The following is a 288,358-nucleotide window of genomic DNA, read 5'->3' on the forward strand; positions in this document are numbered from 1 at the left end:
AAAGCGATTATACGAGAATGGGCCAAAATACCTCAAGATCACATTCGTGCAGCATGCAACTCATTTTTTGACCGTTTGAAGGCTATAGTCAAGGCAAAAGGTGGTCATATCGAGCTAAAGTGAATATATGTTAAAATTGTAATCATTTTTGAACAATTTTGTCTTTGAAATCAATAAAAACTAATTTCACACAAAACAGTTATGGTGTTTTGAATAGGTAACACTTCATAACGTTCACCCTTTAGACTGCAGCAAAAATTTGATTTGCCTTCTATCTATGCTGTCGAATGCTTGTTTGAAGTCCATAAATAAGCATTTAACAAGAGCGAGTTAAAACTATGCGAAACCAATTACGATTTTAGTAAACCATTTCGACCCTTATGCCAAGTTTTTAACTCTCATTCCACCTTGGATATATTGGAATCTCTTTTTACTATCAAGAAACGACACATTCCCTCCCAATAAATGATTGATTGGTTTTCATTTGCCTGATGAATTTTTTGTGGCTGAGCATTTTTCGATTTTGGCTCTTAACAAAGTCCTGACTCTTTCAAGAATAAGCCAACCGTTGGGTTTATTATTATTATTTCTACACTTTTGAATTCGCGTAAGCCTTTTCAAAGTTGCACTTTCCTTTTTTCAAGTGCATATGCCATTTCTATATCTATTCATTATTGTGCATGCAGAATCTACATACGAGCAAGTGTCAGGTCAACTACAGGTGAGCGAATGGGCGGCACCACCAGCCTGTTACTACTCTCCACACGTGGATCACATTACAATAAATTTAAAGGCAAGTATCGGCCGCCACATACAGTGCTAAGTTGATCACTAATATGGCTTAATGAATAATATTTACAACTTTTTTGTATATCTTATTTTTAATTGCTATTCAATTGGCGTCTGAAGGTCTTCCACTTGCTTGCTTGCAATTGAATTTTAATGACTTGTGTAAAATCAACTTAAGTGTTGGTGGCTTGACTTGCAAACGTTAGTGTGACTCATTAGGGATTTGAATGCAACGAATGTTCCCATGTGTGTGTATGTATGTAAATGCATGGATTTTAATTTTAATTAATCACATGTAAGCGAAGTCTTCAATCAATTCGATCGACTTTGTTATGGGCTCGTAAAAAGGAATGAAGCGTAATGACATTAAAGCGCGTAAAAGCAAGTTGCTGTCTTAAGTCTTTTGTTCGCCGGTTGGTGGTTGGTGGTTGCCAGCACAGCAATGAACAAAGTCTTTACATGGCAATCGATAATGCTAAGTGCCAATGTGGCAAGCACTTCGAAATCCATTTAGGTATGCCGTAGTTGTTGTTGATGTGATGCCGCTGCTACTCCTACCGCAGCAGTTCGAGGCGGTTTCTCGGTACCTACTGTTTTTATACTGCTTCAATGGCACTCGCTGCAGCCATAGCTACAGTCATGTTGCTCAAGTGTAATGAATTTTCCATCATTTTATGTGACAACATTAAAATGCTGCCGCACTCAATGCACATAAAAGCGTATGCGTTCGCGTACTACATTTTCGTAGTTTTCCAAAAAACGATTTCAAAATTACAGTCAACATTACAAACAAAGGCGCACTTGCGCTCGAAGATACAAGCAGGGACGTCGGCGTGCAACTTATTTTGTTTTATGCAATTCTACCGCATATTTGGCCATAAAAGTTGATTTGCCATTAAATGTTCAGTATTGCCGTGCCACGGCCGTTGACGATGTGCAGGAATACGCACACAAGCACGATTGTGCGTCTCATTTTCATTCATAAATGTTAAGCAAAAATCAATTGAGTGGTTGGTCAGACTTAGAGCCCAACCTCGGTGTGTGTTGTACCTTATGGCCATTGAATAGGCTGCTATCGGCAATCAGCCATTCGGCAACGTTTAGCTTCTGTCTAATTAGCAGCCATTTTTAGTAACAGTTACTTATTACTTTTTACTTTTTTCCTTATTTTCTTATTCGCTTCACTGCATCGTTTAGTCATTCAACGTTGTGGGGCTTTGCGTTAATGAGGAATTGGGCATCAAGTAATTGAAATAAATTAGTTTTGAATTTTGTAGAAAGAAACAGTGATAGATGTGTGCATGTGTATGGAAATAAGTAGTCTGAAATGCGACTGTGTAATTTGTTTCTAAAATTTTCAAATTTAGCATTTGGCTGCTTGAACAATACCGATATGTAATAAATGTAGATTTAAGTGTTTATTGAAAAAAATGTATGGCATGCATTTTGTAAAAAGTATTCTCGCGCGAATGTGATGAATTTTGTCATATTTTAGGCAGCGAGGGAATTATGCAGGGAGCTGCTACCCATTTTTCGAATCGGTTCAATTCTTCTTAGTTCTACTGCTGTAGAGCGCGTACTGACAGTAGTAATAAAAGACGCCCTATCTGATGAATATAAAAAGTGAGGCAGTGCTTTTCAACTGACATAACCTTTAAGATAATCGCCACAGAAAATGTATATATCGCATCTACTCTCGCATTGTTTAATTTTAAGTCAGAGGTCTTTCAGTAATGAGTTTCTGCAAATTCTCTACGGAAATAAGATCTTTTGCCTCGGTGTCTGAAAGAAAAGTAGCCAATAATGAAGCCCGCGAATCAGGTGCAGTAACTGCACCACCCGAGTGTATTTCTTCTAGTGTATTTATGCCATGAAAAATGTCTTCATAAAAATCATTTGCCATTCGTAGTCGGCTTAAAACTGTGGAACAACATCAAGACGCACACCACAAATAGGAAGATGGGCTCGGTCCAACACTCTCAAACGATGGAAGCGCCAATTATTTTCTTCTTTATTTTTTTTTTTTTTATAAAGCTGCACTTCCAGATGTAATACCATATATTTGTCACTAATCGATTTAATTATGAAATAATATAACCTCCTCAGACAACTTTTCATTGTTGAGTTGTGCAATTTATAAACTGAAAAAAGTCATGCTTGAAAAGCCAAAATTACGAGAATTCGGAGTAACCATATCCTAATCTTAATAATAATAGAGTTGGTATGGTGTGAGTTTCCTTTAAATCCGCTCTCTTGGCCGAAAGTGCAATGGCCAATGTTGCCTGAGTGCTTTGGAAATTTCCATCCATCCACAAATCCATTTCATTCTATATGGGAATTTCCTAAAGAAATCAGGAGTTTTAATGAAACATTTATTCATCGCAGAAAGGTATTCGGACATTTGCCCTTACGTGCTGGGGGCCACTGCTTTTCGAGAACACTTCTGTAGTGTTTAATGTCCGCCATGAAAATCGAGCCTCCGATCTTCAGCTAGTAAAGTCCACTACAGAACAATCGGCTACGGCAACTGTTTTATGAAATATTTTACATTCTAGAGACAGTGAAGATAATAGCATACCAATAAGTTAAATCATCCATTCTTGCTGTGTTTTCTGCTAATTTTTCTCCAACCGAAGCGAGTAAATTAGAAGACACATCTAATCGAAAATAACCAACATCGTTTCTATTCGCAATTTTTGAAAAAATTACTTTTCATAGCTTTAAATTATATCGCCATTGAAACAGCCGAACAATTATCTACATATATACTGAATAGGGTCCAACTAAGCGACTTGATCTCTTTCTTTGCTCTGTTCAGCGCTTGGAGTAGCATGCGATACATTTAGGAAAGACAACTATTCGGATATACTGTGATGAAATCTTTTCTTAAGATGCATTTTTACAAGGCGAAGAAAGCACCGCAATACAATACATTTACCAACTTATTATATATTTTGTAGTACATCTGTCTACATGATGAAGGATGTACGTAAGAAATTTGTATTCCCACTCGTTGCTAACAATTACAAAAATGTACTAATTCGCCTGGTGTTAACATCCCATAAATCAAACGGTTATCGACTATAACAGGACTCATAGTTGTCAAAGCAAAATGAACTGTCAACACCCACATTTTTTGCGCAACAATAAAATATGATCATACATGTCTGTGGTGTAGTAAGCAGTGACTGTATCCACCCCAAAAGCAAGTATTCGCTAGAGTAATGAAGTAAATAAATTTTTGTAGCTTTAATTGAATTTTCTACGAATAAACTAAGCGTTGAGCTAATGTTTACCATTATTTGCGCAAAGTGGAAATTTAAAAACAACGTGGACGTGCTGATGGAGCTCTGCTACAATCCTTTGATACATCGTTAGTATGCCTTAGCCGCTAACAAAAAAGTTGAAGCTTATGTGCAAATAATTAATTGGTTTCCAGGCAATTTAAGATGTTAGACAAAGTGATTACTCAATGATGTCAAATTTAATTTTTTTCAATAAATTCCCAAGCTGAGGAGGGAACTAACTTCGTTGGCTATCAATTATGTGTATGTTCTGTGGTCAAGTTACTAGTAAAAGCACCATGAAAATTTGTCTAGGAGCTTTGGAGATAAGCAGACATACTGGTTTTCACATTTTGTGAGCATAAGTTTACCTCCTTGCCATTATTGAAATGAAGCAAACTTTACTTTTCTCAGATTCCCCGTAACACTTTCATCTAAACCAAATGCCTTTCGCCTATTACAACGCATTTGGTTCGCTCTTATTTTGAACTTCAAGAGCCCACGATTTTAACATACTTCGTTATTTAGCGAACAGCAAAGGATTTCAAGTCTGGAATTATGCTCTCAAATCATCTGCACTTACTCTGGTATAAAACTTGTAAAATTTGTGTAAAATCTGAACAAAAACAGCACACATGTCTTCACCATTTTAGCGAATATATCTGCGAGTTTCATCCATCTCATCTAACACTTTTTGATTACCAATTTTGCTCATATCGCTGCAATCGCTGTGCTAAGTTTCGAATCATATATGATACTTATTATTCTACTGAAATTCTGTATCTGTATCGCTATTGTGCTATTAGCGAGAACTATTTTTTCGTGGACTTGTGATTATGCTAACAAACTTTTAGTGGGGAATGTTTTTCCTGTCTCACTAGGTCTATTCAAATGCGGAATATCTGCCATACAGTGGACTGTGCGCTGTTCTTCGTCTTATATTGGTCACCATTTTGCAAAGATTCCGCAAGCTCTGTTGAATTATTACAGATTTTTGTCACATATCCTCAATTGTAGCACCTATCCTCATTATTTTGAATAGCGACCACGCCACTAGAATTGTCGCTAACGCATGCTTCAATCGAAGTTTCAGCCCAGTACTAATTTCCCAGCTCAGTAATCTACAACTTGAATTTGAACCAAAAAGGACTTTAAATCAAATATCTCAAAATACCTTGAAATCTTGATGCACTAGGAAAAATATACACCGGCACCGAAGTGTAACCAATTAAAGAGACCACAAATTTAGTTTGGAAAATCACTTTTATTCAATTCAAAGAAAAAATTGTGTCAATATAATAGAAAATTAAGAATCAATTCACTTTTGCTCGATATGATCACCTTTTGCCTTGACTATGTCCTTGAGATGGTCCTGAAACGAATCGCAAGCTGCCCGAATATAATTTGCAGGTATTTTCGCCCACTTGCGAGCAATGGCTTTTTTCAGCGCCTTGCGACTGGTGAAACTTTTAGTTCGGACCTTGTTCTCCAAAATAGCCTATAGAGAATTATCCATTGGCTTCGCGCCCAGTGAATTTTAGAGCCATTGTGTAGACGTTATGAAGTTTTGAACGTTATTTTTTTAGCCATGCTTGGCTCACTAGAGTTTTGTGAGACGGTGCCGAGTCCTGTTGAAACTTCCATGGTCTGCCAGCGAAATGTTCGTCTGCCCACGGCTCTAAAGCAACCAATCCAGAATACTTTGAAGATAATATTTCGATTGGATAGCGCCCATCTACGGTTACAGCCCAAACCATTACCTGTGGCGGGTGCTGCCTCCTGGTGGCCAATCGATGACTCAAATTCGCGTATGCACGCTTGGTCAAATAATCCATATCGTTTTGGGAGTTTATGAATTGCTCAATTAGAAAATTTTTCTCATCAGAAAATACAATGTTCGGAAATTGACCGCTTTCGGCGAAGCGAATCAACTCCTTCGCTCTCTCAATCTGACTTGTTGGTGCTTTGGTGCGACATCACGTGCCTTTTGGATCTTGTAAGGCTTGACTTTGAGATCATTTTTCAGTATGAGACGGATGGTACGGCCAGATATTTTCAGTTCTTTTGCTTTCTTTCGTTCTTTCTTTCGCGTTTACCCTCGGCAAAATACTTCCGCGCGCTTGTCAGTCATTTCATTTTAGAGCCGGAGCGTTTGTATTCATTCGGACGACATGACCCAGCCAACGAAGCCGCTGGATCTTTATTCGCTGGGCAAATGTGCAAAAATCTTCCGCATAATATTTCCCTCAAACACTTCAACGGGCGCCTCATCGGCTATTGTCATCGTCCAAGCTCCTGCGCTATCTGTTAGGACGGACATGATGAGAGTCTTGTCGAGTGTTTGTTTTGTTCGTCAAGAGAGTACTTTACTACTCAATTGCCCAATTAGTCAGCCTTCGGGGGATCATCGTTTCCTACCTAGCGTCAGCGCTTTTAGAAAAAGAGAAATAGAGTGCGTTTTGAACCCGGACCCAGTCACGGTAGTTACAATTTTTTATGTGAAAATACGGTTTATTAGGAATGTCTCAATCCCAGTGTTACTCAGCGTGCCAATTTTTTAGAATATTATTTGTTTTTCCGAAGAACTTCTTCCCTTATCAGATCGGGATCATCCTTCCTGGAGATTAGTGTATATTAACAGAGAATTGTGGGCCAAAGTTTTTAAAAGTGGTTTTATTACATTCCTTTTCATTTCACTCCCTGTATGTATCTACACGACAAATTAATTTACAATTTTAGTTCAGTACTGAGAAATACTTTTCTTGAAAAATTTCGTTTAAATTTATGATAAAAGGACAATAACAAATTCGAGCAGATTTAACAAATTTATCATGACGCCTTTAGGTAACCCTGTTCAGAAAAAAATGTATGCCATTTAGACCGATGATACTTTGTTGCTTCCAGTTAGAGTCTTTCCTGAATTTCTCGTTCAAATGCAGATTGCAGGACTTTATTCATTTGAATTTTGCTTTATTAAGAAAGTTTTTCGAAACCCGAGGCAAATGATAGTCTAAGGTCGGGGGATCATGACTTTATGATGGACGAAACATACAACTTGATCATTTGTTGTCTTCAGAAACACGGCGGTTTTTTGTTCTGTTTCGCTTCAATGAAATTCCATTTATGTCTCATCAATTTTTGATTGTAGAGGTCAAAATCCATAGTTGGACTTAGCAGTAAGAGTTAATAACTTTCACTAGCTTTTTCCTCCTTCTTGTCAATTCAGCTCTCTTTTCCATCGGCTTTTTCGTATGTTGGATATGATTGGACTTCGATACTGGCATTTAAGGCCATACATCTACAATTTCCTACTGAACTTTTTACACCACCCAATGTAATTACAGGAATTTATAGGTATTGGTTGGATAACCGCTTGCTGCATTTTTACAGTTAATACCAATACGGGCGTATCTGGTGAGCAGTTTTCACCGCTATTCCTCAGTATTCTTGGCAAACATCTATTTTTAAATTACTAAATAATTACTGGCAGCATATTTATTTTCAAAAATCTACACCCACAATTGTTGTTGTTTGGCGGTTGGTCTAGCATTATCTCTATCTTTATTTTATTTTATTTTATTTTTGTCTTAGTGTTTACAGCCGCAACAAACTGGTAGCGTAAGCGTTTCATATTTAGCAACTGAATTTCAGGCCATAAAATAAATTTTATCAATATACACACACATACATGCATACATGATCGGCTTATGGGCGCCACCACTTGTGCGCAGAGGCAGAGATTGCGCGAAAGCGCACAAATTTAGTCTAAGCCGCGTTCGTATGTTTGTATATAGCTGACTACTGTTGCGGTCGCTGCAAATTTGGTGCGTTCGTTAGTTGATTAATTGCGCATCAGGCGAAGTCTTTAATGAAATGTCGGAAATTTAATTAAATTTCGTAAACGTAATCAGCATTAAACAACAATCAAAGCGCGCCAACAAAACTGGCGCTCTATGCAATGAGGGAAGGCGCAAAGTGCAGTTGTTGTTCTACTTTGCACAAAATGCATACTTCACTATATAAATAAATAGTTATATAGCTGTATCTCAAAAGTATGTACATTAAGGTGTCAAAAAAAGTGTTTTGCGGATCGACAATATTTTGTACCCTCTTAAAGTTTCCCATAAGGCTAAGGGAGGTTAGCTGGCAACAGGCGAAAACCTTACTGGGGGTACTACCAGAAGAGGTTTGAAAACCTCAAGGATAAACTGAGAATCCTCGCGGGCATTCTCATAGGCCATTGCAGAGTGCTCAGTCATATGCACATGTTCAGGATATGGTCTTCTGACTCTAGTCGATTATGCGACCAATCCCAGGAGACTCAAATGATCCTTCTTTTTGAATGCAGCATAGAAGAGAGGCACATACGCCAGTTCAACCCAGCTCTATCTTAAATTTAATAAGGGAACTGGATCTGGTTTAGAGGGCACAAAGACCAAGAGGTGCAAGCCTCCAATAAAACTCAAACCTAAAATCTAAAGTGTCCACTCTTTAATCTCCAAAAAATAGTAACCTGCCTTTTTTCAAAAAAATATTTCAATTATTTCTTACAGTTTCCTTTCCTTGTGCGCGTTACCTAAGTTTTTGCTTTAATGAGAGGTATTATTTTTTTTTTTTTGTAAGTTGAACTATTGGACATCATTTTTTTAACATTTGTGGGAAATTAAAAGAGAAAGCTAAATAATATCGATTTGTAAATATCTTATACCAAATTTGCGGTAAACTACATTTGTTCCCGTGGTAATTCAATGGTAGTTTTCAAAGCGTTGGCGGCACGGGTAAATATTAAATAAAAATGAAAAATAGGGGTCTCATATTTTGGCCATAGAAGTAATTAAAGGAGTAACTTAAAAAAAGCTTTGTTTTGTTTTTTGATCACCCTAATGTATATAGATAGTACTTGTACATGTGCCAACAGGTCAGCTCACTAATGTTTGACAGTATTCCTATCCTCTTTTATGTTTTTTGGAATAGCTTATGCTATCGACTTTGGAGGTAGGAAAGTTATTATTGAAATGCTGGTTTTAGCTGTGTGATAACGGTTTTTTTAAAATACAATTCTAACATTCAGCCAGTTATGTGCCTGTTAGCGTAGAGTGATTCACTCCAACCATCTCTCCCCTAACTTAAACCTGCATTTATTTTACTATTTCCGATATTTGGCCTTAATTTCTACCACTGCTGAGCAACCTATAATAATTTGCTCAGATAGCGAAGTTGTCATTAAACTCTAGAATGTAGTTATCGAATTTCAAATAATTAAGAATGAACCAGTGTAGCGATGTACCACAAGTGTTGTATATTATCCTGTTCCTAAAAGCATGCTTAGCAATTATACTGCGGATGGGCCAGCAAACAAAGAGGCGGATTTATTACTAGAAAACCCTGTGCCGACTAACGATAACTTTCGGCAAAGAAACACTGCATAAAATCTCTCCCGGATAGAATGGTTAATCTGACCTGATGCTGATAAAAAAGGTTCGAGCTGCTAATACATTTGAAAGGTTTCTACTTCAAGTTGATATCAGAATACTATCTGATGTGTAAATACAATAATAGGAGCCTTATAAAGCACAGTCCATGATTAAACTTTTAAATGGGATAAGAAAACCAGGAGCTTTCCGTTTAATGCAACACAATGGACTAAACAGCCTAAATGAACCTCCATACTAAGTGTAAGACGCCAGACGCCCCAACCGAATTTAACCTGATCAACGAACAAAAGTCTGTCCCCAATTAATAAATTTTACCTAACGTCTTGATCTAAAGTGAATACACCACCGTTCAGATAGATACCACAAGAATGTCGGAAATATAAAAATGATTTATCTACATACCTTCTGCTCAAATATGAACGAGACGTTATCAATAAAACGGTCCGCGGATGACATATGGCAAAAATTAATTTTTTGTTTTTTGGTAGGACTGTTATAAGCTTACATGGCAAATTTCAGCGTGATATGTCACATAGTTTGTTTTCTGTGCTACTGTAAACAAGTCAAGCTCGAGTGTGTTCTTCGAATTCTCTTCTATGACTTCGATTGTCTCAAAATGTTTTCCACGGAGCGGCAACTTGAGCTTGGGAAACAGGAAAAAGTCACATGGAGCCATATCAGGCGAATACGGTGCTTGCGGAACGATATTAACATTATTTTTGTTCAAATAATCGCGAACTAGACGTGATGTGTGAGCTGGTGCATTATCGTGATGCAAGAACCATGACTTGTTATCCCACAATTCCTTCCTTTTAAGACGAATGTTCTCGCGCAAACGCTTTAAAACGTCTAAATAATATTCAGCGTTAACCGATCGGCCTTGCGAAAGGAACTCCGAGTGCACCACACCTTCGTAATCGAAAAAAACAGTCAGCATAGCCTTAATTTTTGAGCGACTTTGGCGTGGTTTTTTCGGTTGATGTACGGCCCTCTTTGAACGATTTGTACCACTGGAAAACACGTGCACGCGATAGAGCAGAGTCCCCATAGGTTGTCTGCAACATTTTTAAGGCGTCTGAAGCCGAAATTTAGTTGGAATAACAAAATTTCAAACAAATTCTTTGTTCAACTTGAATTTCCATCGTTAAATTCGAAGAACACACTCGAACTTGACTCGTTTACAGTAGCACAGAAAACAAACTATGTGACATATCACGCTGAAATTTGCCATGTAAGCTTATAACAGTCCTACCAAAAAACAAAAAATTTATTTTTGCCACATGTCATCCGCGGACCGTTTTATTGATAACGTCTCGTTCATATTTGAGCAGAAGGTATGTGCCGTTATCCCGAAATAAAATAATCACAGCCTTCGGTAAGAGAACTCTACATTTGGCGACAGCTTAGTTTTAGAAGGTCGCTCCTTTGTCACCGATCCGTCTCTGGCCAAACAGACTTAGCAATATAATATGTACAGGTATTTCCCAAGCATTTGCAGGCCGCGCTTCAAACCCATTTCTCCAAGCAAGCACGCAGGTAGATAAACGAATCAAAATAAACTTTATGCACGAAGAATCCATTACGAGGGCACTCTAACTAGTTTATCACAAAGCATATGCTACTACTAAGAATGGCGGGAATTAATACCATCAAGTCGTCAAACTTAGAAAAACACCTCCCCGAACTATTTTACACCCAATAAAATTTGGGCCTAGAACTTTGTCGGGTGGTTTCTTTACTGTGGTGTTGAAGAAGATAGTTCGAGATGCAGAAATGGAGCATTGACGTCGCCTTGACAGTTCCAAGATATTTCATGCATACGTATTGGCCCTAACAAACTCATCAGTTTGGAAATAGAATGGAAAATTTCGCTCTATTTATTATGAATAAACCAAATTTTAACCGTTTTACGAGTAATGGTAGGCATCGAAATCAAAATTTGTTTCTTTCATTATTTGCATGCATATTCATGTCTGCCACATTTGAACTGTTCCATCCGCAACGTTAAGTTGCTTGCCCGCATACCCCCATTGACTGAAGCATGCTTTCGAAAGAATACGATTTCAGTATAGGTACATATTATTCTTTACTACTCCACTTCGTTTCTCGCCCTTTTCCTCGTTTCCGCTTGCACTCCCTTTACAATACGAGTATATGAGGGCGTTGCAACATGGCTGCGATACACGGTAGATTATTATAAATGTCTTGCCTGTCCTTTTCATTAAATGTTGGCCGTTGTAAGACTAAAAACATGCGCAGCAGCGTGTCGATATGCACATAGATACATATGTACGTACGCACATTGGCGGTGCAAGACAAGTGTGGCATAGCGCAACAACACTTCAGGGCAAGCAGCAGACCTTTAAGTGGCAGGTTATCGATGTAAAACTTTTTATCATATTTTGTACAGTGATGTTGCCAACAAAAAGCAAACAAATAAATACGAAAAACCATATCAGCAAAATTACCAAAGTAAGGCAGTGTATACAAGTATTTGCGTGGCAGCCGCAAACGAAACTCCAGGCGCATGTTTTTCAACACTTTCGGCGTATTTAGCTGCGCGCTTACGCATTCGTAACCAGCCGGTTGGTTGGCTCAACGCATAGCAATGTGTCCATCGCAAAGGCGTAGCCAGGATTTCGACGGAAGGATGGACTAGGGGTTCTAAAGTGCACTTAGGCCTAATTTTATTTGGAATTAACAGCAGTTTGGTACCCGAAATATCAACTGTTAGTCAGTGTCATACTTGCGTGGAAGCAAATTAGTCGCCTAACTTTAGAAGTTTTACAAGTTGCGGTCTGAATATTTTTTTTTTGTGCGATGCTCTGAATGTTCAATGTTATTTGGAAATCCGAAATATAGAAGTAATTGGAACCATAGTGAGATGGAGTAAGAAACTGTCAACAGGCTTTTTGAAAATTGGCTGGGCAGAATGCATTACTGCGCATAGAACGCTCCCCACATATAGCGGGAATATTTGCTGTTTTTGGGATGACGCCCGTGGAGAGGAAACTCTCATGCGTACTGCTATACTGGCATAGCAGTATGCACAACTTGTAGTCTTACAACCACACCGACGTACTAAGCAACTCTCCACTATCTACCACTCGTCCCGCTGAACTGCCAAAAAGGTATTACCTCAAGGGGATGGTTAGCTCAAAGACTCTAAGTTATTGTTGACGCCTACGAAACTCCGCGTCTAAGCTCGTTATTAATGCGTGTTACATGCACGCAGATTCTCTTCCAGTTAATAGCTGATTTCAGCAGCTAATCCACGATATTTTGTCCGTTTAAAATTTTGAAGGTTTTGGGAGCAAAGCGTGGGCATTGGAACAAGACGTGATTAACATGTTCTACCCTCTCCAAGCAAATCGGGCAATTTGTTGAGCTGTCATGGCCAAGTCTATATAGGTACTTATAGGAACAAACAAACAAGCAAATGGGAATGTACAAGATTAGGACTAAAAACAAAACTGATCGTGACGGAGAAATAGTATCAATTTAATCACAACCACACTCATTATACAGAATTAACCCTTTTGCGCTAGAGAGGTGAGTCTCGCCCCACCACCACATGATTTAATGCCGCACCTCGAGAGGTGACTCTCGCTCACAACTTTGTTTGGTGCGGAAATTCGATGGACATGCATCTAAGCAGTTGTTATCATACAATGAAAAATTACAATGACGGCGGCCGCTGTAGCCGAATGGGTTGGTGCGTAACTACCATTCGATATTCACAGAGAGAACGTAGGTTCGAATCTCGGTGAAAACACCAAAATTAAGAAAACAATTTTTCTAATAGCGGTCGCCCCTTGGCAGGCAATGGCAAACCTCCAAGTGTATTTCTGCCATGAAAAAGCTCCTCATAAAAATAAAAATAAAAATATCTGCCGTTCGGAGTCGGCTTAATACTGTAGGCCCTCCATTTTGTGGAACAACATCAAGACGCACCCCACAAATAGGAGGAGGAAATCAGCCAAATACCCAAAGTATAAAAGTATTAAAGTATAAAAGTTGTATGTATCACTTTATGAGTGTAATCATTTTTAGTTAGAGGTAAGAGTTGCTGGTTAGTCCGCTCGGAAACGACATAGAGTGCAAAAGGTTAAAGTTATCTTATATTATCCTACTTACTCCTATCTATAGTAGCTTTAACTGATCTAGGATTTAAATTACAGTGCCGCATAGCATATAATAAAGAACAGACTTGATGAAGATAAATTGGAATATTTGAGGACGATCAGATTTTGGTGCTTATTTCATCTCATCAATCTTAATTTCTCGTAAAGGTATTTTGAAATTTTGAATTCAATTAGCTAATGTGGTCACATCTTTTGAGACCCTAGACGTAAAGCGTAGCATTATTAAACACCACATTAATTTCAGAGCTCAGAGAATGTTATATGGGGTGAAATAAGTATAATAATTAGCTTTCTTCTAGGCTCTAATGGCGCAAACCACGCTAAAACTCTTAAGCAACGTAAAACAGCTTACACATTACTTACAACTCTATTTACATAGTCGGAACAGTAACAAGGCTTAAATTTTTATCTTGCTTAAAACATCGGGGCGTAATGATGAATAAAAAAATACCTAAGTAAGCGCCAAATGAGGTGAACTCTCAACGAACCATTTTAAAACTTTTCTTAAAACTTGATTCTAATTTTCTTCTAAGATGAAGACATTTTCAAAAATTTGGCGATTATTTACAAAGTGTTAACTGAGAGTACATTTTTTTAATTCGCGGCTTTTCCAAAGGTATATAACTTTTGAATTGAAGGAAAAGGTCCAACAGGCGTTTGTAGAATCGTAGTTTGACTAGAAGAAAAATACGGGTTTTTCAGCCGCCAAAGCGGTGTGTATCAAGTTCTGGAATGACTCATAAAAACGCGGAGACAAGTGAGTTTAATTTTGGGGCGCAGATTACCTATATGCGCTCCGATTTTCTGGATCAGGTAATTTTGCAAATTATTTAAAGCCCAAGTTTGCTAATTTCAGGTGCACATTTCGAATTCTGCGAAAGTAAATTGTCTCCCGAAATAGACGTAACCGGCAAAAGGATTTATCAAAGCATAATGACACTTAACGATCGCTTCACTGGGAAGAGTTCTATGCGTACGGATTTTTGTTGGTCGAGTGTAATACAAAAAATTTATGTATAAAAACTTCGCATAAATAGGTCAAACAGTGCCCAAAATTGGTTGAAATTATACTTAGTTAATTAATTATAATCGAAATCTTTGAGAAAATGACGTGACCCAAAAAAAAAAAAAACAGAGTATATATCCGTAATTTAAGGCAAAGTTTATATGTTTTGGCGCCTTTATGTGCTATTTTAGAGTTCTTGTAGTGATATCGGCGGCTATGCTGATGCACTGATGCATTTTAAATGCTCAAAGAATTTTCAACTCTGCTTGATTTTGTTCGATACTCCTGACAACCTGCCAAGCGAATATCGAATAATAATATCATTATAGAGTTACTAACCTGGTAGAACAGAAACCAACGTAAATATTTTGATGATTTTATTACCGATACGAATATAAGTATTTTTCCAAAAAATGTTTAGCTTTTTTGAAACAAGAAAAAAAAACATGGATACGCCCTTGCAACAATTGCATTTCGATGAACTTCATGCTACATACATTTTAGAGTTTTCTCATAATTCATTTTCGTATTCGCATCGATAGAACTCGCTCTTAATGGAATTCTTTAACAGTCAATCGCGATTGCAGCAATTTCATTATTTCGTTTTTATTTTCTTTCTACATTTTTATGCCTTTATTTTTCAAAGCATTTCCTTATTTTTCGCGTTACGCGCAAATTAACCAGAAATATTAATAATCGTTGCTCTTAATCAATTATCTTTACCATCTTTAATTAATTTTATACAACTTACGTATTCCCGCATATCCTACTGGGTTGATTGGCGTACTTTCTGCATTACCATGTGTGTGTGTGTGTGAGTTTGATATTTTGATTGGTGCTGTCGATACCTTGTTGGCGTTCGTGTTGATTCACCGACGAGTGAAGAAAAATTACAGTGCAAGGTGATAGCAGGGAAGTGCATCGCAGCTGCCTGTATCCGCCTTTGATTAGAAGGTAAAAAAGGAAAGCAAAATGCATCAGATTTTGTTGTTAAAATTATCCTATTCATAAATGTATGTACAGGAACCGCTGCCAACAGGTTCCACACAAAAGCTGTTAATGTTGTACAAAACTTGCGCACAGTTAATAAAAATGAAATTACAAATTAATTAAAATATTTTACGAGACCATATTGATAGGTAGAGATCATGCCCATAAAAAAACTTCAGAGTAATAAACGTCCACAACTCTGCGTGTTTTCGCATACAATCGATCTCGAGCGTAGGATAACAAATATATAGGAATTAGAAAATTGCAATATAGTACATATAGAAGTATTATTACTCTGAAAAACGGGAGCTTAACTCAGCTTAGCCAAAATAACTATATTCTATGTATACAGTTACTTGGAAACCGCCGAAGAGTTTAAGATTTAATTCGTTCCAAAAATATTTGTGTGAAAATTTATAATTATTTCCATATTGAACATTGCATTGTATGCGAAAGGTGAAAGAGAGATATATATATTATTTTATTTACTTTTTTACGATGGCCTTAAGACCTATACAATTATATACACATCTAACATATCGTACAAATTTAATACTCCTGCAAAAACTAGCAAACAAGCTATTCCATGAAAAGCGGGTTCAATGGGCGATATCAACATTCAGCCCATACAAATCTCCTGGTCCTGATGGGATATTCCCCTGTCTTTTACAGCAGGATGCACACCATATTATCCCTAATTTGACCAGACTATACAAAGCAAGCTTACTGCAAGGATATTTGCCTACAAAATGGGCTGAGGTTAAGGTTGTATTTATTCCAAAGGTAGGGAAAAAACCCGAACAATTGCCTAAATCATACAGACCAATTAGTCTCAGCTCATTTTTCCTTAAAACAATGGAAAAGATAGTTAATCAGTATATTAGGGAAAACAATCTAGCTAACTCCCACTGCATCGACTTCAATTTGCCTATCAACAGAGAAAATCCACTGAGACTGCAATACACAGCCTGGTAACAGTTATTGAAAAGGCTATTGAGTCCAAACAGATAGCCCTATGTGAATTTATTCACATATCAGGAGCTTTCGATATCACTTCCTATGAGGCAATCTGTAATGCCCTATATCTAAAGGAAGTACCTGAATTCATCACTAGATGGGTAATATTCATGCTGAAATTTAGGACGATCAGCACCGAACTAGTAGGAACAATCAAATCTATTAACGCCACAAGAGGTTGCTCTCAAGGTGGCGTACTTTCTCTTCTTTTTGGGACTCTAGTCATAGATGAACTTCTCCACAAACTGAATAACCTAGGACTTCACACTCAGGGTTACGCTGTTGACCTAGTAGTTTATGTATTAGGCTGGCATGAGGAAACCATTTTGGATCGCATGCAGCAAGACCTTACAATAATAAACAAATGCTTCGCGGAAAAAGGGCTCTCCATTAACCCATCCAAAACAACACTTGTACCGTTTACTAGGAGAAGGAACATAAATTTCAAATGTCCGACCCTTAATGGAACAACACTTCAACTCTCGACAGAAGCGAACTATCTTGGCGTCAGTCTTGACAAAATGCTTACGTGGAATTCCCATATTGAGAGAGTTACTTCAGAAGCCACAAGGGCATTCTTTGCCTGTACAAGGCTTTTTGGTAAGACATGGGGCCTAAACCCTAGAATGACATTCACCACAGTTGTGAAACCCATAGTCACTTATGCATCCTTAGCATGGTGGCCCAAGGTCAAGCAACGAAAAGCAGCAAACGAATTAAACAAACTGCATCGCCTGATATGTGTTGGTATTACAGGGGCTATGAAAACATGCCCCACGGATGCATTGGGTGTGCTCCTGAACATACCACCGCTTCCAATTCTAATTGAAAAGGAAGCTCGCTCGAGTGCCTTAAGATTAAAAGGTATATCTGAACTTAAAAGTGGGGATATGAAAGGACATTTAAAGATCTTGGAAGACTTCCTACATAGTCCCATTCTTCATAGGGATGATATACTATCACCCAAACCAATACTCTTCAGGAACTTCCAAGTTATAATTAATGAACGAACAGACTGGAGAACTAACTCTATCACTTTCAAACCTGGCTCCCAGCTATGGTTTACTGATGGGTCCAAATTGGAAAATGGTAGAACAGGGGCAGGAATCAATGGGCCTAAATTCAAAAAATCGATTCCGATGGGATTCTACCCAACAATATTCCAGGCAGAAATACATGCCATCGAAATATGTGTGAGAGAATGCCTAAGCAGGAAAATGAGAGGTACTCACATCTACATACTTTCAGGTAGCCAAGCGGCTCTAAAAGCCCTTCTATCAACAACTATCAACAACTATCATCTCTAAATTGGTAAATGATTGCTTAACCTTCTCAACAAATTAGGGAACCTCAACATAGTAACACTATGCTGGATTCCGGGACATGAAGGACATGAGGGAAATGAAATGGTTGATGACCGTGCAAAACAAGGAGCAAATATGCAACTTACTGGTCCTGAGCCTTCCTGTGGACTCACAAAAGGCCACATTAATGAATTCCTTAGGAAATGGGAAGAAAGAAAACTTGCCGCACACTGGGTAAACTGTGCCGGTCAGCGTCAAGCCAAACTATTCCTAAGTCCCAACTAAGGAATATCTGACAAGCTTCTCTCACTAAGCAGAGTAGATCTGCGTCTTTTAGCAGGATATCTTACAGGCCACTGCAGCCTGAGGTATCATCTAAATAATATTGGTCTATCTGAGAACAATGTCTGCCGCTTTTGTGAAATGGACATAGAAAGCTCAGAACATGTGCTTTGTGAATGTCCTGCGTTGGGCAGACAGAGACTTCATCACCTTGGTGGTATCGTAGTATCTCCATGCAAACATGGAACAACAAACCCAAAATTGTGCTAAAATTTTTAAAAAGCCCAAACCTCTAGGGTTACAAAATAGGCCTTTCACAATAGATCAGCTCTGGTCGCAATGCGTAATGGCCTTCTAATAATAATAATAATAATACTCCTGCATAAATATTATTTCACACACACATTAGCAAATTATTAATTTTAAAATTTTTATACTAAAGTTAAAATATAAATAATGTATTGATACACAATAGTACAAGCTATTCATGCTGTCGAAATGAACTAGATCACACACAGACACACCGTTTTATATATGTACAGGCGGTCTGAAAAAACGAGTTCCAACGCCGCACTAATCATTGGGAAAGTACTTGTTTCCAAACCGAATTTTCATTGGACTTCTTTTATAGGCACGTGATCCTAATGGTCGAGATCGCAGTGCTAGGGCATATGGAAAGGACGAGTTTCTATCTAATGAGCAACATTCCACATAGTAGCCTCTGTTCATGCTAGCACAATTTTTTATTTGAGTTGGTAGTTCATTAAAACATTTTAAACGTATAAACAGAATATTTTTTCTCATTAACTTCTGTTCTAAACAGTAGTCTAAAACTATTACTTGCCCTGAGTAAATACAAGGTGAAGTCCAAAATAAACAAGACTGGCGAAATAGAAATGTTTTTGATGACACCATATTTTTAATGAGTTAGTGCGTTTGAAGCTACGTAAATCTCCAGCTGATTTTCAGTAAAAGTTTGGTGACATTCGATTCAGTGGAATCGCAGTTATTGGGTCTAAAGTGTCAATATGTTTGTGTCATCGGTCCAAAATTGAGTTTCGAATAAAGAGTCTTATCAAATTTTGTTTCAAAATCGGTAAAACCTTTACCGAAACATTTGAATTTATGAAAACATTTTATGGCGATAATTGTCTATCTCGAGTCAGAGTTCATGAGCGGTTTACACGTTTCAGAGATGGTTGTGGGGACATAAATGACAATGAACATACGGCCCGCTCAAAATCAGTACTCACCGAAAACACCAACGAAATTGTTCGTAAATTTATCAAACATGAACAGAGATCATCGTTGGAATTCATGGGGTCGGAGTTGAATATCTCCAAAACTTCGATTTATCGCATTTTAACTGATCATTTGGACTTACGAAAGGCCTGTGTACGTTTCATTCCGCACAAGTTAACTGTTACAACATTGTAACAGGTGGTGAAACGTGGCGTTTCCAACATTCACTTGAAACTAAGCGTCAAAGTGCCAAAGGTAAGATCCCTGAAAGAAAAATCAGCACTCGCCATCTTTTTGTTGATTTTAAAGCTACATTCGACTCCACGAATCGCGTCGATGGATTGAATGATGACAATGTCCGATGAGGCGTCACTTGTAGTGTTTGAGAGAATGATTATGCGAAAGATGTTTGAACCATTGTAGCTTTGTTGGCTTGGTCATGTCGTCCGAATGAATACAAACGCTCTGAAAGTATTCGATGCGGCGCCAGCCGGTGGTGGCAGGGGAAGAGGGAGGCCTCCTCTGCGTTGGAAAGATCAGGTGGAGAAAGACTTGGCTTCACTTGGTGTGGTCAACTAGCGTCGGTTAGCACGCGAAAGAAACGAGTGCGCGCTTTGTTAAACTAGGCTAAAATCGAGCAAGTGGTTATCGCGCTAAGCAAGAAGAAGAAGAATCTAAAATCGGCAATACATTTCCTGAGGTAGAAAAAACCTATTGTATTTTATATTTTTCTCACTGAGCTAAAATATTAAGCTTGATTAACTTAACGTAACTCAAGTAACTCAACTTAACTAATTTTGAAGTTTCGTTTTTAGCACTGTTTTCTTGTGGCAAATTAGTAATGCTTTTTTTTCTAAATATACCTGTTCATATATATTCTCTATATATATTTGAGCTCAGTCGGAAAGTGTTCATTACTTACTTATATCGGCACATCCTTACTTGTAGCCTCTGTCGTTTGAGTGAGCAACTATGCGTACGGAAATTGCTGAGTCTATCCCAGCCCACGAAGCCTGAGCCCAGTCAATCGCAACCGTTTATACGCTCTCGCTGTGAATGCTATTGCTCATCATCTTTACTAGAATTCATAGCCACCACAGGCGCTCCGTTCAGTGTACAAACCGATGATACTCGTACAATGGAACCTCCATCCGATGCTGATTAACCAGAACACCAGCCATCGATAAATGCTCCTCATAGATTGTTACTCCATGCCTAGCATGTAGCTTTGAATGCCTGTGAACAGAAGCCAGTCTGAAAGTCTTGGGGCTGACGAATCGCAAGCTTCATGCAATATTCACTCAACCGATAAGAAAGGATACTTAAATATTTAGTTTTTCATTATTTTTTTCTTTTTTTAATTCAAACTTGCTTTTATATTTTTCGCATTTTGTTTTTGTTCCTCGTTTCACGGCACAGCTAGTTTTGGGCTAATTTACTGGCGAACGAATGGTCCTCCACGCAACTCATTAACAAACCATTAAATAATCAGGAATGACCATAAAAACAGGAAGTTGTTGAACGTTGGCCGCTTAGACTTTCTATAGCCGCCATGACAGTGACACAAACACATTCACTCTCACACTTTGCCCAGCCACACAAACAGTCAACATATTCACAATTGTGCGAGTATGCAAAGAAAAAAGAAGGTGGTAATTTCATACTAGTATGCAAAAAGTCGGTAGCGAATGATTTTCATTTTATTTTAACTGGCAATTTTGGTGGCGGCAACTTCAGCTTGGGACACTACTGGCGCTCCAGAGTCGTATGCTGACTGGTATTTTGCGTCAGCCATTTCGCAAAAATCATAAAATATACTAAATTATTTGCAATTTCGCTAAAATGATATTTCAGCAGATAATACCAAAGTTACTTATTTACAATGACAGCAGAGACGTCCTACAAACATGGCCATAGCCACCATGTTTGTGCCGCTGCAACTGTTGAACTGTTGGTTGCTAGTTGCGTATTTGCCACACTTATTGCCACTGTGGTGCAGCCAAGCAGCCGCAGATGTTGAGCAGTTGCAGCAGAAGATATTGCAATTGCTCATTCGCTTTGGGATGGTAAGTGCGTATTAGTGTTTGTGTATGCATATGTACGTATTGTATGTGGAAAGCACTACATTTGTTAATGCAGTTAATTTTTATGATTCTGCATTTTCCCTTTTTTGTTTTATTTTGTATGCAACTTCTTCGCTTCCACATGGGTGGCAACTAATTAAAAGCATACAGGCACTAAGCCATATGCATACGCGCTACGTGATGTTGCTGATTACATTTAAAGTTGCATTTTAAGCACCCTATAATGGACTTTCAACTCGGCAACACCATGTGCCACCCGCCATAAAAACAAAGTTGTCCGGTCCAACTGATTACATTGCAGCATAAAGTTCAATAGCCTGTCATAAAGCTGCCAGCCAGTTGTCAAAAATTATAATTTACACCCACTGGAATGACAGAAACACCTGAAAAATAATTATAATAAGAAAGAAGATACAAAATACTAATAAAAACGCGAACTCTAAACTCTTTTATTTGTTATTATTAAAGAAAAATAATTTATAAATCCCAATATATGTATTTTGTGATTTATTTCTACATTTTTACAACTCTTTTACGTCTTTCATTTTCATTAGTTTTTTTATCTTTTCATTTGTATGAAAATTCATTAAATTTAAGTGCATTGTGACATAACTGTTAAGCTGCGCATTGAATTACACGCATAAATTACATACATACCACACACACTAAGAAAAAAGCACATACATAGTTGCCCTATGAAAGCTCCACCAACCAGTGTAACTGAGCCAACCAAGACAAACCCCTAAGCCGAATTTCCTCTCGGCCTCGCTATCGGCGGCAATTTTTTATGGGTCGCTCATAAAGTTGCTTTGAATAGATTTGTTATTGAATTCTTATGCGGCATAACCAATAAAATCAGCTAATTTTAAATCGTGCACAGCCTCCCCATCTTCATGCTCCTATCGCTTTGCTTCTTCTCTTTTCATCCTGTGTTGTCAGTGTGTTGCTCTATCTACTTGTAGTTTCGCGTTTCTTCTGCTCTATTAAGGCAGTCTTTGGTATTGTAAGAGGCTTTTACGAGGTTTTGAGTTGTCATAAAGTTTTGTATCGTTATTTGGCTATAACTTATTGGTCTATATACGCCGACAATGATAATCAATAAAGCCAACAAAATAGATATTATGCGCCTTTTTATTTTGTTGCCTTTGTTGTATTCGGTAAGTGATATTAAGTAAACTATTTCGTTAGCTTGTGATTTAGCTAAATGCCTGCACTGTATTTTTCCTATTATAAATGCTGTTTTCACTGAATTCATACCTCATTAATTTTATAATAAGCGGAGTATTCCATATTTAAGAACAGTTTAGAATAATCGAAATATCAGAGCGCAATAAATCAAGTTATTCAGTATGCATGCAAGACGGTCGTATTTGGGTAATATTTCGTATTTAAAAATATACTCTTACCTAGTTATAAAAAATATATGACGTTTAATAGGAGACTAGGGCAATGTCTTTGAGGTGGAAAATGCTAAATACGGAAAAATTGTTGCCTAATAGTGTTCACCCCTCGGTGGAATTGGTAAATCTCTGATTGGATTTCTGTCAATGCTTCAAAAGCGTATTCCAACTACACTAGACACATGAGAACTACTATATGTATGATTAACTTAATCAAAAATGAATCAACTTCGATATCCACCGTTTAAAATTTTATTTGATATGACCAATATCGGGAAGATGGTCACCATTTCCAGTGGCGCATCTTTAGGTTTTTTTCACAACAAGTCCGGCGCTGTCAAATCGGGCGAGTGCGGTGCCTGTCGAAATCGCTGTTTTTGAAATTGAGGATCATAGGGAATTTGTTTTTATTTCCTTGACAATAAATTTAATACAAAAAAAAAAAAACCTTATGTAACTTTGTTACATTTCAGTACGTCCGTGTGGAACGCACTAGTGGATGCTTCTTAAGGCATCCAGTGGTACGTGCCATATCACATTTTTAAACCGAGCCGCTTGCTCCAAGTACAGACACCCACCAAGTACAGACACCCACATTCCACCGTTTGACATTTGAGGACGCGCCCCTAAGGATAACAGGCTTCTCCGAGGGGAAAACTGCCCTCAAAATGGACCCATATCGGCTATAACTAAAAGTTACGGTATCTGTTTTCCCATCAGAACAGAATGGCCCGATAACACTCGCAATGCACACACCACCACACACCGCAAGGGCATCTCCCACAAGAAGGTGACGGATACGACGACCCGCGGACCCTAGTCAGATGTCCCTCGCTTCAGCGACTTTGTAAGAGTTAGCTAGAAAGTTAGGAGACAAAATCCAGCATATGTTTGTTCCCATATTGGGCGGTGTGTTCACCATGTTAGGTGCAACAGTTTATGTAAAAAGCATGACTGGTATGCAACGGGGCGCACTGGGAGCCCCTGGATAGGTCGCTAGGGCTTTCCATCTGCGACCTTAAAGGGGAGATGTGAGTTCGCTCTGCCGATGTGTTAATTCAGGTGTATATCAGTAACCAGCCGCCTCGGACCCTGGCCAGGAAGTGTTCATTGGGCGAAAGAGTAGTACAGGGTGGCTGATGAATTTTGCTACATTAAGAAACTCAAATAACTTTTTTTTTAGTGTATGGAATTCATTTATTTTTTTTTTTTCAAGTTGAAGGTCATTAAATTTTATTAAATGTAGCTTAACTAGTTTTAAAAATAATTGAATTTAAATGCCCCCATGCTCGTTGACACAAGTGCGGCATCTTAGTAAAAAGTTGTTCATTGCTGCTTTGAGAGTTGCGACAGGAATAGCCGCAATTGTTGCCCGAATGGATTGCTTTAGTTCATCCAAATTTATTGGCTTTGTTTCATAAACTTCTTGTTTACATAAACCCCACAAGAAAAAGTCAGTTGCAGTAAGGTCAGGCGACCTGGGGGGCCAACGAAATTCGGAGTTTCTTGAAATCAGTTTATTGGGAAATTTTCGTCGCAACTCTGTCATAATAGTCTGGGCTATGTGAGACGTTGCCCCATCTTGTTGAAACCACACAGAGTTGAAAGGAATTCTCTTTCGGCGTAGTTCTGGATAGAAAAATTCTTTCAGCATTTTCAAATAACGGTCTCCAGTAACCGTAACGGTGTGACCATTTTCTTCAAAAAAATAAGGCCCGACAATACAGCGTGAAGAAACCGCACACCACACTGTCACGCGAAGAGGATGCAATTCCGTCTCGTGGAGTATCTGTGGGTTAGAAGTACTCCATATTCGACAATTTTGTTTGTTCACATTGCCGTTTAAATCGAAATGGGCCTCATCAGACATGAAAAGGCAGTTTAACATGTTTTGGTCTTCTTCCACCATTTGCAGGATCTTCTGGAAAAATTCCAAGCGAATCGGCAAGTCTGCTGCATTCAGTTTGTTAACCATTTGAATTTTGTAGGGAAATAGGTCTAAATCTTTGTGCATTATTGTTTGCAAAGACTGTCGGCTGACACCAAGTTGAGCAGATAAGCTTCTTGTTGAAACCCTTGGATTGCTTTGTATAGCTGCAGCTACAGCAGCGATCGTTTCCTCCGTCCGAACTGGTGGGTTTCGATGATAAGGCCTTCTTGCGACTGTTCCTTGCTCAGCAAAATTATTCACCAGTGTCATTATGGTCCATCTGCTCGGGGGGATCGCCGCCAAACATCCGCCTGTACTCTCTCTGTACCAAAACTACGGACTCCAGTGCGTGATAGCGGCGGACTATCCAAATTCTTGTTTGCGTGTCCCAGTTATCCATTTTAATAAATTTTAAAGATCAATCTGCAAATTAAAACAAAAATGGAACAGATAACTTAAAAAGAAAAAAAGTTATTCAATTTTTTTTTTTGGTAGCGGCTTTCATCAGCCACCCTGTATCTTTCGCTGCTCCGGGCGAGCGGCGGTCCGTTCGTGTTTTCCGGGATCGGTAAAGCGTACGTCAGGCCTCAGGGAATTGGGATAGGAGCATTACCTTAACTCTAAATGACCCTTGTAACTGCAAATGACGCAAACACAGAAAGGGTAAAAACTGAATCACCGCGACAAGAGTTTATTCTCAAAATGCGAGCTGAAGAAGAGGAAGCCGTAGAGATTTATTTGAGAGTGCTTAGGAAGATGAAAGCAGTTCTATTAAAGAGTCGGAATACATCCACAGAAATAAAGACCGGAGTCTCAGAGCTAGATGAACTATTCGACGTCATGAACCATTTGAGGCGCAGTCGCGGTCAGCAGTTGCATGAAAAAATCTTCAAACATTATATTATATGGACTGTACTATCGATTTAAATAAAAATTTCATGCATTTTTCTGAATTTTACGTGTGTTTTTTTTAAAAACTTTCGTATAGCTCTTAAAAAATCACCCTTTACTATCATGTCACTTCCAAAATGCTAATTGAGCTGATACAAATTGAAGCACCACGTCTCGGGGTTCTTTTTAATACCAGTTCCCGACAAGCATACTTCCCCAAATCATAGTAAAGGGCGCAAGTACCCGAACGTGGGCAGTCGTTTTACATTTCAGTATCTTGTATTTCATATACCAACTGCCTTGTCGTTCCAAATTATTTGATGAAGTATTGGTCTCAAAGATTACGGGTTTTTGCTATTTTGGCACGATAGAATAAATTAGTTGATTCACTAATGTAGCTCAAGCGTTTGAGAAAATGTGGCGTGAAGGTCTACTCCATAATATGAAAAAAAGGTGATTCCATAAAGCTTTAGAGTCATATCTATAGAACATATTTTAGTAATTTCAGAGTTTATATCAGGGAATGTTCAAATATAGGCCGATATTCTGAGACAACGTATGAAGGCCTATGCTGCATATCATTTAAACATCAGATATCAAAAAGAGCAGATGATATTAATATTCTCTTTTGCAATGACACTGCCCTGCTAAGCTGTGGCAAATTTCGTGTCGCTCCCAATGGAATATATAGGACCCAGTGCGTCGCTGCCGCCGAAAAACATATGAACATCAGTTTCTTCACAGCGAGTCCTATTCTATAACATAATGGTGGGGGTCTAATGTTACGCAATAAAATAATTGGTACGCCGACTTTGAGTGACGGTTTGTGCGGAGATATACCAGGAAGATCCAAGGAATTTAAAAATGTGTCATGAACAATGAAACACCTGTGATATTTTGTTTGCTGTGTATCAATTTCCGACCAATTCAACATCAAGATATTGAAGGGTTCCGAAAGTATGCAATATTAAAAAATTGATTTATGTGGAGTTGCCACGTCTCCTTTTTTTAAATTAATTTTGTTATGCCTGTGTGCCTTCTGCAATTGCAGACAATAAGTTGACGAAGTTTCACTGCAGCTGGTCTGGCAGCTTTTAAAATACAACAAACAAATATTCATTTTTATATATGAGTTAGTTAGGCAGCCGCCGCCACCGAATGGGTTAGTGCGTGAGTACAACTCGGAAATACTCGGGTTCAAAACACCGGTGTTTTTTAATAGTGGTCCCTCTCGGCGGAGTTTTCTGTATGCCGCGATGTCTGAATTTGGTATCCCCGCAAAACTGATATGGCTATGCAAGATGACGTTGCTCAACACCAGCAGCGCCGTCAGAATTGGGAAGGACCTCTCCGAGCCGTTTGATACCAAACGAGGTTTCAGCGAGGCAGCGGTTGGATTTCATTTCATATTGACATGCGGGAGTGATTGGAGTTGAATTCCCTTTCGGACGCATCATTAAACTGATTTATTATAAATGAGAATTGCATTTATTACGATTGAAAGGGAGGAGTTTTTTTAATGGTTTCGATATGTCAGGCAAGAGTTTTGACTTCAGCAACATTTACAAGAAGAAGTGTAGTATAATTTGTCCACATAACAGCTCAGAGCGTAAAAATACAGCATTCAACAAATTTTACGATAATTTTCATAATCTAATGGGAGCAGTAATCAGCCAATCGCTAACACGAGTCCTTGTGACCTGAGGAAATCTATGTCAGCCCCAACACCAACCAGATTATCAGAACTAAATATTCGCACGAGACTCGTTTCATTGCATTGCAATGTAATTTGTGAGAAGAAGCAAAAAAAACCTAGCAAACCATTCATTTGGAATTCAAATTGGGAAACAGCGGGAGGTATGTCTGGCCAAATGAAATGTACAACAATGTGATTTGCACCAAGTATATGTATAATAACTAACGGTTCAGAAACAGCTATATGTACAAGAATGTAATGGAAGGGAACGTAGGAAGGAGAGAACGAATGTGTGAGTTATAAAATACCAAACAAGCAAAGGCCAAGAGGTGTGTGTATAATTTTGTAACAAGAATCAATGTACTTATATTTATATATGGCAATAAACATACCGGCATACATATATAAAAAATATTTGTATAAAAGTGTATGAGTGCTTAATTTGTAGACATTTCAGCAAGTGTTGGCATTTTATTGCAGCTGAATGTTTTAAAATACATTTTTATTAAGTTATCAAAAGTTGCTAATTGCGGGTGTGTACACTGGTTTTTGAGTTACTTTTTTCATGCAACACCTGACTTGGAATTTTTACTGCTGAAGGAGGTGGGTTTATTAAGTAATTTGTTTGATTTGTTTTAAACGAAAACTTCGCATTGTTTAAAATGTTTTATTTTGGGCATATTTTGTTGCTTAACTTTTAGTTTCAGTTTTTTCCCCCGTTTTCTCGTTGATGGTCAATGTCGGCAACATTTCGCTTTATTGATAGGCAATTCCACCAAAGTGATAGAATATCCAATAAAATGAAATGTGCATTGAATTCGAGAGGCCTATAAAAACGCTCATTAATGCAAAGTACGTGGGCACACATACCAGGTAGCTCAACAGATGCTTCTTTAACCTCGCGGTCGCTTTGCCCAAGCAGCTGCATGTAAAGAATGAACGCACAAGCTTTTCATTATTAATTGCAATTTAAAATGCAGCCTGAGCATTAAACCAAATTGAGTTTTTACTATACAATACCACTTTGCTTCTGCCTCTTTACTGTGGCCTGGCCGGAAATCTGGCAAAATGGAAGAGATGGCAGAAGTGCGGAATGCTGCGCGGTTCCCAGTAGCCATCTGACGCGTCTCCTCTCATATTCAAATGTTATGTTGACGTTTAGTGTCATTCACCGCCGATGCTGCTGCTGCGACTATTGCTACTCTCTTAGTAGCTCTTCCTGTTTCCACGCTTTCGAGTAGTAGCTACTAAGTGTAATGACTCGACTACGGCATAGATGATTCATAAATTTTAAGTTTCTGTTCAACTCCGGCATTATTATATATTTTAACATATATATTTATTAATTATGCAATTTAACGAGCCATATTTCAATGCGTATGCAATAATATTAAGTGAGCTCTCTCATTATGCGACTACTTAAATTACAATTTGAATGTCAAATTTATTTTAAATCTACTTTGATTATTTACCGATGTACATACAAATGAATGCGAAAAGCAAACTTCGGATTGCTGATGAAAAATGTTTATGCTAATATCTGCTTTACAAGTTAATATGTATCTAATAATAAGTTACTCAATTGGAATCGCATGTCTTAACAGCCAACACGCCTTTGGGATCGGATGTTATATAAAAATTAAAATTGAAATATACTTGTGCGGTAATATACAATATTTTAACGGAATTTTTCTAGCATCGCTAATTGCACTTATGTTAGCAAGGATAGTTACACGGAAATTAATTAGATTCTTACTTGCAAGGCTACGACATTCATAATTATTATTGCTTTTCTTTCAAATTCAATTTGTCGAAGGAAACTTTTCTTAGAAAATCCTGCACTTGAAGAAATACATAGGTATTTTCCATAAAGTTGGCTAAGGTTTTCATTATTTGGCATTACTTTCGTATATGTTTCTTAATTTTTTATATGTGGGAAAAAAGTAAGGTGAATTTGGTTGTAAAATGAAAAATCTTTATTTATTCTTGTAAATCAATTTCATCCCCTTCAAAATAATCCCCTCTCGATGAAATACACTTACGCCAACGATTTTTCCAATCCCCGAAACATGACAAATAGTCCATTTCCGGTATAGCCATCAGCACTTTCTTCGATTCAGCTTTTATCTCCTCAATCGACTCGAAACGCGTTCTCCGGAGTGGTCTTTTGAGTTTTGGGATTAGCCAGAAGTCACACGGAGCCAAATCAGGTGAATACGGTGGTTGCGGAACGATATGCGTGGAATTTTTGGCGAAATGGTCACAAAGAACGAGTGCAGTGTGAGACGGTGCATTATCGTGATGCAAAAACCAAGAGTTGTTGGCCTATAATTCTGGTCTTTTTAGACGAATTGCTTCACGTAAACGACGCATAACGCTCAAATAATATTCCTTATTAACAGTTTGGCCAGGTGGAAGGAATTCATAGTGCACCACACCACGAAAATCGAAAAAAACTGTCATCATGACCTTTATTTTTGAACGACTTTGACGTGCTCTTTTCGGTTTGGCCTCGCCTTTAGCACGATATTCGTTTGATTGGTCGGTTGTTTCAGGGTCGTCAGCATAAATCCAAGTCTCATCTCCCGTAATGATGCATTTGAGCTTGTCCTGATAGTCTGAAAGCATTGTTTCACACACATCACTGGGACGACTTTTTTCCAAGAAATTGAGAGTTTTCGGTACCAAACGAGATTTGACTTTTCGTAGGCCCAAATGGTCTTTCAAAATGGTTTTCACAGATCCTTTTGATATTCCGATCATATCAGTAAGGTCTTTAACAGTCAACCGACGATTTGTGAGCACTAACTCCTTCACTTTATGGACGTGTTGATCATCTGTTGACGTCGATGGTCGTCCGGAGCGCTCCAAGTCATCAACACGTTCTCGACCCTCTTTGAAGTCTTTGTACCACTTATAAACATTTTTCTGCGACATGGTCGAATCACCAAATGCCTTCTGCAACATACTAAACGTTTCCGCAGCCGAAATTTCATTCCGCAAACAAAATTTGATGGCACTTCTCTGCTCAATCAAATCAGACATTGTAAAAATCGAAAAATGCACTCTTGGTCGTTTGGTAAACACAAGCGTAAATATATTACGGATAATGACATTCACATGAAAGTTGGTCCAGATGTTATTAACAGTGCTGCCAACTCATGAAAAAAATAACTAGAGTGAAATTTTAATCCCGCGAAGTTTGACAAATAAATTCACCTTACTTTTTGCCCACAGGCATTTTTTAAATTTGTTTAAATTGAAAATAAAGCGTTGTTCAAAAGACGCGCCGAGATGTTATTTTAAAACAAAGCTTATAAAAATATGATTCCTTCAGGCTTCACTACTTATATTCAAAATACGGGTCTCAACAATTACATGTGAAAAATTACACCATTTAACTGTTAAGCAGTTCCTGAATGCTTAATATTTGAGAACGTCGAGATATCGATGTAGACGGTTGTTCAACAGCATTAAGCGCTACATTAGCAACGTATTCTCAACAAAACGTCCAATTTTTGATCTGCGATTAATTTTTCTCGACAGAACCAGTTTCTAGAAATTTTTTCACTAGCCGTTGAATTATCGACTCACTCGGATGATTACTTGAACAAAGAAAGTCACGAGTTTTGCGATATGTTATTCCTAAAGATCGAAAATTTTCATAATAAGTTTCTGTCTGAATCTGTGTTCTTGCCAAATGTCGAAGATGACATAAAGAAAAGGAAGGAAGTCTAGAACCTACTTCCTACTGATGTCTAGGTGTATCTTTTGAAAAACCCTTTATTTTGGTGTCCATATTTGGCTTAGAAGTGATATATAAATAAATTTAGGTTTAGAGCTGTTACAGTTTTGTTGAATGAGTTCTGTTCAGTCTAAATTTTGAATATTTTTATTAAAAATGTATTTTTCTATTTCTCTTTCAGGTAAGTGCTTATCTCTGCTCGAACGCTTGAAGTGCCGCTAGTAATGTGAATCTCAAGATAAGTAAAATAAATTAAGTAATTTCCCCACAATTTTCTCTACATTAAAGCTTCCAACCACTATATTAATATTTGAATAGATGATTTGATTTTCTAAAACCGTCCAGCCGTTTTTATGGGAGTTATACATAAAAAGAAAGCAATTATAACACTGCAACCATGCGCTATGATACCTTTAACGGCAAAAACGAACGCGATTTGTCCGCAATGTGAAAGCTAAGCCCAACCCTTTCATCATTCAAAATGGGGTTTCTTCTTAGAACTTTTTCTTGAGTTTTCATGTTGTTGTTATTGGTACTACCACATACATACATACCTATGTAATATTATAAATGTATTTCGTTGGCCTTTTTTTGTTCTTCCTACTGTACAGTACGATGATTGTCGAGCCAACGCTTAATTCGCAAATGTTAATATGGCTGACAAAATGTCGGCTTGAATGAAGTACATAGTGAATTACTTCAGCAACTGCAGCATAAAATGTTATGGCCAAGTGTCGTATAAGCCCCTGCAAAAGCCTTCATATAAATACACGCTTACTCATTTATATCATCTGTATATATGTTGGTATGAGCGCAAGTGTTTGTCTTTGGTCCGGCTTTAGATAAGGTGGCAGCTAATTTGCTGTAACGCTGGGAAAAAAGTTCAAACCACACACAAAAAACAAAAAAACGAACGCCGCAGAGCCAACATCAATAAGAGCAGCAGCAATAAGAGCAACACTAGCAACAACAGAAAAGAAAAAGAACAACATAATCAACAATGCTTAAACGACAAAAAGCGACGAAAGACACGGGGGAGCTTTTGCGGCAGCTCGTAGTGAGCGAACTGACAAAAGATATGGCCGCATACATTATATCACCACAAATCATAATTACCCAACGACATGCCACCAACTGAAGACAAATACTGACACACTCACACACGCACACACGCACACATGAACATATTCATGAGCATATGCACACTTACGTAAACGAATAGGTGGAGTGCTACCAGTCAAAAAATCCCTAAAAAACAACATAACTGCTGCGAGTGCCACTTAATGCCAGCGGCAGAGGCAACAATAACAACAACAACGAAAATGTTACTTGTAGCAGCAATAGCGATTGGAAGAACAATACAACAATACCAACAGCAAGCGTCTAGCAACAAAGTGGGAAGCCATTTTAACTTTGTATTATTAAGACGCTTCTCAAGTTCGTCGTTTCAGTCTTTCGTTTTGACTGGACGTTCGCTTACTGCTGCTGTTTTGTTTTCCGTTTTTGTTTTTTTTTTGTTTACGCCAACCTGTCCGTCCGCATCCACTTCATTCTATATTCATTTCGTTTTTCTGTGTTGTTTTGCTAACACTATAGATGATGTTCTTTTTGTTGTTGGTGTTGTTTCTTTGTAATATGAAGTATGAGTTGTGAATGTGTTTTGTTTTTATAGCCACTGCTGTCAGTGCCCTTGGTGGCGTTGCTCGTTGATGTACCGCCTCATTGTTGGTCTAAAACTGTTGAGTGGCTTTATTTTGCTCTTTCTTTTATTTCATTATATTTCTTTTGCATTTGTTTGTGTTTAAAATTTTTATTTGTTTTCTTTTGGTTTTGTTCCTCTTTAGTTCATGTTTTTTCAGTATTTTTCTGTCGTGTGTCTTTCATCAAGTTGGCCATTTTGGCAAAAGTAGCTGGAGTGAAATTTAACATGGGGCTGTCAATGTGACAGTTTTTGCTGTTGACATGTGGTAGTGGTTTTGTTTTATTGGATATTTGGTAATGTTTTTGGATACTTTCAGTGTACTCGCTGCCAAATTTCTTTACTACTTTGAGAGTAATGAGCTCCAATATTACCATTTTTAAAGAAATTTTGTTAGCCAGAAAGGAGAACTATAAAAATTAGTAGGTTCCTTATTTCAATTATATCACTTTTAAATATAAACTTGTAATTAACTTATTTTTCAAGTAACGCTAGAAAGCTGAAAACTAATTTCGTTAATTTAGTTTTGTAATAAATTCGACATTTATGAACAAATTTAATCTCAATTGCCCCACTTTTTAGACTGTTAACCAGAGTCAAGAGTAAAAAAGAGTTCAGCAGCAAAAGCCCTGCGAACGTGTCTTATAGAAAATATCCCACCCGATGTTTTCACCAGTCTATACATCACAGTTATTAGATCGGTCGAAACGTTTCGATCTCTAGACAAGTAGAAAGCATTGCACAATAGTGAGGATGCTGTTGGCAACCCCCCTGGAAGGGTTGAATATAGTTATTTTAATTAATTATTATTTTTTATTTATTCTTAGTAACTCTGGAAGTACAAGAAGTACGGTCTAAAAACATTTCCTTGAATTTCACTGAAGTCGATTTTTATTACACTATTCCACGTCTTTCGGTGGCCGCCGTAGCCGAATGGGTTCGTGCGTGACTACCATTCGGAATTTACAGAGAGAACGTAGGCTCGAATTTCGAAATTTGAAACATCAAAATTAAGAAAAATAATTTTCTAATAGCGTCAGTACTGAATATAAGAAATAAAACGTATGTTATTTCCCAAATTCGCAACAAACTGATCGGCAATAACAACAACATAAAATTAATGTGGGTACCAGGCCACGCAGGCATTAAAGGGAACGAAACAGCGGACGAACGAGCTAAATTGGCCACCATGGAACCGCTCAAAACATTTAACAAGTTTTCGAAAAAAGACTTCAATAAATATGTAGTCAATCACCTGTATCAAAAACAATTGGTTACATGGGGATCTATACAGCACCAATACACTACATTTAATCCAAACAGGCTAAAATCCGAGTATCCATCTTACTGCCGTTGCAATGATGTCAAAATGTTTGTTCGGCTACGGCTTGGGCACACGATTGCAAGCCACTCCTATATATTCAACAGAACTAACCGGCCAAACTGCCAGCACTGCCCTACATCACCACTAACATCAAATCATCTTCTCGACAACTGCACACAATTTTCCACAGTAAGGAGCAATATTTTTGGGGACCAAATCCCATCATCACTATTAAAAAATATATGCTACGAAAATATTATAAAAATGTCAGATTACTTAACACAAACCGATTTAAAGAAACTTATTTAACTAATTTACCATTACTTTACCTAGCTTGCCTGTAATTAATTCATAATTCTTTTTATAACAAATCAGAGAGCCGAAGGTCCTGGCAGCCAGTGCTCCTATTCTCGTGTTAAAATAATTATATTATTATACCACGTTTGTAAATAAATAAATACAATTTTCTAATAGCGGTCGCCCATCGGCAGGCAATGACAAACCTCCGAGTGTATTTCTGCCATGAAAAAGCTCCTCATAAAAATATCTGCCGTTCGGAGTCGGCTCGAAACTGTAGGTCCCTTCATTTGTGGAATAACATCAAGACGCACATCACAAATAGGAAAAGGAGCTCCGCCAAACACCCAAACAGGGTGTACGCGCCAATTATATATACATATATATACATATATATTCCACGTCGTTCGTGAGATTTGACTGGAACTTACACAAGTCGGAAAGATTTGAAATTAATTTACAATTTTTTAGTTATAATTTTGAGTATATTTTTTTGAAGCATCTGTAAAAAGAGCATTTATGATAAGGTAATCTAGCATGTGGGCGCAAGCCAATTTAGACATAAATATATGCAGGATATTGGGCCAAATAGAAAGAAAACTTAGTTGAATCATAGTTGACTTACATTGAAACAGTCTGGGGCTACCTGGCTACTTGGATTCGAGTACGATTTTCTAAAAAGAAATAACGGTTGTTAGAAGAATATAATATAAAAGAAGACATCTGCCAAGCGCAGTGTCGTCCAAGCAGTAGTCTTTGCTCTGGAGGAGACAGTGAAATCAAGTATTAAGGCAAACTGCCATGCGTTACTAATAAGTACAGTAGGTTCTGTTTTTATGCGGTACATACGTTCCGCAAGAAACAGCATAAAAAAAGCTACTAGTTCTATAGTAAAACTATGGATACGTTTCAAATGCTAAAACCGCATAAATCTGAAATAATGTAATAAAATCGCATAAAAAAGGGCACTAGTCCCATATTATAACTATAGATACGTTCCATAGACCGCATGAATCTGTGATGAGTTTTTGCTTAGCTGGTTTAGAATCTTGTTTATATGTACAATTCCCGATAGGTCGACATGCATTTTGTAATTTAAAAAAAAACCGCACTATTTCAAAACCGCATAAAAAAAAGCCGCATAAAAACAGAACCTACTGTATATGTAACTCCACCATCGTTTTCTTGTGGTATGCGCTTTGATTTTGTTCCATCAATGGAGACATTTACAGTTTTATGCCGCCTCCGGACGGCAAATAATTTTCTATGACGAGCTTTCTCAAGGCAGAAATAAAAAAATAGCCCGCTCTTTCGGTAGGTGTCACTTGCGAAGCTGTAATTTTTTGATATTTGACAAGTAGAAACTACGCCATTAATAAAAATAGAACGATACACGCTTAGACAACGCATTGAAATGATTAAAATTCACTATAAAAATGGTGAAAATTTGATACAGACGGTTCGTAAAACTCGAACATTTTTGGGTCATCGTGAAGCAACAACAAGCCGAAAATATTGCTGTTGTAGCCGAAAGTGTTCTTTGGAATTAGGCACTCCACAAACGGCATTACACCGTATTTTGCATAAAGATTTGGTTCTTAAAACTTATAAAGTCCAGTTAAAATGTATGAAAATGATCCGGAATTCCATTGAAAAATCATCTTGAGTGATGAGGCCCATTTCCACCTCGGTGGCTTCGTCAACAAGCAAAATTGTCGTATCTGGGGCCCAGAAAACCCAAGAGTTATTGTTGAAAAGCCTCTCTATCCACAAATTGTGGCTGTTTGGTGCGGTTTATGGTCCGGCGGGGTAATGAGACCTTACTTTTTTCGAAAATGTACCTGGAGCGACAGTTACGGTGAATAGATTGCGCTATCGAGAGATGATTAACGATTTGTTATGGCCGGAATTGGTGGTATTGATCTGGACAACGTTTATTTTCAACAAGACGGCGCTACGTGCCACACAAGCAACGAAACCATTGATCTTAACATTGAATAACATCTCTTATTGAGAAACCCTATAGTTACATTTGAAGGTTTGCCAATCCCAGCCGCTAGGGGCTTGCTATTACATATAACCTTTTCTATTATCTGGTGTGTTATGTCCGAGGTTATAAAGCAGAGTACTATCGGATGATGGTCACGCAGCAACCCATTCGACTACGTCGGCGCGGTGTTAATTGAATAATTATATTAGTTATTTAAAAAAAAAAAACAAATAATTGGCGCGTACACTTCTGTTAGGTGCTTGGCCTAGCTCCTCCTCCTATTTGTGGTGTGCGTCTTGCTGTTGTTCCACAAATGGAGGGACCTACAGTTTCAAGCCGACTCCGAACAGCAGATAGTTTTTACGAGGAGCTTTTTCATGGCAGAAATACACTCGGAGGTTTGCCATTGCCTGTCGAGGGCCGACCGCTATTAGAAAAATGTTTTTATTAATTTTGCTTTCACCGAGATTCAAAGCAACGATCTCTCTGTGAATTCCGAATGGTAATCACGCACCAACCCATTCGGCTACGGCGGCCGCATGAATAATATAGGAACCTCCTTGAAATATTATAGGAACCCGGTTAGAGGGGTACGAGACATTTTAATGACATCAGCAACTGCTGTTTCTTTTCAATTTTCTCGATTTGTTAGTCCTTAATGATTACGTTTTGCTATTAGAAGTCAGTGATGCTAGCACGATATCTGGAACCTAATGATTCCGTAAAAAAGCCTCTATTTTCGCTTCGAAACTACGGAATATTTTAAATACTCATCCTGCGTATGTCTTCAAAGCATATATTTTAGATAACATCGTCACTTTTTTGCCAAAGCAAGGCAGCAGCAAAGTTGGTGTTCAAAACTCCTCACTTCCTTCTCAACTCATTCTTAGCCATTCCATGAATATTCATTAGACCAAATCAATTTTGAGATAGACAATCAATTGAGATAGACACCTACTGAAAGTTTACCATCTGAGCTTTCCAATCGCAGAAATTAAAACTTTTGGTTCAGTATTACTCAGTCTTGCCATAAATTCTGTGACAAATTTTACAAAGCGTACGGCGAGAGCAAATTCAAGGAAAAAACTTCCCTTATTTTTGCTCTTGTTCATATGCATTGTCTACTCATAAGTTATACTCGGTTTCGTGGCAAATTTTGCTTGTGGACAGTGGAGTGGGAAGCAAAGGACAATTGCATTGCAGTGATTGCATCACATAAGTGTGGTACAAATGCAATTGAGATTTACGAATTCCTGAAAAAACTTAATATTTCGAGATCGTTTAATTGTTTGTTTGTCGTTTTTCCCAAACTTCTGGAGTGACAGACAAAAAAGAAGCGGTCGTCCTCGCGTACCTCAAACAAGTGCAGTCATAAAAGCCGTTCCTGAAAGAATTCCCATTAGAAAGCAGAAAATCAGATCCAGGGAAATGAATGTTTTGACCAGATCCATGTCAAGACCAATTAGAGACATTAAAGCCTTCCGTCGCTCAACTGGTCATCTTTTGACAACGCGCTTCAAGAAAATTAGACTCGACAGGTGCAAGCAGCTTTTTCGGTGGCACGCAGCCAACGGCCATTAAAATATTATTTTCGCAAATGAGAAAATGTTCACTGTTGTCTCAAAAGTTTTTAATAACCAAAACTTCTAAAGATGCAAAAAAATGATGTTCCAACTGTTCGGCGTGGCCACCATCCAGCCTTCCTAATGGTTTGTATTATAATGGGTTATACAAAATATTTGTACAAAATACTAGATCAATAACAATAAGAAACATTTTAATCGGCTTTAGCTCCGTCTGGAATATCACCTGGTACAAGGTTGCGCAAAGTTAATCATCCAATATTGAATAACTTTTCTACTAAAAACAATATTCTGGTAATGGAAATTATTATTTTGATATTTACGCGCTCCGTGCCTTGTCTGTTAGTTTACTGCAGCTGCCCAGTTCATAAGTATCAAATATGATTGCCTATTTGCAAAAATTATAAATCTTCCCATAAGGCTATTCATTTTGCAACACTTTCTCTACCAAGGCCACCGAAAACCCATTTGATTAATTCTTTGTAGTTATTCTTCTTCGGAGTTCTTCGTTTATTTAGGAAAATTCCTTTTTATTGTACAACAATACATTTGGATAACTTTTACAGTAATTCAGTGGATTCGGATATTCAGCATTCGAGACATCTCTTCGTTGGTTGCCCGGGTGGTAATGTGGGGCTTATTCTGCCGTTTATCACCATACTTGCTATGCGTTTGCTTGACATGCTGTGAGTATGGTCTCCTCACATTTTTCTCCTTCCAGGCTTACGTTTGTTACATCAAAAATTTCTCTAATTTTGTCTTTGGTCTTCTTTTGAACACTGTATATCCTGTCATTGCCCGTAGTGTTCTCATTTCGACAGTGCTACTATATTGCGAGCTATGGAAGTGTCTGCTCTTGCTTCCACCGCATACTTTAGAACCTAATATATTCTTATCTTGCTTTCAATGCTCATGAATTTGTTTTTACATATCGCCGATCTTAGGTAGCCAGTTAGTGTTGCTGCTTTGGTTGCCGGAGTCGTCACTTCTTTCCTTAGATCCATACTGCTGTTATTTTGTGAACCCAAGTATATGAACTCCATGACTTGTTTTTATTGATTATTGTTAACGGCCTGCTTGCATCTTTTTGGCTGTTTGGATATGACAATTGCCTTGTTTTTTCCACCGACATCTGCATGTTTAAAGGTGAAGTAATTTTTTTCAAATTTGTACAATAATCCCTGTAGGTCGTCTTCGTTTTCTGCTATCAACACAGCATCGTTTGCGAAGCAGATTGTTTTAAATTCACTAGTTGTTATGCCGAACGCCGAGCTGATTTAACTTGTTCTATGATTTCATCCATAATAACATTGAACAGTCTTGGGCTTAAGCTATCCCCTTAAAACGGCTAAGTTCTTAACAAGGGATAAAAGAGTAAAACGTTTGGCGATGTCGCCTTTAAAATTTTCAGTTTGGTTTATATTGAGATAAAGTAAAATAAGAGCCTAGCTTTGAAATTAGTGGAGTTTTAATCCTGTCACGCCATATCTACGGAACTAGAAAATTTGTCTTACCAGACCATTTAGAAAACCAACAGAACTAATGTCATCTTCATTAGCATTTTGGTCCCACGAGTAGGCACGGAAGGGGTGGTCCGCCACGGCAGAGCCGGCATGCCGTGGTAAGGCACTTAATACAACCGACCTAGCCTGGGCGTCGGAGGGGACCGTTAAAGACTGGTTATTTAGACACTACCAGTCATGCAGCTCTCGGCACGGGTACCTCGGCACCTTAGCTTAAAGTGCTGACAAGGTTATACCGCCTTGTGACCGGTCGACAGAGCCTCGTTAGCGAAAACAGGGAGTACCAAGTCCAGGGCATCAGGTCCTGGACAGTGGGTAGAGGTTGCTATTTTGAGAGGAGTGGCTATATTGTTCGCATCACTTTCCCATCTAACCCCCCCCCCCCCCCCCGACACGTAAGTGCTACTTGTAGCGTACCTAGGGTACTCTTGCCATCTTACCTACCTACCTACCTAAAGTCATCTTCAAAACAGGACATAATTTTTTGACTGAGTTAGTAGAGTTCACTTTATTTCTTCGATGAGAAAATGGCTACTGCAGATATTTTCAACGACTTTTGTTCAAATTTCTTACGCTCTTTCCATGTATGTGGGTCTTATGCTCCTTGACCCCTGCTTATTTTCTAGAAGATCTACCAGTTTTAATGCAAAACTTGATACAAATTCTCAAAATAGAAATCATCAAAAACGAATTAGTCGTGTTAGTAAAACAGACCGGTTTTTATCAGCATGAAACTATAATGTAAAGTAAATACTTCCACTTTAAAAAAACTCAGCAATTATTAACTCATTTATGGAAAGGAATGGAGAACGAGAACCCCTCGACACCTCAAAAATCCACCAGGAAGCAATGACAATAGCGACACTCCAACTTGCTTGGTTGACGCAAGGTTAACGAGGTGTTGGTGGCTCCAAATAGTGCTTGGTAGCAATTAGCTGGTGTATGTAGTAGCTACCAAGTTGTCAGGCGGTCTGCGCCTCAATGTAATACAGCCGTGACCAAATTAATGGAAGCAAGAACCAAAAGAAAAAATAAGAACTATCGCTAAGCCGCCAGTTAGACTATGTTGGTATGTGTATTGTATATGATTGCACGTGAATAGCTAACCGCAGATTGAGCTTATCAGCTTTTGCTTTTTTTTCTGTACTACTAATGGGAAGGTAGTTAAATCGATATTAAAACAAATTATTGCCATGATTATTTTTGTAGTTGTAGTGTTTACGTTTTCGTTGACGTTAAATGTACGAACATTCAGTAACAGTGGTCGCCACAAGATTGATGGCTCTTTGGCGTATCATTCTGCAAAGCGGTGTGCGTTGGACAAATATCAAACAAACGATAAAAAGCGTGAGCAACAGTAATTTTTGCGACTGTTAAACATTAACTGCTGCCTTTCATGCATTTGGCTGCGTGTGGCATTTGCGGTCTTGCACCTTCGTTAGTTAGCACATCACTGGAATATTATCGATTTTTAGCTTAAATGTTTTTTTGGCTTTTTGTCGGTGTAGGTTTCTCATTTGCCTGCCTGTATTTGGGTCCGTGCTTTCTCTATGCAGTTGAATAAACTTGCGCGCGAATATCTGCGTTTGACCATCGCTGCACATCTCGGCGAGATACTATCAGCGGATCGACAATATGGTAAGAATATTAGCAACGAAAACCTCCATAGAAAAAAAAACATAGGCGCACACATCGCTCTGCTTACTACAGTTGAACTTTTTCCCCAACACGGCATTGCCTGGATTTCCAGCAATTTTTCTTTAACAACAAGTTCTGCCATTACCGGGTAACCACCGCCAACCGCCATGGATTTGCGCATATTCTAAAGCAATGATTTTTCTTTTTCAATTTGTGGTTGCACCACCACCACCCTCCTGACGTCCGCTCTTTGCTCTCTTCTTCCTTGTTGCTTTTCTACCTAAACACATCTTCCATTCTCAGTCGCTTCCCTCTGTCCATTATGCTTCGATTGTCTGTATTACAGCTTGTGCATATTTCGGCCGATAGCATTATTTCTATTGTTTATATAGTAATCTTGTTTGTTGGTCAATGGGTATGTGTGTATGTTTGCATGTACTGTGTACCATATATTAGCCGTTGTCGCTGTTTCTGTTGCTGCTGCTGTTGTTTTTGAACATTTTTGGTGTTGATTCAATTAGTAAATATCTCCTTAGCACACAAACTCACTCAAACAGCCACCGCAAAGGCATCCGAAAGGCAAACAACCACAATAAACAACAAAAGCAAACAACTACTTGCACAGCAAGCAGCAGCCGTTGCAATATCAATAGTCAAAAGCACGCAGTTGAGCAGTTGCGCCGTTGAGGAGCTAGCAAAGCAGTCAATGGCCGCCGAGATAAATCTCTTTTAAGGAAAATGTAGCCCCCAGTGGCAGCAGCATCATGAGGCAGATATTTATCGGCGCGGCAATGTTGCTGCGGCATTTGTGTGTTGCCGCAGTTGCACAATGCAGTACGTCGGTAAGGAATAGCGTTGAGGAAGAGCGGAAGGGAGGGGGGTTCAGCCCATGGGGCTAATACTAATCGCTTGCTGCACATACACACACACATGAGCATTCATGCAACTCAACATTTGCTTAAAATCAGGCAGTCGCGGGTGACGCAATGCTGTGCGCTTTCCCGTAGATAGTGAAACCTTTGCACATGCAAATTTCTACGCTATCACACGCGACAGCGTGCGTCCCATCACCACACCCCCTGATAGTCGTTCAAAGTGAGGGCAGCGACTTGCCTGTTTGTCCATGCGCATGCGCACGCGCATTTGACCAGACTAACTAACTGGTATTGACCAAAAAGCCACCACCACTTGGATGAACTAGCTGAACTGGTCGCTTAGCTAGTAACTGGCCTCCGGCGGTTAACTGCGTTTCGTGTAAGCGCTAAGGTAATTGTGTAAGTGTGATGTATACTCATACAAATGCACCTATATATGTATATGTATTTCATTTTAGTTTATTAGTTGCGCCTGTATGAGTGCACGCGCAAATACATTCGTCTTAACTTTGCTCACTTTTGATGTGGAGCAGTGCTAGCAGATTTGCATAATACGAAAGCACATTTTTTCTTCGCATAGTACCAAATTCGTAATTACTGAGAGCAATTTTTGAAATTCCCTCTTGTAGATATTAATTTAAAAACGGGGTAGCGAGTGTTACTGGTCTCGTAATAGCCAAATCTACATAAACAGTACATAAAGAGATCTCTACTTCAAAGCTGAATACTGTGTGCTTAATCATTTATTTCATAAAGTAGTATTTAAAAACTAAGTCTGGAAGATGACGAATCGAAGCAAAATGAGAATCAACTCCTTTAAGGCTCTCCATATGGGATCATTAGATGCACAAGTAGGTTTAGCTCACTACTCCGAAGGCTTCTTTGAGGAATGTGTTCAAGAAGGATAAGAGAGTCAAGTACTCCCTTACATGGAATGTCAAAAACAAACGAGAGTGAAAGGATAGTCTTACTACTATATAAAGGTTTTAAAAATGTAGATGTCAACACAGTATGCCATTGGCAACTGTCAAACTATGGTTAGCTATGTTTTGGTATCGATATCGATAGTTCTATCGGGTAAGAACTATTTAGTATTTAGTAAGTAGTAAGTGTTATAAAATGGAATTGGATCATTGAACTTCCGTAATTTAAGCAAAACGAATAAAGGCTTTGAGAACGCGTTGAAGTTTTTTTATTTGGCAATCCCGATATGGTCTCCATAGAAAACTAAATTTTGAAGTTAAAACGAGGAGAGCAATGTTTTCTTACTTTAAGACATAAGCAGCAGTAAAGTCAGCACCAAACCTTTGATGAAAAGCTAATATAGAATAAGACTTGGCAATTCAAATGGATGGGAAAGAAAAATTAAGAGTTAGAAACCCTCGGGTGATTTTTTAGCTATTATCTTTTTAAACAGTTAGTTTAAACAGCTGACGCACGTTTCGTGTTTTGTTTCACTGTCAAACATCTTCAGTTTGGTCTATAATTTAACCATGAATCGTCTTACAAACGAACAACGCTTGCAAATCATTGAATTTTATTATACAAATGCGTGTTCTGTTAAGAAAGTTTATCGCGCGTTTCTTCCATTTTATGGTCAGTTTAATCGACCCACTGAAGCGGCTATTCGAGCTATTGTGACTAAATTTAGAACCAAATTTACGTTATTGGACATCAAACCACCAACGCGCTTACGTAGAGTGCGAACTGAAGAAAATATCGCAACGGTATCGGCCAGTGTTAATGAAGACCATCAATTATCGATTCGTCGCCATTCGCAGCAATTGGGCCTCTGTTACTCAACAACATGTAAAATTTTGTGAAAGGATTTAGGTGTGAAGCCTTTCAAAATACAGCTGGTGCGAGAATTGAAGCCGAACGACCTACCGCAACGCAGAATTTTTTGGTGAATGGGCTCTTGGAAAGTTGGCCGAATATCCACTTTTTTATCGAAAAATTGTGTTGAGCGACGAAGCTCATTTTTGGATCAATGGGTACGTAAATAAGCAGAATTGTCGATTTTGGAGCGAAGATCAGCCAGAAGAATTGCAAGAGCTACCAATGTATCCAGAAAAGGTCACAGTTTGGTGCGGTTTATGGGCTGGAGGTATCATTGGACGGTCCATCTTCTTCAAAGATGCTGCGAATCGTAGCGTAACTGTGAATGGTGAGCGCTACCGTGATGTGATATCCAACTTGCTTGCTCGCATGCTTTTAGTACGAAACTTAATACTTTTTGGAGTGTCCGAATTACGAAAGCCTGCCACAGGATTTGTTTCACTTTGGGCCATTCCGGGCGCTGTTCCGGCCACACTACTTGACTTTTGTTTAGGTTTTTAGCTTTGCAAGAAATATTCATCCAATTTTTATTGCGCTTTGATGATTTTTACGATTTCTGTACCGTCCGACATATAAAACCTTTTTTATCCAAAATAAAAACAAAAAACCAGATCGAGGATCGCTCAGAGATCAATATATATTACTTTAGCACCGCTTTCTAATAAAAACCCTGCTGGTACTGCGTTGGAGAATATATAATATGTAGTTAAATGCGCTTTGTATTGTTTTTGCAAAAGTGCTGATTTTTTATATTTTGTACGCATTGTATAAATCTGATTATAATACTATATTACAAATTATCTAGACTTTAGATGAGCAAACAGGCTGGTATACTTGCAATAATACTACCAAGTTTCATAACAATCTGATGAATGGAAAAGCAAAGTGTACTGGATAGGCTAATAGACAAAGAAACTTTCAGTTTTATATAATATATTAGATATGCCGTTAGACATATCAGCAATTATACCTCCACCGAATCACAGAAATGTACATCCAACTCTGTTTTTACACAGTAGTTACGTTTCTTAGAAATATATATTAGGAAAATTCAAAATAGGAAAAAAATCAATTCTGCAACTATTCATGGCTACTTGATAGCAAGTGTGCACGTGTGTTACAAACGCACCTGTGTTACATACACAGTATGTTCAATAAATAACATAACTTTTCAGATGTAGAATAAAACACATATCGTACTGTGTTTGATAGTTATTTTTTAACAAAATAAGTCTCCATTTAACTTGATACAACGCTCAGAATGATCAACTAATTTCTGCATGGACTTTTTTATGTCATCTAAGGGAATGCTCTTTAACACCTGTGTCACGGCTGCTTGAATGGCTGGAATATCATCATAAAACGCACCTTTCATGGCAGTTTTCAATTTGGGGAACAGAAAATAGTCGCATGGTGACAGATCAGGAGAATACGGAGGGTGATCGATGACACAAATATCTTTTTGCATCAAAAATTCACGAACATTTTTGGTTTTGTGAGGTGGAGCATTATCATGCAATAAACAGCTGTTTCCCCTCTGGATATTCAGGTCTTACACGAACAATTCTTGTGTACAATACCCTTGGAATCGTAGAACGTGATTAACATTGTTTTGATTCTTGACTTCTGAAAACGCAATTTCTTTGCTTTTGCCTCCCCTTTCGTCTTCTATTCTGCAGATTGACGCTTAGTTTCAGGGTCATATTTGAAGCACCATGTTTCGTCACCAGTTATGATCGAATCAAGAAAATCTGGATCGTTTTCAGCTGTTGAAATGATGTCTTTACAATGCTCTGCACGAGCGATTTTTATATCTTCATTTAATTGGTGTGGAACACAGCGTGCACAAACGTTTCTTTTACCTAAACCGTCAGTTAAAATTTTCCAAATAGTACCAGTAGATGAATTTAAGTCTTCAGCCAACATTCTTGCAGTGAAATTTCCGTCAACAGCACTTTTTCCACCAATTCAGCACGATTACTTGCTTCATGACCATTTTTAAATCGCTTAAACCAATTATATACATTTGAACGAGCTAAACAATCATCACCATAAACTTTTTGCATCAATTCGTACATCTCACTAAATGTTTTTCCAAGTTTATCACAGAATGTAATATTTCCTCTTTGCTCCATTGTATTTTTACAACACAAGCACGAAACATACTGTCAATAAAAGGCGCGTAACTTTTTAACCTGTCAAACGATTTACATGAAGTTGACTGCGGTTGAAAGCTGACGCTTGTACCTTTTCAATATGATCAAAGTTTAATAGATAGCTCTACGTGTTTCATGATTTAAATAAAAAGTTCTGTTATTTATTGAACATACTGTGTAGATATGTCAGATATGGTCCATCTGTTCGGTTTAATCAAATTATTAACGGCTTTTGTTGGTTTTGTCATTGTAAAAAAAGCTGTTGTTTTTGGCGCTCTCGAGTGGTTAATATACGGTGGCTCAAAATTAATCACCCTATCAGAAGATTTATAGTTTTTGCAAGTCTCGTCGTCCATCAACCAAATTCGACACTTGTGAACTAAGCGGCTGCAGTATACAAACAGATAGGCAATGTTTAAATAAAAAATTCTAGCACTAAAAATTATTTTTTTTTTTTATTCAATAAACAAATTATTCAAAAATAAAAATGGATGATTAGTTTCCGCCACCTTGTACAATACTTGTCATGCAGTTAGACGCGACTTAAAGTTTGCGTTGAAATTTTAATTCTCAGTTGGACTTGGTTAGTTCTAAAATGTATTTAATGCTCTTACACGAAAAATGTTTACTTAATAAGGCATTCCTTTAGGAATTTTGTTTTGTTTAGAAAAACATTTTTTGTTTGCGATTCGTGCAAGAACGAAAGTTTCGTGTAAAAAACTTATTAGTGAACCATTTGATTTGAAAATCTGGTAAAAAAGACCGTGTAAAAACAGAGTTGCGTTTACCTAATATTTTTTTGACATAAAACTGGTTTTGGTAAAAAAGTTCAATAACAGTGAATTTATGTCAACAATTTCAATAATGATGACAATTAATGAAAATGCGCTATAAGTGTGGGTCATTCTGAGTTACCGCAGATATTATCTAATAGACTTCCATAGGCAACAATTTTTAAGAAGCACTTCTCGATAACTAATCCCACTATGTACGAATATATGTATATGTATGATTTCGCGTTAGAAATATTTGTACATTAGCATTTTGTGAAAATATTTAGGTCTTTGAAAAAAAGTGTTAATCACATCAGATTCAGCTCCCTCACGAGCGTTCAATCAATGAAAAATGCGATACTCGTATATGTAGCTGAGTCACGAGAAATGCAAATCGTAAGTGCAATGCGTGGCGACAATGCGGTACAACTTGTTTCTGGCATGATCACATAATGGAGGTTCGCATGCAAGAAAACATTGTCGCAACTAAAAGCTTACACGTGCATTATAGCTAATGTAAATATTATCACGAAAAAGACAAAAATGAACATTCACAAGCGAAAGATAAATAGTTGCTAAATCGAAAAATCCAACAAGATGTAAAATATCAACGAAGCGCTAGGCTGCTTCGAAACACGCGCAATCGCCCAAAAAGAGCAAATGGTACTGGCTACTTCCGCGACAATACACACAGAGAAGAGCTGCTGGAAATCACAGAGAAAGGCAGGACGTTCTGCTGTTTTCTATTCAAATATATTTATGTGCATGGGTGTGTAAGTGTAGTCATATGTTTGCCGCCTGAAGGGCCACATTTGGTTTGTTGCTTCACAAACTTTTAGTTTAAATGTACTTTCTTTTTTTTTTTGCTAGTCGTTTATTTTTTTCTTTGACTTTGTTCGAATTGCTGTTAGAATTTTCCATTTATGGCATAACTTTTAACCATTTCTGTTTTGCCAAGCTAAACAGAATGTCATTGTCATGCTTAGTGCCGCGGAATTTTGCTTCCATTGCTGTTTTTGGTTTTTCGTTGTTGTTTACTTTCTTATTTTTTTAAATGCGTTTGCATACATATTTTTAGTTTTTAATTATCTTCTTTAAAAATATTACATAAAAATACATCCAAAAGATTGGAGAAGTGGATTTCACATTCAATTACTGGAGGAATCAGTCACTCTAGGAGGACGGGAACCACTATGCTGGCTGAATGAATATTGAATGTGCAAATTCCGAGCGGATTAAGTACCAGATCATTGTTACTTAATTAAGGCCAATATTTTCTCTATGTGCTTGTGTAAATTTGTTTTGACAGAGTGATGCCTAAAAAATCTTCTTCTCTCAGTGGTTGTGGTAAATTAAAGTCTATTTTACTCCACCAAATGATAGCTTTTAATTCACTTGATTAAAGCTGCAGAGGAAAAAGTTAAAATAAAAGTGGTCTCGTTTTTTTTTTTGTTTCCTACATTAATCATACATCTGTCATGCTGACAACTAACTAGTACATTTTTTAACAACTAGTTAGGAAAATTATTAAATAGATTTCATCATGGCCAGTGCCAATACAAATACAGCAATTAAATTTTAGGACAGCAATTGCATTTTACACAGAACAGTTATTTTAGCATACGAGAATTCATATTTAATTTAATAGGTCAGCTGGTCGGTTTCTCTTCAGACGTTCTTTCAAGTTGTTTCGGTTGTTAACTAATATTCGCTTTAGGTTTTAATATGACCACCATTCCATACAATTACTTTACTCTGCTATAAAGCTTTAATGTGATTTAAGATAAAATAAATAAATAATTGGCGCTTACGCCCTTTTTGGGTGTTAGGCCGAACTCTTCCTCCTATTTGTAATTTGCGTCTTGCTGGTGTTCCGCATCATTTTCGGTTCCTGTTTCCCCCCTTTGGAGCATAGGGCCTTAGTAAAACACGTCCATCTGATGCTACTTTTTGCAAGGAGCTTGATTTCGTTCCAAGTTTTTCCTGACGTTTCAACATCCTTCTGGACAGTTCTCCTCCAAGATACTATTGGACGGCCAACTTTGCCAGCAACTTATGGATTCCAATCCAGTGCACAGATTTCATTTGCGTCCTTGCGAAGCGTATGCCCAATCCACCTCCACTTTCGCAGTTTTATCATGTTAGCTACCGGCTGAATTTTGCACTTCTCGTATAGATCGTCCTTACTTATGGTGTTGGGTCACCAGATCTTCAATATCTTCCATAAATATCTGTTCACACAGCTTTGAATTTTGTTTTCGATCCAATTATTCGTGAGCCAGATTTCTGATCCATATTAGAGTCGTAATAGTAGATTTGTCTTAAAATCCGTAATTTGGTATGTACGCTGAGAATACTCGAAGACCAAATAGCTCGGAGCTGTGCATACGCGCCATTCGTTTTATTTATTCTGGCGAAAACGTCTAGTTTCGTACTGTTTTTAGCGGCAATGATACTTCACAAGTAGGTAAGAGGAAGGGGCGGCTGCTAGTAGATCGAATTTTCATGGCTTTCGTTTTCTCGTGATTTCTTTTTAGCCCTAATTTTAATGAGGTTGGTGATAGATCGTCAATTTTCTTCTGCATGTCGGTATGTTTGACGGCGTAGGCAAGATCTTTGAGATGTTAAGAAGAAATTTTCGCCGACAAGGAGGAATTATGGCTTAAAGATCCCAGCAGGGGGCCATTTAAGTAATGTTGTCGATTAGGAAATTTCACCAAAATGTTCTTACCATCTTTGACATTGCTCATCTTCAGTTGTTAATACACTTCCATCTTTTGCTCTGAGTTGTTTTTTGGTGCGAGTTGTTTTTTGGCGAGCTCCCGACATTTTGCTTGTTATTTCATATAGCATGCAAGTGTTCTGGCCTTCAGCTGATTGTTCCGCCTCGTACGCGAGCCCATTTATCGAATTGCGTTTGTCTTGTCTACAGGCTTTCTGCACAGTTTTTATGAGCTGGTTGTAATTTTTAGCAGCTTGCTGCTTGTCGTTAATGCTCTTTGCTTGATCTCGCATTTTCTTCTTCAGTCCCCTTTCCTTAATCAGGCACCATGTTGTCTCACTCAATCAGGTGTTCCTATTATTATCCCATTATAAAATATTTCAGAAATACAAAAAGACTAGATTTAATAATATAGATGGTGAGTGGTATTCTCATTTATATATTAGGCTTGTAACTCAGCATATCGCCATAAATGAAATCATTTTTAAGATTCACGAAATTCGATCCAATCCATATGTGAAGTTAAGTTAACTTCGAAGGTCGGTTAATAAGCCTCTGTAAATTTAAGTATATTAGGTTAGATTATAAGTTGCCCATATGCGGGCTTCCTAGAAAAGAAATTAAATTCCTTCATTGTAATATCATGTCAAGCAGAAAGGTGAGAAAAATAATATATGAAAAAAGAGAAATTTTTCTTAAAGAAAATTTAAGTACGGAAAACAGTATTCGGTAGCAAAATATTTTATTTTGCAAAATATATTCCGGCTAAACCAAATACCATTCATTTTTCATATTTCAACAAGGGAAATAAGGGCAGAAAGTTAGATCTTTAGAGTGTGCTAAAAGGAAGAGCAACCCGTAATATAAATAGTTCATATAATTTTACTACAGCGAGTGCGGACTTGTGCGCATATCGGTCGTTTCTGTTTCATATCCGGGTGAAATCGATCCAACAGTTCGCGCGCATCCTAAACTGCTGTGCTTATAATTTTATTGTTTCGATTGCAAAACGAAGCAAAAACTCGTTCGTATGGCAATTTAGCATTGTCCAATATTTCCTCAAGTTGTCAAAATATTTTGTTTATAGACAGTTGTGAGCAGACGCAATATGCACCTTGTGATTAGATTTGTTATATGTAACACAGTCTGTCATAGAAGCATGACCGCCATAACTTCGAAACTATTTAAGCAATTCGATTCTAACCAACTGCATTGTACGGGCTGATAATATTCATAATATATTAAATAAAATGTGTAGTCACCACCATTAGCCATGATGGCTACACATCTTTGAGTCATACTTTGTGTTAATTTCAGATTACGTTGTGGAGGTAATCGGCTCCAATTCAGCCGAATTTACCCTTTGAGTTTTTACTTAACTATTGCTCATACATTTTCAATAGAGTTGGCATCACTATAACTTCAATACCTTTTTGATATTTCCAATCTACACACCATCACCTTTGATTCTTGAGATCGCTGTCTTTTTGTAAAATATCAATTTTGGACTTTCTAATCCTTCGTACACCTTCACATCTCATGGTAATAATGTTTTTGGTCAATTTTATTCATCCAAACTGCATTCAAAATGGCGATATATACAAATAAATGAAGAAACCAAATCCTTTTTAGGAGAAGCAGCCCCAAACATAAACCTTAACTAGATGTTTAAGAGTTTGTTGTTTGTTAAAATTGCCGATTATCAGCAGTATACTAGGATCAACGTATGCAACATATGTATGTTTCTCCAATTCCGATCTGAAATTTCCCTCTTATTTTTCTTTATTTATAATTTAACTAATCGCACCAGCCGTTTCTTTCTCATGCTAATTGGCGCCAGTGCACACGAAGTGAAGCCAAGTCCTTCTCCGCCTGATCTTTCCAACGCAGAGGATGCCCTCCTCTTCTTTTGCCACCACCAGCTGGTACCGCATCGAATAGTTTCAGCTGCGAAGCGTTTGTATCCGTTCGGATGACATAACCAAGCCAACAAAACTGCTGGATCTTTATTTGCTGTGCCACAAAGCTAATACAGCCGTTATTCGCCGTTACCAACGTATAAAGGTTGAAAACCCTTCCGCAGAATCCTTCTGTCAAACACTCCAAGGGACACCTCTTTTCATAATGTCATCTTCCACGTTTCTGCGCCATACGTTAGGACGGGCATGATGAGAGTCTTGGAGAGTGTTAGTTTTATTTGTCGATAAAGAACTTTACCACGAAGTTGCTTACTTAGTCCAAGGTAGCATTTGTTGGCAAGAGAGATTGGATTTCCAGGCAGTGTTAATGCTGATTCCTAGATAGACGAAGTCTTTTAGAACCGCGGAATCATAACATAACTGTCAACAGTGACGTGGGTGCCGATACGCGAGTACGCCGACTATTTGTTTGAAGACAGGAGGTACTTCGTTTTGTCCTCGTTCACCGCCAGACCCATTCGCTTTGCTTCTTTATTCAGTTTAGTAAAGGCAGAACTAACAGCGCGGTTGTTAAGGCCGATGTTGTCAATATCACGCTCTTAAAAAAATTGTACCAGAGCGTTTAAGTTCTGCGGCTCGCACGATCTTTTCCACGACAGCAAGTCACCCTGTCTGAAACCTCTAATTCTGATGGCAGCGTAATTTTGCATTGCCGCATTAGTTTGGCGGGAATGCCAAATTCAGATATCGCGTCAACACCATTTGTCCTCCAAACTGCTTCAGCTTCTTTCATCTGCTTAGCAATATTTAAATCAGCCAATCTATGTCATACCATGGATTTTATTGGCCATTTATATATGGTGACTTCAATTAGTCACGGCTCTTGTGCTGGTAGAACTACACGGAAATTTCATAAGTTCAATTTGATTTTATTTTATTTCCCACAGACTACAATTTTTTTTTTTAATATTCATCTAATACATTTACATTCTTATAAATGCACTTATACCTAGCAAGCCGCACTTTTTTTTCTAGGATTCCTAACTTCACAATAATAATATTTACAAAAAACTTTAAGCTACATAAGCAAAAAGAGCAGAAGAAGGGAGAACACTGAATGCATAAAATAAAGCTAAAAACGAAAGCTAAACTGACTATAAAATAATGTTAAGCACGATAATAAAGAAATAATTGATTATTTTCCCCCTACTGCCGGGTGTACTGATCATCATTATACAATAAACCGAATTGTCAAAAATATTACATGAGTTGTATGTTTTGTGATGGAGCATCGTCTTTTTTCCATTATAAATGAAATTCTGATTTTTTATGATATATATGAAAGGAAATTATATATTTTTATATTCGATTAAAGGAAATTATATTTCCTCTTGTTATCTAATATAATATACGAGGGTGGATGGATAAGTCTTTAGCATGAAAAACTAGACATTAGCTTTTTAACAAAAAATTAATTTATTTTTCAACATAATCTCCTTTTAAGTCAATACATTTTTCCCAAAGCTTTTCTAACATATTTATTCCTTCTCTAAAATAAGTTTTTTAAAAACCTTCAAAATAAGCATTTGTTTCAGCTATAACTTCACTATTTGACACAAATCTTTTTCCGCCGAGCCCTTTTTTCATATTTGGAAAAAGGAAAAAGTCACTGCGAGCTAAATCTGGTGAATATGGCGGATGAGGGAGCAATTCATAGCTTAACTCATTTATTTTTTCCTGCGTTTTCCAAGATGAATGTGAAGGAGCGTTATCATGATGAAAGAGGATTTTCTTCTTCTTCGAAAGTGGTCGTTTTTGCTTAATATTTTGGTCCAATGTATCCAACAAAGATGAATAATATTCAGCTGTGATGGTTTACCCTTTTCAAGATAATCTATGAAAATTATACCTTGTGTATCCCAAAACCTAGATACCATAACCTTACCAGCTGATGCAACGACCTTTGCCTTCTTTGGAGCACTTGAGCCACGTTCTACCCATTGTTTGGACTGTTCTTTAGACTCTGGTTTATAGGGGTGGATCCACGTTTCATCCATCGTTATGAAACGACGCAAAAATTCCGATGGATTTCTGTTAAACATGTCTAAACCAACTTTTGAAGTCGACATTCGGTTCATTTTTTGCAGAGGAGTTAGCAAACGCGGCACCCATCTTGCTGAAAGCTTTTTCATACCCAATTCATCATGTATTATGTTATGCACACGTTCATAACTAATGTTCACAATGTCAGCAATCTCTCTCAATTTAATTCTTCGATCTTGTGTGACAATTTTGTACACTTTTTTCCACCGTTTCTGGAGTCGTTACCTCTTTTGGCCTCCCAGAGCGTGGCTCATCTTTGGTGCTTATCCGACCACGTTTAAACTCGTTTACCCAATTGTAAACTGTTGCATTTGAGGGTGCATGTTCCCCTAATACTGTATGCAACTCCTCAATAATTTGTTTCTGGTTTAAACCTTTCATATGAAAGTACTTTACAACAGCACGAAGTGCACTTTTTTCCATTTTTAATAAAAATACAATAGTGTTTTGCAAAAATAATTCTCAAAAAAGTACCGTTTGACCATATGTTATGAAATTTTGACAGCTCGCTTTTGACAGTTCACTTTTAACGATCACAATAATTATATTAAGTAAATTAATGACCGATAGATGTCGCAATTCTAAAGACTTATCAATCCACTCTCGTATGTTTTGATGACATAATTTTCCAAATAAGACCTTTTTCTCAAGACACGAATTGCAATATCTATAAGCAATGTATCAAATTTGTATTGTATAAATATTTTTCTGCATTTCTTATGATATATTTTTTCTAAACAAATTTGCGCTACGAAATGCTACTACTACTACTTAGTTTGATGATTTTGATTTAAATGTTGCGCCTCCCAATCGGGTGTTTTCGAATGACAAATTGTAGCAACAGCTCATATAGGTACATATGTAAAGTAGTTTCCTTATAGCGTCTAATATAGAGCTCCATTACATCTAGTGTAGCTTTGTTTTTGCACAGCACAAGCAAGACTGTCGGTACATTTTCCTCTGGCAATGTGGTCGTATGTCTTCCTCAGTGTCGTCAAGTGTTCTCTTCAACTGCAATGCCTCACGTTGCTTCTTTTGAAACTATCAACAGGTGAATTTACAAGCTCAAAATTGAGGCGCATTCACTCCTTAACATTTTCTTTGATACACAAATACAATGGGTAATACATATACACATACACAATACATGCAAGTATGCCTGAGAATACGACTTCATGTGTGTTAATTTGATTTTTTACATTTCCAACCTTTGCCATCTAGTCTTTTATTATTTATTAATTTGTCCAGCATTCGACTCCAAAAACCATGCCATCAACTCTTTGAAAGCACGAATATGTGTATGTATGCGCTTTTGTATGCATTTGAATTCATTTTTTCGCGCTATAAAGTTATATAGTTATTTGCAACAATAGTTCAGGCATTTAATGAGATTATTAAAACGTTTAATCAGCAATCGCCGACAATTTGTTGACCTCATAGTTCGGCAGGCCACTTGCACAACACATACAAGTGCATTCACAACTACTTGCGCTTATTTGTGTGTCGATAATTGAATGCATTTGCTTGGCTAGTGGCATGCAGCAACTGGGTGTTGCTGATGTCGTTATAGTGCTTTGGTGCAATGTGAAGAATGCACCTTGAGTGGCAAGGCGCCATTGCAAAACATATGCCGGAGCATATGTGGATGTATGTGAATTTCATCTACTCGAAAATTCGTTAAATGTCAAAACTCTTGGCCGATTGTCATTCGTAGCAGATGGGGCATGCCGTTTAACGCTTGGCAATTGGTTTTACTGGGGACTCTACTGGCAACTGATTGTGGCTGTTGTGCCCTCACCTATGTCCATATGTGCATATATTTGCAGCAACACACCACAATAGTATTTTGGCTTGTTGCTTGTCCTGCTTGTCCAAAACCCCAAAAAAGCGACGTCTGGTCTCTTCCAAAATTATCGCGACTTCTTTCTGTTTCTAAGTATTGGTCATTTGTAGAGAACGACAGAAAATCACTTTTTGAGGCCGAAACCGAACTGAACCGAAATTCGGTCAATTTTATCAATGTTCAGCCGAAACCATACCGAACCGCATATTTTCAAGGGTATAAAAAAGAGATAACGATTTAAAAAAAAAAATTTATTAATAAGACACAACAAAGTTGGATTAGATTAAATAACATTAAATTCTGCTCTTATTTAAAAATTACTCAAAAAACAATGCAAATATTCGATTAATTTGTTGAAAATTCAAATACAATTTTTTTAAGTACATATTTACGTATGTTCTAAGACACTATGTAACAAAATATATTATTTTATGTCAATGGGGAGTGATTAGTCCACAGGCGCTGCGAGCTCTGGGACGCTAAATCTTAATTCGCCATCAAAAATCACCACCACCTCAGAGTTTTGCGAATATATGACTCGAGGGGTCGAAGTTGGAAATGAGAATATTCAGTTGTGTGCAAAAAACAATGACAAACGAAGTGAGTTTGTAAAAATAGAGTGAAAATTAGCCAATTAGCAAATATTTTTTTTTTGTAAATTAGTTTATTTCTAGACTTGCGTACGATTAGAATTACCTTAAACAAATTTTGAAAAATGTTTCATAATTTTGATATTGACTCAACGCTGAAAATTTTGGTGCAGTTGTAACTTCTTTTAAATTATTTTTTAAATATATAAATTTCCTACTAGTAAGAAAAACTTTTGCAAACCCATCGAGGCTGGTTTCAGTTGTTGCACGGTGTAATAATAACATCAACATTTTTTTATCCGCCACAAAAACTATTTAAAGTTCTAGTATCTTTGAACTATTGTAATTTTAACTAAATTAAAGAAATGTGCAAAAAGTAAGATTCAGTTGTCAACTACTATTTGTTTAAAAGGGCGAAATTGCATTTTTTGAATAAATTTACTTTAAACTACGATATGGTTCACATCTTCTGAGAACAGACTCGAATTCGGTGTTCCACAATCTACCGAAACCAAACTAATCTTTCCTTGGTGTAAGAGCAATGCTGCATAGTGTAATTATTATATAAGTATACCCAATATAAAATCGGCAGCCGCAAGTACAGAGAGAACGTCGGTTCGAATCTCGGTGAAAACACCAAAATTAAGAAAAACAATTTTTAATAGCGGTCGCACCTTGGCAGGCAATGGCAAACCTCCGAGTGTATTTCTGCCATGAAAGAGCTCCTCATAAAAATAAAAATAAAAATATCTGCCGTTCGGAGTCGGCTTGAAACTGTAGGTCCTCCATTTGTGGAACAACATCACGACGCACACCACAAATAGAAGGAGGAGCCCGGCCAAACACCCAAAAAGGGTGTACGTGCCAATTATATATGTACCCAATATTGAATATTTTGATATGTTGGTGTAAAAACAATAATTTAAAGGCATTTGTGCCGAGCAAGCGGCACCGTCTATCCATGCACGGCTGACCAGCAGCACTGAATGCATTCATCAATAGGTTAGCAGAATGGATTTTAAAATCACTTTTTCAATAGGATTGATGACGCAATCAGTTCGTACAATTTTCTAACATAAAATAGTAAAGAAGTATACGACAAAAGTTTGTCCATTTGGCCGAAAGCGGATCGAAATTTTTAACCGAACGTACTCGATGTTCGCTTGATCTCTAGTTATTTTGCACCTATCGCCGCTCGTACTTTAGTCGCTAAGTGGGACATTCGTGCCACAAATGAGTTTTCCAGTCAGCGGGATCATCGTTCAGTTCACTTTAAATGTTATTGCTTTTTAATGTTTTTATTGATTACTTCGATGCATTCATTGGCCAGCCGACTCGATTATGCCAAAGGGCGCTGCTTGGGGAGTTGTCCATATTTCCCATTATTGCTATAATCATACACTGATATTCAACTTGGCACCTGCAACATTTGACCCATTCGTGGTACAAATCATTGGCATAATAATATTATTACTGCTGAGTATCAAATATAAAATTGTCTGGGAAATGGCTTCATTCATACATAAAATATAATGACTTACTACAAATGCTCAATACATGGCTAAGGGAGCTAACTGTAAACGACGAGTTAAGCAACGGCAGGTAATCGAAGTGCGTATTTTTTCCATGAGATTAAAGTGTAGTTATTTAGTTTGATGTCAGCAAAAACATTGTATTTGGAAGCAGTGAAAAGTTTTACTTTGTTTGCAATATTCTATGCGATTTAAAAATTGTTGTCCCAGTATAATTTGGTAGGATTTATTAGTTAAAAAATAAGTATGAGAAGCTTGACCTTGATAATTTCGCTGCGATAAAGAACACTGAATATTGTATCATCATCAAATCGATGTTCTTCATTCACTTTAAAATATTATCATGTACATAATTTTTAATATTTACAAAATTTACACATATTAAAAAGTGTACCTAAGGAATGTCATTGCATTTACTAGCTGTTGCTTGGCTGACCTTTATTTTTTACCTTTAACTTTCAGTAAAAAAAAATGTGAGCCGTCATGGGACGCCTGGCAGATGTGAAACATCGTGTGTGTACAAGTAATATGCATAAAAGATAATATTATTACAGCAATTAAATATAGCCTAATGAAAAAATGAAGTATTACGAGTTTCTTAGAGAAAATAGTAACTTTATTTAATAAACATTTATTTACATGTGATATCAAAACTCGATATTAATATCAAGCCACAATTTAAATATTTTCATCTGTGACTTCAGTAATAGTTATATTCGATGTTTCCTCTGCCGGTATTACTGTGACGATTGGTCGATGATAACTAAAGTACGTTACACACACAAAGTATTGGATGAAATATTATCAAGATATCTTACAAATACAGCATCTATTGTTGTTCCATGTTTGGTAGTAGATTCTCTTGGATTGTTGTTGATTTGCAATTGAAATTCTTTTTGAAGTGTGCTTTGAGTGCTGAAATTTTTTGAATTTTCAGGTGGCGCAAAATTAATCATCCATTTTTGTATTTGAAAATTTACAAATAAAATTAAAAAAAAATTAAATGAAAAAATGACTTTGAGTGACGAAATTTTTTGAATTATAAGGTGGTGCTAAATTAATCATCCAGTTTTGTATTTGAAAATTATTCAATAAAATTTAAAAAAAATTCTGGTGGCGCAAAATTAATTATCCAGTTTTGTATTTGAAAATTATTAAATAAAATTAAAAAAATAATAAATAAAAAATGATTTTGAGTGATGGAATTTTTGAATTTTCAGGTGGCGCAAAATTAATCATCCAGTTTTGTATTTGAAAATTATTAAACAAAATTAAAAAAGTAATAAATAAAGAAATTATATTGAGTGATGACTTTTGACCTTTACGCCCACCATTGCTTGTCTGTTTTTATACAGCAGCTCTACACTTCACAAATTTCAATTATGATTGACGTATTGCACTTTTTGTAAAAAATATAAATAATCCTATAGCATGATTGATTTTGTGTCACTTTGTATGATAATCAAAATGGGTCTTTAAAATATGCCTTCCTCCATAGGCTTAGAATTTTTATTCAATTTCAATTTTTGCTCATTACGAGCTGGCATATCTCGAATTTGCTATTAAATAAGTTTGCACTTTTCATTTCGAATTAATAAAGCAATAAATTTGGCATTGCAAAATAGTTCCACTTGGTTTAAATAATTGAGTAATGAAACTTCTTTCTGCTGTGGCTCTGCTTTCTGTGGCCTTTTGATATTTTTCAACTCAAACACTGACCTTCGTCATTTCTTCGCACAGAGAGCGCGCCTCAAAGGTGCCCACTCTAGCCAGCCTTCCAGTTTCCCATGAATTCTCTGTAATCGAATTCCTATTATCTACATAGCAAATTACCGAACACATTCAAAAACACATAACGCACCAACATTTACTAAGCACTCACGAGCATCCAACTTGCCGCTTTTTAGCAACTCTACATTTGTCTCTCTAACATGGCACACATACTATCACACTTTAACCCACACCATTTGTGAGTTGTTCCTTTAAAATTGGCTTAGCACTTTTCATACTACTACACCATGATGGAAAGAATAATGAGGTGGCGCCTATCGTGGTCCCGTTACTTTGCGCTCAGCGAATTTGACAACTAGTTACGTGATTTTAGCTCCAGTATGGCCAGATTACCATTTTCGTAACTTGATTTATCATTTTTTTTGGTTATTTTTATTATTTTGTGTCTCGGAGTTTTAGTTCTTTCTTCATGACATTTTTCTAGTTGTTCTATTTAAAACGTCATGTTTATAATTTTGTAAAATATCCATTTTTTAATAATTATTTAAATAATTCACTCAGTTTTATTTACCTTTACTTTTTTTAACATCTGGTGGCATTGCCCGCGAGTACAGGTGTTGTTGGTGTTCTTCTGCTTTCGGCAGTCAAATCTCTCTCGCTACTGCAGTGTTGCCTAGCTTTGGATATAAAAACGCATTAAAATGCCCATTCAAAGAAAATAACCCAACACATTTTTATTGAATCACTTAAAGAACTTTGTATGCGTGACAAATTGTCTTTAAAATGTGCGTTTTTTTAAAATAAATATTTACGCAAAAATAAGATAATTCGTGAAAGTGTACTCGTATAAGTGAAAAATAAGAAAACATGAAATGTGCAGTGAAAAATTGTGCTAGTAGAAACCTCAAGAAAGCGTGTGATATAAGCTTTTTTATATTTCCAAAAGATGAGGCGCTCTGCATACATATGTTTATAATATTTAATTAAATTAAAGTTAAATGTTTTAAAATGCCGATAGGAATAGTAACTGAGCACCGATCCACGAACTGAGTACACTGCCTCCGCCATCCATCCAGTGGCACCATCCGTTCAAGGCACTTCTCCTGGCGCAACTCCACCACATTCACACATTGTTCAATCTTATCAGCAGCTGTGCAACAATATTAGACACTATAAAATGTGTAGATCCACGTCTTGGTTGAACAATTTAATATGATTTGCAAAATATTTAAGATTTGAGTGTGACCTTTTATAACATTCTTTCTTTAATAATACAGCTTTTTTTAACTTACAGTTTCGGTAGCGCAAAAAGAAACAAACACGAAACTTTAAAATTTTCGCATTTTCGGTATAAAAAAGCACTAAATTTATTGCGAAGAGCAAATGGTTGGCAATACTGCACAACTCAGCAAACGTGACGTCACGTACGCTCTGATGGGCGCAATCTTGTTTCTATCATTCTTGCTACTACACATAAAATATATATATGTATACCTTAGTATAGCGCCACGAGTCGCCACGGCAAGCGTCGCCACGCCAACGATTCGGTTTACAAGTGAGCCTATAAATGTTTCACATCAAAAATGCTAGAAAAGAGCAAGAAATGAAATCTTCATAAAATACACACCGCAGTGGGTACTGAATGAGTCACAATGAAAACGTCTCTGCTTATTCCTATTTCTAGATTATTTCGGTATGAATGCGCTTAGCAATGAACAAAGGTATTTTGGAGAGGGCATTCTTCTTTAAACTTTTTTTTTGGTTCCTTTATTGATTGTACCTGTCTTATGACACTAAGTAATTCTTTTTACAGCTTGGATTTCATTATCAATGCTGCATTTTGGTTGAGTATTTGAGTGGGTTCGCCATATGTACATAACTTTAAAATTGTCTTGCTATCAGCTGAGTTGGTGTTGCTCGTTTCAGCCGGCTGGAGTTTGCGCTTTCTGTTGATGGGTGTTATCGCATGTCAGTATTCGTAAAATCCGTTAAACGGAGAATGTGATTTGTGCTGAGTTCGGGGATGATTTCTGCTACTTTTCTCGATGGATATCTTAGTTTAAGTCGTACCAAGGATCATTGGAAATTGCTCTTAGTAATTTCGATTGGAGTATTTGTTGAATATAATTGATGTTAGTTTTACTTGCTGTTCCCCAGATTTCTACGCCGTATGCTCAGATTGGCACAGCCTCAGTTTTGCATATAAGTATTTTATTCAGCAATAACAGTTTCGAGTGCGTGCCAAGTAGCCAGGGTAGTTGTAGTTTGTTGCTTTTTACCTCATTTCTGCAATATGATATGTTCTTTTCACAGAAGCGTGGAATCAGTAGCCGTTCCAAGTTATCTTGCTTGTGAATTGTTTATTGACAGATTCTTTTGTCCAACTTTCTTCAGTAAACTACATGAATTGTTTAGCACTATTGGTTTGTATACCCCAAGCATTAAACCATGTTAAAGATTTGTCCAAAATCTGCTGTAATTTATTTGTTGCTGCTTCTAAGGTTTCATGAGTTGCCAATAGGACGATATCATCTGCAAAAGTTGCTACCATGTTGAAACTTGCAGGCATGGGAATATCAGAGGTGTGCAAATAGTACAGGCCCTAATGGCCTTGAGGTACCTCGACTTCCATTAGTTGAATATTATAGTATTTGTCCCCAAATTTTGCTTGTTAAATAGCTTTAGCTAAACTTAAACAAATGATAATCCATCCAGTCGAAGATGGAAGTTAAAATAAGAGTCACTTGTGCCACACGCTGTCAAAAGCTTTCACTCCATCAGGATATACAGCAATATAGACAATATTTCAAATATTTCATTTGTTACTCTCTGTAGCTTTTCTATTGTTGAAAGTTTTCGACGAAATCCGAATTTGTGGGAAGAATCTAAGTTTCGCGCCTGTAGTATGGAGTCAAGACGGTCAAGTATAAGTATCTATATGAAGAAGCCTCAGAGGCATCTTTATTTGGTTAAGGTATTGCAATGATTTCGCCAACTTCTCAAGACAGTGGAAAATACTTCATTCGTAATGCTGAGATAAATATATTTCTTAAGTAGAGTGTGCCTATATCAGGTTTCTCTCCATTGCTTTCTTTCGAACTTATTTCTTAGTGTATTTATGTTATTTGTGAGATAAGCATTCAACTCAGAGTTATCAATGACTTGGTTATTATGTTGATTTGCAAAGGTTTTTTTAATTGATCAGCGAGTATTTCTGTGTTATCTGTTGCAGTACTCGTCGTAGAACTTGTCCTTGTCTTTAAAGGAGGTTGGTGTATGTCGGTATGCATGAGCCATGCACGTTGTCGATTTTCTTGCATGCCTTCCATAGTATATAATTTGTAGTTCTAGTAGTCACTTTTATCATATCCTTAATTTTCTTTATTGCTTTAACTTTATTTTTTCAACTTAGTGAAAGAAAGAGTGATTGCTGAAGCTTTCCAGTTCATTCTCGATACAATTTCCAGGAACATCTCTGTGTCAAGGGACCCAGGCTGTAAGCTTTTGGAACCAGCACACGTACCTATGCATTTAATTTGGAATGGTTAAAAAGTAATCAGCAATCAGGTTCTGAAAATCATGTAAAATTAAAGTCCAATCGCAGTGACATATTCTATTTGGAGACAATCCAAAAAAGCCAAAATAAAGCGTCGACAGCATTTCCATTCCCAATGATTGCTGACAAGCCCTCACGAAGATGCATCTCAATGGCTCTTCTCAAAGTCTCCATCTCGCCTTCCCTCGACCATCATTGTTGCTGTTAATGTTCACTCTTGATTTCGACAACTATGTCTGCGACTGTATAATTCCCTTGGCAAAGAAAAAAAAAAAAAAATGATTACAGAGCAAAAGGGAAATGGGTAAATACACAATCAACAAAAGGAGAAATAAAATGGCAGCTAATCGCTACCAAAGCACAACAACTTCTGCATACAAAAGCGACAACAACGTATGAATACTCTACAGCTGCAAGCGAAGAAGAATGGGACGAAAATTGTCAGGATTCCGAGCGAGCTAAACACCGTCGGCCAGCCAAGTAGTCGCAGTTAGTGACGAAAAGCACAATATGCCCTCGTGCTTACCCCGATTCCCGGTTGCTCATTCTGATGCACAACATTGGCGCATTGAACGCGCGCGCACACGAAGATGAGGATAAACGCGAAAGAATGGCGGCTTTTGGGCTTAAGCCATTGCAATGAATTCATCGTTGACATATCTCGTTAATTTAATTTCTTATCGCAAGGATAGTATCGGCGGCGCGGCGGCAACAACGTAACAACCATGGCAGGGGACGATGGAGCGTAGTGAGCAAAAGGGACTTGGCAGCCGCCATCAATTGTGTTTGGGATTTGGTTAAAGGCTTTAGGCTTTGGGCTTCAGACGTTGCAATTGTAGTTGCTGTTGTATATGGCTGGTAGCAAGTCGCATGGTATGCAAAATAGCCTCGACTGCCCAGTCGACAGTTGAGCAGAACGCCAACTTTGCCGTTTGTCACTTCAGAGGGCAGGATGTGATTCGTGCAAACCAAGCAGAACTACACCAGGCAGAACTGGTGAATGTGATTACAATGGGCTGCTGGGATGTTGATTGTATTGAAGTACCATTGTTGGTGTTGTTGTGGTGGTGCCACTGCGCATAACCAAGTAGTACGCATATGTATTTATGTGCAAACGAGTTTGCCGCTTGATCACAATAAATTTTGTCAACGATTTGTTCTTATTGTCTTTGACTGCTGCTGGCTGCCTTCTGCTTACTTCTGTTGCCGCTGTTGATGCCAAAGGCTGTGGCTGCTCCTGTTAGTTCAATTTCAGCAAACACTATTGAACTTGTTGTTGCATTTGCAAACTTCTCTTACTATTATTGCCATTATTACGGTTCGGTTATGTGCGTGTGTGTGAGTACAAGCATGATACCTGCTTGTTTCCTTTCTTGGCAATCTTTGGAATCCTCTCGTCGCTATTGCTGCCACTTTTCCTGCAATTTATGTTTACTTGTTTATTCGAATGTATGCTCGTCTATGTGCATTTGTATGTCGTTGGGGTGATGGCTCTGGTGTTGGGAAACAATTGTTTGGGTTTCGCAATGTTTCCCGCTCCACGGCAGCAGCCCCAGCAGGTTTCGTGCATCCTTTAGTCAACTGTCAACCCAATGGCTCTGGCCTCGCCATCTGACACGCTGCTAGTCCACTGAATTGTCCCTACGCCCGTTTCCATGAACGGATTTCGTATTTTGCGAATTGTCAGTCAATCAATCATTTGACAGCTGTTCGGTGTCATCAGTGCGATGCTGTCGTAATTGTCGCCGACATTACTTTGGAGCCAAAAAGCAAATAAAAATTGGCTATTTACGAGTATTTGAAATTTAAGAGTATTTCAAGACGCAGACGGTCAGGCTTAGAAGCTTATTTTGACTTAGTTTTTTTATTACTAATTTCTTTCAATGCAATGACAAACCTTCGAGTGTATTTCTGCCACGAAAATGCTCCTTATAAAAACAGGAACTGCGTTCGGAGTCGGCTTAAAACTGTAGGTCTCTCAACTTGTTTAACAATATTAAAACCCACACCCCACAAATAGGAGGAAGAGCTCGGCCAAACACCCAAAAAGCGTGTTATCTCTCTTATCATTTTTTATCTCTTTATCATTTTAATATCTCTCTTATCTCATAATCTTTGTCCTAAATTATTAAGGAATCCAACGTATGAAGGAGGGGGTAGGATTTCAACTCGGTTTACCAAGTTAAAATAGCCACGGCATTTTATGCACCATTTTTATATAAATTTTAAGTTGAAGCAAACAGAATATGCAATAAAAAAGAGGAATTATTTTTGAGATACGCCCTCTGACGCGTTATGCTCCAACTAGGACTTAGAAGATCCTGTATATGTATTTTGTGATATGACCAAATTTCGGTTATTGAGGCCTGAAACAAAATGCATTTTCTCAATTTCAATTTTCTGTAAATATGTAAAGTGGGTTTCAATATGCCAGCAATATTCTTTTTTTTTGGCCCATTCGTATGTAGCTTTTACAGAAAAATACATTGCACATTAATACCAGTATACTACATTTACCACGAACCATTAAATTACATTTTTTTATTTTTTTTTATCAATTTTTATTCTATCGAACTCTACCATTTATTATTATTATTTTTTTCTAATTCATAACTTTCATAATTTTTCAGCTCAGCTTTTTCAGCTTTTCGAAATTGCAGCATTTCTTAAAACAAATTTCTAGCCTATTTTTTCTTCTTTTTCTTCGAGTCAAATATTTTAGAAATTTTAGTAAAAATTATACAAAATCCTCGATAAATTTTTGAATAGATTCTAAACCAGCTATCCAGTTGGGAAATGTTGCTAACATGGATTATAGGAAAGTTCATTGGCTTCAGTGAAAACTGTCGGGAAAAGAGAAATGAAGGGGGAGACCTTTTCAGACGGGAAGAGCGTGACAGGAATGATGCCAAAAAATGTTATCAGCAGGTCAAGCGTCTGACCTAAAGCTACAAGCCCAGAGTTTCTTCTTGTAGATATAAAAATGGGAATCTGGTTACATATACGAAGCTGACACTGAGATTATGGAGGGAAAATTTCTCTAAATTACTAGCTAGCGATGGTGCTATCAATCCCGCCCCTAGGGAAATGAACTCGGCCCCACCAATTGTGAACGACTGGGGGGATATTCCCTCACCAGGCTATGACGAGGTCAGTGTCGCTATCCAGCGAAGGAAGAACAATAAGGCAGCTGGGATAGATGGACTGCCAGCAGAGCTGTTCAAAGTCGGTGGCAATGAGCTGATTGGATATGGCTATGAGAAAGCATGCCCAATAAATGGAAACTCACTGTATTTTGTCCTGTATTGATGAAAGGCGGCCCTACTATATGCGTCAACTACTGTGGGATCAGTCTTATGGCAGCTCACTGATTGGACCTTATCAGTGTCGTTTTAGATTTGGAAAGTCCACCATGGACTTCATACTACGCCAAATCCTGGAAAATACCCATGAAAAATTTAACGACATAACCCATAATCCCTTTGTCGATTGCAAGGATGGTTTGATACCCCGATAAGAGATCGGCTATACGGCACAATGTCTGAGTTCGATACTGCCTCAAAACTGATTCGGCTTTGCAAAATGATATTGAGCAACACGTACAGCTCTGGTAAGGCAGGAAATGACTTCTCCGAACCTTTCAATACCAAGCGAGGTTTCAGACAGGGCCATCCACTATCGTGCGACCTCTTCAACTTCCTCATGGAAGGAGCACTCGAAGAGCCGGTGTTCATCAAAATGGCACTATTTTTACTAAGAATCCATAAACGTATGCAAGGATGTTGATGACATTGACTTCATAGGGTACTGCATGCGAGATTTTACCCAAGCAAGTATATGCCGTCCACTAGAAAAGATACGCGGCATTTTGAATCCAGCATTTCAGCTGACTACTATACTTTTGAAATTGTCAAGGAATTTACATATATACCTTGATACCGCCGTCAGAACAACAACCGACCTCAGCCTGGAGAAAAATCCACGAATTACGCTTGCTAATAAGGGTTACTATGGTGTCAGTTAGCAAAAGTGTATCAGAGATCTCATTCGCCCGACAACACGAACCCTCTATAAGACGTCCATCTTGCCCTCGCTACTCTATGGTGTAGAAGTATGGGTTGTGTCACAGACTGATGTAGCCGCACTTGAGATATTCTAGAGAAAGATACTTTGGAAAATCTTCGGTACTCTTCGTGTTGGCGAAGTTACTAACGCCGAATGGCACACAAGCTGTATGAGCTCTACGACCGTGCAGACATAGCTAAGCGTATCAATAATCAGCGCTTGGTCTGGCTGGGCCACGTCGAGCGTATGAATACAGAAGCTCCAGCAAAAAAGGTGTTCATATGAGCAGGTAGAGGACAACAACGTAGGGGAAGACCATGCGTCCGATAGAAAGACCTAGTCGAAGGAACCCTATCCTCGTTTGGTGTAACAAATTGGAGGAGGCGCGCGCAAAGCAGGGATGCCTAGCAAGACTTGCTGCAGCCGGCTTTAATTCGGTAACGGATTGTGATCCTTCATCAGGCTATATAAGGAAGGAAGGAAGGATTGGCTTCAATAATTTGGAAGGAAATTTGAAATTGGCCTACTATCCGAGTACATATTTACAAGTAATCGTATTTAAGTGAGTGTACCTTTAGATCTCAAAAGTCACCTCATCTTTTCACAGTATTCGAAATATTTGTTATTTGCAAAATTGGAATAGTAATTTTTTTCTATACAAAGACTTTGTATATTAAAGTTCCAAACTTTATCCAAGATTCAAAACAAACTAAAAAAGTGTTGTCAAAATTTTCAAGATTTTAATCAGACCATTTTATTTTAGTGTAAATTTGAAGCCGCTCAAAAGTCGCGTTGTTTTTTGGCTTTTTTGTTTTGCATAGGATAAGAAATTTCTTCCATATAAAGCACATGCTCGGAAGTACAGGGGGGCCCTAAGAAGAACAAGCAAGTGTTTTATGGCCGGTTTCAAGTAACCGAAGCGTTTCCCATTCAGGAGCAAAAGAATGCGGCTATTTTTCGATATATTTTGGACTTTTTCAAAGATAAATACAGCAGGTGCTTCGATTAAATTCAATGACATGAACATTTTTCCTTTTTTTGTACCAATAACTAACTTATTAGAGGTACCTCATTTCAATCAAACTTCATTTAAGCAATTTGCAATTGCTAATATTTTGAGCTCTAAAAGTAATATAATGGTAAGCTAGTTTTGGCAAAATAAAATAGTACTGAGTGCTAAGTAGGAAATCGACTATTTCGATGTGGTTACCCCTAGGGTGTGCGCTAACTCAAAGAGATCAACGTTAATCAAATTTGAATTCATTTAATTTGTCAATGGCGTGCATGAACTAAAATTTATTTCTTAGTGAAGCCGCAGAGAAAAATGGAAATTTCAAAAATATAATCAAACTTTTCGCCAAATTGCTTGCCCACCAAATAAAATTTACATACTCATAAATAGAAAAATTGTAAATCATCGAAATGAAAAATTAATTTCATATAATGACAATTAAATACTTTAATTTATTGCGTGTTAATATTATTCACTGTGTTATTCTCTGCTGCTCTATGCACGCCAAATCCTATAACTTGCTGAGTACATGTATGTGTTTGAATACAAATTCACAACCTATGTGTATGTATGTATATGGCAGATCAAGATTTCTACTGAGGCACTAATCCGTTTTGGGCGAACAACAAAAGAAGCAACTTGTTAACAGTTTTTAAACACATACGTAAGAGTGGAATAATTATGGTAATTATTTCTTCAAGTTAAATTTATTAATAATAAATACCCAGCCCTCAGCGAAAGAAGAATTTTTGCACCAAAAAGAAAAAGAAATTTTTATAAATATACAAAAAACTTATGGAGCCATCTTACAGAGAAGTTTTGCATTCGAAGTAGAAGACTCATAGTGTAGTATAGTCCAGCATTGATATACTATGAAATAAGTATGAAATTAGATGAAAATAATTTTGGTTACTGCGTTGTCTTGATTAGTACATATAGGTATTATAGATATTATATAAAAACGCTTGGTGACGATGATAGACCAGGTCCACAGATGGTTAGAAAATTTGGATTTGTGCTCAGTTAGAGATTTGATTAAAATAACAGGCAATCATCTCTGGAAATTATTGAAATTTAATTTGGTATTCCTTCGAGGACTTCCTAAGCTCAATCGCGATGTGCGCCACACAAGCAGATTATTGCACCATCGCATTAGTGAAGAGTAGTGGGTGATTTTCCGAAAAATGAATGAAATATTTCATTGCACTATTCACCTGTTTTGACTAGTACTATTATCTATTATCAAAATTGCATTGGGCGATGAAAGAAAAGTGGCATGAATGGATAAATGTTATTCAAGCCAATGCAACGATGGTCACTTAAAGAACAAAATTATGTGTTGAAGCAAAAGTCGAATAATATGCACTGGTCGTTTCTTTTTGTTTAAAGTGTGTTTTTGAATAGAGAGTGTATAATAAATAAATGTATATACCTATGTTCATATACATAGATTTACAAACTCCAGAAGTTACAAACTCCAACCCTGACTATTAATACAGTGTGTTAAGTTTTAAGTATTTGATGAAAAAATCAATTTATTATGTATTATTTTGTTTTAATACGTTTTTTATATTAGTCAATATTCTCTATTAATTAGAGACTAATAGTAATTTTAAAAATTTTGATCTAGTATTATTATTCAGCATTTATTTAATATGTGCTTTTATTTATTTAACTTGTCCAAAGATAGATTTGAAATACATAGTTATTTTTCTTCAAACGTTTCGCAATTTGTTAGTCCTACAAAAAGAAGTATAGTACAAGTATAGTACTTTACTAGCAAAATCCTTTTCCTCTTTGCTGTGCCACCAAAGGAAGACATACCACGGCAGACTTGTCTGAATTACACGCCAATTATGGTCTACCGTCGCACCATTAATAGGCAGATTCTAAGCCTGTCTATATGTACGAAGAAATTTCATATGTTTAAATTCTCCACTCGCTGTTGCGACTGTCCAATGCCGACATAATACCTATTATACTTGAATATGTTTCAATGCGGCAGGTCTTGTGCACTCGATGACTCTTAATGGTAATGCATTTTGGCGTAATTTTATTGAAGCTTTTAGGGGCGGAAAAGTTTTGTGGGAGTCGAAAACTATAAAAATAAGTGTGCTCAAATATAAAAAACCCATAAATAAACAAAAATCAGAATCAGAGTAAATCATGAATCGCAAACAGTACAGTAATTTTTTCTTCTGATACCGTGATATTCGCTTACTTTAACAACCTGAGGCAAAAGTAATTTTTTGATTGATTAAATATTAGTGAGCAGGCAGCATACAGCTGATCCCGCCGGAACCACAGTTCCTTTTGACTTCATTAAGGGGATTTTAGTTATTGGCCTTGTGGTTAGTGTATTATCGCTGCGACAGGATACTCCAAGCAATTGAGTTCATAGAGATCACCTAGTGTGGTCATATTTCTTGAAGCCACAAACATAATACGTAACAGCTGCTTTCTTCTTATCTCTAACGGTGGAAACAACGCCTTTCTATTCTGTTGTTCTGATGTGATTTAGATTTAATTGGTTTTATTTAGAAAATAATAGATTTTTTTTTGTTTTATGATAATGTTTTTTTGGTGTAGAAAATTGCGAGGATGTTGTACAAAACCAATTTAGCTATATCAGTTATGCCGATACAAATAAAAGGAATAATACTAAAAGCAGAATAAAAATACTGTTATTAAATTTACTGGATTTTTGCTCTTTGCAACAGTTTGAGCTACTGAAGACAAGTGTAAAAGCTGAATATTAATAAATATTTTGATCAATGTTTTAAAGTACGGTAGGTACGTTTGTTATTAAGAGGGGAGCCTGGTTTATGAGGTCTAAAAATTGCATTTCTTTGCGATTTTTTTTAAGGAAAAAATTTATTTAGCACTGCAAAGTTTTTTCTATCTTTTAATGAACATTTAAAAAGTATAAAAAAATTTTGTACTGGTTAAAATAAGTTGAAAAAAATGTTTAACATAGAAATTAGTAGAGCGCTGCAACGCTGGAGTTTCCAACTGGCGTACACGATACAGCTCGTAATTATTATCTAAAGCAAAAAATTCAAATGGATTTCTAATTATCATGATTTTTTATTCTAGAATCTAGATGAACTAAGAAAACGGAGAGAAACTCAAAAATTTCAACTTTTTGGAGGTTTTAAAGAAAAAACTGCCTTTCTATAAAAAAAAAAAATCACTTCAACTTGGTATAAAAGTCTTGAAAATTTTGTTTAATCTATTTTGTTAGTTCAGATAGAAGAGAATTCAATACTGAAGGGAACAAGCTATGATTCAGTTCAAAAGGTTCATTAGTTTTTTTTCATTCATGTACGCCAATTCAAAGAAATCATAAAAATGAAAAGTCGAGAAAAGAAGATAAAGTTTGTACTATAGCTGTCCGGTCACAGCGTAACTACCTAACGCTCGCCTACCTTTGGCTTTGTATCTACGGAAATATTGAGAATTAGGCTCTGTAACTTTGTGTGAATATTCTGAAATATATTAGGAATCGCTTAAAACGAAAAAAAAAATTATTTTTTTGACCTTATAAACCAGGCTCCCCCCTTAAACGAGGAACTTTCACAAATTGTATGCACATAGTTTTTAAAATAAGCATAAAATCTAAATAAATGTACTGAAATGCTTTATCATATTTTTTATCTAATGCCACCGTATTCATGACACAAACTAAGAGATAAAACAAAGTAATGTTTAATTTTCAACTGAATACAGGGAAGAAAAATGAGCCGTACTTACATTGAGTGAAATATTAATATAATATAATTGGTTACACACCTAACCTGCTTTCAACGATTTCCCAAGGTGTTTCCTGTTTCGCCCAAAATTTATTCATAATTCTGAAAGTTAGAGTTAGAATTATTAAATAAAAAAAAAGAAGTTCCTCAAATAAATATTGTACAAACTCTTGGTTTTATTAATTTATTCTCGAAACCGAAATAAACCAATAGCAGAAATACCATAAAACCACTGGATGCACATATCAAAAGTAGTCCAGGAAAAATTTCATATGCACGTGAAATTATAGATTTTACGTACCAATACCACATACTCAGTATTTCATTTCCTCATCAAAGGACTTTCAAGTTTTAAAATACTGCATTTCCAAAAAAAGGTTTTGAATATAAGCTAAACTCTTCAATATTGAAAAGCTTAAAAAAAAATACCTTTATTCAATCAAAACTTAGAACTAACTTTTTACAATCATAATTCTTACGATCTAACCTTACTGTTCGCCTTACTGCCGCAACGGTGAAAACTGCTTACGGTTCGCTTTCCCCAAGTGAAGTTGTTTATTTCAACGTGACTTCTATTTTAAGTTTACGGTTCACACTGTTTGACTTACACGAGTAATTATTTCAATTGCTATTTGAACTGAAACAATTTGAACCTAAATGCATATAAAGTTTTAACGGGAATATCAACTGGTCTTTAGATACATCGGTCTAAGGATTTAATAAGCGGCTGAGAGAACAAATATGCATTTACCGCCACGATAAAGAGGTATGTAAAGTTAGAAGTTAGTTGAGAGAGGGGTCTTAACTTAGACTGACAATTTTCAAGAATTAATGGTTCATTAATGTATGCTTTTGTAGCAAAGCTTTCCTGAAATGAAAAGCGGCCTATTTTATTTTATTTCATTCTGTGAAATTGTGCTCCAGCATTCAGATTTTGAGGTGAAAATTTTAATACTTAATATTTTTCATAGTCGTTTGGCCGCTATTGAAAACATTTTTTAAAATTAAACACTTAAAAGTATTTATTTTTATTACCTTTTCATCGAAAATCTCGAAATATTTTCTCAACGAAATTGGCGCGAAAACTGAGTTGCCGAGGGCCTTAAACACAAACCATTTTCAAGCTGCAAGCACACGCGGGCACATTTATTCGCGTACCTGCATATTTACAAAAAACAATTAACTTCATTACATTCAGCTCGAGTTGTTGACGTGGCAACAATAAAAACTTCACAGTTATCGCAAAATGAAAATCAGTTTGCAGAAATGAAAAAATCGTTGCAAGATTATACAAAATAAAATGAGAAAAATACAACAAAAGTATGCTGTTTTCTTGGAGTAGATTTGTGTGCATGTCGGCATATTTTACATGTAGTGTGCGTGTGTTTGGGTGTGAAAGTGCACATGCACGAGCAAGTGGCTGATATTGTATTGCAAGGGCCGCTCGCCCGTTGATTGTTAGCAAGAAATCGCCCCAAAGAAGATAAGTAATCAAATAATGAAGAAAAAATAATGCAAACGCTTACAAAAACAAAAATGATCACAGCAAATATTCATCAGTAATAAAAGTAAATTCAGCAGCTGAAGGTTGAAAGCTAACAAAAGAAGATGTTGCTGGCAATGAGAGTTGGGGAATATGCGATTGGATGGATTGGGTGATTAGACGAATGAGCGGCTGAGTGGATGAGTGAATGGCTTAGTGAGTGATGCGAGGGTAAAATGGCATGAAAGGTGTGTATTTGCCATAATTTGCCATTGTAAATGCAACAGCGGCGGCGTCAGCGGCAACGGCAATGGCCACAACAAACAGCAGCCACATGAACATATGTATAAACAGTTTGGCCGGACAAGCAGACCTGCGAGCGAAGGGACGTACATATAAACTTGATATAGGCCTACGTTTCGGCGCATACATATCCACAATTATGTACATGCAGACTCGCCGGTTGGAGGCAGTCAAGTAAAAATGCGGATGTAGGTGAAGAGGGAAAATACGCTACAAGTCGCACAACAAATATGCCAAGAAAACAAATAAAACAACAAGGAATATATATATATACATACAATCATTACAAGCAAGCGCACAAAGTAACCGAGGGCAGAATCACTTTGATTGATTCACTCATTCACTCACGTGCGCTACGGTGGCGGTGGCAATACAAATACAAGCGAACAGAAAGCTAAGCAATCTGAGGATTCGTGGCTTTTAAAATGGGTGAATAAGTGAGTGACTGAATGGCTGATGGCCTGGCTGTCTGACAGACTGACGGACGAATGACAGCATGTCATCAACGAAAGCAACTCACGTACAAACACGATTCGTTGTTGTTGTAAATAAATAATATCGCTACGACTTGTTCATAATTGCCTTCATAATTGCCAACATCGTGATTATCATGATGGAGAGTACTTTAGCTATTCATGCTTCAAAACGCCACTCAGTTGCATTACGATTTTTGGGGGCCGTACATCTCTGTAAAAAAATATTTTAACGTCACGATACTGATCGCTTTGGCGTAGTATTTCAGTTTGCTGCACGCAAGCTCGAACGTATGTATGTATATATGTACATATGTGTAAGTTTATCTTACATGAAAGTGTAAGTACGCATACCCAAAAATACATAAATTAATACTGTATATATAAATACAATAGATATATACATAGGCAAGCATCTAAGTACATATGTATAGGAGTATGCATTTCATATGAGTGCAGAAAATTGTTTGAGGCCTCTAAATGCTTTCATTCAAACTCAAACGACTTGAATAAAAAAGCTTGGCTTTAAAATCATTTGTTTTATTTTCTATTTTACCTTTCATAATCACCAATATACCACGAGCTGATGATAAATTTACGGCCTAAGACGCTTATTGAAGGTAGTAGTCTGGTCAAATACTCATTTTTTATAGATATTTTTTAGGATTTTTTTTTGAGCAAGTTTTATTTCCTGTATCAAATCTGTTGTTATTTAAAATTACCATGTCACTTCTAGCCCTCATTATCCCCATGCTTGATTCTATATCATATTTTTTTAAATAAATCAGACCTTTTGACCAATCTAATCTCCGCTACATCCAAATTTCCAACCGACCTCTTTTCTGCATCCGGTGAGATTTCTACCAGCATCCTTTTGGATCGTTGGTGGTGGCTGCTAAGTTGCTGTTCATGTTTAATTTTATTTCTGTTTTTCTATTGTGAATGCTGTTTCTCATGGAGAGGTTATGTCCACAGCAACAAGTTCTCAAGCTGCCGGAACAAGCTCTCGTTTCCTCGTCAGGTTCGTTGCACCAAATATGCGTGTGCGCAGCAGATTTGGTCTTCGTAGATAAGATTAGTTATACACCAAACTTACGTTGGAGCCTTTGTGAGCCTACTTTTGTAGCGTTGTTTTTCCGCAGCAATTATCAACAGTTTCTTCGTTCTTAAAGTTCAATCGAGTGGTCTGGTTATGGTTGTTACATTTGTGGCTGTAGCTTGCTTAGCTGTGTACCTCACTTTTAATTTCCACCAAATAAATAATTACCAGCAAAAAACTAATTAAAGTAAATAAATTTCTTCGACACACTGTTTTGTTTCACTTTTGCACTTGCCAAATAATACAATATAAAAAATTAGTATTTGACCAGACTACTACCTGAATAAAAAGTTTGGTTAATAACAAAGCAGAAATCCCAAAAAAAAATATTCGCAAAATAAGACTAAGCGAAAACATAAAAGACTGTGAGCCAAACTTTGTATTGGTCATAAAAATATGAACTTTTTTTCAAGTACTTGCAAATGTGTTTATATGTGTATGTGTGCATGTGTGCGCATGTTTACGTATGCAGCTTACGAAAACCGATGCGTCTTACTTACCGCAACCAGGTAATCGACAAGTGCTTTTGAGCAAGCAGACAAGGGACACCTCGCTCGCCACAGCATCGCAGGAACACAAAACGAAGAGTGATTTTTAATAAGCGATAAAGAAAACTGCTTATTGGCTTTTATGGACGGCAGCAAAAGACTCTTGGCACCGCGTAAGACAAGGGAAAGAGTGGCAGCTCGAACAGGTAGGTAGGTTTAGCGAAATTCTTTTGCGCTTGCTCAACACCATTGAGTATTCGTTGCTGCGTGGACTATTAGCAAACATTCATGTGCCATGTATGTATGTATATATGACAGTTACCGCAAGAAAAAGGAGAAGTGTAGAAAAAATACTTGCGTTTCTCATACTCATCATTTTCAAAATTGATTTCAACACCAGTTGGATTATCCAACAATTACGATTTTTAATTTTTTTTGTGGTTTTTTTTATCGTTTGATCACTTCGCCAAACTCAGGTGAAAATATGCATATGTGGTAAATTACTAAACTATTGCGAGTAATTCAGAGCAATGCGGGGGTAATGCAAATCGAAGCCCATTCAACTCAAAAATCTAGTAGGTGCTCCTTGAAATAGTAACTTTTTGGATTCATTTCTTATAGAGTATGGATTTCTTAATCAAATGATAAATTTTTAAATAACTTTTAATATACAATTTTCTCTAGGAGTTGATCATACGCGGGGAAAGTTGCAATCAATTTCGTTCATAAAATTTTACAGTGCGCTACTGAAATAATAGACCAAAAAATTGGCAGAGGTATACTCAACACAAACTGCTTTTGAACTAATCTTCTCTTAAAATTTGTGTTGGCGTACCAAAAACGGCATACCTTTTCATGGCAGAAATGCACCGGATGTACAGCGTGAAGTACAATCTGAGTGGCCTTAATATCATAACTTGAAAATCAATAAAAAGGATGTAACACAAGACTTTTATGAAATGACGATTATAATTAATTATTTGAGTCAAAACCTAATCAAATATTCAAATAACCTCTCTTACGTGAATTTTTTGATTCATTAATTCAGTTTAATGATTTCAATTTATTTTTCTTTTGTGAAAAGTGACAAATTTGTATTGGCAAAAGGGCAAAGCTCTCTAAATGTTTACTGTGGGTAAAAAGTAAGGCGAATTTGGTTATAAAATGAAAAATCTTTATTTATTCTTGTAAATCAATTTCATCCCCTTCAAAATAGTCCCCTCTCGATGAAATATACTTATGCCAACGATTTTTCCAATCCCCGAAACATGCCAAATAGTCCATTTCCGGTATAGCCATCAGCACCTTCTTCGATTCAACTTTTATCTCCTCAATCGACTCGAAACGCGTTCCCCCGAGTGGTCTCTTAAATTTTGGGAATAGCCAGAAGTCGCACGGAGCCAAATCAGGCGAATACGGTGGTTGCGGAACGATATGCGTGGAATTTTTGGCGAAATGGTCGCGAAGAACGAGTGCAGTGTGAGACGGTGCATTATCGTGATGCAAAAACCAAGAGTTGTTGGCCCATAATTCTGGTCTTTTTAGACGAATTGCTTCACGTAAACGACGCATAGCGCTCAAATAATATAATATTCCTTATTAACAGTTTGGCCAGTTGGAAGGAATTCATAATGCACCACACCACGAAAATCGAAAAAACTGTCATCATGACCTTTATTTTTGAACGACGTTGACGTGCTCTTTTCGGTCTGGCCTCGCCTTTAGCACGATATTCGCTTGATTGGTCGGTTGTTTCAAGGTCGTAAGCATAAATCCAAGTCTCATCTCCCGTAATGATGCATTTGAGCTTGTCCTGATAGTCTGAAAGCATTGTTTCACACACATCAACTCGACGACTTTTTTCCAAGAAATTGAGAGTTTTCGGTACCAAACGAGATTTGACTTTTCGTAGGCCCAAATGGTCTTTCAAAATGGTTTTCACAGACAGTGCAGAACAAATCGTATGAATTCGCTCGCTCGTACGCATAGTGCGCGCTGTGACGAAGACGAAGATGAAGACGAAACGCAAGCAATCAGCTTCAAACGCTGCTGCGCTGAATTTGAAGACAAATCGCTTGCTAGTTACCGTGGTTTTTGTTTGTTTGTTCTATCTATGCTTTGGCACGTTAATTAAGTTAAGACAGTCGATAAACAAGTAATTAAAAGAGAAGTAATAATCAATAAAAGGCATAAAACTAAATATATTTTAAATTATTTTTTACCTTAACGTCACAATTAGCCTTTCAGCACATATAATTGGCGTTTTATTAAAATTAGTCCAAATTTTAATAATAAGTGGCTCAATTTTAATTAGAATATAATCAAATGTGCTAATTGTCATTCTGGTATATTCCACAAATTTCTTTTCATCGTGGCGCAGCTCATTATACAAATGATGAAATCCACCAAATGCTTCTCTTCCCAAATTTATAGGGTGTACTTTTTTATTTACTTTTATACGTTTTAATTTAAAATATAAGCTTTGCTCAATCAGCAGGTCATCATCTGATGAGGAATCCATTGCGACTAACATAACAAAAGCGCAACCGATTCGTCTTGCACTGTGCAACCTATTCGCCTACTCGCAACCAAGGTGGATTTAATAAGGTGACAGCATTCACCCAGCTGAATTTTTCGCCGTAGGTATGGCTTACGTCAAAATAATATGCTTTGTTTGTATGTATTGGTATGTTTACATTCGTATGTTTACATTTGCTTGCTGATTTTGACATGATGCTTGCACCAAACGCAACAACAAATACATGTAGGGTTTTACTTATATGTATTTGCTGTCACCTGTAATAAATTCGCCTTGCTCGCAACGCAAGCAATTTCTCTTCAGCTTCGTCTTCATCTTCGTCTTCGTCACAGCGCGCACTATGCGTACGAGCGAGCGAATTCATACGATTTGTTCTGCTCTGTTTTTCGTCTTCAGCTTCGTCTTCATCTTCGTCTTCGTCTCAGCGTGCACTGTGTTTGCAACCTAACAGTCAAGCGACGACTTTTGAGCACTAACTCCTTCACTTTATTGACGTGTTGGTCATCTGTTGACGTCGATGGTCGTCCGGAGCGCTCCAAGTCATCAACACGTTCTCGACCCTCTTTGAAGTCTTTGTACCACTTATAAACATTTTTCTGTGACATGGTCGAATCACCAAATGCCTTCTGCAACATGCTAAACGCTTCCGCAGCCGAAATTTCATTCCGCAAACAAAATTTGATGGCACTTCTCAGCTCAATCAAATCAGACATTGTAAAAATCGAAAAATGCACTCTTGGTCGTTTGGTAAACACAAGCGTAAATATATTACTGATAATGACATTCACATGAAAGTTGGCCCAGATGTTATTAACAGTGCTGCCAACTCATGGAAAAAATAACTGGAGCGAAATTTTAATCCTGCGAAGTTTAACAAATAAATTCACCTTAATTTTTGCCCACAGGTATGTCTTTTAGCCTCTTTCCGGTTTTTTGATGATTTTTCACCGCTGTATCGTGGCTACCAGGGTGCATCAGTTTTTTATGACGTCATTGCATTAGTATTAATAACAACTGTAATTTTTAATACAAATTTGTGTCAGTATAGTTGAATATATGTTAAATAAATTATAAATTGTGCGATCCTCAAATAATCATCCTTACTTATAAAAAAAAATTCATGAAAATCACTTAATTTTCACGCGCTATCAGTGGTGCTCCCGCTTCATATCTTGGAGACGTTCAATTTGAATGAAAACTAAAGCAAATTTAGAAGATGGCAAATTTTATTACTTTTAATTTGATACCTCACTTGTTTCGAATTCCTGAGATATTGCACATTTTTATTTACATTTTTTTTACTTACATGACCAAAAAATTAAGTGGACTTTCCATTATCAACCCATCGACCAATTTTACACAGACGATCTGGTTTTTTAATATTTTTGTCTGCAAATTTGTGTAATTGGCGTACGGCCTTCATGTAAAGAACATATTTTTAAATTTTATATATCTTCAAAACAGTAGCCGAGGCGTTGAACAATTATTGTATGTATGATTCCGGCCGAGTCCCCTTTACCTACACATCTGATTTTCATTCCAGCTGCCATAAAGAGGCCTTCTTAAGATGTAGTTTTTTAGCTCGTTTGCTTTTTCGTTCTTGATTCGAGAAGAAGAATAAATAAAAATCATTAGTGAGCCTACCAGCAGCTCTTTCGTCACTTAATTTTATTATTATTGATAATGTGACTATTTTAAACTTTAGCCATCCAATATGTTTGCAATAAAGTTGAGATTTTACTCTTCGCTTTAACCCATATGTCTTTGAAATTTAAAGAAAGGCTCCCTTACTTAAAAAGGTGCGTTTTTAGTTGCCAATTTTTGTATGTGACCCACTGCATATTTTATCTGATATGTATTCAATAATAGAAGCTCAGAGAAATGGTTGATAAATTCCCAAGTCAATTGAAGTTTTTGTTCAAAACATCGCAGATTCGAATCACTACATTTTTTGTTTGTTTTTGTTTTAGTGTTTGTGTACAATACTCTCACGTTTCCTTATGTGCCAATTATAGTCCTACTTTCGCTCTTGTTGAGAAAATACAGCGAAATATCTTATGAATTATAAAAAAGTTACTAAAAAATAATTGGAAGAAAATTTTACCTACAGTTTGCAATTCAAGCTAACAAAATTTGATGTTAAGGGACACACAATTTAAATATAAAAATGTCAAGCCACCAAAAATATTTTGTTTTGCTTTGCGATACGCTTTCTGAACTCCGTAAATTTTTGCAATAACATAACAGTTTATTTTTTAATACGAAGGTCGTTGTTCTCTTCTTGATTTGTGCGATAACCGCTTAAATGATTTCGCCTGAGCTTAACAAAGACATCTTAATATTAGATACGTTTATATACCTATATATTTCTTAAGTATTTTTTGGACTAAGGCCTCTCGGATTGGGTAAACCTTACATAGAGCGAGGGCTTATCGTTGCTACTAAGGAATAGTCGGTACTAGACAAAACTTATTTAAAATAGTAGGTCCGCAGTAGATATCGAATTTAGGGACTACTAATCATCCACAAACACCTTACGGAGTTCCCTTAAATCCATATCAAACCGAAACTGTCATGCTAAGCCTTCGAAGACTAGCGATTCTCTTTAAAAGTTGAGTGCATCTGAAAGCTGCTTAAGGGCTAAATCTTGACTAAAAGCTATAGCGCATGACTGTAAATTCTCCTTTTATTTTCTTGTACTTAGTATTTACTTTCACTTATGTAATCAAAATCTATACTCACCTCACAAGCAATAACAAAACCAAAGGCGATTTCGGGATTAATGCAAATGAAATACTTTTTCACTTTATTCCATTGGAATTAGTTTATTGCCGCAGAATAGTCCAGCGTAATTGCAGCATTTGCCACTTCCAGCCGCTGAGTTCAGGTATTTGGTATTGACAGTGAGCGCACGCGTATGCATGCGTTGAAAATGAGCGTCCGTTTATAGCGAGGAACGGAATGTTTTCAATATCATTGCACATAGTTGCGGACCGAGAGGAGGGCAGTCTGCGCTGGCATTCTCGTGCCGCTCGATACGCTGTGACGCACAGTGGGCATAACGTTGCATATATAGTTAGTATCACTTCCCCATAATTCGAGTTTAATGTTCTCAAAAAAGTATTCAATCATTAGATGATTTACGGCCACCACGAATCGGCCAGTACACCCATAGATCGACAGGGCCGGCTAGGAGGCAATGCCAATAGCCAAGCGGAACGTCTACGGCTGTGATTGTCTAATAGCAGCTGTGAGCAATAAGTGAGTGAAGTGATGTGCTGGAAGTATGCCTGTATGCTAGCGATGTGAGCGATGACGTTATTGGCGTTGGCGATGCCTGCGTTGACTCTACCAACGATGAAGACTGTAAACGATGAACGTAGACAAGAGTTCGCATACCATGAATGCCCAGCAACACTCGCATGCACATAGGCGTGCAATAAAATGTTGGAGGCCTAAAATGAAAAAAAATCTGATGTTATCAAGTGTGATGGCTAAAATGGCAAGTATTTGAGTTGTGTAAGGGGAAGTTGTGTGTATTGGTGGCACTGCTTGGCATGATTTGTTAGGAAAATATCGAGAGTGGTGCATTTAAATGCAATAGCATACGAGCACAGAAATCAGTAAATAATAATTATAAATTTCCGTTAACCACTTATATATATATATATAAATTGGCGCGTACACTTCTATTTGTGGTGCACGTCTTGATGTTGTTCCATAAATGGAGGGACCTACAGTTTTAAGCCGACTCCGAACGGCAAACGTTTTTTTATGAAGAGCTTTTTCATGGCAGAAATACACTCGAAGGTTTGTCATTGCCTGCCGGGACGACCGCTAACCACTTCCTGAAACTATCATATCTCATGGAACCAGGCTTCTCCTTCTTCATTTCGTTTTCAAAAATTGAGGAAACCACTCATCTTCTGCCAACCCCAGCAAGTTCGACGCTTGTTGTTAAATAGTAGTGATTAGAAAAATAATTGTTGCGATAGATGCCACGGTAGAAGCAAATATAATATTTCGAATTGTCGCTTCATCTAGCGTGCATCGAATACAGGCTTTCAAACAATCGATTCTGGCCTTTTGCATTCGCCCATTTTTGCAACTATCTAACGCCAATTCCCAATAAGGGCGCAGTGAGTTAGAGTGAGAAGGATATATACAGAGCCGTCGAGGTAAATCCGGAATGTTGAACTTAAAAACAAAACTATTGGATATTTACTCAAAAATAATTTTACTCGTATTTGCACTTAACTTTGTATAACGTGAGTACACATATCATAGTTGAAAATTATTCAATGTAACCTCCATCTCGTGCAATTACCTGCTCCAGCCGGGACCTGAAGCGCCCAAATGCGCGAGCTACCTCCTCTTTATCCATTGTGGTCATCACTTCCTCGATGGTTGTCTTTAGAGCGTCCTTAGTGTTATGAGGCTTCGCGTTAACTTTTGCTTCAACTGTGCCCCACACGTAATAATCAACAGGAATGTAGTCTGGGCTTGAAGGTGGTCAAAAATCTGGTGACCAGTGGTAGGGTAAGTTGTTCTAGAGCAAAGCCTGAGTCTTCTTTACCTTGTGAGCAGGTGCTACTGAAACACATATTCTCTTCCAGCAGCCTCTCAATTATCTCTTTAGGGCTTTTTCCGGCGCGAAGTGACTCTGGTATCTAGCTCTTCTGTCCTGCTCTCGACTCATCGTTTCACTAGCACTTACTCCGGCACTCCAATGTCAATCAGGAAACAATACACTAAAAATATGTCCCTTTATCAGCGGTTTTAGACTTAACGCTACTGCTCCAGAGCTTTTGAAATGTTTTCCGGATTTACTTCGACGGCCCTGTACAGAATTTAAAAAATTTATAGTTGTTTAAAAAAAATCGATTCCATTTGAATTAGTATTCATTTGCTAAAAATTTAAAATACAATATAAACACCAGTCAAAGTATGGACCACCACTTTTGATCCAAATACACAAGATTTAACTGCTCCGCGTCACCAGGAAAGCACTTCACTTTACTGAATTCAATTGCAGTTAAGAATATAAAGGAAATCATTATATTATATATACAGAAATCTGGCTTGTTCGAGCTGCATCCATAAACGTCGTATTGCACGTTTTTCAAGCATCACGTTCGATGTGAAATTCTAACCACTTTGACAAAAGTATAGCGTTCTAAATGTGGAAAAATTGTACATTCCTGTGCACAAAATCTTTTGAAGCGACATCGTAAAAATCGGTTTAATTCTGCTCTTTATCATTTTCAATAGTAAATTACAAAATTTAGTAAGGAAAATATCTATAGAAAACTCCATTATTTTATTTTCCTTTCACCTTCTATGCAACCTAAGTGCCAAACATCAGAAAAGTATCACCCTGTCATATGCGCCATAAGAAATTGTAAATCCAGCAAATAGTCCCGGGATATTTGGGGTTTAAAAACTGCCTATATTAAAGGAGCAAATTTGTCGAAAAAGATCTGATTTATGGAAAAGCTCATTTGTATTTGATTTTTTACCACGACTGTATACCACGTAAAGAAAAAATTTTTTAAAATGTTTTTGCAAAAATATAGAAAATATCATCGCACTGGCTCCACCAGAACTGTTCTCGATTATTTATTCAGTCTATGAAACAATTTCGTCCAGACTAATTAAGATGATATAATAATTAAATAAAAATTATAAATGAGAAACCTTTTTTTTGGAATAAGAAAAATCAAGTAAAATATAATTCTTGATTAAATTGCACTCATTTAAAGCACGAGCAATGGGGGCATTTCATGTACAATCAGTCTTGCGAATTTCCACATAGACTGGGGAACAGAAATGTAGGTTTTTGTGCGTGAATTTACAACGTAGGTTTCTTATTTCAAAAGGTAGGAGCAGTCTAGAACACCGTTAATAACGTTAAAAACAAAAAACAAAGAGAGCATAGATCTTCTAAGTTCGAAAGGCAGATATTTTTATGAGGAGCTTTTTCATGGCAGAAATACACTCGGAAGTTTGGCATTGCCTGCCGAGGGGAGACCGCTATTAGAAACATGTTTTTATTAATTTTGGTTTCACCGAGATTCGAATCTACGTTCTCTCGATGAATTCCGAATGGTAGTCGCGCAGCAACCCATTCGGCTACGGCGGCCTGGATATAGGTTTCGGGAATTTTAAGACACGTAGAGCTGAGCACAGAAAAATATTTTGAACACATTAAACTCTGCTTATTTAGTTAAATTAATAAATGTGGATTATACAAATTGGGGCGTACAAAACGATTTAAAAGGATTAGATTACAAGAATCAATATATTTTACACCGCTTCGTCTAACGAAACCCGAAATACATTCAAGAAATGGTGTCATGATTAATGGAACCCTTGATATAGGATAGTATGAAAAATTTGGGAGGTTAATAAATATTTTGTTTTTCATTACCATAATTTATAATGAATTAGATGATTAGGAAAAATTCTCCTCCAATTTGCGGTGCACGTTTTAGTGCTGTTCTACAATTTTTCTGCACCGAATTTCTTACCCTATTTGTGGCGTGCGCCTTGATGATGTTGCACCAATGAAGGAACCTACAGATTTAAGATAACTCCGAATTGCAGATATTTTTTTATCAGGAGCTTTTTCATGGCAGAAATGACTTGGAGGTTTGCCATTACCTGCCACGCCTCAACCCATTCGGCTACGACTACTTACGTGTACTTATTAAAAAAAAAAATAGTAAAAAAATTAAACATGTTCGATGAATCCTCATTCCCTAGTTTGGAGAAAACGTTAGTTAAGTTTTAAATTTCGAGTTCAGTTTTTATTAAAAAAACATATATATATTTGGAAATAATCACAACTTTGAAAATGCTTTTTTTCAAAATAACAATAATAATTTTTTAAGGTATGAGTTTACTGATGTAAGATTTGTTGGAATTTTCTAAATTTTTACCTCAACTCTACTCGTCTTACATATAGTTTCCTGTCGTAATTTTGAAACGCTCGACACATCCCAACTAATCAATGAGCGTCACATACCAGCATACCTGAAGTGTTCAGCTCCCATGCGCGGCATTGTTGCACGGTGCGCGTGTCTCAGTTTGATTGGTTGGCTAATTCCAAAGCACGCATTGGTTGGTTGACTTGAAGAAAGGGCTGCGTTTGTTATTACGATGGCGCATGACCACCACTGGCACCATTACCACCGAAAACCCCAACAACTACATATGTACCAACCGATCGCAATTTTCCTGCGCAGACCCATTTTAATGATAGGTTGTTGTCGCATCAAAAACAACAACAGAAATGCCAACGAACTTGCAAAAATCAACAGCAATAGAAATATTTGCGGGCAATTTCTCTGCTCTGCTTCAATGCCGCCATCGAAATAAGTTATTTCATACACTAAGCCATTTAATTTAGCTCTGCTACCTTCGCTACCCAGCTGACTTTCAGACTTACGAGTATCTGCATCGCTGTGTTCGGTTTTGCTTTTGTTTTTGACTTACTGAGGCTGCTGTTGAAATTATGTTGCAACCCACCATCTCCTTATCAGTACGAGGCCCATTTCAACATCTACGAAAAGAACATCTGGCGTTGATTTTAATTATATCGTGCATGGCATACATCGTTCATTAAAACACTCACAAACACGCTCGCCTCTATATAGCCAATCTTTTGAGGAACAATGTGCAATGGCAGCAGGAAAATATTGATAGTACAACAAGTTTAATAGAAAAAGATTTTTCTAGTTTATGGCGCTCCATCAAAAGGGGCGTGGGGCCAATAAATTGCATTGGATTCCTGTTTCCCATGTGATTGTATAAAAACAAAAATACAAAAATTAGGAAATTCGCAAACAGTGAAGGGGGAGTTTTTATCGAAAACCAAAAAGAAAAGTTAAAAATGTTGATCAAGGACGACAAATTAAACATAGAAGCAAATGAAACAGGCATTATATTTACACTGTGTAACAGTAATACGACACTTGTATGTTGACCTACCCAAGTTTCTCCATGCCCGATAAGCAGAAAATGTGTACCCAACGTCCAGCAACGAGAAATGTACAATGCAAAAATATGTAGTGGGGATTTTCAGTCTTCTGCAATTGCAGAATAAAAAAAAAATGCAGAAATTCTATTCCAAAATATGCAATAGCACAATTAACCTTGTTGCAGAACTGTGGAAAACTTCAATTACACAACAATTAAAAATTGACGCAGGATTGCACTGGGATTCCTATACCTCATTGCGAGGAAATATATTTATGTATGTAAAATGATAATAAAAAACAGAAATATTTTTGGAATGATTTGTTTTTACTATAACCTGGTAAATAATTTCTTGTACCAGTGACAGCCAATTTTTTTACTATCAGCCCAATTTTTTTACTATTGTTTTCCAAAAATCTGGTCTTATGGATCCAATGGTGGCTTGAATATTGCAATAAATCGATTGCTAAGCGCGCTGTGTGGCAAGTTGCACCGTTTTATTGGAACCAAGCGTCGTTAATGAGTAGCTGATTTATTTTTGGAAAAAAAATTCAGTCAGCATGGCTCGATGCGCGCGCCATTTATCGTAACGGCAGCTCCTTCCTTCCTTTCAATGATGCCCCCAGTGCTCTATGAACTACGCGAAAAGTTTTGTTTTTTCAAAGGAAACGTTGTTCTAGCGTTAAACCATTTAGGATGACTCGCCAAACCTCACTGAACGGAAATGCCAACACATTTTGACATTTTCAGCTGTCAAAACAGAGTTATCGATATCAAAAGATCTCTTGCAGCTAAAAAAACACCCGATTCATGGGTATAGGGGTAGCAATTTTTGCAGGTAATGGAAATGGTTGCTTGCATATGTTTTGTTGTTGTATCGTTGTTAGGATTGGGAGGCTTTGCAATTCTTTCCCCTAGTAAGGGTTTTGCAGGACATAGAGAAACCTCTTACAATGTTTCGAAAATCTCACCCTCTAAAAGCGCCATTTTAAGCGTTGGATTTAAAAAGTGGATTGAATTAATGACTGCTATTTGAATTGAAGATGCAGGTGCTTCTATTCCAAAAAAATTGAACATTTCGAAAAGAGCAATATATACCGCTTTTACATAACAAGCTTTAGAAAATACTTATCGGGCTCCGTTTTAATTCAAAAATACATATTTAACCAGTAAAGAAGTGTTTAAGTATAGGAGGAATCGAATCCTATGTGATTAGGAACATTGCTCTAATTTTCAAATTATTTCAAATATTCCAACTGGAGTTTTATTGCTCTGTAATAGCATTCGCCAAGACGCTTTAAAATGCTATATTAACTCCAAATTTTAATTAAAATTGGACGTGAGGTGAAACATTTTTTAGTCGTATTCTTATAAATGGTACAACATTCCTGAGCAAAATTTAAGAATTTCTTTTCACTCCCTGTCACGGAAATATTTCCTTCATATTTCAACAAAATTATCTTTGCATGTAAGGGGACGGAAGACTGCCTATTTGGAAAACCAACTTACCACTGGACCGCTAGAAACAACCGTTATGTGAATAAGGTTGTAAAAGGCTGGTGTACCAGTTCGCACTGGTTTAAAGAGACCAAATATGATCCCAAATTGCTTACTGTTGTTATGGTAAAAAATATTTGTTCGTGGAATTTCATATACTATTGAAATTTAAAATGCCAAAACGAATCTAAGCTCGCCAGTTTCGTGTAACGAAAATCACCAGCAAAACACAGTCGCCTGCTAACTTCATGCTAACTGCTCTCTCGTTTCATCCCACATGAGTTACCCACTATACATTTATACACAAATTGGTGTGAGTGTGTGCTATCTAATGTCACTGGTATTGAAAATAATCGCTTGTGACAGTTTCAGGTGGGTCCACCGGTAGTGGCGGTGGCGGCCACTCGTTCAGCATCCACACACTCAACGTCATAGACACCAGCTACGCTACACATTTCATGCGCCACGCCACGCGTCACGTCAACGCTCTATCGAACGCCCGACACGCACGCGAGCGCCATACGCACCTCTAAACAGCTACACACAATGTGTGTGTGTATTTGTATGTACTCATACATTTAAATGTGTAAGAATTTCTTAGAGCGAAACGATTCGCAAACGATAGCCTAGCAGGCAAACAGTCATTTTATGGAACTTGTCTCAGTGCGCCCAGTTAGCTCGCCAATGCAGCAAAGTGCATTCATAAATTTATTAAATAGCATTTGCCACAGGTGAAAATGACAGTTTATCGGTTAATTATGTCATAGTGGCGAGGCTTAGCGAAAAAATCGCTATCTCATAGATGTATGCATTCTTATTGCCATAGTTTCGCTTTTATCTACATTGCAGACAATTTTTCTTTATTTTTTTTTCCTTTGCTTTTATTTTGAAATTCGTTCTTCAATAACACAAAAATATACGGCTTTTGATATATATGTATATACAATACATATATGACGGGTTTTCCAATAGTTATGAAACATTTAAAATTGTTATACTAATGTAATGCTGCGTACTACTTTTTGACATTTCTTATGTCATTTACTTTCAGTAGATTATATCATTTAATTATGGAAGTTGTAAAACTGTTTTATGGAAATTAGTGCTCGTTTGTGAATACTGTAAGAAATTTAAGAATAATTCAGTTAATCGGGACACTCTCAGTTAGTTGACGCACGTTATAAAGTTTGGAACGTTATTTTTTAGCCATTCTTGGTTCATTTGAGCTTTGTGAAACAGTGCCGAGTTCTGTGGAAACGTCCATGATTTGTAACCGAAATGTTTGTCTGGTCACGGCTTCAAAGCAACATCCAGAATACTTTCCCGATAATATTTCTGGATCAAAATGATTGGAGAGCGGCCCAAACCATTACCTGTGACGGCTGCTGTTTCCTGGTGGCCAATGGATGACTCGAATTCTCGTATGAAACCGTCGGTCAAATAAACCAATCGTTTTAAGAGTTTACGAATTATTCAATGTGAAACATTTTCTTGTCAGAAAACACAATATTCGGAAATCGGCCGCTCTCGGCCAAGCGAAGCAACTCCTTCGCTCTCTCAATCTGACTTGTTGGTGCTTTGGTGTGAGATCGTGCGCATTTTGGATCTTGTAAGGCTTGACTTTGAGATCACTTTCCAGTATGCGACGGATCTACGGTCAGATATTTTAAGTTCTTTCGCCATTTGATTGGAACCATTTCACGTGACGTTGCCGTCTTTTAATGACCACCTCCATGACGTTTCGCGATGTTGCTAGTATCATTGTAACGAGTAATAGTGCGATAAAGAAAAACTTTATTTACTTTAAGGTGCTCGAGCTCACGAACAAACGCTGGTTGTGATTTTCCAGCCAAGCATGACATATTGCAATCACACGTTTGAAATCCATTACTGATTTTCTTTTTTCGCGTTTAATAAAAATAAAAATAAATAATTGGCGCGTACACTTCTGTTAGGTGTTTGGCCGAGCTCCTCCTCCTATTTGTGGTGTGCGTCTTGATGTTGTTCCACAAATGGAGGGACCTACAGTTTCAAGCCGACTCCGAACGGCAGATATTTTTATGAGGAGCTTTTTCATGGCAGAAATACACTCGGAGGTTTGCCATTGCCTGCCGAGGGGCGACCGCTATTAGAAAAATGTTTACTCTCGGCAAAATGCTTCCGTGCGCTTGTAAACAATACTCTGGACTTTCATTTAGCCAACTACGCGAGGGGTCTGAAGTTGGTTACAATTCGAGTGCCGGACCCTGTAGCAGCAAGGGGAAAAGAAGGAGAAAATTAAAAGAAGTCGATCCCACGACGATCTCAGGAATAACAAATTCTTAAACAACAACATAGAAAGATTTAAAAAAGATGTGGGCTTAAACACTCACAAAATTCAATTGAAGCCAACCAGCATTTACAGTCAGCGTCCGCATTCGCTAGTTGGGCTTTAGAATTAATTAAAGCAGATCCACTTTTGACCATTTATTTATATGAGTGATGAAACTCATTTTCGGTTAAATCGTTGGTAAGCAATACTTTTCGAAGCGTGAATCCACATAAAGCTCTTGAGTAAACATTAATCCAGATAAAGTTACTGATTGGAGTGCAGAATTTGATGCCACCCTGTCGGGCCTTTCTCGCTTAGCAGCTGTCAGTATTCTAACAAAGGCCCTCTCGATTTGTTTTTATTTCTCGGGAGCATAGGGCCTTGCTTTGGTTTCATTAATCTGCTTTGATTTCTGATAGAGTAGGTGATTAGCTTGCCGCTACCAGTTTTAAGTAGTGGGAATGCCCACCTGTCGTTGCTTAGGAACAACGCCTTCTTACTGCTTGGAGCGACATCTGTGTCTCACATTTTTGTGGCAGCAGGATCGCACAGATGGTTGAGGATTTCGGTAAATTTTCGAGTGTCTGCGCTATTACCACGTTCGCCCTCTTCCTCTTGCTGGCGCCAGTGATGCAATGTGTAACTGTGTGTTTTTTTTTTTTGTTTTTTGCTTGTTTTAAAATAATGTGCATACTATTCTGCTGGAGTAAGGAAGGAAAAGATAAGTTTTTGGGATAGAGCAAGGGAATTGAAGGAAAGAAGGTAAATTTATAAAAGTGCGCGGACGGATTCGAACACACAACCTCTGGGATGGCAGGCACTTACGCTAGACTACCGAGGCCGCTTCTCATGGTATTTTCCGGAGAGATATTTATTACTGAGGGCCTTGATGTATCCAACTGTCCTTGCTATGCGTGCGCCAGTCCAATTGAACACTCCAAAAAACCATAGTTCGCCAGTTATTTGTCTTGAATACCACAATCTACGGCACTCACCTCATCCCATGTCTCAGCTGAATAGAGCCTCCATTTACGTTCCTGGACTATTTGTAAGGAGGTGGAAGTGGTGTCTCACATTTTTGGAGCATTTTGGCTGTCAGTGCAAACTTTAATTTTATATTCTAAAATCATGGAGTAAGTAAACAATATTTATCGCGGAGTGTCTGTCAATGATGGACATTACGTGCTTTTAATATAACCCTAAATAGTCATCGTTCGCTTTCTGTGCTTACATGGTGTGAACCGAGGAGAATATGACTGCTGTGGCCAATTATGTGCAAGTCAATATTTTATACATCAGCCTAGTTTTTAAAACGATTATTCTCTTACATGATGCAATTAACTCCTCGGCTGGAGGGTAATTTCGTCCCTTATGCCATATTTAGAAGACCAGAGGTGAAAAATAAGCTGGAAACAGTTTTGGTTTAGATAGGATGGCGACCCATGTCGTACAGGCCATCACACACTCAATCTCCCAAAGTTGATACGTAATTTTCGTTAAGAAAAGGCAGACGTATAGGGTGGGCCATGTAAAATTTGCTTTTTGAATCGGCTTAAAAAAAAAAAATAATCAATATTTTTTCAAACTTTTTTTTTTATTTTGAAGATTGAACATTGTCATTTATGAATGAAAAATAATATCGACTGCCACGACTGGCTTAACAGTAGGCCATTCGATCAACCCAATTTTTAAGCACATTTTCGATTGTTTGGGCTCCAATTTCATGAATGGTAAGTTCGATTTCGTGTTTTAAAGCTTCAATCGTCTCTGGATGGTTCGCATAGCATTTGTCCCCCAACGGCTCCCCACAAAAAATAGTCCAACGGGCTTAAATCACAGCTCCGAGGTGGCCAATTGATATCGGAATTTCGGCTGATTATTCCGTTTTCAAAAACGGTAGCCAAAAGTTCGAGTGTAACTTTGGCAGTGTGACAAGCTGCACCACCCTGCTGAAACCAAATGTTGTCCATGTCATCCTCCTCAATTTTGGGAAACAAAAACTCGTTGAGCATGTCATGGCAACGCTCGCCATTTACTGTAACCGCGGCTCTTCGCCATTCTCTTCTTCTTCCTTTTCTTTGGAAATAGGTTTTCAATATTTCCCAATTTTGTTCAAGCGTATAGTGTCCCATTTCGTAAATGTCAAACCTTTAAGTAAATTATGAACACATTTGACATGTCATTTATGTTACCATTCTCAAAAAAATAGGTGGTTCAAAAAGCAAGCGCTATATGGCCCACCCTGTAGAAGCAATGTTCCTCGGTCTCATACTTCTCGTATTAGAAGTGACCTTAATTTGAGGTTTGCTGTAATTTTGTTACTTATTTAAACTATTTGTTGCTGTAATACGAAGGGAAAATTAAAAATAATAACTGTCGTATTAGTACAACTACAAAATTTTTTAACCAACAACGTCTTGTAAAACTGCAATCTCAAAATAAATAATTCGTTGCATGAAAAGAGTTGCAAGTTTCACTAAAATCGCAAAAATCTAGGCAAAGGAGTCGAAGTAAAAACACGGGCGCCCTCAACAAACTTTTAGGAAATTGCAGAGGTGACGGTCGTTGCCTCGAGAACGGTTAGCTTTTAAGCATTACTCACTAATAGTTCTCAAGTATTTATTTTTATTCTCGATTGAAGGAAGAAACTTTAACTTTGTTATTTAGAAGAATATAAAAAGTGAGTTTCGACTGCTCAATTACACCTGAGCAGTTTCGTTGGCTAAGATCATAGAATTGAAGCTTGAGATATTACAGCGTCCACCGCATTCATCGGATTTGGTCCCTAGTAACGTTTTTACTTCCAAACTTAAAAAATGGCACAGTGGTCAACGGCTCATACCAAATTTCATCCTCCGAATAGATAAATATTTTGAGAATCTGCCAACATCTTCCCGACTAGAAATTTTGGTAAGGCGGTGATAAGGCAGACCGCATTCCAAATTTGCGCCTCATAAGGCAGCCAAACTAGGCCCAAGTCCCGAAAGATATCGCCACTCATCTGCCTCATTAGGCGCAGGTTCGAAAAACCGAACTTCAGTAATACTCCGGATGCCCTTCTACAAATCAGTTAGGGATTCCAATTTATGCCTAAGTGAGACACTGCCACAGATTTTCGTGACCACAACCAAATTTGGTATTGTTCTGGCATGTCAATCTTTGCTTTGCCTAACGTGGGCTTGGTAAGGTAATAGTGAGGCGTGCCTCAGTAAGGCCTGCCTAATTCGGGCCTAACTGATTCTTCGGCATGCCTCACTGTGATTCTAGTCGGGTTACTGTCTAGACGGCTTAAAAAAAGTTGAAGAAGCGCTTGAAAAAAGCTATAGAGATAAAAAGAAATTATGTATGTTGAAAAATAATGTTTTTCCCTATATTTTCCTAAGGACTTACTGTACCATCCTCGTATGTACATACTTATATAATAAAGCGTCTAGCACTTTCTGATAATCATAAATGTGCTTAAAATACATGTACATTTTTAACGATGGAATGTCACTATTAAAGTTAAAAAAATTTGTAAAATTCTCTCAATGGTTCACTACAAAAAAATAAAAACTCGACCGTGCGGAAATATTTTAATAAATGTGATTTCATAAATTACTTCTAATCTATTAAAGCTGAAATTAAAAAGATCTTAAACTTATTTCTCGCTAAATTACATTTGCATACATTACAATCGTAATTACATTTTAAAATAATGCCTCTAACGGTCGAAGCATTTTATTTTGCAAGTATATAGTAAATTAAAAACGGAATTCGCCCAGAGATTTATTCATTCATTTAATATCAAACCTGAAAAATCATTTTGTGGCATAGTTTAGCTAAAAGTGAAAGGTTTCAACTGAAAACCAGTCAAAGCATTTAGTGACTGCCAGCTTGTTAAGGCAAGAGAGTGCACAAAGTGCAGCTGACAAAACTATGAAAACGACTTCACCTTTGACTGAGAAAATTTGTCAGTGACACAGCCACAAATAAGTTTTTTTTCAAATTTTTAACATAATCCACAAAAAACCAATCAATTATTCCATTCGCAGGCAATGCTGGTATCGGCGAGGGTGTGGTGGGGTCGGTTAGAAATTAATTGAAAGGTGTTGCTATAAGCTGAAATGGTTATTGGGATAAAATTATGGTTTCATAAGTGTCGAAATACATAAAAATCAATTACACTAAAAATAACTGATACAAAATCATTTAGATGCAAAAAAAATTTTTTATAAGAAACTTAGCACAAGAGCTCCTATCGCTCGAGTCATTAACAATCATCAAGTTTTTTGCGCAAAAATAATACAGTCTGAACCAAGCGGTCCTTTTTTGGCGGCGACTGCTCGTAATCTACGAAACCACAAACATCAATTTTAGAGTCTACCGCAGGGTTATCATTGCTACCGCGCGTTCGCACTAAATCCAAATCAATGCAGTGCACTGGATTGTGGCGCACTTGCAGCAACAGTTTTTACACCTTTTGCCACAATGATCAGCTCTTTGGCCAAGACGCAGTAACAGCAGCGGTAGTGGCAGCTTGCGTGTGACAATCATTGCAGCCTTAAGCCTTTGTGCCAGAGGCAGCAGCTACAACCATGACATAGTTTAGCAGCAACGTCGATCGCTAACAAGTTCACACCGCAGTTTCCTGGCACGTACTTAACATGCCACAAAATGTTGCCTCTTCTCCTAAATCCGTTCATACATCTCATGCCTACCCTCTACACTCGGCTATGCTTTTGAACTTCTATGTTTATTATTGCTGATGTTTTATGTTTTTCTTTTTTGTGTTTTGTATTTTAATATTTTTCGTGTAAGTATTGAACAACAAATAAGGAAGTGCACTTTCCATGCATAATAAACTATAATCGGCGCTGGCTTATCGAGTTGTGAACTCGCATCCCGCATATACAGACTACGCTCTACCGGGCAACTCTCCGGTAACACCTCATGCCGTTTACCTTTCGGACGGAGTTCTTCTTATTTTTGTTAGTTAACGTGAAATTATTTGCAAATTTTTGTTACCCTTTCTGTGGTCGATTCTTGTTTATGTGTTTCAAGTTCGTACGGAAATTACTTTTACTACAGATAACTGCAAATTCGTTCGTGGTTCTTGCGGTGAAAAGTCTGCTGGAAATTGATTTATTTTCTCGCTACACAAAGCAAACTCACAATAGAAATTAAGCGGTAATGTTGAACTATAATGTTGTGGCAAGTCATAAAAGCAAAGTGATAAAGAACTGTGGCAAAAGTGTTGGTGCCAATACATCAATATCATTAGAACTTTTGTACACATTTTGAAGTGAATATGAAAAATTGAAGGATATGCAATGTTTTATGCCCCTTTTCTGTTTCTTTTGAAGAATTCAGAAAATATCACAGACACTATTAAATAATCGGTATAAAAGGGAGAAAAGTTAACTACTCAAGAATACCTAAATATTTTATATGCTGGTAAAACTTATAGAAGCTACATGTAAATTACATTGGTTTACAATAAATACAAATAAAATCTTTGTGCCTAAAAACCATACCATGCTTTCCTATGTAAAGTCAGTCGCCGACTATAAAAATCTTTATAATCAAGTCACGTTTACCAAGGCTTCCAGGACGAAAATATGATAATCGATTTTTGGGGTGCGGAGAGGCAAGTTCCGCATTAGGTTAGGTTAGATTGTGCTGAATGATCTGTAAAAAGATCACGCTTAGACCTTTAGAGTCCATTGTATTGCCAGTGCTATGTATTTGGAGTCGAAGAGATTATTTTATGAAATTCTTAATGCACGTCGTTTAACAAATCGGTTAGCCTTTGTTAGCAAAGTAGATGTTCCAAAGTATCCCTAGCATTCACTTCGTTGCATGTGTTACACGCATCGCTCTGGACTAATTCCATTTTGGCTGCGTGATGGGTGTCAGTACTCCAAGCAATGTTGTTTTGCGGTTTTTTCTAGAAAGTTCCGCAATTTACAAAACACAAAGCAAAACAAGGAGTCGATTTTAAATTTAAAAAATATATATTTTTTACTCTATCCAGAAAAAAATTTTCTATTTATATTATATATTTGGAAGATTTTATTAATATTTTATCTTTTGGAAATTCATTAGATTTTATAAATACAAAACAATAACATTTGATCGAAATTTGTATTGTCTTTTTTGGAGTTTTCAAAGTCCATGCCAAATGGTCCAAACATTTCGAATGTTGTCGTAAATTTTTCTCAATAGTGGTGTATGTCAAAAAAATGTAAAATTATAATTCTAATATTTATTGAGTGTTGAAAATTTTGGTACTGCTTTTAGTAGGGAAATATCTTCGGTTGTTCTTAAATTTTTATACATTTTCGTTAAATGTACATATAAAATAATTGCACGGGAAAGCTCATATCATTTGGAAAATAATTTTATAACTTTAAGATTTATTCAGTGTTGAAAATTCTGGTACAGCTTTTTAAAGGGAACCCTCCTCGGATCTTTTTAGCACATTTATAACATTGCTTTTTGTTTCTGGAGAAATTGTATTTTAAATTTATTATGTAAATATATTAAATTTATTTAATTTATTAAAAATTAATTAAATTCTAAGGGAAAAAAATATAAAAACATTTATAAACATATTTTATTTTAGAAACAGCAATTTTCTTAAGGACCAAAATTTCGAAAGAAATTTAATTTTTTTGCAAAGAAACTATTTTTGGCATTTTTGAAAAACACCCCTACTTAAAATTTTTTGATATTTTTTTCGTGGCGGCTCCTTAAAAGAATTTCCATAAATTTTCGAGTTATATTCAAATGCGTACAGTGATTTCCAATTATACTTATGCCGACAAATAATTTACGACACTGTGCAAATAAACTGTATCTCTTGGCAGGGAATCGCTTGCATGCATTTTTGCTGTCCTTGAAATTTTTTTTTAAAGATACACATAAAAAAAAAATCTACAAGAAGAGGTCGCCCGAGAAAAACATGGAAGAAGGCATACGAACTGTGGGGGCATCTGATGTCAAAAGAAAAGCTGAAGGCCAAGTGATGTGTAGACGAATTGTAACGAAAGCAATGGTTCACACCGAATTGTGAGATAAGCGAAGCTATTTGCGTACCCAATCATCATTAAGTGGTTTTTTTTTATCTAATTGGCGCGTGCACCCTTTTTGGGTGTTTGACCGAGTTCCGCCTCCTATTTGTGGCGCGCGTCTTGGTGTTATTCCACAAATGGAGGGGCCTACAGTTTCAAGCCAATTCCGAACGGCAGTACTTTTATGAGGAGCTGTTTCATGGCAAAAATACACTCGGAGGTTTGCCATTGCCTGCCGAGGGGCGACCGCTATCAGAAAAATGTTTTTCTTAATTTTGGTGTTTCACCGAGATTCGAACCAACGTTCGCTCTGTGAATTAAGTCGTTAGTTAGCACTAAAACAAGGTCGACTGGTCGCAATCGACAGCATTTTTGGAGATTGAAAACACACGCTAATTGTTGCGTAAGGATTTCGTCTACCAATAACCGTTAAGCATACCTGAGCCGGTGAAATTATCTGGGGGCAAACAGAGTGAGGGATTATTAAGGATTATTAGTATTAAGGCGATCTTATATGTATTTTGCGTGCCTTTTGTGCCTTTATTTCACAGCAATCAATTTTTTACCAGTAGCGTAGTACATTAACATACTCGTAATAGAATTAGTATTAGGAATAGTGTTAGTAATTTGGGAAAATAAAGTACTGCACTGCAAAATATCTTTTAAAGAAACAGAATCAAAATAAAGTTTTTTTTTTTGCAACATTTACACCTCCTTCATATTCACATACTGCTCAATAGGCCAAATGTAAGTTTTCCATAAATAGTTCTTGCTTCTAAACTTCGGTGACAATTTAGGCACTCTTTAATTATAAAAATTTTTTCGCATATATAAAAATAGTTAAAATTAATTAGTAACATTAAAAATGTTATATGCCCATAACTCACTCGCTTAACAAGCATACAAAATATTTTGCCAAACTGAACTTAACACCGGCAATTTCGTTTTGCCAAGTTTTTCGTATCCACATAAATGCAGGAAAAACCAATTTAAATTTTTTTAATCTTACATTATAATTTCGGTTTATCCTCTGTACACACATATATGCCACTTGTCTGCTTCAAAGTTGACTGTGCCACATTATAGTCGTAATTTCAAAACGCTTATCAGCTAATAAATAACTCAAAATATTAGGCAATCGTAATTGTGCGCTGTATGGCCCTCGAGTGCAGACATGTTTGAGTGAACAGGCTTGTAGGAAAAGCCACTAGTAGCAACCTCAGCTGCTGCTGGTGAATTTAGAACCATCACTGCTGAATTTTACAGGGTAATGTCCTAAAAAGAATTGATTATCCCGTAATGCATCCGTTTTCTGAAATTTCCAGTGTAAAATTCTACAATTTTCATCTGTAGGCTAACAAATTAGCCCAGGTATCAATGCTCCCGCTGTGGCAATAGACATCAGAGTCAAGTAAAGGGTGGCGCAAAATTAATCGGGTGGCGCAAAATTAACCATTCAACTTTTTACTAAAAAAAAAAATTATTTTGAATGACGGAAATCTTTATTTTGACCCTTACGTGCTCCATTGCTGCTGTTTGTATGCTGCAGCTGTCTAGCTCACAAGTGTCAAATATGATTGCCGTAGGACGATATTTGCAAATATTATAAATCTTTCCATAATTGATTAATTTTACTACGTACTATAAATAAATAAATATTTCGGACATTCAGCTCTTAATGTAATTCAAAACGGCACCATGGCCTTCATTTATTACTCGGAAAAACAGATAATCTTCCAACATGACTCGAACTCCAGCTAAAGATTTTCCTACAGGGTATGTACATACATGCATATATTGGTGTCTGTATGTGAGTGCGTGTGTGTTAAAATGTTTTCGTCCACAAACGTTTATTTTCCCCCAAAACTGGGCAGTGTTTCCCATAGCATTGACAGGTGTTTTTGTACACCACTTGCAACACACACTAAACTAAGTGCACACACACATACACATGTGTGTATTTAATGGCATTTACTAGTGCGGAAAAGGCGTACAACGCCACTGCTACACGCCGAAATTGCAAATAAGTAAAAGCGCCAAAAATATAAAAAAGGAGAAAAAGAAAACAAACAAAACGAATAAAAACAGCCAGAAGTTATTTGCATTAATATTAGAGTTAAGTCAATTTATACCCACCAGCAGCTGTAAATGAAAACGTACAAGCAAGTTTATGCGGCATAACAACAACACAACACTGGGTAGTAAATATTAAACTGCAAAGCTTAAAAAATTCAAACGCACACACTCAAATAGCAAAGCAACTGCACGAAAAGGTGAATAGGAGTTTGCAGCAAAGTACATGTAAACTTACTCAAAATCTTCATATCAACAACACACACCGAAATATTTGCGCGTGAATAGACGCGCTCGCGCAATCGCATTCGGCTCGCCCGTCACCGCCTTGCTCCTTGCCGCGCATGAAAACTGAAATGCAACATTTTCGATCAGATAATAATTGTTTCAAGTTACATTTGTGCGGTGTACAACATTATGGCTGCGGCAACTACCACAAATGCATTCGACTAAGTTGCTGGCAGCCAGCATTCACACATCGACTGGCAAGTAGTTTTTCAGCCATAAGCTTCCTGGCGGTGCGGCTGCGTGTGTGCGTTTTGCGCCATTTGGTGTCATCGACGAAATTGCACTTTGATTTTGTTGTATTTGTTAAAGACTTAAATTTTCATTGCACAGCAACATTTGATGCCATGTGTTGCGGATGATGGGAAATTATTGGTGCGCCGGCAACACATAATTTGTCAGTCGATGCACTGTCGCTGTATCAGTGAGTTGAGCAATTGTTGCATAAGAAAAGCATTACAATTCCCGCACAACAAACGAGATTTCCAAATCGTCATTTGGGGGAAAATTGAAAGAAATGGAAAGGAAACTAGTTGAAATTATTTATTATTTATTTCGTTTCTGACAAATAAATAAACGAAGGAGAATACGAGGGGTGCCTTTTATATGTCGGGATTAGAGAACAAAAACAAATTTTAATCATCGAAAATCACTTTATTGTTTTTCAAAATATTCTCCATGAAGATCTATACACTTTAGCTTGCGTTTTAATCAATTGTCGAAGCACTTTTGCCACTATGAATGAGGTACCTCCAAAACATGCATTCTGAATGCCGCAACCGCTTCTTCAGGTGTCGAAAAACGTTGACCTCTCAATTTGTTTTTTACGTACGGGAATAAAAAGAAGTCATTCGGTGCCAAGTCAGGACTATACGGCGGATGACCCATTAATTCGATGTTTTGGGTGCTCAAAAATGCAGTTGTTTGAGCCGATGTGTGAGAACTCGCATTGTCCTGGTGAAGAGTGATTCGTCTTTGGCGATTGGTTTTCCTAATTTCTTGGAAGACAACTGGCAAACAAATGGTTGTGTACTACTCAGAATTTACTGCTCTGCGTTGTTCTAGTGGTACGGTTGCGACATGTCCAGTTTTTCCGAAAAAACAGGTGACCATTTGCTTGGAAGTGCTTCGTGCGCGAACAACTTTTGTTGGATTTGGCTCATCTTGAAACACCCATACAGTCGACTGCTGTTTACTTTCGGGCTCATACGCGTAAATTCATGATTCATCACCTGTCACGATGTCATAGACGTGTTTCGAAGCCCCGCGATTTTTTGAGCATTTCCTTCGACCAATAGACACGAGCCTTTTTTTGTGCGATTGACAAATTGTGTGGGATCCAACGCGAACAAATTTTTTTGACAGTCAAATGTTTATGCAATATTGAATGTATGCTGGTCCCACTAATGCCTAAGATTGTCTCAATCTCTCGATAGGTGACATGACGATCTTGATGGAGCTTCATCTCCAAAAAATGAATTAAGTTCATCCATGCAATGTTGCTGAGTTAGTCCAAGTCGAAAGTTGTAAAAAAATTTTTTTATTTTTATTTATTTATAAAAATGAGAAACAACAATACAATTGTTATTGCACAGCAAAAAAGGAGCACTGGCTGTAAAAAATAATCGCTCGAAAATGTTTACGATTTAATTCCATTTTTGGACCGAGATGAATCTTTTAAGTTACTGTAAACAACACAAATAGCGCTGGTATTTCAAAACGTTCTGAGTACGTAAAAGCCAAAAAATGTCAAACTTTGCGATACGGCTGTCAGTTGCCAGAACACCAGGGTTGCCAAATCCCAACATATAAAAGGCACCCCTCGTAAATTTGAACCAGAACTTCCTTTAAAAACCCCACACACTTTAATAGAATTTAATTTAATAGACAATGGGAATTATAGCTTGCAACATCCGACGGTCGAAGGGTAATTTAGTTTAGGCCTTAGTTTTACTCGAACTTAATAATATTTATGTCGAATTTAGAAAGGGTGGGAAATAACAGGTATATGTACCAAGTCTGGACGCGATTTATTAAGTCATTATCGAGATACGCACGTTTAGTCAAAATTCTACTTGCGTCGTATATTTTTTCTTGGGTAACAGCGGCATCACGTTTTTTTTTTTCTTTTTGAAAATTACCGTTGTGAGGTGAGCCTATTTGTTGACCTATTGCAGCCATTAATAAATAAAACTACTTTTTTTAATTTTTTAATTCGGATTTTTTTTTTTAATTTTTAGTCACCTCTTAAATTGTTTCTGAATTGTTCTAAATTTATTTTTATGAATTCTTCTAAATTAATTGTTCTGAATTTTTCTCAATTAACTTTTCTAAATTTATTTTTCTGAAATTAATATATTTGAAATCTATCGTAGCTTAAGTACTTTTCCCCATCCAGTTGTTGATGGTAATTTATTGGGGGAGTCAACTATAAACAAAAAATTAAGTAAATTCCACAAAAAGCAATATTCATGACAGCTAAAAAGAGCAATAAAAGCCAGCTTACTTTTTTTTTTTTTGAATGTCAAAATACTTCGCACAAAAAACAAAAAAACGAAAAGTGTTGATATAAATTCAGCCGTTGCACTTAATTTGAAAATTCCTAAAATTTGCACGATTGCATTAGCCTTCACGTGTGTATGTATGCATATATGGATGGACATACCATAGACACATTCGTATACATGTATGAGGCATGCAAATTTGTTCTCTTTTGCACATAACAGTTTATGCTTATTCTCTTAGCCAAATGCAAATGAGTTGCACAAAAAAGTGGAACACGTCATGATGACTAATCAAAAGTAATGAGTAATCGATGAATTCTTCTGAAACCAAGCTAGGAACGAAGTGTAGCACGTCTGTGTTTAGTTTTCTTATTCTGGATATACTAACTATTTACGATTTGGTTTTTTCTATGTTTGGTACATGGCAGCTATTGGTACAGCTACGAGTATTACTTCTTATTTATAAATCGAAGTTTTTTACAATTGGCGCTTACACCCTGTTTGGGTGTTTGGCCGAGCGTCTCCACAAATGGAGGGGCCTTCAGTTTTAAACTGACTCCGAACGGCAGATATTTTTTATAAGGAGCTTTTTCGTGGCAGAAATACATTCGGAAGTTTGCCTTTGGCGACCACCGAGAGGCGACCACAATTAGAAAAAACTGCTTTCTTCTTTTTAGTGGTTCATGCGCCTCTGCGAACCTACGTACTCCGAATGGTAGTCAATCAAAGTTTACGTATCTGCCCTCAATGTCTGTATGAAGTTTAGAAAATTTGTCTCTTCATTAGTTATATTACGTTTCCACCAAAGTCAAACCATGGATTTGCAAGTTTTGGGTTTGAGTTTGGGTTTAGGTTTGAGAGAATTATTAACTGTTTCCGCTGTGTATTTGATGAAAATTTCGTTTTAACGGTTATTTGTTTGTTTACGTATATCTATGTGTATGTATGTACATCTAAATTTTATATGCCGGCAGCTGGTGAATCTGACTCGATATTGACTAGCTGCAATTCTAATTTTCTAATTTTTTTACTCATAAACACTTAGAATGGGATAAATTGCTACCCACGCGAGGTGGAAAAAAGAAGAAGGGGTTTTGGATTAGATTATTATGATCAAAAGTGGCTAATTACGTTTGTATTAACCTCTTCAAGCTACTGATGAAATTCACCAGGAATGCGACATTCAAACTCGCAGTATCGAGAGCTGTCATTTTGTTCGCCTTAGAAGTTCCCTCGAGCGCCCGTGGTCGACCGTGGCCAAAATGATCTCGTTTCTTCGGGACCCATTTTCCAGGAGTAGACCACAGGTTCTCAAGAGAACCCCAATCCTCTCGTTTTGCAAAGAAACCGTCTCCAGGGTCATCTATCCATCCAGCCCAGCAGCTTCCCTCTGTGCCGCTGTGGCCGGGAATCGAGATGAGCCTAATATCGAAGTATTCGGATGCAGTCAAGAGTAGATATTTACGTCCTTAACAGTTATTAATCAGATAAGTATATTACTTAAGTTTATATAAAAAACAACTTGAAACATGAAACGCATAATTGGTGGAACCGGTTAAAGGGAAATAAAACACTCTTTATTTAAACGACCCATAACCTGATTTCTTACTTTGGCCGAGGGGGAGTGCAAACATTTCACAAAAGCGCTTCGGACGTAAGGTTTAGTTTTTACGTTATTCATCCGGGAGAAACCCTTATGCTAATAGTCCCTTTGAAAAACAATTTGTTACAAAATATTTGAGAGTTACGTTGCTCGGTTCACCCAGAAGTATCGCGATTAGAGTTCAGAAGTTCAAATACCCATCTGCTATTGCAAACATTTTTCGGAATAAATCATCGCGCTCGACCTTGTGAAAAATGGCATAAATGTGTGTTTTTCTTTCAGATGAGTGCTCAAAATGCAATGGTGATATTTAAGTAAAATGTTTTGTTAATTTGCACACAAAATAATGAATAACAAACAATGAATATTAATATTCCTTCATATATTTACTGTTTATATATTTTTTTTTACTAAAATACCGCATAACCATATTTTCATTAGTAAATAGCGGAGGAAGTAAAAAAAAAATAGATGAGATTTCAATGATATTTATACCCATAAAGATAAGAATATGAAATATTTTTAAAATCCGAAAGTAACAAAATTATGTGGAGTTCCGCATTAATTACCGAGGATTTTTGAGTTCGAAGGTATAGATGGAGTGCCTTGCGGTGAAAGGAACACGGAGGTTTTGACAAATCATTTAGTAAATATGAGTAGGTTCAAACTGTATGGTCGTTTCTCAAACGGATGACAATCTTTATATTCCGATGTGAAGAAATTGGCGGGTATCGGTTTTTGAGTCGCGAAGGACTGATTCTATTTTCTCGAGGAAATTTCATAATTAGTGCGTTTTACCAGTATTTATATGCCTTCAGCAAAAGCCCTCTTAGTTCTACTACCAGCCTGTTCGTGACTTTTAACGCCGTTGTGCCTTAGAATCCGCATAATTTTGACTGAACTTTGAGTTGTATTGGCACGTTGCCGGCTTTTGTGATCACTGAGATGCTATTACCTGGGTTCAGAATAGCACGAAATGAAGAAGTAGGTATCATTTCAAGTATCGCAACAGCTTCGGCTCTGAAATTAAACCGAACATTTGATTCCAAAAATTTCTCATTAAAAAAGTTCAAGTTTTACATATATATTTCTTATTTATATACAAGTACTTATATAAATGCCAGGCCTAACAAAAAATGAAAACATGAATCACAAGACAGCAGCAGATACTCCAGCGTTACTCGTAAATCACAGCAATCGCAAAGCAAAAGTTAAATAGAGCACGAAATGTATATAACACATTTCTACACACAAAAATATGCGGCATGTGCATAAAGGGTGATCAATATAATAGCTGCCTTTTAAAAATTCACAATATTAAATTTTTTCGGTTAATATTAGTTTATTCGAAAGAGCAAACATTCCCATTATTCGTGAAAGACGATTGCATTCATTTGGTTGCCTCTCTTCGCAGTAGCGTAACTTGTTAACTCAGTTTTGTAAGACCTTGGTGACGGTTTCTGGCTCTACTGACAAATGGCTCGCTCGATATTCGCCTTGGGTTAATTCATTGCTCGCATAATATCTGTTCTTCATGGCACCCTGCAAAAAAAGTCTTAAGACGACAAATCAAAGCTCCGATGTGGCCATTGAGACTGAAGGGCAAGAAATCGATTAAGGGTGATCTGTGCCTCCCAATCATGTCTAAATCGATGTTTTCAATTGCCGGCCAAAAAAAATGTGTTACCATGCCTCCATGGCGTTCACCGTAGACCGAAAAGGCATTTCGGTTCCAAAACCAGCACCAATCCGTCTCTATCTGAGGATGCATTACCTTCTCGACGATCACATGCGGGTTTTCCAATCTCCAGATGCGGCAATTTCGCATAGCCACCGAGGTGAAAATGCGCTTCGTCGAAAAAGATGATCTTTCTCGCAAAACTCCTTATCTTTAAATTTGCAGTATTTCCCAATGTTGTTCAAGCGTAGGGTAATTTATTTTTCTATCAAGATTTTCAGCAGATACAACAAATAAAACACTATATGTACCACCCTGTGGATAGACAGACATGCCTCAATAATCGTTTTGCATTAAGGCCGAACAAATTTGCAGTTCCAAGAAAAATCTATTTGCCTGCATTCATAATTAATTTAGCTTATCTCGCCAGTGACTGTGTCAGCTAAATCGACAAAATCAATATTTAAAATCACATAAATATTCCTACCAGGTACACACTTGCACACATAATTTGCCAACAGCCCCTAAAGTGTGCAACTTTTAAATGTGTGCGTATTTGTATGCTTTGGTAAGCTGATAAATAGCGGTCTTTTGAGCCATAGTAGTGCCGTGCAACACTTTGCTGGTTCCAAATGCGTTCGCACGTGATGGCTGAAGCAGGTATGTATGTGTAGAAAGCGTGTGCATATACCTTTATATGTAGTGCATGGTAAGCAATTGACGCCCGAGATGCAAACGCAGCCACACATTTACACCTTTGGCCTACATCGCTGCTTGTGAGCTGTCTGCCTCATACGAGTAATCGCCGTTCTCCCGCTCATTGCCGACCAGAACCTACAAACAAAAAGTTGGCTTGTTCTGCTGTTTGACTGGTACATTCGGTTGTCCGCCTATTGCAGTGCTGTAAAATTATGCATATAAATACAAGCAGTTCAGTTCATACAGCCCTGACAGATGTTTAGGCCGAACTTTTGATCATAATTGCAATAGACGGAGTGTTGTATTTTGGCTGTAAACTCTCAAAGGTTTATATTTCTTGCGAATGGCAAATGGGCACGAATGAATATGGACTCAGATGCTTGCGTTTGCTTGAATATCCTTATTTTCTCGGCTTAATTGCTTTTGAACCCTATACTTTTGTCGGTGTACTTTGCACAAGTTCAAATGAATGTACTAATACGTATCCATCTATAATTTTGGGTTAAGTAATTGTTTTCTAGATAAGTGAAATGGTTGAAGAACCACTCTGGCACTTCCCAAGTAGCCCTAAAGCGCCCTTTTGATACCATTATGAGACCTTCAACAGGCAGATTTCTACAGCCAACCAGAGCTGTTGATGTAACGGAGAAGGATGATGTGATTTAGGTTGAAGTACTGCACCAGACTGTTGAAGAAAGCAGCACCCAGTGATCTTAATCGGCTAACTGTCCATCCCGGACACTAACAGAGAAAATGCTTAACAGTATACTTCCCTGAAAGTCCCCCACAGATTCTGTAATGGGGGGTTAAATGGTGAGCCTAATTTGTCCGCGTGTCTGCCGATCATCTAATGACGGGTAAATACAGCTACGAGCTTAGAAATTGAATCGTGTGGAGTCTCTATGACTTTCTGAGCCCCCCATTTATTATATTGGGGCCAAATGGTTTTCGAATATAGCACATGAAGAAATGGAACTCGATATTTCCTGCGCTTTCCTGAGAAATAAGTTATACACTTCCCTTTTAACAACAGTCAAGCATTCCCCACTCCCCTTCAGCTCTGTGTTCCTATATCCTGGAGCCCAGATCAGAAATCAAATAACTTGGGCATGCAGGTAAAAAACCCAGGTCAGAGAAATTTCACCTGCATGCCCAGATATCTGATCTCTTTACAGGAGTGGACTAGTTTGGCCTCGTTAGAGCCTTGATCGCGACTATTGGAAAAAATGTTAATATCTCCCTCGCTTCCACGTTCCTGTGGGATCCCAAACACTTCTGCCTGAAAACGACTGGCAGTATTCGGCAATTTTAAGGAGAGAGATAAATTGACTTATTTAGAAAAAATCTCTGCTCCAACTCTCTATTCCATCTTGGAGCCGTCAGTGAAGGCAGAGGTACCAAGTAGGCCTACATTGGTAGGTAAATGGTTGAAGTGACAGTCTGGCACTCCTCAGGTAGCACTAAAGTGCCTTTTCTATACTTATTATGAGGCAGATATTTACAGCCAGCCAGAGCTATTGATATTATGGAAAAGATTGATGGGATTTAGATTGGCGCACTGCCCCAGGCTGTCGAAGAAAGGAGCACCCAGTGACCTTAATCGTCAGGGGGATGCCGATGACCGCATAGGTGGCTTGCCTTCCTGGCAAGCTCATCAGCAATTTCATTTCCCTCTATGTTCCTTAGAGAAATATTACATGCATACCCAAGAGATTTTCTACTTCCCCTATTCCATCCAGGTCGCCATCCGGAGCGTCAGACGCGGAGAAGATCTTAAGTTTGGCCATCCTGATGCTTCTTTTTCTGAATCGAAAAATTTGTTTATTTTCTTGGCAGAACGCCCGCTCCTGTTATCGGTTACGCTTAGCCGCTGGTTGTTTCGGGGATTTTTATGTGATTGGAGGTCGGTAGTTTTCTTCGGCATTATATTTTTTCTTTTTGGCATCCCTACCTGAGGTCGCCGGAGAAGAGGATTGCGTTTGTTAAGTTTTGGCTGTAGACGGCTGGGTTTCAGCAGTGGAGTGTTATGGTGAGCACGCGACGCTTAGTGAATTTCGTCGCTGCACTTGAGCTATTGGTCCAACATTCGAAGGCTTAGCCCCTACCCATATAGGAGCAACATATAAGATGACTGAATCCACCACACTTGCCATGAGGTGCCTTCTGGCGCCTTGCGGTCGAAGAATTCTTGTAAGCATACCGTTAACTGCCGCTGCTTTGGAACCCACAGTTGCTAACTGTTGCTTAAAACAGAGCCGATCATCAATCATTACGCCTAAATACTTTATTGCCTCTTGCGACAGTATTTCATGGCCACCTATCCGCAATTTCATGAACTCGTTGTTTCTTCGCGCAGTTACGAGGATCGCTTCTGTTTTTTGTACTGCCAACTTCAACTCTAGCTGCTGCGTCATTACACTTCTCCTGCAGTTGGTCTAGCTTCTTGTCTGTGACCATGAGTGCGATGTCATCGCCATAGCCTACCACTGTTGCTTTATCCCGCAATTTTAACCTGAGTAATCCGTCGTACATGGCATTCCACAGTAAGGGTCTAAGGACAGATCCCTGAGGGAGGTCACCAGTGACTGTATATGCCTTTAGACCGTCATCCGTATCATACTGCAAGATTTTATCCTTAAAGTAGCTTCGTATTATGCGTATTAGATATTCAGGACTTATTGATTTCTTAGAGACTGCATACACAGGGGTCTGTATGCCGAGGACTGATCTGATTGCTGGTCAGCTTTGAGTAACACCACTAGTCGTTGCAATTTCCATCTGCGTGGGAAAGGTCCCTCCAATAAGACATGCTTCATACATATTCGCGAAGATTTCTCGTGTCGCCTGCACTGCTGCCTTAAAGGCCTTATTACAGGCTTTGCGTATACTGGCTATCTCCGTTGTCTACCAAAAATATTGGTTTTCTTTTGTTGTTGAATCTGCATCTTGACATGGCTGTTCACTCCTAGGGTGTTGAGCAGGACAAGGTCCATTGGTGCCATAGTTTCTTCTAATAATCGCCCTCTCGGAGTTGTGTACTGACTACCCATGTCCTCGACCATGCATTGAAGTCTCCTGCGATGAGAATCGGCCGCTTTCCTCTTAACTCAAATTCCAGTGCAGTCATCATGTGTTCAAAATCTTCCAAGCTCGACCTTGGTGGTGCATAGCAGCTCACATCGTATAAACCAACTAGCTTCTCGCATGTGAATCCGGCATTTGCAACAGATACCCTATTCCGGGGTATCTTACTGCCCTCACCCAGATTGCTGCTAGCTTGTCAGAATCAGTCATCCAATTATGCTAGTAGATACGAAAATTTCCGAGAGGAGAGACACATCCACTTTGTTTTCTACAACCGTTTTCCTTAGAAGGTCATGTGCTGCCTCACAGTGCTTGATGTTTAGGTGCAAAATCTTCATGTTCTTATTTTGCGTACTGTTTCTTGATAGCGTGGGCATTTGGTGTTACCTGCCGCCTGTGGCCCCTTGCATAGTACGCATTTTTCAGCGTTTGTGCAAGTTGCTGCCAGGTGCCCATCTTTGCCGCATCACCTTTGCACGATCTGGTCCGTTGCATGTTGTCGCAACATGGTCATACTCCCGACATTTAAAACACCTTTTTGGTGATGTAACCTCCGTTACCCGAGACCGTACCCAGCCCACCTTGAGAGATCCAAGCTTTAGTACCTTCTTAGCATCATCAGCCTGGAGTGCAATGTAGACAGACTGTGTGCCCCCCAATAAATGTGTTCATAATTTACTTAAAGGTTTGAACAAAATTGGGAAACATTGAAAATATATTTCCAAAGTAGTGAGTCTTCTTCTTCTTCCGTGGTTATAGTAAATGGCCAGCGTTACCGTGACATGCTCAACGAGTTGTTGTTTCCAAAAATTGAGGAGGATGACATGGACGACATTTGGTTTCAACAGGACGGTGCAACTTGTCACACTGCCAAAGTTACACTCGAACTTTTGGCTATCGTTTTTGAAAACCGAATAATCAGCCGAAATTCCGATATCAATTGGCCACCTCGGAGCTGTGATTTAAGCCCCTTGGACTATTTTTTGTGGGGAGCCGTTAAGGAAAAATGCTTTGCGAACCAGCCAGAGACGATTGATGCTTTAAAAGACGAAATCGAAGTTGCCATTCATGAAATTGGAGCGCAAACAATCGAAAATATTCTTAAAAATTGGGTTGATCGAATGGCCTACTGTAAAGCCAGTCGTGGCAGTCATTTGAACGATATTATTTTTCATTCATAAATGACAATGTTCAATCTTCAAAATAAAAAACAAGTTCGAAAAAATCTTGATGAGTTTTTTTTTATAGCCGATTCAAAAAGCAAATTTTACATGGCCCACCCTATATAATGCGAATTGTGTTTGAGAACGTTTTAATTAAAAATTATTATTTTTTAATCCCAAAAGTTTTGACTTGCTCTGAATAAGAGAATATGAAAATTGCAAGCTATGTAGCAACATTTCTTCCTTATTAATCACTGTGACAGCCTCAGGTGTTAGGTGCCTTACTCCTGTAATATATTTAATTTTAATTATATTTCATACAAATAAATAATTAAATAAATAAATAATAATAAAACAAAAAAACAAATAAATATATTAATATCAAGGGTAGATTTAAGAAATGTCCTTGCTTTATGAAAATTAAACTAACTTTAGCAGAACTCCCGGCGATATAAGTAAATAATGGTGTCCATAAATAGTGCACTCCTTTCTACGTAGATTTCTTGTTTTTCATCTTCATTACTTTTTTGCTTGCAGCCCTTCATTTCACTTATTCACCTTATCCATGCGGTTTCCAGTAGGCTCTCATCTTTTGTTGACAAAACAGTAACACCGGTAGTTAAGTGTTGTTATTATGGGTTAGTATTGCTACTGCCGTTATTTTTGTCTAGTTACAATTATGTATGTGTATGTTACTTACGCACTTTTGCGTGACGGCCACTTTTGAATGATTCTGTGTCTCTTACTGCCTTTACTTTTGTGCCACTGCTGCGTGAACTTAACCAGTCACAGCAATTGAAACTTTGGTGGCAATACATGAATATGTATGTATGTGTGTCACTCACTGATTACTACCAATGCTCAAGCTATATAAGCAGCCCAGCACCGCTGGTTTGTTTTGCGGTGGCGAACAAAAACTATTACTATTTTTGTTAAAATTGTTTGACAGTGACGTTTTTTTTTATTTTGGTTGTTGCTGCAGTTATGGTTGGGCTCATTACCACAAAATTACCAACTTGAATGCATTGTTATGCAAATTAAGAAGAACAAACTATCGCGGTAGGTAATTGATTTTTGTTTTCATTAAATTGCGACGAGACAACGCCCTTCTATTATTTTATCCAAATTTTTACCATTTACATACATACATATACATAAACTCGTATACATAAATATTTATGTAGCTTGAATTCGACTTGTTGGGCACTAATACGAGTAGCACTGTAATCTTTAATGTGAAGAAAATTGTTAGGCTGTATACAATTATGAAGCGAATTCTCTCAAACGAGTGAAGGCATGAAAATAATAAATTTTATTTCATTTCTTTCTCAAATTACATACCGCATTTGTACCTTTCAATCATTATTTGTTTTTTTCTTTTTTGTGTTCCTCAAAAATTTGATTCACTCTTTCACTTTCATTCATTCACATCCTCTCCCTCCGTTTCTTTTTCAATTTCCAAATGCAAGCAATCCCTCTCTCCACAACCACAATGGAAAGAAAACCTTTCACTTATACTACAGCTACCAAGCGCCAGTGATGTGCACAATTACAACAAGAACAACAAAAGCGAGCGGTACAACGAAACCAAAAGACATTTTTCCTCTGTTGATTGCTCGGTAGAAACAATTGAAAAGTAAATAAAAAGCACAGCGTAAACCTCTTCAATATGCATTTGTATGTATGAATGTAGGTATGTATGAATATTTGCGATGTATTAATTCACTGGGGAAATTAAACTTTCCTAAACTTGAAAAGTGTAATTTTCCTTTCATGGCAAATTTTCGCTCGTAAATCAAAAATCAAGTTTGTTGCTTAAATCTTGCGTTTAACGGTGTGCGGGAATTGGAATAGATTTAACTCCGCGAAACGTTGTTTGGTGGCAATATCTCTGTTGTTGCATCATACATGCTGCATGCGGCACGTTAAATATTTAGTGTGCCAGTGACACTTTCGACGGTGGATTTCCGCCGCTGCCAACCAGTATAGACACAAGCAGCTGTTGTCACAACACGTAATACGTTACCAATTTCCACGCCAATTAATCAAAATCTTAGCATATAACGCGAAATAAATAAAATGCATCATTCGCAGGTTTGTACATGTGGTTGTGTGCGTGTATGATTTAGGGTGGCCCAAGAAAAAGTTGAAATATTGGATTATTGTAATATTGAGAAGTCAAATACGTATTTTTATGTAATTTTTTTATTTATTTTGAAATCGGATTATATACTTTCATAATATGCAATGTAATGATGTTATATTTTTTCAACGAGCAGGTTACAACAGTCTACAAAATTCATTGTTCTTTGTACTTTTGTGCGCTCAACAAGTTTCTTGTCCAAAAGCTGCGTCATGTTGTCATGGCTGCGAAAAAAGTTATCCCCCACGTTTGTTTTATTGTGTTGATTGAGGTAGCAACTGCCACCGCTAGAACCTTTTCTTGCTAGCTCATCTGCTATCTCATTACCCTCCATTTTCCTATGACCGGGACCCCTTTCAGAGTAATTTCAAGCCAATGGCCAAGCAAGTCTAGCTTATGCCTGAACTGTAAAACTAGTTTGTATGAAATGGAATTAGAATCTAAGAAGTTGACAGCTGCTTGACTGCCTGAGTGCATAGCTACTCTTGCATCAATTTCTTTGTAGTATTTTAGTGAATTGCATACTTCTATGACAGTGAGGGTCTCTATAGAACGAACTTGCTGTGACCGTAGATAGAAATACTCATGGTGCAATATTATGTGTTAGTTAACAAAACTATGAATGAAGTTGCTTTTACTTAATTTACTGTGAATATACAATGGAAGTGTACTTAGGTACAATCAGATCATTCCGACGAACTGATTTTATAAAAAATAAATTCTCCTAAGTCTCAAACATAAGTCGCAATAGAAAATTACAGTTTCTTCCTTTTATGTGATGAAATATTTTACATCCCAGTATCCACGGTCTCCAGCTCATATTTTCTCAGCCCATATACTCGCACTTAGCAAGTAACATGACTAAATACTCCACCAATTTTGAGATGAGAGAGATTGAGAAATCCTATCGACAGTAAACTAGCTTAGGATCCCAAATTATATATATACTCGTATATATAGATATATAATTGGCATTTACAGTCTTTACTGGGTACTTTTTCCCTGAATGGAATGCCTCAATGGCAAAAATGCACTAGGAGGGTTGCGATTGTCTGCCTAGAAGGGTCCTATTAGAAAAAACTGGTTCCAACAATTGACGACTAACGAATGGTAGTCTCGCAACAAACTCCGGTTACGGTGGCCACGGGCAACAGATTGTTAGCAATCTAAGCTGTATGGCAAGTTTTCGTCTGATATCAATGGGTGCAAACATTGTAGACGTTCTCAAGTTTTTTAAAATATTGAACATTTACTTTGCCGGCACAAGTAAGGCTAAAATTAAAAATTAGGAGGATTATGACCATGATGTAGAATTGACAAATATACAACACATAAGTCGTGCTACTGTTAAAACATAGATCATTTTGAGGTTATACCTGATAAGTCGCTGTTGAAACTAGAGTACAAATCACCTGTTTGGGTGAGAGTTTCCGACAAATAAACCTGAAAATCATCCACATAAGCATACATTTCACATATTGGCAGGCACCAAAAATGTCACTGATGAATAAGTGAATTAACCGTGGTCCGAGATTTGAACCTTGAGGTACACCTCAACCTGAAGTGATTTTCGCTGAGAGAGCTCGGAACCAATTTTTCCACACTGAGCTCTACCTGCTAGATAACTCTTCATTGACTTTACTGCGCTTTCATCAAGCCCAAAGTATCAGGTCAGTCTATAAGTTCGTGCGTATTTTTCCCATAATTTCACTTTTGTACGATTTTTGCATACAAAAAATTATTCGCGGAATATAACGGAACTATTTATATTTTTTTTGATATATTACGCATTCAACAAGTGATTAAGCACGTGTTGTTAAAAAATAAGATGGAATCTTCGAACGCGTATAAGAGGCATATTTTTTTTTTTATAAAAATGGTAAAAATGCCACAACTGCTGCTGCAGAAATAAACACTGTTCACGGTGAGAATACCGTGAGTGTAAGGACTGCGCCAAAGTGGTTTTCAAAATTCCGAAGTGGTAACTGCGACGTGGAGGATGCCCCGCGCGCTGGTCGTCCTGAAGTTTTTAACTCCGACGCCTTCATCGTATGGAACAGTTCCCAGGCACCTGGTTCAGTTGGGAAAGCTTTCAAAGCTGGGAAAATGGGTTCCGCATGGACTTTCCGTCGTCAGCCTTCAGCAGAGAGTGAATGCGAGTTCTCAGCTGCTGCAACGGCTTGAAAATGAAAGTTTTTTGAACCGTATCGTGACTGGTGATGAAAAATGGGTGCTTTACAATAATCCTGTTCGCAAACGTTAATGGTTAGATAAAGATGAAACACCAGAACCGGCCCCTAGAGATGGCCTTCACCCCAAGAAGATTCTCCTGTCTATTTGGTGGGATATGGCCGGTATTGTTTATTATGAACTTCTGGAACTAAACCAGACGATAACTGCTGATTATTACTCCCATCGGCTATCAAACCTGAATGAGGCACTTAAAAAAAGTCGACCGTCTTTAGTGAATATACGCAAAGTTTTGTTTCACCACGACAACGCAAGACCCCATACCGCAAGGCAAACATTAGGCAAGCTGAACGAGCTCGAATGGGAGCTATTGCCGCATCCACCATACTCTCCGGATATTGCGCCTTGTGATTATCACCTTTTCCGTGGACTTCAATCCCATATGGGCAACAATAACTACTCCTCAAAAGAAGCTATAAAACGGGATATCGAAGCGTATTTTGGCACGAAGGACAAACAATTTTTTGAGCAGGCAATTAAAAATGTGCCTAATACTTTAAACAACTTTTTTATTAGTTTTTAAACCACCTTTAAAAAACGCACGAACTTATGGACTGACCGGTAATTTAGAGCATAGTAGTTCATGATTAAACAAGCCTAGCTCTTTTCAGGAATGACCAACTATTAAATCCTAATTACGGATTTACCCAGCAACCTTGTGCAAAAAATTAGTAAACCTTTTACTATGATAATTAATTACGTTCATTTCTTTTCCAATACATCTTTTTATTTTTGATAAAATAACCTAAGATGACTAAGAATTTGTTTCTGTATGGCACGAAAATGCTTGCTTGTCCAGAAATATTTTGTCAATTAACCACTCACAGGCATAGCTAGCAATTTATTGGCCTTAAAGCTAAACCTACTAAAACCACAAACGTTGTTTTCCAAAAATTTCACAGATATATATATAGGGCCCGCCATCTATAGTTACGGATTTGAACTATGTATTATTTGAAGAATGGTAATACTTAGCTGCCATCTGATTTGACAGAAAATTAGTTTTATTCTTCCGCTGAACGAAAATGGTTGTGTATACGCTCAAAGAACGCTGGGAAATATTGCGACATTACTTTGAAAATCGTGGTAATGTTGCAGAATGTGAACGAAAATTACGTACGGCAATGGGAAGAAGAAAAGCACAGAATGAAGCGTATGTGCGTTACTTTGCGAAAAAAGTAAGAGAAACTGGGTTGCTTATTGACAAACCAACGCGTGACCGACCAAAAACCGTGCGTACACCCGAAAATATTGCTGCTGTGGCCGAGAGTGTTCGTGAATCACCAGGAACATCAGTTCACCGTCGTTCTCAACAATACAATCGAAAATGTGTTGAAAAATTGGACCGATCGTATGGGATGGTGCATGGCTAGCCGAGGCAGCCATATGAATGAAGTTGTGTTCCATCATTAACCGGAAGGATTGTACTTCAAAATAAAAAAAGCAGTTTGGAAAAATATTGTGTAGGTTCTTTTTTATAGCATTTTTAATTCCGTAAAGTTATATGGCGGACCCTGTATGTGGGAGCTAGTGAATAGCGAAAACGATGTGTTCACTTGTGCGGTTCGATCCAAAAAGAACGAGACCGAAAATTATTTCGTTTATTAGCTTAACAGTACAAAGTGAAAGAATGAGAAGTTAAAAGCAAATTAAAAGTCACACATGGTTGCATTTGAAAGTATTAAGAATAAATAAATTAAAGGATAATTATTAAGAATGTAATAAGCTTAATCTAGTTGTGGTGTCCCCACATATATATCTAAGCACAATTTTACAGGGGTGGCACTAAATATTCAATACCCCGATTTATTGTGGATCGCCCTAATGTGCATATGCATGTTTGTCTCGCAATTCAATTCCACTACACTCCATTTCATTCGATTCAATTAAAACGACAAAATGCAATAGCACGTTTTCACGTCACTAAATTGCATGTTAACGGTGAATAGCAAATAGCAAATGTGTGGCAAGTGTGGTAAGCAGACGCTAAGCCATTTAGCAAGTTGTTGTGCTACACACATACACTTTTTCAGTTTTAATCCTTACCATTTAAAATACACAAATTTATTTGCTTGCCCATGTAGACAGTATTTGTTTTCAGCTGGTGTAAATTGACGTCAGTTTCGAGACAGCGAGAAATAAAAATAATTCGCTCCTAAAATGAGTAGCACTGCCAGAAGAGACAGTAAAGAGGCGAGAAATATTGAAGTGTGTATATAAATATTTCTTTGCCTAGAAAATCCGATTCTTCATATAATTTAAGATTTTCACCCACAAATGAAAAAAATTGCCTGAGCATTCATTTTATAAGAACTTACAATCCTGCTGAAATAAAATATAACGAAATCAGGGAAATAACAGCAGTAAATAACTTGATTGTTAAGCATTTATACAAATATAATATAGTAGCTAACTTTTTTAAATAAATCTACCTACAAAATCCACCTACAAAATGTTTCGAATCAGAACGAAAAAGTTTTGGGGTAGAGTTTTTTGTTGTTATAATATGAGATTGTATACTATTATAATACTATTTTTACAAAGCAATTTCAATAAAAATAAAAAAAAAATATTGAAAATCTAAGGAAAATTATTAGGTGAAGTAAAAAGTTCTGAATGTTTACCACTGGATGCCTTTGGAGAGCAATATCTCACGATATATACTTTGCATCACGTCTTACTATACGGCAATTTAAAGGTGATATTACTTGAAAAAAAAATGTTACTCAGTCTTATGTTTCGTGACGCCAATTGTTGCTCAGCGTTCCGTAATAGAAGTAAGAAAATAGGAAATTCGATCGTCCTTCTGCACTGCTACGAGTAAGATGATAGGTCGGAGCAAGCCGCCACAAAATAGTGTAAGTTGTAGATCCAATGCAGTATCGAAAACCTTAGCAAAGCGGTAGTTCCAGTGATTCGTTTCTGATATGGCAATCGTCGAAGGCTAAAAAAGGACGGTCTTGCATTTAAAGCTTATGCTGAGAAGATTTCAGTGCTATTGAAAATTTATTGATCCTTATAAAGTTGTATGTTTTAAAAGTGCAAATATATATTTTTGCTAATATTGAGGTAATGCGAGAATATTATGCGTTTTGCTCTCAACTCTTATTAACATTTAAAGCCTTTTCAAAAATTTAAAAAAGGCTTTTAATTTACTGATTACGAATTAAAGCTATAGTATGTAGATTAGGCCAGGTCGATTTGTGGGGAGGCAAAAAAATCGCCCATTGCTCGATGAAAATCATATTCCAGGGATCAAAATAAGAAACTTTGCCGAAGGAACCATACCTCTAAAATGAATTGTGATGTCCCACAACTTGGGTCGAACTTTTTAGTTTCTTTTCTCATGTAAAGGCCAAAAATGGTGATATTTTGAAATGATTGTATGGGGAACCCCCAGGGGAGTTCCATGGGGTGTGCCACTGGCATGGGTGGATCGGCCGTCCAAAGTTAGTGGGGGACGGTCATACATTTGACTCGATTGGAGCACTCTAAATGGGTCAAAGTGGGATATTTCGTTCGACCCAAATTGGGGGACATCAGAATTCGTTTTAGAGGTATGGTTCCTTCGGCAAAGTTTCTTATTTTGATCCCTAGAATACGGTTTTCACAGAGCAATGAGCGATTTTTAAATCGAATCGCCCTAATGTAGCTGTATTCATAGAAAACAAATTCCAGATAATGGTGAAAACCATAATGAACTTTTTGAAAAATAGTCTATTGTACATAACCCAACACATTTATTTAAAAAAACATATACAGTTAAGACACTTTGCCACGCCACCAAAGTTCTTTAAGTAGTTCAATGAAAATTTGGTATTATCTTTTGTTTAAATGGGTATTTTAGTGTATTTTTATATCCAAAACTAAGCAACATTGCAGTTGCGAGAGAGAGACTGCTCAAAAAAGAAGAACGAGAACAAAGTTGAAACATTTTTTAAGCAAACCGAAAAAATGTCACACACAAATAACACACGAGTAATAACAAACACCAATGATTAATAAAAAGTAAAGCTAAATAGAACTGCGTGAATTATTGAATTATTTTGAATTGTTTTTAAAACATTTATATTTCACATTATTGTAGTCATCACATTTTAATTAAAAGAGACTAGAAAAATGTAAGGCAGAAAGCAGTAAATCTCCGAGGTTAGAGAGCAAAACAATGCTAACTCAATTTACGTAAGTGGTAATCTGGTCACCACTTTCAAAAAATGGGGTTAGCATTGTTTTGATAGAGATTTAGTGCTTTCACCAATTGCACTAGTGCAACGCCTCGAAAATCAGCTGATATTGTCGAATTCGCTGATAACAAAGTAACGGTATCACGATAGACGCCACCTTATTATTCCCTCCATTGTCCCGAAATCAGTCCCGCAGCTCAAAGTCACTTCTACTTTATTGTATGCGCATTAAATTTATTCTGAAAAATAAAAATTTATAAAACATTTTAAAAAGAAACGAAGATATTTGACTATAAAAACTCTAAACAAAAATTTGCAGCATTGAATTAAATTCAGTTTACTTCTTTACTTTACTTTCCTAAAAATAAACCAATGTTCAGAAAAATTTAAGACCAAAATATTTGAATCGCTCGGCAGCTGAAGGGCGACTACTAAATAAAAAAAAAACGTTTCTTTCACATCGATGCTCAATGTGCACAGTAGGTTGCACAAAGAAGTATTATTAACTGAAACTCCAGCACTATCATCAAAAGTTAAGAAAGTTCTGCCTGTTTTTGCAAAATTAGTGCAAATGAACAAGTGCAATTCGTTGTAGCTGGAATAATCAACGCTGCTGATTACCAAGGTGAGTTAAGGGGTTATATACCTTGTGGTCCGGTGAAATTAGCGAAAGTTGGGTTTTTTTTAAAGATATGTAGCAATAATTTTATTGTATAAAAGTTTTTATTATTGGATATTACAATGTTTAAAGAAAAAAAAAGGCTTTGTTTGTGTAAAAATATTTAAAAATGGCGGAGTTATGGCGTTTTCCCCCAAGACCCTTTTTTTGGAAGAGGCTTGCGGTGGACGCGATTCAAGTCCACCAAGTCAACTAAAATCAAAAAATCGAAAAGATTTCATTAGTATAGGGTTATATCTTCTTAGTGAACGATCAATATATTAAATATTTTGATTTTTGTGAAAATAGGAACTTGTTTTTAAAAAACTCCACTTCTACAGTCCTAAAATTGGCATTAAAAAATTCATATCTGCAAAATAAAAATGTATACATAAAAAGTTGATCGTTCACTAAGAGGCGACATCAATTACGAACAATTTAAAAAAAAAAATTATAAAAATCGGTTGAATACTTTTTTTGCAATCGCGTCCACCGCAAAAGCATTTTTGGAAAAACACGTTTTTGAGATAATCGCGTTTAAAGTTTCAAGCGCCGCATGAGGCCGTACGCTCAGGACGTGACGACGCACAATTTAAAACGCTGTAACTTTCGATCTATTGCTCAGATCTCTATGAAATTTTTGGGAAATGTTCTCAAGGGATTGTACTTTACGATAAAGAAATAAAATTTATTTTGATTTTTTTGAAAAACACAAGGTATATAACCCCTTAATGTCGTGCAACAGAAATTGCAGCAAGTGAAATTTACAATTTAAGCATACAATTTTTTTTTGTTTTTTGTGTCATAGTAATAACATTTGCATTCAGTAAAAAGATTTCTCGAAAAATTATGCCTAGAAAAGCGGAAAGAGAAAATATGACGAGGCGTACAAACACTGCGCACACAAACACACATTTTCATCCACAAGTGCATTCAATTCAAACTGGATGTATGTATGCATGCGTGCAAACATGTAAATTTAAAGGCACAAATGTACAGACGCAAACAGTGTTACGTTAATTGCTGCCGCCTGCCAATGTCTGTGCGAGTGCTGACTACTGACGCTGGCTACTGGCAACTTCCCGAAGGCCCGTCGACCATACGCTTGATTGGTGCGCACTTTTTTATTGAATATTTAATTTTTAATTGTATGCATATGTTTTAATAGACACCAACACGCACACACACTTTTCGCTAGCCTATACATACACATACACGTATGCCTACATAGGCGTGCAGCGGTGAGAGGCGCCGTAATATTAGCTAATTTTTAATTAAAAACACATTAAAGCAATCAATGTAGCAATATTGTATTTGTTGTGTTCTTTTAGGTTTTTTGTTTTTGTTTTCTTTTTTTTTGTGGTTTTGCTTAACTTTTTGCAGCATTTTGCACAAATACTTAATTGTAATTAATATTTATCGCTTGTACTTGCCACCAGGCACAGCAAATGATACATTTTACATTCCTTCCTCTGGCATAAAAACATCATTTCTTTTCCTGCCCAGCCCTTGCTTTTACAGCGACTTTTATTGGCGTACATTTTCATTTTGTGACGCCTGATTGTCATGGTCAGTGGCCAAGTGGCACATGTGTGCAGTACACGTATGGCACTGTGTGCGCCTCCGCCAACGCATGCTCACAATTAGAATGTTTTATTACCACTATCCCGCCGCAATAACGTTGGGCAGCCAGTGGCGCATTGTTCGTTGCGTTGGAGGATTTAAGGTGTCGCCGCTGCAGTGTGCCAATTATCCCACTCTTGTCCTTAACTTCTGTATCATTCGGCGCACTTAGCTCCACTCTGGTCTAAACTGGGATTTTTTCAATGTCGCCATTCATACACTTTGACTATATTTCATTTCTTTTTTAATGCTCGCCTTGTTATGCTTTAGCGCATGTCACTTTAAATGTTCTTGTTGTTGCTTGTCTACTATACCTTTATAGCTGTGTCGTTGTTCTATGAGCCAAACGCTGGCGCATGCCACTTAGTAATTGCCTGTAACTGTTGTTGCTGTCTGAACGCCTTATACTCGCCACCATCTCCTGTTCGCTAATAACTACAGAAGCCCAGAAGCCTTGGCATTGAATCCTTGACACTTCGCCACCTCCCCATTTGCCTGGTGTCACAGGCACGCTTGATGTGTTGCTGTAAATTAGCGTGCATGTCAGTTTAACTTTAAATCTATTGAGCGGTACTTTCTCTGCACTGTGTGCAATACGCGCTTGCACTAAATGGGGTAACTGTAGAATGATCCGTTTAATTTACTTTTAATTTTTGGTCTTCTAATATGAGTTTAATAATTCTGATCCGAGACTAAAGGGTTATTAATATTCGACGGACCCATCTGGTAACCCTGTATCTTTTGACAGAGACGTCAGATCGCTTAATGACATACCGCGTTGAAAGCGTCAGTCCAAGCAGATTTTTACCATGGAAGAGTACGCGCCACGCGAGCGCTCCCAAATTGTTGAAATTTACATTCAACAAAATAAGTCAATTGTGAAAACTCAACGTGCGTATAAAAATCAAATAATGTGAAAAGTGCGCCTTCTAAGAACACCATTAAACGTTTGTACGCAAGGTTTTCGACTGGTGATGCGACCAAGGCGATCAGATGAGAATGTTGCTCTTGTACGGGCCAGTGTTGAAGCATCGCCAAGGACTTCCCAAAATCGCCGTTCTCAGCAGTTGGGCATTGCTCGGACCACTTTACAACAAATTATCCGCATTGATTTCCATTTATTCCCGTATAAGATTCAATTAACGCAAGGATTGTTGCCTGCGGACAAGCCTCGTCGATTGGAATGGGCCCAAAAAATACATGGGTCCGTCGAATATGGGCAACTCTGTATAACTGATAATATATATGCGTAACAGTTAGAATTAAATTTTTCGTATTCCTGGTTGACTTAATTTCCACATCATAATTCCTTTATTTCAAGGTGTGGGCACGGTACGCGTGTGGATTTGTGCATTGACTAGCGGTCCACTTTGCATAGTACCGAAATCTCATACAGTGTAGGGCGAAGACTCGCATCCATCTCGAGGCAACTATATTTAATTTATACTGTCTCTCTAATCTCAATTTGTTTCCGCACGCTTTAAATGATTTGTGATCTGACTGGTGCGAATGAATGAGTATTGGAATCTCTCGGACACTGGTACACATCTAGAAGCAATGGGAAGTTTCCTTTGCCGGAAGTGCTATTTACTATAACTTAACTAAAAACTATTCAAAAATAAAATCGGATTCATTCTTCAACACCTTGTATATTTAATTTGCACTTACACCCTTTCTGCGTGTTTGGCCGAGCTCCTGCTCCAATTTTAAGTGTATACTTTAAGCATCTTGTTGGTTTCTACAAACAGAGCGACTTCCGTGCGCGGGGTTTCGAACCTTTGAACTTCGAGATGGTAGTCACGCACCGACCTATTCGGCTGCGGCGGTCACTATACCTAAAGATAAAGAGGCTCAACGCCATGGCAAGGTCTTTATTTGTATAAAGAATAATGAAATAATTTTACCAGTTGTTTTAAATTTTACATTCATTGTTTGGGACTATTCGAAGTGCTCTCTAATATGTATCGCTGGGTTGAAAATATCGCATATAAATAAATATTATTTCTCGTCTTTTCGTGGAAAATTTTTCGATAAACGCAAAGGTAGTATTTTTTATATTAGTTCCTCCGCATCATCCCTATATAGTCGCGTATACGTTGGGTATAACGTCTATTGGCGTAACTGAAACTGTTAATTTCAAAATGTCATAACTTTTTTTTAAAAAATCGTACAATAATTTTAAAAAATGGGTTTTAAAGCTAAAGAGTTGTACTATGCAACCTTTTCGTCGAAAATTGAAAAAAAAAATTTTCTATCCCAAAAAAAATTATCAAAAATGGCTAAAATGGCCATTTTTTGACCTTTTAGGCTTCATTTACCAAAAATCCTGACGTGATGGAGCATTTTGAAAGTCAGATTCGTTTTCAGCGCATAAAAAACTACAAGAAACAAGTACAGCCATTCTAGAAACTGAAAAAAGTTAAATTTCGCAGGCCTGTGTTATTACAAATACGTGAGCTGTTACAATTACATTATAAATTTGATCATCTCCAATTAAAGCTCCTGGGTATCCTAATTCAGTTCGAATTAGAATTCTAAGAGATGTTCCTACTATACCAGCTCATGCTCCAAAAATAAAATATAATGTTCCAATATCTTTATGATTTGCTGAGAATAATCATTGTCGCGATTAAGACAATTAAAATATTCTTTATTATTAAAGGATTAAATGGCTGAAGATTAGGCGATAGATTGTAAATCTATTTATAAGAATAAATTCTTTTTAATCACTTAAGGCGTTGATTGAGAATATATATTAATATGACTTGACTATAAGAATAGTAAAAATAATAAAGTGATATATCCCGTCATATAAGTGGCATTAGTCCATTAAGGATTAAATTACTGTTTCTAAAAACATATTACTGGCATAGCCAGTTTGAAATTTTTTCAAGTAGTTCCTTTTTTTTGTTAAAAGCTGTCGGCTATGGTATAGATGCTTTGTGTGAACACCAAGCCAATCCTGCGTTTGAAAGACAAGTAATGCGAAGTATAAAAAATGCTCACTTATACTATTCTAAAAACAACTACCCAAAGGGCAAGTCAATTTAAAATAACCGGGATTATAAGGCTCTCTAGGCTAACAGAGCTTACCAAAAAGAGATGAATGTTAATTGTAGCCATTAAGACGAATGGCATATGGCACTCGCTTAGCATCAAATGGCATCATATCCCCCAGCTATTCCCCTTGCACTAAATTGTAAATTTAATTTAAAAGAAAGAGAGATTCATACATTTAAGTTTCTATATGTGAACAAGGGCTAAATTGTAAGATATGTGAAATAATTAAATAATGAAAATGAGCTTAAATAAGTTTTAAAAGATAATGAATATTAATACCTGACGTCATGACCAGGGCCGTAGAGAGCATATCCGGGCCCCGCACAGTGTGACATTTTTCACTGTTAGGATGCCAAAATTAATAACAGCCAAACCAATGGAGCAATTCATTTCAAATTTTGTAGTGTGGTTGCAGATACCTAAATCTGATTTGAGAATAAAAATGGGCGTAATACGCCCACTTTTTCTCCTTGCCCACATATAAGGTAAAATTTTACATAATCATATATTCTACTTTAAAAGCATTTTCCAGCGCCAATTTAAATACAAATTGTTTAGATTTCTTAACTTTAGCTTAGAGGCTTATGACTAATATTTAAAAGATTTCATTTAGCCCCTGGGTACCTTTTTATACTACATTATACTGTTCAATGAAGGAGATAATCACAAATTGTTTCAATGATAAATATGTCACTAATCTTTATTTTATTAATAGTAAGCCAATAAACAGTTTCTAAAGATTAAACATAACAAAACATAAACTCTTATTCGAAAGCAATTATTCATAATACTTCTTCCTGGGCCAGCAATGCAATTACATCTTGAGGCAAAGTCCCGCGCTTGGTTTTCGATGGCTTACGTAAGCTGCAAATGTAGGGATCGGATGATATTAGAAGCCTGTGCAATAAATCGTCATTGGTTTGAGTTCGTGAACTTTTCATTGTATACCATTCGCGATAATTTCTGACATCTTTATTTCTCGATTCTTGCGCTTCTTCGGAAAGCTGACCAATAGGAACCATGCATGACGATATTATAGGTATGTATGTCTTGAATGGAACAGTATTTTATGCAGACGGACTGGAATATTGTACCACTCATATTCCCTCAAATAAAGATCGCGTGTGTCTCTCACGTATACCTCAAAGGCCTCAGCATTCTTCAGCATCTGAAATTCACACCCTAAGCAAGACAATATGGTGAAACTCCTTTTTTAAGAGACATAAGTTAATGCCTGTAATGTCTGCAGTAACTTCTGCATTACTATAAAAACGTCGTGCTGTGTTTCCGTCATTTGTATTGCCAGATTTCTCTTTTGGCATATCAATTAAAAGCCCAGTTTCGTTTCTAAATCTGCTTTGAATGCTTTCCTTCCTCTGTTTCAGTTTTTCCTTATTTTTGGCGCCTCTTACACACCATGTCCTTAGTTCCACCCAAATGCAATGTGCAACATACACTCCATGCACCGTATCCATGAGTGAAGTGGGGGAAATGCCAAATCTTAGCATGTTTGCGTCAACTTTCCGTTCCGACAAAGCGCTAAAATTATTCATATCCTTCGCTGAAGCACCACATATATAACACGCTTGAGATGAGGTATATGCTGAAAGTGCATTACATACTTTACCGTCAATCGTACACAAAATTAGTGTACTATTAACTTTAAAGTTAAAATTTTCCATCTTAATTATTGTAGGAAGAATATTAGAAATTTGGTCTTCCACAATCTTTACTTCTCTCACAATAGCATCTCGCGTTTCTTTTTCAAACAAAAATTTAATGGGACGGCAATATCTGGTTGATGATGGAACAGGGTTCCTCCATATAACAACTCTACGTTCATTAACTAGAGTATACATTTGGAGAAGTACAAGTGAAACAAAAAACATGCTGCTATCAGATTGATTTTCTTCGCTGAACTTTTGCTTATACCGTTTTTGCTCCGAGCCATCGCAACTCCATTTGAAAGTCACGAAAACTTCTTGAATACTGGGAATCGACAGCAGTACTTCTTTTTGTGCGTAACACAACCTTTTTATACTATGATCAATAAGCGCTTGCAACTCAATTTCGGCATACGTTTCGGTTACTGTGATTTTTTCTGGGTAACATAAAGCTTTGGACTTTTTTATGCAGTTATACGACGGATATAATTTGGGATTTATTTCTGCTGTATGCTGTCTATGCATATTATAGTCATGTGTTGAATCATTTGCATCTATTATCAGCGCAAGTGCTTGGTCTGGCGATAAACTTTTGTTGCGCTCTTTCGAAAGTCGAGATTTTTTCAACACAGTACCTCTTGACGGTGAAGACAAACACAGCTCTTTAAATAATATTGCGGAATTTCTTTTACCGTTTGATCTAAGTCCCATTTCTGCCGCCATTAACACTTCTTCGCTATTTGATACTGCTAAAAGACTCTTTGCTTTTCTTTTCTTTGTGCGAAGAGAGGAATCGGAAAACGCCACATGTGGTCTACCTACATTGGATCTAATAGTGGATGAAGTTGATGGCCCAACATCAAGACGGTATTTTCCAAAGTCTTCGCTCTTGGAAAACCAACTATAATTACGGGCTAGAACACGGGCCTTAACTCGGCAAGACCCCTCCCACTTTGAAGAAAATTGGTAACACAGTTTTTTTATACGCTCTCCTAGCTTTTTAGTATCCACGTCTCTTCCGATCACCGCAAAAATTTTCTCTAACACCGCATCACGACGCGTTTCTTTTGAGCTCGTCAGCCAAATTTCAAAAAGTTCTTTCCGAGGAATCGCCATGAAAACTTCTTTTAAAGCTGTGGTAGCAAATTGTAGCAAAATTTTATTCCAGTATCTGAAACACAGAATCCTAAAGGTCGTTTCGCTGTTAAAGAATGGACGGAACTCGATGGACCAATATAAGTTTTTCTCAGTAAAATATCAAAAATAATATTAAGCTATGGCTGTTTTAGTGATATTTTACTGAGCGGACTTGTATCGATAGTAAAAACTTTATAATCCTCTTACTTACCCCTGAAGTACAAAATTGTTTAAATTTAATCAGCACATACTCAATTTTATGAAATTGATACTTCTTCGTATTATATCATTTGACAAACTTCACAGCGATGTTCGGATAATAAATAAAAATTATTCAATTGACGCACCGGTTTGTGTTTGTAAACAGTTATCTTTCTCAAAACTATTGTTTTGATAAATTTTGAGTACACTGTCGTAAAATCTGGTAATTTTTACACAACATACCGAAAGAAAATCATTTTCGCAGAACTTTTTTTTTTTAATTTTGGCATCCTAAAACGATAAAAAGTCACAGTGTGCCCCGGGGGAAAATTGCAAATGCGGGCCCTTTCTAATTATGTCTAATTCATACAGTTCGAATTACTCTCGAGTCCTAGCCCCTCTAAGAACTCCGGGTCCGGGGTAAAAAGTCCCCGATCCTCCCCCCTCTCGTCGGGCCTGGTCATGACTAATGAGTCTGGCTGTTGTTTTGTTTTTGAGCTTTCAATCCGAACTTTTACATACTGGGTATTTAATTTTTCTCAAATATTGTATCGAATATTATCATCTTCATCAATTTGTTCTCCCCTTCAATAAGCTTCCATTGCGGTGAGATAATGTTAATAAAATCAATTTAAATTCACACAAACTTATTGGCCCGGAAGTTGTTGTCTAGTTTGTCAAGCAACAGAGTGTGATTCGCTATCAGTGAAATTGCTTTAAGTGTGAAGACCCACAAAAGTGAAAAAGCTTACAGCTAAAAGCGAAAACTCAGCAGAAAATCAATGGAAAACCTTTGCTTTCCTACAACGGCATTAAGAACCAATAATCAGAAAAAAATGTATAAGAGCAAACTACAAGAAAACAAAGTGTTGAAGGTGGGTAAATCGAGATGAGTGCTGCTGGGTGTCTGGGGCGGCATTAGATTCGCATGCACGCGCGCTCATATCCATAGACGCCGTTGTGTATTACGTAATGCATACATACGAACACCAACATAAATCAAATAAGAAATTTACAAGATAAATTTTTGAACACGCTTATTTAACACCTAACACGTATGTTAGATGATTTACGAAAATGCAGAGTCAACAAAACAAAAACAAGAACAAGTACATAAACAACAACACAAGAAGCACAGCATATGTAAGGGGAGAAATCAACAGATGGAAAGTTCTTGCTCAAAGATGCAAAAGCTTCAATTACAGCACACACACACACACACACGCATGCTGTGAACTAGAAAGACGCACACATCCACATATCCAAACACATATTTATATGACATGTGTAGATACTGAGTTGAAGATACAGGAAATCTAAAGCTGGAATGTTGTGCGCGCGTTGTTTTACAATCATTGTTCTTTTTTATTTGTTGTTTCTAATATGGTTTTTTTGTCCTTGACGTTGGTTTATTGGTATGTTGGTGATGATGGGAGTGCGCTCAACGCTAAATAATCTATACCGGAAAATTAACACAAATAATAGGCGCTCACAAGTGCAATCTAAAACACTCATACGTATTTATCGCAGCAAATATAAAAACTAATGTACGTGTGTATGGTTATTTTTTGGTCATGTCATACATATATATGTACGTATTACTCGTACATTGCATTATCCCTTTAAGAAATGTTAGCGCATGCTTTCATACTTATGCAGATAAGCACTTTTTGGGAGAGCTCTTAGATAAAATTTTGAAAAATGTTTGCTGACCAATTCTCAAGTTTTCTGGCTTGAGAAATCAAATTTGTATAAGAGCACAAAGCTAATTCTTGAATGAATAACCTCAATATCTCTCTTTAGGGTTTCCAAATTAAAAGTAATTGCATCTACTAAAATCACTTATTCATCTACGTGTATTGTACGACACAAAACGAGAATGACAGGGATCCAATACGGCATCCATAGGGGGTCAAAGCTTTCACCCTTAAAGACTGTGCGTATGGCAACCGGCATGGGAAACTATCTTATCCTTACATTTTAGATATAGGATGTGTTTAGCAGTTTTCTGTAAAAAAACTACGAAGAAAAGCATTATGGAACATTGTAACGCTCCAACTCCGCAATATATGAGCCCTTTTTGCCTCATTTGTCGGAAACGATCAAAAATACTCATAAAGGAGTAAAAGGAGGAGTAAAAAGTACCATACAAATATTTTTCATAAAATTTTACTAATATTCTATATATTTTATTTTGTTCCTCTCTACCAGAATCCGTGCCCGGAACCTGGATAATTTGGTAAGACTTTGATTTTGTCGTAGAGTGTTGTTCTCATGCACTGTGAATGAATGAAGCACCGTACTAGAAAGAAATCGATTTGATCTAATTAATCATTTATCGCTAAATGCTGCACCGCTGTTAAAGGAACTACATGGGAAGCTGGTATGGCAAGTAGCTCCCGTTTAGTCACTAACAATATATATAAATAATTGGCGCGTACACTCTTTTGGGTGTTTGGCCGAGCTCCTCCTCTTATTTGTGGTGTGCGTCTTGATGTTCTTCCACAAATGGAGGGACCTAAAATTTCGAGCCGACTCCGAACGGTAGATATTTTTTATGAAGAGCTTTTTCATTGTAGAAATTTACTCGGAGGCTTGTCATTGCCTGCCAAGGGGTGACCGCTATTAGAAAAAACTTTTTCTTCATTTTGGTCTTTCACCGAGATTCGAACCTACGTTCTCTGTGAATCCAACCACCAGCCCTTTCGGCTACGGCAGCCGCCAACAATGCACCACTCCCAATGCCCCAATCAAAATGAGACCAGGTTCACTTTAACTTCACTCTAACTGGATGATATACTAGAAGACGAGGGGAGTATTTCTTAATAAGTGTCAAGTACTGTGAGGACGACACAGGGAAAGGCAAAATTATTAACTTTCTCTTTAACTGAATCGTTGTACTGTATATGCAGGCCTCGGCATCAGGCCCTACTTTTAGTCAGAGACTAAAAAAAACTTCGGCATTACAAAGCGTCTGTATTTTCCACTTTGAATTAGCCATTTGCGCCTTCGCAATCATGTACTAGGCATGCGGCAAGGTAATGTTTCTATCTACGAAAACCAAGTACAGGTTTGGTACTTGGAGGTGACTTTTATGTACAATATTTTTTTAGCTTACATAAGACAAAGCTTAACCCTCTTTTGAAAAGTGTATCTCAGTACGGGTCCCACTACATTTTTGTTAACTCTAAAAAAACTTTCAGGAATATGAGGTACAGGTACTCGATTTTCGAAAGTTAAAGGAATATATTTTTTATTTATTTGCTATATTAATATATTATTATTAAGATAGTTTATTTGACAAATAATAAAGCTCAATAATTGAGTTAAAAGAGAGAGAAAGTCATCGCAAAATCAATATATGTCTTCTTTATGAAAAGTTTTCATTGAAATCATCGCTGTAAAAACACTTTTGACAGGGTCATTTGTCATTTTTTTGTCTACGTTAATGAATTTTCTCAACAAGTTAAGTTAAGTGGGTTAAATTAAATGAAATGGAGCTCCTTAAATTTTGACTTCAGGCGGTGTAATAAACTAGGATCCTGCGTGTGTCAGCATTAAAGGAAAAACTGCTCTTATAAGCTTCCGCAATCTAGAATTTCCAGGCATTCGATTGACAAAAAGTTACGTGAATTTTGTCAAAAGAAGAAAATCTTTGTTTTTCGTTGCACTATTTTGGTCGGGTAACCGAATGGGTTAGTGTGTGATTACCATTTGGAAGTGAACAGATTCGGATCTCAGTGCATGAAGCACCAAATGATAGAAACAGTTTTTCCTGATAGCAGTCGTCCCTCGGCAGGCAATGGCGAACCTCCGGGTGTATCTCCGCCATGAAAAAGCTCTTTATAAAAAATATCTGCCGTTCGGGGTCGGCTTAAAACTATAGGACCCTCCATTTGTGGAACAACATCACAAATAAGAGGAGGAGTACGCCCCAAATAGGAGGAGGACCTCAGCTTAACATCCAAAAATGGTGTAAGCGCCAATTATATGTATTGTATTAAACTGCGCCCAGTTGGGAATATGCATTTTGTGAAAGCTTAGGTGTTATATGGTGTTCATTTTAAGGACCTAAGAGACCTAAGCCTTGCTTCTGAGAAGAATTTTATCATAGCTCGTGCGTCTCTTTCTCTTCCTCCCTTGGGGTACCTGCAATGTATCCCTGTATGAACGCGAACTCTTCTCCAGAGCTGTCAACTTACAATGCTTCTTCTATTCACCAAGAGATCTGAAATTCGCTTCATATTCTGATAATTGGTTGGTTTCAAATTTTTTGTTTTTTTGTTAATTACTGCTGATCGACTCAAGCCGCACCAAGAAATATGAGATGGAATTGGTCATTCAATTAGATCTGGAAAAAAGAAAGTTTTGGAACCTTTTTTGTACTTTTTCTAGTCCCAAAAATACACTTCATAAAATAAATTGTAATATGCTTATACATATATTCTATATATATTAGTAGTATAGTATTTTTTTTGTATAGAGATCCTTGTATTCAAAATTATTGCGCCTTATAAATGCTAGTGGAGAAAAGGCTTCGGGTGTGATATATTTCAGAAGCTAAATAAATGTGAAAGACGAGTCAAAAACCACCTCAAAATATTTACTGGAGCTGAAAAGAGTATCTGAAATTTAATACAAGTGGATATCTAATTTTAGCGTAAATTACAGAGCTAAATTTAACTATGTTAATAAATAGAGATACATTTTACTTTATGAAATATATTAAGACCATCTGCATAAAGATGTTCGCATAGTATAAATCATTCACTTGAATTATTTATGAAAATAGCAAACTACAGAGACCTCATGATACTTCCTGGAGAAACCCCTCAATCAAAAACTACACAAATAACTTTGCTTCAGACATAAGTGAAACCTTTCTTCTTCATCTTTATTTAGAATTATTATCCTTTTTCTAACAAAAGCTTATACATATTAATATGTAATACAAAAACCCCTGTTATTAAAGATCGCATTTCATCCCGGAGTCCAGCACCCTTTCCACCGCTTTGGTAGTCTTCCTCTCGGGCGTGTAGTGTTTGGTTTTCGAAATTTATCTTATTTGTGCAGCAATGAACTGTGTGACATGCTTTTCATAAGCTAGTGTATATAGAATCTACCCGGTAGCCATCTACAAAGGCAGAAATGCAGTAGTTTGCAAAAAAAAAAAACAGCAAAGTTAGTGAATGTGTGAATTGTGAATGTCCTACCATTAATGCTGTGATGGTACATAGTTTGTTCATTTATTTATTTATTCATTCCCGTTTTCTGTTGTGAGTGACTATAACTGTATTTATACAAAACCACTTTTATAAATCGAGTTAACTAGTCCATTTGAGTTGAAACTAGAAAGTTTTCCTACATCGGTAGAAATATCTACTTCGGTAGAAAATTATGCCTCAAACCAACTCTTCAAACTATTGAATCAGATATAAAACATGAGTTTTTGAAAGAGTTTTGTAGGTGCTGAAAAAACTTGTTCTCCACGTGCCCCTGAAACATTTTGGGTCTTGGAACATTCTTCTTTAACTCCTTACAAAATTTGCCACTCAAACATTGATGTACGTGCAAAGTGAAATATATGTACTTGCATTTCAATTCGATCGAATTTCTAGATTTTCTTACTGGTCATCTACAGTTTCAGTTCAAAGTGCGATGCGTGATACATACATGTTCCTACACACATACACACATGCATTACAAAAAGATCGGGACTGCAGACGCGACTTTTGAAATTACATTTTTGATCAATTTCATTTGAAGCGAAATCGAAGTGGTGCACTGTCCGTCCGTCCGCCTAGTGTACATAACTCTCAGGCCTATTTCATTATTGGCGTTATTGCACCATATATACATACATACTCAGACACAACCCTGGGCGCATTTCCTCCATAGTTTCAAATTAAAGCACGACTAAGATAAAGGAGTATGTACAAGAACAACAACAACAGGAAGGATGAATGCAAGGCACACTGAACAAGAATATCAGAATTGTTGCGGCGCAGGTTCATCAGCGGCATCATCTACGCGAATAAATCTTAGCGTCGTCGCATGCTACACTTGTAGCGGATGAAACAAAAAAAAAACTCAAAAAAAATAAATAAATAAAAGTAAAATCTCATCACTCTTCAAGAAAAAGCACACATGCACACACACACATTGGTAGTTATAATTTCAAACGCAAATAATATTGCAAGCGAGTACAATTCGAGCCAAGGTTTGAGTGTTCAGGAAAAAGTCAACCAGCCATGGCGGCACATCGCATCTGTAAGAATTGCAATAAATTTTGAAGGAAATTGATAAGGCGTCAAAATAAATCAAACCAATGACTAATCAATGGAAAAAGGTGCGAAATCTTCGGGGGACCGCTCGTCGAAACCGCGGCAACCAGCTGTCGGCTATTACTTTAAAAACTGCAAGCGAGACAAGTGTGGTGAGTGAGAGGCGGGCAGCGGCAATCGCCAGATGCAACGATTGCTTGTTTCGATGATTGCGGCTTGCGATCATTTGCGTGGATGCGTGCTAAAATTATCTCGTCTTTATTAAACAACAAAAACAAAGTGTGCTCATTCGTTTCATGTCACTGGCGCAGCTGTCATTGCGCGTATATTTAAAAATTAAAATTTTTTACATTTTGCTATATTAAACGAATGCGATTTGCTTTCCTGTCGTTTTGATGAAAAATGATATATTGTTGCACAAGCACATGCACAAAAAGAAGCGTACCCATGATAGTGACTTATACCTTACAGCCAAACCTACTAGTTCTGGAATCCATTACTATGAGTACTAGCTTTCTTTGCAGCTAAAGTAGTTCGATCCCCATATTTGTTTTTCAAAGTTAACAAATTCACTTTTTAAATTGCGATGCCCTACGAAATGTCACATATATCAGCAACTCACCAGTTAAAACACCAGCTCTTATAGAACAAAAAGTTGCAAACCATATATGAGACGAGAATCACTAATTCTGTTATTCTTATTTTGCGGCGGCAGTCGTAGCCAAATAGGTTAGTCTACCATTCGGGAGTGCACAGATTCGCTTCTCTGTGCATGGAGTACCAAATGATAAGATATATTTTTTTTCTAATTGCGGTGAGCGGTCGCTTCTCGGCAGGCAACTTCTGAGCGTATTTCTGCCACGAAAAAGCTCCTCCATTCGGACTCTGCTTAAAACTGTAGATCCCTCCATTCGTGGAACAACATCCAGACGCGCACCACAAATAGGAGAAAGGGTGTAAGCGCCCATTATATAATCCATATATATTTTTGTTGTTATTACATTTTGAATTTTACTTATTGTAAATACTGCGTTATCTCATATAGAAAATCTTTGCACAGAAATGAGATGTTGTAATATTTTCACCACGCATATCATTGACTCCATCAATATTTAAATTAATCTAATCTACAACTCGTGATTCCTTGACGTTGTAATCACTCGTATTTTTAGCAATATTTATTTTCCCTAGAATTATAATTCGTCATTTTGCAACTGGTACAATTCCAGCCACTTTCGAACTTGCCGACTTTTTCCATTAAATGGCAATTCATGAACTTGAATGTTTTTTGAGTAGTTTACCCTTTCACTGCAGGGTATGTATAGAGTTTTCCGATATAGGTGGATTGATATGGAAAAAACAAACTTTGTTGGAGGCTTTACAGAAATCTCTCTTTATTTGAAAGGTTCACGCTTGCCTGTTTTATGGAATATGACATCGTTTAAATGTCCGTCGCAACTTCGTTTGATGTCAGTAGGACGAGATGGCAAATTTTCTGTCATTCTGCTGCATAGCAATTTCACAAAACGCCACAAAAAATTTATAGTGGACTGAAATCGTACGTTCTTGGTGGCAAATTCACATAACCTCTTCGAGGGATAGCCATGCCCTTAAATCGTTCATAATAGAGTTCCAAGTTTAGTTTCAAAATCATTCAGAAGTAAAGCAGGGTTAAATTAAATGTAGTAAGATTAATTTATAAAAAACCCTGTATGTTGTGTTTATAAAACGGAAACCTACCTAAATATATATTTTCGTTGTGAGCCATTTGCCTGTTATACGAAAAAACGCGCATGTTTGAAGGTTAAAGATGTTGTTTTTTTTTAGATGCATTTTGAAATGAACTTAAAGTTAGCTGAGTTCTCTACCGGGTTGCTTTCTCACTCACTCACTTGCCAATTGATGTGACACATTTGCATGTAACACTTCTTGCAACACGCTCATATGAGCAATGTGCACATGCGCGCCTAATGCTTCTCCATCCCCGAATATTAGGCGTGAAATGTCAAATTCAAAGTGCCCATTCTGGCATTGCTGGAAAAATTGTTGCACGCTTTGATGTTGCAAAGTTATATGAGCGTAAAGAGAACCGAAATGGTTTTTGAAAAACAGAAAGTGAAAATAGTATAAATCACCAAACGACGCAGACATGAAGCAAAAAGCCGCAGAAGGTGTGAAAATCGCAAAAAGTCAGCATTTGAAGAAACTCTGTAGGAAATTCAATCAAGTAATTGGAAGTGTTAGGGACCATGCAATCAGGATTTTGTTTGCAAAAAGTTTTGTAGAATTATAAAATTATATTAGGAAGTTTGTTGAAATAGATTTCCGCGTTGGAAATACTGAGCACCAACATTCGACAACTTTTTCGACCACTAGACGCTATATGCCGCGAATAATAAGCAATAGTAGGCCAATGTCAGATGCAATAGTTGTTGCCTCCATTAATATAGCTCTACAATAAACCATTTTCAATTTTCTTACACAAATTACACAACCCCTTGCCTAACGATGTAATTTCGAAGAATCATGCATATGCAGACTATTTAAAATCAGAAAATAAAACAAAAATATTTTCATTTTAAGTAATATATTTATAAAAATATTGTATGATTTTGTTTAATTTGTAGAAAAACATATTTACAAAAATTAACATAAAAAAGTTAAGTATATCGTCTTCAAGCAATAATGAAACTGACGAAAAACATTCGTGGACAAAATGGGAAGTATTAGGAAGAAATAAATTAACAACAACACCGGCACTATACTAAGGCGTTTTGCACGTTTTCTATTTCTAGAAAATATCACGGTATCTTCGCTATCTACATACATCACCATCTCATTAATTATCACTTTCAACTTCAAATTCATCTACCATATCTTTCAGTTCACTGCAATCGCCGCCATCATCACTTTTATATAATAAGTTTTCTTTTCTTCTTATATTAGATATGTATAAATAAAAACGAAAAATTGCAATGGTTTTCTTTTACGGTTACCCAGTAGTTATCTATTGTACAATGAGAGAATTTTAAACAAAAACTAAGCCAAGATGCATAAATATCATAACGGTGGTTTTTAAGTTTAATAAATTTACTACTACTACTTTTGAAGTATTTAAATATGCGCACAATGTCGCACTTGTAACAGAAAATGTTTAAATTGCTCTTCTGAGATAAAGTTCCACTTCACAAGTCGCGCTTTCACCGCTTCTCCTTGCTTAAATAATGCGTTAAAGACAATTTGTATTCTTAAAATATTATTAAAGTACCATTTCTGTTGGTATACATACGTGTTCACAATTTTAAAAGTAGTATACGCTAGTATATAAGTAAGAAAATGTTTGTTCGTAATTTTATATGACATTAGCTTAATTTATGTTCCAAATTCACTTTTGTTTTTCAAATATTGGGTAGTCGAAAAAGTCTTTTCGTATTTCTAATCAAACTTCAACTCATTTTTTTTTATATTTATAATGAACTTTATTAAACCAAATATGTACCATTTTGGTCGACCACCTTTTGCCATTTTTCTTCTAGAGACATTATTCCGTCAGTGTAAAACTTTTGTGGTTTCTCGGCGAAAAACTGCGACAAGTAATTTTCACAGGCTTCTCTTGAAGCCTACTTTACTCCATTAAGGGAGTTCTGCATTGACCGAAACAAATGGTAGTCCGATGGTGCAAGGTCAGGTCTATATGGTGGATGCATCAAAACTTCCCAGCCAAGCTCTCCAAGTTTTTGCCGAGTTATCAAAGATGTGTGTGGTCTACCGTTGCCCTGATGGAAGACGACGCCCTTTCTGTTGATCAGTTCTGGCCGTTTTTTTTTCGATTGCTTGCTTCAATCTCATCAGTTGTTGACAGTAAAGTGTAGAATCGATCGTTCGAGCAGGCTGGAGCAACTCATAGTGGACGATTCCTTTCCAATCCCACCAAACACACAGCATAACCTTTCGAGGCGTCAATCCTGGCTTTGCGACCATTTGTTGAGCTTCACCACCCTTGCACCATGAGCTTTTTCGCACATTATTGTCGTATTTGATCCACTTTTCGTCTCCTGTTACCATTCGCTTCAGAAATGGTTCAATTTCATTTCGTTTCAGCAAAGAATCGCAGATGTTAATTCGGTCCATTAAATTTTTCACAAACAATTCATGTGGTACTCAAACATCGAGCTTCTTTTTGTAACCAGCCTTTTTTAAATGGTTCAAAACCATTTGATGATGAATGTTTAGTACCTTGGCGATGTCATGGCAGCTTATGTGACATTCCTGGTCAATCTTTTCCATAATTTCATCGACTTTTTCAACGATAAGTCGACCGGAGCGAGGTGCATCTTTCACATCGAAATTTCCAGAACGGAAGTGAGCGAACCATTGTTGTGCTACACGAACTGATACAGCATCGTCTCCGTAAACTTCACAAATTTCATTGGTGGCTTGCGTGGCATTATTCCCTTTTTTATACAAAAATTTCAAAATGTAGCGAATTTCTTCATTATTTTCACTCATTTTTGAACAGCTATAGCTTTTTTTCAACTTCTCCGAATTTAATTTTTTTTTTGGTTAAATGAAGCTTAAAATGGCACCTTTCTAACACCATATGATATGACACAATGTGGTTGGTAGCACTGGAGATAGATGACTCCAACGACATCTGTTGACAAAATACGAATTTATTTATATTCTCCCATGGCATTTCGCATAGTTTAGCACATATTTCAAATTTGGTTAAAAAAAACCGTTATTTGCTTTATAAGAACGATTTATTTATTCTGCCTCATCAATGGGTCATCAAACGTATACCATTCACTCGGATCATTCATAATGTGGAGGCTATTCACCACCACCCATTTACTCATAACCTCACCCAACGGTGGCTCTGACATCCAGCAAAATGTCTGGATACCTTGCTTAACTACATCAGGCATGAGGGCATGATAACGGGAAAGCTACTCTCACGTTGTAACACCGCATCAATGTATCCAAGATATGGCTCCAGAGGCTTGCTAAACTTACAATACACGCTAGCGACTAACATTACCCTTCAACACAGACACATACTCCCCACTGTGATGAATGAATAACAATCCCGCTTCACCCTACACTCCGCCGCCCAATGGTCGAACCCTATACAGCGGAAGCAGCCGGGCGCCGCTGGTCAGGCCGTACCAGGTAGGACATTAATTTGTCCGTACCCTCAAGGACAACAGTAGTTACTCCATCTGGGCTCACCTTCCAAAGGCGACTGATCATCCTGACGTCCTTCTCAAAGCACTTAGAGCTGAACTAATGGAGATTCAACCTGAAGAGGTCGCCCATGTAGCACTAATTCCGTATCCTTTCATTTCTACCAATCCACTTGAAAACGCAGCATTGAGAAGAGTGAAAGAACTGAGGGTGGCTCTGTCCCTTGGATGAAAATTCAGCTCTATAAAAAATCTTTTGATGGTACTGAATTTTCACGTAACAGAAGAGGAATCTTTTACATAACAGAAGAGGAAAACCAAGACAAATGTTTGTTCATATTGACTTATTCCCAGAGCAGTGTCAGCAGAATAAAGGCTTACGACTTTATATTCCTTCAATCTTTTAGAAGGAGTTTAAGAATCAAGAGCCGGTTAATATTAAAATTAATTATTTTTAAAATTTGTAATTGATTTTGTGGTAGAAAAACACGCTGAGTATTTTCATAAAATTCATGTTTTATTGCTTTGAATTATTTGTATTTTGGGTAATTTTGAAAATGATCTAAGTTAAAACATGTAAAACAGAACAAATCACTTTTGTGCAAGATTGATTAGTTCAAAGCGTAGCACTTACGATAATTTATATATTATACACTATAAAAGTATATATCATAACGGACTACTATATTTTATTTACTCAAACGCAAGGCCTTAATTACCTCCTAACAATATATTAATGACTTAGACCAATTTTAAAATTATGGGCACTTATATTCAGGTAGTTGTGATTAGCGGCATTAAGTCACTATACCCAGACTATTTGAGAATATGCCGCTGTGGTAAAGCTTGACCCCAATTTCCTTTGTGCTCCCGAGTTCACAAAAAAGTTTATAAAACATGTTATGGTCTTATTTAATTTTTTTATATTTATTTTTCCCCCTAAATTACTCAAACACCCGGAATCTTCATAAAATTGTCACTGATGGACTTAATCATTTCTCTAGAATATTTATTTCAAGTTGACTTATCAGACTTCTAGAAAGGTCTAGACTGTAATCCAGCTCGAAAGGTTTCTATCAAACTGTTTCAGCAAAGCATAGTTTCGCCTAGACTTTTGTGCTGGGCACATACAAAATAAATGAAATAAAGATTGTGAATTTAAGTGAAACATTTGATGAAATAAAAACTTAAGCGACCCAGCATAGCAACATTTATTTCTACAAACTGGTATATAAATTCAACAGCACCCAGCAGGCCAAAACCCCCAAAATCGAATGCGGCGACAGGCCACTGTGTTTGTGACGAAACAACTCCTTAAATGTGCTAGCCATTTACTGGTGATTGTGCGGTGCGGTGTTGCGGAGATGTAGGCTCTGGTTGCGTTCGCCCGCCTCCTGCCATAACCAACTGGAGCTCGTACTTCCTTGATGGAATGTGCATTCGCGTACGACGACCTCAACCAACAAAGTAGCTGAGTGGCCAATGCAAGCAGCAATTGCAGCAACACCAAAAGTACACCAGGAACAAAAACAACAATAACAACTTACATTAGCAGCATCAATTGCCTAGCCATTTTCGGTCGCGGCTGCTTTTAACACTGCTTACTTTTGTTTTGGTGCAACATGGTCCGGCGCACTTTGGATCGACGCGCCATTTGAACATTTCAAAGCGCATTTGAATGCAGCGTAAAATATACACTTGATTATGAATGCGTTTTGCTGTTTGGCGTTTCTCTAAACGTGAGTGCTGTGGCTGGGTACCTTAACACTACACTCACTCACACTCGCATACCTTAAACATTCCTATTTTTGTAGTCCCTGTTTGGTGTTTGCTTAGGTTGCCGGTACTGCTGCTGCCGACTACAGTAACTGCAAAGATGATGGATGGTTGTACAAAGTCGTGTTCAAACACTTTGTTGTTGGCAGAAAAAGATTTTTGTAATTATTTTTTTTGTGTATCTGCGTATGCAATTACATTTGTTGTTGTTATTATTGTTAGTTGTATGCGCGCGCCATCAAACAATGACGGAAAAGTGGGAAAAATTAATGTAAGCGCTTGTAAGCACCGCTAAGCGTTTTCAAGCCGAACCAGACACCAGAGCGCGAGAAAATAAAAAAGCTTCATGGCGCTTCTTACACTCCCTAGCCGGTTATTTAGAGGCTCGACACGCTGAATGCTTTGATTTAGTCCGGGTGCTTCGGCAATGTGCGTTTTTTACTGTTCACTCTTTTTTGTTGTTGTTGTTTATAAAACAGCTTGCAAACTTAATGTGCGGAATTACATTTAAATATTTTTAGTACATTTATGTAGTTCACACTTTTAATGGAGTGTAGGGCGAACAACATAATCGGCATAGAGTAATAGAATAAGATGGATCAAAAGTATGTGTGAAAGCATTTTCGTTTGAGAAGGCTCGTAAAGTGGTTTGCGTAAAAATGTATATAAAAAGTATGGAAATTACATTTTTTGTCCTAAGCAACACCCATTGATAATATTGGCAAAATATCCAACAAAACTAATGTGTGAGAATTTTAATGCTGAAATATTTCTGCAGGCAAAAAGTAAGATGAATTTGGTTGTAAAATGAAAAATCTTTATTTATTCTTGTATATCCATTTCATCCCCTTCAAAATAATCCCCTCTCGATGAAATACACTTATGCTAACGATTTTTCCAATCCCCGAAACATGCCAAATAGTCCATTTCCGGTATAGCCATCAGCACCTTCTTCGATTCAGCTTTTATCTCCTCAATCGACTCGAAACGCGTTCCCCGAAGTGGTCTCTTGAGTTTTGGGAATAGCCAGAAGTCACACGGAGCCAAATCAGGCGAATACGGTGGTTGCGGAACGATATATTTTTCTTTTTTTATATGCGCTTGGTCTGTAGAAGGTATCTACCGCATAAAACGAGACCTTACACTATTTGGGAAATTTTGATATAGTGTTTTTAAAAGGGGAATATTTTCAGTTTTTTACATTTTCTTCATTTCTTTGTTACTGTTTTCGGCTAAAATAGATTTAAACTTATGTGGAAAAAAAGAGGTTGTCTGTAAAGTCGGTTTACTGACGATAGTTTAACGTGACAACGTCATAAGAAAATACTGATGTAAGGGTTGCAATTTTCAAAACAGAATTTTAATTTTATTTGTTTGATAGATATTTTGTATGGATATAAAGGAGGAGGTAAATGGAATTGCAAAGGAATAGGTCAAGTTACATTTACACAAACGTGAAAAATGACGAAACATTTATCAAATTCATGAAAGATATGTTCAATTTCGATTGTGCATCAGACGTTAATAAGTCAACAACACTAAGAGGCACCATCATCGATTTGCCTTTTTCAAGACACTTTACACTCGAAATACTCCCTGTCATTTCCTACTTTTTCTATCATCGTCCTATTCTCCACAGAGAAATGGTTCATTACCATGCACACAGGAAGAAGGCATATGCAAATACAAATATGTGAATTTATATACAAATGCGCATATACATACATATACATACATATATATGCTCACTCAAGTAGGACAGAGCCAGATGTCGAACGTTGCCGTTCGTTTGCTTTGTTTGCTTTGTCGTTCGTTCCGCGCTTTCGCTTGCAGTTCATTCAAGGTAACGACAAATGAGCAAGGTAACGACAAATGAGTAAGGTAACGACACATTTTTTCGTGCGTGCAGCCGGCTAAATCGAATTTCTGTCATTCTTGATAAATTCCCCTCTACTTTTTTTTGGTATATTTTTATTAATGCTAAGCCTAGGCTACGTTCCTTAGTTCATGAAAGTTGTATAGTGGGATTTCCATAACTTTTCAAGATATAGGGAAATGCGAACCAGTAAAAAATCGGTGCAAAACACTTCTCTAATGAACGTACGTAACGAGTGTACGTGGTTGTGTACTCGTATATTACATTTGCAAATCATGATACACAACGGTTAGCAGTGCGAATGTGAATATAATGCGAAACGTTATGGCAGTCTTATTATTTTTCTTTTTCAAGTATATTTTATTCTAAAAAGCCATAAGAAATCCATAAAAATATTAAACAAATCACTATAAAAATCTATACCAAATATATACGAGTACAAAATCTACGTTTTCAAAAATGACTAAATATCAATATTATTAAAGTTTGCTCACATTTTTTCAGTTTTCCTTTCCATGGAAGTCATGTAGGAACTAACTATTCTTCTAATGCTCCTATCGCTCGATTTACTCGTGACTTTACTGCTATGAGTCATGCTGACTGTCTAGACATTTATGTTTCAAGGGCAACTTGTTTAATTGACGGCAGCTTTTGAATTCTGCTTTTTAGCTTTAAAATTATTTATCGTAATTAGTTTAAATTTGCATTGTGCTTTTTTGTAGTTTTTAATATTGCAAATTCCTAGACTAAAACATAAATAAATGTATTGTATAAGCAACCAGTGAACCCGTGCCAAAGCGTCTAAATTAATAGTCGAAAAATTTAAAGCAATAGTCACCTTATCCCACACCAATAAGGAAACTCATTCCTTACCATTTGAGTAAAGTCAAAAATTTTGCGTCTAAAATTTTGTTTTAACACGATTTTCAATACATACTTTATACATTTTTCTTTAATCTCATAGAGCAAATAGAGTGAGATTTTTCGAGGCATTTACAAAACGTTTAAATTAGTATCAGGAAAAATCTTGAGACTCAGTAAAAATTGCTGTCTTCGTTTAATAATTTACTTCTGCTTAAATAAATTCTTAAGTAAACTCTAAAAAGAATTTGTTTATATTGTTTTCACCTAATTTTTTTTACAAGAATTTTCTGAGAACGCATCTATCGCGTAAAAAGAGAATTATAATAGGACTATGAATAAGTTCGTGCGGTTTTACAACAGATGGCGTAACTTGATTATTATTCCATCGATCCACATTTCCAAACATTCATTGGAGAGCTACTGTCGTAAGGCACAAACGTCAGTATAAGTTTTTTATTTGAAGCGTAAACAACAATATTTTTACCACACTTGAAAATGTCGAATTTCGTGCCAAATAATGTGTTTTTGCGGGGAATTCTTCTTCATTATTTTAATATGAAGAAAAAAGCAGCCGAAAGTCATCGTATCTTGGTGGAAGTTTATGGTGAGCATGCTCTATCTGAGCGAACGTGCCAGAAGTGGTTTGCACGCTTTAAAAGTGGTGATTTTGGCTTGGAAGACGAAGAACGCGAGGGTGCGCCGCCAAAGTTCATGGATACCGAATTGGAGGAATTGCTCGATCAAGATCCGGCTCAAACGCAAGAAGAGGTTGCAAAAACTTTGGGAGTTGATCAATCAACCATTTCCAAACGTTTAAAAGCCATGGGAATGATCCGAAAGGTAGGCCATTGGGTGCCGTATGAATTGAAGCCAAGAGACGTTGAACGCCGTTTTATGGCATGCGAACAACTGCTTCAACGGCACAAAAGAAAGGGTTTTTTGCATCGAATTGTGACTGGCGATGAAAAGTGGGTCCATTACGACAATCCAAAACGTCGGGCAACGTATGGATACCCTGGCCATGCTTCAACATCGACGTCGGCGCAGAATATTCATGGCCTGAAGGTTATGCTGTGTATCTGGTGGGACCAGCTGGGTGTTGTGTATTATGAGCTACTGAAACCGAATGAAACGATTACGGGGGATGTCTACCGACGACAATTGATGCGTTTGAGCCGAGCACTGCGAGAAAAACGGCCGCAATACGCCGATAGACACGACAAAGTTATTTTGCAACATGACAATGCTCGGCCACATGTTGCACAAGTGGTCAAAACATACTTAGAAACGCTCAAATGGGATGTCCTTCCCCACCCGCCGTATAGTCCAGACCTTGCGCCATCCGATTACTATCTCTTCCGATCGATGCAACATGGCCTGGCTGACCAGCACTTCCGTAATTACGATGAAGTCAAAAAATGGATCGATTCGTGGATTGCGGCAAAACCGACCGAATTTTTCACAAAGGGAATCCGTGAATTGCCAGAAAGATGGGAAAAAGTAGTAGTAAGCGATGGACAATATTTTGAATATTAAATTTGTAACCATTTTACGTCAATAAAGTTTCAAATTTCGAAAAAAAACCGCACGAACTTATTCATAGTCCTATTATATATATATATAATATATAATTGGCGCGTACACCCTTTTGGGTGTTTGGCCGAGCTCCTCCTCCTATTTGTGGTGTGCGTCTTGATGTTGTTCCACAAATGGAGGGACCTACATTTTCAAGCCGACTCTGAACGGCAGATATTTTTATGAGGCTTTTAACTTATCAGTAAATTGCTTAAAAATTTATTGCAAAGTTCCTATAGAAATCTCGGAAAACCAATAAATCCAGTTTTGGATGAAATTTTGTTTATTTTTATTTTTTGCTAGTGTAATTAGCTAAGAGAGCTGAGTTTGTTATTAAGTAAAACGAATTTTCATATATTCTAACTGTTTAGGGTCAACTGATTAGCTTACAATCGTTCACATTAACAAATTCCAGGTCACGGCATTTTCATTTGTTGAAGAGTTCCGTTTTTTTCGACTTTTTCGTATTTGACATTTAGTGCTAATTTATGCAAGCGCGCCCCGAAATACAATGCAGCACACGTAACTCGACACTTGATTATCCAAAGCACTAGTGTTCGGGCATTATTGTCATCCTATCAGTCTAGGTAAATGTAGGTTTGTATATTGTTTAGAGCGAACAAATTAAACAAAAAGTTTCTGTGTTATAATTATATTTCATCCACACATTTGCCATTTCTGAAGGCCTTTTAAATTGTATCGTTCAACGGCTGACTGCGCCCTTAGCGATCATATCACATATGAATATGATTAACGAAATTTTCTAAAATGCAAATTTCTTACTATTAACGTACAGCTTGGAAATGTGGCAACGTGTGGAACTCTGAGCGTCAGTAAGTAAACCAAACACTTAAGCAACCAGATTTGTTGGAAGCAAAGCAACTTTTCGTGATACTAATGAATCGCAACATATAGCATGCATTTACATATACTTATATATACATACATATATTGTGAATAGTTTATAGGCGCATCATTCCTTAGTTATTTGGCCGAGCTTCTCCTGAAATTTTCGGTATACACCTTGATGTTGTTCCCGAAAATGAGGGACCCACAGTTGTTTGTATCCCGCCTCCAAATGACAAATGGTTTTTTATGAGAAGATTTTAACTTTGAGGTTTGCCACTGCCTGTCGAGGGTCGACTGCTGTTAAAGAACAGTTTTTCTACTAATTCATATTTGAATAATGAATGTATATAAGGCCTTTCCAGATAACATACTTCTTATTTATTAGACCGGAAGATAATTCTGCCATTCCACTAAAACAGTGACAGATTACTCCATAAAATTTTAATAAATCAATTTTCTTACAACCTCGCCTTAAGTTTCTCAAAGCCTTATTTTTAAGCGCCATACACTTATCCTATTATACCTCCGCGTTAGAGTAAATTTAATATTAACTAAATTCTGCCGTCATATGTGTCAGTATTTAGTTCATCTAACTCACATCAGTATTACACCGATCGGCACGATTTTCAAGGGGGAGCCTGGTTTATAAGGTCAAAAAAATCAATTTTTTTTTTCGTTTTAAGCGATTCCTAATATATTTCAGAATATTCACACAAAGTTACAGAGCCTAATTCTCAATATTTCCGTAGATACAAAGCCAAAGGTAGGCGAGCGTTAGGTAGTTACGCTGTGACCGGACAGCTATAGTACAAACTTTATCTTCTTTTCTCGACTTTTCATTTTTATGATTTCTTTGAATTGGCGTACATGAATGAAAAAAACTAATGAACCTTTTGAAATGAATCATAGCTTGTTCCCTTCAGTATTAAATACTCTTCTATTTGAACTAACAAAATAGATAAAAAAAATGTTTCAAGATTTTTATACCAAGTTGAAGTAAATTGTTTTTCCTCCAAAAAGTTGAAATTTTGAAATTTCTCTCAGTTTTCTTAGTTCATCTAGTACAAAAAATCATGATAATTAGAAATCCATTTGAATTTTTTGCTTTAGATAATAATTACGAGCTGTATCTTGTACGCCAGTTGGAAACTCCAGCGTTGCAGCGCTCTACTAATTTCTATGTTAAACATTTTTTTCAACTTATTTTAACCAGTACAAAAATTTTTTATACTTTTTAAATGTTCATTAAAAGATAGAAAAAACTTTGCAGTGCTAAGTGAATTTTTTCCTTAAAAAAAAAAATCGCAAAGAGATGCAATTTTTAGACCTCATAAACCAGGCTCCCCCCTTAAATTCAAATGTCAAATTTTTAATACTTTTGCGATAAATTGGTTAATGTTATTTTTTATAAAAACCAGAAAAGTTATTCGAATTTTTAAAAATACTAAAATTTGTTTTATAATTTCATTGTAAATTTCAATCTGACAAATTATTGCTGAACATTAGAGTCCTTTTAAATCAATAATAATGATTAAAAAGAATATAAAAATAAAAAATCAAACTCAAAAGTGAATATCCTAACAAACTTGCGTATGGAGTAATTCGTATTTGGAGTATGGGATTATATTAAACCCCTTACCAATGTATACTCTTAATAAACAAAAGCATACTTCCGGTGTTTTTTAAGAGTTTAAGGACTTAAAACGAGAAACTTAAAACGAAACAGAAATATTGCTGGCTTGAGGTAACTTCAATTTTTTTAATATGATATCCGGAAAATGTCAGCCGCGGCTACGAGTTACATGATCCATTCGAGTAATACAATTTTTGCCTCCTTTTTCCAATAAATCTGGCCGTATGGCGTCAATGGTCAATGGGGGCTTGAATATTGTAATAAATCGATTGCGCGCTGTATAGCAAGTTGCGTCGTCTTTTTGGAACCAAGCGTCGTCGATGTTTAGATGACTAATTTTTGACAACAAAACTTCGGTCGGCATGGCTCGATAACGCTCGTTATTCACCGTATTGCCATCTCCTTCTCATTTCGAAAGAAATAAGGGCCGATGATGCCGCCAGTACTCTATAAACGTCGCGAACAGATTTATTTATTTATTTTTTTTAAGTGAATTTCCACAATTTGGAAGCGATGTTCTGGCGTTAAATGATTCGTGATGACTTACAAAATCTTATGAAACAGAAATATCAACCCAGTTTGGTATTCTTAGTTGTCAAACCAAAGTTTTCGATATCGATCGTTCTCATCTCTCCTTTGTTAATAATGTTAATAATGGATAACTACTTTTTGTGGAGCTCTTGAAGCTGTCGTTTCATCCCATACATACATCTTGACATCTCGTCATGGAAATTATGGAGACCCCACCTAATCATATTTGATTGTCATTTATCGGCTGATTATGTAGTTCAGAGACGCGTTAAAGAGAGCCACGCCGCATTTCGTAGTTATTTTTATATAATTTCTTTAAATTTTTGACTTGGCCCACTTTCATAATTAACACCAATTGGATTCCATGTAATGTTGGTATTGCAACTGCCATCTAATGGTTCATTTTTTACGCTATGGTAAAAATTTCGTTGAGTAAAGTTTGTTTAAAATAATGTGGTAATTACACATTTTGTAAATTTTGTCAGCAACACTTTATCGCAGTTGATTGCACCTACTGGTCCATCACCTCTTCGACACTCATTCTAGTAAAAGAGAAAACCAACAACCAGACAAAGGCACTGGCTGTCCCTAAGAAAAATCAAAAAAGTAAATAATAATAAAATTAATTTAAATACGGGGGCACTGGATTCAAACCGCGCATTGACAGCTTTAATGAAATATTGTCTCCAACCTCCCTGCCCACTCTTCCCTGTATCAAGCTTGTCATCGCCGCCATCTTTTTGCCTGCAGTTGGCAATTTTATCTGTCAACAGCATTTAAATGTTGTGCAGATGTTTCAGTAACTAAGCGAAAGGCGAAAACGTTTAACACAGTTCGCCCACTCGCCGAATGTAATCGTGAACTATGTACAACAAAATACGAAACAAAAACAATACGAAACTGCCACACAGCAGCAATCTGCATTTCCAAAAGCCAATATAGTAGCAAGCAGAGTCCTGCACTTTTTTTTACAGCAGTTAAAGCCTCGCTAATCAGTTGAAAAGGGCTGACACGAATTGAAAATGAAGCAAAATGTGAAGCATCGAAATTAAAATAAAGGCGAACAGCCAAAGTAATGAAAATGAAAAGAAACAAAAGAATTAGCAATTTCTACAGGCAAATGACAGCAACAAGAACTAAACTGCAACAGCACAGCAAAAAAACAAAATAAAGTAAAAATTAAAAAAAAAAAAACATAGCAACAAAAAGCCAATGGTCCGCAGTAACAACAGGTCTTTTGGTAGCGTAAGGTTCTTGGTATGAGTGTATAAAACAATTAGTGTTTTTTTGTAAATCTAATTTTATTTTTACTTTTTCTTCGTTCCGCAGATATCTGTGTCTTACGTTGCCGATATTGAGAATAACATACTCTTAATTAAGGTAGAGTTGAACTGGCTTCTCCTTTGTTGGCAGAGAAGTGACCTCTAGGTGAGGTGTGTAGGATAGATGCTTTCATAGGAGGGACAAAAGGAGCTTGCATGGAAGAACACTTGGGAATATCATTCACCGACAGTATCCTTCGTCAATTGAAGTATTTAGTTCTTTGGGCTTATGAATTTAACGGCAATAAGGGAATGAGCAATGGGTCATCGCTAGGTACTCATTTGCAAAACATATCCCTCCACTGATAACTACATCGAAACCACCTTACAAATCATGGTGCTCTGCCGAACTGCTCCAGTATTGAGCAACATTTTATTCGATTTTAAGTAACCCCTTTTATTTTTTGATACTTCATAGTAATAACTGTTTCCATTATTATTATTTTTATTCACCATAATTAAAATTATAAATAAGCTGGAGCTTAGCTGCTATGATCATCCACTTAAAGTGTTATTGTATTACTCCTTTATGAAGTTGTTCAACTTTTTTTAGGAGCAAATCATAAATATTTCTGACATTTTTCTATGCAGGAGTTAAAAGATTGGTGTAAGGAGTTTGGTTGCAGCACTGCAGGGCCTGGGTATTTTGCTTGAAGGACTAGATGCAGTACATGGTTTGACGTATAATATAATAATGCGTATACAATTCAGAAATTTTACTCGAGATCTCTTTAGCGCATTCAGCTACGAGCACCAGCCTTTTTCAAAGTCTCTTAATCCAATTATCAGTTTTAGCGTTTTTAAAACGAGGCTGCTACATATCTGAATAGTTTTTATTGAGCCGTTTAACCACAAAACGATAAAAACGCGTTACATATAATTTTCACTATATGGTGGTATTTACAAGATACATTTAAACCGTACGATGCGCAGCGAGCAGCACCTTGTTGGTTTGATGAAGATACCGATATTTCTGAAGTCATTGTAACAGAACTAATTGAAGAGATAGATAAATTAAAGCATATAAAGTTGAGTCAAATCTGACTCGAATTATGATCGTGTCGTTTAACCCTTTCAATACGGATTTTTTTTAAGGGGAAAAAATATTTAACCATGAAAAGTTATTACTAGTGGTCTAAATAGTATATCCTCTTGTATAAATAAAGAAATTATTTCTAGGAATTGAGAAAATGTCCTGGGAAAACATTGTCCCACCCGTAATGAACACTCAGTAGATCTATAATTGTCGTTTTTCCAATTACTGACCTAGCCCGTGTTACGATTTAACTACTACTGCAAAACATGTGTAGAGAAAAATACAAAGTATAACGGGTCATACGGAGCGTAATTGATGGTATATCTCGTAAAAAACTGATGGGAAGAAAATACACAGCGATGCAAAGAAATATTTGGCATTTAGTAAAACGAAACCACTCATTGGGACATATGTGTCCCGTCAGTATTGAAAGGGTTAAAATAAAATATATCTCCATCTATTGGAAAACCGCTGAGGTAATTATGTTCAACCAGGCAGGAAAACCAGCAAACGACGTCTCATCATATCGCCCCATATCTCTCCTTCCCACGATTTCAAAGCTAATGAAAAAGCTGCTCTTAAACGCCTCAATCAAGCTCTGTACGTCAGTCACCAGATCGGCTCTATAGGCGTCATCTTTCTTTCTGCGATAGTATGACATTCCTCGTTTTTTCGGGCTCGCCGGAATCCGATTTCTTCTTCGGCGGCGGTACGTAGAGAACGAGAAATGTTGCTCCATTGCTCGTGCATGCCGATGTGTTGGGCAGTACTCTCTGAGAGCAGGAGTGAGAGTCGAGTGGCGAATCTTCTGGCTGTCTGTTGTGATTGCAGCTTTTCGATGTTGAACATTCTTTGCCTAGGTGGATGCACGTTTCTTGCTGCACAGAGGCGTGTGCGCAGTTTGGCTGCAACAAGGTAATGATCCGAGTCGATGTTGGGTCCTCGGATCGTACGTACATCTAATACACTAGAAGCGTGTCTTCCATCAATCACAACATGATCGATCTGGCTTCGTGTTTTTCGGTCAGGAGACAGCCAGGTGGCTTGGTGAATCTTCTTATGCTAGAATCTAGTGCTGCAGACTACCATGTTTCAGGTCCCGGCGAAGTCGATCAGCCTCTGTCCGTTACCGGATGTTTCGTTGTGCAGGCTGAATTTTCCGACTGTTGAACCAAAAATTCCCTCCTTGCCCACCCTGGCGTTGAAGTCGCCAAGCACGATTTTTATGTCGTGGAGGGGGCAGCGCTCATAGGAACGTTCCAAGCGCTCATAGAAGGAATCACCTGAATGTGAGTTTTTGAAAAAATCTGATGTCCCACATTACCTGCTCATACATCCAAATGTGCAGGTACTCTATCCCTTTTTCTTTCCAATAATTGCTTTCACTGGCAACCCATGAAACCTATAGAACTCGCCTTGAGCGCTCTTAGTGTTCCCTAACCTTTATTTGATATCACTCCTATTTCCGCGCTATATAGAGCGACGAACTCGCTGAAAACTCGCTTTTCCTTTCAATTACCTGTCAACCCATTCTCATCACAAGAAAAACACAAATTTTTAATTGAACACTGAGTAAATTTATGAATTTGAAAAAACTCTTTATTTAACTTTATTCTCAAAACCTGTGTATCGGTTCGTAGTATTCACTAGAACTTTCATTTCTTTGCCAAAAATTACAACACCTATTAAAGTAATATTGCATTATAAATCCACTCTTTATTACTATAATATTAAACTAGCCATCAAACACACTTTAGGAACCAACAGTGTACCCATACAGACACACACAAAGTACGCATTCTCTCGGGTCTCTGTCTTCAGTCTTTCGTTTCATCATTACTCTAACCATAATTTGCCTTTTGGGCTTGCATGTTGCTTGCTTCTGAGAGTGTTGTCAGAAATTCCATTGCCACTAACGAGATCGAAAATCAGTTGGTAACACGAAAATCATCCAAAAACACCAGCGCCGCAAGGGTTGGAAATCGAAAAAACTGAGCTGTCAATAGCAATTTAAGTCAATTATGTTTTGTAGCATTTAAATTGCAAGCAAACGCAGTAGCCAAATTGCTTGCCGACAGCAGCCGGCTTGTTGAAGCATTATTATAATTTTTATAGTGTACATATTTATTACTTGCTTTTTCTGATTTTTTCCATACACGCATACATACATACGAGTAGGTTCATAACCGAACAGGTAGAATTGATCAGGAATGTATAAGCAAATGTAAATTCAAATGCAAATACAAATGTAACACACCCACCAAGAAGGCAAGGAGAAAATGAACAAAAAGGCCGGGGTTCTATTTTTCAATCATTTAAGATTTTCTTAATTCACTTGAATACACGCAGTTCTCCATATTTAGTTGCAGTTACTTTATCTGTGTGGAACATTTTTGTGTGTTTAATTCTCATCATTAATCACTTTACGATGCGCTGTGAAACTGTAAAACTGTCACTATCGGTGTTGCTGTCAAGTTGTTGCAACACTTGCGCTAATATTGCATGATTTACTGCTGGCAGTCGCAAGAATGAGTAAGACATGCCGTAATGGAAGCAGGAGGCGTTGGCGACAAGCCACGAATGTTGCGAAAATTTGAGCATGCGTGTCCATCTCTGTACACCTGGATGTGTGTGTGTGACAGGCAAATATGGGGGAACAACTGGACAAATGCAAGACAAAAATTAAATGAGGATAAACAAGTAAAAGCGAGGAGTAAAATGTGGCGACATATTGACAGCGTAAAAGGTATGCAACATACTAATACAACAACAGCAAGTATACAACAAACAACAGCAGCAAAAGAGTCAATAACACAAGCAATGTCAATCAAGCAACAGCCAAAAAAGGCGCAGCCCCATCGGCAGCGGCAACTGCAACAGAATTACTCGACGGCCAACATCACCAGCAGTCACTTTAGGCCACAACTACGAAATCGAACAAACAATAAAAACAACAGCAGTTAAAGCAAAGCCAATGGCTCATCAGCGCCAACAAATGTGATTAATACTTCAACACCATTCGTTGCCCGTTGCCCGTTGCCCGTTGTCCGTTGTCGGTTTTTGGCTGTTGAAGCATGTGGGTCGCTGCTAACGTTCCTCTTTTTTTGCTTTTTCCTTAAATTTTTGCCAACCACAAACTGCGAAAGTTCAAAGCTTATATTATATTTATTTGGATGTGAGAGTGCGTGTGAAGGCAATAAACAAATCATTGCCAATTCTTATCGAATTTCGCCAATTGTCATTTTTTGCTTTCGAACTAAATAAAATCAGCTTTTCAACTTTCCCACTTTGGTTTATGTAAAACTTGTTAGTTTAATTTCAGTAGTTATATTTAATGTAAGGGTTCATGTGCTGAGTACAGCTCCTGCACCCCAATGAACTATTAGTATGAGAAATAATTACGTATTTGTGATATTTGTCAAATCGATACTCCTTCTAGGTTTCCATAAACCGCATGAGCGAAGCATTGTATTTTTGTTGCGTTCAGCTTAGAATAACTTAGCAGGTGTACATTTCAGTCGATTATGTTTTGTTCACTTAACTTAGCTTTATTTAACTTTACTTAACTCATCTCAAGTAACTTTATTTAATTTAATTATAGCCTTAACATGACTTCAATTAACTGAACTGGACTACCTTTACTTAGCTCAACTGAACTTAACTTGACTTGACTCTACTTTACATAACTTAGCTTAACTCAAATTAACTAAACTTTGCTTAACTTGTATTGAATTAACTTGACTTAACTTAAATAACTTAACTAATTTAACTTAGCTTTACGTAAGAACCCCAAAAAGAAAATTTAACTTGCGAATTCGTTCGTACAGAAGTTTGAAAAAGGCGAGCCAAGAAGCACAGAGAGATTGGTAACTCCTAAAACACTCAGGCTAAAAAGCCCAATGTATTCAAAGCTCTGGAATGCACGCACGAACGTTACTGGTTAGAAAACTCAGAGGGGGAAAATCTGGGGAATTTTCGTTGTTCGATGCAAAGCTAAGTTGACGTCGCACCAAATCACCGTATTTGTTTCACCTTTAAGATCGTTTTTGAGACCTGAAAGAACTTCATGAAAAATATTTTGTATAGAATTCCTATTTAGGTCGTACCACCATAAGCCTAACTAACTAATTATTTTGAAGAGTGATCTAAGTAAGTAATCTGGTGCATTGATAACATCTCCTAAAATATGGATTATAATTTCGAAAATCTACTTTTGCAATAGTGGGCCTATTGTCCGAATCCGCTACTTTCAAAAATCGAGTGTCATATTTTTCTCCCCGACCTCTCTCTATTCCTCTGGCAGATTTTTGTTTTTTCTTCTTTCCTTCACGCTGTTACGGCTTCAGCTTATCAAGTCAACGGTTTTGATAACATTTGACGTGGCGGCAGCAACGAACCATTCGTATAATTAACACTGCGCCTCAACGTCGGCTCCGCCAGTATGGCAGTGTGCTCAACGCCGCGATTATGGTGCATTCAAGCGACTGCACACCGACTTCACATACCAATATGTGCATGTATGTGTAGGAATAAGCAAAAGCTGTTGCAAGGACACGGGAAATGCGGACGCACACACGCCGTACTTATTTGCCTATATTTTTATGTATTAAAGATCTTCGGTGCTGGTAATAGCAATTTGTAAAGCTTTTGCGATTTCCGGCAGAAACAGATTATATTTAAATAAGACGTGATGAGCATGAAATGTGTATGGAAGTACTTGGATGTGTGTGCCGCACATATTGTGATCTTAATTACAAAAATATATGCATATGTGGATGTGTATCACTTACGCGAAACTGAATCAGAACAAAAATAAACAGAAATATTTTGGTATGAAGTAATAAATTACTTATTTATGGCTACGTCCGAAGTAAACTGAACTCTATAGCAATCCTAGTGAAGCCTGCTATTTCCCACTAAGTGCGGAAAGGTAGATCATTCGCTCATTTACTGTACCTGGCAAACCTTGTATCAATTGACGAGCGAAGTTGAAGACTTATAATATCAAAATAACATACACATATAAATATATACCACTTTTTAAGATAGCTGCTAGGGCATAAACAATGAGGAGTTTATTGGCAAACCGAAAGCCGTGATCAAAACAGTCGTCCGACTCATGTTATAAGTATTTTACAAAACACCCGTTTACTTTGGAACGCACAATTTATTTTCGATATTTATCCGAACGAACAGCAGTCCTAAGGCAATTTAATTTACATATCTACAAATGCACCAAATGCTGTCACGCATTTATGTATAAATATTTCAGTTTCTAAAATAAGTCTCAACACCTTTACGTTATCTTTTTTATTTGTTTCTTATTGAAGATTAATTAAATTGTTAATTAAAAGTAAAAAACTAAATGCGCCGTTAGCTAATACTTTAAGTTACCGAAAATGGCAGTTCGCCTGAACTATTTTTCTTTCGATCAAATCGCTTTACTGAAAATTTCTTGCATATTTACGTAAATCGCACTCACACACACAAACGTACTCGTATTTATGCACGTTTCATTTTTTACTCTCTGTTAATCATAAGCCACCGGCGACCTCTGTACCGATAATCACCATAACCGATGCCAAAGTTTGTTGCAAAAAACTTGCATTGGTTGCAACTTAATTGGATTAAATGTGAAATAAATAACTCGCATACAATGCCACTCTGCCACACATCGACAAGTTCCTGGTGGAACTCTCTGTTTTGCAATTCTTTATCCGCGTTTGGGTTTTTCTTTTCTTCTGCTTGCACCAGCCTCACTAAAGTCATTACAAAGATTTATGTCATAAAATAAAATAAAAAACGGCATACAACAAAAGCGACAAGAGAAAAATTATAAATACGACAAAGAAAAATTGGAGCTTTGCCACAGAAGACAGATGAGTTTAACGGTACAGTGCAGGATTTTGAATTAAAATTTAAATCCGTTTATGTGTGCCATTCTTAAAAATCCAAAATCTGTATGTGCGTAATTCTCAAAATAAAATACAAGATACTTAAATCCTTAATTACAACCTGACCTTCTTCTGGGCAACTCAGTTATTCGATACATGGGCACGGCAACATTTCGCAAATAGAATATATTTATGTTGTTGTAATGCTCCTATAGTTCACACTCCATCGCCAGCGTGAACATTATATAAATCCTATGCAGAATCTTCCTCCTGAGTACTCCTACTACTTCATGATTGACTTTTATGGATAGACTTAAATTAGAGAATCGCCAAAATTACGCCTAAGTAAGAAGAAAATATGCAAAGCTTGTTCATTCTTTTCTTCTAATGTATGGAAGGTTTCGGCCGCCGTAGCCGAATGGGTTGGTGCGTGATTACCATTCGGAATTCACAGAGAAATCGTTGGTTCGAATCTCGGTGAAAGCAAAATTAATAAAAAAAAAAAAAACATTTTTCTAATAGCGGTCGCCCCTTGGCAGGCAATGGCAAACCTCCGAGTGTATTTCTGCCATGAAAAAGCTCCTCATAAAAATATTTGCCGTTCGGAGTCGAAACTGTAGGTCCCTCCATTTGTGGAACAACATCAAGACGCACACCACAAATAGGAGGAGGAGCTCGGCCAAACACCTAACAGAAGTGTTCGCGCCAATTATTTTTTTTCATTTTTTTTTTTTTCAATATTTATTTGTTTTTTCTTTTGTTATTTACTTATGAATTTCCCCACTCTTTCTATTATTTATTTTAAAGCTCTTAAAGATTAAACTACTCCTTTTCGCCAGCACCTAATTTAAACCTTGCTTCTGTAAATGACCACGTATTTAATACTTGGGGGTCATACTGATATCCCAATTAATCTGGAGGTCTTCTTATGACCCCCAGACTTTAACATCGCCTATGCTATTTCTATAGAACAATGCTTGAACTCATGACCTGGATATACAAAACAGTGGTCCATCTGATAATCACTTAGCCTCCATGCTTTGATGGAAAGCCGCTCGATATTTCTGCAATAATAAGCAGACTGCAACGTCCCGATCTGCGTTACACCCACTGAGGTGATCGGATCACGTTCAACAGAGGATTCGAATATGACGAATACTGACACACTGACACACTCTTTGCAAAAGAAACCTCTCTGAAAATGCGCTGAGACCAAGAGTACTGGAATTTTGGAAGCAGCGATCGTTTGCACTCCTTCAGCTACTCGGGAATTTGTAGTAAATCGGATTATATCTGAATTCTCAATTAAACTTACAGGCCTGGTTTACCACTGGCAAGGATTGGAAGAATGTACCATTTGCTGAAAGTTCTAGAGCATCTACCTTCACAGATGATTCCAGAAATAAGATATCGAAATGCATGCAGTGGGTTTTCATGCGATTATCTTTCAGCCCAAAGTCTGTCAAATGGTAAACTTGTAAAGATGTTCTTGATAGATGCGCCACTGAAAACTCTTAACTCAGCAATAGCGATGCATGAAGTATGCCACGAACACAGTACTTCATTGAAGAATTCTAGTAGGTGTACGAAAACTAATACTTTTAGAATTAATACACCCTTAATAATATTGAAAACATATAAGAGAGCAAGAATCGATATTCTACTTTTTTAAGACTTCATACCAAAGCAAACTGGATGTGTAAAAATGGATAAGATCAGAAAATTTTACTGATGTCAGTACAAATTTCAAAGACGCCTTTTGCACACGTGCGATCCTGTCGATCAAAAATTGATGGTTTGACATCCACATAGACGCAGCGTAGAGCGAACCACTTTTTCTAACTACCGCAAAAAATTAGCGGAATATGACTTTGATAAGATGAAACTAATGTGAAACGAAATTTGAAAAAGTCGAGCCAAGAAACACCGAGAGATTTGGCTACACCTAAAACACTCAGGCTAAAAAAGCACATTGTATTTAAAACTCCAGAAATTGAAAGGGTAAAAAGTCAGATAGTCAAGGAGGAAAGGCAAGAAGTAACGAACTGAAATTAATGCGACTATTAAATGAAAAACGACTGGCAAAAGTTACACCTAAATCTTTTGATTCTTTGACAGATATATATTTATATAAAAGATATGCTATAAGAAGTATGACAGACAATAGGGATTTTGGAAAAAGAAACATAATAGTATTTCTTGATATTTAAAGAAAGTTCTGACTTTTGACACCACATAACAAATTTGCCTATATATGAAGCCTACATACGTGAGTTGTGTTATCTACGTGGGGTGCCTTGTATATGTTGGGATTTGGCAACCCTGGTGTTGCAGTCTGGCAACTGACAGCTGTATCGCAAAGTTTGACATTTTTTGGCTTTTACGTACTCAGAACGTTTTGAAATACCAGCGCTATTTGTGTTGTTTACAGTAACATAAAAGATTCGTCTCGGTCCAAAAATGGAATTAACTCGTTAACATTTTCGTGCGATTATTTTTTACAACTTTCGACGTGGATTAACTCAGCAACATTGCATGGATGAACTTAATTCATTTTTTGGCGATGAAGCTCCATCAAGGACCAGTGTTTATCGATGGTATGGTGAATTCAATCGTGGTCGCAGTTCACTCCAAGACGAATTTCGTAAAGGTCGTCCAAAATCAGTTGTTGTTCCGAAAACCATTGATGCTGTGCGCGAACTGATATTGCAAGATGCTCATACGACCTATCGTGAGATTGTGACAATCTTAGGCATTAGTGGGACCAGCATACATTCAATATTGCATAAGCATTTGACTGTCAAAAAAATTTGTTCGCGTCGGATCCCACACAATTTGTCAATCGCTCAAAAAAAGGCTCGTGTCGATTGGTCGAAGGAAATGCTCAAAAATACGATCGCGGGGCTTCGAGACACGTCTATGAAATCATGACAGGTGATGAATCATGGATTTACGCATATGAGCCCGAAAGTAAACAGCAGTCGACTGTATGGGTGTTTCAAGATGATCCAAATCCAACAAAACTTGTTCGCGCACGAAGCACTTCCAAGCAAATGGTCGCCTGGACATACCGCAACCGTACCACTAGAACAACGCAGAACAGTAAATTCTGAGTGGTACACAACCATTTGTTTGCCAGTTGTCGTCCAAAAAATTAGGAAAACCAATCGCCCAAGACGGATCACTCTTCACCAGGACAATGCGAGCTCTCACACATCGGCTCAAACAACTGCATTTTTGAGCACCCAAAACATCAAATTAATGGGTCATCCGCCGTATAGTCCTGACTTGGCATCGAATGACTTCTTTTTATTCCCGTACGTAAAAAACAAACTGAGAGGTCAACATTTTTCGACACCTGAAGAAGCGGTTGCGGCATTCAGAATGCATGTTTTGGAGGTACCTCATTCAGAGTGGCAAAAGTGATATATCTTCATGGAGAATATTTTGAAAAACAATAAAGTGATTTTCGATGATTAAAATTTGTTTTTGTTATCTAATCCCGACATATAAAAGGCACCCCTCGTATTACTGAAAATATTTTTAAGTCGTCAGCATATAATAGAAAATTAGAAAATGAGAAACAATTGCTACTGTCGTTGATAAATAACGCAAGGGGATTAATAACACAAACACATAAAACACTTCTCTGAGGCACTCCAGAGGAGACAATGAATTTTTCAGGGGATATATGAATTGCAGCCACACAGTGCCCTCCGCATAGATAGGCTTTCAACCATTGTGAGAGACTGTGGCGAAAGCTTTGCAGAAATCCATTTAAACGCAATCGACTTGCTGCCCTGCTGAAAACGCACTAATGGGATATTCACTAAAGACGGCGAGATTAGACACTGAGGACCCTCCACTGACGAATCCATATTTTCTTTGACAATGGTTACAAGAAGTTCGGAAATTGTTGAGAGCTTGGAAATTGCTTCGTAATTATTTACTTCGTTAGTATTGCTGCTTTTAAAATTTGGGCTTATTTTCAAGCCATCGATACAAATTCTAGATGTTAATGGCTTATTTAAGATTAGTTTCAGAGTTTTTTCAGAGGTGAAACCGAAGAAATTACCGAAAGAACATCGATATCTGTCTCTGAGGATGGTTTAAGCTTAAATTACATGTACGACATTATCATCTGAAAGTGCCCAAAAATTCATTGGCAGCCAGTTTCCTATAAAACTTCATTTGAGGTATATGCCTCATTTAGATGCACACATACATAACTATATGTGTTTGGGTATGTGTATGTGTATGCATGTAGAATAACTGTTCCACTCAGCTATTGAGCTCTGGCATCAAACTCATTACGACAGAGAATTTACCGTCATTATCATGAAATATATTATTAAAAGTACTCATGTTATGAAACAATGTTAATACAGTCTGTGTCAGAAGAAAATAACCAGTTTTTTTCTTGAAACTTCAAAATATATTGTATTTCGCTCTGCTTTTTGCTGCGTAATAGTCCCATTCAAGGGCTACGATGCCAGTGCTAACTCAGGTTCGTGTCGTTCGAAACTTTCCCGTAAACGCAACAAAACAAAAATGAGTGAGAAGTACACGAAGCGTTTCGAGGCAAAACTACCCACTGCCCGCATTCGAAACGGCCGAAATCGTCTTACGCCGCGGCGTGAAGCGAGTGACGATAAAAAAGCAGGATAAAGGGATCGTCAAACTTTTTAAGCGGGACCCTTCTTTGCGACTATGTCAATCACGCACAAGGGAATAGGTGTGAGTATCAACACCACCGAACGACGATTGAAGGAGACGAACATATCCTACCGTACCACATCGCCAAAAAAATAACTCTCAGAAAAACGCATTGAGGAACAATAAAATAAAAAATTGCGTCACAGTAATAGACTTGCCTTCCCAGTTTCCAGACACCAGCCAGATTGAAAATGTGTGGGGAATTATGAAAACGCATCTTGCCGGAAAGCCAGTTGACGATTTAAAGCAACTCGTGCGTCAAGTTCGCAAAATCTGGTCCTCTTTGTCGACGAGCTACGCAGAAAAGCTTCAAAGCATGCCGAAGAGATGTCAGGCTATATTCGACAACGATGGAGACTAACCAGCTTATTGAGTAATTGCGACTCGTAGTTTTGTACATACTTTTATGTAAAAAAAAATTTAAAAATACCTATGTATATCTTTTATACTTCATGAACAATCGCGGTTCCTTTTTTCTGACACAGACTGTATATCAATGTTTGTGCACGTTTGAATTAGATAAATTGCTACATTCTTTAGAGTTGAGATAATTCAAATATTTAAATCAGTCGCCTTTGGTACTTTGCATAGATATAATCACGCAGCTAAATTAATTTCATATCCGCTTGGCCGCACTGATCAAGAAGTAGCAACGCCAAATAAGAAGCATAAAAAATATAAATAATAAAAATAGCATAGGGTGGCCGAATAAGGATGCCATGAAAATAAATAACCGGGATTTCGTTGGCAGTGCTTCAAGCAGTAGCAGTAGTAATTTTTGATGACTACTATATGCGACGTTATTCCGACAGTGGCATCTCTAATGTGGGTATCGAGCTCAATCAAAGTGGTTGGCTTGTGAGCTTAGGCTACTCCAGAGAAATTAGTCCAAGGGTGTCCTGTCAAACCGCAACAAATAGTCAATATTTGTGGATGCATTGATGTTTAGTTCAAAACTTGTGAATTTCACTCCAATAAGGCCAATTTTGTTAGTTGACTTAGCTGCTGAACAGAATATGGGATAAAGATCGACCTCTCGACGAAGTTCACGTCAGGTACTTACAACTGCGCTGGAACTTCGACAACCTTTAAAAGGTAATAATTTGAAAAACTATCATTGTTATTTGAACACCCTTTGGATTAATATATGCAACGGTCACTTGAGTCATAAAAAATAACTACATATAGGTAAATACAAGCAAAGCAATACAAAAAATACTTACAGAAGTAATCGTGAGTTGCATGTAGTTCAATTCTTTGCATTATTGGCAACGAAGCCAAATGCCGTTTTGTTGGATATGCGCTCACATGCACTATATGTATATTTAATGGGCGTATAAGTCTACATGTGTTCCTGGTTAATTATGCTATATGCAACGCAGCGACTGGCGCGGCCATGTCTAGCCCAATTACTAATTACATACACACATACATACATACTTATCTATTTCGCTTCTAAACAATAGCGCCTTTATATTTTTCCATCACATTTTTCCATTATTATCAGTGATTGAGAATTATCGTTGTTTTCTTAACTCGATACTCGTAGGAAAATAATTATTTCATGCCATATAAAATTCCATTAATTCTCTTACATATTTTCTCTCTGCTTGCAGGTGTCGGCCAGCGACCCAGACTGCGGTGTTAACGCTATAGTCAATTATACGCTGGGCGATAGTATCAAGCAGCTCGCCGAGTTCGAGGTACGCTCTGCAACGGGTGAGGTATGCATTGCCAACGAGCTGGACTATGAGAAGCGTAATTCGTACGAGTTTCCAGTAATAGCAACAGACAGAGGTGAGTGAGGTATAGAGTGATTAAGAAAAAATATGATTTGTTTCTAGCAAACCTAATTCAATAATTAAAAAACATATTTTTATTGCAAGTGAAAACTACTCATTTTCATGCCCTTAATTCTTCGCTTTCTCTTCACTCTCTCTGTTTACCGCAGGTGGTCTCAGCACTATTGCTCGCGTTAAAATCCAGCTCACCGACGTCAATGATAATCGCCCTATTTTCTATCCGCGTGAGTACAACGTGTCACTACGCGAAACTGCCAGCGCCAGCGCCTCTGCTGCGCCCATTGTCGCCGTCGTTGCCACGGATGCCGATTCGGGTCGATTTGGCGCGGTGACCTATCGCATTGTCGCTGGCAACGAGGCGGGCATTTTTCGCATCGATCGCGCCACTGGCGAAATTTTCATCAATCGCCCAAATATGTTGTCAGTGCGCACACAAGCGATGCATGTGTTGAACATTAGCGCCAGCGATGGTGGTGGCTTGCGCACCTCAACGGATGCGTTCGTCTTTTTGAGCATCATTGACGCCACACAGCGGCCACCAATCTTTGAAAAGCCGCGTTACAGTTATCAAGTAAAGGAAGATGTGCCGCATGGCACAGTAGTTGGTTCGGTGATGGCCACCAGCAGTGATGCAGGTAAGTTTTTGTGTACCTGAAACATTGAATTGAACGAAATGAGTTCGTTGCACAATTTTTTTTTTTACTTCGAAAGATGGCGAAAAAAGTACCATGCACAGTTACGCATTTTATACAGAAAAGAAAAATATGCAAAACCCAGAACGACAACGTTTATTTATTAGTTCACTGATTTGGAAGTAAATATCTGCGCTTGTGATTGACAGCTCCGAAAATGTTTTTGTTCGGTTTTTTTTTTCAATTTATTTTCTTTGACAATCAAGCTTACCTTTTCATTTCATTTAACTTTGTTGACTCATTCTACCTGCCTTAAAAAATCTTGCTAGTATGCAGGCGCAAAAGGTTCACATACACAAAGGAGAGTGCACAGCCGTATAAAGCAACCATAACTGCAAATAAAAAAAATCCTACGCTCATTTAAATAAGCTGAGTTGGCAGTTCCAAAAAAGTTATACATGCAGCGGCATTTATTTATAAATCAAATATACATATATGCAAGTATTTAAAAATCACCAGGCTATACTCGTATGCATGTGTTCTCTATACAAATAATTGGGTGCATACAGGCATATGTATGGGTATGTTTGCAGTATACAAGTGTATGTTCTGATTTTTCGGCAATATTGGGCTCGTTATTTTGCCATTCTTATGCACATATTTAGCGCATAAAATCAGTGTTCTTTAGCAACGCGGCACGGAAAGAAAACAACGACTGCAAAAGAGGTCTGCATTAGCATCGTCATCGCCGTCAGCCGTCAGCAAAACACACAAAGCCCAGTTCATGATAAAACCTCTCACTCTATTCCTCCTACTACTACTTTATATCTTCTACTTCAGTTGTGAAGATTTCGAAGACCGAAACGCTTATGTGGACATGTGATGTATGCAAAAATTCATATTTATTTTGATACTCTTCCAAGGTCCTTCGAAGTCTTGTCTGCAAAGACAATCAGTTCCTTTAACACATTGACGGACAGTAAAAATTTAAGTTAGCTGCAGCGAAAGTTCTGTTATGACATCTGAAATCTGAATACTTCGAATAAAAGTTATATGTAATCAATTTTTTTACCGTCCACGACCTTATTGATACAAACTGTCATCTGAGTTATGCTTCAAAAAATAATAATTTATAAAATAATCATTATTTTGACTCTTTAATGGCGGCCGCCGTAGCCGAATGGGTTGGTGCGTGATTACCATTCGGAATTCACAGAGAGAACGTTGGTTCGAATCTCGGTTAAGCCATTTTTCTAATAGCGGTCGCCCCTCGGCAATCAATGGCAAACCTCCGAGTGTATTTCTGCTATGAAAAAGCTCCTCATAAAAATATCTGCAGTTCGGAGTCGGCTTGAAACTGTAGGTCACTCCATTTGTGGAGCTCGGGCAAACACCCAAAAAGGGTGTACGCGCCAATTATATATATAGTACTATGGGCAAAAAGTAAGGTGAATTCGTTTGTAAAATGAAAAATCTTTATTTATTCTTGTAAATCAATTTCATTCCCTTCAAAATAATCCCCTCTCGATGAAATACACTTATGCCAACGATTTTTCCAATCCCCGAAACATGCCAAATAGTCTATTTCTGGTATAACCATCAGCACCTTCTTCGATTCAGCTTTCGACTCGAAACGCGTTCCCCGGAGTGGTCTCTTGAGTTTTGGGAATAGCCAGAAGTCACACGGAACCAAATCAGGCGAATACGGTGGTTGCGGAACGATATGCGTGGAATTTTTGGCGAAATGGTCACGAAGAACGAGTGCAGTGTGAGACGGTGCATTATCGTGATGCAAAAACCAAGAGTTGTTGGCCCATAATTCTGGTATTTTTAGACGAATTGCTTCACTTAAACGACGCATAACGCTCAAATAATATTCCTTATTAACAGTTTGGCCAGGTGGAAGGAATTCATAGTGCACCACACTACGAAAATCGAAAAAAACTGTCATCATGACCTTTATTTTTGAACGACTTTGACGTGCTCTTTTCGGTCTGGCCTCGCCTTTAGCACGATATTCGCTTGATTGATCGGTTGTTTCAGGGTCGTAAGCATAAATCCAAGTCTCATTTCACGTAATGATTCATTTGAGCTTGTCCTGATAGTCTGAAAGCATTGTTTCACACACATCAACGCGACGACTTTTTTCCAAGAAATTGAGAGTTTTCGGTACCGAACGTGATTTGACTTTTCGTGGCCCAAATGGTCTTTCAAAATGGTTTTCACAGATCCTTCTGATATTCCGATCATATCAGTAAGGTCTTTAACAGTCAACCGAAGATTTTTGAGCACTAACTCCTTTACTTTATTGACGTGTTGGTCATCTGTTGACGTCGATGGTCGTCCGGAGCGCTCCAAGTCATCAACACGTTCTCGACCCTCTTTGAAGTCTTTGTACCACTTATAAACATTTTTCTACGACATGGTCGAATCACCAAATGCCTTTTGCAGCATGCTAAACGTTTCCGCAGCCGAAATTTCATTCCGCAAACAAAATTTGATGGCACTTCTCTGCTCAATCAAATCAGACATTGTAAAAATCGAAAAATGCACTCTTGGTTGTTTGGTAAACTCAAGCGTAAATATATTACTGATAATGACATTCACATGAAAGTTGGCCCAGATGTTATTAACAGTGCTGCCAACTCATGAAAAAAATAACTAGAGCGAAATTTTAATCCCGCGAAGTTTGACAAATAAATTCAGCTTACATTTTGCCCACAGTAGTATAATGAAAAAATAGCACTTGGATGTTATCGTCAAAAAAAAAATTCAACTTAACGGATATAATATTTTGACACCCACCAAATATTTTTTGTTTATATCACTGCATAATAATAATTTTACGACTTTTCTACTATTTTAGTTAAAATAAGATATTTAATTTTAGTTTTTAATTTTGTAACATTTAATAGATATTTTGAAGTTTTTGCCATATTTGACTGCTATTTTGTGACTTTTTTTCCGATCAAATTTGATTAGTAGATAAATAGTATTCGATCGATAATCTCAAACATTTATTTTTCCAATTAAGAATCTTATACCAAACAAGTAATCATATTTTCGATACGGCCAAACTATATTTCTAAAGTATGAAGAAATGTATGATGCATACATACATCGTTTGGAAGCTATTTTGATGCTGGAGGGAAGAAAATAAATCAAATTTCCAATTAGTTCGAAAGCGAATAAATCGATTCCAAACTGACACTAATCCAACTGCTAAACCATTTGACTCCTAAATGTATGCTTTATTATTGATACTGAGTTAAAGAAACGTGTTGCTTTTTGAATCGGCTATTCATTGTCATTTATGAATGAAAAATAATATCGTTCAAATGACTGCCACGACTGGCTTTACAGTAGGGCAATCGATCAACCCAATTTTGAAGCACATTTTCGATTGTTTGGGCTCCAGTTTTATGAATGGCAACTTCCATTTCGTATTTTAAAGCATCAATCGTCTCTGGATGGCATTAGTCCTTAACGGCTCCCCACAAAAAATAGTCCAACGGGCTTAAATCACAGCTCCGAAGTGGCCAATTGATATCGGAATTTCGGCTGATTCTCGTTGAGAATGTCACGGTAACGCTCGCCATTTACTGTAACCGCGGCACCTCGCTCATTTTCGAAAAAAAAATGGCACGATGTTGCCGCCAGACCAAAAACCGCATCAAACAGTGACTCGTTGTGGATGCATTTGCTTCTCTACAGTAACGAGTGGAATTTCTGAGCCCCAAATCCGACAATTTTGCTTATTGACGTAGCCACCGATGTGAAAATCAGAAAAGAAGAAGAAGACTCACCACTTTGGAAATAGGTTTTCAGTATTTCCCAATTTTGTTCAAGCGTATAGCGTCCCATTTCAAAAATGTCAAACCTTTAAGTAAATTATGAACACATTTGACATGTCATTTGTGTTACCATTCTCAAAAAAATAGGTTGTTCAGAAAGCAAACGCTATATGGCTCACCCTGTAGAAGGATGTGGACGAAGAAAAACATAAAATAAAGATATGTAAAGTACCTAAGACTGTTAAAAAACCTAAAATAATATTATAACTCTATACAAAAATAAATATAAATAGTACTTTTGCTGCTGTACAATTGTTTTCGATCTCATTCGAAAAATTTTGAATCTAGAATTACTCAAATTCAAGAGCAAAGATTATTTTTAAGTGAAAAAAAGTAATAGAAATCATGGAAAAATTATCGAAAAAATTCTTGGCTTGGATTACAAAAAAGAAGGCATATCACATTAGTTTAAGACTCAGATAAAATAAAATATAAGGCAATATGAACACCTCTTTTAAGTGAGTTATTCATTTATTAGAAGCGTATAAAAATGTACTAGTTTACGCGCATATATATATGTAGGTACATAAGTACCTATTCTCAACTAATAAACTTGAAAAATTGTACTTAACCACCTTTAAAAATTTACTTATGCATTTCCAAACTCTTTTTGCAGCCAATCGCAATGGTGTCCGTTATTCAATATATTCTGGCGATCCGGATAGTTACTTTAACATTGACACAGTAACTGGCAATATACGCATCGCAAATCCTTTAGATCACGAAACGAAGCCACAAATTCTGCTCAACATTCAAGCAATGAGCGGCGATCCTCCAGCTTATGGACATACACAAGTGAGTTTTCAGAAAAACAAATGCAATTTTGGTAAAAAGTAGAAAAAATCAGTTAAGTATTTTAGGAATAAATATATAAACCAAAAAAGTACTTTTAATGACTTAAATGTAGCAGCCATAATTTGTGTATAAATAATTTGGGAAATAATTGTATTTCAATTTTGCATTTTCGACTTCTTTCACCTTTTCGACTTAGTCAGCACTTGCATCAAACTAAATCTTTTAGATCAGTAGATTACAGCTTTACTCAAAAAGCATGAATTTATAAGGGAGTTAGCTGCTTTTACATCCAGCTCTCGTTATACGGTCCACGGAAAAATAGGTAGTTAAGTGAGGAGCCGTAGAGTAGTAGGAGTCAATTATTTTGATTCGAACTCTTGAACGTTTAATATCTAAAGTTGTTTCATCTTCGGTGATTCCTAGTAAAATTTCAGTACAACATATTAGTTCTCTAATTGTACTTTTATAAAAGTTCTTCAAAAAGTGGCTAACAAAGTCTAACCACCAGGTAAGTCTTACGAGGTTAAAATGTTGTTCTAAAAAATTACTGGCTAAATTTTAGTTTAGGTCTCTGAAGTTAGTATAAGTTAGAGAAGTTATAATTAAGCCTTGTTCTTTGAAAGTGGCGTAAGAATATAATTTACTATGAACTTTTTATTTATAAATATTTTCCAAAAAAAAAAACAAAAACTTTTAAAAATTTTCATTGTTTTTATCATTACTAATTTTCGTAGTTAATGAAGTTACAAATATAATTACTTGGAATAGGGTGTAAGTCCACTCAAAGATATACTACTACCGTTTAGTTAAAAATTGTACTTATAATTACTTGCAATTTCTTTAGTGCATTTGTATATGCGTGGCAACATTGCAAATAACATAAACATTTGTATAGTTCCCCGGAATTCCGGCTTTCGCCGTTTATTATAGAATATAAAGTCATCAGGGGTGCCCAAGAAATTGCTTAATGTAATTGTAACCACGCAACAACATGCAATAGCCTACAGAGATATGAGTACGAAGAACGGCGCAGAAATTGTCTACCATAATTTTTGTATGTTCTGGGCACTCCTATCTACCAAATTACACCGATTTGGGAACTATCGAAAGGACTATTGGGAAAAAAGATTTAATCCATGTTCCTAAAGACGATTATACTATCATAAAACCATGTCGAAAAATATAAAAATATAAAGAAGTTGCGATTCTAAGAAGGCGAAAAAATATCAATGGTGAGGAAGTAAATTGGCTGCAGATAAATTGGCCCAGAAACCAGACTATATATTTCCGAAGGTTTATGATGCGCTGAATCCAAATCTGGCCTCAGAATTGCTGTATGAGCTCTGGTTTTTGAGATATCCTAACCTAAAAGTGCAAAAAACACCGTTTTTGCCCATATTTGAGGCTATGTAGCCTTGCAGATGTTTTCTTTCTCCAAAATTAAAGGATGGCATCTTTAAATACAAGCCTTCTTTTTTCAAATGGCGTTGAGTTTGCTCAAATATCATTTCTTTTCGCTGAGATATCGCATTTTGAAATTTTCATGTTTCTAAATTTTCCTACACCTGAAAATCGATTAAGATAACATAGACATGATATAGTCGATTACTAATTTTTTTGAATTGAGTCTTATTTTTCTTAAAATTTTGCCTCACACCATAAGTGTGCTAACTCACCAAACCCCTACACTATCTAACCCACGGGTACCGAGTCACACACAGCCCTAATCCTGCTTGCGGTATGGTAGGGGTGGTTTTTAGGGGCCGACAGCATCTCAGACCCAGAAACCAGAAAACCTTTGGGTACCGAGTCACACACAGCCCTAACCCCTAGAAACCACCCCTACCATACCGCAAGCAGGCTTAGGGCTGTGTGTGACTCGGTACCCAAAGGTTTTCTGGTTTCTGGGTCTGAGATGCTGTCGGCCTGTGTAATGTTTTAAAAAGCAAACCAATGTTCTATAAAACTTCATTTAGTGAAAATAGGAAATTTAAATAACTAAATTTATTTCTCTCATGAGGAAGACCACAGAACTTAGAAAATTAGTAGTAACACATTTATATCATCATTACAGACCAATCACATTCGAAAACTTTACAGATATGATTGATTTATTACCATATATTCCTCCAATACATCATGACTATTTTCGAAAAGTTGATCGTAAAGATGCAAAGACACAATTTAAACTCGGCAACTTGCATTTCAATCACGTCACATATGATTTACATTACGTAGTAATAAAATAATTATGAGTTTCAACGTTATTTATCCTTCAGCAAATAGAGATATTCATAAATTTCTTTCACAGGTGAACATCGACGTCGAGGATGTAAATGACAATGCACCCGAATTTGAAACGAACTTGGTGCGCATATCCGTGCCGGAGAATGTTGATCTGGACATCCCTCTCTATGCCGCGCATGCTCACGACAAAGACTCTGGCAAAAGTGGTGAGATCACCTATACTCTCCACATGCTGTCCGCCGATCACCATCAATCCATAAAACAGCAACAACAATACATTGGCAATGCGAGTATTGCAACACAAGTCCAATCCTCTCGCCCAACACTAAACACCTTCGCTGGCACACCCACAGGAGCGTTAGCAATGCGCAATCGTATGGCAGGCGCAGGTACATCTGCATATGCCGCAGGTATTGCCTCACTCTCCAACTCGCCCTTGGCTGCAGCGGTCACAGGCATATCTACCGCTGTGAACCATATGACTGGTGTTGTTGCAGGACAGAATCTTTTCGCAATCGATGCACGCTCGGGCCACCTAACACTGTCACGACACCTCGACTATGAAACAATGCAGCGGCACGCGCTCATAGTGACGGCAACAGACGGCGGCGAGCCGCCCTTATCATCAAACCTCACCATACTGGTGGAAGTGCAGGATGTCAACGATAATGCACCGATGTTCGAACGCAGCGAATACTCAGTGAAGGTGTTGGAATCGTTGCCGATTAATTCGCAGGTAAGAATCGAGTCTACCAAATGACTTCAATCCAAAACCATTCTCACTCTCATAACGGCGCCTCAGGATGCTACGAGTAAATGGCCCGAAAGGCCGTAGTATACCGCATGTACTTACACTTTACTGATCTTCTGTTAGTTGTGGGTATCTGTGTAATGCATTGACAGCTATGCTAATTTCACACATACCTATAAATTTAATTTGCATTAATTCGATTAACCGGCATAGAAGTCACGCGAGTTTGGCTACTAGTCAACAAGCATACGTAGTGTACTTAAATATGTTGGCACATACACGCACATACAAACAGAAGCATTTCACAGCTCACCAACATACATAGTGCATGCGTGTGCCTCTCTACAGAATCTATCTTTAGCTGGATGGACGCATTTCTTTTTCAATAATTCTATAGTGGCTAAACCAGTTTTCCTTGGATGTATTTCAAATCATTTTGTATCTATAAAATTATTCTTCAATTGTCAAACTACCTGCGTAACCGCATACCATTCCAGGCCAAGGAAAGCGCAAAAACTTTGTTTGCAAAACTTAGATATTGGAATTACTGCTACAGGCTTTCGGAAGCGATTTTGTATAATTTATAGAAGAAGTTTCGAATAAAATACTAAATATGGAAGAACTAGTACGCCGGCTGCCGTAGCCGAATGGGTTGGTGCGTGATTACCATTCGGAATTAAGAGTGAACGGAGGTTCGAATCTCGGTGAAACAACAAAATGAAGAAAACGTTTTTTCTAACAGCGGTCGCCCCTCGACAGGCAATGGCAAACCTCCGAGTGTATTTCTGCCATGAAAAAGCTCCTCATAAAAATAGCTGCCGTTCGGAGTCGGCTCGACACTGTAGGTCTCTCCATTTGTGGAACAACATCAAGACGCACGCCACATATAGGAGGAGAACACCCAGAAAGGGTGTTGGCGCCAATTATATACATATATATTTATAATACCAAAACAAAGATAGCAGAATTCGCCTTTTGAAATAATCCTTATCCCCTTAAAATGGAGGTAATGTTATTTTTTTATATCTTCTAATATGAATAAATGAATACTACTATAGCTCCGGTAACGCCATAATATCTCACCAAAAAGGCTCGTCCAAAATTTCGATACCGAATTAAAAAAACTACGCACACATTTCCGCCTGGTTAACAAAGCTTTGTTTCCATTTACTGTAAATGAATGTTCAAATTATCTACAATAAAAAATATTTCTGTTAGAAGCCATAAAAATAAATGGGAGAATAAATTGGTACAGAAATGATAAATGAATTTAAGTTGTAAGAAGCAGATACGAAAACAAATTCGAAGAAAATCTTGAGCCATAAAGACACGTAGGAAAATTTTTAAGTTAAGAAAATATTTATTTTTTATGCATCCCAAGAAAAATCGCTTTAAAATTTTCGAGTACAACATATCTGTATGGAGTAAAGCAAAAGTATCGATTCAATCTGGAGTACCTAGAAAACTATCTGAAAAATAGAACCAGAAACAATCCAAACTTTGAGGGATAACATTCGTTGCGATATTTCGAAGATGAAGCACCGATTATGTCTAAATGCCAATTAAAATTTGACCAGAATAATCGACATATGTACATATGTATGCCAGCATGAAGACGGAACATATGTATTTTCACTAATAAATGTTGTACCCTCCATGTCTTACATATGCTAATAGGTGGGTAGGTAGGTGAAATGGTTGAAGTACCAGTCTGACACTCCTCAAGTAGCGTCTAAAGCGCCCTTTTGATACCATTATGAGACCTCCAACAAGCAGATATCTACAGCAAGCCAGAGCTGTTGATATAATGGAGAAGATTGATGGGGCTTAGGTTGGTGCACTACCCCAGGCTATCGAAGAAAGAAGCCCCCAGTGAAAGGTCCCCACAGCTTTTGCAATGGTGGTTATATGGTAACCCAGCTCATCAGCAATTTCACTTCCCTCTATGTTCTTATGTCCTGGAACCCAGATCAGAGAAATGTTACTTGCACAGCCAAGAGATTTGATCTCCTTCTTACAGGAGTTACTAGTTTCGTTCTGCACCGTGGCGTCATCAGAGCCTTGATCGCGACTTGGCTGTCGGAGAAAACGTTAATATCTCCCTCGCTCCCGCGTTCCTTAAGCATTTTGCATGCCTGCAGGAGCGCAAATACTTCTGCTTGAAAAACAATAGCAGTATTCGGCAGTTTAAAGGAGGTAGATAAATTGGAGAAGACCCTGCTCCGCTCCCCGATTCCATCTTGGAACGACCCTCAAACTCTAATTTGCGGATAGAGGGATCTGTTCGAAGTTCGGGGAAATACGGTGTTAACTGTCCGCTAAATGCTACCATGTAGCTGGAGAGATGGCCTCCAGAGGCCAACCTCTTTTAACCTGATTACACTTTGAGCTGCAATGGAAATAACATAGAAGCCGCTGGGAAGTAAGAGCAAAACAACATTCAGGGCAACATTGGGGAAAGTTTTACATGCTCTGGTGATGCCTATGCGTACAGTCCTTTGCACCCTCCCCAGCTTAGTGATATTATAGCCTTTCCAAAAAGCTTCCCACCAAACCTGGCATCCATATGTTAACATTGGCAAAACCACAGCGTTGTACATCCACAGCACGACCTGTGGCTTGAGTCCAAATTTTTTACCGAACATAGATTTACAGGAGTAGAAGGCTATACTGGCCTCCTTTACCCCAATGTGTAGCTTACAATGGAGCTTGGAGTATTACACTAAGATACCTAACTTCCGATGAGAGCGGAAGAACGTGGTTGTTTAATTTGGGAAGTGAAAGGATGGTGGTTTATATTTTCTGGTAAACAACACCAGCTCCGTTTTATCAGAGTTGACTCGGAGGCCGCAAGCCCAGCAACTGAGTGCAGCCAGTGACCTTTCCAAAATTTCAGCCATGACTGAGGGAAACGGTACCGATATCATTAAGACCAAGTCATCGGCGTATGCTACTACCTTAACCCCACCCTTAGTTATCATTATCAGAACTTCGTCAATAGAAACTAGCCAAAGTAGGTGCGAAAGGACACCACTCTGCGGCATCCCCCTGTTGACGGATCTAGTGACTTTAGCCACTCTTGAAGCCAAGCAGGGATGAAATTCAGAGATAGATAGGTCTTTCCACCTCTAGTCTATCTTACACAGTTACAATTGACACCGCCTTGATGTTATTAAAAGCACCCTCTATATATATGAAAGTGAGTTGTTTCCCTTCTAGAGATTTTTCCACAGCCTCTACTACCTCGTGTAAGGATGATTCCGTGGAATTCCCTTTCAGGTAAGCATGTTGCGCTGGAGATAATTTGGATTCGATGTGCTCTCGGATATGATAATCAATCAATCTTTCAAACACCTTTAGGACAATTAAGGTAAGACTTATAGGCCTAAAGTCCTTGGCTGAGTCGTGACCCCTCCTCTCTGCCTTGGGTATGAAAACAACCCTCGTTTCTTCCAAATGGCGGGGACGAGATTAAAAGCGATACACGCCAAGCAGACTTCTTGCAGGACAGGAACCACCGAGGTACTTGTTTTCTGAAGCATCACAGGCAAGATATCGTCAGAACCAGGAGATTTAAAAAGGAAAAAAACGTAGTTCTGTCAACTGGCAGATGGATTTCGAGTAGCCCTACCTGTCGACTCGTGTCGACAATGTCACGAGGGGTAATAGAATTTTCCCGAAAGTGATTATTTACCAGGATAGTCAAAGATTCTTCTGCAGATTCAGCCCACTCTCCATCCTCTCTTTTTACAAGAGTTCTGCAGGAGTGGTCTCTTGAAAGGATCTTCCTTAGCCTGGCTGAATCCTTCACGGATTCAATGGATTCGGAGTACTTTTCCAGGAGTTGCATTTCGCATATTTAATGGCTTTTTTGTATTCATTCAAAATTACACAGCAATTTTCAAAATTCTTTGTTTGGTAGCATTCGTTAAAAACCCTCCTAACCTTCGTTTTCAAGTCGGTCAGCGTCTTGCTCCACCAGGGAGGAAAGTCTTTCTTGTTAAAAGATATTGGACAAGCCACTTTGAAGGCCGTCTTATAGGATCGCTGCAAGTGTTCCACCTGCTTGTCCAGTTGATCAGTGGATGAGTAGGAAAAATGTCGCCTGTTCAATTTATTATTGAAAAGTCTATTGAACAGAGACCAGTCGGTTCTTTTAGGGTTCCTGTGGGGAGATATGGTTTCCCGTGCGAAATTGATTTCGAAAAGGATTAACCTGTGATCCGAAAAGGAATTTCTCGGAAAAACCTTCCACTTATCAACCCTAATTGCAGGCGTGTTAGCTGAGAGAGTGATATCAAGAACCTCCTCCCAACCGTCTGATGTTTCCGATGCTGGAAATACAAACGTGGGATGTTGCCCTTGTTGCAAATAAGGAGATTCCAGCTAATAATGAAATCAAAAAGATACTCACCTCGATCATTTATCTCGCTGCTTCCCCAAATGATATGTCTCGCATTGGCGTCGCAACCGATGAGAATGGCCTCTTTATTAAATAAAGGTGAGTCCACAAAGGCCCACTTCCTCAAGAGGTGCTGCCTTTTCGTGGGCCATGTATGTAGAAACCAAATAGTAGCAACGGCCACTAGATGCTTCTACATGGACTACTGTCACGTCTGGCGAGCTGAAATGAGAAGTCAGAAAGGCATTAATAGTATTCCTAAAATAGTCCAATAAACAGATTGCGAATTCCCATTCGTACTATTTTGGTTCTTAATTTTAAGTTAAAAAAATTAATATACTTGAACTCGAAAGAACCTGTATATATTTGTTTACTCTTTATCAAGTGAAACAAGACTCGCCTGAACCTTAAAAATTTACGATAGAAAAAAAAATGTTTGTGACTTGAAGAGATTCCTCTGTTGAACCTAACTAGTATTTTAATATGCTCACAGAGGAGTTATGACGCTAAAGACCAAATTATAGGATCAATTTATGAGGTAGCGTAAAATCTTGGAGTACAATCTTAAAAACATAAGTATTTATCAACAAAATGAATACCACGCCATCTCTTTGATCTAGTCGTCGCATTCTCCGATTTTTCAAGCAATTTTATTTTTTATTTTTAATAAACAATACGCTTTTTAGACTAATCTATATGATAAAAAAAATAGTAAAACAAGGGCCGTGAAAGCAAGCTCAGAAGAACAGAAATTAAAGTCTAAGGTAGAAGATTGAGCATTAAAATGAAGGCACCCTCCTGAGAGAAGCATTTATGCGTTAGATAGTTGGGAAAATTTCAAAATAACACACTCCATTAAAGCGAAGAATCCGTTGGGGAATTTTCTCAGTATTTCAGTTTTCAAACTGTCAGGAATTTTTTAAGCAATGTTAAATTAAATCTTATTAAGAAGGAGAAGGCAATCAATAGTCCCAGAAATTATATTAAAGGCAAATGAACAATAAGATGGGATGCTCGGATTTCAAGTGCGTTTAAGAAAATCACTAAACATCGGGCTCCTTTCCCGATGGCCAAAATTTTGAAAAGTTTAGTGAACGCGCATCAAACACACAACAGATTGGCAAAAGAGTGCGCCTAAGTACAAGTGATTTATTAATAAAGAGCAGGATTTGTAAAACGGCATACCATCTGTAAGTTTCACCATAAAGCAAAGCATATAAACGCTTTCTGAGAAGACTCTAATACTCGTCTGTTCTTTAGGTTATTGGGAATACTACCTGACACCTTTTGTCGAAACTAGTAAACCATTCGGGAGCCCATGATTAAGGTCGGCGAGATTTTCTTAATTTAAAAAATTCTAATTTTTTTAAGTAACTCCAAAATATTTCAAAAGAATTGTAAGGATTAAGCTTTATTGTATTGTCAGATATACCTTCTTCCGATTGCGATTCGTCTTCTTCTGGTGCGATAACCGCTTACACGTTTTGGCCGAGTGAAGCCTAGTCCTTTACAATCTGATCTTTCCAACGCAAAGCAAGCCTTGCTCTTCCTTTGCTACAAGCAGGTGCTACCGCATCGATACTTTCCGAACGGGAGCGTTTGTATCCTTTCGGACAATTTGATCAAGCCAGGATCTTCATTCGCTTCACTATGTCTATGTCGTCGTAAAACTCATACAGCTCATTGTTCCATCGCCTGCGATATTCGCCGTCGTCAACGTGCAAAGGTCGAAAAACCTTCCGTTACAACGGCCATAATGAGAGCCGTGTAGAGTATTAGTTTTGTTGGTCGAGAGAGGACTTTATTACTCAGTTGCGTACTTAGTCAAAAGTAGCACTTGTTGGCAAGAGAGATTCGACGTTGGATTTCGAGGCTGACATTGTTATCGGTGTTAATGGTGGTTCCTAAATAAAGAAAGCCTTTTACAACAACGAAATCATAATTGTCAACAGTGAGGTGGGTGCCGATACGTGAGTGGGACGACGGTTTGTTTGATGAAAGGAGGTACTTCGTTTGTCCTCGTTCATCACCAGACCCATTGGCTTTGCTTCTTTGTCTAGTTTGGAGAAGGTGGAACTAATAGCGTGGTTGTTAAGGCCGATGATGTCAATTTCATCGGCATATGTCAACAATTGTGCGCTCTTATAAAAAATTGTGCCTAAGCGATTAAGCTCTGCGACTCTCTGACGTTTGACTTCTTTAACCTAATTTTTCCAGCATTAGGTTAAAGAAGTCACACGACAACGAGTCATCCTGTCTGGAACCTCGTTTGGTATCAAACGGCTCGGGGAGGTCCTTCCCTCTAATGACGCTACTTGTATTGAGCAATGTAATTTTGCTTAGGCGTATTAGTTTTGCGGGGATGCGGAATTCAGACATCGCGGCTCATAGGTAACTCCTTTCGAATCCGACTTTGAGGTCAACAAAAAGAGAATGTGTCCCGAATCTCCTTTTATGAGCTTTTTCCAAGAATTGGCGTGATGTGAATGTCTGGTCTAGTAGGTATATTATATAATATAATATTATACACATTCGTTCTTGATGGGATTACCTTTTGCATTAATCGCGCTTAAATTTCAACGCGAAAGCCGCCAATTTTGTGTTTTCATTTTGTAATAAATTCATCAATAGCCACTGTCAGAGCCTAAAAAATTAAAATGTATTGCTTACATAAATATACAATATATATTTATTTTATTTTATACTCATATGAACAAATGTATCGTTTTGAATTGCCTCTGTAATCGAACGAAGAACTATGTGGCATTTTTACACAACAACAACTACAACTGTGGCATTTTCAAGTCAATCAAAGAGCCAATTCAAATCGGTGGAGAGTGATTTATGTGCGATTATGTGCAAGCGCCCACTTTTCCTTTTTTCAGGCTATATTCGCAAACAAAGATAATGCCACCTTTTTTTAAATAACAACCATGCCGTTTGCAAAAAACTAATCAGTTAAAAGGGGACTCCGAAATTAATGATTTTTGCGGTAGCTATTTTCCTTTTTTACGTGGCTAAGTGAACGTAAAGTTAAAGGCAGAAGGGATGCGCATGCATAATGATTATTTGCATTTATGCAAATTACGCTCGATGAAAAAACATACAAAGCAAAAATTCTCTTACTGTGGGTATTGTTAGTGCATACTTGTGGGTATGAGTAAATCCTTTTTCATTATTTTCTACCTTTTTAATTTTTTAAAATACTTTTTCCACACTAATCCAAATATTACCGGGAGGCGCACTGGAAAGTTAACCTCAATTGCGGTCCGAGCAGAAAAATATAACAACGTTTTAGTCTTATTAGATAGTCAACTACCTTTCTTCGAATGGCTATTTTGGTCACTGCATGTTGGCTTGGAAGCAACACTGTTGCAGCAGCATCAAACGCCCACCAAAGCCACCAAAAATTTATGAACAGATCACATTTTCTCGGTCACCAGCTGACAAACAAACAAGCCACCGATAAAAATTGCCACAACAATGCATACACCATTTTGCCCCAGCTGCAACATACTAAATCCACAAAACGGGCCACACTCGCTCACGAGCAAATCGCTAAGATCTCGCGGAAAATCACATAGCAGTCGAAGACACGATTTTTATCGTGCAACAGCGGCTGCTAGTTGCCACACAAATGGCTACAAAAGCAACTACAACAAAGGTAAAAACCAAGCACAATCATGGGAGCTGTACCGTGCGGTCAATGGGTTAATTGTGATTTAAACTAGCAACAACAAGCTCAAACAATCATGGCAAAAAGTATAGTAACCTCAGCTACAAACAACATGAAATGCTATTGTGAGTGTGTAGCGGGACAATTTAAAAAATCACCCATACACACACAAACTTACAAACATACTTATGCATAGATTGTGGTAAAAATTAAAGTCAAGTGAAAAGCCATATCTGAATGGATAGTGAAAGTCCGCAAATCATTTAAAACATACAAATCCGTAATCAATTAATCTCAACTACTTCAGCTATTGTTGCATACCACTAATTAGCAATAAAAAACTTCCTCTCTTCTTCTTTCGCTACCCACAGATTCTTCAAGTGACAGCCATCGATCTGGACACCGGCAATAATGCGCGCATCACCTATCGCTTGGTAAGCAGCAACAACACTCAAGGCCTCAACTCTGCCGGTAAACTCCCAACGCCAACGCTGCTGCACCCGAGCGGTGCTGGCTTTGGCGCTACAAAGCAAACTCTCTCCGCCGCCGACGCCGAGTTGGCACAACTCTTTGGCATTTTTCCCAATAGCGGTTGGCTGTATCTGCGCGGTCCTTTGGACCGTGAATCGCGTGATAGCTATGAGCTTACCGTTATGGCCAGCGATAATGGCACACCGGCTGCGCATGCGCGCGCACGTGTCATCGTTGAGGTGTTGGACGCCAACGATAATGATCCACGCTTCCTGAGTGCCGCATATGAATTTGTCATCGAAGAGAATATGCGTCGCGGTGCACTGGTGGGAGTGGTGGGTGCCAGTGATTTGGATTTGGATGAGAATGCCGAGATACGCTACAGCTTGATACCGTCCAACACGAGCTTTCAAGTGAATTCCGTTACAGGTGAGTGGTGACATATATACCCTTAGCTAATTAAACTTTATTTTTGCCTTCCGGCGATGAGCTGGAGTGAGTCTGGCAAAGCCCAGAGCCAAAGTAGTAAGAATCGTAATTTTTTTAAATTGGATATTGCTCTTCCGGCATCAGCACCAAAAATGTCACTTATAAGGTTTACATCTAAAACCTTCCAAATATAAAAGTTCTACCACCAGCACCTCTCGCTTGCATGGTTCTTCATTAACTATGGGAACATTTAAACATACATTTTTGCGGACTGGGATGTATCATAAATTCTGTGTAGCTGTGTATAATTGTTCTCTCAAATGCTCCTCATGTCTCATCGTCTTTGCTAGACAAAAGAGTGCTAACTTTACATAAGACGAGAGTTGCTATATAAGATTTCAGAAAGACAAGCAAAAGTAGTTAATAGATGAATCGGAAAGCGCTGAAGGTTTTCCACTACGCTATAACTAGAGTGGTTCAAAGATGGTATTACCCTGCAAACAAATTCTTGGATAGTTTTAAATTTGGTGAAGCCAGTTGCGTGTTACAGTATTCCAACATAAAGGTAAAAAGAAAAAATTAGATGCTTTCCTCAAATACCATTACGACTAAGGTGCAGAGTCGGAGCAGACGAGAAAAACTCAGTACAGAATCGATTGTAATAGTAAAGCGATAGTTCCAACTATCTCTTCTGAGAATATGAGCGTCGAAGGTAGGCGCGCTCTGATAAGCAAATCGTCGCAAATGCTGATAAAGTCAGGGAGATTACATTGCTTAGTAACTGAAGATTAGTCAGAAACCCGTTTGGAGCTATTTACATAAAGCTGGTCACAAGAGAAAATACGATATATTGACGTATGCGATTATTTGCTAAAATGTCTGCTAAAACATTTATTAAGCTGAGATTAACATCCAAGCATGTTTTGGGTGAGACTGGAAGGGACCCAAAAACACTCAACTCGGCCGTCTACGTTCAAACTATGGTCAGTTTGAAGAAAGCGGCCAGATGCGGCCAGAATGTTACATCTTAGCAAGACAACGCTAGGCCGCAAACATTTTTAATGGCACGCAGAAGCCCCGAGAACTCACATGGGAGGGATCTTCTATCTCTTGCGACATATAGCCCTGATCTGATACCAAGCGATTATAACCGTTTGAAGTATTTGAATTAATTTTCCTGATAATACAAACCTGACCTCAGAAAGGCTTTTGCAAATTAGCTAGTATAGCTTTGGCCAATAGGAACGAGCACTCCTCCTATCGCAGAACTATATTATGAAATAAGGTTCCAAATGGAAAATGAATTGAAAATAAGTATTGTGCATGACGACCAATGCAGTATTGATCAATGTAATGCGTTCATACGAATTTTAAGAGGAAGGATAATCCTTCCAATAACAGTAAGAATCACTATTTCCACCTGTCTTATATAAAATGCACACGTGCGGAAAAGCCATTTAATTCCCATCGCAGAAGCTGTGGGAACCTTCCAGAGAAGGAGGCTGTTGAGCACTTTCTCTGTAAATGACCTGGATTGACAGCTAGACACGATTAAGGTCACTGGATGCTCCTTTCTTCGACAGCCTATATCCCATTAATCTTCTCCATGGCATCAACAACTCTAACTGGCTGTAGATATCTGCCGGTTGGAGGTCTCATAATGGTATCAAATCGTCGCTTTAGTGCTACTTGGGAAGTGACCGACTGGTACTGGTGTTCTACGGATAGTGGGAGATGAGGTTTGTGAGACCATCGCAACAAGAAAAAAATATTTCTTGCATTTATATGTTTCGAGTGCGCAATAAGTTCAGGCTTTGGGCTTGTATGCCCAATTTAAATTATCATTCTGGAGCTTATTTGGAATGTTTTACATTCATTGAGTACAGCCTAGTATATGCTTTCCGGAATATCTATACGTTTGAAACGTAAATTTATTTCAACAATTATGTTTCTCCATGTGGAGTATGTGCACAAAGTATGTCTGCATAGTTATTTTTTGAACGATCATATACATATGTATTTAGGTATATATTTAACCATACTCGCAGTGGAAGTTAAGAATTTCCTTTTAACATAAATTAATGTCACTATAGTTCTGCAAAAAATCAAGAAAAATCGCCGCCACAACAAACTAACATTTCTAACATCTCCATCAACTGCATAGCAGACCGCGCACTTGCAGCCATCATTTGAACTGCTGGGGGCAAATGCATTGGAATAGCCTAGCCCACGGCAAACGCCATACTCGCTGCTACTTTGAAGCCAAAACAGCCCGCAGCAGTGCGTCGTAGAGCAGGCCAAGCCAGCAGACCGGCAACCATGTGCTAAGCCATGACCCATGGCCAGGCATTACTGTTCTACTTTTCAAAGTAGACAGTTTCGAGTTGGGCTCCTAAGCCATCAAATTGGCAGGTATACCATTGTCGTACTAGGTGAAAAAGCAAATTAATGTCGAGAGGAAAAGTTGAGAGAATTTGGCCAACTGGTGGGTCTAGCGGCATGGGTATTGCATTAGGCAAACCTGTTCGTTCATTGATGCCACAAAAACCGCTGATATTGTTGTTAATAAATAGCATAGCACTAGCCGCGCATCCGTCGCGTTGATCCGCTTTTTAGTTGGCGGATCAGTCGGCGTAGGCAATCAAATGATCTTCAGGTACACATTTTACCGATAGGCGCTACATTCGCTGACTTTTACTGCACCATCAGCAGCAGCCTGAGCCTAAGCCTCATCTTTCTATTACATTGCTGCCGTTCAATATCAACTGCTACGAAGATCGCACTGTGGTGCTCTTTGCATTACTACACGTACATGGCTGGCTGGATGGATAGATGGATGGCAGACTAGCCATTAGTGTGCGCGCAACAACAGTTTTAACACTGTCAGCTCATCCGTCAATGGCATGTCAACTGGTTGACATTTTGTGGCCACTGTGTGTGCGGCAGCAGAATGTTGTCTTCCAATGCATTTATACTCGTACAAGCATGTGTGCATATGTGAGATGTACTGTGGCACAGATCAGGAGCTTAGCTGTTATTTAAATTAAATATGCAAATCGAGTGGTGCTGCTAATCCTGTAAACCAGGTGCTCGTATGTAGGTACCTAAGTGTAACCCAGACTTCTTCGACGCTGTATCTACTGCGCGTGCGCTTCGCGGTACTCTATTTCGAGAGCAGCTGCCAGTATCATTATCATGGCCACATAAGAAATAGTTTGCTTTAGCGTAAGGCAGGGTAACAGGAAAGTTGGTTACATATATTAGTAAGTGTGCACATAGTATGCACTCACGTGAATAAAAGTCGGTTGATGTGCCAATAAACGGCATTTTCCGCATTGCTTATAACGCTCCGACTCTAATGTGGCTGCGAGAAGAATTGCGCATAAGAATTTTAACACAACCATGCGCACCTGCACCACCATACTATACATTGTGGCAATGTGTGCAGTGCGTGCGAATAGGCTGCAAACGCTATCTCATGCGGATGTTATTTTCAATTACTTTGTTGAGATAATTGAGAATATTCAGAACAGTTCAAGTAGATGTGAATATTGAGCTCGTAAATCATAACGAAAATTAAGTAGATGACAAGTAAAGCAGTTGACATGACTTCTTGGAATGTGCCATATATACAAGAATGATAGGAAAAAGATTGCGCCCATCAGAGAGCGCGTGACGTCACGATTGCCAAGTTGTGCAGTGTTGCCAACCATTTGCTCTTCACAATAAATTTAATGCTTTTTTATACCCAAAATGCGAAAATTTTTAAGATTGGTGTTTATTTCTTTTTATTTTTAATTTAAAGCTACCGAAATGTAAGTTAAAAAAAACTGTATTATTAAACAAAAGAATGATGAAAAGGGCACTCTGAGATGATTTTAGTGCTAATGCAAATATGTTGATTTTTATAAAGTTTGATATTTTGAAATTGCAAATTTAATTTTAAGTTAATGCAAGAATATTAAATGTTCTTCTCTCAACGCTTCTTAACATTGAAAACATTTTTACACATTTTAAAAAGCGTTTGAATTTACTGAATGCGAATTAAAACCATAGAGGTGTAATCGTTCCATCCGTCCATAACGACATTTTTACAAAAAGAGTACCTTATTTTGTTACATAACCTGAAATATAGCAAATAACTCGTTCCCTTGACAAAAGAGTTTCTTTTAACAAAAAAACTCATAAATTATTTTGTACATATCTATAACACATTTATTTAAAAAAACGCACATTTAAAAGACAATTTGTCACGCATACTAAGTTCTTTAAGTAATTCAATAAAAATTTGGTATTTTATTTTTTTTAAATGGGCATTTGAGTGCGTTTTTATAGCTAAAGCTGGGCAACACTGCAGTAGTGAGAGAGAGATTTGACTGCTGCAAGCAGAAGGGCACCAAAAACAACTGCAATCGCGGGCAATGTGACCAGATGTTAAAAAAGCAAAGTTAAATAAAACTGAGTGAATTATTTAACTAATTTTTAAAAAATGTATATTTTACAAAATTATAAACATTACTTTTAATTAGAACAGGCTAGAAAAATTAAATGAAGAGAGAACTAAAACTCCGAGTCTAAATAACAAAAAAAATGCTAAATTAAGTTACGAAAATGGAAAACCTGGCCATACTGGTGGTAAACGACGTAACTCATTGTCAAATTCGCTGAGAGGAAAGTAACGGTACCACGATAGGCGCCATCTCATTATTATTTCCATCATGACGTATATACATACATACGTACGTACATATACCATACTAGTGTAGAACCTATGAAGGAAGCGGGTTTATCCCTATTGGTGCCAGCTCACTTGCTGTATAGAAAATATCAACCCTGGATGTAGCTCCTACTAAACTTTCTAAATCTTACTTAAATAACTAAAATAATTGAAATTTTTGCCAGCTCAGTATTCGCTTTTAAGCCATCATCGTTTAATAGAAGAATTTTACGAATGGTAATTTATAATGTGTCCTGAAACGACAAACCTTTTCAAATACGTAGTAAGGAGAGAACGACTCTATGCGTACATGATATTAATACAATCGGTGGTCTGTCATTGCTTGCAGAGGCAGGATGGGTATTAAAAACCGGTATCAAGTTCAAAATGAGGAAACGTAAAGTTATCTTGAAATTAGAAATTAATTTTAAATTAGAAAAAGTACATAAATACAAAATGAGGAAATGTTTCAAAATAATGAGATAATGAGTTTTTCTTTCAGTAAAAGAAATAAATGAGGAAAGAAGTTACAATCTTTATTCCATACGTACATATGTGTGTAACATATTTGTTATATGCCATTATTTCCTAATGTCAAATCCAATAGAGCCAATTTGGTCTAACGTTGAATAGGAAGTAAACGCAAAACTGTGTGTACCCAATGTTCGATCCCCGGGCAATGCGAAGAGCGTATTTCAATATTTGGAAATTACTGAACAAATTATTCAAATACAAAAAATGCCGATACCGTCCAACATTGAGAAAGTGTCCACTACTAACAGTTGACTACCACATTTTTCTACCCACACGCAAGACTCTGTTCGACAGCAAAACGTCCTAGCGTCAGCGGGTAGGAACAGTTTGAGCCTTCCATCCGACAGCTGTTTATGTTAATTTCTTCCTAGCGTTTCCGTGTAAGTACTCGTATAACTGTATTGTATTTTTTTTTTTTTTTTTTTTTTTTTTTGATTTTTGGCGGGACATACTAGCAAGATCAGCACTCAGACACAATTAAATCCAATGTACTGCACTCGGGTTCCCTTTTTAATTTTCTTTAAATCTACTCGACCTCCGAAGTAATGTATGTCTAGGCAAGAGGACGCGATAAATTTGAATAGTCGAGAGCCCGTCCATTGCACTTGCTGCTGCCCCAGATTGTATGCTGGGCATTAGCATCGCAACATAGGATAAAGCCCAGATTGCGGCGCTCACAGAACTTCACGAGATTAGTGGCCTTCCCAGGTGGTGGCTCTTCCAGAGCATTATACGACTTTGACCATCCGCGTCTACCTCTATAACACACCACAGCCGCTACCAGGCCTTGGCAACAGAATTGCTCAAGACTCGTCATAGTGAGATGGGATAGTACTATAAGACCGCTCCTAGGTCTACTCGAACTCCTGTCATATAATAACGTGGCCCCTTTCAACGTGTTTAAGCCACAGAGGGGGCCCCTAAAGACCCAGGGCTCTTGCACTGTTGTTATATGGGGTAATGTGTGCAGCTGGGTAAGCCTTCTACTTAGTAGTGCGGTAGCGGCTTTGGAATGCTGCAAGATAATCTGCGTCACCGTCAAGGGACGGTAGCTACAGGAAGCGTCCGAGCTAATAATTTGGGAAAGACGTGAAAACTGACTGTCCCAAAGAAGGCACTCAGATGGTTCCGGTACCGTGAGCCAATGACATCAACACTGACCTCATCCACTCGCACCACAAGAGCAGCCCCTTCCTTTCCTTCCCGGTTTTTGCTCTAGGAATCGCCAAAGCCTCGTGCTGATGCCCGGATTGTGGGCACGTATACATGATAGGACATCCGCCGTAGACAGATCTGGATCCGGAATACAGCAGATGGCCTTCCTGAGGGGTACACTCTCTTCCCTGTAGACCGCGAAACGAGTGGTCTCCATGGGGGCACGTTATTGACCACGGTCCTGATCGACTCGAAGTTGGCCAGAGACACGCACATCACCCATATGGTGCCGTCGTTCGTCTAATAACCCTTCGCGTTGACTTCAGGACTGGAGGCAAAAACCTGACGCATCAGTCGACTTTTGCAGTATTTGTTTCTGCATCCGTCAGCTGATGGTCAGGCCCCAGTTTTCCAAAAAATTTTTCCCGGGCAGGGAGCAGTGCTGGACTGAGGTGTACTGCTTACAGTCACTGTCCTTCTCCGCTTACTTAGACAGCGAGACAATTTGAGAGCGCTTGTGCCCACCGAGGATTCGGTAGCTTCCCCCGCAAAAGAGCCGGCAGAGCCACATGAGGATTTCTCCCGCATGAGCCTTGCCAGCCGCTTTCTTCTCTCCCTCCTTGCCAGGCTCTTCGATTTCCCGGCTTCTTTGGGTGGTCGTGCTGTCACCGAAAATACCTCACAACTCAGGCCCTCCGAAACTGGGAAACGTTTGTCAGACTCTGAAGAAGAGGAGATTGCGATAGCACCCCCGTCTCCTCCAGGATGCGCTCTCGCTCATAGAGCTGAGAGACTTGGGTAATGGTTGGAGCCTCCAGAATCCATGGCCCTGCCGCCGAAGCGGGTGGATTGCCACTTCTGTGGATTCCACTTGGAGTATTATCCCCTATGTTGTCCATTACCAAGGATGGTTTTTATTCGGGACTCCTCCCTAGCGAGTTTGGTTAGCGGATGGCACCCTGATTCTATGCCAACTTTGAGTCATCACACGAGTGTGATGTCAGGGCTCCCTTATCCACCATCTGGGACGCGCCCGATAGGAGATCAGGCAACTCCTCACGAGAGTTTATTTGTATGCTGGTATTAACAAATAGCAGCTCAAACTCTTGCTAACTACAATTTTGCTATTATTTACTTGAAGTTTTTAGATATTTCATGTGCATGATGCATGTATTCTGTGTGCTTTTTGTTGTTATTGTCGTCATTGGCGTTTTGCTAACCATAAATCTTTACTATGACGGGGAGTGATAACCTAAATCTATAAGTCAAAACATTTTCAACTCTTAGCTTCATTGCCCCCAATACGACTGATCGAATAACCAAAGGCTCTCCAACTACCAACACAACCACCGTTCAACGCGTAGTCGACCATTCACCCGTTCGGTCATGTTCGTACTGCCCAACGTCGTTTAATTTGTCTAATTTCCGGTTGATTGAATAGTCTGGCAAACAAACTAGCGGTTGGAATTTGATACAATTTGGTTTTCATAAAAAATATTTGTGTCTCATGGCACCTGGGCAAGGGAAACAATTGCATAGAGATGCAGAGAAGGGAAGAGCTATGCGATTTGACATAGAATAAATCATGCGATGACCGCTGGCGCTTTTGACGGCGCTTAATTGAAAGGACAGTACTTTCTCAATAGTTTACTGGAATCGTTAATTTTGATTTACTTTATTACAATAAATAGAAAGGAAAAAAAAATCCAACGCCTCTGTACTACTTAAATACACATTCATGAAACTCCGTTTTTGTATAGTTACCTCGCTTCCTTTTTCATAAATTAAATTAATTCTTATGATTTTTTTTTTAATTTTTTTCATATTTCCAGGCGAGATCACCACCCGCGAACCGCTCGATCGCGAATTGCGCGCCGTTTACGACCTGGTGGCGGAGGCACGCGATCAAGGCACCCCCTATCGCAGTGCGCGCGTTCCCGTCAAAGTGCACATCACCGATGTCAACGACAATGCGCCGGACATGGTCGATCCACAAGAGGATGTGGTCAGCGTACGCGAGGAGCAGCCGCCCGGCACTGAAGTAGTGCGCATTCGTGCCGTCGATCGTGATAACGGTCAGAATGCATCGATCACCTACTCGATACTGAAAGGTCGTGATTCGGATGGTTACGGGCTGTTCAGCATTGATGCGGCGACGGGTGTAATTCGCACACGAGTCGTGCTGGATCATGAGGATCGAAGTATTTATCGTTTAGCAGTGGCAGCCAAAGACGGTGGCAATCCACCCATGCAGTCGATACGTTTGTTGCGCGTTGAGGTGTTGGATTTGAATGACAATCGACCGACGTTCACTAGCTCCAGCTTAGTGTTTCGGGTAAGTGAAAAAAACAAAGAAACAAAACAAAAAAGAAATAGATTAACAGAGAAATAAGAAGCAAAAACAGAGTTTGCAGCAAATCGTTGCATGGGTGCTCAATCTTTTGTGCGACTCACATGAGAAGAAACTTTGAAAACATTTATCTCGACACTTTTTATAATAAGGAAGCAGTTGTTAGAGCTTGTGTGATAGGGTGATCCTTTTAACTAAAACAAAATTACGGATATGTGGAAGATACAGAATGTCACCAAAATTTTCAATCAGCGATCCCAAATTGCCCTTCAATCTAACAATCAAAGAATCATCCGCCATATTGGAAACGCCATTTTTATTATCTTAGCTGATTTAAGACTCATATTTAACGATGCCAAGAACCACATGGCCTCTCTACTAAATACCATGAGCGTCTGCTTCACTTCAGTGTTCAGGATTACTGTGAGGAAATTTTTCATCTTGACGTCTGGCAAAAATCAAATTCTGGGGGAAAATCTAATTTGACTTGTTTGAAATAGCGATGCGCAATGGCAAAGTAAAAGTTTCAAGTTGTATATTAATACGAATTCTTAGTCGTCGCTAATATGAATTCTAGCGATATATTAAGCCATAAAGACCCTGTTTCATGTCCTTTTCCAGAATTTATGGAAGGTTTTTAAAATTTACTGCAAATTAAAAAAAAAATTGTATTCATGCGGACTTTTAAGACCGCCAGGTAAATTTATTTTAAATAAAAGAGTTGTGAAATGAATTTTAGAATTAATAAAAATATGAAAAGCGTATTAAAGTAGTAAGGACCCAGTTCAAACTCTCTCAATAGGTTGAAACTGGTGTTCGCAAAGTTTAATCACTCTTTATTTCAGTCCATGAACAATAATTCTCAAAGACTACCCCCTTTTATATAATCTTCAAGTTCAATTTATTGCTGCTCCGAGTGCTATTAGGTTGAAAGAGGTTGACCTCTGGGGGCAAGCTCACATAGGACATGATCACATTCTGAGGCAGATTTCTCCTTCCTTCCCTCCATCCGCAAACTGAGTTTTAAGGGTTGTGGCGGGATTGGAAAGAGAGGAGAGTCCACACGGACATAGGTACCTCTGTTTTCACTGACGGATCCAAGTTGAAATCTGAAGTGGTAGCGGAGGTATTCTTTAAATCAACCAATATTTCAGTCTCCTTTAAGCTGCCAAAAACTCCTATGGTTTTTTAAGCAGAGGTCTTCGCGACTCTGCAGGCATGCGAAATGCTTAGAGATCGCTGTTGGGAGAGAAACATACATATCTTTTCCGATAGTCAAGCTGCGATCAAAGCCCTGCCTCCTGTAAGAAGGAGATCAAACGCCAGGAACGCGCAGAAAACATTTTTCTTATTTGGGTTCTAGGGTATAGAAACATAGAGGGAACTGAAATTACCAATGAGCGTTCGAAAGAACCGGTTTCAGTTGTCCCCATCTCAGACATCGGTGCCCCTCTCAGATGCGCAAGACAGATGGAATTCTTCTTATCGTGTCCTATCTCAAAAACAGTTTGATCTCAGTACGACTAAAGCACGACGGTTAAAGCGCTAGGGATCTCCCGCCAGACAGACACGCAAACAATTCAAAACGCCTGATTAGATTTTGGCTACATGAAGCTTGAAAAACAGCCTTATTTCAAAATCACAAGCAAACCTATCACTTCTTTCCAACATACCAATTCTCAAAAATAACTCCACTCCAAGTAACTGATTTAAATTGCAGACAATATCTGATTTCCAGTCCACTTCATTTATGTTAATCCTTCAAATCAACTTACATTTTCCATATTGTGACTACTCTTTTAGTCATTGCCGAGCACGTAAATGCTTCTACCATAGGTTGCCAACACCTGGCCTCATTTGCTTACCACAATCCCTACCAACTATCAGCAGCAGCTCCCGTACACCCCACTTCACAGCCGCTAATACAAGTTCTTGGAAAATCCGGCGCATTATTTCACGCTTGTAACTTCTAGTCCTATTTTTATGCAGACACATATGCATACATGCATACAAGTTTATGCATAGATACATATGCATATAAACAAATACATGCAAATGCCCTTATTGCGTTGAACCAAAAGACGTGTATGAGATAGACAGCCGGCAAAGTTAAATTTTAGGCATCTGCAGCCTTTTTCAGTTCGTTTAGGAAAATTCGTGATGTGGAAGTTTACTCGTTTGTTTTCTTTGTTTTTGCATTTTTTTGCTTACTTTTCCGCCTTTGTTATTACGCTTGTAAAACTGACAATGAGCGGCATTTGTAAGGCTTGTTTGCCAACACCCCCGTCATGCCTCACACCTCTACTATTCCAACAGCCGTGTCCAGCTACCAAGTCTAGTGAATGTGTTAAAGGTGTGTAAGTGTCGCCGCTCTTTAACGGCTCCTTTTACTCAAAGTTCCAAGTCATTTCACTCTTTTTGTAACATTCTGTAAGTTACGATGATTTGTAGCGTCACGTGACAAAAGCTAAAAACACGATTTGCCTACTAAAAAATCTTTTTTTTTTTCGTAAATTGAATTGAAAAACAAATGGCATGAAGAAGCAGCCAAGCATTGAGGCATCGAAATATCAGTGAAGGCGCATCGCTTGTTGAAGAAAACTTAAAGATTTTGTGTGGAATTTATTTTATTCCACCTCACTGACACTATGTCATGTTTTTTTTTTTCTTTTTCGTACTTTGCAAGGCGTGGGAGCAAACGTCGAGATTTACTTATTTCAAAATATCCGCAACTGCAGTCTGTCAGCAAGAACCTAGGCATAAAAGCTTCAAGCTTGTTAAATAAAATTTTTCATAGCAGTTGGTAATAATCACCTACAGTAGGATAGTGATAATAAGATTAAATTTTCTTAAGTAGACAGCGTTGGGCTTGTTTTAGAGAGCTACTCATAATTATAGCACTTATAAGGTAATGATTTTTTCATTTTGATATTTTTCAAAAATTGCTGTAAAGATAAGACACACGTAATTTGTTAGTCTAATATTTGTTTTACATAACATTAAGTGCGAAAGTAACCTCATTTCCTTGAAGACAACAATGCCTCTTAGGTTCATAAAGAGATACGTGACGTTTGTGGTATTGCATGCTTGCGAAGATTTCTCACTCATAAGTCTTGAATGTTCCAATTGGCCCATCAAGTCGATAATAACCAAATTAAAGCTAATCCAAAGCTAAAGCCATCAAGCAACTACTTAAGAATCCGACGAATGTGAAATCGTGAAGTTCCCAGGAAGGTGTCGAACGGTCACCGAAATTACTATTAGTTCACTGAGTTCAGTCCAGTATTAACATAATGTTAAGAACTACTCCAAAATCAAGTCCATAAAAATAAATTTTTATATATTTTCGAAAGACGAGCAAGCCCTTAACTATCAAGTATGTCTTTAACGGGCAAACGGCCGTACCCTGGACTGCGAACATCTAGAAAAACTGGTGTATACTGATTGCATCGCCCTCCTTGCTATCAAAAGGTCGGACTTGTAAAATAATTTAGACATTCTCACTGCACATGCAAGCGAAGTTGGCTGTAAATAAATGTAAACAAAGCCGAATTAATCTCGAACTGCTTAGAGAATGAGTTCACCATGGGCTTTCCTCCGTCATTCAACCACAGGAAATATTTTTGTTATCTCAAGAGCAAAATAACACCAAGAAGACGCGCGGTGGTTTTGCACAATTAATCGACATATAGCCTTCAAAATCCTTATCAGCCAAGACCAAGCGTCAGATTTTCAATTCCAATCTAAAATTCATGGTACTATATGGATCCTGGGCGCTATCTTTACCGATTCGGGAACTGTATACTTTTGTCAACGCCTGCCGGCGCAAGATTTTAAGGATATTGTGGCCGCATACAATTTCTAGCGCTGAAATATTGGAATCGACAAATGAACTCCACACCAAGCTAATCATCAAATACAACCGGCTCTACGCTTCACCTAAAGTTACAGGATATTATATAAGAAGAATTAAGAAATTGTATTATGTTGAAAGCTTTATGTACCCTGTGCTTTTCACCACTCCATGGTGAGCATGTAGTGTAAAGATAAGTTATCATTATAGTTGAAGGAACCATGGATGAAGAAATTGTGAGGAGGAATTCGGCTGTCACGTCACTTGGGAGACTCAGCAGCCGAATTCTTCAATATCATTTTACATGTATTAACATACTCATATTATCAATCTTCGTTCAGATAGCAACGAAGCAGCATGAGCGAAGATTGTGTTAATTTTTTTGTATTTCACTAACGATATCTTATCGCCAGCCGAAATTTGCACGATAATTTGACACATATTCACACACTCGTCCAACCAGTCATTGTTCAGACGTCAACAAAGCGTCATTGGTTGATTTTTTTCGAATATCACCAACACAATCTCAGTTTTTTTGTAAACACATCCCAAGTGCCGTCAGCCCATGAGCTGATTCTGTCGTATTCGCTCAGAGCCGAATAATGATCTGTTTAACCTCTAAAAGATTTTGACCATGGAAGGAACTTCTGAGTGGAGTTTGCAAAAACGTAAAAATTCTGTTTCCCATTTATGCTAATTATTTACATATAATCAGAACACCATTGCGCTATGCATGAGTAGTTCCAGCCCACTCCTCTTATATATTTATAGTCCGTTCGAGATTTTCGAAAAATTTAGAATATAAAAACATATATGAAATTGTTTTTATTTAAAAGTTAATGAATGTTTTCATTCCACGTTTTTCATTTCAACTTTTGAAATTGAAAAAGAAAAATTATCAGTACTAAAATTGTATAACTAAAACGTGGCATATTTGTTTTTTTTTCAAATTTGAATGCTTATTAGTCTACGCAATTAGCACAAGCTTTAAAAGTTCAGCTTGGACCGTTAAAAAATGTATTAATTTGTCAAAGGAATGTAACATCTTGATAATTTATCAAGGAAAGAACTTTTTTCTTTTTGACACAGAATACTCGAAGTGTTCTAAAAAATTTGTTGTTAGGAAATTAAAAAATTGTGTTAGTTTGTAATAAAAATATTGAACCATCTCAATCCACACCATCAAGTTTTGATTAGAGCCTAGCTTCGTTCAGAAAAAAAGAAATTCCTGCAGCATTAGAACAAAACAAAAAGAAACTCAAAGTTCGTTGTAGAAGCTGGTTAATGAAACTAAATTCAATTCTGTTCCAATCAATAGCCTTTCCTTTATTAAAAAATCGGCAATCTATTTTTAAGAGGTCAATTGCAACAGCCTTTTTCTGAAGCCCACGAAGTTCTTTAAGCCACTCTTCTCAAAAGTCGAGAACGGCAATTTCACCGCATTACTCCGTCTCAGTTTCTTCCTCTTGGGCATTAGTTTTATTTGGAGTATCACGTGCAAAGGGCACAATAGATCTTTCAGGTCGCAGTGTTGAATCCCCTAATAATAATAATTTTCAACATTAATTGATTATTGAAACATATTTTCATTGAAAATTCTTGGTTTTGTTCTCTATTTAATTTTGGTGAAAGTTCGTGTTTTTATCATTTCTTTTAAGCGATATTTCTTTTTTCCATTGATCAGACGCTTTGCTCTTCTACGAAGGAACAATTATTATTATTTTATTAGGCTACTGCACAAAAGAGATATAATGTGTAAAGGCTGCTGAGGTACTCCATATTTTGCCAAGGGTTTATGTCTAAGTATTGGATTCTTAAATATAGGGTGGGCTTTTTGAATCGGCTATAAAAAGAAACTAATCAATATTTTTTCAAACTTTTTTTTTTATTTTGAAAATTGAACATTGTCATTTATGAATGAAAAATAATATCCTTCAAATGCTGCCATGACTGGGTTTACAGTAGGCCATTCGATCAACCCAATTTTTAAGCACATTTTCGATTGTTTGGGCTCCAATTTCATGAATGGCAACTTCGATTTCGTGTTTTAAAGCATCAATCGTTTCTGGCTGGTTCGCATAGCATTTGTCCTTAAAGGCTCCCCACAAAAAATAGTCCAACGGGCTTAAATAACAACTCCGAGGCGGCCAATTGATATCGCAATTTCGGCTGATTATTCGGTTTTCAAAAACGGTAGCCAAAAGTTCGAGTGTAACTTTGGTAGTGTGACAAGTTGCACCGTCCTGTTGAAACCAAATATCGTCCATGTCATCCTCTTCAATTTTTGGAAACAAAACCTCGTTGAGCATGTCACGGTAACGCTGGCCCTTTACTGTAACCGCGGAAGAAGAAGAAGACTCACCACTTTGGAAATAGGTTTTCAATATTTCCCAATTTTGTTCAAGCGTATAGCGTCCCATTTCATAAATGTCAAACCTTTAAGTAAATTATGAACACATTTGACATGTCATTTGTGTTACCATTCTCAAAAAAATAGGTGGTTCAAAAAGCAAACTCTATATGCCGCACCCTGTATAATGCCATGCATGATGCAAGAAGCGTAGTGACTTCACTGTTATATTGTAGATAAATTAAAAAACTACTGATGGACATATTCAGCAGACCAAGTGTCAGTAAGCCATGATTATTACATTCTGGTTATTGTCACTTTGACATTCTTTATATTTCGCTTCTCCACTTGTTTTGCTTGTGACGAAATATATTTTTTTTTTTTGCTTCTTACTCCTCCAGTTGTTAAGACCCCGCACATTTTTTGCGGTTAAGACGATTTGCTGTGCCAATGTATATGTATGAATGTACATATATGTATGTGTGCATAAGTATGTACTTGCCTGTGCTTGCATGTGAATGTTTCGCGGTTGTCAGAAAAATACAAAACTTCGCTGTCATTTGGTACAATTTAAAACAGCAATCATTTGCGGTCCTCGCCGCAGCGCAAATGACATCGAAAACCGCTTCGCTACTAAACATTTTTATCACGTTCGATTCGCGCGTGTTTTGCATACCTTCCAGCGTTCTCGCACACTACAAATGTTAGCAAGATTTACAGCGTTGCAAGTGTACGCACTCAAGAACCTCGCACGTACCTGTACATCGTTCTGTTTGGAAATGTGAGGCATGACTGCATAATGCATGTGCCGGCGACCTAGCAGATATGTATGTAGTTGTATGTATGCATGTATGTGTACATGTACATTTCCGACACCCCGAAACATACGCTTTGACATGCATTTAATTGGGTTTGAAAAGGCACTTTTTCGCCTCAATCCTTCCACCTCAACCTACCCCCCTTTGCCCTTCCTCTTAGCGCTTTGCTTCTGCATTTGCACGCCTTCATTGCTTTTACAATAATTCTACATTCGCGTAGCCGCAATTAAAATTGACGCATTTCGGCGATCCGGTGTACATTTCGTATGTCCATCTGTGCGCGTCTCCCTTTGACTCTAGTCTTTTTTTTAAGTTCGCGACAGCGGCTTTTTGTGCCGCAATTACGTGCACACTAAGAACTCGACAAAAGAAAATGATCTACGCCCTCACGTTTCGTTGTTCTTATACTGTTTGTGGATTTGCGTTCGAGCTGAATATGTTTTGTAATATTTTTACACTTATTGCACTACTTTCACTGAACCACAGTACCATGACTGGTAAGAAAAATATAGCCTCGAGTAAAGGAACCTTAATTTGCTCTTCACTTGATCTCTTAGCGAAGACGAGAAATCTGTTCACAGAAAACAAGAAATTTAACTCAGGATTACCTTACGTGAAAAGTGTTAAACAGTTAGGGCAAATGCGTTCTCGAGACTTGTGATGCATGTCTTTCAACAGATTTGTATGTGGTTTGTATCCCACCCACCTTTCAAAAAATGCACCTTACTATATACACGAACTGGAGCATTTTCGTAAAACATGGAATGAATCACGCAAGCTTAAACAGTAACTTAAAATGTATTCTAACGTCTCCATATAATTTTTAACATTTCATTTGAACCATCCTCTACTGGCTCACCACCCTACTGGCGTAAAGATAGACGATCTTAAGAGAATAATTCATATTAAAGAGTACCTGCTGCTTATATTACATTTGATGGATTCTGTTAATCAATATAAGTTTACTAAACGGTGTTTACAAGGTTGGATGAGTGAAGTGTGACCAACCTTACACCAGTCGTAAACGTTAAACCACAGATGCCTTCTTCGCATGCTACTTTGCTCTAATCTTGCAGTACGATTCATAAATTTATAATCCGATTACAAACGTAAATTAGATATTTAATTAATCTTTGTAACCATACATGGTCATTGTAATAAAGAAAAGGGGAAGCAGAAGCTCAGAGTTAATTTGCAAATTTATGGCATAAACATTGTGAATACCATAAATGAATAATCAAGAAAGCGCAGAATCTATCGACTAAGAAATCAAGTTATATGAGTTATATTTATGAAATCTAAAAGTGCATCAATGCGTTCCCTGATATGCTCTTATGTAAAAAGACTGAAAGGACTATTTTTTATTTTCACCAATTTTCTGATCCACAAACGTTCGAAAATTGTATTCCCATGGCAAAAATGTACTTTTCCGCAAAATTGGCTTAACATTTTTTACAGATCGGTATTATCTAATCTCCTCTTGTAGCTTCCCTTCATAAATGCCCAAACAATTATGGTCTATTCAATACTAAAGAGAAATATATATATATTTTATATATACATTTCACATGTATGCTATTAATAATTGGTGTTTTTTTTAAATTTTGTAAGCAGCTTAGTGTTGATATTTAATATAAAGCGTTTTTCAGTAAGAGCGCTTCAACTTTTGAACTTTTTTGAATAAAACACAAACGGTTTGACTTTTTTAACTAATTTTTTTTTTTATTATCGAGTTTGAACATATACATTTAAGTATGAAATTCGATTTCTTTTGCATGACCACCGCGTGCACGTTTTACGAAGTCCAATCGTTGAACCCTATTTTCGACCACTCTTTTGCATAAATCGGCCGAAATTCCAGCAATTTCGCGTTCAATATTGGCTCTGAGCTCACAAATCGTCGCCGGCGTGTTACTGTAGACCAATGACTTCACATAACCCCAAAGAAAATAGTCTAGAGGCGTCAAATCACACGAGCGCGTCGGCCATTCGACCGGTCCATTTCTGGAAATAATGCGCTCATCGAACTTACTCTTCAACAAATCAATTGTAGCGTGTGCTGTGTGACTTGTGGCCCCGTCTTGTTGAAACCACATGTCGTCTAAGTCCATACCATTCAATTGCGGCCAAAAATAATCGTTTATCATGTCGCGGTATCGATTTCCATTCACAGTAACGTGGCGATCGTTCTCGTCAACGAAAAAATATGGGCCCATTACGCCGCCGGCATGTAAACTGCACCAAACAGTCACTCTTTGTGGGTACATTGGTTTTTCGGCAATCTCTCTTGGATTATCTTTCGCCCAAATGCGGAAATTCTGCTTATTGACGAATCCACTGAGGTGAAAATGTGCGTCCTCACTGAAAATGAAGTGCGCGATATGCATTTTGATTTGAACGCCCGTTTTCATAATAAGCCTGAATAACTTTAACGCGTTGCTCAAGTGTGTAGCGTTCCATGATGAAATGTATACTAATGAAGTTTACAAATGACAAGCGAAAAATAAAAAATATTGCGTCGTTCGCCCTCCCTATTGGAAAAAAGTTGAAGCGCACCTATTGAAAAACGCCTTATTAACGAAAAATTAAAAATAGGTGTCCAATTTTTTTGGCCGTAGCATAAATTCAGCAGGTATCATCCAATTTTTTTTACATGTGTTTTTTTTTGCAATCCTAATATATATATGTTTTGAAATTTATGTCATGAGAGTTAGTGGTTGATAACAGATGTATAGAAAATTTATATTACGAATATAAAACAAAATTAATTTCGTTTCTTACCGAGAACGGTAAAACCATAATGCGCAATTCCTTCCGCTTCATTTTCTTGGTGCACTTACATACACAATTTAATACCGTAACGGAAATCAGCACCCAGATCCATAATTGTGCCACATTCCTAGTGATGTAATTGCTTTGAGTGTTTGGAAACAAAAGAAAAATAATCCAAAACTACTCATAGTAAAATACAAAAGCTGCAAGTATTTGGTGGAGGGATTGAGAAAGCGACCATATGCCACAGGTAGTGGCCTGGTAACAGTTCCAATGGCATTGACTCTGCGGCTATAACACGAAAGCTTTTGGGTGAAAGGTGATGAGAGTGTAAAAAGGGTACCAACTTGCATACGAAAAAACACAAACAACATAGCAGAGGAAAAAAATATTAAATAAAGTGAATACATAAAATTTTTATGCCGCCACAGAAATTATGACTTAAATGTGCAACAGCAGCAGCAGCAGCAAGAAACAATGTCAACAACGTGGTAGTGGCAGCAAAAGCAACACCAAAATCCTACGACAAAACGGTGCGTTGCGTTTGCTAAGCGGGTATGCCACGGGTAAGATGAAAAGCTGAAGCCGTGCCGCAAACAGCTGCGGTTTCGATGCATAAATCTGATCGCTGTCATTTTTGCGACGCCATTTTTGAGATGCAGCAAAAAAACTATATACATATTGTACATATGTAAACAAGAAGTTACTTGGCTATGTACTTTTATGAGCATAGACACAGGAGCTCTGTGGACCAAACGGCACATATTTGTTGGCTTTCATTTACTCTTTTTCATTTTTGTTCTTTGCTTTTTAGCATTTTTGTGGTTTTGCATATTAAAATGTTTACTGAATTTTTATTATTTAATATTTCTTTCTTGACTTACTCGTGCTAAGTTTCTGCCCACCGCCGGAGTGATGTGTCAGTTCTGCCGATCTCGCTGGAATGCAGAATTTCTCCGGATACTGCTGTGGTTGAAACTGTGTCATTCTGATGTTTTCTGATTAACAAAAGTATACCATTTTGATGGATAGACTTTCATCGAACTAAAGGAAAACTGCATTGATAAGCCTTGATAAACGGCAGACACAATGCGATACAAATGCATTCCCAATATGCTTGAGCAGATGCTGCCGCCACAATCTCTACTGCGATTACTGTGACGAAAGCGTTCAGCTCATATTCTTCGTATACGCGCCCTTTCGTACTGCGAGAGAAAAAATTAACAGAGCCTTTGGAGAACCTCATTCGCCGGAAACATTCGTGCGACATATGTTCCGTATGGAGTTTGGTGCTTGATTAACGCGGATTAGAACCTGCGCAGTTCCAAATCGTAGGCACGCACCAACCCAATCGGCTACGGCGGCCCAGACCTAACCTAACCTATGAAACAGAATTCCATAGTCTTAATGATTCATTCAAATTGAATTTTTTTATGCTCAAATAATTCGACTATACAACGAAATAAAAATAACTACGTCTTTTAGTGCTTCAATCTTATGGAAAATTTTCCGCTGATTGAAATTTGATCCACTATAACTCCGCCATCTCTCCGCTGATTGGAATAATGTTTATTTTTCTAGAAACGTTATTCTAAAGGAAAGGTTATCTCTTTAATAAAAATAAAAGAACTTAAAATTCAGTTCACTAAGGTCGCAGACATTAAAAATTGAGTAGTCTTACCTTTTTTAATGCTCAAAAAATATAAATTATTAAATAGGTATCTCGAAAACCACTCTACTTTTGTAATATGCGACTATCACATTTGAATTCAGCGGAAAACTTTGCATAAAATTAATACATCAAAAGCCCAATTTGGAATTATTTTAAAATTTGTTGTTTTCTATTACATACAATCACAAATAACGTTTTTGAAGTGACCTAATCTGCCCAACTCTTGCATACTTTTTTTATAATAAAAAAACATTATTTTGCCTGGTTGCCTGGTTGGTAGAGAGTTCGCCATTGGCTACTCAAGTACACTGCCAGCGGTTGCAGCTCACTTTATACATTTCTCTTTTACTTTGCGTTTATAATTTATGTCTTCTTTTCCTGTCATATTTAAATTTTGTACGTTTTTCGGAGGCAACACAATCTGAAAAGCCACATAAAGTATTCGGTTAAGTGTTGATCTCATGCAGTTATCTGAAAGTATAAAATATGGTTTTGTGATAGCGATTTTTCAAGCCGTTGTGAATATTCAGCAAAACTTCTGCTTTTACAGTGTTGTGTTCAGATGTATATTCTGTCAATTTCAAAAATAAAAATAAAATTCAAAATCATTAATATACAATAATTTTTACAATAAGAATTACTTACTTGTTTATTTCACCATAAGCCATTTAAAATATATTTTCCCTTCTGATTCTTTTCACTCTCAAGGTCCCCGAAGATGTCTCTGTTGGTTATGTGGTTGGCTCGGTGAGCCCTAATGAACGTGCCGTCCAGCACAATATGATCGACAGCAACAACGATCTCTTCGTCACATACACTCTCTCATCGCTGGTGAAGGATATGATCGAAGGCGCATTCGATATCGACAGACACACAGGTTCGCTGGTAGTCGCACGTCAATTGGATCGCGAAACCCAGTCCGAGTTTCGTTTGGAAATACGTGCTTTGGACACCAGCGCTAGTAACAACCCCCAGAGTAGCGCCATTACTGTAAAGGTAGAGATCGCCGACGTAAACGACAATCCGCCCAGATGGTTGAGCGATCCCATTGAGTTGCAAGTGAGTGAAGCAACTGATGTAGGCACTATCGTTTACAACTTTAGCGCCACAGATGCTGACTCAGGCAGTAATAGTTACCTTCAATATAAGCTCCTAAGCTATACACCTATGGACAGTGTTGCCAGTGAGGACTCTAGCGAGCAAAAATCAGCGGAGCGCAAAGATGCAGAGTTACTCTTCAGTGTCGATGCCCTAACTGGTGCACTAACGTTGCTCGCACCACTTGACTACGAATCTACGCAGAGTTACATACTAATCGTTGAGGCCTTGGATCAGTCTTCGAATGTGAGCTCGCGTCTACACACCAAAGTTACAGCCGTCTTACAGGTGACCGATGTTAATGATAATGCGCCACAATTTGTGTCACCTGCTGCTAGCAGTATCCTAGCAGAACAGCGATTCAATACGCCAACCGCTGCTACAATTCGAATCAATGATGCCCTGCGCATCGGTGAAACAGTCGCTCATATTGTGGCTATCGATCAAGACGCAGGCGCGAACGGAGACATAACTTATGCGATTGTCAGCGGCAATGAAGCGGGGCATTTTCGTATAAATGCGAAGACAGGTTACATTGATTTAGCCAAGTTGTTGCCGCCCACAGCATTGAGTGGCCCTGGCGAAATGTCCGACACAGCTAACTCTCAGAAAAACCATTACAATTTGGTGGTAAGCGCCAGCGATAATGGCACACCGACTGCCCGGCAATCGCAGTTGAAGCTGCAGATTTCAGTGCATGGAACCAGCAGTAATCCACCACGCTTCCATCAGTCGGTGTACTATGCGAACATATCTGAGAACGCGGCCGCAGGCACCTTTGTACTACAGGTTGCAGCGAAATCATTTAACGGAGGTGACAATGGTAAGTTGAAATATTTTATTTACTATATTTTCGAGAAGCATTATTTGTTAGTTTGCAAGCGAGCAATTTAACGAACTGAACGAATAGAGGAATACAAATTTATGTGGCTTCAAGGAAGTGAATTCTACTTCCTAGCCGAAACCCAAATATCTTTATTTAAGGCAGGCAATGACAAACCTCCGAGTGTATTTCTGCCATGAAAATAGCTCCTCATAAAAAAATCTGCCGTTCGGAGTCGGCTTGAAACTGTAGGTCCCTCCATTTGTGAAACAACATCAAGACGCACACCACAAATAGGAGGAGGAGCTCGGCCAAACTCGCAAAAAGGGTGTACGCAGCAATTATATACCTTTATATATATTAGGGCGGGTCGATTTAAAAATCGCTCGTTGCTCTGTGAAAATCGTATTCTAGGGATCAAAATAAGAAACTTTGCCGAAGGAACCATACCTCTAAAACGAATTCTCATGTCCCCAAATTTGGGTCGAACGAAAAATCCGACTTTGACCCATTTAGAGTGCTCCAATCGAGTCCAAATGTATGACCGACCCTCACTAAGTTTGGACGGCCGATCCACCCATGCCAGTGGCACACCCCCTGGAACTCCCCCGGGGGGTTCCCCATACAATCATTTCAAAATATCACCATTTTTGGCCTTTACATGAGAAAAGAAACTAAAAAGTTCGACCCAAATTGGGGGACATCAGAATTCGTTTTAGAGGTATGGTTCCTTCGGCAAAGTTTCTTATTTTGATCCCTAGAATATGATTTTCACAGAGCAACGGGCGATTTTTTTGCCTCCCCACAAATCGACCCGGCCTAATATATATATAAATAGTGAGTGCACACATAAAAAATTTGACTTCACCTGAAAACTTTATTCGAACATTTTTAGTTTGTTGTTATTTGGTATTTTTTATCGATGATTGGAAATTTACTATAATTACACCTATTCTCAAAAGTGGTAATAAAAAGGCATTACGAATTATAGGACGATATCGCAACATACCACCGTCTCTGAATTTTTTTAAGTGTTTATATATATACGAATATATCTATGATAGGAGCTTACACCCATTTTGGATGTTTAGCCAAAAGCTTCTCCTCCTATTTGTGGTGTGCATCTTGATGTTGTTCCACAAATGAAGGGACCAACCATCAAAACTGACGGAGTATCCTTTTTGTCATAAAGTGCCTCTTTGGATAAAGTAGGCAAATGAAGAAATCCTATCTTAACGAAGAAGAACCACACTTTATTACTTCATAAGACTCTTAGCACATCCGTTCTTTTATATGACGCAAAAGCTTGGACGAAGACAAAATCCGATTAGGCGGCCCTTGGAGCGTTTGAAATAAAGATTCTGCGGAAGGTTTTTGGAATTTTGTACGTTGGCGAGGGCGAATATCCCAGTCTATAATGCAAGGAACTGTATGAGCTTTACAGCGACATTGACATTGTGATCAGAAAGCATTCTGCGCGGTACCTACTGGCGGTAGCAGAGGAGGGAAATAGTCACATTTTGTACCGCTTTATGGTAAACAATTCTAGAGTTTTTTTCCCCCTGAAAGAATTAAATGGTAATCGCCCAATTAAGGAAGGAAGAATAAATCAAATTTACTATTTTTAGTTGCATCAAACATTTTTGTTTTTTATTAAATGCGATACCCTATTAGATATTACAATTTACCAATGAGCTTTCCATGAATCCGAAAACGTTCCTACGTTACTTTTATTTGATTTACCTTTAGTTTAATGTTTTTAAATTTACTATTTTTCAATTTTACTTGCCAAAAATGGCTACAATATGCGCTCATGCAGCTTTGGCAATTCGGTGTGAGTAACAGTAGCGGCTGCAATAACAGCAGCCGACGCTGCAGTTGACAACCTGTTCTGGCATATTTCGCGATAAATTGTGCAACTTTCGGCGATTGATAAAATATAGTGCCATTGTTTGCACCAAGCCTTCTATGTACATATGTGCATGTGTATGGATACATGTGTATAGTGTGGATGCGTATATGTTTGCATGTGAAGAGCGCTGCACCAATATATGACAGTCAAATGCATGCGCCTGCGACCGACTCAAATGAGCGCAAAATACCACTGCAAAACGCTTTTAAAAGTCATTGTCAACACTGTCAGGCGCGATGACAGTCAGTGACAAAATGATGGCTGAACGTGACTTTTGTGACAAAAAATTGGCAGCCAATGTGACACAAAAAACCAAAAACTCAAACATCGCTAAATAAAAAAATACAGTAATGAACTTATGTGACTGAAGTAAATTACTTAGTAGGAAAAACAAGCATAGTTTTGTAAAATAAATCAATAAACTTTGAAACTTTTTGAAATATGCAGTTTCAGCCACAGTTGTCATTGCTGGCTTGCAACTTGCAAACAGCCTCCTTTACAATAAAAACACTATCTTGTAGCTCTTAAATACAAACGCGTATTTGTAATACCATTGGCCGCACACTCTGTGTGGATTTTTCAATCTGCGTAGCGCCTAGTGCCATAGCCAAAAGCAGCGCCTAGTGGATCCATTTAATGGCATTCCCATTTTCACTTCCATTGCAATCCCGGTGCCCGATGTTCGATGCCCGGTACTTGGTTGGCTATTTGCTGTCATGCCGCACTCATCGCCCAATTTCATTTACGCAGCTCCGTTATTCTGCCACTGCTGCTGGTTTGGCTGTCAGCCGCACATGGTGGCAATGGGCCGGCAATTGTTATTGTTGCTGCTGCTGCTGCTGCTGCTACATTGCCATTGCAGTGACTATGTTGCTAAATTTATGGCCGCCACTGTTAAATTAAGTAGACGACGGTTTCCTTTGATTTTTTATTTGCATTCAGTTTATGGCATTCATTTTATGTTCTGTCCCACCGATGCGGTACTCACAGCCACCAGCAGGCAACCGCACTTTGCCTGACTCGCGCTCAGCCTTTTGCAGTGCATACAACATGCAGATAGGTTGTTGTTGTTTCTCTGGTCGCGCGCTTTGCATTGTGATTGGCGCTGGCGTTGGTTACTTGCTCGCTTGCTCGCCTGCCTGAGTGCTTGATAGTCGCTGGTATTGGTGTTGGTGTCGGTCTGTTCTTGTTGTAATTGTTGTTGCTTGTTTTTAATTACATGTTTTTCTCTCAAGGACATGTTATCATTTATTTTAATATTGATTAAAACTAAACGATTTATCGGTGAATAATACAACAACTTTATGTGATATGGCAGTAATGGCTGTACTCGTAATAGCAGTAGCTACAACAACAACAGTATCAGCCATCGAAATTTGCCATTTTAAGCCACTACACAGTTTTAGAATTCGACTAGTTGAAATAAATTAATTGCTACATTCGCAATCCGTTTAAGCAAATAAATTAACGTCAATATCAAATTCTATATCTGCTGTGGAGTCAAATCGAAGAATTACACGAAAGTAGGTAAAAGCGATTGACAGTTCTCTTGATACTATTGAGCCCCTACAACTGATTCAGTTGATAAACATCAAAACTGAAACTTTCTTGAAAACGGTGGAAACGCTGCAAGTCTCCTTTCTTCCCCATTACAAACTTTATAGATTGCTGTCGAGCCTTATTTGTCTTCTTTTCTGCTGATGCTTTTTGAGGAGCTGTTGTTCAACTGGACTCCAAGCTCTAAGGCACATCCACAAATCTGAAAAATGCCGTAGTTTTACTCGTTGTTGGATGTTTAGTCTAGTTCCTCCAAAATCTTTGGTATGCGCCTTATTTTCTTCCACAAACGGAAAACTTGCTATGCAGAAATATCATACGAAAAGCTCTGGACCCATGAAACCGTAAACTGAAAGGTCGATACATTACCTTGGAACTATTTATATATATATATAATTGGCGCGTACACCCTTTATGGGTGTTTAGCCGAGCTCCTCCTCCTATTTGCGGTGTGCGTCTTGATGTTGTTGGAACTATTAACAAAGTAAGAAATTACGTCATTTTTTGCAACAATTGTACTTTTTGAAAACCCTACCCGGCAGTCCGTTCATTTTTTTACACCTAGAAAGAATCAAGTCAGCTTTAGGATCTTCAATTCAAGAGGGTATTTCTGAAAGAATATTCTGCACTAACGGAGCATAACTTCCTTCCCTCCACAATTTCGACTTCCACCCTTCCAAAATTCTTATCTGGTATCAGGTTCAAAGTATATCTTAAGAAGTATACTCAATAGATTGTTCGGAAGAATACCGGGGTTAGCTCTATGAAATTTAATTCATCTGTTGGACCTTTTTAGTAACTTTGTTCAGCTTTTTTAATAATAATAGGTTAGGTTGGTTTCGGCTGATCCTGGAGATCGCACAGAGACTAGAAATTGATCAATAGTGATACCAAGGGTTTGAGTAGAGAGTTTAAGAAATTTATACTTTGTGTTTTATGCACAGCTTAAATATTTTAAGTAGACTGACAATTTTTCTATTTGGCACAATTTCTAAGGTTGAAAAGTATGCAAAACGTAAGCAGTTTATTCGAGTTGCAGTGGCAGAGTAGGGTCCAGAGTTCCACTCGCGTTGACTTCGCTACATATTGTGCATGTATGATGGGGTGAGACAGTGTTCCGACAGTATCCCCACTACAAGTTTACAGTCTTGTAAAATATAATTTGTAGACCTGTCACTATACCAGAGCGCCATGCTTTTTTTTCACGATCCTGCACGAGATGGTTCTTTCCCTTATTGAGTTTGCTTCTTGAATCATTCCTGCATTGATATCAGCCGTTTGCAAAGAGGTGCTAGCTACAGAAAGTTTTACGTCTGCTTTAGTTAGTGTATCCCCTTTTTCGTTTCCCTCAACTTGTTGCTTCTCAGTTCCTAGCTCATCCATCTTGTTCCGGCATTGTCTTACTCAGTGTGAGTTTGTCATCATAGCTGCTATTGAGAGTTCGGAGGAGTGTTCTCTATGGCCAAGTCTTCTGCTTTCGTTGCTGCGTGGAGCTCAGCTTGGAATACACTGCTGTAATCCGGTGATTTGTACGACTGTTCATAGCCTAATTTCGGACAGAATTCGACGGCTCCAAGACCTTCTTCCATTTTGGAACCATCTGTGTATATGTTAAAGGTGTGGCGTGTTTAAAGTTGTTCTTTCCTTAAAATATGATATATTTATTTATTTTTTTTTTGTTTATTTTTAGTTTATGTATTAATTTATTAGGATCTATTTGTAATACTAATTTAAATATTTAAATTTGATGGTTTCTTTTTGTAAGCTACTCATTTTTAATAACCCCATAAGAAAAATATATGCGCAGCCCCAATGAAATGTGGACTGTCTTGAAATGATTTTATAATAAAATTGTCGTTGCAACTCTTCTACTACTTTGCGCAAAAAGTAAGATGAATTTATTTGTCAAACTTCGCGGGATTAAAATTTCGCTCTAGTTATTTTTTTCATGAGTTGGCAGTACTGTTAGTAACATCTGGGCCAACTTTCATGTGCATGTCATTATCAGTAATATATAATAGGACTATGAATAAGTTCGTGCGGTTTTTTTTCGAAATTTGAAACTTTATTGACGTAAAATGGTTACAAATTTAATATTCAAAATATTGTCCATCGCTTACTACTACTTTTTCCCATCTTTCTGGCAATTCACGGATTCCCTTTGTGAAAAATTCGGTCGGTTTTGCCGCAATCCACGAATCGATCCATTTTTTGACTTCATCGTAATTACGGAAGTGCTGGTCAGCCAGGCCATGTTGCATCGATCGGAAGAGATAGTAATCGGATGGCGCAAGGTCTGGACTATACGGCGGGTGGGGTAGGACATCCCATTTGAGCGTTTCTAAGTATGTTTTGACCACTTGTGCAACATGTGGCCGAGCATTGTCATGTTGCAAAATAACTTTGTCGTGTCTATCGGCGTATTGCGGCCGTTTTTCTCGCAGTGCTCGGCTCAAACGCATCAATTGTCGTCGGTAGACATCCCCCGTAATCGTTTCATTCGGTTTCAGTAGCTCATAATACACAACACCCAGCTGGTCCCACCAGATACACAGCATAACCTTCAGGCCATGAATATTCTGCGCCGACGTCGATGTTGAAGCATGGTCAGGGTATCCATACGTTGCCCGACGTTTTGGATTGTCGTAATGGACCCACTTTTCATCGCCAGTCACAATTCGATGCAAAAAACCCTTTCTTTTGTGCCGTTGAAGCAGTTGTTCGCATGCCATAAAACGGCGTTCAACGTCTCTTGGCTTCAATTCATACGGCACCCAATGGCCTACCTTTCGGATCATTCCCATGGCTTTTAAACGTTTGGAAATGGTTGATTGATCAACTCCCAAAGTTTTTGCAACCTCTTCTTGCGTTTGAGCCGGATCTTGATCGAGCAATTCCTCCAATTCGGTATCCATGAACTTTGGCGGCGCACCCTCGCGTTCTTCGTCTTCCAAGCCAAAATCACCACTTTTAAAGCGTGCAAACCACTTCTGGCACGTTCGCTCAGATAGAGCATGCTCACCATAAACTTCCACCAAGATACGATGACTTTCGGCTGCTTTTTTCTTCATATTAAAATAATGAAGAAGAATTCCCCGCAAAAACACATTATTTGGCACGAAATTCGACATTTTCAAGTGTGGTAAAAATATTGTTGTTTACGCTTCAAATAAAAAACTTATACTGACGTTTGTGCCTTACGACAGTAGCTCTCCAATGAATGTTTGGAAATGTGGATCGATGGAATAATAATCAAGTTACGCCATCTGTTGTAAAACCGCACGAACTTATAAATAGACCTATTAGTATATTATAACATCTTGGTTCTATGGGAACTTATTGAAAGCACGCGGAGTTGAAAGGAGTTGACGTGCAATCTGTTATTTTCACTAAAGTATGACCGGACAATCCAATTTGAGGAGCTGACTATCGCATGGTCAGAATAATTCCATAATCGGTAGTTTTGCTTATTTAGATTGCCGTTTAGCTAGAAATGGGAGTTGAGCATGCTTTTGTCCCTTCCACCATTTGAAAAAGACTCTGGAACAGTTCCGAAGCGAAACCAATTTAAATCCATTAGCATAATTGTCTGAAGTTACTATCTGATAGCAAATCGGATTAATTTCTTACAAATGAATGTTAGTGGAAAGTCTCGGAGAGATCTGTATGACATCAGCAACTATACGTTGTTGCGATTCTTCTTCCGAGCAGGGAGATTTCGGTAGTAATGCCTTTTAGCAAAACTTTGATGCTGCTGGCGCCTGCGCACTATTTTCACACTTTTGGTCTCATCATTGGAGATCAGCTTTCTCCAGCTTGAACATTGATCCCGGTTCAAGCTGATAAATCGATGAAGAGCCACTAAAGGAACTACACCAATTGCAGTGCCTAAAGATCCAAGCTTTATTGGTTGCTCGTCGCTAGACCTAGAATATTCTTTTGTGTGCTTACATAAAAGCAAAATCTTTTTCTTAAAATTTTGCAGGAATCCATCCTCCTCGTAGCCATAGCTGCCAAATATTTTCCACATGCTGTACATATTTTAAGAGTTATTCAGGCAACAACAACATTATTTAGGCAACAAACATGCACTTCTGAAAGAAGTTTCTCATTGGAGATATTATTTATCCACCCTATTATTCCTTATTATCATGCTTAATGTAGAATACTTAGTAGTAATAAAGTTTGCCAATTTCAGCAAGCCAAAACTAGTTCCACAAAAGTCAGGATTTACTATATGTCTGAGTTCTCTCTGCATACCTACATTAATTTTTATTTGACGTTACACTTGGTTTCATCGAAGCTCAGATGGTCGTGAATTTGCTATTAATATATATAGCGTACGTATATATTTTTAACGAAAATGTGGAAGAAGTCAAACAAAAAACTCTTGAAGCGGTGATCGCCTAATGAATGCATTAATTTAAAGGTTTCGTTTCTTCACGCTTCCGCAATCAGTGATTTTGATTGACATAACAAAACTGTCAAAGATCGGCAATCACTTTGTGATCGTCAGCAATTCTACTGACAGACAGACTCATCAACATGGACACAAAACCAATCAATTGAACGCTCGCAACTTGCAACACAACAGAAATGCTAGCTCGTATATGCAAACTACAATTAACGGTTAATGTAATTTCCGTGAAAATATTTTCTCATACTCTCATACATACATACCTACAAGTATTTATCTGCTCGCTTTATCATGCTTCCATCATTCCTCATGCTCCATCTGCCTTGCTTTTGTAGGCAATCTAAGCTACGAGATACCAGCAGGTGTCGCCGATAATCACTTCCACGTTGATCGGCAGCGAGGCATTGTCACCACACGAGGACAATTTGATCGGGAAACAAAAGCGCGCTACACGATACCAATCTACGTATATGACACCAAAAATGCCGCCACGACTGCCACCGCTGCCACGTCGGCAAGCACAACAACAATTGCCACGACGCCGAGCAGCACAGCCGCGCCGCCATCAGGAGCCGAAGCGGGAGCCTCATTGGCAGCGACAGCCACAGCATCGAGTGGACAATTTGACATTGCGACAATAATCATCACAATCAGCGACGTTAATGATCATGCACCTGAATTTCGTCCAGGCGCTTGCTATGCGCTCTCCGTGCCGGAAAACAACAATTTGGCGGTCATACATACGGTGGTGGCGACTGATCTCGATGAGGGCGCAAATGGCGAAATCGTTTATAGCATTATTGGTAAGTAGCCAGCTGTATATAGAGAGCAATATGTTTATGGAAAGTCAATATGTGTGTTACTTTTATTTACCTCAATTTATTCGTCTTCTTTATCGCCTCTTATATTTATCTCCCTAGGTGGCAATATTGGCAATAAGTTCAGCATTGATATGCATAGTGGCGAATTGACGGCGCTTCCTCTCGATCGTGAGCAACACTCGCGCTACCTGCTACAGATCCAGGCTCAAGATCATGGTACGCCCAATAACTACCACGGTCAGTGCAACATCACAGTAGTGGTCGAGGATGAGAATGACAACAATCCCCAGTTCGAGAAAACAAAATACGTGGCCAGCATTGCCGAAAATGCAGCGATCGGCGCAAGTGTGTTGCGCATTAAAGCGACGGATGCCGATTTGGGTATCAATGCGCGTTTGGTCTACTCGCTGGCTAATGAGACGCAATGGTTGTTCGCGATTGACAGCAAAACGGGCACCATCACAACAGCGGGGTAAGTGTTTAGCCAGATATAAATTTTTCTAACTACGAGTATAAGTGTTAATGGCTTAAGGAAAAATAAAGCCCAGTGCTGATAATTTGGTGGTGATAAATGTGCTGATGATGAAAATATCCATTTGATATCTCATTAATTGGAATAGAGTTAGCAAGTGTGAAGTCAGGCTCAAAGGCAAAATTCAAATGTGGCCATATTGATGATCGTCGTAGCCGAGTGCTGGAGTACGTGACAACTCCACTATTTCCAATATTTCTGCCAGACCTTGTAGCAGATTTCCATTTGTAGAAAATATCAAGGCAAACACAATTTTGAAATAAACATCGTGCAAGGCTTTATATATTTTGAATATTAATAATATAACACCTATGTAGTTTGTGCTTAAAGGTATTTTTTCGTAAAAACTTTTGTTGTCAGAATAACAATTGCTTTGACCAAATTAAATCATTAATTTTTACCGCATTTCTTCGATTGCATTTTCTGGATACAGTTGAGAATATTTTTTGAGCAGTGTAATATTTTGGAAAAAAAAGTTACTTTTTTTGGTTGGAATCGAGATTTGAAAAAAGCTAAGTTGAAAATTACAAATAATTTATCATTTTACGAGCGTGTTTCAAGATGTACATCCCCTCATATTGGACAATTACTGTGGGCAAAAAGTAAGATGAATTTGGTTGTAAAATGAAAAATCTTTATTTATTCTTGTAAATTAATTGCATTCCCTTCAAAATAATCCCCTCTCGATGAAATACAGTTATGCCAACGATTTTTCCAATCCCCGAAACATGCCAAATAGTCCATTTCCGGTATAGCCATCACCTCCTTCTTCGATTCAGTTTTTATCTCCTCAATCGACTCGAAACGCCTTCCCCGGAGTGGTCTCTTGAGTTTTGGGAATAGCCAGAAGTCACACGGAACCAAATCAGGCGAATACGGTGGTTGCGGAACGATATGCGTGTAATTTTTGGCGAAATGGTCACGAAGAACGAGTGCAGTGTGAGACGGTGCATTATCGTGATGCAAAAACCAAGAGTTGTTGGCCCACAATTCTGGTCTTTTTAGACGAATTGCTTCACGTAAACGACGCATAACGCTCAAATAATATTCCTTATTAACAGTTTGGCCAGGTGGAAGGAATTCATAGTGCACCACACCACGAAAATCGAAAAAAACTGTCATCATGACCTTTATTTTTGAACGACGTTGACGTGCTCGTTTCGGTCTGGCCTCGCCTTTAGCACGATATTCGCTTGATTGGTCGGTTGTTTCAGGGTTGTAAGCATAAATCCAAGCCTCATCTCCCGTAATGATGCATTTGAGCTTGTCCTGATAGTCTGAAAGCATTGTTTCACACACATCAAAGCGACGACTTTTTTCCAAGAAATTGAGAGTTTTCGGTACCGAACGAGATTTGACTTTTCGTAGGCCCAAATGGTCTTTCAAAATGGTTTTCACAGATCCTTCTGATATTCCGATCATATCAGTAAGGTCTTTAACAGTCAACCGACGATTTTTGAGCACTAACTCCTTCACTTTATTGATGTGTTGGTCATCTGTTGACGTCGAAGGTCGTCCGGAGCGCTCCAAGTCATCAACACGTTCTCGACCCTCTTTAAAGTCTTTGTACCACTTATAAACATTTTTCTGCGACGTGGTCGAATCACCAAATGCCTTCTGCATGCTAAACGTTTCCGCAGCCGAAATTTCATTCCGCAAACAAAATTTGATGGCACTTCTCTGCTCAATCAAATCAGACATTGTAAAAATCGGAAAATGCACTCTTGGTCGTTTGGTAAACACAAGCGTAAATATATTACTGAAAATGACATTCACATTAAAGTTGGCCCAGATGTTATTAACAGTGCTGCCAACTCATGAAAAAAATAACTAGAGCGAAATTTTAATCCCGCGAAGTTTGACAAATAAATTCACCTTACTTTTTGCCCACAGTGTATACTCAGGACAACAAAAATTGGGCAACAATTGGGCGCACCCATAAATTCAGCTTTACCTTTGTGTGAAAATTGTTAACAAATTCCAAGGAGCCGAAATTTTTTGAGTCATAATTCTGTATATTCAAAAATTCTTATTCTAATGTAAAATTACTACTCCGCATCTTCAAATTTATTTTGGGCCAAAATTCTGTATTTTCAAAGTATTGTAAAGAAGAAAATGTATGATATGTTTCAAATGAAAAAATTTGTTTCCATTAAGAATTCAAGAATAGGTGAAGGCAATGGCCAATCCAACAATAATGCCTATATATATGATAACATGCAGATGTTAAAATATATTTGTACATGTGCATACATACACCCGTAGAAGAAAAAATTTTAAAATTAAATTTCAAAATTTATAACCACAAGGGGTGCGCAAGTTTTTTTCATCTGTTGTATGTACTCCTGCAACTGTCTTCATTGGTATCAGTTAAAACATTGCTGAAAGTCAAAGCTCTGTCACATATTTTGCATTACAATTACGCAGTTCTGACGCATGGCGTACAAATCGAGACAGATATGAGAGGTCAATCTTTGAATATATAGCGTTTTTCAATAGGTGCGCTTCAACTTTTTTCCGATAGGGAGGGCGAACGACGCAATATTTTTTATTTTTCGCTTGTCATTTGTAAACTTCATTAGTATACATTTCATCATGGAACGCTACACACTTGAGCAACGATTGCAAATCGTGCAAATTTTTTATGAAAATAATCGTTCTGTTGCTGCTACTTTAAATCCAAATAATTCCAAAAAATCATCTTCAGTGATGAAGCTCACTTTTGGCTCAATGGCTTTGTCAACAAGAAAAATATGCGTTACTGGGCAGAAAGCAATCCACACGTGATTAATGAGGCACCGTTGCATCCCGAAAAAATCACTGTTTGGTGCGGTTTACATGCCGGCGGCGTAATTGGCCCATATTTTTTCATTGACGAGAACGATCGCCACGTTACTGTGAATGGAAATCGATACCGCGACATGATAAACGATTATTTTTGGCCGCAATTGAATGGTATGGACTTAGACGACATGTGGTTTCAACAGGACGGGGCCACAAGCCACATAGCACACGCTACAATTGATTTGTTGAAGAGTAAGTTCGATGCAAGTTCGCATTATTTCCAGAAATGGACCGGTCGAATGGCCGCCGCGCTCGTGTGATTTGACGCCTCTAGACTATTTTCTTTGGGGTTATGTGAAGTCATTGGTCTACAGTAACAAGCCGGCGACGATTTGTGAGCTCAGAGCCAATATTGAACGCGAAATTGCTGGAATTTCGGCCGATTTATGCAAAAGAGTGGTCGAAAATTGGGTTCAACGATTGGACTTCGTAAAACGTGCACGCGGTGGTCGTGCAAAAGAAATCGAATTTCATACTTAAATGTATATGTTGAACCTCGATAATAAAAAAAAAAAAAGTTAAAAAAGTCAAACCGTTTGTGTTTTATTCGAAAAAAAATTGAAGCGCTCTTACTGAAAAACGCTTTATGTGTACGGATATCGACAATAGTCCAACGGGCTTAAATCACAGCTCCGAGGCGGCCAAATGATATCGAAATTTCGGCTGATTATTCGGTTTTCAAAAACGTTAGCCAAAAGTTCGAGTGTAACTTTGTCATTGTGACAAGTTGCACCGTCCTGTTGAAACCAAATGTAGTCCATGTCATCCTCTTCAATTTTTGGAAACAACTCGTTGAGCATGTCACGGTAACGCTCGCCATTTACTGTAACCGCGGCTCCTCGCTCATTTCGAAAAAAATGGCCCGATGATGCCGCCAGACCAAAAACCGCACCAAACAGTGACTCGTTGTGGATGCATTTGCTTCTCTACAGTAACGTGTGGATTTTCTGAGCCCCAAACCCGACAATTTTGCTTATTGACGTAGCCACCGATGTGAAAATGAGCTTCATCAGAAAAGATGATTTTTCGGTAAAAATGCTCATCTTCGGTCAAACGATTTTCTGCCCATTTTCCCAATTTTGTTCAAGCGTATAACGTCCCATTTCGTAAATGTCAAATCTTTAAGGAAATTATGAACACATTTGACATGTCATTTGTGTTACCATTCTCAAAAAAATAGGTGGTTCAAAAAGCAAACGCTAAATGGCCCACCCTGTATATATTACCACAGATAATATTGATATTATACAGCCATGTAGCCTACTCAAACAGTTTTAAGCTGTTAATAAATCCTAAAACTGCTGGAGGCTTAATTTCTACCAGGAGGTTTGGATCTATATCCCCATTTCTCAGGTAATTTAGTCTGCGTTGCGCCACTGCTGGGCTGTCGCATAGAACGTGTTCTGCTGTTTCTTATGCCTCTTTGCAGAGTCTACAGGAATCGTTTTCTATCGCACCTATCTTTTTCATGTGATAATTAAGTTTACAGTGTCCTGTTAGTAGTTCACTGTAAAGTTTTATGTCCTTTCTGCTTAGGTTAAGGATTGCTTCTGCCGTTATCTGTTCTGGATCTATGAGTCTTTTCGACTGCCGCATGCTCGATTGTGCTCTCCAGTAGTCGATTAGACCTCGTTGTTCCTGCTCACGTAGGAAGGCACTTTTGAAGCTGTTATTTACCCCGCAGAAAGTTCAGGACCTATGAAGGGAGTGTTTGCCCCCTTTTTCGCTAAAGTGTCCGCAATTTCATTACCTTCATGCCCCTCATGTCCCGGAACCCACATCAAGGTAACAGAGCTTCTTGATGCTAGGGTGTTGAGAATTTCAAAACATTCCCAGACCAACCTTGATTGAAATGAGAAGCTATCAAGCGATTTTAGAGCTGCTTGACTGTCAGAGAGAATGTTAATATCGGCACCGCGCGTGCCTCTCCGTAGACATTCTCTGTCACACAGCTCATTCTCCGCCTGGAAAATGGAAGAGGTTTTCCCCATTGCTTTTTTGAAATGTGGTCTGATAATTCCAGCCCCGGCACTACCGTCTTCCATTTTAGACCCATTAGTAAACCACACCTGGGCGCCCTGCTCTAAGGATATTTCATTGTTTCTCCACACTAAGCGGTCACTAATGACCACTTTGGATTTCTTGGAGAATTCTAGTTTCCTTTCCATCTTGTCGCGGACTGTCAGGCATGGAGAGTCCTGGATTGAACCCAGAATTCTTACATGTCCTGTAAGATTGCCTTCTTTGAGATGGAGTAGATTAGGAAGCCTTAGAGCTGCACTGACTGTCGACTCTTTAACTACAAGATAGAGTGGAATTAGTCCAGTGATCATTCCTAAAGCTGCTGTGGGGCAGGTTCGCATTGCTCCAGTTACGCTCAGACAGGCTATTCTGTATACCTTGTGTTAAGTGTTATCTGAGTCTTAATTTGGTATAGTTTTGGCCAGCATACCATAGAGGCATAGGTAATCATTGGCACTATTATTGTCTTATAAGACTATGCCATCATCTTTGGCTGCAGACCCCATCTTTTACCGTAAAGCCTTTGGCATATGTATATTGGTCTTATTTGTGATGTACGATAAGTGATTTTTCCAGGTCAAGGTTTTATCAAGGATTACTCCCAGATATGTCTTGTCTCCAGATAGAGTTAAGTCAGCCTCCCCTAATTTAGTTTTCTTCATCGGGTTTTATTCGGATTTAACGACAGCCCTTTCTCTCGACACCAGTTTTGCGTAACGTCGAGAGCTAGTTGCATCCGATCAGTTATAGTAGAGACAAATTTGACTCTAACCATGATGACTAGATCGTCAGCAATCATGATCATCGAGAGTCTGTAGGAGCTCGTCAATGATTGATAGCCAAAGGAGCGTTGGTAAAACGCCTCCTTGGGGAACGAAAATAAACGCCAAAAAGTAGCACCAAAAAAAAAACGCCGAAAATTGGGACCAAAAAACGATCCCAACAGTAGGCGCCAAGGAAATATAACCCCAAAAAGTAGGCACAAAAAAACAAGCGCCAAAAAGTAGGCAGTGTTATTTCTCACTAGAAATTAGCAACCACAAAGAAAAACTCAGAAAAAATACCCTAAAGTGTATCTCAGATATATAAAAGGTATAGCTCTCTCTCTCTTCCTCTACGTTATATCTTTTTTCTCTCTCGCGGAACGAAAATGCCCAAAACGTTGCATAACCTTGAAATTTTACTCTCCATTCTCGCTCGTCCATCGAAGTCTAAGAAGTTTCACCTCAAAAATCTAATCAAACAATGAAGTAGCAGTCTTGAGTCTGAGATCACTTCATCATGTAGGGTACCACTATCTAATATAATATTACATATCTATATATAATTGACGCTGAATAAAGGTAAAATTAACCCTCCGTTGTTCACCTTTTTTAAACCTTCGGTTGGGCACCCGGCTCTGACCTTTTTTCGTTCATTCGAGGATCTTCTTTGAAAGCGCACAACTTTAAATTTAATATTCAAAAAGGTTGTGTAATTACTTTCTCTATGTAGAGTAAGAATCCAAATTTTTCATACTCAAGATTTAAAGAATTGTATTAATATTGCAATAAAAGCAAGAGAGGAAAGATTTAGGCGTATTCGTTAACTCAAATTTTAGTTTTACTAGTTAACATCGCTTTTTTACTAGTTAACAACTTACGAAATGGGCTGTTTAACTAAAGAAAAAGTCTAAATTTTAAGACTCGCGGAAGAAAAAGCTGTTTTTAGGTTTCTAAATGCCTAGTACATCAACCAATACAGGCATACTCGCTTATAGTTGAAAGTATGATAAAAAATTTGACCCTAATTAACTTTCTGAGAATTCCAGAAAAGATTGCATGGCATGAGCCAACCGATGTGTCGGCATACTCAGCAACTTCTCTAATTGTGATTCGACGATTCTCCATAACAATTTTCTTCATTTTCTCAACATTTTCATCGGCTGTTGATGTGCGGGAGCGTCCAGAGCTAGGGTCGTCATTCACATCTTCTCGACCTTCTGCGAAAAGCTTGTACAACTTGTAAAAATTTGTTTGACTCAGAGAACTCTCACCGCATGCCACTGTCAACATTTCAAGTGTTTTTGAACACTCAATTCCATTTTTTACGCAAAATTTGATGCAACTTCTTTGATCCATTTTTTCGATAGCTGAAAATCGCCGAACGCGCAAAACACTATTTATGCCTCTCACAAACTAAACAGGTCACATTACTAAAACCGTGAACACATCTTCGAGGCGAGTGAGTTAAGTATATAAAACCAAGCACTAACACTTACATTAGGAACGACCCTATAGATGAATTTATTGCAAATATAATTACCAATAAATAAAGAAAAAGCGTAATATTAAACCCATTTCCGATTTGTTTAAAGAAATTATGATTAAATCCATAAATCAAAACTATTTTTAAGTCGCAATTCCAAGAATTGCAACCGTCCCAATTATATTAAATTATTAAGAATTAACTTCATTAATAAATTAAAGCACTAAATGAAGAAAATGTAACAAAGTATAACAAATTAACCAACTTTTCACTAAGAACGCAATTTGCAATAAATATTGTCAAATCGGCATTTCAGTTCACAAACGAAAATGCAATATTCACAAATAACACAATAATTTTAATATATAAGAAGCTCTTGTAATTAGGATAATTCAGTCTTGTTCCTCCCATTCGGTCAAAAAGTTGTAAGCTTCAATAAAATAAATAAAAAACTAATTTAGTTTTTTTAATAAAAACCACGACGCGGAAACGAAATTAGTGTGCCAACAGAAAAGAAATAATAATCGAAATTCGAAGTAGCCCGCGAAATTTGAAATTTAAATAATGCGTTAATTGCCCGCGAAGCTGTAATGCCTATTTGTGCGCATATAAATACACTACCAAGTACTTTGCTTTAAACCATTCCTCACAAAATTCGCGGATCGGAATACTGGTTTTCAAAGCATCGATCCAAAATACCTGACTCAAATGAAATGTCCGCTGCTTTAACCTCTTTCGCTCGAAAGACGTGCAATACACGCCAGCTTGTTATCTGCTCTAAGCTGACAAAGATTTGCAATGTTCTCCTACTGAATTAACTGTAAAAAAGTATTTGGTTTATTTCGAAAAGCAAAACACACCCCAAATTCTAACAAATATTCATTTTCAAATATTAATCTTCCTGAATACCCAACACGCGAAAAGACTTCTTGCGGGCATTTAACAAGAAAAATTCTTCCTACACGAAGTAAAAAAAAGCCTCAACAAAGATGTCAGGTACCCGACTACAAATTTTGGTAAGGCGGTGATTAGGCGCAAATAAGGCAGACCGCTTTCCAAATTTGCGCCTCATAAGGCAGCCAAACTAGGCCCAAGTCCCGAAAGGTATCGCCACACATCTGCCTCATTAGGCGCAGGTTCGAAAAACCGAACTTCGGTAATACTCCGGATGCCCTTCTACAAATCAGTTAGGAATTCCAATTTATGCCATAGTGAGACACTGCCACAGATTTTCGTGACCACAACCAAATTTGGTATTGTTCTGGCATGCCAATCTTTGCCTTGCCTAATTCGGGCCTAACTGATTCTTCGGCATGCCCCACTGTAATTCTAGTCGGGTATGCGCCAAACAAAATAAACGCAGTGAAACTGTGTGGGAATGTAAGAAATGTCTTGTTGCACTGCACATTCCTCATTGCTTTGAAATATATAAAAAATTGAAAAATATAAAATTATTAATAAAATTCATTAAAATATTACAATATTAACTTTATTTATATTCATTTAAATATTGCTTTTGTCAAGTACACTCTGCTAAAAACTTTAATAGAAATTATTCTAGGTTATAAATTGGTTTGGTGATCCCATGTTTCGCAGTTGATGATTAAGTGGTCCATGGACTCCTCTTCATCACAGCAGAACCTGCATAAACTAGTGGTAAATAGTCCTATTGTATTGAAATTTATATTGCAGGCAAAGTGGCCATGAGGCCCTTTTTGTCTGGGGTCAGAGCAGATTTTGCTCCGTTGGTATTGAAGTTTAGAAACATTTTGGAGTGTTTAAAGCCTTTTGTGCCGTTCCAGTGTTCCATTGTTTTTATTTGGATCCATTTTTTGGTTACCTATTTTAGGTTGTTTTTATTAAAGTTGAAAAAAGTCATTTCCTTCGTGTCCCTCATCCCGAAATCAGAGAAACCTGACCAGTTTATAAGGACTTCTTAATTGAACTTAAAGCTATTTTAAGGATTTGACGACTGATTAACTGCCCGAAATTACTTTCATTTTTACTTCTTCGAAACCTCTTTTGGATACGATTCCCACTGTTGCCATTATGGCAAAAAGCTCAGCATGGAAAATTGTGGATCTGAGCTCAGTGCTAAAGATTGGTGTGCTCTAGGCTCCACTATTAGTGCTCCTACCTGGAGTGTTTTGAATTCATCTGTAACATATGTAGTTCTTCTAAATGTAATTCAATTAAATTTATTGGTATGTTGTATTATTTGTATACTGAAGTATACTTGTACATATGTATTGTATATATGTATTGTATATTTTTGTATTCATATTGCCTTACAAGCTTTACAAATTCCAAATCCACGCTATTATAATTCAATAAATTGGGCCAAACAAAAAACAGCAGAACCTCCAATGGCAATAACACCTAGCAATATGGCCATTCCAAGGGCTTATTTGTTGACAATTAATAAGTGATCTTGTCACATTCATCACCATTATTCATTATTATCTCTTTTGCGACAATTTACTTTTTTTATACAAAGTGAAGTCCAAAATAAACAAGACTGGCGTCATAAAAATGTTTTTGATGAGTTTAATGAGATGGTGTGTTGGAAGTTACTACCCTAGCTGACTTCCAGTGAAAGCTTGGTGACATTCGGTTCAGTGCTTGTATCATTGGTACAAAAATGAGTTTCGAACAAAGAGCTCATATCAAATTTTGTTTTAAAATCGGTAAAATGTTTACTGAAACATTTGAATTAATGAAAACAGTTTATGGCAATGGTTCTCTATGTCGTGCCAGAGTTCATGAGTGGTTTACACGTTTCAGAGGTAGTTGTGAGGACATAAATGACAATGAACATACGGGCCGCTCAAAATCAGTAATCACAGACACCTCCATCGAAATTGTTCGTATATTTATCAAAAAGTAACCGAAATTCGTTGAAACTCGTGGAATCGGAAAACGGAGGGCCAAAAATTGCTCAGAATTCAACATTCGAAACACCTCATTAAAGAGGCGAGAAAAGACGAGAACTTCCTTTAAAACATTGTAACTGGTGCTGAAACGTGGAGTTTCCAACATTAACCGAAACTAAACGTCAAAGTGTCGAATGGAAGGCCCCAGACGAGTCAACACCCTAAAAATCGCGTTTGGAGAAGTCAAAAATTCGTTTTAGAGGTATGGTTTCTTCGGCAAAGTTTCTTATTTTGATCCCTAGAATACGATTTTCACAGACCAATGAGCGATTTTTAAATCGACCCGCCCTAATATATATATATACATATATATAATTGGCGCGTACACCCTTTTTTTGGTGTTTGGCCGAGCTCCTCCTATTTGTGGTGTGCGTCTTGTTGTTATTCCACAAATGGAGGGACCTACAGTTTCAAGTCGACTCCGAACGGCAAGTATTTTTATGAGGAGATTTTCATGGCAGAAATACACTCGGATGCTATTGTATGCCGAGGGGCGACCGCTATTAGAAAAATGTTTTTCTTAATTTTGGTGTTTCACCGAGATTCGAACCAACGTTCTCTCTGTGAATTCCGAATGGTAGTCACGCACTAACCCATTCGGCTACGATTCGCCTAAACGATTTTGTCCGAGGTCAACAGAGTGTGTCATTCGGTTCTTCCTCTAGCTAATTGAAACCAATTAAGCACACCAATTGAAGCTAAGTTCTTCTGCTATGTCCTGCCTCTACCACCAGAAGCGACATTTGTTGGCGAATTCAACCAGTGAAAGGAGGCAACCAAATTTGTGGCTTTTCGTTCTTGTTTTTTCTGAATATTATTTTGTATCTTCCAGAGTTTTTGAATCCGTGGATCAAGTACAGGCATATAAATTTAAGCCACAATGGAACGAAACTTATACATTTATATATAATATTTCCCGTGCTTTCTAGGTGGAACGTAGGGCCTCAATAAACAATTTTAAATTGGTTTTATTTATAGCTAGGAAAATCAAGTGGGCAGTCAAGTGGACAAGTGGCGTCCACGTGTTCGATGGTCTGCCACATCTACGACTTCCTGACGGGTTCCAGTCTGAAGGTGCTTTGTTGAGGTTTCCATTGGGTATCCAAAGACTATGGAAATCATTTCTGAGGCCGAATTTCAAGGTGGACAGGCGTTTGTTTTATTATAGCCCAGTGATTGTTGTTGGCGAAAATGTTGACCGAAAATGCGCATGATCCTATGAAGGCTGCAGTTGGTAAAAACTTGTGTCACACACAGACGCATTCCAAGTCTCGTATCCATACAAGAATACTGATTTGACTTTGGACTCGACTATTCTGAGTTTCGTGCGCATAGATATATGTGATGAGCTCCATACCTTGTCCAAAATACCAAACAAAATTCTTCTACTTCTTCCATGTTTATACCGCATATTTGCAAAGGTTGAACTAGATTTTAAGCAGGAGTTAATTTAGTGGCACACATGGCACCCTTGGCTGCACTACATAAGTGTGGTTTTCGAACTCTTAACCACCTTCCACAGAGTCCAAACTTAGCCGCTTTATATGGGTATTCATTTTCAAACAAACACAGAGTTTCCATAGAAACGAATTTTTGCTTAAAGGAAGTCAGCTATTCTTTCCTGTTTTGAAGGCCGAGATGGAACATTTTCCGGGTAATACTATATGGGTAGTAGTATATAAATTAACTTCACAAAACATTTGAGATGTGAATGAGGCTCAACCGATTCGTACTACTTCAGCAAGTTTTTTGACCTCGTGTGTGTTGCTGTCACGAATGCACTAATTCCCACACCTTGAAATTTGTTCGTATATTTTACTTATCCTCATACTATGGCATACCTATAACAATAATGGATGATGAATAAGGATGGCGGGTTACGCTGGGAACAACGTACCGGTATTGCCATTTATACAAACGCTATCCGCTGTCATGTACTAAGTTTTATCGCTATTTTTTCCTATGCCCTTCATTTGAGTAGCAGCAAAACCTTCTACTTAACCTTCGCTTGTTTGTCGATTGACTGGCGTCGGACCCTGCTACACTCTGATTGTGAGGAATAATGAACCTCTTATACTGAATGTGGGCAACCACAAAAGAATCGCACAATAACTGACGAATAACAAACAATTCGTGATGGTTTTGTAAATGAAATTAAAAGAAAAGAAAAAAGAAAAAAACAACAGCATTGCAACTCAAAGCAACTAGAGGGCGAATGGGCTGAGGGAAAAGACAAACCTTAGATGTATTGAAAAAATGTTGTACTTTCATTAGATTTGCTTAGCTTGCTGCTGCTATTGTTACAATTTCCGTAGATGTAGCTGCCAATAGCTGAAATCATTTTAGTCGTGTTTAACTTTATCACTTTCGTGTGAGAAAAACTGGTAAGATATTTTTCGTTCTGAGTATTGCTTAAAATCGAGCTTTTGTGCCGCTTTGTGGAAATCTAGAATAGCATAATTTTAATATTTCACTAATCCTAACTTTTGCTGCTTAAATTAATACCTTCTCTTTGTCCCTCTACCTCTTCCAGCCCCCTGGACCGCGAACGCCAGTATGTATATAATTTTTTTGTGGTAGCCACGGATGGCGGTCGCTACAACGCACGTTCTGCAAGTGTGCCTGTCCAAATAGTCGTCGATGATGTGAATGACAATCGGCCCGTCTTCGAACGTTACCCCTTCAGAGCACAAGTGCCCGCGCTCATACAGCCAGGCCAAATGCTTCTTCAAGTTGGCGCTACTGACGTCGACGTCGGCATGAACGGCGAAGTTCTTTACTCATTGGGTAACAATGCCGATGAAGCGACACGTAATAAATTCCGAATCAACCCCAATACAGGGGTGGTGAGCACCACACAGAGCTTAGCTAGTGAGTCGGGTCGGCTGTTGCATATCGAGGTGGTGGCACGCGACAAAGGTAACCCAGCACGTACTGCATTCGGTCTTATAGAATTGCGCGTAGGTGATGTGGCAATTGGCACACCGGTGCTACGCTTTCAAAACGACACTTATCGACTAAAATTTCGTGAAAATATGACAACAGGTATGCGCATGCTACAGGTGTCAGCGGTACGTAGCGATGGACGTCGGCAGCAGATTTACTACTCCATTGGCGCCGGAAATGAGGATGGCGCACTCACTATAAACGCCACAACCGGTGAGATAAAGGTCGGCAATACAGCCTACTTGGACTACGAGCGTTATGTAGGCACTGCATTAGATGGTATACCAACAGGTGGCAGCAGCCCATATCGTGGCCGTGCCATGTTCTATGATGACAATGAGAAGCTGGGCGCTACCTTGGAAAATGCAACCAGTCCTGGAGAGCAGTCATTGTCAGACAACCAGCGGCCACTTCGCAACCAGCGCGAATTACAAATATCCGATGTCAACGAACACAAGCAGTCTTCTTCCTCCGCATTACAGTCGCATGAATTGCGTTTGGTGCTCGTTGCGCGCACCGATGCCACACCCCTGCTCTACGGCTATGCGGAACTCATTATTGAGTTGGAAGATGAAAACGACAATAGTCCGCACTTCACACAATCACAGTACTCTACCACGGTGTGGGAGGGCAACAACAAGGGCACATTTGTTGTGCAGGTGCAGGCATTCGATGCGGATGAGGGCGCGAATGCACGCATTCTCTATCATATCGTCGATGGCAATCACGATAATGCGTTCGTCATTGAGCCCGCCTTCAGCGGCATTGTGAAGACGAATATCGTGTTGGATCGCGAGATCCGTGACATGTATAAGTTGAAGGTTATTGCAACGGATGAGGGGGTGCCACAAATGACGGGTACAGCAACCATACGCGTACACATAGTCGATGTGAACGACAATCAACCTACTTTTCCGCCGCACAGTGCGATTAGCGTGAGCGAAGGTGAGTGCAACACAGACACATTAATCTATTATTTACTATGAGTTAACTAGTTTAGCGAGACAATGAAGGTGTGCGCCGATGGGCTGTCGATCTGTTTTTGCAACGTTGTCTGGTCCTCCAGTTGCGCGGTGTTGGCAGCGGAGTTATGGAATTTTAATTTGATGCACGGTCACTGGGGACCGTCGTCGGGCAAATCAATAAATGAGCGAATGTTCTTGATTGAACGGCAGCCATTTGGAACATTTTATAAATTAATCCGATGGGTCTTACAGCATACCAGTTAAAGCGCACGCTGCCGCCAACACCGGCACTCTTCACTCATTTATATGTATGCATTGTTGGTATATGCACTTGTGTTGTACGCTATAATCAAAATTATAAGCGTTTTCATCCAATTTGGTAAATTCCGGATTTTATCGTGTTTGTGTTTCCTTCTTGTTCTTTTCTTCCTTTCCTACAGGCACTGAATTGGGAACCGTCATCACCACAGTTTCTGCCAATGATGTGGATACTTACCCCTCGCTCACATATCAATTTGGTGCTGACTTACCCGACACCCAGCAACTTATGCGCAAATCTCTGTTCGCTCTGGATCGCTACAGCGGGAAGGTGACGCTCAAACGGCACCTCGACTACGAGGATCAGCAGGAATACCAGCTGGAGATAATTGCTTCGGATAATGCACACGAGGTACGCACTATATTGACAGTGCGCGTTACTGACGAGAATGACAACGCACCAATTTTCGAGGCGCAGCTACCACCTGCTTATGCAGCGACATTGCCTGATCAACAAGTGATCAGCTCTTCCGTGGCCATTACAGATATTGAACTGGTCACTGTCAATGCCACGGATGCCGATGCAGAAGGCCGCAATTCCGAGGTACGTTATAGTATTCATCCATCATTGCGTGGTTTCAGCATTAATGAGCTGACTGGTGCGGTGTTTGTAAATATGACGCGCCTTGGCAGTGTTGCCAACGATATTTATGTGATGATTACCGCACAAGATAGCGGTTTGTTGCCGCTGAAAAGTTCTACGGTCTTGCGTGTACGTGCCAGCAAGTGCAATAGCGCTCGTGTACAATTTTTGCAGACACAATATCGAGCGCAAATCAACGAGGCTGCGCCACTTGGCACGGTTTTACTCCACCTTAGCCAGGATGTACTAAATGCCCACGCTGAACGCGCTGCCGGTACGCTACTATTCAAAATAGTATCTGGGAATGAAGATGCAGCCTTCGAAGTTTATCAATCGAGCTCTATTGTACTCGTGAAGACGCTCGACCGCGAACGCAATGATTTGTATAAGCTACGACTGGTGGTGAGTGATGCGCACGCTTCATCGCAGCAACTTGTGGCTCAAGCGGCGGACAATTCAAGTACTGCAATTAATGTATTTGTTACTGTGGAGGATGCCAATGACAATGCGCCGAAATTCGCCGCCATTGGCAAATACGAGGCTGAGGTGAGCGAACTTGCACCGCTTCGTCACTCCATTGCGCAATTGTTAGCCACCGATGCTGACCTAGAGAATACGCCCTACTCGGAAGTGGTGTACGATATAACGTCAGGCAACGATGAGGGTATGTTCACCATCGACCTCGTGTCAGGTGTGCTGTTCGTGAACAACAAATTAGACTTCGATACTGGCGCAATGTGCTATGCGTTGGTAATACGCGCCTGTGACAGTGCGCTTGAGCCGCTTTGCAGTTTGCAGTCATTTCGTTTGACTTTGCGCGATGAAAATGATAACGCGCCACATTTTCCAGTAACTGAATACATTGAGTTTGTGGGTGAAAATGAGCCAGTCGGCTCTAGCGTGTTTACAGCTCGTGCAACCGATTTAGATCGCGGTGTCTATGGCCGTCTCAACTACACCATCGACCAGGAGGCTGTGGGATTAGACGATGTCTCGTGGAAGCTGTTTCGCGTCGACCCGCAGACTGGTATTGTCACTTCAAATGCTGTGTTTGACTATGAACAAAGACACCGTTACGATTTTGTACTGCGTGTCACAGATAGTGGTGGCAAGTCAGCACGGGTTAAGGTTCGCATTGAAATCGAATCGAAAGACGAGTACGCGCCACAATTTACGGAGCGCACCTATCGCTTTGTGATGCCATCACCGTCAACGCGCTACTTGCCATTGGGTTATGTTGTAGGCCAAGTGTCGGCAACGGATCGCGATAATGGACCTGACGGACGTATTGTTTACCAATTAAGCTCTCAGCATGCCTACTTCAAAGTGAACCGCACTACTGGCGCTGTGATAACCAAAAAGAAACTCGACGACAATTTTGATGATGGACGTGATATTAGCCTAGTGATTGCTGCCGGCTCTGGTAGGCAAGGTTCGCTTACCAACATGACAGTTGTCGAGATCTCTTTAGATCCGCTAGCGAAGCCGGGCACAAATTTAGCAAGTAGTGGTGGTACTGTTGGAGGCAGCAGTGGAGTGGCAGATTGGCTAGTGGGACTAATCATTGTCCTGTTATTGGTGCTTTGTGCTGTTGCCGGCATTTTTTTATTTATACGAATGCGCAGTCGCAAACCACGCAATGTGGCCAAACCTCACCTCAGCACTGAGACCGTTGGCGTCTCCAATAGTTACGTCGATCCAAGTGCCTTTGATACAATACCAATAAGAAACGCCGTAAATGCTGGACTAGCTGGTAGTAGTAATAGCGGTGGTGTAGCCTCTGCTGCAGCGGGTCAATTTCCGCCACCAAAGTATGATGAAATACCCCCTTATGGCGCTCATGCAGCGAGCTCCAACTCAGGTGCAGCAACGACATCAGAGCTTTCTGGTTCGGAACAATCTGGCTCAAGTGGACGTGGTTCGGCAGAAGACGATGGTGAAGACGAAGAAATTCGCATGATAAATGAAGGCCCCCTACATCATCGTAATGGTGCAGCCGGTGGCAATGGGGAAGACGGACGCATTTCTGACATATCTGTACAGAATACACAAGAATATTTGGCACGTTTGGGAATTGTGGATCGGGAGGCTAGCACCAATGTCACTGCATCGAACTCTTCGCATCGCTGCTCTGACGGCATGGGTGGCTTACAAAAAGAAACACATCTTCACCATCCGTTGCAGATGCATATGTATGATGAAGATCCCGCCACCCAGTCGGACATTACCAACCTTATCTATGCCAAATTGAACGACGTTGCAGGTGCTGTATCGGATCGTGCAAGTAGCGTAGATGAAGCCACCGCTTCCAGCAGTAATGTGGGCGCTGTTGTGGACCGAGTAATAAATTTCACAAATGTACCCGTAGGTCACGTGCCCAATGTGGGGCATGCCACCAATGTTGGCCCACACATGAACGGTTCCCTCAGCTCTATTGTACACAGCGAAGAAGAGCTCACAGGCAGCTACAACTGGGACTATCTGCTCGACTGGGGGCCACAATATCAACCACTAGCCCACGTTTTCTCTGAGATCGCGCGCCTTAAAGACGACAACATGTCGGTACATAGTGGTAACAGCGGCGCTTCCTCGAGCGCCAAAAGTAAACAGTCGCAAGCGCACTCCATAGGTACCGTAAAAACACACATACCACCCCCACTACTGACAAACGTAGCGCCGCGTGCAATCAATATGGCAGTATTATCCGGCGCTGGCGTGGGGGTACGCTTGCCGCCGAGCGCCCAACACCATATTGCAACCACATCACTAGGCGCTCCAGCGACGGCTGGTCAAGTGAATGCCGGACAATACATGGCACCGCGCTCACCTATCAGTCATGATACGACCGGTGGCTTCAGCACTACAACGGCAATGTCACCTTCCTTCTCACCATCGCTCTCGCCTTTGGCAACGCGTTCACCATCGATATCACCGCTCGGTGGCGTGACGACGGGGCATCACTTGGTATCACTGCCACGGCATGCACCACAACCAAAACAGCGGGGTAAAACGGCATTGCTGGTGGAGCAGGAAATGCGCGTGAGAATGTGATGAAAGACATGCAAGGAAGGTCCCAGAAGGGGCACGAAATTTCGATGGTACATTAGAAGGTTATACGAGTATAACACATAGCAACCAACAAAGTGATCATTAGTTTTGTAGGCGGGTCTTTTAGAGGTAATTTTAAGTGTATAAAATACAACACAAGCTATATCCGTAAGTAGGCACGATTCGATTCCAATCCCACTTATATTATATCGAAAAATCATAAGAACTATTTAGTTAAACAAAGAGTACTTTGGAGTTTGGTGAGTGACGGTCTACTAATATAGAGAATAGTCCTGAACTCATCACTCTCGGCTGTGGTATTAAGCATTTTAGTTTTAACTAAAGTAAATTAATTTAAAAAAAATTGTACAGCTAATCCTAAGAAATTAGTTAGGCATTTTTTTAGACTCATTTACATACATAGATTTACATGTACTTACAAATTGCCATTATGATTTAAGGATTAAGTTAAGAGACATCTAACCTTCCTCCAATTATCCACTACTCACCCCTCACTCAGTCACTCACACATTTTTTTGTTAGCTCTTAAAAAATAATACTCACACACTCATTAGTTGTAATTTGTTATGTGACACCCACCACCCACCAAACATCACAACTCACCACAAGCCCGCGACTGATACGATGCACTGGCAAAAATAAATACCGAGGTGCATTCAATGCTGTATTCATCACAGTGTTCCAAGAAATTTGTAAATAAATCATCAAATAAAGACTACAAAGCCAACAAAGACTCTTTTTAGAATTGTAATGCCTAGATGAAGTAGTTACAGCACAAAACCACAAACAGCAAACACAAAAAGCCATAAACTATAAGCATTTAACAGAATATTATTAATTTATGTGTATGTATGTGTGTAATATGATAAGAGTTTTAAAATTCATTTAGTCTAATTTATTTATACAAAAGAAAAAGCAAGTACAGTTAGCAACGTACATACATACTTCTTACTCACGCGTATGCTCCAAGGAATATTTATTTATAAGCTTTTACATACTTGCATGTGTATGTACGAGTATTTGTCAAGACACCTACAGAAAAGCTTCCATACCATATTTTAAGTATACGATAAAAAATAATTAGCTATAAGGGAACTTAAATTTTAGCACATTGTACAAATAAGAATTTACTACCTACCTTCCAACTGATGAGTACGAGTAACTGCGATTGAGTGCCTTATAAAATATTTTATATTTAGTTTTGTTTGATTGAGTGTTTGAATGGAGAGTAGATGTTAAAGTTTTACAAAAATCATAAGCAGTACAGTTAAACGGACATAAAGGAATAAAGACTGTGTTCAAGGCGGAGTGTGTGGCGCGGCAGTGGATGTTAAGCTATTAAATTATAGTCCAATAATTCATATAACTCAAAGTTGCAAACTTTTTAAAAAATTAAAAAAAATCAATAAATTTTCATCAAAATTACAAACTTTATAGCCAGAATTTTTAGAAATGCTGTTTTATTTCGCATTCAATTCAATTTTTTAATTTTTTTTGTTGCTGTGGTTTTTGGGTGTTATGCATATTTTTCCATACTTATATATAATGAACGTGCGAAATTCTTTTTTGTTGTAGAAATAGAAATATATTGTCATGAAAACATAAATAAATAGGCAAAATGTTCAATATATCGCGCTGCTGTTATTGTGAACACAGGTGTACCTGTCGCGTTCGAGCTGGAACTCACTACAAAAACAAAGACATGTTCGCTTTTAATAATTAATTTCTATTTTCAACCAAAAACATTGTCGCTTTAGCCGCTATTCGTTCGCTAATTCACCACACTCAAACACACCCAGTCGCAATTGGAGTGCATTCTGCATCGATGGCAAGTAGTTATGGCATTTGGCTACCCGCTCGGTTCTCTTTCGATTAAAATACGCCTTACACTTAACATTGCGTGATATTGGCGGTAAGAGATAAGGGCTTCTGCAGCATTATTTTCACCAACGCAATCATTGAAAAAATATTACATTCTTTCTGGATTACCCATCCACTTGCACTGCACAAAGAGTCATGAGCCACGTTTTTTCTACGCTACTATCACTAATGACCCAGCATCTTTAGAATGAATGGCAAAATATTCGTTTGAAAGTTGGTTTAGTGATATCATAAAGAAACAAGTGGAAGCAGAAAAATAGTATAACAGAAATAAATTAAATTTTACTTCAAATTCCGCATAAATGTTGCACAATTTAAAGGTCAGTTTTATGGTTTGCTTGTAAATACTGATAACCAAACTCTTTTTTATGTTTTTGATAGTAAAATGTTTCAAAATTAAGCCGTTACAGTTAGTGATCCATACAAAACTACCTACGAAACAGTAAATTCCTGGCTAACTTTAGCCAGGAGCGCTCTTCTGGCTCTGAGTGGGACCACCGATATTGCCCATAATTCTTGACAGATCCGCCGTCACCATGGCTGCCTCCGCATGCTTTTTTAATGTGCTCCTTGAAGCTTAGTCGAGCATCGATCATAACACCCAAATATCTTAGTGCCGCTTGTATTGTGACGTTTGTTGTTTTTTTTTTGTCGGGACAACTAGCAACCAGCCGACCCCCGCGGTAGCTTAGAGCCCAGCTGAGTCGTCAGACACCGAGGAGCGAACACCTCCGTCACACATACATATTGTGTGCGTATATGTTTGTATGCACATTCATGTGCAACTAAAGCGACTTGTGCGTGTGCGTGATTATTTGTTATCTTTCTTTTATGCGAGTGTGAAGAGTTTCAATACAACTTAATTACTTGCATACATACGTACGCAGTTTTATATACGATTATTTGAGTATTTATATATAACTATCTATGTATACGTAGTTATGATTGTTGTAAAAAATTGTGTCTAGTTAAGTTATTAGAAATTAACAAATTATATTAAGTCAATGCTAAATTTATTTTAGTAGTAACAAATACAAAACGAACGAAATAATAAATTGTAAAAATGTTTAAATTAAATGAAAATATTTTATTTAGAAAAAACGATGGTAAGTTATACATTTTTGTTGCTTTTGCCTATGATGACCCGAATGGACTGAATATGGGTACCTCAAAATGTTGACTACGAGCAAGGAGTATGAAGTATACTGTTAGCGTCAAAAGAAAGTGAGCCCATATATGGATAGGTTTTGACTATTGATTTATTTATTTTGTAATTAAGATGATTTGTTTACTTAAGTATAGTTTATACTACAACAAAAACCATATAAACAAAGTTTCGAACTTTGTATAAAATTTGTAAAACTTCAGCAAATATTCAACAAAATTTCAAACTTTTTACTCAGAATTTTTAGAAAAATTTTGGATATTCCATTTTATAGATCATTGAATAGTTAAAGTGTAAGTTTCAAGTGGTTAAAAAATCGCATTGAATTTTCAAAATTTTTCTGCTGACGGTTTCAAGCGTTTTCTTCCATATAAAAAATGTGGAGAAGGCTCTAAATAGAGAAAATGCATAAAACCCCAACTGAAAAAATTCGCAAAAATCAGTTTATAATTTTATAAAAGAACAAAACTTGTTATTTTTTTTTTTGACATTGACTGCACATGGTTACAGTCATACATAGAATCAAAATCATTTAATTTTCAGCTACGATTTCAATATTCATAGATAAAATTGATTCTGCACTTGCACTGCGCGAACAATGTTCCGTCCGTTGCATCACCGAATTTGATTGACGTGACGTGTAAAACGTACGGTTTTGTCACAATGAAAGTGTTGCCGCATATAAACAAACAAGCAGCCGTTATGCATAAAAGGGTTTTGTTGGTTGAGACATACATTGTAAAATTAATGCTAAAAGCGGAAGAGTGTTTAATAGAATTTACGGTAGTCGTAGACGGTTAGTGACACCATAACTTCGGGATTGATACGCACATTAATTTTCCAGGTTGGTTAAGCACAGACTTCTCTCTACGCTTTCAAGGTTTTATTGAAAAGATAAGGATGCTTTTGAATTCACTAAATTAATTTAAATTCCAGTTATTTTCTGCATTTAGTTTTATATAATAAAAAACAGCATCGATAAAAATTTGAGCGATACAAAATTGTTCTTCTTTAAACAGTTGTCATTTTCGTCGCACTTGCCGTACGGCAAAAGGAGAAAGTTGCAAGATTTTGTGCATTCCGGCATAGCGTATGTAAGGCCTTCGACTCAAATACAAATGCTATATTTTTCTGTCAGTCAAATTTGTTGCCACAAAAGGCGCAACGAATCCATTGTAACAGCTCTATTATATTGTTTTCGTCACTATCAGAGCTTGCCTTTACCGACGATTTTTTCATTTATCCCACAAGCTTTTATAAACATTTTAACAACTCCAACAGGAAATGCATGCGTTGATCGCTATTTCCCCTTATGATCGCAATAAATGCAAATAAAAATACATTTTTAACACCAATATGGACATATGGCATGGAAATGGGAGAAACTGCTGCGCCTTCAAATATCGAAAAACTTCAGGGAGTGCAATCTAAAAGCCTTGCGGATAATTACGTGAGCTCCCTGGCAAATAAAGAACTCTAACATTCAAAGAGACATTTCCATATCTTGTGTAACCGATGAAATAGTACGATTGAGCAAAAAATACCTACAAAAGCTAGAAGACCACCCCAATAAACTAGCCCGAAATTTACTTTAAAATGAAGGTCACACACGATAGAGAAAAAAGACATCTTCAAGTCTGCAATATCATAATTATTTCATCTCACACTCAAAAAATTAAAATCATAATCGTCGTGAGAGACAATAGAAGCTTTAAGAGAAACTGGGAACCAGGCCTTTACGGCTCCCATCTACGAAAAATCAGAGACTGGAAACCCGTCCTTTCAGGCCCCTCCCATTCATTCACTTCCATCATATTGATATCCGATTTAGTCATAGGTATATGTAGGTACGTATACATATATTTCATTGAACAAATAATTAGTTTCTCAGCACTGGCAAGGAAACATAATAATCTAGTACATATGTAAACTTATTGTTTGTTTCTTATACAAGAAATTTTCAATAAAGAGAAAATGAAAAAACAAAAGAAAAATGTTTAACATGTCAAAGTTTTCAAAGCGTGGAAAGCACCCAGTGGTGCAGCCATTCCTATATTTTTGCTTTTTAGCAGATATATTAAGATTGCCATTGTTGATTTCCTCATCAATCTGTTAAAGGAAGTGGGATTGGAGGTAATTTCTGTAATTAAGGGGTTTGGGTGCGATTGAAGACATATATTGTGTGATGAGGCATGTCTTTTGATTTTTTCAGCTATTGTGGGAGCTTTGAGATCACTGTGGATCTGGGCATTTGTGATATTTCATGGTGCATTTGCGATCATTCTGAGAGTCTGGAATTGGTTGGAATCTTTGGAGTATTTCGGTGTTTGAGTTAATTGCGGTGCCCCAGAGTTGTATAGCATATGTCCATACTGGATGGCTAAGTACAGTGAAAGCTTATTTTCGAAAGAAGCATGGGAATTGCGATTTAACTGGCAATAAACCACTAAAATAATTACTTATTTACATTTGGGATGTCAATTTTTGATTAATTTTTGAGTTGTGACAGACAACATTGTTATTGCCACAAATTTATTATTTCTTTCTTTATGTATTTATATATTTAAACGAATTATTGTAAAAATTATTGAAATGTAAGATGAAATATTTATAAATAAAGAAAGAATTACTACTACTACTACTACTACATTTGGGATGTCAGTGGCAAAAATTATCGATAGTTTTCGATGCATAGATTTGCATGAAATTTTTCAAACCTTATTTCGCAACAAAGTGTTTTGTCACTCTTAGCTTGAAGTTTGAAGCATTTTTTCTTTTATGTGTTCTCTTTCTCTCTATCATTAATTGTCTTACTTACATGTTTACTGCAAAGGAATGTACTTCCCAACAGAATACGATTTACTTTTGTGTTAGGCAGTCACTTCTTCATATGCAAATAAACAAGAAGGCCTAGCGGTCATCCAAATCTGTAGTGACGGTATTATTAGAAAATTGTACCAAACTACAAATTAATTACTTTAACGGAGTGAATTATGTTTCTAACGGAATGTTGAATTATGTAAGTCAACAAATTTTTCGTAAAACCGTAGAATCCTAAAAATTTAAATTTTCGAGTCATCAAAACTTCTCCTTAAATTTTTAGATTTTTGTAAAAAAAAATCTTGATCACACGTATTTTGTCCCTATCCTTCGATATTATGATTTTTCGATATAACTTATTTTTATATGGGGAAATGTGGGGATGGTCATAAAAAATTCCTTAACCAATTTAAATTATTTCATTTGCTCACCACTTTTTTTGGTGTGGGAATTCGGTGGTCATGCGCCTCGGCAGTCAAGGAGGTAAGAAATACACCAAAAGCGCTTCGAAGCGCTTCAAGTTCTTGGTTAGTCCGCACGGGAACTGATTCGATTTGTATATGGGGATGAAATACAGAAAAATCCTAGGAACACTGATTGGTCTTACGACTCGTTCAAAGAAAGGACGTCATAACTCTAGAAATCAAAAATTCGAGAAAAACGGCTTGAAAGTTTTCATTTTAATATGCCTCCCTAAGTAGGAGGAGATACTTTTAATAGATATCGGCACGAATTTCCAAACAGCATAAAAGAAGAGCGGTGATCACTTCTGCATACTAATCTGAATTTTTTTTATTATGACTGCATTAGCATCAACTCCCAATCAGCAAAGCAGTTTCCATGCGAAATAGTGTTGCCAATTTAAACAAATTTACGTTTAGCACGACTTATTTATACTGGCCTGTGAATGAGAATTACTTTACTTAATTTTTCACCCAGCTTGCTTCCCTAAGCTTAATTAGCCAATTTATAGTAGATGCCAAAAACATTGTTGGTGCTTTCTAACTCCAGTCACAAGCAGCTGTATTTAATTCCAATGCTGTCAACTGACATACTACGTCACGTCATCTTGCTGAATGTAAAGACCTTCCAGGTTCATATTTGGAATTTCATTCCCCAAAAAACAATAATCATAGCCTTGTAACAGAAATTGCATTTTCATCAATATTTTTTTAAATGCGCCGATAAAGTCAACACTCTGCAATGCCAACTTCCACTCTGTCAATCTGCGAATGAATCGAGAATCGGTTAGATATAAATTTTTCATTCCATTTCCATTCTGCATGTAGTGTTTAAAAGCTTTCAGTTGCCATTTATGGAATTTTCAGAATATTACAGTACCTTTAGGGTTTCTGCTATTTACGAATATTTCCTTCGATACAAGGGCAGAAAAAGTAGCTAAGCACTAACGCAAACTCAAGTAGAAATACGTACATATATATGTCAATCACCCGAAGACTGTCACTAGAACAATTTTGGCAAAATGCTAACTACCAGTATTTCGCGATATCTGTCGTATGTAAAGGCAATTCCAATTTTTATGCACTTGATTCATTATCTTCACATCATAAAGTAGACGAAATGCTATATTAGGGCCAACTCTAGCATTTCTACAAAAAATGTTAGTTAGTGCCAGTCCAACCATGTTATTTGCTTTAAAGTACAGGGCCGTCGAGGTAAATCCGGAATGTTGAACTTAAAAACAAAACTATTGGATATTTACTCAAAAATAATTTTATTTGCACTTAACTTTGTATAATGTGAGTACACATATCATAGTTGAAAATTATTCAATGTAACATCCGTATCTCGTGCAATTACCTGCTCCAGCCGGGACCTGAAGCGCCCACATGCGCGAGCTACCTCCTCTTTGTCCATTGTGGTCATCACTTCCTCGATGGTTGTCTTCAGAGCGTCCTTAGTGTTATGAGGCTTCGCGTTAACTTTTGCTTCAATTGTGCCCCACGCGTAATAATCAAGAGGATTGCAGTCTGGGTTTGAAGGTGGCCAAAAATCTGGTGACCAGTGGTAGGGTAGGTTGTTCTGGAGCTAAGCCTGAGTCTTCTTTGCCTTGTGAGCAGGTGCGGAGTCCTGCTGAAACACATATTATCTTCCAGCAGCCACGCGGTCCATCCAGGGCTTAACAACTGTAGCCAAACCACTCAATTATCTCTTTAGGGCTTTTTCCGGCGCGAAGTGACTCTGGTATCTAGCTCTTCTGTCCTGCTCTCGACTCATCGTTTCACTAGCACTTACTCCGGCACTCCAATGTCATTCAGGAAACAATACACTAAAAATATGTCCCTTTATCAGCGGTTTTAGACTTAACGCTACTGCTCCAGAGCTTTCGAAATGTTTTCCGGATTTACCTCGACGGTCCTGTAGCTTTTCTTACCAAGTTTGAGCAATTGTTCCTTATCTGTATTAAATTATGGTAGTCATCTCCATTCAAAAAACGGCATGTAATAGAGAAATGAAAATTTCGAATATTTTCTGAGCTATACCAAGTTAGCTTGTAAATATACCAATTTCGCACTGCATTGCGATTTAATTCATTGTAAGGTCATAGACATTATGGATGGGCTGATCATTCTGGAAGGACGGGCAGGCAGACTCAAATGCGCTAATCGTTCTGAAGATGTTTATTCTTGTATATATTCATATTTGCATATATGTATGGGTAAGCTGTTATAAACAACCGTTATGTGATCAAAATGATAATAATTAGCAAATACTTTATATCAGCTATAAAAAGATTTAAAATTACGAATATATAATTTTTGGATTAGCAGAGATTTGTAGAAGACTCGTATGCATTCGTATAAAGCAGATCGACAGCGCATCATGAAGCTGAAAGAACCAAAACAACAGCAGCAACAATTAGCATGCATACATACATACCTATGTAACAACCGTGCAACACAGCAAGGAAGCGAACCAACCGGCGAAACTAACAAATACAAATTGCCACTCGCCACAACATCCAGCAACAGAAACGACAACAGCCAGGTAACCAACCAACTAACCAACAATGGCAGCATACAACACTGCAGCTGAAGCTGTGGCATTGTAATTTATAATGACCGTACTAGCACAGTGGCATTAAGACAAGATCGTTTATAAAAATTAAATGGATTGCAGGTAGAACGCCTTCATTAATTTCCAAGCGAATTCCGTGCACTCGACACCGTCGGTGTTTTTGTTATTGTTGAGGTTGCTGTGGTGTTTCCGCTTAGCCATGCTGCTTGCAACGCGTTCTCGCTGCCAACCATGGTTTGTTTGTGAATGTGTACATGTGTATGTGCAAGCTTGCATGCATATACACATGAATAGATGTACGCTGTACACACACATGCATATATAATTCTTCTTTGGTAGTAGATTTGAATATTGTGCCTAAAGGCAATGACACAAACTGAGCGAGTAGATGAAACTTCGAAAAAAGCTTTAGAGACTTGAATGATTTCGCTCTCCGAATGTCGGCATCGGAGTCCAAACATTGCAGACGAAGAGCATCAGCCTCGTGGGAACAGCGTTACTCTGGCACAATTAAGTTTTGGTTAACGTAGCAAGTTAAACTTCCATTTCTCCAGAATTGGTCTAGACATACTCAGCATAGGCTCGGCATTTGAAGGTGCCTCGCACGACCTAATCACATTTTGACAGGCCCCCTTAAACTCACTCATCTAACACTCCTTCCCCTCTGGTCCACACTTTCGAAAAAGCCTATTTTCTGGGTATTGCTAGAAGAAATCGGCGATGGCGGCTGATGACTTCATTACGCTTAGCAGGGCTTTGTGAACTGCTACAAGAACACAAACAACCTTCACGCTCTCGTTCTTCCTACAATGGGTTCTCAAAAATTAAAAAAAGGAGTGTTTAAGCTGTTGTTGTATTTTTTGCTAATTGTGCCTTTAGGTTACTTGCCTAAAAATTTGCAATTCTCAATAGAAAGTTCCGCATCTCGCTGATATTTCATTCGCCTAGTACACGTCTCAAGTTCAATCAGGTTTAATAAATAATCAAGCATCCAAAAGTAATTAACTCACACTTTGCTTTCCCCTTCTTTATCTCTCCCCCTCTCTCACTCACTCTCTCTCTTCTTCCTATCCTGCCTGCACTCAAACCCCGTGCGTTTGGTTGTTGATGCTTCATTAGTATCTGTAACCTGAGCTGCCGGTATCTCGGCTGTGAATGCATTGTTTACTTCGAACATGGATAGGTTTTCTGCGATTTCTTTTTAACTTTCTCAGCTTTCCTAAAGAAATGGTCGGAGTACTTAGTTTTGTCCTCTTGACTAACATACTCTCATGTCGTCATTCCTTTGGCCGAGGGCCTAAGCCACATTCCGTTAAAGGAACTCAATCATGTAGTGATTCTCAAAGCACACTACGAGAATCGAACTTGAGTTAATTTCCTATAATGGTACAGGATATGCATATGTCGTCCAGAGGCGGCAAAAAACTACAGGCCATGAGTCTTACATACAATTCAGAAATATTTCGAAAATAATAAATTTTGAGCTATTTAGAAGAAAAATCTATTATTTTTTGAATTCCCTTCTCCAAGAAGCTACTTTTAGTGTTCGTGATTGAGATTTGGAGAAAGACATAAAAAAACAGAGCTTCAAAACACACGGAAGCCTCTTGAACTGGAAAGATAAATCTGTTCCAGGCATAATCATCAAATAATTTTTTAAGAAAGTACCACCAAAGGTATACCATTAAAAGGCTCTGCACCATTTAAATTTCTTAATAAAATAATTGAAGCCCGGTGTCGGCTGAATCATGCTATACATTCTGTGCCTTCTGAGCGGTATAAAAGAAGATGTAAAATTGGGAAATCGTTAAAAATACTTGGCCGTATTCTGTTATAACCTCAAATTAGTGTAAACATTTGAAGAACGAGTTTTTAGCCTTCATTAGCTTTTTATATTCATTCAAGTAGGGAAATGAAGTATAAGAGGAAAAAGGACGAGGAAACTGTATCCTTCAAACGGGCAGAGAAACAAGACTACAGAATGCGAACCCCCAACCGTTTCAAGACTGCCCTTTTTTAAATTATTCGGTTTAAGGCATTTCTTTGTTTCTTTGTTTTGAAGAAACCCAAATTGGGGACATCAGAACTCGTTTTAGAGGTATGGTTCCTTCGACAAAGTTTCTTATTTTGATCCCTAGAATACGATTTTCACAGAGCAATGAGCGATTTTTAAATCGACCCGCCCTAATGTATACTCATATATTTACATATAACTGGCGCTTACACCTTTAGCCGAGCTCCTCCACCAATTTGTGGCATGTGTCGTGATGTGTCTCTACAAATGGAGGTACCTTCAGTTTTAAGCCGACTCCGAACAGCAGATATTTTTTATGAGGATCTTTTTCAAGACAGAAATACACTCGGAGGCTTACCATTGGCTGCCGAGGGGCGACCGCTTTTAGATAAAACTTTTTCATGTTGGTGCTTCATGATTATAACCCTCTCACTTTTCACATTATGAAATGTGAAATCATTCGATCCTGTAACTACTTTAAACAGAAAGCTCACTGGGAAATAATATCTGTGAATAATATAGCTTTTAGGTGTCCCTCTCTATCCGAGCGTTGTCTTGCAGAAATAGCACTTCGCGTGCCTATTTGCAAAGTTCCTTTTCTACTACTAACTCATGTGCCCGACTCTTCTTCTTCTACTTAATTGGCGCAATTGTCCGAGTTTAACAAAGCGCACCAGTAGTTTCTTTTTCAAGCTAACCGGCGCCAATTGGACACACCAAGTGAAGCCAAGACCTTCTCTACCTGATCTTTCCAACGCAGAGGAGGCCTTCCTCTTCCTTTCCTACCACCAGCTGGTACCGCATCGCATACTTTCAAAGACGGAGCGTTTGTATCCATTCGGACGACATGACCCAGCCAACGTAGCCGCTGGATCTTTATTCGCTGCGCTATGTCTATGTCGTTGTAAAGCTCATACAGCTCATCGTTCCATCGTCTGCGATATTCGCCGTTGCCCACGTGCAAAGGTCGAAAAATCTTACGCAGAATCTTTCTCTCAAACACTCCAAGCGTCGCTTCATCGGATGTTGTCATCGTCCACGCTTCTGCGCCATACGTTAGGACGGTCTTGTAGAGTGTTAGTTTTGTTCGTCGAGAGAGGACTTTACTGCTCAGTTGCCTACTTAGTATAAAAGAAGCACTTGTTGACAAGAGAGGTTCTACGTTGGATTTCAAGGCTGACATTGTTATCGGTGTTAATGCTGCTTCCTAAATATACGAAGTCTTTTACAACCTCGAAATCATAACTGTCAACAGTGACGTGGGTGCCGATACTCGAATGCGCCAACTGTTTGTTTAAAGATAGGAGGTACTTCGTTTTGTCTTCGTTCACCACCAGACCCATTCGCTTTGCGGGTCCCAAACCCAGCGCACAACCAGCTATCCTGGAATGCTTCGCCGGCTTGAACCATATGCAGAAGAATCGTCCTGGCCACTCCCAAGTGAATGGCGGTCAATAACTTTCCCCACTTGCCTGTAGTAGTCTTTTTAGGCAAGTATTCAATTCATAAAAACCTCTTCCTCTCCCAGAAAGTGGTAGCCATAATCTTTGATGCCGGCATTTAACTTTAAATTTCGTTGGAGGTCTTTCACAAAGCAGCTGCAAATTTAATTGAATTCGTTCGAACACAAATCCAAAAAATCTTTACAACTCTCCAACAGTCGCTGCTTGTCAAGTAGTGTCAGTATTTGAGAAGATACCTTGGAATACCAATGCGCACTAATTTGTTTCATATGCAAATGTTCTAGTAAAATCTATCCATTTCATTTTTGTTAATTCGTAGTTCTACTACTACGACGCTTTATGGCAGCCCAGTTTATTTCTCAAGGGCTTTAATACGTTAATTGTCACTTTTCTATGCTTTTATCAAATGTATGCAGAATACTATGCATCTATATTTCTTATAAGTTAATTAATACCATTAATAGTTAACTTCACTTCTTTTCTATTCAATTTCGCGTTAGTCAAACAAAGGCGGTCACTTTTGATTCAAAATTACGAAAATAAGCGGAGAGAACTTCATGAAATATTGTGAAAAGAAACAAAAGTAGATGACTAATGATAGATTTACATCGACGATTTGTCTTTATTCGTTTTCTTCCTTCTCCTCACGCCGTTCATTTCTCACCTTCGTTTTGATTATTTCATTTCCAGCCGCGCCCCACCCATCTGCTATCATCGACTACAGCGATGTCAACATATGGCAGCCGCATGAAATGATTGCAACATGTTCTTTACTGTCAGTTTTCATTGATCCTGTTGTAACTGCATTGTCGAAGTTTGTAATTTTGAATTCTTGAACTCCCGCTAACCACAAGCACGTTTGTTGTTATCGCTTCTTTTGAATTGATTGCGATATGTGTGTACCTTCTGAAGGACTCCTCCTCAGCAAAAAGCTTGGACTTACAAATTTCCAAGTGCCACAATTTTGTTTTAACAAACTGATTTTGCAACGCTGATATCAGCCGTGCACGTTTGCTTTGAGAAAGCGCCTGAGAGCTCGTCGGCGGCGGTGGTAATAGCGATGACGGTGGCAATGACAGTGCTGTTGACCTTGATGTTGTCGCTGCTAGTGATGACAGCACCGCTAGCAGGCGCTTCCACCTCCAGTTTCTCAACCACCACTGCTTTGGTGTACTTTGTCTTTGGCGGGTTTACCTGTGATGAATGATGGCAAACAAATTTTAAATGACGTTCTGGTTGCATTCGCTCCATTTACTCGCTACCGTGATTGCATTTTTCACCATACTAAGCGTCAGCGGGGGCGACAATTGCGCATTTCTGCGTTTCCAAACTACTCCGGTACGCAAAATAATGGTCATCGTATGTCGTCAAAATAAAACACAGGGGAGCACTGGTTCTGCTGTAGAATATAAAAGTAATAAAACTTTTACTGAATTGGCGTTAAGAAAAAGAAAACTCTTCCCGAACCATCGGTTATATACGGTTATATATATATATATATGTCGAAATAGCGCCACCGTAGAGAAAATAACGCAACTAGAAGAAGAGTCCTTAAGGAAATCGGCTTGACTTGCCTTTAACCTTATACCCGGTCATTATAACTTAACCCCGTTCTTCGGGGCACTCAATGCTCTTATGTATTTTACTTTTTATTTAAAATAAATAATATTTTCATTAGCATATTGATTTGTTTTTGTATGAGTGGAATCAAGGCGAATCTATTAAAGGTGGTGTTGGTAAATCAGCTGATGTATTTTTTTTTCTTTCGCCGTGTTCATGTGGCTATCAGCTCAGAATGAAACAAGGCGAATTTCATTACTTGTTTTCTAGTTTCCCAATACTTTGAACATTGTTGTTGGTCTAAAGCCACCACCTTTAATGAATGCGCCTAAAGTGAAATACAGTTTTTTCATGGACCTCTTAGTATTTGAAAAAAATATTTCAAGAATGGAAAAAAGTCAAAGGACCGAGTTACGATGACGTTTTGCCGGTAGTTTATTTCATGGGGATGGCCGTTGCTTTTTGTTTTCATCATCACCTTCCTCATTATCCATGCCTTGGAAATTATACAGATAGTCAACTTAATGGTTTTAACAGGATGATTTCTTGCAAATCCACACACACCCCCCTTGTTTTGTTGTTCTACGTAGAACAGTCGCCTTTGCATGCCTTACATCCAGGTTTCGTATTATATGTATAGAAGTACATATAACCCACTAGGTTACGGCGGCCGTTTTCGTATTGATTACCTAAAAATAAAAGGAGAAAATAGTAATGGAATTTACCTGTGTTGTGGCCGTAGCAGTCCACATGGATTTCAACATGTTCAGTATTTTGCATCGATTTGCCAATTAATTTTTGGCCACAATTTGCGGATACTACACTGTTCACTACGAGTATTTCTGAACCTTCACCAGTTCAATAACTTCAAACGGCTCTAAATCGCTCGATTCATAGAAATCAGATGCATCACTATGTAGATCAGAGTCTGAGTTGAGTCAAACCACGTCAAGTGGGCCCCGAATTTTCCATCAAATTCCCGATTTTAAAATCAAATGGATTTTTGGATAGAGAATTCGTCACATAATAATTGCTGTGAATAGTTTTTTTTTTTATTTCACTTTTTGTTTATGTTATTCACAATTGAATTTTTTTTGCATGATATTCTTGAAAAATCAATATCTCAGAAACTACAATTGATAATTTGATGAAATTTATTGCGGTTACCGAAAAATGTTTACTCTATCTATTTAATGTTCATAGACTGTGTATTTGTTGAAACAATAATTTTTAATAATAATTTTTTATAAACAATCACAATTTTTTTGCGTTCTTCACGCTCTAAATGGACAATATTACAGTCAGATTAAGCGCACAATGCTCACCTTTAATAATCTGTAAAAAAAACTTTGTTCGTCCAATCCGTTCTGAAGATATCGAATTTTTTGTCAAACTGTGTAAAGTTTTGATGCGCAGTATAGTCTGGTGCAACGCGCCCCGCTTCGCAGTTGGTCTTGCATTGTCCCATGGGATCATACGCTAAAACGTATAGCACTTAAAAAAGACATAAAAACGGATTAAAGATTCAAAAATGAGGTACCTACATACCTACATATCTACACGAAAACATACAAAATTTAATTAGTAATAATACTCTCGAAACAAGAAAAAGGCAATTTTCAGATATGTTACGCTTCTCAACGTTCACCTACAAAGTAATACCTCGAGTATCCGGCCCCGACTCTTGATAATATAAAGGTACGAAAAATTCTCAATCGACGGAGTTTCCAGACTAGATAACTACTTACATATATTAAAACAAATATGCATCCCTGTTGGGTGTTTGGCGCGTCTGTCCTGATTTATTTATTATATATAGTATATATATTATATATAATGTGGGCAAAATGTAAGGTGAATTTGGTTGTAAAATGAAAAATCTTTATTTATTCTTGTAAATCGATTTCAACCCCTTCAAAATAATCCCCTCTCGATGAAATACACTTATGCCAACGATTTTTCCAATCCCCGAAACAACAGCACCTTCTTCGATTCAGCTTTTATCTCCTCAATCGACTCGAAACGCGTTCCCCGGAGTGGTCTCTTGAGTTTTGGGAATAGCCAGAAGTCACACGGAGCCAAATCAGGCGAATACGGTGGTTGCGGAACGAAATAGTCACGAAGAACGAGTGCAGTGTGAGACGGTGCATTTCGTGATGCAAAAACCAAGAGTTGTTGGCCCATAATTCTGCTCTTTTTAGACGAATTGCATCACGTAAACGACGCATAACGCTCAAAAAATATTCCTTATTAACAGTTCGGCCAGGTGGAAGGAATTCATAGTGCACCACACCACGAAAATCGAAAAAAACTGTCATAATGACCTTTATTTTTGAACGACTTTGGCGTGCTTTTTTCGGTCTGGCCTCGCCTTTAGCACGATATTCGCTTGATTGGTCGGTTGTTTCAGGGTCGTCAGCATAAATCCAAGTCTCATTTCACGTAATGATGCATTTGAGCTTGTCCTGATAGTCTGAAAGCATTGTTTCACACACATCAACGCGACGACTTTTTCCAAGAAATTGAGAGTTTTCGGTACCGAACGAGATTTGACTTTTCGTAGGCCCAAATGGTCTTTCAAAATGGTTTTCACAGATCCTTCTGATATTCCGATCATATCAGTAAGGTCTTTAACAGTCAACCGACGATTTTTGAGCACTAACTCCTTCACTTTATTGATGTGTTGGTCATCTGTTGACGTCGATGGTCGTCCGGAGCGCTCCAAGTCATCAACACGTTCTCGACCCTCTTTAAAGTCTTTGTACCACTTATAAACATTTTTCTGCGACATGGTCGAATCACCAAATGCCTTCTGCATGCTAAACGTTTCCGCAGCCGAAATTTCATTCCGCAAACAAATTTTGATGGCACTTCTCTGCTCAACCAAATCAGACATTGTAAAAATCGAAAAATGCACTCTTGGTCGTTTGGTAAACATAAGCGTAAATATATTGCTAATAATAATGACATTCACATGAAAGTTGGCCCAGATGTTACTAACAGTGCTGCCAACTCATGAAAAAAATAACTAGAGCGAAATTTTAATCCCGCGAAGTTTGACAAATAAATTCACCTTACTTTTTGCCCACAATAGTATGTTAATTAGTTTAACCAGTTAACTGTGTCGCCCCGGGTGCAAAGTGCGCACAAATTTGTGTCGCGAAAATCAACCCAGAACGAGTATAGTCGTCAAACGGAGAGTAAGTGTCGCTGATTAGGAATTGCTTGAAAATATAAAATATTTTATAAAATTGACAATTTTATTACTTACATTTGTTTATTTCACTTATGTATGTTAATTAACCAAAAACGTAAGAATACAAATTCAAGATTTATTTTTCTGTTGTGAAGTGGTATTCCCTGAAAAAAAGGTACAACACACAATGGCACGTTGCAAACAGAATACCAGTAAGGACATTCTTTCCTGATCTTGCGTTTATTATAACACAGGCAACACCTTCGCGTGGCAACATCTAAAAAAATAATAACTTACAAATATTTTCTGGAAAAAATTATAACATTTACGCACTAGAAATTCTCACGTTGCACTGCACTCACTTTTTAAGAACCAGTGACACGTGAGATGTCCACTGATACTCACTTTTATCGTACACTTTGTACTCAATTGATAACACTGTGCGACAGTGATTTTATACTTTTATGGAGACCTAGTACAACTTGTAGGTATAGTAAAACTAAGAAAAATAGTATAGGAGAAATTTCCAATATACCCCCAAAATCTCGTTTTATGGCCATAAAACCGTTTTTCAGTAGGTTGATGTGAAGAATCACTCCTAACTTCGCCAATTTCCATCCGATTTCAAATTTGTTTTTTTAGTTCGAAAGAACAAAAACAAACCTTTTTGACAGTGTGTTGACAATTTTTCTGAAATGACAACTGACGAGACTGTAGGCGGAAGTATTTGGAATTTTTTTATTTTTTCTCTATTTTTTCAACTTTGACGTAATTAATTTTTACGATATTATCCGATATTGAGGATTTTTTTTAGTACACTACTATTATATTTAGTAAATTTAATTTTGCGTCGAATGAGCTATATTTGACTGTACTTGATTTAAAATTAAAGAGTTGTGTGAGTTTTAAGATCTCATTTTTTTTTTTACTAATTTGGTATGTAGGTATAACTTACGCTAAATGGGAATAAGGACGTGTTTTGATGCGTTATTATAGATACGTAATATTTATTGGAGTATATATGTATACATAAGAGTACATTGTACTGCATATAACAGAACTGGTTAGAACTTACGAAAATATCTGACATATTATAGCACATTTTTTTTAATGAAAATATGAAAAAGCTCCCAAGTGTACCTAAGTTCTCACTGTGCATTGATTAATAAAAGAAGTTTGTTAGTATAATTTAGCCTTATTAAAAAGTTAAAGTTTTATTGTTTGCTTCATTGATATTCAAGAGATATAAATCAAAACTTTGCCAGAAAAGTCGAATTTCTCAATATTCTCCGATGATGTGGCATCATCAGCCTTATCATAAACCAGATGATTGTTATTTTTATAAAACGGACGTAAACGGTCATCATTATAAAACTCGAAAGCACATAAAGTATGCTGATGTTGCAACTGTTAAGAACCCCGTAGTCTTGGATGATATGATTGACTCAACCGCAGGAACTGAAGGAAGTTCAACTCATTGCTGATGACGATCAAACTGATAGCAATAAACCTGATGATGAAGCATACTTTCCGTCTGGTTCTAAGTCTTCAGAACGACACATTGTATCAAATTCAGATTTTCAGGATCTTTCTCGTGATTTACTTCTATCGGGAAGACAATTTGAAACGCTCGCTTCTCGATTTAAACAATAGAATTTAGTTGATGACGACTTCAGATGAATGATGATGATCGAATTTCATACAGAGAAGTATTCAAAACTGATAAAGAGAATAACAAATGTACCGTACCATACTACACTCCAAAGGGCCGTTTCCAATGCATTTTTAAGTTTGGAACCAGTTCCGTTGTGTACCGCAACGTACCATACCGTACAGTGCTGCACTGCACAATACTCCAATAAATATTATGTGTTTATAATGGCACTTGTTATCATTTTCATGCTTCGATGCCTACATACCAAATTAGTAAAAAAAAAAAAAAAAATCTTAAAACTCACACAACTCTATTAATTTTAAATCAAGTACAGTCAAATATAATTAGCTCATTCGACGCAAAATTAAATTTACTAAATATAATAGTAGTGGATGCTTTCCATTTCAATTCAACCGGGCTATTCGGGTCATGTTCTTCGATTTCGATGTAACTTAAATATGTTGCTCTCTGGTCGAAATAATGAGACACGTATTTTTTTGTTCGCCCGAAAAAATTTTTTTTCAAGAGTTATCGGCAATTTTGTTTTTCGCCTCAAACTCGATTTTTTTTAATTATATAAGAAAAAAATTTTTTTAAATGCCCATAACTTAGTCAAAAATGAACCGATTTTAATAATTCTGGGTTCAAAATGATCGTAATTACTTACACAAGCGACTTCATGTAGAAACAATTGCAAAAAAGTAGTTGAAAATTTTTGATTTAGCAAAAAAGAAAAAAAATTTAAATTTTTTCAAAATTCAATATTTCAAAAAGTGTATTTTTTTTTTTTTTATAACTTTTTCCAAATCAAAAAAACATCTCAAACTTTAATTGAGCTGCATGCCTAGTAGCTAAAATGAGTTGTTTTTGAGTAATGAATTTTTGAGTAAACACCCTGTTTCGCACTTTTTGTTTTTTGCAAAATAAAAAATGTTCAACTACTTTTTTGCAACTATTTCTAAATGAAGTCGCTCGTGTAAGTAATTACGATTATTTTGAACCCAGAATCATTAAAATCGGCTTATTTTTGACTAAGTTATGAGTAATTAAAAAAAATTTTCTTATATAGATTCTTTCCATTTCAATTCAAAAGGGCTATTCGGGACATGTTCTTCGATTTCGATGTAACTCAAATATGTTGCTCTCTGGTCAAAATAATGAGACACGTATTTTTTTGTTCGCCCGAAAAAAATTTTTTTCAAGAGTTATCGGCAATTTTGTTTTTCGCCTCAAACTCGATTTTTTTTAATTATATAAGAAAAAATTTTTTTTAAATGCCCATAACTTAGTCAAAAATGAACCGATTTTAATAATTCTGGGTTCAAAATGATCGTCATTACTTACACGAGTGACTTCATTTAGAAATAGTTGCAAAAAAGTAGTTGAAAAATTTTTATTTTGCAAAAAACAAAAAGTGCGAAACAGGGTGTTTACTCAAAAATTCATTACTCAAAAACAACTCATTTTAGCTACTAGGCATGCAGCTCAATTAAAGTTTGAGATGTTTTTTTGATTTGGAAAAAGTTATAAAAAAAAAAAAAATACACTTTTTGAAATATTGAATTTTGAAAAAATTTAAATTTTTTTTCTTTTTTGCTAAATAAAAAATTTTCAACTACTTTTTTGCAATTGTTTCTACATGAAGTGGCTTGTGTAAGTAATTACGATCATTTTGAACCCAGAATTATTAAAATCGGTTCATTTTTGACTAAGTTATGGGCATTTAAAAAAAATTTTTTCTTATATAATTAAAAAAAATCGAGTTTGAGGCGAAAAACAAAATTGCCGATAACTCTTGAAAAAAATTTTTTTCGGGCGAACAAAAAAATACGTGTCTCATTATTTCGACCAGAGAGCAACATATTTAAGTTACATCGAAATCGAAGAACATGACCCGAATAGCCCGGTTGAATTGAAATGGAAAGCATCAGTGTACTAAAAAAAATCCTCAATATCGGATAATATCGTAAAAATTATGTCAAAGTTGAAAAAATAGAGAAAAAATAAAAAAATTCCAAATACTTCCGCCTACAGTCTCGTCAGTTGTCATTTCAGAAAAATTGTCAACACACTGTCAAAAAGGTTTGTTTTTGTTCTTTCGAACTAAAAAAACAAATTTGAAATCGGATGGAAATTGGCGAAGTTAGGAGTGATTCTTCACATCAACCTACTGAAAAACGGTTTTATGGCCATAAAACGAGATTTTGGGGGTGTATTGGAAATTTCTCCTATACCATTTTGTTTAGTTTTTCTACAGCCACAAGTTGTGCTAGGTCTCCATAAAAGTATATTTCATTTTTTTTTTTTTTGTCACACAGTGTAATAACTGCTCACCAAATACCAATAAATTGCTGATATAAACAATCAATTCGGTGTTTCTGCCGGTGTATGAGGGGACGCATGAGTTTATAACAAATTTTTCATATTTTTATGTTTTTTTGTTTTATTCCGGGCTGGCCTAAAATTATTCTAAAAACCTTGAAATTTAAATTTTTTTTAATTTTTCACAAAAATTACAATTTAAATACTCAATGGCAACTACTTTTGCCACTCTTCCATGACGAGTTCAAGAAACTTGAAATCAGAGAAATAATCCAGTTTCTTATGTCTCTTATCCAGATTACCATCTGTTCCGATCAATGCAGTCAGCCCTTATTCTTCACTTCTTACAACAACATCGAAAACTGGCTCAATGAATGGATCAAGTCAAAAGAAGTCGATTTTTTTTCAGAGGAATCCATGATGAAGATGGAGTAAAGTTGTAACTTCCAATGGTACATACCATGTATACCATGTATTATTTATTATATATATATTATTTATTACATATATATGTATGTATATATATAATTGGCGCATACCCCCATTTTGGGTAGAGCTCCTCCTCTTATTTGTGGTGTGCGTCTTGATGTTGTTCCACAAATGAGGGGGCTACAGTTTCACGCCAACTCCAAACGGCTGATATTTTTTATGAGTAGCTTTTTCATGGCCGAAATACACTCGGAGGTTTGCCTTTGCCTGCCGAGGGGCGAAAGAAAAAACTATTAGAATTAGCTATTAGAAAAAACTGTTTTTTTTGTTTTAATCTTCCACCGAGATTCGAACCTAAGTTCTCTCTGAATTCCGAATGGTAGTCACGGCGGCCATGTATTATTTGATTGTTTAAATAATTCGTAACTTTGGCTAAGAAAGGAAGAAAACTTATTCCCATACCCAATAATAAATGTTTATGGTAAATAAATGTTTATGGTATAAATTATTATAAATAAATAAGAAAATGAATGTCAAATAATAAGAAACGGAACTATGGGCTCTCAACTTGGCCGTCATTAGAAGCACTGATCTATTATACTAGTTTCGGGGAAAATAAATCCATTATTTTCTCGGTAGGTGGCTGCAGTGTTGCCAATTTAGCGACTTTGTCGCTAGAATTGACGACTTTTGCTTGAGTCTTGGCGGCAAAAAAAAAGTTTTGACGACAAAAATGATTTAGTGACTTATCTGGCGACTTTTGGAGAGCAAATCAAAACCGTTTTAGGCAATAGATACTTTTCTGTCAACTTGATTACCCGTGAATGCCCTTTACCTTCAATACTCTAGAGTAACAATTTACTGACTATAGATAAAATAACGCACTACCTATTGGTTGAGAATTTTGATTTTCAATCCGTCGCCATTTTTTTCAAATGAATATTTTCGAAATTCCGTACGTACAACGATAACTACATTTATACAAATTAACAAGCAATTTCAATTTTTAATTCCAGATGATCCGTTTTTGAGTAATCGATGCGACCATGGGGGAGGAAATGCTCCACGAGATTGTTTATAACTTTTTTTATATAATATTTTTCCATAAAAATTTAGGATGACAGTCTTTAATGGTCACTTAATAAAATAAAAAAAATCCGATCCACAAATTCCTTCATTTTCCCCCTAATCCAATGATATTTTAAAGACACAAATGTTTTTCAGACACAAATTACCAAAGCGTTAGAAAATTTAGTAGATTTATCGAATCATAATAAAAAAACAGTATTTCAGGAGATTGAAACTAACTTCCGTTGATCTCAAATTTCAGTAGAGTTGGTATTACTGGTTTAATTATTATTCATCTAAAAATTTGAAGTCCGCAGCTGGCCCCTTTGCACCTCTCAGAATGAAATTTAGGATCCGCCCCTGATGGAGTTTTTGATATTGGCCCTAGCGACTCAGATTTATTGGCGTTGGCAACAGTGGGTGGCTGTAGCATCTTAAAAAGCTATAAATGCGTTAACTTTTAGAATTTGCTTAATGGCAAGTTTTCGTGTACTCTATATACCTATTTTGAATGTTTGAAATATATTTAATATTTTATTTTAATTACTGGGTTGAAGTCTCCTTTGTAGAGTTTTGTTAAGTTTTGTGACACATAAGTAACCATATCAATGCTAAGCATCGTATACTTGTATATACATACACATACATATATATTATATACTTAAATTGTGTGCATGTGTGTATTTATATACATATATACCCCTGCTACCTCTGTTAGCAAGAAGTCCCCAAATGAAGTTAATGTAAAAATACTTTGTAAGTTATCCACCAAACGCCCTGTGGTCTCTGCAGTCCACTTGTCATGCGGTTGAACACCATTTGACTCTTCACTATTCCACTACTCACTATGCAAGGTCCCACCACCATGTCATGACACAATTTGCCCGATTCGTGGCATTGGTAGCAATAAAAGCTTCTACTTGAATTGTGGTAGCGCCTAAGAATTTATTGTGCTGTCCAATTGCTTGTCCCCCACGGTTTACGAGTATTTGGCTGGGATGCGCCAATAGGCTAAAGCAATAACAGCAACAATAGTAACAACGCAGTAAGTTAAATTGAACCGAATAGAATGCAGGCGGACACACGTACTTAAGTACTTCATAATACTTAAGAGTACGTGCAACTACGGGAATTAGGATGAATTCGAAGCGGCAGTACCAGTCTCAAAGGCGTGCAGACGTGCGAGTACATGAATGTTTGTGTCTATTTAGGCCTGCATGGGGGTATGGGGTGTACCCCGGCGACGGTGGCCGCTACGATGTGGCGGCTGGACGAGCACACAAATCGTACAAATGGGCTGGTAACTCCTTTCGCTTTTATTTAATGCCAGACCGGTAACTATACGCGTGCTGCTTCTACATATTGGTATTGAAAATGCATACATATATATGTGTGTGTGTAGTGAGCCGATGACAGTGAATGTCTTGAATGCTTCTATATGTAAACGCTTTTGGCTATTATTAGAGGTAGAGGCAGAGGCAAAGCTAGGCACAGAAACCACTATTTGCGGGAATAACAAGAGATATACCAAAATCGTGTACTCGTAACTGTGTGCATTAGCGTTTGCTTGATGGTACATCCTTCGCATGCACAAAACCAAAAGTGGAACTGAAATGCAATGTATGCACTTGTATATGTGCTGCATGTAAGAATATATATAATATTTGCAATATGTGAGGAAATTTGTCTTTCGAGAGCTCGCTTGCCGAATGTTTCATGCCACATTTGTACTTCGGAATACATATTAACTACTTCAGTCCATGCTGCAACGCAAGTGTGGCAACATTATGTTACCACTTGATTATAGGTTATGCCCTCGCCTATGCGTTGCTATGATTGTTGGCTCCCATTCGATACCTCTCACTACACCTCTTTGATGCCATCACTCGGTACCACTCTGGTTTCACAGCCAAAGTGCTTATGGTAGCTTTCGATGTAATTGCAATTTACTTTTTGTTTAGTCTTTGTTTTATTCTTTTATTGTTGTGGTATGACGTGTCTGTTGTACTATTATTTTTGCTGTAATGTTACTGTAATCAATTTCCTCTATCCTGTAGTAGTAGTGATATAAAATGGGGTGTGTCGATAAAACAAAAGCAATGCCCAAGAATGTGGAAAAGTGAAAAGGTTTAATTTATGCTCTTCAAAGCAACTTGCAGAGGGAGGATGGTGGAGAAATGACAACCAAAGGGGTGAATAAGTCACGCAGTATATTGGGACAGGAATTCAAATAATATTAAAAATAAGGCTGTGAGCCAAACCCGCGAAGGGAAAGAATTGGGATCCCCCCTGACTACCTGCGGTCTGCTCCTGGAAAGACGGGCTTTGCGCCAACTCAGCGAGCGTTGGGCAAGTACTTAAACGTGTAAGGTCGCGAAATCCTCTTGGCCACGTGTGGACCGGAAGCGCTCGGGCGAGCTTTTGAGGTTGACAAAATATCAGCTCTCTAATCTAGTGAGTTCTCTCACAGGACACAATGTGCATGGAATGCATGCTGTGAGACTTGGAATCACCTCGAGTCCTTTTTGCACTGGATGTATGGAGGATGAGGAGGAATCATCTCAGCACCTTCTCCTTAGCTGCCCTGCTCTGGCGGGCCTAAGATCCAGGCATCTTGGCTCTTACTTCTTTACCACGCCTGCCGATATAGCTGGCGCTGACATTAAAAATCTGATGAATTTCATCAGCAGCACAAAGCGGTTGACGCAAACATAGTCATCGTTCGTAATCCGTACGCTCCTAACCATCCCAGCACCACCTCTCCCCGCCCTCTCCCAGGATCCCATCGGTCTTTCCCTTTCACCTCACCTCCTTCATAATGGTATCACAAAGAACGAATCTTTCTTCGTCCAAGTGTGCTCATTCCCTGGGCATCCATACCAACTTAACCTAACCTACGGTATTATTTTATTTATTTGCTTATCAAATACACAACCAAAAGTTATTTTACAGTGTTTGAATATTTGTATACTCCTTTGAATGCTATTTTTATAATAACTTAGTGTAAGTACACATAAAGGTAATGCATATGGAATTAGCAGAGGGACAGAAGTAACAGAGAAGGGAAAATGGGAAAATGAATGATATACGTACATATAAGTATTAGCAACTATTAGCCACAAAGTAATGCAACAGTTCACTCCGAAAGCGCGATGGGCTTCTGATTATTTTGATTTTTAGTGGTAGGGGGTCCCAAAGACAGACTGCAAGGACAAAGAAATGACGTTCTGTTACTAGGCAGCGGTGTAGGTTTTGGTTTATATAGCCCCCTTCTGGAAGTATACTTACGTACGTAAAACTATTATTATTTTCAGCAATGTTCTGCAACCATTTTTGAAATAATGTAGCCACTGAAGTTTTCCAGTCCATTCCAGTGCGGTTTTGCGATCTTAAAAGTCGTTGGCTTCTTGCTATTCTTTAATGCTATTTTTTATATTAATATATATATTTTTATATTTATTGTTATGTATCAATATGTACATATGTATGTATATATACAACCATTTTCAATGGCATTCTAAGCGTTGCCACGACAGTCGGTTCTACGTTACAGGAACGACCCGGATTTAAGTCCAAAAAGGACTGTCACTACAGAAGCTGTAACTCTATCAGGAATGTGGTATGATTTTACAATAAAAACTAGGTTTATTAAGGGTACTGGGTCCGACTCAGGTATTCCGAAGAATAGAGGGCATAAAGATCCTATGGCTGAAGTGTAAACTGTAATGTTAATTAAACGCAAGGCGCTCGCTATTCGTTCCCATACAACCTCGGCTTTCTCATTTTTGTGAAGAAATCATTGCCACAATTTATGATACAGCACCAAAACGAATTCAGTAACATCTGAATAATTGTCTGCACTTTTGTTTGCATGCAGTTTTCCTCTCCTTTGGTTGGTTTGGAATCCGTCAAGGAGAGATGTTCTGCTGTGTACATCGTAAACTCATTCATTAAATTCCTTTATAATGGTTTTCTTTAAGTCCATAAAATTAAAAAAATGGGAATTTTCACTAACTCATTTGGATTTACATTGCAAATGGCGTGTCTTACATAACATATGGAACCAATCTTTTATTTATTATTAGGTATTATTCCCTCGCCAAACACGACGGCATTTAACGAATGCAAGTCGTTTTGGCACTGTTTTGTTGATTAAGTTTTATTGCTGGTTTAAAAATGTTCGCGTTATGGTGCATGTTTTTAAAATAATAGCTTTTTGAATTTTGTGATGTATATAGGCTTTAATGTTCAATAATTTGAGGTTATTGACTAAACTTTTTTGAACTATCCCAGTTGCAGACATAATAAAAGGTAAGGTTTTTACTGTATTTTGTTTTCAAATTCTTTTCACTTCTATTGTTAAATCATTGTATTTCCATAGTTTTTAGGTATATTTTCTGTGTATATTTGTATCACTGGGTGTGCTTATTTCAATAAAAATATTGGTTTTTGTTCGTTTGTTTATTAGCGTTATATCCGGTCTATCGGGGATGTATTCGTAATAGGCTGAAGTATTTGTACTTAAGCGTAGATTATTCGCTATTTATTATGCCTTTCGGAGTATTCGCTTCCCACCAAAAGACGACATCCAGAAATAATGTGGCATATGTTTTCGGTATTTATTTGGCAATGCGACATCTGTCATCAATAATCCTTGTATCTTTAAAATATACTTTTACTAGTTGTTTGTCAAAATCACTTGATCTGGAATCGCAATAAGAAACTCTTCTGTTTCAGGATACAACTTGCCTTTTTTCAACCATGTACAGCTGCATGTCTTATCTACATTAGGATCGTTCATTATATGCATGTCGCACCCTAAATACAAAAGGGGCACAACTCAAAATTTTCCACACTCGAGCTTGCCTTGTTTACAGTAGCACAGACAACAAACTATGTGACATATCAAGCTGAAATTTGCCATGTAAGCTTATAACAGTCCTGCCAAAAAACAAAAAAATTATTTTTGCCATATGTCATCCGCGGACCGTTTTATTGATAACGTCTCGTTCATATTTGAGCTTCTGCTCATTTTGAGTTGTGACCCTTTTGTATTTAGGGTGCTATGTGTCTTGCTTGTTTTTCTTCGATTCTTACAAGGCCGAATGTTCCTAGATTAAGTGGTGAATAGTTTTTGTATCCCTAGCAGACACTTTGTGCAAACTGTATGAGTGTATGTGACAGAATTTACGTAGTTCTATTGTTTGACTATTGGTAGACTATGAATATCTATGATCCTTCTACCTCCTTCTGTTCTGGGTAAGGTATTCTTTGTATGCATGAGCTAGGATGCAATTTTATATGTCTTGTTAAGTGCTTTCGTGTGGTTATTTCTATATTTTTTAAATCTGTTTCCAACCATTTTAAAATTCCAAAAAAATATGTTAGTACTGTGATAGCATGTGTATAATATTTATAGCCTTAGTAATATTTTTAAAGTTAAGATGTGTTCTAAGTATTAGAATGAGGCTTTTTCATATTGCCTGCATAGTTGTTTATTAATGTTGTTGTTTATTCTGGTACTCTCTTGAAATCCTAAATATTTGTATTACTCCTGGGCTTCCATGTTTTTTAACGTTTCCTCGTTCAGCATCTAATTTAGCGTTTCTACCCATTTTCCATTCTCTATATGTTGCGATTTGCACTTGCTCATTCCACATTGCGTTTTTAAATCTGCAGTTATTATCTCAGTCATTTTAAGGAGTCACTTCAGCTGTGTCTGAGTGGCGGCAAACAACTTAATGTCATCCATGTGTTGGAGATGGTTTGTTTTGGGACATTTTTTTTTTAATTTAAATTTTGAACTATATTTGAAAATAATTCGCGGTCTCTAGCTGCTTTCAAGAGGAGCACACGTTGTATACCGATCCACTGCCTTATGTTGTATCCATAGCTCGTTTCATTTAGCGCATTTGCCAAGGGGTTTAAGCATATGCAAAACCATAAGGCACTTCATGAGTCTCCTTGGAATATGCCTCTTTTGATGGCTACCTGCTGTCAGGTTTATTATTGTTCTCCACTTTTTCATCGTATCTGATAAGAATTTTATAAGTTTTGGATGTATGTATTTTATAGATTTCTAAAACCTTAATAAGCCAGCTATGTGGGACCGAGTCAAATGCTTTCTCAATAAATCATGTGTGCAGATTTTTCTGTTGTGAGGTAGTTTGCTATAATATCACAGAATCTATAGCAAACTGCTTCTTGCATTCTTTGCTGTCCTTTCTTCAACCCTTCTGTTCATGTGTAATAAGGTTATGTTGCATTAGATGGTTGTTTATTTCTTGCTTACAATAGCAGATATTGTTTTGTATAAGGTAGTGGGTCGGTAATTGGACGGGTTTTTTGGTCCAGTATTCTTTGGTTTAATATAAGTCTTTCCTATTGTTAGAAAGCCGAGTAGTTTATGAGGATGATCTATTACGTCATTTATTGCTATTGCTAATTGAGTGTGTATGGATGTGAGATATTTATGCAGGTAGTTGTGAAAAAAATCGATTCCTGGGCACTTTCAATTGTGTGTTTTCTTTATTATTTCTTTAAGTTCATCTATTGTTGTGATGTAGGTTTGTTGCGATTGCAAATTGTATTATCTTAGTTGTTCTTGTTGAATCCAATAGGCAGATTCATTGCGTTGCATTGGTACTGACCATATTCCCTGCCAATAGTTAGTAGTTTCTTCTTTAGTTGGTGTTGCAATGTTTGGTTTTTCCTTGCACGTGATGCCTTTGCAGAACGCCTTCTCGTTATTTATAAAAAGTTTGTTTTGTTTGCTCCCTATGTTTGACTCCTTGTATCTTGCTAGTCTAATGGCGTAAACTTTCAATTTTTGCCTTTGTAGATCTATGATTTCCTCTATTGGCTTCTTAAGTTTAATTTTTAATTTTTCTATGTGTTTTAAACTTTTTTCTGATCTTTTCCTTTTTGTAAATTGTGTGAGCCTGCCCATATCTTTTCTGAGGTTGTTGATTAATGTTGTTATGAAATAAAGGAGAAATAGTCCAAATTACGAGTACTTCTTACTGAGATTAAGGAGTACTTTTAGTATCCAAGCCGTATAAATGCAATGTTCTGGGCGATCATTTTAATCGAACCTGCCCTTCCCACTGTGACACCCATTTTTTATTTATTCGCCGTCTCTTCACGGGAATACCTAAGCAACTTTACCTTCTGCCCGGATTAAGTCAACTGGTCTCATATCACATCGAAATATCTTTATTGTTGGTTGGTCATTAGTGCCTTCAGATAAGCAGGAGGTTAAATATCAATTAATTGAATTTCCTGTTCAATATTTTTGTTTTGAATTTTATATCTTTATTTTTATTTTTATTTTTATTGAGAAAGCTTTTTTCTTACCATTTTAAGCTGAGTGAAAAAGTACCATTATTATAAAATTGTTAGTGGAATCTTGCCTAAAACATTATTCATACTCCGTACAATTTTTCATTCCCGTACTAATGTACGTTCCATGTACTTATATGTATATGTTTTTACAAATGTACACGCGCAGATTTATATGTAGACGACTAGCTGCCTCTTCTACTCCCATTTTGCCATTGCATTCACTCCGTCCTGCTTGTCGTTGGCCGCTGGCTGCAGATGCAGTTTAATCGGCTTTCAAGCTATTTTTAATCTTCCCTCCTCATTTGCCTTTATTTTCTGTTTCTTTTATTTGATTTACTTTCTTGTTTATGTGTATTTTTTATTATTGGGTGCGCTGTCAAATTGACTTCGACAGCTTTTCGCAAGCAACGTGACAGCTGTCAGCCATGCCCACCAACTTCCTCTGCCAGCATTTAGAAGGGTCGCGTTGCTGTTAAAAATGTTTTGCATGCACCTAGCTATCTACTTGAATACTTACATACAAACATTTCCAAGTTTTAACAAAAATTTTTTTCATTTCGTTTAAGCTCCCAATAAAATCTCATAATTATTTCAAAAATTCGTTACGCAGCGTTGCTCAGTGAGAGCGATGAAATAATTGAGGAAATAATGCATTATTCCAAATGTCGAAGCACAATTCAATTTAACTTCCCACTTCTGATTCTACAACTGATCTTCGCTCTACCTAGACTAAACGATATTTTATACATATTTAGTATAATTTTGATAGTTATACTTCATCCACTCATCATATTTTTACTTTAATGCATTTTGAAACTCGTGTCACTCAAGCATTAAAACTCGTGTCACTGAAACTACGAGGCAATTGGTCTGCGAAAAAGTCCTCATAAAAAAATGTCTGCCGTTCGGAGTCGGCTTGAAACTGTCACTCCATTTGTCGAACAACATCAAAACGCACGCCACAAATAGGAAGAGGTGCGCGGCCAAGCACTCAACCAGGGTATAAGTTATTTATACATACATACATATAAGCCCTTTATTCTACTGATGAAGCTCATCGGTTGTGTTTTAAGCTCATCGGTAAGGCTTGCTATAACTTCGTAGCAAAGCAATGAGTACCGAGGTGCGTTAGGCCCGCAAGAGCTACAGCTGGCAAAAAAGGACTCGAAGTAATGTCGAGTCTCATAGCATGCATACCTCGTGGACAATTTCCTGTAAGGGCACCCGAAATTTCAGGAACTAAGGCTTTTCTAACCTTAAAAGCTTACTCGAGTGCCTCCGATCCACACGTAGCCAGAAAAATTTCGCGATCAGCGTTGGCTGAGTTTACGCGGGGCCCACGTTTCCAACAACGGCCCACAGAATCCCAATCCGCTTATTTTGCATAAATTCAAGTTTCAGTTATTGTACAATTACAATGTACATTAAACCTTTGCGGCATTCGCAAGACGTCCGAAACGGCGGTGCCGCCACTCATTATGCCAGTCGGTGCCAGCCAGATGCCATTAAGATGAATTGAATTCTCAACACTTATAACGCCATATATAGTATATACAAGGTGGCGCAAAAGTAACCTTGTGATGTTTTTTGGCTGTAATTTAAAAAAAAAACTGAAAAACTTTGATTCTTCTTGTGGATTATTTTTATTTTGTCTATTAATTTTGTCATGTAAATGGCCGCCGCCACAGTTGATTGCCATTTGAGCCCTTTTTATGGCATTTTCCATCACTTTGGCCAAAACTTCCGGCGATAGGTCCTCACATTCTTAACGGATATTGTCTTTAAGAGCTGCAAGAGTCTGAGGCTTGTTGACATAAACCCGCGACTTCAAAAAGCCCCACAAAAAGAAGTCTGGAGCGGTCAAATCAGGCGATCTTGCTGGCCAGTGCAAATCGCCAAAACGGGAGATTAGACGCCCGGGAAATGCATCCTTCAGCATATCGGTTGTGGCACGTGCAGTGTGTACCGTTGCACCGTCCTGTTGGAACCACATGTTTTCCAATCCCAATTCATCAAGTTGCGGCAAAAAGAAATCGTTGATCATTGCTCTGTAGCGCTCACCATACACAGTAACCGTTTGGCCCGCGACGTCTTCGAAGAAAAAAGGCCCGATGACCCCTCCAGCGAAAACAGCACACCATACAGTGACTTTGAGCGGGTGTAATGGCTCTTCGTGGGTTACACGCGGATTTTCAGTGCCCCAGAAATGTAAATTTTGCTTATTTACGTACCCGCTAAGATGGAAATGGTCCTCATCACTCATGATTATTTTTGATGAAAAATCATCTTCCTTTTGGTGGTGATTAAGGATGGCTTGAGCGTATGTTAAACGCGATTGGCGGTCAGCAGCTAACAGTCGACTGATACCCATTTGGCGTGGCACGTCGTCTGGTCGATGTCGACGGCGCTTCCATGACATCCTCGGCTACAGCAGCAATATTCTCTGCAGAACGGCTACTCCGGGGTCTGCCACGCCTGGCAGCATCTCGTGTTGTGCCAGTCTCTTCGAGGCGAGCGGCTAAACGTCGCAGTGTTTCACCAGTAGGCGTTGGACGGCGAGGAAATCTGCGACGAAATTCACGTTGTGCCAAAGTCACCGACCGATTATTGGTCAAATAAATAGTCAGCAATATTCCGCGTTCTGGAGCAGTGTAGCATAACATTGTTTATTAACGTGTATTTCGCATGTGTTTACTACACAAATGTCAAAACAGAACTGACGTTAGGGGCCAATCGCAAAAAGTATAGCATTTTCTGATAGGAGGATTACTTTAGCGCCACCTGTTATAAACTTATCTATTCCTTTCCTGGAACTCTGCAGCAGCTCCTAAGTGATGCTCTATGATGGGTTTTTAGAACAATTATGCAAGATTCTCCAATGTTTTCATTCTCCAGCCACAAGAACGCGTTTATCATGCCTCTGCGTTGATGCGCTCATCGCTGGCCGAAATGGCCCTTGCAGCAGTATTTTCAACGAAAAATGGGCCACTGATGCCAGCACTTCAAATTCCGCTAGAAATGAGGGCATTGGCTTCTCGACGCTAACATGCGAGTTTTCCGCTCTGTAGCAATGGCAGGTTTGTTTGTTATCTTGTTTACACACTTTTAGATGAAAATTTACTTCAGCAGAAAAGATGACTCCTTTTTAATAAATGCACCACATAATATTGTTTTTGAAAATAAGTATGCAATGTTTCCCAATGTTGCTCAATCCATTCATTTCGGTTCGCGGTTCATTCCTTCAACATTTCCAGGTATTACGAAAGATATTCCATAAAGATCTTTATTTTAATTTATTTTTTTCGAGACTTAATTAACTTAATATTGAGCAGTGAGTATGTACGATTAAGCGCTTGAGCCACTGTATATTCCAATGCCCTTAGTTTCTTGAAAATTTATGTTTGATACGTGAAGATCGAATGCACTCCAGGCTCAAACAAATTATTGCTAAGTTTTGACCTCCTTCGAGTTGGTAACATAAGTCTTCCACGACAGTGGATCACTTTAGCAAAGCGGTTGTGAGCTACCTTAGAACCTTGTCTTATATTGTTGGATAAAGTTGACGCGTCCTCCTATCAGCTTTATCTGAGCTCAGCTGCCAAACGATTGACCTTATCTATGTTATGCCTAGCTGTGAATCCCACGCTTCCTATCCATTTCCACTCTCCACTTGGTAAAAATTTCTAGTGCCTTAATAATTTAATAGCTCTCGCAATATATTTCTACACTCCTCAAGCAGTTAGTATGTATGTATGTTTATAACAATATAATTTGAGTATCACATATAAATCCTCCCTGCCTTTCTTTTATTGGCCTAATGGTGCTGCAAATTGGTCGAAGCATAACTCCTAAATGCATATTTTAATGTTCTTATTATTCTTCTTTTTAGGAGTTTGCGCATATGAATTACTTTTATAAGTTTATAGACATAAATACTTACATCTGTATATCTGCTCATCTGTGTGTCTGTAACTACTTTTGCAGATGTGGGCAAGTATGAAAATTGCTTTGGAAACAAAAATTTCTTTATTACGGATAATTTCAAAGAAGCCGGCGACGTCATTAAGGTGTAGGTATAATAAAAAACCTGCGACCAAAGTCCAATCAACGAAGGCCTGCGAATATATACAATTTTACATATTAATAAATGCAGATCCTCTGAATTGTACACAGTCATAAGCACCTTCACCCAAAAGAGGGGCAGGCATTTGTGGTAACAATTATTTTAGCATTTGGCATGCTGCGGCTAATATTTTAGCTTATTAGTGCAGCAATAACAACTACAACATCGAATGGCACGCAATCCCCTCCAATGAAACGCAAAATGTAGCGCATTCAAAGCTCATCAAGCCATCAACAACATCATCCCAAAGGATGGTGGACCCTTGAGTTTGGGGCATCATGGCTTTAGAGGCTTAATCAAAGGAAAAACAACTGTCAGGGATTTGCTCACAACGCTGACATGTGGTGTAGCAGGCAAGGTGACCCGAGTGTATAGAGTGGTTGCGATTACAACACAAACTCCAATAAAACTGCGCCTTTTGAGAGCAAAATCAACGCTGCCGCACGAAAGTGCTCATAAGCACGTGTGTGTGTGTATATGAACCCTTCAATCTACAGATCGAGCGACAGCAACTTTAGTGCGGTTAATGCTGCGTTTGCCTACTTTCACACCTTTCTCCGCTGTCGTTGCCGTTGCCGTTGCTGTCGGGGCCATCGTCCATCGCCTTAACTGACAGTTTCAATGAAGACATTAAGGTTAATGGAAATGTTATTAAGGTGTTGCAAGTGATTAGGTGTTGCAAGTGAGCGAAAGGGGATGGTGGTGTATGGTGTGCGATGTTGTTGATTGGCAATGCATTTGTTTTTGTAAATTTTGACATCTTCACTCAATTTATGCCCGCCCGGATTGTAGATAGTCCAAAATTTCAATGCGTTTCATCAACAATTGACTGAAGTGTTGCGGGTAATGTTTGAATGGCTCTTTTAAAGTGATTTAATAATAACTAATTTGCTCAATAAATGGCCTTTCAAAATACAAGACCGCAGAGATCCTTGAAATAAACGCCATCTAAGTATTCCAAGGAGCCAGTATTCCTATGGGAGCGGTCCTAAATTTGTGTAAAGGCAAGAGAATGTAAAATTAATATTATAGGTACAAAAATTCTGTACGCAATTCTATTTTCAGCCATAATTCTGTCTTTTTTAAAGAAATGCGAGGAAAAAAATTCACGTAATGGTTTCAGTAAGAAAATAAGGAATAAAAACTCAAAAAGAAGGGAAATCGATTGGCAATTTAAAAAATGTTTGTCGATGGCAAAAGAAAGTACAATTACTTTTTTATAATATTTAATGTAGTTCATAATATAACCAATGGTTCCGCAAAACTACAAAAACTATCTTCGATTCCTAGTGTTTTGCAATTGTTTAATGTTTTTAGAATGCGGTGAATTAGAAACTGTACAGCTGCTTTGCGCAAATTCAATTTGAGTCGTTTCTGAAATTACCACCACAAGTACTAACATTTTAAGAGCCAGAATTTTGAAAACAGAATACTGCGTCATAAGAATTTTGTACCCAACACGAGACATACCACGGTATTCTGAAAATAGTTTATATACGAGTGATCAGTAAAAACTGACACTGGCAGCACATTCCCGTTGGAATTCTTGACAAAAAGTCAGTATCACCGCTCCACAGAAAGAAATTAACGCTTGAAGAACATTGGAAAATATTGCAAGCCTCTTTCAAAACAATGTTGTGAAGCCTGAATAGTGCATTTATTAAAAAAGAAATCATGACGAAGCGCTTTTTTATCTCGGCGGCTACGTTAACAAGATAACAAACAAAGCTGGCACATCTGACGATCGGAAAACACACCGTCGTCGGTAGGTCATGCATCCTCAGAGAGTGGCAGGTTGGTGCAGAATTTTGAACGGCACGATGGACCCATTTTTTTGTTTTTTTTTTTTTGCCGGAAATTACAAACGAGGACTTTTTGTTTCAACAGAATAGCGTACCATGCCACACAGACACGCTACAGTCGATCTTTTGCGCGCCAAATGCTAATCTTACCTAAATGAAGGTTTGACGTACATCAGTACACCTTAAAAAATCATCGGAATAATTAAACCGACCTAAGGGGGAGACGCAAGTTATTTTTAAGAGGACAAGTAGTTTAAATCCTTCTTCATTCAGAGTAAGCAGCGCAGGCTGAATGAAAACTAAGAAACATAGGCATAATTGACGTACGAATAACCTGGCCTTAAATAGGCTTATGGTGCTTTCTCTCATCTTCTCTGCAGCAGGGCTACTAAATTTTCCCAATCTTTTCCCTGCATATTCCCTTGTACTCTGATCAGGCTAGTGTATGAAATTTTCTAACCTCTACAGAAAGAGGGCATAGAGCGTTGTTCAGCTGATTTTAGTTTACTAGCGTGCACAAATTCTTTAACTTACTTCAATTTAATTAAATTGTTCAATTTAATAATATTTAAAACATAATTTTCAAAACGGTCGCATATACCTATCTTTCCATTGGGATGACTGTTTTTTGGAAAATATAAAACACTATCAGACACTATAATCTGTTGGCAGACGAAGGATCTGTCCGGTGAATATTAATTGAGCATTCACTGAGTATTCACAGCATATTAAGGCTCGTCTTTAATACTAGATTTACGGAACCCGGCATTTTAACGGAATTGAAACTTTCCAATGAAATATCTCGAGACCCGCTTGATCGATGCCAACCAATTTGCATTGCAACTTAATCATTTCATTCAAAGAATTTATATATAAGTGCACCGTTTTTTCCTAAGCCTTCTACTTTTTTAGATTCATGCATGGTATACCTATTTCTACGGGATCCGTCAAATTGACGGATACGCTCATCGCGTAAAGGAACAAAATATAAGATGACTTTGATTTCTTCAGATACATATAAATCAGAAAATTTCATACTTACTGTATATAGACGTAAGCCGAACATAAAAGTTCTCCTTCTAAGCACCAGAAATAGAAGACGTCTTCCAGAATCTAGAATATTTTATATTGCAATAAAACGAAGTTCGGAGGTCGTTGACCAGATGACCTCTTAAAATTTGTTTCAATATATTAGGTACTATATAAACAGTGCACCGGAGCCACAATATCCCGGAATCAGGCGCTTCTTCATCATCTATATTTTTCGAAGAACGAATAAATTGCCAAGTGGAATACTGCAACAAAAAGAAAAGCAGCAATTGTTGCATATCTTGCAAAACAGTAGTATGCGGCAAGTACACAGACGAAGTACAATATATATTACATACCTTTAAAAATGTACTGAATGAGTAAGGTTACACGTTGATGTTATTGTAATATAATTATTTCTATGATATTTTTTAAAGGACTATTTGAAGAAATCTGTTTTTTAAAGAAAGTGGCTTTTTTATTCATCCGTCAATTTGATTTATATTGTACAGATATACGATAATAGTACTTAAGGGTTTCTAGTTTTAACACACACAAGTAAACATAAATATTTCCTATCATTCCAATAATTTCAAGATTAGTAAATTGTTGCATGTGTTTAAACCACGCTTTCAAAACGCTTTTTGCAATCCGATTGAGCTAAATCCAAAATACTTGAATCAGGGCCGTAGAGAGCATATCCGGGCCCCGGGGGAAAATTGCAAATGCGGGCCCTTTCCAATAATGTCTAATTCATATAAATACGTATAATCTCGAGTCCGGGCCCCTCTGAGAACTCCGGGCCCGGGGGGAAAGTACCCGATCCCCCCCCCCCCCCCCCCCCCCTCCCTCTCGTCGGACCTGACTTGAATAGAACCTTCAACAGCATTCTGGAGGGTAAATCAGCACTCTCAGGGGGATGACCCATGAATTCGATATTTTGAATACGAAGCAATCTGCTTGTTTGAATTGTTGCGTGGGAGATTCTTTTGTTCTGAGTGATTTCCTTAGTTTTCTTTTTTTTTTGGCAATCAAATGGGGATTTATCATTCCGGATTGACCATTCTAAGTTGCTTTAATGGCTCGGTGGTTATATGTCCAATTATTCCGAAAAAACTGGCGATCATTTGCTTCGAATTGCTGCATGCGCGTACAACTTTAGTTGGCTTTAGCTCTTCTTGGAAGACCCATCAAGTCGACTGATGTTCAGTTTCGGGTTCATATGCACAGATCATAATGACCAACGTGAAGGTAGGAAAATTGCGAGTGTGTTGTTACACCTCAAAGGAATAAAAAAGTAGAATTTGGTTTTGGATTTTGGCATCGCTTGTCTTCAGAAATTTTTCATATGAGCTGCCCCATTCAACCACTCTTATGACATCACACTTCTTAAATACATCCCCTGTGATTATCTGATTTATTATGATAATTTTTGATTGCTTGAGCCTCAAAAAGACCTTCCTTCGGGATTACGGTTTTCACTGATATCAAACTAATTCCACATTTGAAACATTCTATGCGTTGTAGCTGGGTACATAAATGGTTGTTATTCCAGACTAGTTTTATATAGCCAAAGTTTAATATGGTTTGAAAATAAGTAGTATTCTAGGCCATTTTTGGACAATGTCGCCATCTGAAGGGCAATGTTTTCAGTGTAAAAAATAACTTTCTTCAGCTTTTAGCGACAATTTCGTTAAATTTGGCTCATCCGTTCTGGAAATTAAAATTTTCAAACCGACAAACGGGCGACGATGCTTTCAAAAATAGTCCTTGTATACCTATTCTGTTGCACTCTCTACATTATTAACAAGAATTTTTTAGATATAATTTTCAATGTACAATAATCCTGCAGTCCTTCAATTGAATCCAGAATGAACACAAATTACACTTTTAGTTAATAAACCCGCAAGAATACTTAGCATGCAGGAAGGCGGCAAAGATGTTCCGGCGTAATTCAAAGCAAATTTAAACGGACCATTCATGTTTGATGGAGTCTAAAAATCAGAATACCAACAGACGCTACCTTCCGCAAAGTTACTTTTTTTTATTTTCCATGTTGCAGGACGCGGCAGCAGTGGTCATTCGACAATCCATTTATTTTGAGCAATATTCGCCACAATAATAGCAGTAGTAGCAACAACAAAACATCGACCAAAGCGCCGCTCCGTACAAAGCAATGAACAATACATCCAAGTGCCCATCTATTGTCCAGATAAAGTCGCTTCAGTATCTTGGGACCGTCTCAGTTGTTATTTGGTTTTCCTCTCTTTCTATTCTTACTTGTAGTTATTTCAGATTAGATTCGTCTTTTGATGGATTTTTCTTTTTGCGGTGTGTTGCTCATCAACAACATCGTCATCACAACCATCATTTTATTGCTGCTACCATTGTTAGCCTTGTGCATGGCTTTGTCTATTGTTGTTGTTGTTATTGTTTGTATTGCTGATGTTTTGCGAAAATAAATGGCGACAAGCAAAAATGTTGATGAAGATTAGTTTGATGCTGCACCGACTGTTTTGGCGTTCTATATAAGTATAGTAAGATTCTTCATATTGTACTAATTCATATACATACGCATGTTTGTGTGTATGCACTCAAGTCAGAGTTTGATACACTCACTTCAGATTTCTTGGTATGCACTTGACGATAGGGACGCACCACTACCAATCACATCTCCCGTTTGAAGCGGGATGGCCTGCAAAGAAATAAACTGGTTACGAACTGGTACACTTTTACTGACAATATTATTATATAAGTATTTTATGTTTTTGTATTTGCCTCGTTTGTAAGTGGTGGAGTATAGAAAGGATGTTTATTGAAAGTTTAGAATATTAAAGCCACCGAATGATCTCATCGGAATAATCAAAACTTCCGTTCTCAACCGACGCACGTATGCCAATTATACGACAAATGCCTGGCAGACGCAAATATCTAATCAATACGTTTGTATTTATACGATATCAGGTACAAACTGAATCTTAAGTGTTCAATGGCAATGGGAACTGTTTCTCGAAACTAGGAAAAAAATAGTAGAAGTGCTTGAAACTTACTCGAAAATAGCAATTAGCTTGTTACACCAAGCTCTGTGCTCCAAATTGGAACTCTAGAATTTGATGCTGATGATAAAACCAGGCGGACAAGTTATTAAGTGTTGCATCTTTGTAATTTTGAAAGCAACAGAGAATAGACAGTGAATTTACTTCGTTTACATTAAGATCTCGGACAAATTTTCCCTTATTGATCTTTTTTTCGCTTAAAAATGTATTGGTATTAAACAGTTATATAACCAAAGCATTAAAGGGAGAAAAATGTTTAACCAAGAAGTCGTCTCTAATATTGCTCATTAGTACATTCTGTCAAAAAAGTACTGGGAATCGTTCAATAAAACGGCAAAATAGTTGTTGAATCATCAAAATTTATTTTGCCGCCTCCAAATAGGCTTCATTCGAATACGCATATACCAACGATTATTCTAGTCATCAAAGCACCTTCTAAACGCGTTTGAAGAGACCTTCTTCTGATCCTTCAGCGAATTCTCCTTAATAGCCTCTATCGACTCAAAGCGGCGGCGTGGAATTTAGGTTTTGGAAAAAGGAAAAAGTCACAGGGGGCTAAATTCGGTGAATACGGAGGTTGTTCGATGATATTTGTCGAGTTTTTGGTCAAAAAAGTGTTCACAATAAGAGCCTTGTGAGACGGTGCGTTATCATGGTGCAAGATCCATGAGTTCTCTTTCCACAAATTAGGCCGTTTCCTGGGCACATTCTCTCTAAAACGTCGCATAACTTCCAAATATTATTCTTTATTTACCGTACAACTATTTGGAACGAATTCGGAATGCACAACACTATGATAATCGAAGAAAACGACCGACTTTGACGTGGTTTTTTGGGTTTCGGCTTATGTGGATAGCGTCATTCAGCCGCCTGTTGACTGGTTTGCATGTCAAACTCATACTCATATGTCTCGTCACATGTTATGATGCCCTGGATAAACGTTGGCTTGCTCAAATATATCTTCAGCCACCTTCATCCGATGAATTTTTCGAAAGAAATTCAACTCTCGTGGAACCAGTCGAGCAGCCACGCGTCTCAGCCCAATTGATGGTGTAAAATGTTGAGAATTGATTCGTGAGACACACTAAGGTCACGCGCTACCTTCCTCAAACTTAAATGCTAGTTTTCCAACATCATTTCCTTGGACTTCATCCATTGAAGACATTGATGGGCGACCAGATCGGGGCAAACCTGCCACACCTTCTCGGCTCTCTGCAAAAGCCTTATACCACTCGTAGACCCGTGTTTTTGATAAAGCACACTCGCCATAGGCTTTCTGCAACATTTTCAATGACACTATATAAGACAGTTGTACCAACATTCCAGCAAAAAAAATTCGACATATGTGTAACGTGGGCTCACAACGGACCCATTTCGTGGTCTAATGTGTGTTGCGGCTGCTAACCTAACCTATGCGTAACTTGCGCTTTTTAATTGAACAATTTCCGATATTTTTTTGACAGAACCCATACTACGAGGTATCATTCTAAAACTAATTTCTATTCAGCTAACAAAACCACGACATCTCTCTGTGGACTAAAAATTATGTATAGTTCTCGAAACTTTAAACTTCACGTTGGGCATTTGCAACTGCGCCGGAATGTCGATACCATTTTTTAATAATTTCCACACGCTTGGCAAACGTGAAGCACTTAGTCTGACCACACCTTTATCAATGTGGATAATTTATATATTTAACTTTACCACTCAGCAGCAAGGAAAAATCTACGAGCGTTTCCCACCACCCCTGTCAAAAACCTGCTAGCCGAAGCTGGGCTTCCGGAATTGAAAGACCGTGTACATCAAAACACTCTGCGTTTAATCCCAAAACTGTATGTATCCAACAATATTATACTGAACAGTGACATAAAAAAGGCGATCAAAAGGAACACAGAACTAAGGCGACCTTCCACTATATGCAAAGTCATAAAATACGCTGGAAAAATAGATCCTTTTCTTAAGCCAACGTTATGTGTTGCTCCACAATTTCCACCCTGGAAGCTTTCAGAAAACTCCTTTATCGCAAATCTTCTTGAGCATGCCAAATGCAATACCTCTTCCCTGATATTTAGAAAGCCTTTTTACGAAATACATAGTGAGTGGAGCACTAATGCCTGGAGCTTTGTATACACAGACGGATCCACAGACAACCTGAACACCTCATTTGCGGTGGTGAATGAACAAGGAGTACTCATTAAAAAAGGTCTACTTTTCCCGCATTGCTCCATCTTTACCGCAGAAGCTCTGGTGATTACCTTTGCAGTCGACTACGTTTCCAAAGCCAAAGGCAAATACATAATCTGCTCGGACAGTAAGTCTTCCTTTCTTGCTCTTAACAACACTGCATACAATGAACCCTGGGCTATAAAAATTCGATCCGCCCTTTGCAGATGCAGCTCCAAAATTAAAATTATGTGGGTCCCGGGGCATTGCAGAATTGGTGGTGACACCTTCGCTGACAAAGCAGCCAAGGAAGCTAGCACCTCACCAAGTATTTTTCACAACACTTACTTTAAGGAGGATATTAAACACAGAGAAAATACCTTTATTTAACGATTGATGCAAATATCAGCATGCCTACAAGCGCATCAATCCGGAACGAAATAGGCCAGATATCCCATCGAAATGCTCCTCTCAGCCGCTACAATTTTTCACAAGATGGCGTTTAAGTCATACTAAAATTAGCCACGAACACCTAACTGGGAAAGCAGGCCCCGAGTGTAGTATATGCAACCTCCCACTGTCTATAAATCACATTTTAGATCATTGCCCTAAGTTTTCCAATAGTAGCAAAAACATATTTAAAAACCAATCACCTTCCGTCGCATTAAGAACCGAATTTAGTGCTTTCAGATATCCAAATCCATTGTGACTTAAAATATTCTTGCTATTACTTCCCAAGCTATAGCGATATTTATAGTTCCTTCACTTAATAAATTTCTAAACTATTTATTAAACATTTTGTCCAGAATCCAACAGTTTTGTGATAAGTGAAGCCGATTCTGTATTACAGCGATCCAAACTAAAGGTAAAAAAATAAAAATTTCATAAATTCTTCTATACCAATACCTGGGGTGGACTCAATACAGTACCAAAAGCAATAGCAAATCGTTGATTAAAACGACTCCGTTTTCATAGGCCAATTATAAAAATCGACGGGTTGGACCACCATACCAGAACTTATTTCATTGCAGAGGAATGGAAAATTAGGCGAAAAACTTTTTTAAACCACTTGAAAAAAGAAATTTAATTTTCATCATCGTAATAAAGCTAAAAAAATTTGAGAACTTTTTATCGGTACCCATAGAATCCATTTTCCTATAATATTTCAAGCTGAAATCCATGGCATAGGAATCTTTAGCAGAAAATTCGAATAGACCCAATTTCGAAGCAGTCTTACGTCCACTGCACTCTCACATAATAACATTCAAACTCGTTGAGGAATGCTCCACTATCCTCAGTCCCATAGGAGCAATGATCACCATTTGGTTGAGCTAAGCAACAGGATATGAAGATGTGGTCGCATCGAATAAACAGACTTAAACTTCCATGGACCCTTCCCATGGCCTATGTGGGCTCACCAGCAAGCTATTAAAGACAGTGGAGGCAGGGAACTAACGCGGCAGTAGATGGAAAGTTCACTAATACAAACTCTACTGCTTTTATACTCGTATGCATTGAGTAAGAACTTGCCTGCTCTTGGTTTTTCTAATTGGCACCATTTAGAATGGAAAGAGTCGGTATCTTTTGTTTAACGCAATTCGCTTGAGCGATGTGGAGATCATTGCAATTGATTTTAAACTCGTTCTCTTTTTCGTTGTCCCCAGGAACATTTTCCAATCCACAATTCTTTTTTATCATTCAAAGGTATTGCGAACGTTTTTGTTGATGTACCAAAGTGGCTTCATAAAATTTGCATTTTAGCGCATTTCAGGTTGCGCTCACAGAAGCACCGAACAATCAAACACGAAATGACATCAACTGATTCTTTACTGCCTGTATTTTTGATAGTTTTTTATTAAACCGCATTTCAGTGCACCTTTTACTTTATTTTATTTTTTTGAAGAATTTGCACTTTTTTCATTTCGCTATAAACTATTTAGGCTGTTTTGCTCGACTGACTGTCATTGTACGTCGCCGCCATTGTGTGTATTTGTTTTTGTGTTCATTGTTGTCAGTTGAGTGCGCTTGTCAAAATGATGAAACATTCGATACTTGAGATTTTCGACTGCAGTGATGTCCGCCGTTGCCGTAGTCGGAGTTGAGCGGCCGCCTGGGGGTTCAGTTCAGTTGAATGCAACGGGTTGACAACAGCCTCTTGTATGCAAAATTAAAGTTAGGCAAGTCTTTTGTTTGTTCGAATTTCCGGCGCCAAAATTCACAAAATTTAGCATTGAAACAAGGCAAATGTATGCAAAAGATTATTTTTTAGACTCCACTATTCAAGCTCATACTTATACTCATACACGTGTATGTATACGTGAGTTGTATGTGTATTTGTGTCATATGCAGAGAAACCACATTATAGCCTGCTCTGTATTGCACTTTAAACATTTTGCGGAATTAATTAACCTTAATTGACAGCAATATGATTGCTTGTTGTGCATTTTATGTTCATTGAGTTCGTTGTAAAAAGACAAAAGACTTATGGCACGAACTTACAAGAAAATTCACTCAATTCGCGTGAACGCGAGAGTCACGTTCAGCTCATGTGCAGCAGCTGACAAGTGCAAGGCAAAAACAAAGCACATACAACTGCTGCACCAACTGGAGTAAACACCAAAACCATTTAATTCTATCAATACAAATATGCGAAACCTTAACAAGCAATCATTTCAGTTTTCATTGATACAGATGCATTCACAGTGGTCATGCTTTTGCTGCCTTTGCAAGTTGTGGTTTATTTGAATTGTTTATTGTCATTTGTGCTAGATGTTGTAAATGCGAACTGTAGCATTTCAATTTGCAATTAATGCAAATCCACCATCGCGACCAACAAATATACTATAAATTGGTCGCAATAATGCCGTTAAATCACACTAAGTTATTAATTTTAGCTGAATTGCTAGTTTTTTCCTGTTTTTTTCTAGGTTTTTACGCATTACGCACGCTCTTTCTGACTAAGAAGACCCCAACTGAAATTTTTTGTCCAATATTTTTGTGAAACATTTTAAACCTCCATCGACCCTGCAAATCTAATATTTCCCAGAATTTCAAAAACAAGGGCAAAAATAGACCAAACATGTTATTGCGCAGACGTGCAAAGTTAAAAGGCCCTTCTGGTCACGTGTAAATCGGGGGCACTCGAGGGGACTTTTAAGTCTAACTAAGCAGCTTTGAAATTTGGTGGGTGTCCTTAGCGGGAAATATATTTTAGGTATCCATGTGGTGAGACTTGGGATTGCCTCAAGTCCTTTCTGCACAAGCTGTTTGGAGAATGAGGAGGAATCATCTTACCACCTTCTCCTCAGCTACCCTGCTCTCATCGGGTTAAGAATCAGATATCTAGGGTCTCACTTTTTTACTACACCTGCGGATATTCCAGGATTAAACATTATACACTTTGTGAATTTCACCAGCAGCTTGAAGCAATTTAAAGCCCCTTCTCCTTTGTTTCCTCCTGTTCGGGGTTTTTATGTTTTTCATTCTCTGATTTTCCCCTGTATGGCAGCACAATAGACGAGTGTGAATCTTTGTCCAAGTGGGTCCTCGTTTGGGCCGCCATTAACCTAACCTAAACGAACCCAAACAGATAAGAAATATTGGGTTAAATGCTTAATATATTTATTATTTAATTATGTTTTGAAGAGTGTAAGTGTAAGTGCAGTTAGTTTTACTCAAGTCGAGACGGTATTAGGAAAAGTTCAATACAGTGAGGTGACGTCCTTTTCTTAGTTATTTTCCTGTTTTTACATAGTTACTATACCGCATTCCAGTCTTTTCGCCGAATTCTGCCGCACTGTAAAGGGTACTTTCAAAGCGACACCCAGATATCAGAAGTGAATACTTCCGAGACGGTACCTTTTTTAATATCACCTATGCCATTTGTTAAGTAAGCATGCTAGAACAACGGCTTAAAATTATTGAAACTTATGATGAAAATAGTCGATCTTCAAGAACAACAATCGCAAAATTCATGTAAAATCATCTGTAGTGATGAAGCTCATTTTACACTAGATGGATTTGTCAACAAACAAATTACCGCACCTGGGTAAAAAAAAACCTTCAGGTAATTTCAGAGAAATGGTAACATCTACTAAACTGTACTGCTTGGTGTGGATGTTTGGTAGGCCGGGTCGATTTGTGGGGAGGCAAAAAAATCGCCCATTGCTCGATGAAAATCATATTCCAGGGATCAAAATAAGAAACTTTGCCGAAGGAACCATACCTCTAAAACGAATTGTGATGTCCCACAACTTGGGTCGAACTTTTTAGTTTCTTTTCTCATGTAAAGTCCAAAAATGGTGATATTTTGAAATGATTGTATGGGGAGCCCCCCAGGGGAGTTCCAGGGGGTATGCCACTGGCATGAGTGGATCGGCCGTAAAAAGTTAGTGGGGGTCGGTCATACATTTTGACTCGATTGGAGCACTCTAAATGGGTCAAAGTGGAATTTTTCGTTCGACCCAAATTGGGGGACATCAGAATTCGTTTTAGAGGTATGGTTCCTTCGGCAAAGTTTCTTATCTTGATCCCTAGAATACGATTTTCACAGAGCAATGAGCGATTTTTAAATCGACATTGTTTGGGCTGGTGGAATAATTGGCCCGTTTTTCTTCGAAGATGAAAATGAAAGAGCTGTTACTGTCAATGGGAATCGCTATAGACAACAGATTGAAGATTTTTTGTGGCTTGATCTTAAGGACAACACAGGAAAATATTGCAATATCAAAATTGTTGAGCTCAAAGCGATAATCTGTGAGCGAGTCCTTGAAAATTTTAATTCTCTTTTGACGGCCTGTAAACGTGCTCATGCGAGCCATTTAAATGATGTAATTTTTCACATATACTTGTCAAGATCCGTATTTTGAATAGATAGATAGATTACTTCGAGGCTTGCACTTCGAACTCATGGTCGGTCTTTTGCGCCCTCTACTCATCACTCAGACCGAGAGTACTCTCAGATTTCGCCTGGCGTAGCCCCATAGTTTGGTACCAGCAAACCTCCCATAACCTTAGATCTTCACTCCTAAGCTTCTCCTTGATGGCGTGTTGTCTCATTGCAAGGAAGAGCCCGGATCGTATTAATAATAAGGCCGCAACCTCCCTCGCCAATGCATCCGCTACTTCATTCCCAGTAATACACCTGTGTCGTGATGATAGAGCTTTGAGTGCCACCTGACTGTCGATCAAAATGGCAGTTTTTCAGAAATTTCTGTCTATGGTTATCTCTGCACATAGTCAAATGGAGTACATCTCCGCTTGGAAGATATTTAGAAAACCACTCGTCGTCACAGAGCGCTTGATTCTGGGGGCACATACTCCCGCGCCTATGTCTTCAGGCCGTCTGTGTACCAATGCAGGTACACTCCTGTAGTTTCCTTTTAATTGGGAATCTACTTCAATTTAACTTATCATTTAATTCTAAACTTCTTTTCGAATCTGATGACGTTAGTGATATCATTTTTATACCTAACTTTTCCTCTACCGAAGCCCTCCCTTTTAATATTCAGGCTGTACCGCTTGGCTGATTTCTGAATAAAAATTTTAATAATAAATAATAATTTATAGTAACAGTCAAACCTGAGAGAATCTTAATGTCTACATGTTTTATTTTAAAACAATACCTCGGCGCGCCTTTTGAAAGACCCTTTAGAACCTACATACATACAAATCACTAGCAACACCAACAACTGCTGCTGCACTGCGGTTTTTAACTTTCCATGTTGCTTAAAGTGAATATATCCTCTTTTATTTTCTAACACTACTATCTTTGTAAAAATCCAGGCTAGTGAATATCAAAACTCACATACATATATTATTTCTTTATTTACAAATTTCTTTTAATTATAAGCAAATATAAAATATTGAAACTTACATTTGTTTGTATTTGGCAGGTTCTGTGCTCAGACATAAAATTAGTACTTTTGGATAAGATTTTTTTTTGTACAGATGAATCAAAATAATAGAAAAGAGATTTTCACCACTCAACGTAACATAACGGTGCTCCTTAAAGGATAGTGACGGAGGGTCAGGCAAGGGGATCATTTTTCCCTTGTTCGACAAATTATTTTCGCGAAATAATGCAAAAGAAGCTGAAAATTTCAAAATTAAGGAAATAGAAAATTAAATATATTTGCAAAGATCTAATTAAATGCTCAGAAACGGCATGAAATTCTCTCTAATTTCTATCTAATCTAAGTCCTGAACATTTCCAATTCTATTTTTTGGTGCAAAAAGGTAGAAAATACAAAATAAATGATCAATGATAAATGTCTTCAGCTAAAAATTCCCTTACATTGCAGAATTTGTTAGAGTGGAAAAATAACATTTAATATTGAACGCTTCACAGTCAAATGCTTCTTAACTGATTAGTCGATATCTGTCTATTCCGATATTCTTGTCTCTTTGGAAATCTACCATTTGTTGAGACAGGGGCGAGTAAATTATATAAAATTCAACAGCTTTTTTCTATCAACCCTCACTTTTTTCCATCTAACTTATATAGTCCGAAAACGCGCAAAGTCCTATGTCCCATTTATTTATATGCATACAACAAATTAAAAACCGTTATCGGGGTCTGTGCGTCACTTTGTTATTAACTGATGTATTTGTGGTCTAATGAATACTAATTTTTTAAACTTATAATCAACTTAGAGTGCCAGCTAACTTAATACTACTTTGATACTGGTATCCAAATTTCGTAATGCTTCCTGGAAAATTCTTTCAGAGTAGATGTTAAACAGTAAAATTGGTATTGCGTCAGTATACTCATTGCTTACATTTACTTCTGCGGGTTGCTGCCAGTAGAGATTATTTAAGCATTGCATTTTTTGTGTGTCATTATCTATTGTTTTAAAGATATTAATAAGTTTATCGTGCTGCATAGTATCGACTGCTTTTTCATAATCAATGAAACACATAAATACGTATTTTTAAGGAGGAATAAATAAAAAAAAAAATAATTGGCGCGTACACTTCTGTTAGGTGTTTGGCCGAGCTCCTCCTCCTATTGATGTTGTTCCACAAATGGAGGGACCTACAGTTTTAAGCCGACTCCGAACGGCAGATATTTTTATGAGGAGCTTTTTCATGGCAGAAATACACTCGGAGGTTTGCCATTGCCTGCCGAGGGGCGACCGCTATTAGAAACATCTTTTTCTTAATTTTGGTGTTTCACCGAGATTCAAACCTACGTTCTCTCTGTGATTTCCGAATGGTAGTCACGCACCAACCCATTCGGCTACGGCGGCCGTGTATACTTATATCATATATTTAGAAAAGGGCTTTCCGCGTTCTGATGCCGGGTTTGAAGCCAAATTGTTTTTCTCCCATAACCAACCCATATTTCATGTATATTCAGTTAAGAATAATTTTCAAAAATATTTTTAATGAGTGACTCATTAAACCTTTCAATCTGTAATCACAACATTTCCTGACACACATTTTTTTCGGAAGGGCAATAAAAAGAGATTTAAGCCAATCTTGTGGATATTTTCCTGTATCGTAAAATGTTATAGTTCAAAACGAGGGTCGTTTGAAAAGTTGTGGAAAAATAAAAACTACTTAATTGTTTCGGGTGAATAGTTTTTTTTTTTACTTTCGACTAATATTACTAACCCCACTTATAGTCTGCTGATCCCTTTCGAATAATAAGATTTTCCCAATCTGAGAAATAGCCATTGGTTTCTGCAATCACTTCCTCGTTTGAGTAAAATATTTTTCCCACCAGCAGTTTCTTCAAATTTAGAAACAAGAGATACGGCGAAGCCAAGTTTGGATAATAGGAGGGTTGTGAAACGAGTTTGAACCCCATTTCCATTAATATTGCGACCACCAGCTCGGTGTTGTCTTGATGGAAAACGAAAATCACTCGTCTTTCTATATTCAAACGAATGCCAAACAAAAAGAATTAAACCGATCTGACTGAAACTTGGTGTATGTTCTTTCAAGAGATAGGAAAGTTTTTCAAAAAAACACACGTAAAATTCAGAAAAATGCATGACATTTTTATTTAAATCGATAGTACAGTCCATATAATTTAATGTTTGAAGATTATTTCATGAAAATGTTGATCGCGACTGCGCTTCAAATGGTCCATCCGCTTAGTCCAATTTTGGCATACTCTTTCCACTGTTTCGGCCGGTATCTCACAAATAAATGCTTTAATGTTGTCTTCCAATGCGTTGATTGAAGCAGGCTTATTTGAATAGACATGAGCTTTAACATAGCCGCACAAAAAATAATCTAAAGGCGTTATATCGCACGATCTGGGTGGCCAATTGACACGTCCCGAACGTGAAATAAAATGTTCACCGAACTCGCCTCTCAACAAGTCTATTGTTACGAGTGCTGTGTGGCATGTGGCACCGTTTTGCTGAAACCACATGACATGCAAGTCAGACTCTTGCATTTTGGGCAAAAGAAAGTTGGATCTCATTTCACGGTAGCGCTCACCATTCACAGTTACGTTACAATTCGCAGCATCTTTGAAGAAGTACGGGCCAATGACACCTCCAGCCCATAAACCGCACCAAACTGTGACCTTTTCTGGATACATTGGTAGCTCTTGGAATTCTCCTGGCTGATCTTCACTCCAAAATCGACAATTCTGCATATTTACGTACCCATTGATCCAAAAATGAGCTTGCAATTTGGGCGTGTTAAATTTTTATTTGTTGGTTACTTTTTATCTCAGCTAGTTTAACAGAGATATTCGCTAATAATAAGCTATTTTCTGATGGAACATCTGACCCAGGGTAAGTTGAAACTTGATTAACAAGCGAATAAAATAAATTTGATTCTTGGTAATATTTTCCTTGCGTGTAAAATCTTCGTCTTGGTGGACAAAACCATGTAAAATGCGCGAATGAATCGATCTACAGTTTCAGGGTCGAAAACACGTCGTCGTTTCAGGTGCTGAGTTTCGAGACGTATTGCCACTATTCGCTTTATTTTTGTAATATAATTGAAATTTCGACCAATTATGCCTACATTTTAATTCTCATTCCAGCCCTTTTGATATATCAGACAGGCTTTTTACCATCGACATAGCGATATAGTCATCCCTCTTTCGTATATAATAACGGGTTTTTTAATTGGCATATGGGCTATTTGCTCCTTCATTGGACATTTGCTTTACAACATTTACGAATCTTTGAAAAATCTATTCGGCCGAAAATTGAGTTCTTCAGACCAAAAATTAGAAAAAAATTTCAATCTACTTTTTTTTATTTAAAAGATAAGCTACGCTTATTAAAGTATTTTTCCGAAATTCAGTAAGTAAATGATCTCTATCTGCTGATTAAATTCGAAAACCCCAACCATTTAGTTCAGTGTTGTCACGAGCCACCAAGGTAGTCCAGTATTTTCAGCTTTTAAACCTAAAACTAAAATGATCTTCCTTATCTCATTCACCCATCTATGCACAAATATGCGATAACTGCGTATTTCACAATGACAGTTATTCAAACACTATCTTTCGCTAACCACTGCCTTTCATTTTTAGATGTACCCTTTAAATCCTCTCAGCCTGCAACGAAATTCTCGAAAAGCATCCCCGACTGTGAAACTGTGTGGGCTATTGATTTCAAGCCAAGCTTTTCATATTTTTCACAACATTTCACCTCATTAATCTAACAAAAAGTGTACACATTTATTTTGGCAACTTGTCAGACCATGAGCCCTTTTCACAAAAAAGCCGCAATGCCAGCAAAAAACCAAACTTGAATGCATAAATGAAATGCAGTAAATAAAAAGCAATGATAACAACAACCAACAACAAACGGGACAAAAGCTTACTAAAGAGGAGTGGTCGATGATTTTTTAATTGATTAAAATGAGAAATCGTTGCGATCGTCACTGGCAGATTGGCCAGGATCTGATTTCAAAAAGCCAGTGTGCAGAGCCATCTTGTGGACAGGAGAGGAATTCAAGTAAACGAATGCTGATGGTTGCATTATTTACTGATGAAAAATTCATTGGGCTCGTCAGTAGGTTAGCGGTGCTTTGCAGAATGATGGGCTCGCTGGCCCAAGTCTAGCTTGTCCGGCCTGGCAGGCAGCATATTTGGGTAGCTTTTGTAAATTTGTCGTTATTAAAATCAACATTTTTTGTTCCTATTTATTTTTCGCTGCTGTTAGTTGCATGCACATAACAGGAAATGAAATTTTACACTTTAACAAGTATTCGCGGACAACAACAAAGACAAACAACTACAATGAGTCCCTCTCTCTCTGTTCTGCAATGCTGGTATACCCTCCTATGCAGAAATTGTGAATCTTCTCAAATCCTTTGTTGCATTTTTTATTGCTTCGACTTTTTAAGTGCATCCCGTTTTTTATCCATTTTTCTGTGTTCTTCTTGGAGGCCAAATTTTTTCGCTTGTTGATTTATTGTCAACTTTCGTGGGTTGCTGCGCTTTTGCTGAGACGCGGTGGCCGGCCATGCAGCAGGTTCATTAATTGCGCGAAATGAGCTGAAAGTGTACTTTAAACAAACATATTTTGTTTTATACGCTTTTTTCTTTTTTGTAAAATTTGAATGCCTCATGTGGCTAAAAATTTCCTTACCTGCCAGCTTTCGACCAAAACCTAGTGAACTTTTTTTGTTGGTATCAAATTGCAATTATCTCCAGACATGGCAATTGTCACATACCGGCGCGTTTGCCCCCTTCACCGCCTGTCATTGCCTTTAACTTGTGTACATAATTTCACTTTGATATTCAATTGTTTTTGACCGGCATCAGTTTTAATCCTATGGACTTAAAATTGCTTCCAAATTGTAATAATTTGCTTAATTCCTACAGATCCTCTGCAAACCCGGCAGCTGAAAAAAGCCACAAATGCGCTCTAAATTGTCGAATTCGCAACAATCGCCTTTCATTATTTCACTAATGACTTTTGACTTCCCGCTCGACGTTATTGTTGTTAATTCGAAAATGCGGAATTTGAAATATTTTTGCATTGTCGCAGCCACAGCAGAGATACTTTACGAATGAACATTCATGGCCGCCAAATAACAAACAAAAAGATGAAATGCGTTCAAAAAAGTCACCAAAAAGATTTAAGACACACTTGACCCCGATTTAAGTTCGCGCATGTTCGTATTATTTCCGCCATTCCACGTTTTGGACTTTTAAAATTGCCCACTAACTTACACGAAGTCTTTTAATTTACTTCACTATTCGAACTTAACTCACTAATGCGTAATGGGATATTCTTTAGCGGGTTTTCCTGTATTTAGACATTTTTAAAAATTCGCAAACATTTTTTCAAAAAATTTTACTTTACTGGAATACTTAGATGTTCAATTGGCAGCGGGGAATAATAGACCCGAAATTCATTATTACATAAGAAAGTACACTTGGAAATAATGTCCTGACTAACCGACGTTTAAGTTCGTCGATGATGAATGATGAAGGTTTCTAAAAAGTGGTGGTTGACCCGACCATTGGTACCACTTGATTCTTTTTGAGGTTTAACTTGCAGCAATTCTTGGTTTCAAATGTGTCAAAAGACCGACACTTCCCCTCTGTGATTGGTTCGATTCTCAAATTTACAACACGTCAAAGTGTATATCCCAACAGAGGAATAAAATTAGAACATTGTTAGCATCTTTTAACAGATTTTATTAAATCAACTAAATATTTTGATCGGCCGAAGCCATTAATGGAATTCGGAGTACACAGTTCAGTTTTCTTGTTTAATTGCTTCTATAAAGATAGCGAAGAAGTTTTCTTTGGAAACTTGGGAATGCCTTGTTGGCGCATACACCCTTTTTGGGTGTTTGGTCGAGCTCCTACTCCTATTTGTTGTTTGCGTCTTGATGTTGTTTCACAAATGAAGGGACCTACAATTTTAATCCGACTCCGAACGGAAGATATTTTTTTTATGAGAAGATTTTTCATGACAGAAATACACTGAAACTGTAGGTCCCTCCATTTGTCGAACAACATCAAGAAGGACGCCACAAATAGAAGGAGGAGCTCGGCCAAACACCCAAAAAGGGTGTTCGCGTCAATTGAAGATTTTTGCAATGCGGATAAATATGAAAAATTCATCACTTTGTGATGCTTAGAATGAACCTCGCTTAAAACGAATCGATTGTCTCAGTCTCTTGGGGTAATATTTAAGCAGAAAGTACTGTACGTTGTTAATGATTCTATGGAGCGAAAGCTACATAAATACAAAAGTTAAACGGCTCACCATTTCAACACTTATATTGTTAGAAGGTGGTTTATAAATAAGTTTTCAGTGGGCACAAAAGAAAATTTCGAAAACTTTGAGAATGCTCCAGATTGTGCAATCTTCAAAAAGTTTAAAACTCGAGCAGAGTGTTATTGTATGAACTCCAACGCTAAATTCTGATTTGTGTCTGCCCACAGGATTTGGTAAAACTTGGAAATATAATTATGATTAATCTAAAATAATACCGAAAATTACATCTGTGCCTCACTTGTATGGAATGCTGTATGTGCACACATACACTTCTGTGACTATGAATATTCGGCAACTCTGTTTCCCTTTTACCACCAATCCAATTGAGTGTGTCAATAAGAAATTCTTTACTTTTTACGAACACAAATTTCAAAAAACAAAAATTTTCTCTCTTTCCAAGTAATCCAAACCGCAATATTCCAGAGAATCCTTAACCATATTTTAATCACTTTTCTTTTATTTGCTACACTATGCCACATGCAACGCCTTCCGCAAATAACGAGAAATGCTATTGTTGAATTCCCTCTTTCGCTCTTTTCAAGGGGGCGTCAAGGAGGTCGACTTTCAAATGTGGCCCGAACACATTACTGTGTGCCCTAAGTTGTGAGTTTGCCACAAAAAGCAACGCACGTTACCGCAATTCTTGCCATTTATCTTTTAGACAACATTCGGGCTAAATTTCGTTCTTTGGAATTCTCGCTACCTTAATTTTTGTTTTTACCTCAATTCGAGCGATTATTTGTGTTGTTTTTGTCCTTTTTATTTCTGACTTAAATAAGGGGCTTGCGAAAATATCACACGCGTATAATTGAGTTTGACACAATAAATTGCTCATCATGTGCACTTTGTTGTTATTGGTAACGCTGTCGTTGTATTGCTGGCATAGTCCGTTGCTTCACACTTCATACCGCGCTTAGAGCCATTGCTGCTGCTGCTCCTGCCCAATTGTTGCTCTTGTTTTTCTGCTGCCGCTGATCGTGTCGTTTGCCGGGTCGTCGCTTGCGAGCTGGTGTTGATATTGTTGACCTTAAAGCGTTTTTCGGGACTGATTTATAAATTGATCTGTGCAACATCAACACAGCGGGAGCACATTTGTGCTCCTCAAACACACACAAACAAGCCAACCTTAACCGAATTCTGCGGTCTGTGCGTATCGTACGTGGATGCGCATGCGCTCGACTGCTTGGCGGTCTGCCTCAACAGACGAATGTGTATGTGTGCGCCTACTATGTACCGGCTGTCACCTTTGGGGAACTTCTTACACAGTTCATTGGCAGCGTGCAATTATGTAAATACACGATTCGAACGAAGAAATCCAACAAAGCAAATATGGAGTTGTTAAATTGTGAATTTGCCATGTAATCAGACATTTCGGCAGCTACACTGCCTTCCCTTTGGACAAGCTTACCGGCTGTGTAAAGATTAATTTATTTACTATATAAGTAAAAAATAAAAGTATAAATATACAAATATACAATACAAACATGCAAGAATACAGATGAATTTAAAGACCAATTGACCAGTTAAACAATTTTACTAGAATAATAATAGCCAGACATTTGACTTCCAGAACTCAAAATTAATGAGTGTTTTAATTTTAAAGTAATCTAATATCCAGCTCACATGACTGGATGCCATGATTTTTCAACTGTAAGGGCAGAACACCGTTTTTCATATAGAATTCTACAACGAATTTTTTTATTACGAGCACTCCCTCATGTTGTCCAAACAACGACCAAATGACAAACTTATCCAATTTAATTAACGAGCAACCGACATAGACGTGTTCTGTTTCTTAAAATCACCAAAACACCTTATGTTTTTTTCGCAGAAGGTATTAACCACAAACTCTCAAAACCTCACATCACGAAAAGCCGGACCTAGAGCAGCCGTGTAGAGCATGTTGTAGCATTATCGAGTTTAGACCCTTTTGGACTCTGGTGAACCAAAATGCTTGTTTTCGCAACCATCGCGAGCTTTCCTATAAAAAAGCTGCGATGGCTGCGGTAACTCAAACCAGATGCATTCAAAGGTGCGACATATATTAAGAGGACTACTGCAATAACAAATCTGCTGCTAAAAAGCTTATCTTAGAGCACTTTTCCATTCCTAGGCAGCATAAAACATAGCTTCAAGTTAAGTCAACAAAGTTATAGCAGTAGCTCGCATGATATAGGGTTATTCAATAGGTGCGCTTCAACTTTTTTCCGATAGGGAAGGCGAACGACGCAATATTTTTTATTTTTCGCTTGTCATTTGTAAACTTCATTAGTATACATTTCATCATGGAACGCTACACACTTGAGCAACGATTGCAAATCGTGCAAATTTTTTATGAAAATAGTCGTTCTGTTGCTGCTACTTTAAGAGCATTATGGCCATTTTACGGTCCATTTAACAAGCCGTCCCGTTTTGTGGTTATGTGAAGTCATTGGTCTACAGTAACAAGTCGGCGACGATTTGTGAGTTCAGAGCCAATATTGAACGCGAAATTGCTGGAATTTCGGCCGATTTATGCAAAAGAGTGGTCGAAAATTGGGTTCAACGATTGGACTTCGTAAAACGGGCACGCGGTGGTCATGCAAAAGAAATCGAATTTCATACTTAAATGTATATGTTCAAACTCGATAATAAAAAAAAATTAGTTAAAAAAGTCAAACCGTTTGTGTTTTATTCAAAAAAGTTCAAAAGTTGAAGCGCTCCTACTGAAAAACCCTATACTACCTTTTGGATGTGCTTTGTGTAGGATGACATCAAAACGCATCCCTTGTACATAACTACAGTTTAGTGCGTAGTGCGTATGTATGTGTATATTAATATTATATTACATAAGTATTATGACATGATCCTTTTTTTCACCGCATCAATGGCAGTCTAAGATCTTCGCACCCACATTGGTTCTTCTCCGTTTTCACTTAATTTATCAACTTCTGGTAGTACTCCTTTCGCAGCATTTTTCCTTTTTATGGTGGTGTAGTAGTTATATGTGCAATCTAATTTCTTCTTTGGTGTGGGTACGCAAGGGATTAGAAAAGTCTCCCAATATCTGGCAACCATCACGGTGAGAGTGAGTATTTATACACACGTTTTTTACTGCACAAAGGCTTGTACAGACTTTTGCCCCAATAAGATGGTGATCATAGTCGATGTTACTTCCTTAAACCCGACGTACAAATGAAACACTGGATTAGTAACATCCATCCATCGCTACTATATTTTTTTGGATATTTTTGCGCTGGAGTCTGATGCTGGACAATTCCATCGTTTGAGCCTCGCGAAGCTGGTTAGCCTCAGGCAGTTAGCGAAGGTTCTGCCATGGAAACTAAATTTTGTAAAAGGAACAAGGAGGAAAAAAAGTATGGCAATTTAAATTTAAATTAAATTTAACATTTTCTATGTTCAATAAGCCATAATATTTTTGAAGTTAATATTTTGAAGTTAATATAGGTTGTCAAAAAAGTCTTGCGGTATTTCCGCATCGGTTCACGCTAGAGCTTTTTGGAAAGCTCTTTTCACGTGCTAACACGTGTTTGATTAATTGTTGTTTGCTTTTAGTCGTTCGTGAGTTATAGCGTCGCAAACATGGAGCAAAATAAAGAGAAAATACGGCATATTTTACAGTACTACTATGATAAAGGCAAAAATGCACCTCATGCTGCCAATAAATTTGTGCAGTTTATGGACCCGATACAGTTTCCATTTCCACCGCACAACGATGGTTTCAACGTTTTCGTTCTGGTGCAGAGGTGATCGAAGATGCGCCACGGTCCGGAAGGCCTCTCGTCGAAAATTGCGATAAAATCGCTGAATTGATCGAAAGAGACCGGCATAGTAGCAGCCGTAGCATCAGCCAAGAGCTGGGCATGAGTCATCAAACCGTTATAAACCATTTGAAGAAGCTTGGATTCAAAAAGAAGCTCGATGTATGGGTGCCACACGACTTGACGCAAAAAAACATTTTTGCCCGTATGGATGCATGCGAATCGCTTCTGAATCGCAACAAAATCGACCCGTTTTTGAAGCGGATGGTGACTGGCGATGAAAAGTGGGTCACTTACGACAACGTGAAGCGCAAACGGTCGTGGTCGAAAAGCGGTGAAGCTGCCCAGGCGGTGGCCAAGCCTGGATTGACGGCCAGGAAGGTTCTTCTGTGTGTTTGGTGGGATTGGCAGGGAATCATCCACTATGAGCTGCTCTCCTATGGCCAAACGCTCAATTCGGACCTGTACTGCCAACAACTGGACCGCTTGAATGCAGCACTCATGCAGAAGAGGTCATCTTTGATCAACAGAGGCCGAATTGTCTTCCATCAGGACAACGCCAGGCCACACACATCTTTGGTGACGCGCCAGAAGCTCCGGGTGATTACCACCTATTTCTGTCCATGGCGAACGAGCTTGGTAGTCGGAAGTTGTCCACAAGAGAGTCTTGTGAAAATTGGCTCTCCGAGTTTTTTGACAATAGGGAAGCGAGCTTCTATAAGAGGGGCATTATGAATTTGGCATCTCGTTGGGAACTCGTCATCGAACAAAACGGCGCATATTTTACTTAAATCGCATTATTATAACCAATTTTATGAACAATTGAAAATTCAATAAAAATACCGCAAGACTTTTTTGACATACAAAACCTGCGCCAACTAATGCTGCTAACAAAATTAAAGTATCATATTTTTCAATGCGTGGTAGTTGAGTACTTGAGAGCTTAGAACTTAGATGATTGTTAAATACTAGCCTGTTCCTGCCTTTTTCGAAAATTGAATTATTTTGTTTAAGCAATAAAGATTTTGCCGGCAAGACAAACGACCTATTAAGTAAAGTAAATTTCAGTCACAAAAGTATAATATAAAGAAATGTAAAATACTGGCACTTATATCCTTGAAAGCAGGTTAGATCAAGCTTTTCCCCCCATACAGCTAGTAGTTATGTACAGGAAGCACCTTAAGGCACAGTCTAAGAATTTCCTAATTTATTTTTAATGTTTTTTCAAACCTTTCTTATTATACTTAATAAATTTACACCCTTTGAGATTTTCTGGCGAACATCCATTCTTTTTGCGAGTTGGGTTTTCATCGCCAAAAATATTTTTCTACCGGATTGAAATCGCA

At 37.8% G+C, this 288,358-nt stretch overlaps 1 protein-coding gene across 1 annotated transcript; it reads left to right on the forward strand.

The window, feature by feature from the left end:
* Positions 1-21,401: 21,401 nt before the first annotated feature.
* Positions 21,402-231,827, forward strand: LOC128864735 (protein dachsous). Its single transcript, XM_054104488.1, has 12 exons — positions 21,402-21,560; positions 162,158-162,338; positions 162,493-162,978; positions 167,446-167,624; positions 169,936-170,607; positions 179,072-179,600; positions 187,839-188,341; positions 200,530-201,742; positions 209,964-210,431; positions 210,549-210,921; positions 223,561-224,918; positions 225,379-231,827. Exons 1-12 carry the CDS (start codon positions 21,402-21,404, stop codon positions 228,888-228,890), a joined length of 9,633 nt encoding a protein of 3,210 aa, XP_053960463.1. The 3' UTR covers positions 228,891-231,827.
* Positions 231,828-288,358: the final 56,531 nt, after the last annotated feature.

This window comes from Anastrepha ludens, chromosome 5 (assembly GCF_028408465.1).
Source record: "Anastrepha ludens isolate Willacy chromosome 5, idAnaLude1.1, whole genome shotgun sequence".
In the NCBI taxonomy this organism is placed as follows: Eukaryota; Metazoa; Arthropoda; class Insecta; order Diptera; family Tephritidae; genus Anastrepha; species Anastrepha ludens.

Bases quoted from the DNA above. Each gene is read 5' to 3' on its own strand.
- LOC128864735 (XM_054104488.1), top strand. From the start codon at position 21,402: ATGGCCATAGCCACCATGTTTGTGCCGCTGCAACTGTTGAACTGTTGG. The intron at 210,432-210,548 runs GTAAGTAGCCAG...TTATCTCCCTAG, and splicing joins AATCGTTTATAGCATTATTG to GTGGCAATATTGGCAATAAG. The intron at 224,919-225,378 runs GTGAGTGCAACA...CCTTTCCTACAG, and splicing joins TGCGATTAGCGTGAGCGAAG to GCACTGAATTGGGAACCGTC.